At 38.2% G+C, this 288,358-nt stretch overlaps 1 protein-coding gene and 1 long non-coding RNA gene across 4 annotated transcripts; one reads left to right on the plus strand and one right to left on the minus strand.

The window, feature by feature from the left end:
* Positions 1–15,165: 15,165 nt before the first annotated feature.
* Positions 15,166–25,582, minus strand: LOC109550542 (uncharacterized). Its single transcript, XR_004527373.2, has 2 exons — positions 24,742–25,582; positions 15,166–20,528 (listed from the first exon to the last, which is right to left on the minus strand). It is a non-coding gene; the product is annotated as an uncharacterized lncRNA (long non-coding RNA).
* A 148-nt stretch (positions 25,583–25,730) lies between these two features.
* Positions 25,731–223,457, plus strand: ABCA12 (ATP binding cassette subfamily A member 12). Of its 3 annotated transcripts, XM_019938973.3 has the most exons (53): positions 25,731–26,041; positions 38,315–38,408; positions 84,993–85,146; positions 94,848–94,939; positions 96,933–97,030; positions 98,071–98,247; positions 99,976–100,154; positions 103,792–103,904; positions 108,315–108,390; positions 112,081–112,199; positions 113,216–113,322; positions 119,225–119,481; positions 119,580–119,692; positions 120,919–121,043; positions 123,450–123,623; positions 126,669–126,833; positions 127,159–127,369; positions 129,204–129,343; positions 131,101–131,220; positions 134,352–134,442; positions 136,587–136,766; positions 137,358–137,673; positions 140,405–140,519; positions 154,704–155,033; positions 156,145–156,214; positions 156,303–156,437; positions 157,303–157,458; positions 158,361–158,547; positions 160,336–160,554; positions 162,031–162,227; positions 163,033–163,193; positions 164,605–164,841; positions 166,474–166,624; positions 168,932–169,184; positions 169,748–169,834; positions 170,651–170,744; positions 173,364–173,491; positions 175,078–175,165; positions 176,940–177,045; positions 181,517–181,571; positions 182,141–182,318; positions 183,781–183,896; positions 184,904–185,063; positions 186,261–186,514; positions 188,540–188,744; positions 189,641–189,750; positions 190,048–190,189; positions 191,110–191,244; positions 193,185–193,288; positions 194,856–194,948; positions 199,598–199,703; positions 202,030–202,167; positions 203,474–223,457. In XM_019938973.3, the coding sequence occupies exons 1-53, from the start codon at positions 25,973–25,975 to the stop codon at positions 203,573–203,575; spliced, it is 7,782 nt and encodes a 2,593-aa protein (XP_019794532.2). In that variant the 5' UTR covers positions 25,731–25,972; the 3' UTR covers positions 203,576–223,457. The 3 variants fall into 3 exon arrangements, with proteins under 3 accessions (XP_019794532.2, XP_019794534.2, XP_019794533.2); XM_019938975.3 differs by lacking the exon at positions 84,993–85,146 and having other exon boundaries at positions 25,733–26,041; XM_019938974.3 differs by lacking the exons at positions 25,731–26,041; positions 84,993–85,146 and adding an exon at positions 26,931–27,000.
* Positions 223,458–288,358: the final 64,901 nt, after the last annotated feature.

Raw genomic sequence — 288,358 nt, forward strand, 5'->3', positions numbered from 1 at the left:
CACAACTACTAAAGCCCGCGCACCTAGAGCCCATGGTCCACAACAAGAGAAGCCACCCCAATGAGAAGCCTGCGCACCGCAACAGAGTAGCCCCCGCTCGCTGCAATTAGAGAAAGCTCACGCGCAGCAATGAAGATCCAATGCAGCCAAAAATAAATAAATAAATTTATAAATACATTAAATGCTTACCACTGGTCAGTATGTACCATGGCTTTCCTGTTCCTAATTCTTTATAAAATAAATAAATAAAATAAACCTGATATGAATGAGAGTCCTCTGACTCAGGAGGTAAAAGACATTGCTCCCTGACTAGAAACTTTGCCTTGTGGAGGTGATGGAGTTTTTTACTCGTGCCTAAGGTGATTGCCTGGAGGTATTGATACAGGTGTGTATTCTTAATGAACCAGCCCTGATTACCTTGTTGGGGTGAGAGGGCAAAGGAAAAATGAGGGTGTGTAAAGCAGGAAATTTCTCCACCCCTGAAGAACATACCCCGTGCCTGGGTTAAAGGAATTTTATACAGTTGAATGCATTTTGGGTTTCCCTTACTGAGAAATTTAACCCTCTTTTATATGAGACAAACTAGCATGGAGTTAGCACTGAAATGCTTTTAAATATACATATATATATGTATGTATGTGTGTGTATATATATATATGTGTGTGTGTGTGTGTATGTATGTATGTATATGTATATATATGTGTATATATATTTTATATATATATATATATATACATATATATATATAGAGAGAGAGAGAGAGAGAGAGAGTTAAAAAGGAAAGTTTGCCCAGAGGAACAAACATTGGTGGTGGTGCTAAAGGCCATGGCCTATATGAGGCCTTGGGCTGAATGTATTCTACCTGGAAATTGCTCCGACATCTAGATTAGCTTGTTTGTGACCTCTGCTGGGGAGGTAAAATGTTTTGGTCAGCTACCAGGAAGATTAAACTCCAACATGCTCAGAAGGGAAGTGAGGGCTTAGGTATGTCAACCTGTATGCTCCTGAATTCCTCTTTCAGATTCAGCTCTGAGTCTCAAACAGCCTCCTCACTTTACTTCCTTCAAGGTCATACAGTCACCTCATCCACCCTCCTCCTCATTGGGTGTGTTTCCCAGGTGGTGAGTGAGAGCATGGACGTTCATAGGCCCCTCTGCACTAGGCAAGCTGCCTTCAGCCCATGGGGGAAAACTGCTAGGAGCCTCTAACCGAATTGGCTTCAGTCTTGGGACTGCTGGGACAGATTGCTTGGCATGCATGACTTTTAGGCTATAGTTCTTGACAATCATCTCTAATGGAAAGCTTTTCAGTGTTCCCTAAGTAAACTCTCAAATCCAAGCTGGTTATCTTTGAGACTGTCCATTCTCCTTAGTGGCTTCTCCAGGGAATTCTTACAGCCAAGTTGTGGATAGTCACTACTGTATTTTCTTGCTTCTCTCCAGAAACCAAACTAGGAGATGCAATTGCTTCCTAAATGCTAAAGTTCTTGCTTTCTCTCTTATGCCTCAACCCAGGGGATTTGTTTAGGTACTCCCCCTTTTCTGTCTCTGATCTATAAAGCACAGCTTTCTGCGTATGCCTGAATACCCTATTCCCTTGTTGGGGAAAGATCCACCTGCAGAATTAAATGACTTTCTCACCAAAGATAGTCAACATTAAAGAACTCCCAGACCAAGCCTATGCACTCCAAGCTGCACTATTACAATTGGAAGACAAGCCTCAATGAGAAGTTCCTGAAGAAGTTCTACAGAAGGTAAGAGTGAATGTTCGTGCTGATAGAAGGCCAAGAAGAACCAAGATGTCTGAACCAATAGTAGCCAAACTCTGTCCAGGTGCTAAGGCTCCAGATTTAAAGCAACATCCTTTAGAGAGGCATATACAAAGCCTCTGATAACCACCCTTCTTAAATACCAACTAATCCAACTTTGTCAGTACCCATATAACATTCCATTCTGCCAATACAAAAACCTGGGACTGGAGATTATAATTTTGTACAGGATTTGAGAGCCATTAACCAAATTGTAGAGGATATACATCCATTGCTGCCAAATCCTTATACTTTGCTTACAACTTTATCTGGAGACTTTCGCTAGTTTGACTAATATAAAACAATATTGCTAGATGTTGTTCTCCCACGAGGATTTAAGAATGCCCCCACCACCTTCGGGTAAGCCTTAGCCAGGAACCTAAGGTGTCTCCAATTAAATGAGGAGCCTTACTCCAATAAGTAGAACATATACTAATTGCTAGGAAAACTAAGGAAGCTTCAGACCAAAATACAATCTTCACTTTAAACTTTCTGGCAGACCAGGGCAATAAAGTCTCCAAGCATATATTTCTCAATGAACTGTAAAATATCTAGGATTTGAATTATCAAAAGGACAAAGAAACTTATTGCTGGATCAAAGGGAAGCATTAACTAGGGTGACTGTACCAACTACCAGAAGGCAATTGTGAGGATTCTTAGGAGTGGCTGAGTTTTGTTGTATTTGGATTCCTTACTTTAGACTCATGGCCAAACCCCTATATGAGGCTCTTAAAGGAAATGACAGTGAGCCATTAAGCTGGACTGTGGAGTACCATAATGCATTCTGTACCATACAGATAATTGAAGAAGTCTATTCTAGCAGACCCACCCTGACTGATCAGCCTTTAGAAAATACAAATATGGAAATGTTTGTGGACGGGTGCAGCTTCATTGGTCAGTGACTTCAGAAGGCTGGGTATGTAATAGTAACTCACCAGGAAGTCCGGAAGCAGAAGCCCTTTCTCCAGGTACGTCTGCCTAGAAGGCAGAGCTCATAGCCCTTGTGAGAGCCCTGCACGTTAGAGCTAAGAAAAAGGCAAGCGTTTATACTGATTCTCTAAGAATGGCTTCTCTGTCGTACATGCACGTGGGGCCATATGGAAAGAGAGAGGTCTACTAACACCAGGAGGAAAAGAAATTAAACATGCACAGGAGAAACTGGCTTTATTAGATGCTGTTATGATGCCAGAAAAGGAAGCCATAGTACATTGCCTGGACCACCAAAAGACTGATAGTTATATAACTAAGGGAAAAAATATGGCTGTTCAGGCAGCCAGACCAAAAACCCGGATCCGAAGGCCCTAGCACTCATTCTGAGGTGGACCCATCCCTGTTGATGCCTCAGTATTCGCAAAAAGATCTAGAGAGATCAGACAGATGGGGATTTCAGGCTGACTCTTGAGAGTTAGTTGGTGATCAATAGCAAACAACAAAAGAAGGCTGAATTTACAATGAACAGGGACTAATGCTTACACCTGAGCATTGCCTGGTCTGTGCCAGAAACAATCCTAGAACTGGACAACCCCAAAAATGAAAAGGGTGTAAACCTGAGGGACAGAACCAGGAGATGGTTGACAGACAGACTTTACTGTTAAGCCAAGAGCCGTGGGAAATTATAGCTACTTCCTGGTACTTGTGGACACCTTCACAGGATGCGTTGAAGCTTTTCCATGCCAGACAGAGAAGGCCTCCAAGGTAACAACAGCTTTACTGAAAGAAATTGTCTCTCATTTGGGGTTGTCTCTTTCAATTCAAAGTGACGACAGAGAAGCTTTCATAACCAAGGCAACTCAAGGGGTGTCTGGGGCCTTGGAATGCAATGGGAGTTATGTGCTTCATGGAGACCCCAGTCTATGGGGAAGACTGAAAAGATGAGTCATACCTTAAAAAAGAAACCAACTAAACTTGGGATAAGGTCTTATCAGTTGCCCTGCTTAGCGTGAGAATAGTCCCTAGAAGCAAGCTGCAGTTGAGCCCTTATGAAATGCTATATGGAAGGACCCCTCTTTAAGATTAAGTACTATTGCAGTCTTGAAGCTGATCATATTGCATTGTAAAAGAATTAGATACTATAAAGTACGGATGGTCTCCAGGTGTTACTTTATCTGCTATGCATAAATATGCTTCTAGTAGATTAATGTTTCCCACAGACATTCCCCTGCACTGCATAAGCCCAGAGGATTGGGCCCTCCTCAAAACTTGGAAAGAATCAACTCCCTGAGGATCAACTGCAAGCTAAGTGGATGGACAATTCCCAAACAGGCGTACTCTCCACGGACAGAAGGAAGTAGGAGGACCCACCATCTTAATAACACCAGAGGGAAACCGATTACCAATTTCTCAGCCCCTGATTACAGTTGTAAACCCTTCACTGACCCTAAATTACTTTTCAAAAATAAACAGGACAGCCAAGACTCCACCTGGCCAGGATGAGAAGACATGGACATCTTTAAAGTAGATGGCTTTCACCCAAGAGTCTGGATCAGGCCTATATAATTCAAATTCAACCACTAACAATGTTTAAAAATAACACATTTTCATGGATTCTCAAAGAAATAAGGTCTTATTTTGAAGAGCTATAAAAATTAGGAGTCATATTTTAGGATTAATCCTTTTACTACTTATTGTCAGCTATAGTGGTCAGCACCCTATTTCCCTCAAAATTGAAGAATGTACAAAGATAAAGGGGGGAATTGAAACAGAATGTAAAACATTGACTGGCTTCAACTGCTTTTGCTCCCTCCAATAGGTTGATTGATCAAACAAATGAGTTATCTTACAGAGACAGCACTGCACATGTTCAAGACCAGAACCCATGTCTCCAGGATGACCCTGGAACCGAGAATCTTCAGTCCGCAGCACTCAAAGATCAGAGATATTGCCACCAGAGCACTTTACGAAGTGAGGAGTCCATCATTAAGGAAAATTTGGCTTCCAGAAGCATGAGTAGCTTATATGAACTGATTTGAGACTAGCCAATCAACTTCTAAGTTTGAAATTCCCCTAACTCCTTAAATTTTGCCCAGGACCTTGGATCGAGGAGACCAGTTTGAGAGCCTTGCCTCCTGACCTCACAATAAAGTTCTTTCTTTCCTCAAAAGCCAGAGCCATATTATTGGCTTCTGTGCGTGCCAGGCTTCTGTGCGTGCCTTGGTGGTTAACCGTATTTACTAACCTTACTGTGGTTATCATTTCACAATATATACGTGTGTCACCTTAAACTTGCATATGTTATATGCTAATAATATCTCAGTAAAGCTGGGGAAAACCTAAATAATTAGAAAAAAAATCTCACAGGGTGAAACAGAGAATGCAAGAATGAATATCTCTGTTATTAAAGAGAATAACAGAGACCCAAAGAAATCACCTTGCTCAAGGGTAGAACAGATCCTTTCTGCACTTAAAGAGAGTCCAGGACCCCTTCTTTCTAGGTGTCAGGGGCTTTGACCAATACACTTCTGCTTTTGTTTTTATTCTACTTCAGAGAGCTGCTCTGAGGTCCTTTAATATGTGTAACTCAAATATTTCCCCTGAGATGTGGGCTCACTCAGATATTTGTTTCCTCCTTGATAGATTTACATTTTTAAAGATGTGCTAACATTTAAGGACAGGTTTTATTTTCATAGAAACAGGAAGCATATACCACCCAGGATACTTTTGATAAGAATTTTAGCTGTTTTCTGTTGCCCTTAAAAAAACAAGGTGCCCAGAGGACTTTAGCAATAGGAAGCTGAAATGATTAGCATTATCCCACAAGAGGATTAAAAAGGGTAAAGGAAAGCATTAGCACATAATATAAAATGACGGAAAGCTAGGTTAGACCTTTCAGCAGGCTGGACTGTTGTCCTTTAGGGACAACTCTGAGACCTACTAATGTGTTTCCACGATGGCTGCCGATCATCATTGTGTTTCTATTTCTTACTGAGATCAAGCGCAGCTTGTGTTCTCAGTAAAGATGCCAGATTCAAAGAGAAGCTGTTTTGTTTTTTTTTAATCTTATTGAAATAAAGATCTTGCATAGATATCAGCATCATTACCAATATATCGCTATGCTTATTTGTAATGTGTACAGAGGTCGTGCAAAAAGGGAGATTCACTTGACTGCCTTCAATTACAGTAGTAATGATTTAAGTAAATATTATTCATTCAACAGAAATTTACTGACAGCGTTTTTGGGGTAAGACGCTGTGTAGGCCCTGGGACCTGGTTTTGGATCACAACGTGATCCAGCACGTCAAGGATTCTGATATGTTTACAGTCCAGTAAGGGAGACAGGGATCAAATAATCATACACACAAATGTAAATAAATTGCAACAATAAGTGCTATCAAGGAGATAAGCACAGTGCTATAAGAATAGATATTTTTAAGGAAGAGACCAAAAAAAAAAAGGGAGGGGGTGAGTGGGTTCTAACTGGGAGAGGATAGGAAGTGTGTGCAAGGCCCTGGCCCTGGGGTGGGAGGGAGCATGGTGACGAGGCACTGAAGAAAGACTGGTAGAATTGGGAGGGTGGTGTGAAAGTAGGCATCAGACCATAATAGGTTTTGACCATAGTAGGTTTTGTGGACCATTAAGAAGTTTGATCTTTGTCCTAAACGCAAAGGAAAGGCATTCAAGGGCTTTAAAAGGAGTGTGTGTGACATGTTTTCATGTGTGTTTTGAAAAGATCATTGTGGATGCAATTTGGAGAATGATTTGGAAAGGTGAGAGTGGATGATAGAGTACTTACCACTGATCAGACCTTACTGAGAACTGTTTTATGAAAGCAGCATTTAATTTATAAGAGAATAAAGCTATAAAGGATGTCAAGAAATTTAATCCAACATTCTCCTTTCAGACCAGTGGATGTTACAAACTTTCAGGACAAATGACTTCATAAGTCTCCCAGAAGAGAAAAACCTGCCATATCTCTGGGGAACAGATACTCACATTTGACTTTATTATAGAGGAACCCATTTCAGTGTTTAAAAATGCTCTGCCTCTTACTGGATAACTTTCACAACAACATTGAGAAGCAAGTTGGTATCATAATTTCGATTTTACAGACATGGAGTTGAAGAACTCAGATGCAGAGAGTACTGACATATCCTAGGTTATGAAAAAAATTTAGTACCTGTGCTAATTGGTGACTTTCTTCCTAACCTTCCAGTTCTCTGAGTTGTCCAGATGACTTTGCATTCACCAGAAATGTCCTGGAGCACATAAAGTTGGACAGAAGTCAAGTATAATGTTTTAGACTTACTGGGCGTTTCCCTGAATTTATTCTAAGTATGAAGCTACACCTTTGACCTCAATTTTTACTTTTTATGTACACATATGTATTTTGCCACTTAATTTCACCAATCCCAATATGCTGCTTATTAACTTTAAAGACAGGTTTATATACAATAGTTTTATGAATTTATAAGTGTTTTGCTAAGTTTTCAGCCCTATTCCATATGGACTCACAAAAGCTGTGTGTTCGATGCAGTGCAGGTGGTAGGGTTTTCAGAGGGTTGATGCATGTTAATCTCATGGAAAGTCATGTACATAGACTTTGGCATTCTATGCAAACTTTCTCCATTTTTTTCCCTTGGGTAATAATACATAAAGTCTATAAATTGTTTTTAAAATTAAATTAAATAGTAACAGTAATATTCTTCCCTATAGGTTGTTTTTAATTAATGTCTCTTATTTGACCTAATTTGTGATATTGACTCCCCATTTTCTAGAGTTTCTAAGCCACTTTATATGTGTATTATGTTCTAAAATAATTCCTGGAGAATGTCAATGGGAGCATGTTCCTAACTTCTCTTCCCTCCCAATGCAGGCGTATTTCTGGCCTAGAATCTGAACTCAGGATTTTTTGTTAGCTCCTTTTAAATTGCATTAGAAAAAGTAGTTTGAATAGTTTGATTATTCACCGTGGTAGGGCATTATCAGAGAATAAAATAATTCATATCATAAAAAGACATAATATATACTGAGATGCATCTTTGAAATGCTGGCAAAACATATAATGCTACATGTGGGTCATTTAACTGTAATTACCTGGATAATTTAGGCAAAAGCCATTTATTTATTTTTAACTAAAACACTTGAGTAACAGAGAAAAGCTTTGGCTTTATCTAAATTATATATATTTTTACCTAAACCTCTATACCACGTCAGGCTATTACACTTTCCTGAAAAGATTTCTAATTTTACCATTATTTAGTCAAAGTATTTTTAATTTTTGCATCTTGTGATTGACTAAATAGCAGTCTGGAAGAGTAAATTTAGTGGGTAAAATTGGTAGACAAAAGTGGAAGGAGGAACAATATAGTAACATAGTCTCAAAGTATCTCTCCCCAAATAGTAACTTTACTGTGTAGAAATCTAGCCCACTGGCCTTAACCAAGGGCTCACGATTCATATCTGGACATACGATTCAATGTTCTGCTCTCCATTTCTGGAGAGAAACTTAATGCTGTTTGATCATGTGTACTCATGGTGGAATAAAAGCCTGCTAATAATGTAAGCCCCATAATGTTTACAAGGCAGGGGCACTGTTCAACATAGTTATAATCATACCTTGAGGGCTTAGTAAATGTTCAGTTCTAAGTAATTACTAATTTGTTTGACATTTATTGACATCTACAAGCAAGTTTAGTATAGAACACACACACACACAGAAACAAACATGTTAAGACAGAATTCTGTATAGAATTCTGTTACATTATCAGGGCTACACTGAATTCCAGCATTTTGTCTTAAGCACTAACGTTGGGTCTTCCTGATCCAGACATCTTTAACACTGGACTGAATAAAATCAACAAAAATTAGTTAAACGTAGTAGAAGTTAATCCAAAGAATAAAATAAATACCCATGGGTCCATATTGATATAAATAAATAATCAAATAAATATATAAATGATAGAAAAGAGACACACTTCTTTACAGAGGAGTCCCATTTTAATAAGTGCCGAAGAAAGGTAGGAAATAGAAAAGTCAGCATTTTAACACTGCAGTAATAATTGCTACAGGGAAGATCTGCCAGTGGATGCTAATACTAGTGGGTGAAATTTAAGGAGGATTAGGATATGTGTGTAGTCTCAAAGTATCTCTTCTAAAATAGTAACTTTGCAGTAGAGAAACCTGGCAGACACCACCTTGACCATGAACTCAAGGTTAACATCACCAGCAATAAGATACATTGACATCATATGCCCTCTGATGGGCTGCCCTGAGAAGGGTTCATCACCTTTGTGCTGTTGTTCCCAATAATGCAAACCTCACTTTAATCGTGAACAAGCATGAGACAAGCCAAAACTGAGGTATATTATACAAAATACCTAACTAGTTCTTTACAAAAGTCTCAAAGTCATGAACAACAAAGAAAGGAACCGTAGTAGATTAGAGACTACAGAGGCATAGCAATTAAGGCACCATGGGATCCTGGATTGACTGAATCCTGGCACAGAAAAAGGACTTTCATGGGAAAATGGGGGAAATCTGAATAAAGTCTGTAGTTCAGTTAACACTGTTGTGCCAGTGTTAATTTTCTGGTTTTGATAATTATACTATGGACATGCAACATTGGGTAAGCTGAGTGAAGTGTATACAGGAACACTGCTATTTTTGCAACTCTTCTGTAAGCTTAAAATTATTTCAAACTAAAAGTTTTTTTTTTAAACAATGAAAATGGAAGCAGACACTATGAAATGAGCACAGTAGTCATTGTTGAACAAATAAAATATGCAACACCTAATGGCACCATTCCTTTTGCTAGAATATCTTATATATGTACATATCAAAGCAGTTCTCAAATCTCTTATTATGTCATATGGTTTATTTGTGGTAGAACAATGATGAGAGGGACTGTTACCTTTCTCTTTATGGAGAGTAATTTTGCTATATTATGCTGTTCCATGATTACATATCTGTTCTATGTATGTTTCTGAATATACACATACACATAGCATATTCAGTAATATCAGTGGCAGTTTAATTCATACAATATTCATAAAATTAACATAATTTAGCATAGTATAACTCGTATATGATACTGATATGATATAATTCAGGAAAAAGATATTCAGCAACGTTTTCTAGGATTCATGTCTTGTCATATCTCAAAAATTCATCTTCAGTGATGGAAAATGTTTGGCAGTCTATTGCTTTTTGTTTGCATTTTTAACCTTTTAAGACTCTGACTATAAGAAAATTTGATTTTGAAAACAAAAAAGTCTTAATAAAGCCTTCTGTTTTGCAGTGTGATTAATGAAAACAAAATGTGTTTGGGGTACCTAATTTTTCTTTAATATTTTCTTTTATTCATAGTTTTCATTATGACTAGATCAAACATAATTTCTCATGGATATTTTTATACACAATTTTGGAGGTTTTTCTTCTGCTGAAATACTGAAGAAGTAAAGTTAACATTTTGCTTGTAATTCCTCCTCTCGGAATGTGAAGACTCCAAAACTAAGCCTTTTCTTAAAATACTTAAGGCCTAAATGTAATTAAATAACTAATAATTGTCATTCTTAAAAGTTATTTTATTTAGTGCTATAAATACTAGTACATTAAGCAATTCTACAAAGATTTGAATTATGGTATAATCTCTATTATTCTGTTTTGCACTGTTACTAAATTTAAAAAATTGTTGGGTTAAGAAGTATTATATTTGTAATAGTTATGTATTGCTGCATCAGAAGTTGCCCCAAAACATAGTGTTTTAAAACAACAATAAACATTTATTGTCCTCATTTTCTGTGGATTAGAAACTTGACAGCTCTGGCTTAGGGTCTCTTTTGAGATGGCAGTCTAGATGTTAGTTGGGGCTGTAGTCATCTGAAACCTTGATGGGGCTGGAGGATCTGCTTCCAAGATGGCTCACACACATGCTGTTTTGGTTGTTAGCTAGAGGCCTCATTTCCTACGTACATGTGCTTCTTCATAGGCTGCTTGAGTGTCCTCACTGTGTAATGGTTGGATTCTCCAAGACAGGTAATTCAAGAGAAAGCAAGACAGAAGCCTCAATATCTGTTTTGACATATCACTATGTGATTATTATTTACAAAGGTTGGGTTTTTTTTAAAATTTGTTTTGATTCACTCGTTTTTTTAAATTGAAGTAGAGTTGATTTACAGTATTTTATTAGTTTCAGATGTATAGCACAGTGATTCAATATTTTTATAGATTATACTCCATTTAAAGTTATTTCAAAATAATAGCTGTATTTTCCTGTTCTGTACAATGTATCCTTGTTGCTTATTTATTTTATACATAGTAGTTTGTATCTCTTAATCCCATGCCTCTATCTTGCCCCTCCCACCTTCCCTCCTCTCACTGGTAACCACTAGTTTGTTCTCTATATTATGTGGGTCTATTTCTGTTTTGTTATATACATTCATTTGTGTTATTTTTTTAGATTCCACATATAAGTGACAACGGAATATTTGTCTTTCTCTTTCTGACTTATTTTACTTAGCATAATACCTTCTAGGTCCATCCATGTTGTTGCAAATGGCAGAATTTCATTCCTTTTTATGACTGAGTAATATTCCATTGTGTATGTGTGTGTATGTGTATATGTATGTATGTGTGTGTGTGTGTGTGTATACACACACACACACACCGCATCTTCTTTATCCATTCGTCTGTTGGTGGACACTTGAGTTGCTTCCATATCTTGACTATTGTAAATAATGCTGCTATGAACATTGGGATGCATAGGTCTTTCCAAGTTAGTGTTTTCATTTTTTTTTTGAATGTATACCCAGGAGTGAAATTGCTGGATCATATGGTAGTTCTGCTTTTAGTTTCATGAGGAACCTCCATTATGTTTTCCATAGTGGGTGCACTAATTTACATTCTCACCAACAGTACACAAGGGTTTCCTTTTCTCCACCTCTTCACCAGCGTTTTTTATTTATAGACTTTCTGATGTTAGCCATTCTGACAGGGGTGTGGTGATATCTCATTGTGGTTTTTATTTGTGTTACTCTAGTAATTAGGGATATTGAGCATCTTTCCATGTGCCTGTTAGCCATGTATGTGTCTTCTTTGGAAAATATGTATTCAAGTCTTCTGCCCATTTTTGAGTAAGTTTTTTTTTTTTTTTTTTTTTTGTGGTACGCGGGCCTCTCACTGTTGTGGCCTCTCCTCTTCTAGGAGTTTTATGGTTTCAGGTCTTATATTTAGATCTTTAAACCATTTTGAGTTTATTTTTGCATATGGTGTGAGAGAATGTTCTAATCTCATTGTTTTACATGTGACTGTGTAATTTTCCCAGTACCACTTATTGAAGAGACTTTTTTTCTCCACTGTATACTCTTGCCTCCTTTATCATAGATTAATGGACTGTAGATGCATCGATTTATTTCTGGGCTCTCTATTCTGTTCCATTGATCTATATGTTTGTTTTTGTACTAGTATCATGTGTTTTGAATCCTTTAGCTTTGTAGTATAGCTGGGTTAGAGTATCCTAGGTTGCAGGTTTTTCCCTTTCAGCACTTTGAATGTATCATGCCACGCCCTCTGGCCTGCAAAGTTTCTGCAGAAAAATCAGCCTTATGGGGATCCTGTTGTATATGACTCTTTGCTTTTTCTTTTGCTGCCTTTAGGATTCTCTCTTTATCTTTAACTTTTGCCATTTTAATTATATGTCTTGGTGTAGGTCTGTTTGGGTTCATATTGTTTGGGACCCTCTGTACTTCCTGTACCTGGATATCTGTTTCCTTCTTCAGGTTTGGGAAGTTTTCAGCCATAATTTCCTCAAATACATTTTCAATCCCATTCTCTCTCTCTTCTTCTGGGACCCCTATAATGCAAATGTTGATATGCTTAATGTTATCCCAGAGATCTCTTAGACTGTTTTTTTTTTTTTACTTTTTTCATTTGTTTTTCTTTTTGCTGTTCTGATTGGGTGATTTTCATTATTCTATCTTCCAGATCACTCATGCGATCATTTACGCATTATTCTATCTTCCAGATCACTTATGCATTCTTCAGTAGTCTTCTACTCATCCCTTCCAGTGCATTTTTTAATTTCAGCTATTGAATTTTTCATTTCTGATTGGGCCTTTTTTATATTTTCTAGTTCCTTGTTAAAATTCTCACTGTGTTCATCTATGCTTTTTCCTAATTCTTTTTTTTTTTTTTTTGCGGTACTTGGGCCTCTCACTGCTGCGGCCTCTCCCGTTGCAGAGCACAGGCTCCGGACACACAGGCTCAACCGCCATGCATCACGGGCCTAGCCGCTCCGCGGCATGTGGGATCTTCCCGGACCGGGGCACGAACCCGTGTCCCCTGCATCGGCAGGTGGACTCTCAACCACTGCGCCACCAGGGAAGCCCCTAATTCATTTAACATTCTTATTACTAATGCTTTGAATTCTTTATCTGGTAAATTGTTTATTTCTGTTTCATTATTTATTTTTCAGGGGTTTCCTCGTGCTCCTTCAATTGAGAACTGTTCCTCTGTCTTTACATTTTGCTTAACTTTCTCTGCCTTTATGAATTTAGGTTGAAAGTTACCTATTGCACTCTTGAAAGTGTGTCCTTACATGGGAGCATCCCTATATAGTCTGTGTACCTTTGGTGGGAGATTTGGATTTGACATGAAGAGAAGTCACATCTTTCCTCATGGTGTGCTGGCAGCTATCACCTTGGTAGGGAGTGAGGCTGGAGATGAAGGGTCTAGAGCTGGAGCCATGTGAGGTGGAGCTTTCCCTCTGCTTAGTGGCTGTCACTGCCTTATCAGGGGCAGGGTCAGATCCCAGGTTGATGGAGCAGAAGCTCTGAGGGTTGGGTTCAAGCTGGCTCTGTTGCCTTAAATATGTGCTCTCCCCTTTCCCAGCACTGACACCCTTACCCCAGAGGGGAGTGCTGGAGCAAAGGGGGCTCATGCAGACTCTAGGCTTGTGACCAGTCATGGGCTATGGCAGGCCAGCCATACAGGTCGAGGTAGCTTCCAGTGTGCTGCCTGTACCAGCAATGGCAGCCCCTGCTGTATCTGACTCTTCCTTGTTCATTATAGCTGATCACTCCCACCAGCCTCTGCCTCCACCAGGCTGTTGTGAGCCATGCTGCAGGGCAGGTGGGGCCCATGTAGGCTCTTGGCGTTTATTGGGCATCGGCTGTGGCAGTCTGGCTGCCGTCAGAGATCAGGACCATCCCTAATGCACTGCCTGTGTAAACGCCAGCTTTGGCTGCCCCTGCCACTTGCAGACACAGCCTGAGGTCCAAGTCACCTCTGTGTCCCATGTCTGAGCTCTCTCCCCAGTCCGGCATAGCAGCCTCGCTCTAGTGTGGAGCTGCAGGGTGAAGTAGGCGGGGCTGGAACGTTTGTTCGTCTCTGGCTGGGGTGCATGCTAGGGTGGTTTCAGGAAACCAGGCAGCCACTGGAGCAGTCTTCAGTCTGCCCTCTCCACCCTGCATCAGGAGCAAGCCAGCGCTCATGCATCCCTCACAAGTGGAGCCCAGGCTTCACCCAGCCCTCCTCTTAGCCCCTGCAGCCCTCCAACCAATTAAGGGTGCTCTCTTCCCTGTGTAGGACCCCAGGACTGGAGCGCCTAATGTGTGGTTCAGACCACTCTCCTCAGAGTGGATCTCTGCTCATGTGTTCTCCCTTTGCCTCTGAGTCCCCTCTCAGGGGCACAGGTTCCACCCTGATTGCTTCTCTTCCCTTCCTACCCAATTCCATGTGGATCTTTCGTATAGCCTTGTTTGTACAACAGTCTCTCTGCCAGTTTCCAATTAGTCTTCAGTGAGAACTGTTCCATATGTAGATGTATTTTTGATGTGTTTGTGGTAGAAAGTGAGTTCCACATCTTCCCACTCCGCCATCTTTTTTTTTTTTTTTTGCGGTGCGCGGGCTTCCCACTGCTGCGGCCCCTCCCGCTGCGGAGCACAGGCTCCGGACGCGCAGGCCCAGAGGCCACGGCCCACGGGCCCAGCCGCTCCGTGGCATGTGGGATCCTCCTGGTCTAGGGCACGAACCTGCGTCCCCTGCATCGGCAGGCGGACTCCCAACCACTGCACCACCAGGGAAGCCCCCCACTCTGCCATCTTGATTGATCTCCTGCAAAGGTCAGTTCTGTTCAATATGGGAAGGTACTACGCAAGGGCATGAATACCAGGTTATGAGGCCCACTGGATGTCATCTTGGAGGCTTGTTATTACAACAGTCTATGTAAAAGTACAAGCTTGTGCATTCTCTCTTAACATTCATATTAACTGTCAATCTATTTTCCTAGTTACTTAAAGACTTCAAGGTTCTTAATAATTGTTTTGTACATTGAATTAATAGCTTTCAAAGCACACCATTGTAGCAACATTTTACTCTTACTTTAATAAATATATGTGTTAATTGGCACAGAATTTCCATATAACCAGCACATAAACAAATTTTTATTTGAAATTATATATAGAAGTTTTACCAATATTTAAAAAGAACAATTAAGATAATAATACAACCAAATGACATTTACTTATTACTGACCATGAAATTCTGGTTAGGTACAGTGGTAACATATGTGATGATACAACCATTAATCACACAGGTTCAGGGATGTCTGAAATGGCCTTCAGTGCTTCGTCTTACAGTGGCTGAGACTGGGGAGACTGTCTCAATTATTTTGGTCAAATAATGAGACTAAAGCCACACTTCAGGACAGTTCCACCACAAAAGGCCTTAGTGAATTTGACATGAAGCTCCATTTCCTCCTTATTAAAGAACTAGTGCTAACTCTTAAAAGACTCTAGCTGTCTTAGGGGGTCAGTCTGAATTGGTTGGGGTCCCTTTGCCTTTTTCTCCCTCCAAGCTTGCTCTGTGCCAGAAGGTTTGATGTCTGAAAGGGATTCAGGGTCTGAATTCCTGATTGTAAATGGCTCAACATTTGTTTGACAGGAAAACCAGTCTCATTCTTTTAATTTTATGCTACATTTTATCACCTGGGCAGCAAAGAAATTCTGCTTGTACTCAGATTTTCACAAAATCTTTTGTGAACATTTGCATCAGTTTTTGGTTCTCAACCCTATAACCTCAGTGATTCAAATTTAGTCCAAATTATCTGAAAAGAAATAGATGTTACACATTTCATTCCATTGCCTTTCTATTCTAACTCATCATTAAATAAAATAATCCCTCTTCTCACAGCTTTGAAACAAACAAATAACCCTTTAAGTATATTCCTGAACGCCATTCAGGGAGCAGGCTTTGGAAAATCATTTGACACTGGTTAGTACCGCAATCCCAGTTATTTCAATAAAAGAGGTTGAAAATTTACTCATGCTGCTATTAAATGTGTAACTAAATTGCAGCTTCTTTATTTTCTCTAATAGATTAGATCATCTTTATAATATTTTAGTCCACTGGATAACATGGAGGGAAAAAAATCTACAAACTTGCTAATATACAGTTTAACAGTCCTTTCCAGTTTACATAACCTCTTTATGATGGCTTGATGTGTTTGAGATAAATTTTCAGTCTTTTATATTTCTTCTTATTCCTTGCGATCCTCTTCAAGATGATGAGGGGGTTTACTGAGGGCTGGTTTTATGGTCTTAAAGTATCAGGAGCTAAGGTGATGGTGAGGTTTGGGAAATGGGAGGCTCACAGATCCACATTTGTTCTGGATCCTTATTGGTTTCTACTAGAGTGATAGATCTTGTCTGTTCCCTGAACTTGTAACCCCTGAGACAGTTCTCTCCAAGGGTTTGGGACATCATGCTGGTGCCTACCACTAATGGCCATTTGCTAAAACTATCTGTCTAGTGTTGAAGTATCCCTGCACTGCAGTCTCTTTGTTGTTCATCCAATGTAGTTTACAGCAATTGTTTGAAACTTTCCCAGTTTTATGATCAATAATATTTCTTCATAAGAAGTAGATAAAAAAAAAAGAAGAAGAAGTAGATAGCATTTTTTTGTTGTTTTTGTGTCACGCTTTTATTTAGCTTATCAGAAAATCTTGAGAAATCCAAAACCAGGAAAAGGAATTTTGATTTGGAGGAAATGGGGTGCGTGGTGATGGGAGCAGAGAAAGCCAGGATTGGGAAGTTTTATGAGGACAGACTGAAATGTAAAACCAAAGTGGATTGAAAAGATTCCCCTTGAATGTGAAACAACTAAGGGGAGATTGAGGACAAACTTGCCCTATTTCCCAGACTTCTACCTGCTGGCTTTGGAATTTAATATGTAATAGATACCATTTAAAAAAAATTATTGAAAGCAAGTTCTTTCTTTTTCTCCCTTCAAGTATTTGGATATAGGCATAACTGTTTCAGAAACTTTTTAAAAATCAAGAGTTTAAAAAAGAGAACATTTGAGAGGTTAGTTTTTCAATAACTACCAAGTTCTTTTGGATTTAAATTCTTATTTCATATTGATTCCTTATGATTGCGGAACATCTGCATGGCATCAGATTGCTGAGGCCCTGTATCCCTCAGGGTTCCACCAGAAAAGCAGAACCAGCAGGAGATCTTTATTAAGAGATTTATTGCATAAAATTGGCTATGCAGTTGAGGGGGGTTGGCCAGGCAAGTCTGAAGTCTGTAGTGCAGGATGCCAGGAAGGACGGGCTGAAACTCTGGCTGGAGCTTCCATCCACAGGCTAAGTCTCTTCTTTATCAGGGAAGCCTCAGTTTCGCTCTTAAAGCCTCTCAGCCATTGAAGCAGACCCACCCAGATTATCTGTCCTACTTTTACTTAAAGTTAACTGTTTATGGGCTTTAATCATATCTACAAAATACCTTCACAGCAACACCTAGATTAGCCTTTGAATGAATAACTGGAAACTAAGCCTAGCCAAGTGACACATCTATAGATCATCTCAGGTCCCAAAATGTTTGTCCCTGGAGTTTCTCAGTGTTGCTTATGATCTAATTTTCTGTCCTTCATACCTCTAATAATAGGGGTTATGTCCATGTTTACCTGCTATTTTTTGATATTTAAGTGGATCGATTCTAACCAACAAATAGGCAATATAGTCAGTATATTCTAAATGTAGGAAATGCATGTACATACAAATCATACATGGCGGGATCAATTATTTTAAAACTTTGTTTGCTAGCTCAGACTTCGTATTTAATCAAAACCTTCCAAAGAACAATCTTCTCTGAATTTAAAGTATAACCAAGAAATCTTGGTTTATAGAATGTCATGAACAAGTCATTTCCTGCTAAGTTTTTCCTCTGTGCTGAAACTACACTTTTAAAAAAACATTTGAATGTATTTGTTCAATATTATCATGAAAGTATAATTTCAGCATTAAATCTACTTCCACCTTTTCTCACTGACTCACTGCAATTAGTCTTTTCTTTGCTTCACTACATCATTTTAATGATGGCAAATCAAAGCCTTAATATATATTAAAAATAAGAAAAAATTCAGTTATGAAATATCATTGCCACAGGGAAGTATTACTTTTATAATTTGTACGGGAATTTAAAGATTCTTTTGAGTTTGAGTTACAATTTGTCGTTTTCACATTAGAATAGAGGATCTAGATAAGTTTATCAATTCACTGAAAGGTTGAACATTTCTCTTATAAATGATCACTTGCCACTTAATTGTTCATAATTTGGTCATCCAGATGAAGTAGAATAGACTTGAATTTTTCAGAGTATCATAAACATAAAAGACCCAAAATATTAATCTTCAAAAGAATTCATGGGCCTCTGAGAATACGTCACAGATCCCAGAGGGGTCTACACTTCTACTCAAACTGCCTTGGGTATAGGAAAAATAGAAAATGACAGTATTTCATATGTCCTGATATGTAATTGAATATTGCTTTGAGTTTGAAGTAATTGCTATGGAATTAATCTCATTGTATTCCTTGATTGTCATTGTTCTGGGGGTTCCAAGTGATCAAGCATTATTTTAGCCAGTAATAATAGGAATTAACTGCAAGGGGTTTGTGAAATTTTTCTTCTTCAGAAGCTGCTATCAGAGTTTCTTATGGTGAGAAAAGAGCCCTTATTCTAGTGACTGGTAAGCTGGGATGTAAATGCATCCCTCTAGAGTCTGGAGAGAAGGAGGCATCCAAGCTTCAGAGAAGGAAGCAAAACTACTCAACAAGAGAAAAGGAGAGGAATTTAATAGTCCCAGAACGGGAGGAGGAAGAAAGGAGTGAAGAAAACAAGGAGATGGGAGGGAGAGAGGAGAGGGGGTGCATTGGTGAAGGTGAGAGGTCACACACTCTACATTTTGTGAGCCACTCATCTCCAATAAGGGGACTAAACTCAGCAAACAATTTGTGTGAAGGTTTTTTGTATGTTGGTTTGTTTGATTTTCCTATACACATCACCAATGGGTTGAATTTCTATCTGGGTTATATAGAGTGTTATTTCAAGCCACATACGCAGATGTAGGAACTGGGGGGCAGCGAGGACTTAGGTACTATCTAGTTGTTTACATTTGTTTGATCCTTTAATTAATTCCCCAACAAATCTGTGGACTAAACATAACTATTACCCTACTTTCTAGATAGAGCATTGGAGCCTCCAGAATCAACCTAGCTGGGAAGAGGAAAAGTGGCCCCAATATATGTCTCCTCACTAGGTTCCCTCTGCTCTTTCCCCTCAAACGCCCTACTTCCTTGTCAGTCAAGACAAATTTCTTTTAAAATAAGCTCTTGTAGTGTTCTCTCCCTTTACAGCAAGCCAGTGCCTTCTCTTGCAATGTGATTTGACATTTCTCACGTGGCCCCTAGGGAATGAAGTTGCTATATCAAAGTGGCATCTTGCCGATGACCTCCTGAGGCTGCAGAACCACAGTGTCAACAGGAGTTCATTTCAGGGGCTCCTGGTGCTACACAAAATGCTTGCTGTTTGCTCTAAACAATGAACTTTCATTATTGAAGGAAGACTGAAGATTTGAGGGTCAAGCTCTAGGTGACAATGGGATTACGTTTCCCGTAGTGGTAGGAAAGTTTGTGCAAGCCCTTTTGAAGAGTTTTGAACAAGTTTTGTCTTTATTATGGCCTCTCTACAGATCATAACCGGCTTTCAGGACAGTTCCATGGTCCAGAGAGAAAGCCTGAGTAATAGCAGAATGGGCAAGATAAGCTTCATTGCAGTCATTGAAATTGTCATTTTAGATTGAGATATATTCATTTTGTGTTACATGTAAATGCTTCCTCCTAAGAAGAAAGTTAATGTATAAACTTAATAAAAAGTTAATGAATATGAAGTTATTTAATTTAAAATAGTTTTGAATTTGTATGTTTAGAAAAATACTGCGGATAAATCTAGGTGCTACAAAATTTGGTTCAAAAGATCTGTCCAGTTCTTTGTAGCAAAAGTTTACTGATATCATGCCATATGCTCCATTTGTCACATGCTATCATTAAGGCACTCATTAAAATGCATATCTGAAGGGCCAGATGTTTCATTTTTATTATACACCATTTTCTTCACATTTACAATTCATGTATGCTTATATAATGGCTAAAATTTTGTGAATATTTCTTTACATACTTACGCATATGTTTTGTGTTTCTGTCTCTATGTCTGTAAAATCTATACGGGCATGTTTTTATATCTATATACACACATACAGAAATGGATTTTTTTGAGTATGGACCTGTGAATTGATTCTACCCTATTTAAAAAATATATTCTCTTGTTCAGAAGTCAAACTATTAGATACCAGCACACATGACAACTAATTAGTCCCTTCCATTTCTCCTGGTTTCTTTTCTTCTCCTTTGTTTCAAAATATTGCTTGCGGGGCAGCTGATGAAAGGGAAGTGCTATTAAAGGAGACACATGAAGGGGCATGAAAACAAAGACCTCAGTTCTCTGCGGACTAGCCAAATAGTGCTTGAATCAGAGACTTTTAAACAAAAATATTTTATTATTGATTTAAATTGAAATCATTGACCAAGCCCCTTCTATCCCAGTCCTGATTTTTCAAAGTAATCTAGTAGTAATGCACATAGAAAATATATGGAAAAATTGAGTGTTGCTCAGGATTGAGGGGACAGATAACTGGGTGACTTGTTTTTTTCTATACTGTAGGTTTGGAATTTTAAAATGCAAGATATTATAACTTTCTAGCTTGTTCAAGAAAAAATAAATTTTTCTAAGTTTCTGTTGTATTCAAGAGAACACATGCTGCCACATACATACAGGAACCTTTAATATTTGTGATATTCTTTTTACAATTTTTCCATGAACAGGCCAGTTACCAAAGACTAAAACACATGCAGAAGTTGGTTTGTTGTATTTTTTTGAAAAAAAGAAGTAATACTAGATAAAAACACAGATTTGTCTTTTAAGCTGTGTTAGGTTTTTTTTGTGGGGAAAGACATAAGTTGAGAAGGAGAAAACAATAATAGTATTTTTCATTTTCATCTTTTCCTCTAAAGTGAATTGACGAAAACTTATACTGCAAAAAGGGAGGACTGATCTCCTACATCAAATCTTTCCTTAAGTTTTAATAGGTTGGCTAAAAAGGGACCAATTAGTTCTTACTTCTTATCCCCACAAGATTATAGCAACATACATAGTAAAATTAATTCAACATACTTCACCAGTTTAAACAAGGAAATTATTACTCATCCTGGGTGAGTGGGTGAGTAATTCTTTGCAAGATTGTAAATCATCCTGAAACTCCCAGAGACACAGGTGGAAATTCCCAGGCTCAGTGGTAAGTAAGATAATCCTTAGTTTATCAAAATGGCTCTCCTTACAAGACCATGTTATTTGTGATGGGTCATTTTGTACCATTGTATCATCTTGAAGGAGAAGCTGCCTTATAACTTAGCTTGGAGTGAGTCTTATTTAAGTCCATTTAAAATATGTTTATCTTTCTGGTTTTGTGGATCAGATTTTTACCAGTTGCTTCCTGAAACAGTTCTAACCACATCATCATTGGAGTGTCTCATTACTGATAAAGAACCTGAAAATCCTGAATCTGAGAACTTCCTCACATCTACCTGTTTTATAGCATTGGCTATCACCACCTTATATCACAGTGTATCTAAGGTAATGAGGTATTAGCAGTTGGTGCCCCATTACCTTAAGCTTCTGGTGGAACCCCACCCTTCTCATAAAAGGAGGATGCTGTTATTTTTGCCATGAGTTGGCTTCAATTTTCCAACTTATTTCACATTTCCACCTGGGTTAAATGCACACGCTTGCCATGTGCTCTGATCCATGCTTGCTTTATGAAGGCCTATTGGAGAACAGGCTTTGAAGACACAGAGACGTGGGTTCAAATCACTGTCCTTACGCTCATTAGCTATGTAACACAGAAAAGCTACTTGACCTATGCTTCCTTATCTATAGAGCAGATGTTATAAACTGACATCACAGGTTTATTATAAAGATTGGATCCTGTGTGTGATGAGCATCCCATAGCATCTTACCGTAAAAGTCAGTTAAATGGTGTGAAAAAAAGTAAGTTGTCACTGTTGCTATGAGCAAAAACAGATTTGGAAGTCAAGGACTAAAATTACGCATATGGTTCCCATCAAAATTCTTAAATTATTTCACTTCATCATTAGCTCATTCAAAATAGAGGTTTCAGGTCTTAACCTGAATCTCTTATCCTACTAACATTTTCATCTTCCCACAGCATCAATTTTATCATGCTCTGTCTCTTTCGAAGAGTTGCCAGGAACTTCCCATTCTAAATCCTCAACATGGCATCCTCTGATCTTTAGCATTAAGGTCCCTCACTCTCCAGACTTTATCATCTACCACTTCAAACCAGCTCTTAGATCTAATCAGGCCAGAGTTCTCACCATTCTCCAGGGATAAAGAATTAATCTCCAGCCCTTCGTGTTTGATAAGGCATAGTCCCTGTCTTCAAGGGGCTCGGAGTATAGATGAAGAGACCAACTGTCTGTGGCGAAGGCCAATAAGGAGTTGACTATCTTTATGAACGGAGGTCTATGGTAAAACAGGTGAAGGGGTGATTAAATTCAGCTGGGAGTGGGGCTGTGGTGGGTGGAAGGGCTAGGAAACACTTCCGAGAGGAAGTAGCACTTTTGTCAGTCCTTTAGGAATGAGCATGATTTTATTTTGGGCAGAGGGAGCCGCATGACCAAAGCCTGAAAGTAGATGGTCCTCATCCAAGGCACTACAGCAGATGGCAGGAGGGATGGCTGAGACTGGAGAGACACACCTGATGAGGCTGGCAAGGGCCAGGCTGGGAAGTTCTTTGCTGCTCTACCAATAAATCTAAAACGAGCAGCATTCCTTTTCCTGAATTCCTGGTGCAATTATTCTTTGTGCACTTGTTTTTGACATTAAAACATTTTTTTAATATAAGTGATTTATAGGCCCCTAGAGAACCAGGAAAAACCATGAAGTTCTTTCCTCTTCTTCTCAGCTCTTCCCATGCAGTGCAGCACATAGGCTTGAAGGTATCATGACACAGAGGTGTAAAGTGTGTACTTAGAGTTTGAGTTCCCTCTCTGCTGTTTCCACTGTCCCCACTTCTAACTGGGTGAACTTAGGAAAGTTACAGCATCTCTATGAATGTCACTTTCTTCCTCTGAAAATGGGGATAATGCCAATTTCTATATGATAGGCCTTTTATAATGATTCAATAAATTCTTAACCAATGTTTCCTACTCAATTATTCAATAAGCATTAATTGACCGCCTACTACAGGATGAGACCTGTGCTAGATTCGGATTATTCAGTGATGAGTTAAATAGACATGGGCTTTGTGATCTAGTATTTATTATTATTACTATTGTTATTATTAATGTAGATCTTTAATAAATACTATTAAAACAAATTAATGTGTTTCAGCCACATCAATATCTTACCTGTGGTTGGACCAGTTCCCTCTTGTCCTGCTCCCGGGGTGTGTTACTTGACTGGTTGACTGACAAGAATTGCCACATCCAACGTTTATGGAGCCCACCAGTAACACGGTTGTGTAGCTTTATCAGAGCTCTTATCCTAACTAGGTTTAGTAGGTGAGACCAGCCTCAGGAGGATAACTATGCATGCTCAAATCTAATTCTTAGTATGGCTTAAGTCAAATTTGTGCTGTTTGAACTGTTCTCCAAAACTTGCGATTACTAGTGCTCTGGAAAGCAGAAGTCTAGAATCCTTGGAATAACTAATTTTGCGCAGGCTATTCCATGATAAAGCTATATTTTTATTTTTACTGCTGGTGAAGTGAATGTACAAAAGTAAGCACTGCCTATGTTCTGGTAGATGTGATGACTCCTTACTTGATAAAGGGATGCACCTGTCAGTCTCAAAGATGTAGAGTCACCGACAGCAGAGAAAGGGGTCAGAGGCAGATATTGTGGACTGAGAATTGAAAATCATTCCTAAAGACAACCTGGGCGTGCTGGCCTCAGGCAGAAGCAGTGGAACAGCCGCGTCCCGTGGCAGATCACTGTAGTCCTGCCAAATGGAGTGATTTAACTTCTCAGTACAACTATAAGAATAACATCTGTAAACAGCTTACTGGTAAATGTGTTCCTTCATGGATTGTATTGTTCTAACTCTGACTCTCTTTATTTGCTGCTCAGTTTAGTTTTTGCTTAAAAACTTTATTTTTCATCAACTCTATGTCCTGGGTGCAGCATATTTCTGGTTGCCAAATTTTTCTTTCTTCCCTCAAGGGGAAATCCTAAGGTATCTGTCAATAACATCCCAATCTACAGTCAGGAGTGGGGCACAATAAGGCAAAAATGCAAGTTCCTTGACAGACATACAAACAAAAAACTATACTGGATTCAAAGACAGGAGATGGGAGATATATATATATATATATATATATATATATATATATATATATATATATATACATACACACACACACACACACACAGGGGTATATCTAAAAAGGCTTCATGGAAGATGTCAATTTGGGGACAGTTTTGAGAGGTAGGTGCTTTGAGAGGGAGGCATGTATTCAAGGTAGAGGAGTTAGCATAAGCAAGCCAGGGACCAGGAAGCAGAGGTTACATTGCATATTGTAATACATACCAGTTCGGCAGGTGGCCGCACATTTATGATAGACTGTTGGAAGATGAGACTGGAAAATTGGCTGGAGCTAGACTGTGTAGGCATTGAAAATCAGAGGGAATGGGTTGTCATTAAGGTGTTTAAGCAAGGTTATTCCTAAAAGCCTTTATTCCAGACTTCCTGGATCATGTATACCCTTAAATCACAATTAAAATTACTTAATTATAAAGTACCTTGAATAATTCAAGCATAAGCCTTTTTCTTTTTCCTTAATCTACAATAGATTTCTTCTGCTGATTTAGAGATTTCAAGTGCAGTAGAACTCTGTTATATACTCAGAAATATCCTGGGTCAACCTATGTCTCCTTTAACCATAAAAGCCTGAAACAACATGGCTGTAATAGACACATGAATCCCTGGACCCCAAATGAGGGTATCCATTGTATATCATTTCTGTCACAGCCTACCTTTTATTTTCTGCATTTTTTGTAATCTAAATTGTGATAGAAGCCAGCATAGTCACTTCCTGCTAAATCAAAGCATTCAGCTTCACTTTAAGCTAAATATTGAGACCTTCTCTAGTGTACCTAGTGGTGGGCTGAGGTTCAAAGTGTTTCAGCTGAGCTCTGGCCTCATTGACTTAAAACATCTTAATGACACTTTGTTATGAGAGTCATTAGGCCCAGAGTCTGTAACACACTCTCTGTGCCCTGCCTCTGCTAGAGCAGGCACTATGTACTGAAGAAATCGAGAGAATATAGGACAAGTCCTACTGGCCTGGCAAGGGTCCCACCTAACTCTTCATGACGTGTCCAGGCCACGTGACACCTGCTCGAAGGTGTGGATAGGCAGTTAATTTTATGGAGAGTAGGAAGTGTGGGCTCAGCTTTTTTTTTTTCTTTCCGTGAGGCAGTATCTGAAGGATATTCATTCTCTCTTGAGTCTAAACTTTATGCAACAAGCAGCAACTGGATGTTATTTTAAAATAAGCAAAAGCCACCAAAAGATCCTGGTCTGGGTCCTTGTTTGAGAGAAAGAGTTGGTTGAGAAGTGTTCCTTGGTCAGGATTAACCCAAGGGAAAAATCCAAGAGGGAGAGAAGATCTGTGGGTTTCTTACCCCAGCCCGCAGGAAGGCTATGCCATGAAAAGGCTTCTGACGCATTGACACACAGCAAGTTGGACGGGGAACCAATTCTTCTTTTGAGGTTTGGAGGAAAAGAGAGGAATTCTCTTGTTCGTGGCGTTTGAAGGATGGCTTCTCCATCTCATCAGCTTCACGTCTTGGTCTGGAAAAATTGGCTAGGCGTCAAAAGGCAGCCGGTGAGTAAAACAAGGGAAGGGGTCCTGGGGGAAAGGCTCCAGACAATTTTAAAATGTAGTGTTCATGACAGGTAAAAAGAGAAGGAGAAGAGTTTTAAATCATTTTCTAAAGCAGGAATGAGATATTTCGAAATCATCCCTGCATCTGTCCTACAGCTAAATGGGGTGAGTCTAAACATGCCCCCAAAGCTGCCTTTTGATTTCAGGAAATTAAAAGAATAAACCAGGACATGGCCCGGGCAAGAAAGGATACATCTTGTTACCGGTTGAATTGGAACTTGTGTTGAATTCTAGATTTGGGGCCAAAATGCTTTCAGAAATTTTCCTAATGAATTCTGTTAAAAATGAGATGAAGGGGCTTCCCTGGTGGCGCAGTGGTTGAGAGTCCGCCTGCCGATGCAGGGGACACTGGCTCGTGCCCTGGTCTGGGAGGATCCCGCATGCCTCGGAGCGGCTGGGCCCGTGAGCCATGGCCGCTGAGCCTGCGCGTCCGGAGCCTGTGCTCCGCAACCAAGGAGGCCACAACAGTGAGAGGCCCAAGTAATTAAAAAAAAAAAAAAAAAAAAAATGAGATGAGGAAAAGTTTCAGATGAAAGGTACAATAAATGGGGGAGAAATGTACTTAAAAACCAAAACCAATAGAAAGGTTGGTTGATAAGAAACAGTATTTACTAGAAATGCCAAACAAAGGTTAATATGTATGTGATGCTTCAAGAGTGTTATTGAATTGCTTTATTGCTACAATCTGTCTACTCAGCTTATTGCAACATCTTTTTTTTTTTTGTGCTCTTACACTCATGTTTGCTTTTTAAATTACATAGCCAGCTATTACATCCTCACCAGATAGGGTGCAGGGAGATTGAGAAAGGAACTGGCTTCTGTGAGTTGTTGCATATTCAGAAGAATGTTTGAAAACTGGAGAAATCCAAAAAGACACTCGATATACTTCATTTTAGAAGGTAACTCCCAGCCTAAAATTAATAATATAAGTATTTGCAAATAATATGCATCATAGAAACCAAAGTTTATCTATACACCTTATCTCACTCTAGGTTTGCTTGCAGTGCCTGACGCCTTACTTACACCTTACAAGTGTTCTGATGTATATAGTATGAGGGAGAGGTTGATTTGCCTTTGTGAATTTGGTGGATAGGATTTAAAATCACAAGGCATTATGTGATTACACGGGTGTGGGTGTGGATATAAAATTTTAAATCATTAATATTTTTACTTCATTGTCGGAAGCAACACATCGGAAACAACACAAAAGTGAAACTTTCCATAATTTTCCCACAGTAGGTTCTGTGTGGAATTCAGCAGGGAAAGAGTCTGGGTAGGTGGAGGTGGTTAGAAGACAAGAATTGGCTTCTTGGTTCTGTTCCTCACTAGCTACATGACTTAAAGAGCATATCACAATTTCTCTGAGCACTGGTTTTCCCATTTGTAAAATGGGCATCTGGTCTACCATATCTGTCTCATAGGGTGGTAAGAACCAAATGTGCTAATGTATTTCAAAGTGCTTTATAAATGATGAAACACTTGGCAAATAGATTATAGAGGGATTTGGGGCAATGTCTGTGTCATATTTTATTCAAAGTAATGGTGAAAGAAAAAGCAGGGGAAGGGAGAAAGAAAGAAATTTATATACAGTAAAGTTCCTAAGTGATGAAAACTCAATAGTTAAAAATAAAAGAATAAAGGAACTGAAAACGTATATCTGTTGCTGATAAGCTGAATGCTAAGGTGGTATATTTTCCTTACAATTCCATTTTACCTAAAAATTAAAAATAAACCCTCAAGTGAATAAATTTTTTCATTAGGAAATTTTATCTTTAGAAACTTTAATAAGTTCCTTCCTCATCTGTAAAGTAGCTGGCATATCAATTTTCTACTTTAGAGTTTTTCTCCATTTGAGTCAATTTCTGCTGGACATGGCATATTTAAAGAAGGTGAAAGTCAGGCATGCTAAAATGTTTTCACTATGATAACTTATATTATTCCTAAGTAACCAAAATCCCTGAAAGCCCCTGATAATAATACTTTTGCCTAGGGAAAGAGAATACATGAACTATTAGTTCATTTTGGGACATCAAATGATTCAGATCTTAAGAGCACCTTGAGAGAATGGGACCTAGCACAGTCTTGGTTGCAGGAAGTGAGATCATTAAAAGTCCAGAATTTGGGGCACTACAGAAGGCCCACCGGAATCCATTATGAGTAACCAGAGGGACAGAAGAGACCTTTAGAAAACGGTGATGCCAAAAGGAGAAGGAAAGACAATTTTAAGTGGAGAGGTAGAGGGCAAAGAAAGGTGTATTTCCTCATAGTTTTGCCTAGAGCCAATCCTATGTCTTGGTACTGGAAGAGAGGATTTGAGGACACAGGTGGAAGGGATATATGTGTGCCAGTGTTACTTAAGAGGGAAGAATGAGAAAATCAAGAGGTTGGAAAGTTAGGATTAAAAAATCTAAACGGAGATAAATGTTTCTAAAATGTGAAAAGAGAAAATATAGACAAATTAGAAGACAGAACATGTAAAGAAGGGGTAATATAAATTGGAGGAGAGGACAAAGTCTTTGTATAGGAACTGGACTTTGGCATCCATCAAGCAGTTATTTAAGATGCAGGTATTTTTATCTCTATCTTTGTAATTGTTCTGAATATGGCACTTTAAAAATATACTTTTATACCCAGGAAAATAGAAATTAAGTTGTGTGACACTGGAAATGTATAGTCATTAGTGAATGTTGAGGAAAAATGCTAGTATCACCTCCATGCCATCCTCTTCCATTTTGTTTTCAAGAGAGTCAATCACAGAGCAAGGCAGTAGGAAGGATAGTGTGTAGAGGAAGAAGTTAGGAATCTATAAATGGAGATGCAAAACAAAAAAAATATATAGTAAAATTATTAAAGTTGAGTGGGGATTACTGAGGAAGTTTATTATAAAAGTATATACTAGACTAGAAAGTGAAAAAACTATTTTAAACAGCTATGCTGTCTAAGAAGTAAAATAACAATGGAATAAGCTACATGATGACCTGGCTGCAAAAAAGGGAAGGCAGGATTTTTATTTTTTTTTTTTTTTTTTTTTTTTTTTTTTTTTTTTGCCGTACGCGGGCCTCCCACCGCTGCGGCGCCTCCCGCCGCGGAGCACAGGCTCAGGACACGCAGGCTCAGCGGCCATGGCCCACGGGCCCAGCCGCTCCACGGCACGTGGGATCCTCCCGGACCGGGGCACGAACCCGCAGTCCCCCTGCATTTGCAGGCGGACCCCCAACCACTGCGCCACCAGGGAAGCCCAAGATTTTTAATTTTTGAGGTGACTTTCCTCAAAATTGTTCTTAGAGCTAATGTTTCTCTCTTTTTTGTAAAATCAAATGTCAGAATTCTGAACTCTTTGAGATTATCTAACTGCCTTGATTTTACAGGGCCCCTGAGAGTTCAAGGTACTTGTCCAGAGTCACGTAGTGAGTTTAAAAACACAGTTATATTCTACCAAAACTGGATCTCTTCTTTCCATTACCTCCTGCTATTCCAATACCTCTCTATTGCTCCTAAGTTGAGTTTCCTTTCCCAATATTCTCTAATCCCTGCTCAGAGTTCAGCCCATCAACAAAGAGATCATATTCGCTAAGGAGGCCTTAGATATTGCTGTTTTTCAATATTAGTGGTAATACCAATTCTCAATTATATTGCAAAAAATGAATACTAGAGGAGTGTGAAAAAAATACATTAGGCACCAACAGAAATGTTAGGCAATAGAGAAAGTCAATTAGATGCAGTTGCTACCCTGCTGGTCTTGTAATTTAACTCTAAAATATAAGGGAAAAATGAGCATACATTCCACCGGAGATGGTTAGCAACAGGGAGGCTCACCTAATGAGATGCTAGTTAATGACAGGAAACAGAGTCCTGGGACAGCAAAGGCACTGAAGGCTTAAAGACTAGATCGTGCAAGATAAGAATTTATCTTTCATTAAGAAGATGGATTCTAAATAGGCATATCAAGAAGTGACTACAGGTCTCTATAGAAGTGGAATCTAATTCCAGACTTATGACCTAAAGAAGGAAAGTTAACTTCAGCTATTTACTTTCTTTTGTAACTATTTAGCTGGTGGATCACACTTTAGCTCAGTTGATGATAGACCTAGTTTTTCTATCATAGATATTCCTACAACTTGATAAACTTCTAAAACTGGATCGAATTTGACACTTCCTCCCCAATCCTCACCTTGCTCATTTAATTTTCCCTCACAATGGCTAAAGAAAAAGGAAGACTTAACTTGAAAATTTTGGGACAGGTTGGTCCATGCATTAAAATAATTTTTTGATTAAAACAATTTAGAATTAAACTCGAATTTCAAATTTAATTCTAAATCAGATTAAAATGAATTCAGTGTTGCACAAGTCACTCAACTGTATGGTCAAATGTTCCAGGCCCTTTTACCTCTTCTGGATCTGTACTACTTACTCCCTTAAGCCCTTTTAATTATTCAAAAAATTTGTATCTACTTGTTCATTACGGTGCCTGGCACATAGCAGACATGCACATTTTATTAGTTTAGTCAAGCAAAAAGTAAATGAGGTAAAGATGTTTTGGAAGTGGAAGCAATAGAGAAATAATTAGCTTAAAGCCCAATAAAAATGTGTTATTTTCATAAACATCAAAGAAGGTTTACCAATCTTCAAATTGTATTATAATCTATAAATATGGATTTCAGAACATTGTCTTGATCCCAGTTTTTAGATGGGTTATTTACGTAGACGGCAGTGTTCACTAGCAGAAAGCCCAATTAACAGAACTCTTGTGCCACTTTTGTTTCCTTGTTTTGGGGGTGAAACTAAGGTTTATTTCACATCTAAAGTATCACACTCTTACTTCTGAATATGAACCTTGTTACTTGTTAACACCAAGTAACAGTCACCTTTGACTTAACAGACAATGCAAAAAGGAAGGAATAGAAGAGGAAGAAAAAGACTGTATACTTTATATAGGAAAGTCTGGGCGATTTTTATTTTCAGGTTTGTAATAAAAAGTTATGATTCTAGGTTATAGCTCAACATTTAAATGACTTTCAATGCTGTCATAGGCTGAACTAATAAAAGTGTGGTATTGCAAAGAGAGCTAGTAATCTATTTAGTAGGGGTTTGGCTACAAAACTTAGTGGTTAACTGTGCAGGTGCTGAAGTCAGGCTCCCTGGGTCCAAATATCAGCTCTAGCGTTTAGTGGCTTATGGAATGAAGGCTTATTTAGTCTCTTTAATATTCTAACTTCCCATCTGCAAGAGGAAATGAGGTGATTATATTAAATGAGATAGTGCATGTTAAGTGTTTAACGTAGCACCTTGCACATTCTCAGCAGTCATGTATTAGCTATTATTTGGAGTACTTTATTGAATTTTGATATTAATTTTAAGAAGACCACTTGACAACAAGAATTCACCCTGGGGAAGATATTTTGAAATCATATTTAACAGGGAATTGGTGAAGGAACTGGCATTGGTACCCAAGAGGAGAGAGGATTTTGTCTCTATTCGAATACTTGTAGAATTCTCCTGCCGGAGGGGAAGCCAAACTAAGACTAATAAATGTTAGTCATGGGAAGGAAGATATCACCTTGATATGAGCCAAAAAATCGGACAATGTGAGTTGTCCAATAATGAAGAAGTCTCGTGAAATATTGAACTTCTAGTCACCAGAAACATTCAAGTACAGGCTGCATAACCATATTGCAGAGATGTTTTCCCTAACTTTTCATGTACCAGTCATTCTGGACTTATTTCTTTTCCTGGAATATTCCACCCTCTTTCCCATTTGTGGGTCTTCACCCATATGTTTCCCTGGCTTGAAAGACTCCCACTTCTTTCTCATATTCTATCCAACACACATATCCTTTCTTCTGCCTGACCGTTGTTCATCTTTTAGCTTTAGATTCAGCTCCCCTTGCTTTATCTTCCTTTCACACTCTTGACTTCCTGTATCTTAGCATTATCTATTACATTTGGTGATAATTTTTTTTCATGTTTCCCTTCCTCAAAAGACTGAAAATTTTAATTGCTCTATCCTCAGGGCCAGGTACACAGTAGGTGCTCAATAATTTTTTATTGTGTTAATGAATGTATAAGCCTTATATGAATGATTACTATAGTGTATGTTAAACTGTAAGTTTCCTTAAGACTCTCCAAGACTGTGGTTTCATGGAGGGAAATGGAGAATCTTCATCCTAAACATTTTACTTTTATTTATTTTCAGAGTTAAGGAGAAGAATCCCCATTGAAATTTGGAAATTGTACTGATATTCAGTATTATTCATTTCAGACATAACTAACTTCTAACCACTGTAGTGCAAGGGATACAAACTCAAATATCTGTAAGGGCAAGACAGGCAATGTAACTGTGTGAAATGGGACAAGCATAGGTGGTAGGAAATGAGGACATTTATGATTAAGAGTAGAGAGAGAATATCCTACTTACAGGCATTCAAATAGTAGTAGTTTCTCAAATTTTTAAATATATAGTAATACATTGATTTAAAGTTCACCTGTATCTTATTTTCTTATTTACTTTCAATGAAAATAAGAACATAATAAAAATGATGGCCACAACTGGAATCAGGTGTACTAACAATAATTAGAATAAAGGGTTCTAACAAAGTAATGAAGTGTGAATGACTTAAAGTTGAAATTATGTGCTCTGCCAAAATTTTTCAGAAAATTAGATTTGAAAGGTTTTCAGAGATTTGAAACAATAGTTCTCAGCAAATGCAGAGGCAAATGTTACTAGGTAATTCAATTGAGTTAAAAAGTACTACAGATCTTGTAGTGAATGGAAATTTTGGAGTGAATTTACATTTGGTTCATTCAAGGAATTTCTTAAGATTTAAACCTAGAATTTTGAGTGGATGACCTCACTGACTTCAAGGCCACTGAAGTGTGTCCTGTCATCATCATTAATTCTCCAAAACTTATCACCTGCATTGTGCAACAGGATAGAGTTCCTAGATAGAAAGCATGTTTTTTTTTTCCTTTAAATCTCTTTTCTTGGTCCTCTTCTCTTTTGCTGTCTTTTATTTATTTTTATTTTTAAATTTTTAAATAGATTTATTTAATTAATTAATTATTTTTTGGCTGTGTTGGGTCTTTGTTGCTGTGCACTGGCTTTCTCTAGTTGCAGTGAGCGGGGGCTACTCTTCGTTGTGGTGCGTGGGCTTCTCATTGTCGTGGCTTCTCTTGTTGCGGAGCACGGGCTCTAGGCACGCAAGCTTCAGTAGTTGTGGCATGTAGACTCAGTGGTTGTGGCTTGCGGGCTCTAGAGCTCAGGCTCAGTAGTTGTGGCGCACAGGCTTAGTTGCTCTGTCGCATGTGGGATCTTCCCGGACCAGGGCTTGAACCTGTGTCCCCTGCATTGGCAGGTGGATTCTTAACCACTGCGCCACCAGGGAAGCCCCTCTTTTGCTGTCTTTTAAAAATTGGTTCTGGATTTTCAAACAGAATTACTTTTAAAATAATTTAAAATCTTTAAATTTTAAAATAATTTCAAATTTAAGGAGAAGTTGCATGAACAGTACAAATATATATTTTTCTAGAGCTCGTTGAGATTGGTGCCCCATTACCTCAGACACTTTAGTGTGCATATTTCACAAACAAGGAAATCCTCCAATATAACCCAATACCACCATCAAATCCTTAGATCCAATTCAGTATTCACCAGTTCTCCCAATCATGTCCTTACAGAAAAATAGTCCAGTCATGTTCTGTATCTAGTTTTTATGTCTTTAGCTTCCTTCAGTCTGTAACAGTTTGGTAGTCTTTCCTTGACTTTAATGACCCTGACACATTTTGAACATTCAAGACCAGTTGTTTTGTAGGGTATCTGTTGTTTTGTAGCATATTCATTTAGTAGAGACTCAGGTTATTTACCTCTGGAAGGAATACCACAGAAGTGATTCTCTGTTCTTCATATTGCATCACATCAGGTGGTGCGTGATGTCAGTTTGTCTCATTTTATGGGGAAATATTTTGAGACCAACTACGTATTCCATTCCTCATTAAACTTTCAACTTATCTGTTTCCTTATACATTTATTTATATTTACATAGACTCATGGGTTCCTAATTTATTCAGTTAGATATACTCTTTTATTAACATAATGTCTTTAATGTTTAATTTTGGCCAGTGGGTCAGATTTGATGCTCAGTTATGGTCATTTGCAGGTATCTGTGTTTTACTGATGTGTCCCCATCATTCTCTGAGATTCTCTGAGCAGTATATCTAGTGCTCTTCTGTCTATTGGTCTACCTACCTACCTATTTCTTTCTATGTATGTATGTATGTATGTATCTAACTATCTCTGTGTCTGCATACATTCTACATATATTCTATAGCTCTGTTCAAGCTTGGACATGGCAATCCCCTAATAGCAACAAGCACACTTAGCTCTCATCCACTAAAGGAAGCTAGTGTTTCTTGAAAAAAATGGGTATTTTCAGGGCCGGGACAGAGAAAGTACACAATGAGGTAGAAACAACTTGTGGGACTGGAAAGAAAGAAAGAAGTTATACACACACATTTATCGCTATATTTCATGAACCAGCAGTTCATAGCCATATCTTTAATTGTAACCCAACACTACCGGGTTCATTCTAGTTTCGCCCTTTATCATGTTTATAATTTCTCTGATGGATAGTGAAAAGCCAGGCTCCTCCAACGTAGGATATGTTTACTTTTAATCAACCTTCCCATATGAAACCAATCACCTGCTCCTTGCCCTGCATAGACAGCCTCCTTACCCGACTTGGGTCCTGACACCCCACGTCTGCTGCACTGTGGATATCCTCTTCACCTTGCTAAGGACCCACCTCCCTCACTGTGTCACTGTGGTGCCCCGAGTCCTAATGTGAACTTACCTTGCTGCCCCACCTAAGGGATTTTGGGCACTGAATTTTTCAGAAAGGAGAAAGTGAAGAGAAAGCGAACAGAAGGGGACATCTCAATAGCAAATAAACTCTGGAGAAATAAAAAGAGACAAATGCCATGGCCCACTAAGGAATTGTAAATTACTCAGTGTGCATATGCCCTTAGATGTCAAGAATTCAGGGAGCATGGAATGCAAGTGAGGTATAGAGGCACGTGTGAGATAATTAAAATATTAGCAAAAATATGAAACTCTTAAAAACTATTTTTCCCAAAGTTTTCAAGTAGCCCCCAATGTCTGTATATATAAAATCAATATTTTAGCCTTTTCTCCAAACAGACAAAAAAAGTCATGGCTCATCGGTTTACTATTTGGATCCTTGACATTGCATTCGCTTCTAGGTTGTTTATGATAATATTTAGAATGGTGTTGAGAGCAATCCTGCTGCTATGAAAATTTAAATTTTATTTCTTGCTTTTGTGATTAACTTGTCAACCTTAACGTTCCTGAGATCACAGTGTGGAGGGCTTTGGATTTATTATCCTTCTAAAGTGCTGCATGCAGAAATGTTCTCCAAACCTCTCTGACCTAAAATCCTGGGGGAAATCTTGTGATAATAGATTGTTTATGGGCTTGCGGTGGATTTTACCTAAAACAGGGTGCCTTAAACTACTCTGATACTGCACTTTTGTTTGGATCTAAATCATGTCTAAAACTAATTTCAAAATTACCAAAACATCCGCATGAAACCATAAAATTATATCAACCAAAAGATAACTTAAAAATATCCCATGACATATGTTCTTTATTTGAATGCAAATGTACATTTGTGTTGGTGTAACTGATCTCAGTTGCTCGCTGAATTCTCATGAGGTTGCTATGGAAAATGAATAGATGTTCCTAAAAGTAGCTATGGGGCACTGAACCTACTCAGATGAATACATTTTTAAAAGGATAACTATGGCTTCAAATATAAAACCAATAAATCCACAAACATTAAATATTTTTAACCTTAATTCCTTAGAGTCTACATTTCAAATGAGTCACATAGAATAAAAATTGTACCTTGTATATAGGATCTTCGAAGAATAGACTCTAATTTTCAAATATATCAGAGATTAGGCTAGAATAATAACACATCTTATATTTTCATAACACGCATGTTTTTCCAATACACTTTCTTTAGTACTTTCGTATTCCTCGGAGCAGCATGGTTTTTTTTAATGCTATCTTAGTATCTTGGTGTTCACATCCTTGTCCCCTGCTCTGCTTTCCAACTGGGTATGTAACTTTGGATAAGTTATGCTAACTCTCTGCAACCCAGAGAATAAAAAAGGGAGTTGGATCAGATCAAGGCTTCTTAGCCTCTTCTGTGCTCTGGATGTCTTTGACAGCCTGGTGAAGCCTATGGCCCTTCTAAGAATAATGTTCTTAAATCAGTGAAATAAATACAATTACAAATAAAACCAATTATATTGAAATTCAGTTATTAAGGTATCGAAAAGCAAGTTTATGATACGGTAATGCATGTTTATTCTATCATTGAATAAATAAATAAAGGTGAATCCATGACTACTATAATTTTAATGCTGTGATGAGTATAAACAGCACTTTGAGGTATCTGCAACGACACTAATATGATTTGAAAATATCTGGTTTCTATTGGTGACAAAGTCACAGGTACTTCTAATACCATTGTGGTTCCTAGCCTATATTCATCATTAATGGAAATACCAAAGAGTCATAAGCTGGAGAAAATAAAAATGTGATCTTTTTTTCCTGTCCAAGTTTAGAAATGCCCAGAATTCTGTGCATTAGATGATCTCAAAGGAAATTTCCAACAAAAATACTCCAAGACTGTAAACAGTCCTGCTAGTTAGGTAGGGTGGTGTGCATTTAGAATTCCTCTATTCCATGTGTGGACCATGGACAGAAGCATCAGCTCACCTACCTGGAGCTTGTTAGAAAGAGATACAGTACCTCCAGCCAGCCACAGACCTACTGAATCTGAATCTGTGTGCTTACAAGATCCTTAGGTGATTTGGTACGCACATTAATGCTTGAGAAGTGCTTCTATAGATTAGGCTGTTGAGCCTGTCTGGGAGCTTTTAAGCTGTGGTTAAACTGAGTACCTTAGGATTCCCCAGATCGACAGTCAGCTTCCTCCATTTTCTAAAACTTGCCCTTAAACCCAAAGTTCTAAGAATTTCGTGACAGATCTGCCAGCAAGGAGATCAGTGCTGATAGAGACACATGGAGATTTTCATGGAAAATTTAGGTTGGGAGTTACTTAAGGATCAATAGTTGAATGGGTCTGGATTGTTTTGGAGAATTGAAGAGCCCCAGGCAGTAGTTTGAGATTTGGCAGAAGCAAATCGTCTCTGCAAAATGGGGGAAGAATGAGAACAGGTCTGACTGCATAATCAGATAGAAACATAGTTTAACTATAGGCACAGTTAATGTTCTTGTGAATACATGTTTTTCACTGCTATGGAACCAATTTTATAGGTATGTAAAATATGAAGCAGATAGTGTCTTATGAACTGCATCATGTTTACATGGGGAGGAAAGCCACTCCTGAAGTGTCTTACAGTGAAATTCTCTAATAGAAATTTCAATGTAATATACATTTCTCGAACCTCTATTCTATACCAGTGGAAATTCAGGGATGAATTAGACACTGTTCTTGCCATAAAAGAATTACCAGTTTATTTCATGAGCCAAGCCAAAAAAAAGATATATTGACAAAAAGAGTATAAGTTCTATAATAGAAGCAGACACAAGATACTATTTATAGTGGTTTGGAGGGGGTTGCATAGAACTTTAAGTTTCTGTTTACTCTTTTACTTGTTGACTCAACCATTCATTCATTCATTTGTTCAACAATCTTTATTGAGCCATTAGCCAATGTCACACACTAATCTTTATGCCTGAGCATAGAATGCTAATATTGGAAGTGGTAAGATACATCTTGGTTGAAATTAGGTTGGGTTTTATATGCCCTGTTTAGCATGTTGAGCCTTATCCAACAAACAACTGGGAAGCTCTAAAAGATTTTCAAGTTAGGAAGTTCCTGATCATACTTGAATTTGAAGAGCATCCTTCTTGGGACAGTCATGAAAGGTGACTGGACAGGGGGCTTCAGAAGGTTATTTTAAGATTTTAAACCTGGAAAAATCCTTCTTGTGTTTATTTCAGGGTTTCTTGCCTTTTTAAAACTCTCTCATTCCTTTCTTATTAATAATATTTTCAGGCAAATGTCTGGCTTGTGTTGGAATTTTATAGTATAATGTACTTCTTGTCAGGTGTTTTGGTTTAGCAATATAATTAACATTTTTTTTTCTATCATTACTTTGCAGCTTTGGACACTTGTCTTGATTTTATGGCCAGTTACTATTTTCTTAATTTTGGCTATTACCCGGACCAAATTTCCTCCAAAACCAAAGGCAACTTGTAAGTAAATGAGATTTGTTTATTTCCCTAACTTTTGGATTCTAGTTAAAATTTATTTTGCTACCACTTTAGTGTTTTATTGTAAAATTTATTTTTCTGAGTAGCGTTCCCACTTGGAAGTGTTTGTATAAATGCTTAGTATGTCTTTTCCCCAGTCTTTTGAATCAGTAAGAAGTTGAGCCTGTAATATTTATCTAGAAAAATATAAAGTATGTAGGAGCAAGAATATATTTTAATCTTTAACTATAAAATTTTAACTCACTTAGTGTTCATCTCATAAATCCCACCATAGTGTGTACACCGCAAACAAGCAGCCATCTCAAACTTAGATCATCCTTTTCTCTTGTATCATAGCAGAAGCCATAGAGTGGAATTTGATCAACTGAACAAATGAAATCCAGAGTACTATAAAAATCTCATCTTTCTTCAGGGCTAATTCATGAATGGTGCAATGTATCAAAACATTTAGTTTAAAAGAAGATTATTTTCCAATTAGTGTTGTTTCAGTTACATTTAGTCATTACCAAGTTATAAAATGGGCACAATGCCCACTCAGTTCGTGATTTCTTTTGGATCCAGGATGGAAATGCAGAAGAGACTCAGAAAAGTCTTCAAAACGGAGCAGGATGAGCCTTTTAACCCCAATGATGTGACCAGTGTTGTTTTTGCTTTTGTTTTTAAACTTCGGAGTCAGTTTTCTTAGGAGAGGAGTAAAGTCAGGTCAGATGTTTCATGTTTCACAAAGCAGCCATCTCCTAAAAAGCTTCCTGTAAATCAGATTTCTGAAAACTCAAATTGTATTTCAGATAAATTATGGTAATCCACCAAATAAAAGAGCACTATGCCGAATTATTTGTAAAGAGAATAATGAGCTAGTGACATTTTAAAGTAAGCACAGTGCTTTTCAATCACCCAGCCCTAAGAAGTAAGGTGAGAGCCATGGTGGAATCTACTTGAATTACACACAATATGATAATTCAAAAGAAAGTATCAATTCAGTTAGTGTGAAGCATTTAAACTCTTGGTGCTAGAACAAATAATTCTTTACATTTGAATTGCACCTTATCATTTCTAAAGGACTTTTGCACAAGTGATTATGTAGAGTTATTGATGAGATTTTATTAGGTTGTTTATAAAAACAGCATAATTTTGTTCTCTTCATATTGTGTGTATATTAGTTCTTTATTATAACAGATTAATTCCATTGTATACTGTTGGAATTTATGTATTCTTGTATATCTTAAATAACATGGACTTCAGAAATAATGCATTCAGCACATAAGGACAAATACTCTTTGAACTACTCTAGTTAAAGATGCTAATTATCAATTTGCTAGCGATAGTAATAGGAGTTTGTTAGCTCCTTTCAACAACTTATTTTCACCAATTTCTTGTTCTTAAGGATTTTTCAGTTATATAAAGTTCTTTTTCTAAAACTTCTAAGAGAAAAATATAAGGTGTGTGAGTGAGTAGTCTTAAAGCAATTGATGTTACCCTATAGGATTTAGAGATTCATGGGGAAAATCATGGAGAGCTCTTATAATCCCACTAAATTATAAAGAAAAACTTGGAAAAGCCATGTGACAAGTGCTTCACAGACCAAATAAAAGGCTCTGCAAAACACACTATCCAAAAGGAAATGAATAACCATTTTTTACTGTGAACCTATTATCATACTCTAGTAATAATTAGCTTAGAAGCAATTATGTTTGTGGGTAGGAGGGAACAAAATTATAGAAAAGTTCAAACATTGAAAGTATTTTTGCTAGCCTCTCAGACCGTGTAAGACTCAGTCTAGAAAATAGTTTATTGGTTTGTTATTAGAACTGAAAGGGACCCTCTCACTTTACAGATGAGAACACTGGGACCCAAGGAGATTTTAATTTGCCAAAATTCAATCATGTGGGATAAGAGAGAAAGGTATTGGAAACCACCTTTATTTATTCTTTGTCCATGAGATTTGTGTCATATCTTACCCTCTTACACATAGAGCCAAATACAAAGTATGTCCAAGATTTTAACTCATCCTATAATCAGTAGAGTATAAAATGTAATTTTATAATTGGAGGTACTATTCTGTAGAGTAATGTAGAGAATCTAAAACTAGTATAGATGCAGTTACTTTTTTTTTCTTTCTTGTGGTAGAGAGAGAATAACTTCAAAATGATAGTTTGGATTTAGGTTTTTTAATTCTGTTTTTTTAGATTGTTGTTTTTCTTTGTTTCCCACATCTATTATACTGGAAGATTCAAATGAGCTGATAATAATCATGATAAATATTTCTTGATCTCATACTATGTAATGGCTGTGTTCCTTATTTCACCGTCAAGAAAACCAAGGCACAGAGAGGTTAAGTAACTCATTCAAGGTTGCACAGTTAATAAGTGGTGGTGTCAGTATTTGAACCCAGACAGTCTGGCTCCAGAATCTGGTTTTAAGCTCAGAGGCTCACATTTCTTACATCCAGTAGTCAGCACTAATTTTTCATGTTTCATTATTTAGGTTTTGCAAAAGTAGACTAAAAATTAGAAATTAGGAATATAAACTCCTTCCCTGTCTCTATCATGAAATAAAAAAATATGGGGAAGAAGTGGATTCTGATGTAGGTATCAGACTTATCCTAAATATTATTTTTTAATGTGGAATGCTGCCCCTGTTTGACAAATTCTGCATGCATCATTGTAGTTCTAGTATCACAGAAATCAGATCCTGCTTAACAGAGTAAAAATCCTTTTTGGACTTCAGTGACTTCTTCAGTACTAGTTGGGCAATAGAGAAATGAAGATGAAACTCCAGACTACACCCCAGCTGAAACTCAGCTATGGTGAGAATGGGAGTTGTCATCCCGTGGGTACATTCTGCTCCCAGATTAGCCAGGCAGGTATGTAGGACTGGTAAATCATTCAGAGCAAATATAATCAGCAACTCAAAGGACTCCCTCCATAGTCCTTCTGTTGGGCCCTGGAGAAGGCTGGATTTTTGGTGAGTAAGGAAGCTGCTGCAGTCCCTGCCATGGTGAGCACCAGTCGGAAGCAAAATGCTTACTTTTGGCATCATCTGCCTTCATTTACTCCCTTTTGTGTTGCCACCAACAGCTTAGGTTAACTTGCCCCTGCAAATAATAAGTCCCAGGTAAAGAAAGCTTTCCAAAGGCTGGCAGAGAGGCCCAGATACTTCTTGTTCACAGGGAGAAGAAATGGGCCTACGCGCCAGGTCTGAAATAGTTCCAACCGCTTGTAATCTCTACAGGCAGTGGCTTGTCAAGAGGCAAGCTTTAAAAGCCAAAATATTATGCTTAGGAGCAAAAGCAAACAAAAGCAACCCAAACTCCCAAATCACATTGAGGCTAAGCCAAGCTATAATGTGCAGAGAGTTGCTTCTGTCTCCTTTCAACACGTACATACCCATGAAAGTGCAGGCAAGCAGTTCCTCAGTGATGATTACTTTACAAGACCCGCCCACAATGAAATAAGTGGCCTCCCAAACATGTAGTATTGCCAACGAGAAGTCACATTTTTATGAAGTTAATGAGAAACAATGTTTTTTAAGTGGTTGAAAATATCACTGAAATGGAAATTGTACTGTACATATATGATCATGTGCTGAATTAAACTCCAGCTGTCTCGAGGCTGTCACTTTCTAATACCCCTGCCCCCTCAGAAAATAAGAAATTCAGCCAATCCCACAGCTGAAAACAGGGACTGTTGGAAGGCAAGGGAAACTGCTAACTGAATGATACCTAAATTTGTGTTATCACAGGGTTAAACTGAATTCCACCCATCCACGTGTGACTCAGCAGCTTTGGTAAATCCAAGGTCATCATTCCTGACACGTCTTTGCTTCCAAAGCATACATTTTGTCTTCATGGATGCAATAAAAATAATAATAGTAGTAAACATTTATTGACAGCTTGACCATCGGCAGGCACTGTGCTAAGTACTTTGCATATATTTCCTGAGTTAAGACTTACATCATCTCTTTGAACTATGTAATATGACTATTCCTATTTTAAAGGTAACAAAACTGAGGCATAGAAATGTTAAGTAATTTACTAACGTTCACATAATTACTATGTCCTTGAGCCTGGATTTTAACCACAGTTCCCTCCCCTCCCCCAACCCATACAGTGAGTTTTTCCAGGTCACAAATGCCAACAATGGCAATCCTAAGGCTCATTTGAGTTTACAACCTCTCCAGTGTCTTCCTCGTACCACCTGTTAGTACTGTCGGAGATCAAAGATGGTTGTAAAAGTGAACGCAGTTGGTTTTTCTATTTGTCAGCAGCTCTAGGAAAAAATGTGAGAAGAAGGATTGAAATTATTGATTACTTGGTGGCTTGTGGGATCCATGGGTGTTGTTATACCTACGGTATCTGAATTGTTAGTGGGAAAGAGCCTATGAGGCCCCTCACTGGTGAAGGCTTTGAAAGCCAGAGGAATGAGGTTTGTTCTGGCCCTGCTCTTGCTCTGACTTTTTGTGTGGTGTGTTTTTTGTTTGTTTGTTTTGTTTTGTTTTGTTTTGTTTTTTTGCGGTAGGCGGGCCTCTCACTGTTGTGGCCTCTCCCGTTGTGGAGCACAGGCTCCGGAAGCGCAGGCTCACGCGCCCAGCCGCTCCACGGCATGTGGGATCTTCCTGGACCGGGGCACGAACCTGTGTCCCCTGCATCGGCAGGCAGACTCTCAACCACTGCGCCACCAGGGAAGCCCTGTGTGATGTGTTTTTATGAAAGTGAAGGCAAGTGCACAAGGATAGAATTCCGGGGTGCACCATGCTCTCCAGAACACTCATGATTTAATAGTATTAGTTGAGAGACCCATGGTAAATAATATCCTTTTGTATGTTGATTGGCTAAAATTAATGTAGGCTTTGTTCTGTGAAGATCAGAACTCATCATCACTCATCTTCTGCTCGGGATTGCCCCATCCGATTTCTCCATTCTCAGGTGTGCCAGCAACTCTAGGTAATCTCTCAGGTTACAGACATCTGAGTCATCTTGACTCCTCCCTTTGCTTCACCTCCCAAACCACTATCCTTCAAATCAGAATCCATCTTGCGAAATGCGTCCTGGAGTTATCCCTTCCCTTCCATACTTCCTGCCACCGTTTGGTTCAAGATCTCGGTTTCATGCCTGGATTTCTTCAAAAGGTGTATTTTTATTTGTCCATTTGTTTTTTATTTGTGTTTTTCTTGTTTTTGGTTTCTGGAAGCCCTGCCTCTAACTCTTCCCACATTTTATCGTCAGATAATCCCCTAAAATACTCTTTGGGTCAATCAGATTTCAACTCCTCTTTGCCTCACTTTCAGGACCTTCGTAATTAGGATTCATCCAACTTTCTGTTCTGAAGTATGATGCCTGTGCCTAAAGAAACTGTTTCTGAAAGTCTTCCACACATCCCATGCTCATGGCTCCCCCCACCATTGTCTATTAAAAGACAAGCTTACCCTTTCGCCTTCCCTGGTCATTCAAACTCCAATTATTTCTCCTTTATATCTTTCTTGTGGATATATTGGCTACTAATGAGTGGTCTTTGACCGCTTTATGCTTTAATCTGGACTCACTCATGGACAGATAGCACATTAATAGCAGAAATCACATCATAACATCACACTCTGATCACACTCTTGTCAGATACAGCGTAATTCCTAACATAGGGAACAAAATAGGAATGCTATGTGTTGGTCAGAATTCGATACAGTTTGAAAAATTGATATGGATTATTAGATTACAAAATTCATCCAGAGATGGATAATAAAAAAATCAGTGTAAGTCAGGTGGGTGAAGGACAACAAGTTAGCTTGTTTAGGGTTTGATTTTTACTTCTCTTACCCAGGTAAACATGACTGTGCTATCAAAAATGTCTATAATGGTAATATTAGGAAAAGAAAATGGATATAAATCTCCCTCACTCCTCCCCAGGTAGATTTACTTGGGAATTTCCCTCACAAATTAATAAATTCTTGTGAACGCATATGAAAGATTTTTGTGTGGGAGAGACTTACAGTCTGCTTCTTGTTTAAGTTCCAGAAATGTTGGAACAGGTTTTTTTTTTTTTAAACACCTTTATTGGAGTATAATTGCTCTACAATGTTGTATTAGCTTCTGCTGTATAACGAAGTTAATCAGCTATATGTATTCATATATCCCCATATTCCCTCCCGCTTGTGTCTCCCTCCCACCCTCCGTATCCCACCCCTCTAGGTGGTCACAAAGCACCGAGCTGATCTTCCCGTGCGATGCACTACCAGATATAAAATAGATGATAGCTAGTGGGAAGCAGTCGCATTGCATAGGTGGTCACAAAGCACCGAGCTGATCTTCCTGTGCGATGCACTACCAAATATAAAATAGATAGCTAGTGGGAAGCAGTCGCATTGCATAGGTGGTCACAAAGCACCGAGCTGATCTTCCCGTGCGATACACTACCAAATATAAAATAGATGATAGCTAGTGGGAAGCAGTCGCATTGCATGGAACAGCTTTTGAATGTCAAAGCCAGAGTCCTATCATTTACTTCTTCCATCAGTAAGTCAGTAGTTAACTGTTTTGGGGAACATTACTGACCCTTTAGATGACAACCCAGAGGTAAATTCTGTGAAACTCATAGAAGCCGAGGACTGGGATTAGATGGTGATTGCCTGCTCCAGCGCTCCGGGCAGACTTGAATGGAGCAGGAGGAAAGGGGACGTGAATACAGCCCCACTACACTTGTGCACAGGGACGGCCACAGTTCCTGCTGGTAGTTGCCCATCTCCCTGACTTGGAATTCTGCCATTCTTTCACTCAGTGCAGATGGGCACACCCTAATGCCACATAACATGACAAAAGGATTTATCAACTAATTCCCTCTTAGGCTTAGTGCACAGAGTTGCATCAGAGAACGGGAAATACCTTGAAGTACAATAACAATTTAACAAGCAGAAAGATAAAGCGTAAAGAATAGCTGTTGATTGCCCAGTGGAGGATTTTGTTTTTCTGCTCCTTTTGCTTCATCCCTACTTTTGATGATCTACCTTACAAGCTTCCCACAGGTGACTGCCTCACTGAAAGTGGCTCTGGGAGTCACATGCCTTCTCTTTTTTTACTCCCTTTCCCTTTTCTTCCCTTTATAAAGAGCAGAGGAATTCCTGTTACTGTCAGATAGGAACCTCTAATATCCAAGCCTGTCTGATAAATACAGATAAATAAATGATTGCTTATAAAATTCTCACAAGTATAGTAATGTCATTTGCTGAGGTACCACTATCAGTTGATGTTTCCAATATACCCTTGGAGCTAAGAGGCTGATTTAACAAAGTAATTTCAGCCAATTCCTTTTCACTTGTCAGAGAACATAGAGCCCACACACAGGCTCACAGGTGAGGGTCTGGCTTCATGGTTGGCTGTGTGTTTTCCTGAGTGACTGTTTTATTAAACCTTCCTCTAAGCACCACCCAGGAAAGCTGGCCTACCAGACCTTAGGCATTTTATGCTACTCTCGCTATTCAGGTTTTCTCATTCTCTTTGATCAGGTCATATCATGTCCTCTGCTTAGATAAATGAACCAGTGTATTTTTAGAGTGAAAGTATCTCTCATGGAAGAAATGCCACAGCATACAATATTGGCTTGTCTCAGGTCAGTTAGAATTTCATTGTGGGTTAGAATTAGAATGACCTATAGTATTTTCACATTAAAAAATAAAATCTTTGTTTTGGTTATATATTTATGTACTTATGCTTATTTATAAAATCATTACCATCGTGAGAGGCAATGTAGGGGCTTAGAGCACAGACTAGAGATGCAAGCTGCCTGTATTCACACATAAGCCCAGGATAAAACTCCTGGATTCTTGGAGCCTCACTTTCCATATCTGTATATTGAAGTTAATAATAGCACCTACCTCATAGAGTGGTGAGAATTAGATGAATTAATACTTGTTAAATACTTAGAAAAGTACCTGGCACATAATAAGAGCTACATTAGTGTTGGATATTATTTTTTATATTATATATGATATAATAATACATACAGAGTATAATATCAATAATTGAGTATCATTGAAATCATCTAGGCTGTCATTATTTGACGGATAAGAAAACAGGCTCAGAAAATTTAAGACACTTGATTAAGGTTTCACATTTATTCTTGCCATTGTCACATATTTAAAAGGTATCTCATGTCTGTGCTGATCAAGAACGTCATGAGGACCCAGAGCAATCAAGTCTATAACAGACTATGTATCAGGAACTAAAATAAGTACGCAGTGCAATAAATTCCCCAGTGGAGGTCGGACCAAGAGCAGAAGCAGCAGAAAAGATGGAATCCAAGCAGTTTTACCTGGAATCAGGGCTAGGGCCATGGGGAGGCAGATACAAGGCAAAATTTGAGGGGTTAACAAAAACTCAGTAATCAAGATCAATCATATTTCAATACAATATTCTAAAATATAAAAATTAATTTTAAAATTCAATATACAAAATACCAACATTTTAAATAAAGTCAAGATCAGTGTTACTGCTTTTTCTTTTGCCTTGGGCTCCGGTGTGGCTCATATAGCACTACCTGGGATATCAGGAAAGGTTTCACAAGGAAGTTCTGTGTCTTAGCATGATTCTTAAAGAATGAGTAGGAGTTTGTCAGCTAGACAACTAGTGTCTTTGCATTCCTAACAGAGAGCAATCAACATGAGTGAAGACATAGGACATGAAAGAGTTAGATGTGCCAGGAATTTGGAGTTTGCTTTGTCTGAAAAAGGAGAATGTTTATTGTGAGTGTTGGGAGATGAGGCTGTTTGGTCAGTAGCAAAAGTATTGGACTTTATTTTGAAGAGGATGAGAAGACATTGGAACTTCTGAGTAAATTAATTTTGTTTTAAAATATTTATCTCTTTTTCTGACCATAGAAATACATGCTCATTTTTTAAAAATTAAGTAATTTAATACAAGTATTCATGTTGCAAAAAGGAGAAGTCTCCTTGCCTTCTAAAGTAATATAAGTAACATAATCTTGCCTTCTGAAGATAACCATCGTTAACATTTCAGTGTACATTTTCTCAGACTTTTTTCTCTGCATATAACACACACGCACACGCACACACACACATACACACAACTAAAATTCGAACATCGGGATCAGATAACATTTTAGAAAGAGTTCCTACAGCAGAATGAAAGAGGGTTTAGTAGGAACTGGTGACTGGCTTGGGCACAGAGTTCTGGTTTTAAGACTCGCACTTCAGTTTTCATTTTCACGATCTCTTGATTACCCTGGAAATGCTAGGGGGCTAAAATGTCTGTAGACTTTTCTATCACAGCTGGTGATTTCCCCAGAATTTTTTTTAACACTGCCTCCTTCAATTCTTCATTTTCTTTCCAGATTTTCAAATCCAGATTTCTTTAAAGAATAATTACTCTTTATAATATGGAGGTCTTCCATGCACAACTAGCTATAACCCTCTAATTTCATACTGTCCAAATGAGATGAACACAATTTAGGACAAATCTGGGAGTGGAATTGCAGCTAACTAAAGAGAAAGTAATACAGGAATCACAATATTAACAGTGCTTTTTCTCCTTATCTTTTCTCTATCGTCATGATTTACAAACAAATACACTTAACCACTCGACCTTAATCAAAATCATCTGAATACACCTGTTGAAAGACATAGATTCCAGGGTTTTGCTGTAGGCTTTCTTTTTTTTAACATCTTTATTGGAGTATAATTGCTTTACAATAGTGTGTTAGTTTCTGCTTTATAACAAAGTGAATCAGCTATACATATACATATATCCCCATATCCCCTCCCTCTTGCGTCTCCCTCCCACTCTCCCTATCCCACCCCTCTAGGTGGCCACAAAGCACCAAGGTGATCTCCCTGTGCTATGCGGCTGCTTCCCACTAGTACTGTAGGCTTTCTGAATTGTCACCTGGTGATGGTGATGGAGAAGGTGGTGATGAGATGCTGAGGTGATGAGGTGCTGAGGGCAGTGAGTGGGGTGGAGTTTAAAGAACTCCTTAGATGATTCTTATGCAACCTAATGTTTGAGAGCTATCTTTTTCTTTCTTTTTAATTATTTTCTTATTTGAAGTCAGTTGCATTTTCTACTAGCTCCCTACTATTGAATGAATTTAATTCTTTGAGTTATTTCATGGAAGAATTTGCTTTCACCCTGTTACCTTGCAGCCATTGCCAGCATTCTTTGCCTCATTTTAGCACTGAATCTTTTGCTGTAATCCTAAGGATGTCCAAAGATTCACCATTTTTCATGTCTTATGTTGAAGACAACATTTTCAGGACAGTTGAGGAGAATGCCTTCTCTCAAAGAGTACCATCAGATTGGTGACTAAGGAAAGAAGTGTTCATAATTCCCTGAATTTTTCTGCACAGATGTTTCTCCAAGATGATTTCATGGTTAAGTTACATGGCCTGGGGAACCCAGTTCCACTGAAACAAGTGTTTCACACTCTAACATTGCATCACTGTGCTGCTAGTTTCGTAAATATTAGGAGAATGAGAAAATGTCCAAAAAATCACTTCATTGTTTTGAAATTGCTGCCCTCTGTGGAGATGATACAAAGATGCTTCTGGAGATTCATATTCTACAAGACATGCCTAGAGCTGTAACAAATAGGCCTGCTCTCTGCCCTTAAGGTGCTCACAATCTAATTGTGGGGGGAAGAAACACACACATAAAAATTTACATGCCATAATAGATGAAAAAGTATAACTAAAGTAAAAGTGTTAGATATAACTCTTAGCACAGTGCTTTGCACATATCAGAAGCTCAGACATTTATTGATTATTTAATAGCGACATGTAATAATAATATAAGTACTTAGGAAAATAAGTAGTATTAAATAAGCAGCATTGGTGACAAAAACTACTGGAATTTTAAAAAAGGAAGAGATTGCTATGAATTAGCATAGTCAAGAATCACCCCAGTACTTGAGCTTGGAAGGAAAAAAGATTAATATGATGCCTATGCAACAAGAAGCTATGTGCCCTTCAAGAGTTAGAAAGGTCAGGATTAAAAACTGGGTGAGGGTAGGTAGATTGGTTTGGCCAAAGTCGAGTGTGCTAAAGAGTAGAGGAGATCAAGTTGGGTGGGGTTTGATCATGTAGGGTTTTTAATACTAGACCTAGATGTTTGGATTTTCTCCTGTAGTAATAGAAGCATTGTGAGGAGGTATTTAATTTTTCTTTTTCTGATATGGAAGCTAAACTAAAGGAAGTTTGAAAGATTTTCTTCCATAATTGTTTACCTTCATCCAGATGTTTCTATCACAGGCTATATTAGTTATCTATGGCTCTATAACAAGTTGCCAAAACTTAGTGGCAACAACAGTAAACATTTATTATCTTCCAGTTCCTATGGGTCAGAAATTTGATAGTGGCTTATCTGTGAGTTTTAGCTTCGAGTCTGTTACGAGATTGCAGTCAAGGATTTTGGCTAGGGTTGCCTTCATATGACACCTTGACTAGGGCCGGAAGATCTGTTTTCAAGGTGGTTTGCTTATATGACTAATGAGTTGGTACCAATTCAATTAGGCCTCAATTGGTGAGGACCCTCAGTTCCTTTCTGTAGGTTGCTTCAGTGTCCTCATGACCTGGCAGCTGCTTCGCCAGACCAAGCAATACAAAAGACAGTCAGATGGAAGTTATCCTTTTTATCACCTACCCTCGGAAGCCTCAGAGCATCATTTCTATCATGTCCTGTTCATTAGAAATAAGTCACTAAGCCTGACACATAGTCAAGGGCAAGGGAATTAAGCTCTGCCTTTCAAAGGAAAAAGTGTCAAAGATTCTGTGGACACATTTTAAAACCATCCCATGGACTAACAAGAGCCAGTGATACAATAATAGTGTACATGAAACATGCTTGAAATATCCAGCCCCATCACAGCAGAGTCCTTATCTGTTTGAGGCCTTACTGCATTCCTTGCACCTGGCACAGGTGCCTGCACATGGAAGCATCATTAAATATTTTTTGAAGTATTGCTATTTTGTAGATGAAGATATTTATTTTCAGAGATTTTAGTGACAGATCTCACTAAGTAAGTGTTGAAGCCAAGATTTAATTTGGTCTTACTACCCAAATTCTCTTTCTACTCACCATGCTATCTGTCAAACAGAATCACTCATCTCTATTAGAAATGCTCACTTGCTATTGGCATAGTTAACAGAACCACTCTCTGGAATATTACCTGGCATTTAGTAGTCACTCAAGAAATGTTTGTTAAACAAATGAACAAATTTAGTGCAACAATACATGAAGACCTGAGATATGAAGAAATCTGTTCAGATTTACTGGCAAGTCAATGGAAAACTGGGGAATACAGACCAGAATGCTTGCTTCTTTCACAGGTTATTATTTTATCATATTCATTGAAAGGACATCGTGTCTAATGTATAGAAGTTAGATACAAAAAATATAGGAATGTGGAGCTCCTGTGATTTGAGAAGTTTATGATATGATGACTCTGCATAGGATTCTGTGTGGAATGAACTTTGTATCATTGTGCCATTGTTTTGTAAAATTAATTAATAATTGCTTTACAACGTTGTGTTAGTTTCTGCTGTACAACAAAGCGAATCAGCTATATGTATACGTATCCCCTCCCTCTTAGACCTCCCTCCCACCCCCCACCCCCCATTCCACCTGCTGTATAGCACAGGGAGCTCAGCTGGGTGCTCTGTGTGCCGTTGTTTTGGATACAGTCTTTTTAAGAGTGGGAGTGGATTAAAGGGGAGGAATAAGTGTCGTTCAACTGGAATTCCTCTCATGTGAATAGCATTATGCTTTGATATTTAACCCACAGACAAAGGGAAACAAATGAATTCGAGAACAGCATGGCATACCTAAGCTGTCACACACCTCTCCACACAACTCTAACACTGTTTACTCTGGCAAAATTTTGTACCAAAATTGAACCTAATCTGCACTGAAAAACTTCACCCACCTCCACTGAATCCTGTTAGCTTTAATTAGCTGTTTATAAGATTGCATGCTAAGCAGAGCTCTGGAAACCAGAAAAAAAAACAAACAAACATAAACAAAAACCAAACATACAGAACTTTGTTATGTAGATTACATTCCTTTCAGCAGCATGCCAAGGGCTGAAATTTAAGGTCTTTATTTTGTTGAATCATCTTTAGTTTTATGCAGGAATTTAGCATTAAATATATAATCTGGAGGGTAAATATAGGGGCCAGTGAACTTCATAGGCAGGCTTAGTTTTGGGGTTATTATGAATTCTGGGTTAGCATCAGGTACTATAGCCAAACCTTCAGAACAATGAACAGTTTTTCTGCAATGTTAATGCAAAGAGTATCAAGTTTAAGCTCAAATTAAACCTAAAGCAAATGAACAAGAGTGGGTTTAGGTTAATCTCAAACATTAGGAAGGTTACTTAAGGTATTAGAGCCATGGTTCTGGTGCCTACTTTCGTTACATAGGTTTCTAGACATCTAGCTGTGCACAACCCTTGAACACTCAGCCATTCGTTAAACAAAGCCTCATTTATTATAATGCTATGTGGAATCTAAAGGAGAACATGGGATTTTTAGATAAAAACATCAATAATCAAGTTGTGGGGACCATACCTAACCCTAAAACCCATAATCTGTTGCATTATCAACTTTGATGGCAGGAATGAAAAACCACAAATGCATTAAGATTTGTTAAAAATTACAATCTTTGCGGGGTGGAGAACTTAGCAAAGCTTAATGTTGTAAGTAGGACTTAAATTGCATCCTGAGGAAGACAAATAGGATAGTTGGATTTGCATGGAAAGAATGGGAAGTTTTTCAAGGGAAGGAAGACAAGAACTAAGTCCATGGTGGTGGGAGATATAAGATGAATGGTCTTATTTTGCCTCAGGGAAACTTCCCCGAACCTCTACACTAGGTTAGTTTTCACCCCCATACCACCCTTCCTTTATCATTGTAATTTACTGTGTATGTTTTTATTTGGTGTTTGGATCCTGGTCTCCCTTTCCTGTGGCCTATGCCTAAGCCTGTCTTTTCCACCAAACAAGAGCAATGCCTCACACGTAACAGACACTCAATAGATAAAGAAATGTCCCCTCCCAATTCCATTAGATTCTACTGAGAAGTGATTTTGAATGTGTAATAAAAGACCAAGGGACCCAGAGTTTCAAATACCAGAGTGACGATATTGGGATGTCTTTAACTGCTATGCAATAAAGAGTGACACATGGTAATAGGAATATGGTGCTTTGTGTATATTAATCAGATAGTGTGAGAAGATCAGAGTGAGGAAGGCTGGAGCAAGAAAAAGAACTGCACAGTTACCAAAATTATAAAAAGTGTCTAACACAATTGGAGAAACAGAAATGGAGAAGAATGAATAAGTCTTAAAAATGTTGGGAAGAGAGAGCCAGTAGGATATAGTAGAGATTGGGAGAATAGAACAACAACTATAACAATGATTCCTTTTAAGTAATATTGCCTTTAACTTCTTGTAAAAATCCTGAGAGATTCATGACTGTGATTTCTAGTTTGCAGATGAGAAAATCGAAGCTCTCAGAGAGGCAAGTAGAGCCTGATGACCAAACCCATGGACCTTCGTTCAGGGTGCTCAGTTCAAGTCCCAGTTTGACCTTGAGAAGTCACTTAACTTCTCTGAGCCTGTTTCTTCATCTGTAAAATGTGGATAATCAAAGTATCTACCCCCTAGCATCTTGGGGGGAGTTAAAGTAACACATCTAATATGATAGCATGTCATAAGATAGTTTGTGATAATATAAAGATGTCTGTAGTCTGTAGAAGTATACGGTAAGTGCTCTAGAAAACATTATTATGATTAGATGACTTGCCCAAGATTAAACAGCTATTAAGTGGAAGAGCTTCAAACTTGAACCCAGATCTTGTGATGCATTTGTTATGGATGTCATGTTGCTACTAGGAAAAAAAAATTAAGGCACAGGGATAGAGCTACGAAAATATCGGTCGTTTACTACCCACAAGGACCTATTTATTTATTACAGTCCATGCTTTAAGAATCACTGATCCGGTGTTTGAGACAAAAAAGAAATCAGTGGTTCTTATCTTAGTTCTGCTGTTCTAAATTATCCTAAGATTTGAGAAAGGAAATAAATTGTGCTTTGGTTTGTAAACTTATGTGCTGGATCCTATATGTGAAATTGTGCCAAGAGCAACACACTGGATAAAAATCCTCTTAATGCCAATTAGCCCTGTCATCTTTAGCGGCAACCACTGTGAATGGAACTTGTTTCTCTTTGTGAGTCTGCACTTGAGAACTGAAAGCAATAAAGATTGCTACATAAACTATTTATAGTTGTGAAGCCAAGTACATTTTAATAGAACCAACATTTGAAAGAATTCTACTCCCTCCAGTAGACCCTAGATAGCAATCACACAGGAGAGGTAAATTGATGAGAAGATGTTTTCTGAGAGCAGAAATATTCAGAGGCTTTATGGCCTGCACGCTAATTTGTAAAAGGGAGTCTTTGTTTTACTGTCACATCCTTGCTAGTATTTGTCTTGGTTTTCTTGAACATAGGGGTTCTTAATAGTTTTAGAGTAACAGTCACTCTTTTCGTTTTGACATGCTCTTTTCCCATTCTCAGAAGAAGGAACATGAATATCATGAAACAATAAACAAGAAAAGATTATATAGTTTATAAGGCACCTATATGAGCATAAGTAAGTCTTGAGAAAAACAAAAAAACTTGAGCCATAGCTAAAAACAATCCAGTCAAACCAGAGAAGATGTTAATTCACTTTAATTATTCTTATCATATCTCTGGATTCCTTAATTGTACAATGGAGGTCTGAAGTACCAAACCTTCTTTGAGTGTTCTGACCAAGATTTGATCCGTTTCTTTTAAAATTCTCAGCTCTCTTAACTCTTTCAGTGTGCATGGCTCTTAGCAGACGTTCAATAAATATTTATTGGATTGATGGATATATGAATGCTTTATGGAATGACTAGATCAGTGCATCATTGAAGTTTCCCCCAAAGCATCAAATCCCCGTTCCCTCATTTGAGAGCCACTGTGTCACATCACCAGCATCATTCAGCACGACTGATGACAAATGCACGATCATGACTAGGAGTTAACAGGCTTTTTTCCAAGAACACCTGTCTTCATTCTCATTGCCTTTTCCTTAATGAAATACAATCTGCCTCCTCCCATTTATTAAAATTCTAGTTTGGTCTGATGGCAAATAACCCCAAACTAAGCCTCTGACAGTTTCATTTGCAAATCTTCCAGTCAACTCATTATAAATGAATCTAATCCCATTCAGTTCTAGCTATTGAAATGTAATGGTTCTCATCATGTTAGACTAACCCAATTGCAATACCTAAAGAAACATAATTAAGAAATGTGGGTTGTTACAATTGTTCAACAAATCTGTTACTGCACTCCTTACCTTCCTCTTCTTTCAGGCTGACCATTTCATGATGTGGGGAATGGATCTACACATGCTTTTAGTCGCCGAGTCCTCTCAATTTTTCCTTCCAGATGTCTTTTAACAAATGTCTTCTGTCTCCACTGCCACTGTCACTGCCTTAGTTTAGATCTTTATCCTATTCCTTTGCTCTGACTGCAATAGCTTTTTATCTAGTTTCCATCTCCCTGACCTAGCCCCTTCAGTCAGTCTATCATTTATACTGATGCCAATTATTTTTCTAAACACGTATCTGTTCACGCCTCTTCCTTGCTTTATATCCTTCTGACTCAACATTACTTTCAAGTTAATATCCATACTATCGCATGCCCCCTAAGTCCTTTTATGATCACACCCTGACCTAACTCTTCAGTGCCATCTCTGGCCGTGAGCCTCTCCTCATCACTCACAGCCACGTACTTCACACTCTAGCCACTTTCAGTGAACTAAAATAAATGCTGCCATAGCATCGTATAAGGGGTCCAGAACATTCAATCATGTAAAATGCAAGAGCCTGTTTTGCAGGGATAATGAAATGACCTGGTGAGCCTACGCTTTACATCTGAATTCAAGTTATTGCATTATCATGGGATTGTATTGTACTCAGACTCCTCAAGGGCTTTCTTACCTTTATGCCTTTGCATATATTATCCTCTCCCTTCCCTGTCATTCTCTCGGCTCGCTCCAACTTGTCCTTCAGAACTCTTGGCAGCTACCACTTCTCTAACTAACCCCCTCCTGTCCACATTACCTTCTGCCTACAAATGGTAGTAGGAGACCAAATTTCATACTTCAGCAGCACGTGCAGGGCATGACCCCATCATCATAGCAAACATTATGCCAGTTGTAATTGTTCAGACACATGCCTGTCTCTTTTCTTTTATCTTCCTGAACCCCTCAACACACAACACACACACGTGCACTTGTGTGAGCACACACTGATAAAGTTTGTATGCCCGTTTAGCGTAAGAATTTTATTTTCCATATCTATATTTGCTTCTAACACCCAGCCCAGTGGCAAGCACAAAGAATAAATTTGTGGTCTGAATGGAACCAGAATATCTGGATTTGTAGTAAACCATTTGAATAAATATTTGCTACTTTGTGTTTTCCAATCTGTTAAGAATATTCTAAGGCAGTTTGGCCATTCCTGGTGGTTAGGATCTTCTTGGTAGGCATTAATAATTGTCTGCTACCTCCTAGAGAACGGACTTGAGGTTATGGGGAGGGGGAAGGGTGAGCTGTGACGGGGCGAGAGAGAGTCATGGACATATACACACTAACAAACGTAGTAAGGTAGATAGCTAGTGGGAAGCAGCCGCATGGCACAGGGATATTGGCTCGGTGCTCTGTGACAGCCTGGAGGGGTGGGATAGGGAGGGTGGGAGGGAGGGAGACGCAAGAGGGAAGAGATATGGGAACATATGTATATGTATAACTGATTCACTTTGTTATAAAGCAGAAACTAACACACCATTGTAAAGTAATTATACCCCAATAAAGATGTTAAAAAAAAAAAAAATAATAATTGTCTGCTAGCTTGAGATAAATGAGCACCGTGGGGTTCCTCCCCCACCACCTTGCTGGCAGTTGGTGTATTTGTAGTGAAAACAAGTCTTGTGGTTTGCCATCCATAAAAACATTTATCAGCAAGCATGCACGAAAGAGGTCACACGAAACTGTTCGTGAAGCTCAGTGAAGTCGCAGCTCTTTGTCCTTGCAGGCACTCTAACAAGGACCTTGCAGACATGTGCAGCACTCCATTTAGTAGCAGTGGGCATTAGCCCCGGAATCATCTAGTGGGTGTCGGAGCCCAGGGCTGAAAGGAAATGCTAGTCTACAGGTCTGCTGATTCTTAGACCCTGTTCACGTAAAGGTGGAAGTGCATTTTCAATATTTCTAGCCAAGCCACATTAACTTGAACAGCATTCATTTCATTAATGAAAACGTACTTCTAACACCCCTTATGCTACCTAACACATTCCAAGGCCGACTGAAGTAAAAACAGGAGAAGCATTGCCTCTGCAAAATGCCACCCTGGCTCGGGTCCTCCTAGAGTTTCTCATTTAGATTTAACTATCCCAGGACTGTGTATTCCTGAGTTGGGAACTTCAAAAGTTAACTAATAGCCTCTGGATTTTAGATTTGAATTAACTTCAAAAGTTAGATAGTTGCTAGGTTAATTTTTTTATTATTAATTTATTTTATTTTTGACTGTGTTGCTGCACATGGGCTTTCTCTAGCTGTGGCGAGCCGGGGCTGCTCTTCGTTGCAGTGCACGGGCTTCTCATTGTGGTGGCTTCTCTTGTTGCGGAGCACGGGCTCTAGGTGCGTGGGCTTCAGTAGTTGTGGCACACGGGCTCAGTAGTTGTGGCGCACGGGCTTAGTTGCTCCAAGGCATGTGGGATCTTCCCGGACCAGGGCTCGAACCCCTGTCCCCTGCATTGACAGGTGGATTCTTAATCACCGCGCCACTAGGGAAGTCCTGCTAGGTTAAACTTAATGAACACACTTAACCTACTGTATCCTCATGTATTTAAAAATATAGACTATATAATATCAATTCACTCTTGGATCCTTTGATCAGACACAGTGGTTTCTGCCAGCCCCCTCCTAAAAATGGTGCACTCTAAGTGCTGCTGACAGCAGCAGATTCTAGGCAGAAGGATTGGTTATAGCTGAACAAACACACTCCTTTCATAACAAATATTTCCCTTTCCTTACTCTCCCTGTTTTGCTGTCAGTAGTCCTGTCTTCAATCCTGGTGTTCTGGTTCTTCTGCCACCATTACTACCTTTTATGTTTTCTATTAAAATTATATAATGGTCTTTTCACTACACTTGGGGTCTGTCAGTTACATATTTGTTAATTCTCCAAGTGCCTACGTGCTTAATTTCCTTGTGGAAGCAGAATGATGCTTTGTTAAACATTTCTCCCCTTCCTCCTCCCTTCTACTTTCCCCTCCCTAGTAACCGTGCCCAGCACAGTTACTTACACATATGAAGTGCTAAAATGTCTATAGGATGAATAGCCAAAGAAGGGAGAAACTTAAAGAAGGGAGAAACTCATCCTTGTGTATATAATGTTAAAATGAAGAAGACAGAATTGCTACATATAAAAACAAATTAATTTAGGCCAGGTCTTATTGAAGTAAATCCCATTATAAAAATATTTATGTATGAGGAATTAACATTTATTGTGCCCAGGACTGTGGTAAATCTTTTACATACAACATCTCATTTAATGTTTACAGTATCACTCGAGGTAGATGCTGTTGTCTCCTTTTTGTCCCTAAAGAAAAGAGGAGGTGAAATCAATTGGCTAAAGTCATGCAGTGGTGAAGCTGGAGCTACCATCATACAAATCCTTATTATAACCTGTTGCTAAACGTATTTAGAAATCTTGATCTGGTTCACTTAATTTCAACTAATATTTACAACAGTGAAAGTCTAGCACATCTGAAGCATGGGGAACTCATTGTAATTGAAATGTGGATGTTAGAGCGTTAGCTTCTTCTTTAGGCAGCAAACACTCTGTTGTTTATTTGTCCATTCAACTATATTTTTTGAGCTCCTACTCCAACCATCCTATCTATATATGGCATGATATACACATAAAACCTTGCCAGTAAGGCAAATTGACCTTCATGGAGAATTGTAGCCGTCAGTGGGTTCCTGGGATCAAATTAGCCCATTGCTCTTTATGCAGTTGGAATAATAGTTATGAAAAGCTTCTGGCCGAGCTCCCTCTTTTGAGGGTTAAAGATTTTAATTCAGCCTTGGTAGTTGAAAACCTTTAATCGTACAGACATTTCAGGTCAGTAGAAGACTGTTTTTGACCTTAGCATTTGATTTTAAAGAATTACAGGAAGACAAAGGCAACCATTTTGTTTCAGTAATAAGACAATAAACTACTGTTGTGACTCAGATTGACATTTGATAAATAAAGGGTCATTGCATTTTATGGTGTCTGAAATAATGCTGTCTATAAGCATAAGTTGTGATTCACATGTAAGTTACATATTGATGTTTCCGGTACAGACTGACAATATTCTTTATAAGAAAGGTTAAAGGTAGAAAGAGAAACCTCATAATGATAAACATGAAAATCATAAAAGACCAAGCCATACCAAAAGTATTTCCATTTTGAAATGATGGTTTAAGGGGAAAATATACATTGCAGTTAAAGCTAAGGAACGCAGTACGGAATACCATATACCATACTCACTGGATTGAATACATATTATAAGCCACTTGACATGTCATGTGAACTACTCTGCCTCAGTGTACCCATGTGACCTGTGGGTTTCAACTGCATTGTCCGCAAGAGAGCACCATGATGGTAAAGTATATAGGACTCTACTTAGCATACTCTAGAGAAATAATGAAAGACAGTATAACACCCAAAGGACAACTGAGTGTGGCTAGTTTTTTCCTCTCTTCTTGCAAATTCTTTCTGGCTGTCCAAGGTAAAGGGACTTCGACATATAATCTCTTATGATGCCCAAAGGCAATTTTCAGACCATGGGACACTCCCAGCCTTTCTCTTTGGCTCCCATGAATCATCCCAGCCCTCTCTGACACTTTTGTATTGACACTTTTGTATTGAACACAGTCCATCAGACTTTCACTTTCCACTCTTCATTGCCACAGACACCTCTTCTCTGCTAGGTGACTCTACATGTTAATGACTAACAGGCAGTAATCCCTGTGGGTATGTCAGATACCCACTGTCTCACACACCTCAGTAACATAATCCATTAATCTGGTTTAAAAGCACACATCTCTTGAGAGCCATTACTATATGGAAATGCCTATCTCAATGCCAAGGTAGGGAAGAAGATTTAATTAGGGGCGGGGTGGGAGGGAGACTTCTATACATCCATCAGCTTTCAGATCACACAATGTAAATGATATGGAAGAAAGTGTATGGGATTTGAAATCACAGCTGTTGGTTTAAAATTCCAAACTTGTTTACTTACAAATGTCACTGAGCTTTCATTACCCAGTCCATAAAAGGGGAAATGATGTTTAGCGTCCATGGTTACGTGAGTGAGGCTCTAATGTACTTTTAAAGCTAAAGAGCATGGGAACATACTGTATAAGACAGGGAACTCTACCTAGTGCACTGGGTAACCAAAATGGGAGGGAAGTCCAAAAGGGAGGGGATATCTGTATGTGTGTGGCTGATTCATTTTGTTGTGCAGTGGAGGCTAACACGACATTGTAAAGCAACCATACTCCAATAAAAATTAATAATAAAAAAAACAAGTTAGAGTTACAGATAGTTGCATATATTATTATAATAGTAACTGAAAAAGACACCCTGTTGAGCCAACTCTTCAAGGAGACATAACGGGTTATACGTATTCTAAGAACTGCAAGAAGAATGGTGGTTAGTAAGGGGCTTGTGTGTGGAACACACAGACTTGGTGTTTATACACCAGCCACTTCTTGACTCTTCACGGGCCACTGATCCTTCTTTTCCCTCAGCTCAGCCTTAAGACTGTCAGGATGGATGCAGTGAGGAGAAAGAAGGCAAGTGCTCGAACAAGGAATATTTACTTCCTTGGGGCTATATTCCTGTGAACTCTGTGGCACAACTATAAAGTCTTATTGAAAAATATAAACGAAGTGATTCATCGTAGTTGGTGGGAGAGACATCCTGTGGTTGGAAGTTAGTAGAGGGTGGAGGTTGGTAGGAGTTTTACTCGATGCTGAAGTTTGGACTTTATCCTGAAGGCAGGAAGGCTGCTCAGAAAACAAGGCATTAAAATGTTACTTAAACATATTACGGTGAAGAGGGATTCTCACCTTTATCTGAGGTCTACACAACTTGTATAACACTCATAATAAGGCAATTCCAATAAGGACAAAAAATTATCCACGGGCTTCTTAACACTGGCTTTTTAAACTTCTAACATTGAAGTGTTAGAAACTTCAAGATCCTCTACTGATTTCATAGAGGATCAGAACTCCATTCTGAATCTCTTCTTCCTAAACACTCCTCTGTTCCCTGTCTCAGTGTCCCCTCTTGCATTCTCTTGAGCTTTCCTAAAGACACGTGTATTGTGTGTGTATATGTACATGTAAACACACAAACATATTTTCAAAATACTATATAATATATAATAAAATATACACATACACTTAAATGTATACTTTTAAACATTAGCTCTCTGATGAATTATAAAGTAAGCAGTGTGTGTCAAAGCAGCCCAGTGTTTAAAGTTCACCTTTATTTAGAGTGAAACTAAACCTAAATCCTTCCCTCCCAAATTTTTGTTTGTTTTGTCGAGAAGTGAAGGGAGGTAGACTAAAGAGAACCAATTAAGATAATTTTTTTTTTTTTTTTTTTTTTCTGTACGCGGGCGTCTCACTGTTGTGGCCTCTCCCGTTGTGGAGCACAGGCTCCAGACGCGCAGGCTCAGCGGCCATGGCCCACGAGCCCAGCCGCTCCGCGGCATGTGGGATCCTCCCGGACCGGGGCACGAACCCGCGTCCCCTGCATTGGCAGGCAGACTCTCAACCACTGCGCCACCAGGGAAGCCCAATTAAGATAATTTTTAACTGGAGCTTTTGAATACAAATATGCACAACATAAAATTTAGACAGGATAATTGATAGCTTCCTTTCCCTGGCCAGAAATTGCTACCATAAAACCAAACTTGGTGTAGGAGGCAAAAATTAATAAGCCAGATGATTCTCAAGGTCAGTAAGCTAATTCTCATTCTTCAGTTAACTAATAGTTCTAGACCAGAACTGGTCCAGAAAAGACTAAAAATAATATAGCTCTGAGGGGGAAGGAAAGAAAAGCTTGACTTAAACTCCATTGAATGGTTACCAGGTACTTCTAGTATTGTCTATATGAAACCCCAGTTACTGTAGCAAAAGCAGGAAGATGGAGCATTGAGTGGAATATGGCACTTAAGATGCAATCCTGACTTCCCAGTAGAGCATCCCACTGGACATGGGAAGGAATGCATGTTACTTAAGGCCACTGACTGGGCTGCCTCTGGCGTGTCATTTACTCCAGCAGTGTCTTTCTTTTCTTAATTTTTCTCTTTTAAATAGCCTAGGGCAGTTGTTTCTTAGATTTGTAAATACATGTTTTTAAAGCATCTTGATACTTAATTAGGAATATATCTTAGTTCTATGATAAATCCTTTTACATTTCTGACTCTTTTAGTTACATCTTAAGGAGGAGTTTCCACTTTTTTTAATGAATTTTTAAGACCCACACTAGAAGTTACTAATAATAGACCTCATTTTACCATAAACAATCAGGAAAAATGATGTGGGACGGAACATGCAAAACAGACCTTCCAAATACATGCAAGACAGTCCGTCCCAGTTACTATATGTAATGGGGAAGAAAGTCTCCACCTAGCAGGGCTGTTATAAGAATTAGAAACAATATATGTCACATAAAGGAATACATATTAGGAGTACAATAAATGGTAGTCATCCATTTATCCATTGGGGAATCCTGCCCCAATCAGTATTTTGATATTAATCCTATTGGTATATCTAACTTTTATTTCTTCACAATTTTCTTTATTGCACCTGATTTCATAACTTCTTAAAATGTTGGCAGTCACTTGCTTGGAAATTAAAGTTTCTATCAGTTTTTTCCCAAACATTTTATTAAGTAACACAAAATAAGATCTGTGCAATGTTACCAAAAGGAGTAATTAAAAAGAGTCTGGTGCATATGGGGAAATTGGTGCGTGCCTAGTAGCAATAAGCAAAAACTGCAAACTCATTTTGTTGACTTGAATGATACAAACAAGAGGGGCAATGATCAGGAAAAGCTAACGTTGAATTGGAATAAATTAACTGTTCCTTTGAGTATAGTAAATAGTGAAATCACATCAATTTTGATATTTGAAAATTGGAGATCATTTTGAGCTTTCAGATATCTTCCATGTTTCATTTCTATTATTTATCAATATTCTCCAGGGCCAACACTGAGGAACTGATATTGAATATTTAGTAAGGCCCCCTCATTTACACTTTATTGTCTCAGAGCCAGAAAGAAAGTGCTGTGATTTTGAAGTTCTAATCCTTCAGTTGCATATAGTTGGTCACCTTTTTCTGGAAAGAAACCCACCACTGTCTACAGAAGGATTTTCTTGTGTGTTACAGCACTGCATTATGCTTCTTTCACCTTTTCCAGAAATTGAATTGGGAAGAGAGGATGGTGTGAGGAATGCAATTTTCGTTATTTATTATCTCTGAGGACGAAGCACTTGAAGACTTTTCACATGCTTCTGTTTTTCTCCACATCATTAGGCTAAGACAGTGAAAACATCTGCTTGCCTCAGACACAAAAAGGGCTGCTACAAAATTCACTAAATATACATAAAAAGGGGCAAGGAGGAAGAAACAAAATGCATTATACTACTCACCTAGTTCATGTACTGATCCACATCCCAGTTTATTTTAATTATTGGATTTATGGGAAGGATTTAGTTTCATTGTTGCCTCAGAGAAATCTAATCCTGGAAGGGCAATTCCAAGATAGAAAAAGGGGGATAATTGCCTGGAGGTTATTGAGTTAATTGGATATAATTCTCAGGTATTAAAGGTCAAAAATAAAGATGGGGGTGACCAGAGTTTGTTTTGCTAACGTGATGAACTCTCTGTTTCTTCCTGTCTCTCATTAGTGTCCCTAAGGGTAGAGACAGCTATAGTTCTCTTGTCCACCAATAACATTTCCACGTTATGTACGTACAAGGTGTTTGATGGCCGTTTGCAGATTGATTGAGTGAATAACGATGTTGCATTGCTGATGTAGAAACACATATTGGAACAATATTACCCAAGAATGGACAACAAAGAAGAAACTTATCATCTGGGGCTGCATAAACTTAAGAAGGGATTTAAAGACAAAATTTCCCACAATTTAAAAGAGTAACAGGAATTCCGTGATAGCATCCATGTGGTAAATCAAAGGAGTCTATTAGATCAATTCTCTTTCAGACAGTCGAGGCTAAACACCATGCTTCATGATCTTGCATTACCCTTGTCTGCATGATGGTGGAGACCACCGACCTGAGTGGTAGTGAAATCTGTAGGAGTCTGGGGAATTGAAATGGCATTGCTTAACTTGGTTATCATTTTAAAAAATCTGAAGAGACTGCAGAATGAAATTGACCCACTAATAACGTTGTATCATTTACCATTAATTGTGAGAATATCTTTAAAGAGCCGCCAGCTGGCTAATGGCTAACCTGTTTTTAAAATGTGAGGAGAGAGATCCTGGGAGCAATTCACATTAGGTGTGAGCACATTTTTCCTTTAGCAAGAAAAAGAAATGATTTCCCAAGCAGCTCACTTGGTATGGTTTTAATAAATTATGTCTTTCTAACCTGCTACAATTCCTTGAGAATTAACTGAATATTTGCAGTTAGGAAAGCCAGTGGTTGGCACTCTGTTGTGATCTTCTCACAAGGCTCAGAGTGTAGGGTCCTTTAAATAAGTTGAGGTATAACTTAATAGTAGATAAAAGGTTAGATCCCAGGACAGTTCCAAAAAGCAGTTGAGGTAAGCAGAATCGTAAAGAGAGAGCATGGCAATCAGTTTGAAGAGTGAGGTGACTTTTAGAAACATAGAAACAATTTTAAAACATATTTATTAATAATTCAGAAGCAATGCAAACAAATGGTACATATTTGCCAAACTTATGTTCGGAGGATTATAAGAAACTCTTGAAGGACTTAATTAAGCTCGGTAATGGAGTAAACACAATGGAGACGAGATGGAGGTAATATATAATGAACAGTTTAGAGTCATACATTTAATGAGTTCTGAATTAGCCATGCCATTCAGGAAGAGAGATTTCCAACTAGTATCATAATAAACAGGGCAAGGAGGACAGTGGGCAAAAAAAACCTAGGTCAATGAGTTACTCATAACATTTGCAAAAAATGGATGGCATTTATCAACTCAAAAGAGCATTGCTCTAAAGCTATTCTGAAACTGGCTTGTGGGTAAGATTGCATTATAATGAGTTTTCTCTGGTACTTCAGCAACTAAAACCTCCTAGTTTAACTCTAATGTAATTCCAGCATATTATCATTAAAAAGAAAAGTGGGAAGCATTTCAAACACACTGGCAAGCATAAAAGTGCCACAGACATTCACATATCCACTTCCTAACTTTATCAAACCCTAACATTTTTATGTCATATTTTCCAGAATTTTTTGGTTGTTGTTTAAAAGAAATCAAACATTAATGTACCATTGAGGACCCTGTGTAAACCACCCAGATTGGTTTCTCTCCCTTCCTTCCTGCTTCCCTCCTTCCCTTCCTAAAGGAAACCATTATCATTAATTCAGGGTTTAACATTCCCATGCTTGTATTATATTTTTTACTACATATTTATATACCTGACTACATTACATAACATTACTTTGCTACTTTTTAAAAATTTTTTCATGATTTCTGGACTTCATTTAATTTTGTTGTTGTTGGAAAGGTTGAGTTTATTACCCCTTGGAAATAGGGAGAGTGCACAACATGAGGAGTGCACACACTGTGGTGCGTCTCAGTGAGAGGGTGTTATTGTAGGATTTAGACTTTGGGTGATAACTGAGGCAGGTCCTAGGAAGCAGAGCTTTGCTCTGAATTGGGCATTGTCAGGAATCAGGAACAGTTCTATGATTCTTTGCAGAAGTGTGTCTCTGCTAATTTCCTTGCTAGTATATTAAGTGGTTCTTTTTTTTCTTCTTTTTCTTCTATTATGAACAGTGCAGCCTGAACCTTTATTTTATATGTCTCCTGGCATAACCGTAAGTGTTTTTCCCAGTTTTATTGAGATATAATTGACATATAATAATATATTAGTTTCAGGTATACAACATAGTGATACAATATATATATATATTGTAAAGTGATCACCACAAGAAGTTTAGTTAACATCGATTGCCTCACATGGTTACAAATTGTTCTTCTTGTGATGAGGACTTTTAAGATCTACTCACTTAGAAACTTTCAGATGTACAATAGAATATTGTTAACTATAGTCTCCATGCTATATATTACATTCCTAGGACTTGTTTATCTTATAACTGGAAGTCTGTACCTTTTGACCACAGGATTTTTAAACATTACGTAAATGGTACCCCACTCCAGCATCCTTTAACATCATACTTTTCAAGCTGGACATTATGTTTTGCTCAGCATTGTATTTTATGTGTTTACTTCTGTAGATTTATGCAACTTTGGTGCATTCATTTTGATCATGTACTCCATGCATAGATATATTACAGTCTGTTTATCCGTGGTCTTTGATCTCAGTTCTTTAATTTATTTCCAATGGTATTGTGATGGATATTCTTTTATATGTCTCTGTGTGCACGTGTGCACATGTGGTCTAGCATATATACCTAGAACTATGTATATTTTAAACTTTGTTGAATGTGGCCAAGTGCTTTCCACAGTGTAGCTTTACGAATTTATTTTTCCCCACCGTGGGATGAGAGTTCCCACTGCTGCGTATCCTCTCCAATACTTGGTATTGTCAGACTTTTTAAACTTTGGCCTATCTGATAGGTGTAAAATGGAATTTCATGATTTCAGTTGTATTTTTCTGAGGTATGTTCTTTTCAGAAAAAAAACTTTTTTCTTAGAAAAAATAGGAAATACTAATTGCTATATTAATATTTTTTTGACTCTACAACTTAAGAAAATGCCACTGGGGAATTTTTCTCTCATGATTTTTTCCTAATGAGACAGTGGCTTTGATAAAAACTCTATAGAGAGGGAGGAGGAAGGCCAGTAAATATGTTGTGGGTTACAAAGCGAGCCACAGTTCACTTAAATTGTCTCTTTCGGATTGGCAGAAGTCTTGGTAAGAGAATCGTTGGCTTAGGAGAAAGTCAAGTTTGACAAGAAGATGAGGCTGCTACTTGTCAGCAGCCCTGCTTAAAAGAAAAGGTTGTGACATACATTTTCCACTGGCAGGTTGTCACATCAATCATTTGTAAATCGATGTAATATGAATACCCGAGATCTAAATATGACACAAGCTGTTGAGGAGTGATCAGATCCGGAACCAGACCCTGTTCTTCCCAAACGAATAGAGCATTTGTTGAATCAGAGAAGTTACTAAGCTTCTGCCTTTATAGGACCTATTATTATTATTATTATTTTTTTTTTTCTGGTACGCGGGCCTCTCACAGTTGTGGCCTCTCCTGTTGTGGAGCACAGGCTCCGGACGTGCAGGCTCAGCGGCCATGGCTCACGGGCCCAGCCGCTCCGTGGCATGTGGGATCTTCCCGGACCGGGGCACGAACCCGTGTCCCCTGCATCGGCAGGCGGAATCTCAACCTCTGCGCCACCAGGGAAGCCTGGACCTATTATTTTCTATACAATGATCCTAGCAATGTATTTCACTGACTTTTATTCTTATACTCTAATGCACAAAGTTCTCTGTGATCATAACTGAATCCGATTTCTCAATGAGAAAAAATAGTAACATACCTCTATAGGGATGACTACTGAAATTCTTTTCTCCATATCATAATTCTTAACGGGTTACTGAGATCACATTTTAATTTTCAAACATAATTTTCATCTTATATTAAGTGCTTAATACTTCAACATGGCTAATCTCCTTTATAGGAGATTCTTCTACTTGTAATAGCTATGATGAATGGGTAGTCCGGATTTATTTTTCCTGCGTAAGTGAGGAAATGGCTCATTGTAGAGGTCATGGTTATGTAATAAATCATTTGCAAAGCTAGGATTAAAAAGGATACTTTTTTAAAAAAAATTTATGGCTGCATTGGGTCTTCGTTGCTGTGCGCAGGCTTTCTCTAGTTGTGGGGAGCGGGGGCTACTCTTCGTTGCGGTGCGTGTCCTTCTCATTGCCATGGCGTCTCTTGTTGCAGAGCACGGGCTCTGGGTGCGTGGGCTTCAGTAGTTGTGGCACGTGGACTTCAGTAGTTGTGGCTTGTAGACTCTAGAGCGCAAGCTCAGTAGTTGTGGTGCACAGGCTTAGTTGCTCTGCGGCATGTGGGATCTTCCCGGGCCAGGGGTCGAACCTGTGTCCCCTGCATTAGCAGGCGGATTCTTAACCACTGCGCTACCAAGGAAGTCCCAGACTGTGTACTTTAAAAAACCTCCCCAAATCCTTCTGGAATGAAATTCCCTTCTCCAAACAATGGCTTAGATTTTGCTGAAGGACTGCCACAGTTGTAATGGACTCCCATAAATAAATGCTAAGGTGCTTGCTGAATTACTATATCTAAGCCAACTTAGTGAAGAGAATGCTTACAAGTAAGTTTTAGTACAATAAGACTCAAAGCCAAGATATTTTCTTATTAAAAAGTTCCCTCCTGGAAAGTGTTGCGGGGAGGAATCTTTCCAGTTCCAGGTCCCTTTTCAGTTGGGAATACATGAGACAATGGGTTAAGGCACTGCTTCCCAAAGTTTGCCCCATGGGATATTGATCCTCAGGATATGATCCAGTGCTACCTTAAGAAACAGGAAGAAGAAGAAAGGAAAAAAATTCTGTGTGCACATATGTGGAAATGTGGAAGTAACCAAAGTTATTCAGGTTTTTTACTAAAAAACTTCTCAGAGTCTTTAATATGCAAATATATTCTGGCTTTCCCAGAACAGGACATAGAATTTAGTTTCCTAAACTCATTTGGCCCCAGAGTCTGGTTTATGGAACTCCTGATATTCCCCCCACTACCTGCTCTCCCAATCCGCAACATCACATTGGAGACCCTCTGTAATGGGAGAGGGATTAATTCCTCAGTTCCTTCTCCCAGTGCAGGCTTTGTGAGTTAACTACGTAAACACCTGGTTGATATGCAATGTAGTTAACAATTAGCATAGCACTTCTTGCACAAATCAGAACAGATGTGGTGGCACTGGAGGAAGTATCACTCCTCCAGAGTACTCCCTCATTTTGCTACAGGTTAACTGATGTTGCTGGATCTGTGGGAGGGGGAATTGTCTCAGAGGAGGGGCTGCAATGGATGGGGCTCAGCACAGTGGCTCTCAACCCACCGGTACCAAGTCTTTTTGATATGACCAATCAGCACAGGCATACCATGTGTACCCAGTTTCACTTTAGCCCTGCCCCAGAGGCCAGAGGGTCCCCTCCTGGTCAGCCACATGCAGGGAGAATTAGGAAATTAAGTTTTATAGGAAGAATGTCCTGCAATGAAATGAGGATGTAGGATTCATTTTTCTTTTAACTCTAATTTAGAAGGAAATAAAACAGTTGCCAAGATTCTGTTTCTGAATGGCCGTGGCAGGGAGATTTTTAAAACGCGATTGTGAATCTCTCTTCCTAAAAAACAAGCGTCAGAAAAGCAAAATATTGGTTACCGTTAGGCCCTGTCTAACAGGATGAACAGACCCCAAGATGAGCTGTAGAACTCAACATTCTTTGCCAAGTGGGAATATTTTGAGTAGTATTAGTGGAGATTCCTGCTTTTTAATTTCTCCAGATTCAGTCCATGTGGCAGTTTATTATCTAGCATGTATGTGTTCCTGTTATGTCTCCTAGCCTTGAATCAAACCATTTTGTTTACAATTTGAATAGATTGGACCATGCCCTTTGGAACTCATCACCCAGCAGAGTCTCCTTAATATTCAGAAAGGAGAACAGCACAGTCTGTTCCAGAAACTTAGTAAGGTGGATTATGGAGCCGTTTGGGGTGACCATCGATTCAAGTGTGTACTTTAGGATCAAAGAGATAACATCCAAAGAGATAGCAATGTCCCAATTCCAAACTGCCTCACCCTCCTATCTTAAAAAATAGGGTAGGAGGGAGACGCAAGAGGGAGGAGATATGGGGATATATGTATACGTACAGCTGATTCACTTTGTTATAAAGCACAAACTAACACACCATTGTAAAGGAATTATACTCCAATAAAGATGTTAAAATAATAATAATAGGGGACTTCCCTGGTGGTGCAGCCTGCTAGTGCAGGGGACACAGGTCCGATCCTTGGTCTGGGAAGATCCCACATGCCACAGAGCAAATAAGCCTGTACACCACAACTACTGAACCTGCTCTCTAAAGCCCACGAGCTACAACTACTGAGCCAGCGTGCTGCAGCTACTGAAACCCGAACGCCTAGAGCCCGTGCTCCGCAACAAGAGAAGCCACCACAATGGGAAGCCCGCGCACTGCAACAAAGAGTAGCCCCCACTCATCCCAACTAGAGGAAGCCCGTGTGCAGCAACAAAGACGCAATGCAGCCAAAAATAAATAAAATTTTAAAAAATAATAATAGTAATAAGCCGAAGACATAAAGCAGGCAGGAATCTTTCCCCACTTCCTCTCACACCTGCAGTGTCATAACCAGAGCCCAAAATTATCCCCACAGGGACACTTTTTGCACCTTTCAAAATTTGTTGACTGTGATACTTGGAAGCAACTCCAAGGGATGTGGGAGACATGGGAAGGATCCCAGCATGAAGAACACCATCTCAATGACCCAAAGTTTGTTCTTGTTCTCTGTGGCTCTAGCCATTAAACATATACAGATGCCAACCTTTTGAGTATACAGGACCTCCTTACCCACTGCTTTAAGGAGTAGTCATTGTGCCACAGACCTCACTGCCAGAAACTGTCTTCATTTTGCCAATGGGTTTGAACTTGGAAAAGCACCTATGCTATGAAGCAAGACTTGCCTGGGGAGAATGAGGGAGAATGTGTCATGGCACCACACCCACTGAGCACGCAGTAATTGAAGCACTTCACCAGTTGATACAGGTACACATTATGAATTACTAGGAAGAGAAACATGTCATGCAATCATCCTAGCCATTCATTGGTTTAAGGCACAGAAATGGGAGATCACATAGAGCAGCAGAGCCCCAGCCATTGCGTGTGAATTAGACAGATGTTGCAACAGCAGTCTGGCGAGCAATGGTAGTAACTCATGATTCTGTGTGGTCTTTCCTCTTCAATGCTTCAATTTTGATATGACCAATCAGCACAGTCATACCATGTATACCCAGTTTCACTTTAGCCCTTACACAAGGGCTAAAGCACCTTACACAAGCTTTAATTAATCTTTCTTGTTACCCTGTGAGGTGGCAAGGTCTTTTATCCTCAATTAGGTAGATGTGGAAATAGAGATATAAAGAGGTTAATTTACCCCTGGTGATTCAGTGAATCAACAGCAAAACCAGAAGTGGTATCTGTTTTTCAAATTCTCAGTCTGTTCACTCCAAGATATACTGAAACTTAGCTGAAAAAAATGTTGTTTTCATTATTGTCATATATCATGGTTGTCCTAGATCCATCCCTGGCATTTTGGTTTTCATGTAACCTTGAGCAAATTGTTTGATCTTTCTGCAGTTACCTGCAAAATAGGTGTACACTTGCCCTGCCTATCCTATAGGACTGTCATGGGTTCACATGAAATTATAATTGTTTAATTCTCTCAAAATATGAAGTTTTTTTAAGCCAGTGTTTTACTATTTATTTTAAATTATATTTTATACATAAAATTTCTGACGACTCATGAAAACAAATGATTTCTATATGCATTTTGTTTAATAAAAGTATGATGAGGTTTGAAAGCAGGCACTCACTTGCTTTATCTCTCTCAAACACAGTCACACACACACACACACACACACACACACACTAATAACCCAGAGTTACATTTTAAAAATGTTTAAATGAAAGAAGATTTAATAGAAGAATGAACCTTACTTAGCACCACAGACACGCAATATCTGTTCAGTAAATATTTATTGAATAGATGATGGATGGATTCACTTTGTGGATAATAAACTCAGTGGTTGGTGTTTTACATGTCAGTGTGTACCAGCTAGGTTTTCAGAGAAGCCAAGAACTAAGAGCCTGTAATGATAAATGTTATTGATTTCATTAATCAGCATCAATCTCTCCACTTTTATAAGGAACATGAATATAATGCAATGTTATCCTTTGTACTTATTATCCATTGAACTTACTATATCCATTGTTATCCATTGAACTTACTATAATTTAGGGATAAAATTTGAAACTTTGTCTTACAAATAATAAAGATAAAGATGTATATTATGTTAAAATCCTAAATCATGCTGTCTCACTGTGACCCTCAGGGTTTCATCTATTCATTGATTCATTTATTAATATAATTAATTATTGCTTACAATGTGTCAAGCATTGTGCTAAAAAATATGTAAGAATTTTTCTTTCTTTCAAATAGCTTATTCTTTTTTTTTTTTTTTTTTTTTTTGCGGTACGCGGCCCTCTCACTGCTGTGGCCTCTCCCGTTGCGGAGCACAGGCCCCGGACGCACAGGCTCAGCGGCCATGGCTCACGGGCCCAGCCGCTCCGCAGCATGTGGGATCCTTCCGGACCAGGGCACGAACCCGCATCCCCTGCATCGGCAGGCGGACTCTCGACCTCTGCGCCACCAGGGAAGCCCTAGCTTATTCTTTAGTCTCTCAAAAAGTGCAGTTTTATTGAGCTAATGTCTCTGTCGGAAGATTCACAGTCATATCAGTATTTAATCCTAAACTAAGGTCTCTCTGGGCTGCAAAGGTTAAAAAAAAAGCCGTTTTTCAGAGGGAGTAAAGTCAGGAAGAGCTAGTGTATTTGATTTTACCTCGTGATGGGCAGGGGAACAAGACAGCTCTCCTCAGGGAACAGCCTGATCTTCCAAATGGAAAGTGCATTTGTACGAGAACAAGGACAGTCCTGTGGTTCATGATAATTTGAAAGGTCAGGTTTATGCCATTCATAATTTTAATTATATCTTTAAAAATGTAATTGAGAAGGAAATTTGCTCAAAAATTAGAAGAATGAAAAGGCTTACTTTAATAAATTATTACAGATACACTTTGAGATTCATTTCCTTTCCCATACTTTCTTTATTCATATCTGGTTATCTGATTGTTTGCAGGTAATATTTCCAGATATACTTGTCTCATTTTGCGTGCTTGTCTTGGTGACAGATTCTTGCCATGGTGTTTCACAAGGCGACTTATCATTTGCCTGATTAGAAGGCCTGATACTCTTTCTGCAGATGTGACCCTATATCCAAAAAGTTAAGAAAAATATAACTCCTCGAATGAATAACTCCATATTTTAAAAAGTCAGAATTTTCTTCCAAGATTTATCATTCACCTCTTCACTAGGGGGAAAGAACAAATTCCTTTCACCTGGAAACACAAAAATACCACCTAGATTGGGTTCTGACCTGCTTCGAGAAAAACACAAAGAAACACAGTGGAAGTTCTCCGATTCTACCATTATTATAATACTTACAGATGTCACCAAGGCAGCCTACAGAATGCTTTCTGAGCCTAATGATGTCAGATGGAAGTGGCTTCATTACCAAAAAGACTGTGACAGTTCTTTCTTTAAAAATACAGTAAGGGGCTTCCCTGGTGGCGTAGTGGTTGAGAGTCCGCCTGCCGATGCAGGGGACGCGGGGTTCGTGCCCCGGTCCGGGAAGATCCCACATGCCGCGGAGCGGCTGGGCCCGTGAGCCACAGCCGCTGAGCCTGCGCGTCGGAAGCCTGTGCTCCGCAACAGGAGAGGCCACAATAGTGAGAGGCCTGCATAACGCAAAAAAAAAAAAAAATTACAGTAAGTAGAAAATAGTACTTCTGTAGATAGTGCCAATGAGCAGAAATCTCCTGAAGTTATTATGGAAGTGGGCAAAAATCTTTCTGTAGTGGTGAAAAAGAAAAAAAAAGAATAAGAGAGGATGTTGGGAGAAATGTGCATTCTTGGCTATATCAGTGAGTAATGAGATGGAGAGGTAGGTAAGAGAAAGGGGAGCCTCAGGAGGAGGAGAGAAAAGAAGAAATGGAAAGAAGAAGGTGGCAAGTGGAAAGGAAAGAACAAAAGATTAAGAAATAGAGAAAAGAGAATAGTAGGTAGATTAGATGAGATAAGGGAAAAGGAAAAGAAGGATGGAGGTCAGGTGTAAACAAGAAATGAACGAGGCAGGAGAGGGAGAGGGACATGTGTAAGAGGTTATCCTCCTGGGGGTCAGCAGACTACAGCCTGTGGACCAAAGCCAGTCCATTGCCTTTTTCATAAATTAAGTTTTATTGGAATACAAGCAGGCGCATTGATGTACACATTGTCTATGGTTGCTTTCATGCTACAATGGCAGGGTTGGGTAATTGTGATGGAGACAGTATGGCCCACACCATAAAATATTTACTATCTAACTCTTATAGAGAAGTTTGCAGTCTAATCCTGTTGTTCTCAAACTTTAGTGTGCATCAGAATTACCTAGAGGACTTGTTAAAATAAAGATTACTGAAACCTATCCCCAACGTTTTTTACGAAGTAGATCTCACATTTTCATTTCTAATAAGTTTCCAGGTGACGCTGATGCTGTTGAGCCAGGCACTGCACTTTGAGAGCTACTGCTGTAATTTTTATGTCATGTCACCCTAATGTTGTACTGAATAAGGACATTCGTGCAGAAAGGGAAAGGAAAATCAAACTTGATCCTCCTTCTAGGTAAACACAGAGGCATAGGTTGATATCATAATTCTTTACAAAGTATCTTATTGAAAATTCTTAAACTGGATCTTTTTGTAATGCCAGTTTCATTCTTAAAACGATGAAAACTAAATTTGATTTCGTTAAAAGCTTAGTTAACTGGTGGTTTACTGCTAAAAATGTTTTACGGTTTGGTTTGAATCCACTCCCTGGAATACTGTTGGACTCTTGTCAGTGTTACTGGACTGTGTCAATAATGTTGACTGCATCCATCTTATGGGACCACCCGCTTCCCACCCATGGGTGGCTGCTCGTCCCACCTCACTGACGATGCCTGGCATAAGTGGCTTGAAATTTTGCTTACTACCCACCCCACCTCACTCCCAGACCCTGCTGGAGTCTCCGGGCTACAATTTCCCTGCGAAATTGCAAGTTCTTCAATAGCTTTCCTCCTGGAGATGGGTGTGAATGTTGTCCTGAGTGAGAGATTTTGGGGACTCGTGATACCAAGGACTTTATTCTGCCTCACACTCCATCCCAAGACCCTTAGATCTGGTTTTTCACCTACAAGTGGTGCCACAGTTTGCACATTTATCATCTTCCACCACATGTATCCTAAAATCTGTGCTCTGGCTGTGAACGTGGGCCACCAATGATTAGCTTTAACTTGGCATGCTCCTTGCTCGCTGCACAGAAGTTCTATGAAGGATAGAGAAATGTGACTCTTTTTCCAGCATCCTAGCGTTTAGGAATATAAAGACAAACATAATTTTGGAGCCTGAAAGTGCCAGAGACACCTTCAGAGCAGAATGAGTTCAGTTTAGAAGTAGCAGCTCTTCACAACATGGGATGGATGGTTGGATTCCACCATTGCTCTGAGTAGTTACTTCCTTGTACACATAACTAAGATGGGCAGGAGATTGAAAATTTCATGTTTTTCACAAGAAAGCTACAATACAGTTTAAATCTATTTCATTCTGACTTGTTAGTTCTAGAGGATTTCCAGATTTTGTGACAAGTTGATGGGCATGAGAAAGTATACTGTGGATATCAAAGAAGGATGAATGACATACATGGAATACAGTAGATGCTTGATAAGTCAGTGCTATTGTTGTTGCTCTCTTGTTTCAATGAGTGTATGGTTCTTGGTTAAAAAGTGATGGTAAAATAAATAATGCAGGCAGTTCAGATTCTGCATGATGCTGTGTTAACTTAAACTTGTACATACCACAACCAGTTCCTCTTTTTCATGAACCCATTGTAACAAATTAAATATCAGTTATCAAAAAAACTGCAAAACGTGGACTGTCTATACTTTTTAAACACCATGGGATCTTATTTCTAAAGAAATTCCTTGATGAATTTTCCTGTAAAATAAGCATATCTGTTGTTAACCATAGCAGAGAATGTTGTGGGTTTAAATTCTTTCAAATTTTTCTTTAATAATCTTCAAATTGTAATTAGTGCCAGAGTAAGTAAAACTGGATGTAATGTGCCACCTCTTACTAGACCTTCTTCCCGTGACATCTTTTCCCTTCTCTTCCTTTCTTCCTGTTGCGATGTGGCTTCTCCTGAGCTGCCAGTTTTCAGCACTGGCTTAGTCACGCCATCAGCTTGGTGAGTGGTATAGAGCAAAGGGGTCACCTGTTTCTGTCTGCCTTCCATTCAAACGACCCCCTGCATATTTTGAGATGGACTAGGATTCTTCCTAACCCTGAGTTAGTGGCTCCAGGTGGAATCTGTGTAAAAGGGTGACTTACCATTAATGGTGAAATTCCACTGCAGAACTATAAAGGTCTTGCTGTATGCAGTTCACCGTGGCAGAAATTTCGTTATAGAGGGGTGATGTGAAATGCTAACACGTAATTTGCTGCTCTGTGCTTATTCAAGGAATTGCGCCACAGTGAAAACATTGAAGGTTCACTGCAATTTTCACTTGTTTAATATTAGGAGAGACATGGGTCTTTCTGGTTTCAGAAAAAGAAGCATCTTAGAAGGTAGTAGTGAATAGTCTGATGGATTTAAGTTCTTTCCAATTTATTTTGAATTTTTGAAACTTCAATTCATACTGGTATTATCATATGTGTTAGTTTTTCCTACAGCTGCTGTAACAGATTACCACAAACTTTGTGACTTTAAAACAACACCAACTTACTAATTTATGGTTCTGGAGTTCAGAAGCCCAAAATTTAGTCTTAGTGAGTTAAAAATTAATGTGTTGGCAGGGCTGCATTTCTTCCGAAGGCTCTAGGAGGATCTGTTTTCTGGCTTCTAGAGGTTGCCCACTTTCCTTGGCTTTTGGCTCTTTCCTCAATCTTCAAAGTCAACAGTATAGCATCTTCTAATCTTTCTCTCCATTTCATTTTTTTTTCTCTTTAATTTTTTTCTGGCCAACTTTCCTATTACCCCTTCCTTTTTATTTTCAATTTTATTTTTTTATGTAGATCTGCATTTCAGTTACTTAGATTGAATTTCTATTTATTATTCTTTCTACTGATAGTGCATACTTAGCCATGTTGCTCTTACTATTTTTTCTTCTTTCTTTTTATAATAAAAACATATCTATACCGACAATCTTTTTAACAGATTCATGAGGAAGTTAAGGTTTTGCTCTGCAGTCTTTGGTTTGGAATTACCCTCATTTTTTCTAAACCTGCCTTTTTTATTTTATTTTATTTTTATTTATTTATTTATTTATGTATTATTTTATTTTATGTTTTTAACATCTTTACTGGAGTATAATTGCTTTACAATGGTATGTTAGTTTCTGCTTTATAACAAAGTGAATCAGTTATATATATACATATATCCCCATATCTCTTACCTCTGGCGTCTCCCTCCCTACCACCCTCCCTATCCCACCCCTCTAGGTGGTCACAAAGCACGGAGCTGATCTCCCAGTGCTATGCAGCTGCTTCCCACTAGCTATCTGTTTTACATTTTGTAGTGTATATATGTCCATGCCACTGTCTCACTTTGTCCGAGCTTACCCTTCCCCCTCCCTGTATCCTCAAGTCCGTTCTCTAGTAGGTCTGCGTATTTATTCCCGTCTTGCCCCTAGGTTCTTCATGACCATTTTTGTTTGTTTGTTTTTTAGATTCCATATATATGTGTTAGCATACGGTATTTGTTTTTCTCTTTCTGACTTACTTCGCTCTATATGACAGACTCTGGGTCCATCCACCTCACCACAAATAACTCAGTTTTGTTTCCTTGTATGGCTGAGTAATATTCCATTGTGTATATGTGCCACATCTTCTTTCTCCATTCATCTGTTGATGGACACTTAGGTTGCTTCCATGTCCTGGTTATTGTAAATAGAGCTGCAGTGAACATTGCGGTACATGACTCTTTTTGAATTCTGGTTTTCTCAGGGTATATGCCCAGTAGTGGGATTACTGGGTCATATGGTAGTTCTATTTTTAGTTTTTTAAGGAACCTCCATACTGTCCTCCATAGTGGCTGTATCAATTTACATTCCCACCAACAGTGGAAGAGCGTTCCCTTTTCTCCACACCCTCTCCAGCATTTATTGTTTGTAGATTTTTTGATGATGGCCGTTCTGACTGGTGTGAGATGATATCTCATTGTAGTTTTGATTTGCATTTCTCTAATGATTAATGATGTTGAGCATTCTTTCATGTGTTTGTTGACAATCTGTGTGTCTTCTTTGGAGAAATATCTATTTAGGACTTCTGCCCATTTTGGGGTTGGGTTGTTTGTTTTTTTGATACTGAGCTGCATGTGCTGCTTGTAAATTTTGGAGATTAATCCTTTGTCAGTTGCTTCGTTTGCAAATATTTTCTCCCATTCTGAGGGTTGTCTTTTGGTCTTGTTTATGGTTTCCTTTGCTGTGCAAAAGCTTTTAAGTTTCATTAGGTCCCATTTGTTTATTTTTGTTTTTATTTCCATTTCTCTAGGAGGTGGATCAAAAAGGATATTTCTGTGATTTATGTCATGGAGTGTTCTGCCTATGTTTTCCTTTAAGAGTTTAATAGTGTCCGGTCTTACATTTAGGTCTCGAATCCATTTTGAGTTTATTTTTGTGTATGGTGTTAAGGAGTGTTCTAATTTCATTCTTTTCCATGTAACTGTCCAGCTTTCCCAACACCACTTATTGAAGACACAGTCTTTTCTCCACTGTATATTCATGCCTCCTTTATCAAAGATAAAGTGACCATATGTGTGTGGGTTTATCTCTGGGCTTTCTATCCTGTTCCATTGATCTGTATTTCTGTTTTTGTGCCAGTACCATACTGTCTTGATTACTGTAGCTTTGTAGTATAGTCTGAAGTCAGGGAGCCTGATTCCACCAGCTCCGTTTTCTTTCTCAAGACTGCTTTGGCTATTTGGGGTCTTTTGTGTTTCCATACAAATTGTGAATTTTTATGTTCTTGTTCTGTGAAAAATGCCAGTGGTAGTTTGATAGGGATTGCATTGAATCTGTAGATTGCTTTGTGTAGTATAGTCATTTTCACAATGTTGATTCTTCCAATCCACGAGCATGGTATATCTCTCCATCTGTTTGTATCATCTTTAATTTCTTTCATCAGTGTCTTATAATTTTCTTCATACAGCTTTTTTTCTCCTTAGGTAGGTTTATTCCTAGGTATTTTATTCTTTTTGTTGCAGTGGTAAATGGGAATGTTTTCTTAATTTCACTTTCAGATTTTTCATCATTAGGATATAGGAATGCAAGAGATTTCTGTGCATTAACTTTGTATCCTGCTATTTTACCAAATTCATTGATTAGGTCTAGTAGTTTTCTGCTAGCATCTTTAGGATTCTCTATGTATAGTATCATGTCATATGCAAACAGTGACAGTTTTACTCCTTCATTTCCGATTTGGACTCCTTTTATTTCTTTTTCGTCTCTGATTGCTGTGGCTAAAACTTCCAAAACTATGTTGAATAATAGTTGTGAGAGTGGGCAACCTTGTCTTGTTCCTGATCTTAGTGGAAATGCTTTCATTTTTTACCCCTGAGGGCAATGTTCGCTGTGGGTTTGTCATATATGGCATTTATTCTGTTGAGGTAAGTTCCCTCTATGCCTACTTTCTTGAGAGTTTTTATCGTAAATGGGTGTTGAATTTTGTCGAAAGCTTTCTCTGCATCTATTGAGATGATCATATGGTTTTTCTCCTTCAATTTGTTAATGTGGTGTATCACGTTGATTGATTTGCATATATTGAAGAATCCTTGCATTCCTGGAATAAACCCCACTTGATCATGGTGTATGATCCTTGTAATGTGCTGTTGGATTCTGTTTGCTGGTGTTTTGTTGAGGACTTCTGCATCGATGTTCATCAGTGATATTGGCCTGTAGTTTTCTTTTTGTATGACATCTTTGTCTGGTTTTAGTATCAGGGTGATGGTGGCCTTGCAGAATGAGTTTGGGGGTGTTCCTCCCTCTGCTATATTTTGGAAGTTTGAGAGGGATAGGTGTTAGCTCTTCTCTAAATGTTTCATAGAATTCGCCTGTGAAGCCATCTGGTCCTGGGCTTTTGTTTGTTGGAAAATTTTTAATCACAGTTTCAATTTCAGTGCTTGTGATTGGTCTGTTCATATTTTCTATTTCTTCCTGGTTCAGGGTCGGAAGGTTGTGCTTTTCTAAGAATTTGTCCATTTTTTCCAGGTTGTCCATTTTATTGGCATATAGTTGCTTGTAGTAATCTCTCATGATCCTTTGTATTCTGCAGTGTCAGTTGTTACTTCTCCTTTTTCACTTCTAATTCTATTGATTTGAGTCACTCCCTTTTTTCCTGATGAATCTTGCTAATGGTTTATCAATTTTGTTTATCTTCTCAAAGAACCAACTTTTAGTTTTATTGATCTTTGCTATTGTTTCCTTCATTTCTTTTTCATTTATTTCTGATCTGATCTTTATGATTTCTTTTCTGCTGTTAACTTTGGGTTTTTTTGTTCTTCTTTCTCTAATTGCTTTTGTAAGGTTAGGTTGTTTATTTGAGATATTTCTTGTTTCTTAAGGTAGTATTGTATTGCTATAAACTTCCCTCTTAGAACTGCTTTTGCTGCATCCCATAGGTTTTGGGGCATCAGTTTTCATTGTCATTTGTTTCTTGGTATTTTTTGATTTCCTCTTTGATTTCCTCAGTGATCTCTTGGTTATTAAGTAGTGTATTGTTTAATGTTTATATTTTTTATAGATTTTTTCTGGTAATGGATATCTAGTCTCATAGCGTTGTTCTCGGAAAAGATACTTGATATGATTTCAATCTTCTTAAATTTACCAAGGCTTGATTTGTGACCCAAGATATGATCTATCCTGGAGAATGTTCCATGAGCACTTGAGAAGAAAGTGTATTCTATTGTTTTTGGCTGGAATGTCCTATAAATATCAATTAAGTCCATCTTGTTTAATATATCATTTGAAGCTTGTGTTTCCTTATTTATTTTCATTTTTGATGATCTGTCTCTTGGTGAAAGTGGGGTGTAAAAGTCCTCTACTATGATTGTGTTACAGTCGATTTCCCCTTTTATGGCTGTTAGCATTTGCCTTATGTATTGAGGTGCTCCTATATTGGGTGCATAAATATTTACAATTGTTATATCTTCTTCTTGGATTGATCCCTTGATCATTATGTAGTGTCCTTCTTTGTCTCTTGTAATAGTCTTTGTTTTAAAGTCTATTTTGTCTGATATGAGAATTGCTACTCCAGCTTTCTTTTGATTTCCATTTGCATGGAATATCTTTTTCCATCCCCTCACTTTCAGTCTGTATGTGTCCCTAGGTCTGAAGTGGGTCTGTCGTAGACAGCATATATATGGGTCTTGTTTTTGTATCCATTCAGCCAGTCTATGTCTTTTGGTTGGAGCATTTAATCCATTTACATTTAAGGTAATTATCGATATGTATGTTCCTATTACCATTTTCTTAATTGTTTGGGGTTTGTTATTGTAGGTCTTTTCCTCCTCTTGTGTTTCTTGCCTAGAGAAATTCCTTTAGCATTTGTTGTAAAGGTGGTTTGGTGGTGCTGAATTCTCTTAGCGTTTGCTTGTCTGTAAAAGTTTTAATTTCTCTGTCAAATCTGAATGAGATCCTTGCTGAGTAGAGTATTCTTGGTTGTAGGTTTTTCCCCTTCATCACTTGAAAGGTGTCCTACCACTCCCTTCTGGCTTGCTGAGTTTCTGCTGAAAGATCAGCTGTTAGCCTTATGGGGATTCCCTTGTATGTTATTTGTTGTTTTACCCTTGCTGCTTTTAATATTTTTTCTTTGTATTTAATTTTTGATAGTTTGATTAATATGGTCTTGGCATGTTTCTCCTTGGGTTTATCCTGTATGGGATTCTCTGTGCTTCCTAGACTTAACCATTTCCTTTCCCTTATTAGGGAAATTTTCAACTATAATAGGTTCAAATATTTTCTCAGTCCGTTTCTTTTTCTCTTCTTCTTTTGGGACTCCTATAATTTGAATGTTGGTGCGTTTAATGTTGTCCCAGAGGTCTCTGAGACTGTCCTCAATTCTTTTCATTCTTTTTCCTTTATTCTGCTCTGCAGTAGTTATTTCCACTATTTTATCTTCCAGGTCACTTAACCGTTTGTCTGCCTCAATTATTCTGCTATTGATCCCATCTAGAGAACTTGTAATTGCATTTATTATATTGTTCATCACTGTTTGGTTTCTCTTTAGTTCTTCTAGGTCCTTGTTAAATGTTTCTTGTATTTTCTCCATTCTATTTCCAAGATTCTGGATCAACTTTACTATCATTATTCTGAATTCTTTTTCAGGTAGACTGCCTATTTCTTCTTCATTTGTTAGGTCTAGGTTTTTATCTTACTCCTTCATCTGCTGTGTGTTTCTCTGTCTTCTCAGTTTGCTTAAGTTACTGTGTTTGGAGTCTCCATTTTGCAGGCTGCAGGTTCATAGTTCCTGTTGTTTTTGGTGTCTGCCCCCAGTGGCTAAGGTTGGTTCAGTGAGTTGTGTAGGCTTCCTGGTGGAGGGGACTAATGCCTGTGTTCTGGTGGATGAGGCTGGATCTTGTCTTTCTGGTGGGCAGGTCCACGTCTGGTTGTGTGTTTTGGGGTGTCTGTGGCCTTATTATGATTTTGGGCAGCCTCTCTGCTAATGGGTGGTTTGTGGTCCTGCCTTGCTAGTTGTTTGGCATAGGGTGTCCAGCACTGTAGCTTGCTGGTCGTTGAGTGGAGCTGGGTCTTGGCTTTGAGATGGAGATCTCTGGGAGATATTTGCTGTTTGATATTATGTGGATCTGGGAGGTCTCTTGTAGACCAGTGTCCTGAACTTGGCTCTCCCATCTCAGAGGCACAACACTGACTCCTGGCTGGAGCACCAAGAGCCTGTCATCCACACGGCTCATGATAAAAGGGAGAAAAAAAAGAAAGAAAGAAAGAAGAGAGCACTGAAACCAAAAAACAAATCCACCAATGATAACAAGCACTAAAAACTGTACTACAAAAAACAAAAAACAGACAGACATTACCCTAGGACAAATGGCAAAAGCAAAGCTATACAGACAAAATCACACCCAGGAACATACACATACACACTCACAAAAAGAGAAAAAGAGAAAAAATATATATATATCATTGCTCTCAAAGTCCATCTCCTCAATTTGGGCTGATTCGTTGTCTGTTCAGGTATTCCACAGATGCAGGTACATCACGTTGATTGTGGAGATTTAATCCACTGCTCCTGAGGCTGCTGGGAGAGATTTCCCTTTCTCTTGTTTGTTCGCACAGCTCCCACGGTTCAGCCTTGGATTTGGCCCCACCTCTGCGTGTATGTCACCTGAGGGCGTCTGTTCTTTGCTCAGACAGGATGGGGTTAAAGGAGCAGCTGATTCGGGGGCTCTGGCTCACTCAGGCCAGGGGGAGGGAGGGGGCACGGAGTGCAGGGTGAGCCTGTGGTGGCAGAGGCCGGGGCGACGTTGCAACAGCCTGAGGCGCGCGTGTGTTCTCTGGGGGAAGTTGTCCCTGGATCACAGGACCCTGGCAGTTGTGGGCTGCACAGGCTCCTGGGAGGTAAACCTGCCTTTTTTGAAAGTTCATTGTCTCTGTATTCCCCGAAGGGAGGAAGCTAGTGTTTTAGAATCAAACCTAATTGTGAAAAGATTTGTAATTCACAGCTTGCCTTTTATCTTTTTTTTTTCTACATCTTTATTGGAGTATAATTGCTTTACAATGATGTGTTAGTTTCTGCTTTATAACAAAGTGAATCAGTTATACATATGTTCCCATATCTCTTCCCTCTTGCGTCTCCCTCCCTCCCACCCTCCCTATCCCACCCCTCCAGGCGCTTTTGATCTCCCTGTGCTATGCAGCTGCTTCCCACTAGCTATCTACCTTACATTTGGTAGGGTATATATGTCCATGCCTCTCTCTCGCTTTGTCACAGCTTACCCTTCCCCCTCCCCATATCCTCAAGTCCATTCTCTAGTAGGTCTGTGTCTTTATTCCTGTCTTACCCCTAGGTTCTTCATGACATTTTTTTTTCTTAAATTCCATATATATATGTTAGCATATGGTATTTGTCTTTCTCGTTCTGACTTACTTCACTCTGTATGACAGACTCTAGGTCTATCCACCTCATTACAGATATCTCAGTTTCTTTTCTTTTTATGGCTGAGTAATATTCCATTGTATATATGTGCCACTGGTACAGCCACTATGGAGAACAGTATGGAGGTTCCTTAAAAAACTACAAATAGAACTACCATATGACCCAGCAATCCCACTACTGGGCATATACCCTGAGAAAACCAAAATCCAAAAAGAGTCATGTACCACAATGTTCATTGCCTTTTATCTTGACTCATGTGTGTGCCATCATCATATTTTACAAAGCAAATGTTAAAGTAAAGGTTACAAAACCATTAACTGTTACAATGCTTGTGGCTTTAGTATTGGGGAAAATCTGCATATTAATTCATACCATTATTATTGGTTTTTAAATAGGAAGAAAATGTTGTGTGTCCAGGATAATTAATTTAGCTATTATGTTAAATTTTGAGGACACCAAAAATATTTCCTGTATTTGGAAGATTGGCTGCATTTATAATGACTTTGATTACAAAAGAAGACATGTACATTGTGGGAGAAAATAGTTAATATACAGTCAAATGAAAGTAAACAAAGTCATTTGAAATAACCACCAAGGAAAAAAATTCCTCCAGATTTTTTATTTTTTTAATTTATTTATTGTTTACTTGGCCATGCCATGCGGCATGTGGGATTTTAGTTCCCTGACAAGAGATCGAACCCAAGACCCCTGCAGTGGAAGTGTGGACTCTTAACCACTGGACTGCCAGGGAAGTCCCACTCCAGATTTTTTAATATACTACATATATTTATATATATATTTTTACAATTATGGCTATTCTGGTCATACTGTTTTCTGATCTCCTCTTTTTAATAAGCAGTGTATTACAAATATTTTCCATATTATTTGACAACATTTTTATTGGCTGCCTTGTGTTTTATTATATGGGTACACTGTGATTTATTTTTAAAACACTCTGGCAAACATTCTTGCAGCTACTTCCTTAGAGTAAATCCCAGGAAGAGAAGTTTTTGGGGCAACAAGCATTTTAAAGTCTTTTGATACATGGGGGACCCAAACAGTCATAATGCAGAAGATAATTTCACAAAACTGCACTCCTTTCCCTTCCCAGGCAAACATCACAGTGATCTAATTATTGTTTGTTTGTTTGTTTTTAACTTTTAGGTTACCTTGCACCTCGAAACCTTCCTAGTACTGGCTTCTTCCCATTGCTGCAAACCCTACTCTGTGACACAGACTCTAAATGCAAAGACACACCCTATGGGCCACAGGATCTGCTTCGTAGGCAAGGAATTGACGATGCACAATTTAAAGACAGGTAGGGACACTTCCAAGTGTGTTCAGTTGCTGTGAGAGATCAGACCTTGTTTCCTTATGAGATATCCAGGAAGCCTTCCTAGGTTAGGTATACAACTTTATTTTCTCTATCTACAAATGTGATGATCTAAATATGAATGAACGAGGTGGGTACAAACTGGAATTACCATTTTTATGTAGGATTAAGCATAATCTACTTTGATGAATTACTCAAATTTTGCCTTTTAAAACTACTTACGGTTACCGGAGGATGGGGGTGGGGATAAATTGGGAAATTGGGACGGACATATACACACTGCTATACACAAAAAATAGATAACTATTAAGGAGCTACTGTATATCACAGGGGACCCTACTCAATACTCTGTGATGGTCTATAGGGGAAAAGAATCTTAAAAGAAAAACAAAAAGGGTGGATATACGTGTATGTATAACTGATTCACTTTGCTGTACACCTGAAACTAACACAACATTGTAAATCAACTATACTCCAACAAAAATCAAAAAAACAACAACAACAAAAAAAAACCTGGGTTGGCAAGGCAGTCCTTCTTAACTTCCCTCAGAGATTCTCTATCCTACCTCAAATTGTCAGTGACATTGCCCTAAGACTCGATCACAAGCATAAGATATAGGGCGATGTCAGGGATATTATCTCCTGGAAGAATAACATATTTATCTAGCTCTATGTGGAACTTCTAGATATAACAGAAACCAGGAAATGCAAATAAGGAAATTAAGGGTCTAGAAATCAAAGTAATAAAGTTGAAAGTATTCTTAACTAAACAGCAATCTTTAAATGAAGTTAATGTGTATGGTGTGAGAAGAAACTGTAGAATAAAGTTAGGGAATCTAGACCACTTACAACCTCAGTTTTCCATCCTGAGATTTTAAACCTAAAGAGACACCCAAGAGCCCAACTGTCTGTAGAACTGAGAAAAACATTGTAATCTGAATTGACCATGAGATTATCCTGGTAGAGATTTTTTTAAGTGTCTCGCAAGAAAAGATTATATTTATCTATAATCAGAGATATTTGGTTCCAAAATTTTAATTTAAATTCCTTGACATGTAGCACCATTTCTCCTTTAATATTATCTTTGTGATTTTGATCATCAGATAATATGGGAGATACTTTAAGAGAGTTACTAACTACAAGCTGCTTAGCATAAAATATCAACATGTCAAGAATTGTCCTGGGAAATGACTTGAGACACCTAATTATTGGGTTGCTAATTCACATTGGTTTTGTGAACCAAACAAATTCTCTACCATTTTGTTACTTGCATTGTAATGGAAAAGTAAGCAAAAAAGCAATAAAATAAATAAATAGCATAATTACTGATAATAATAAATGTATTAGCAAGAAAATAGAGCAGGTTAAGAGGTAGAAACTGAAAGGTGGGAATTTAATAGGGTAGCAAAAGAAGGGCCTCTGCTAGAAGGTGACATTCGGGTAGAGACCAACAAGGACAGGGAAAAACCAGCACCAGCATGTGAACATCTAGAAGATAAAATTCCAGGCAGAGAAATAGTCAGTGATCCTGAAGCGGGGACAAACCTGATCATTTAGAGGAACAGAAAGTCGGCTAATATGACTAGAACATAGTGAGGGATAATGAAAGCGGTAGGGGATATGGCGAAACAATAAAAACCATGAGAGAAAGAGCCTGAAGAATCAAACAGGTAAGCAAAGGGAAAGGATTTGTCTTTTGTTTTTAGTATAATGAGAAGCCACTGGAAATTTTTAAGCAGGGAAATGACATGACATATTTTCTATGAGACTAATATATTCTAGACATATACAAGCATTACCTCAGCTAGCAACTAGTTGAGTTGTGTATCTCTGCAAGGAGACCCAAAGCTGACTAGAGCCTATGCCCCCTTGTGTAATCAGTGTAGAGATAAAGTGAATGAATATTTTATTCATTCAACCACTTCACAGATGGTCTCTATGTCCCTATGTGAGTGATGAATTAGGCAAGGTTTATGCCTATGTTCTAGCAGGGTAAGGTAAATATTAAATCAACGATAGTAGGAGAAAGTGCAATGAAGAGTGCCAGAAGGATGCTGAAGCAAGACACCTCCATACTTAAAGTAGAAAGAGAGCTTTCAGCTGACATAATCAGGTAAATCTTCATGGAAAAGTTGTACTTGAGATGGACATTTCGTGAGCCAAGTGATAGAGAAGATATGGGGAAAATTAATGTCCATTATTTACAAATTGGATTACAGCTTCAGCTGGGGCTCTCATCTTTGTATCTTTTTTTTTTTTTTTTTGTGAAGAACTAAGTAACAATGAGGGAAATAGTTAACAAAATCTAAGAAGTCCATAAATATACCTCTGCTCAAAGAAGTATTTTTCTATGTAAAATACTCCAAATCCATGGAGTCCCCTGAGATGAGCCATTGAGTTAGTTTTGGAACCAGGATTAAAGTCCAGGTTTATTTTACACTCTGTCGGTTATTCTCCAGATAGCTGATCATGTCTCTTTGTTTTCAGTTTTATTCCAATCTCCAGGTATTTTATTGAGCTCAAGCTCTATATTGCTGTATATTCAGTATTTTCTCTAAACTACCAAGTAATTGGAACTTAATTTGGAAAATGATGTACAATAATAAAATTGCATTGATATTCCCCACCATGCTATTAACTTTTATGCTTTATAGCCATGCAGTGAAACTGGGGCATGGTTACTAGGTAAGCCGTCCCATACTAAGTAAGCCATTGCACTAAATTACTTCCCTTTGGTGAAGAAAGATTCACCAGCATAGCCTCATTAAGAAACAAAACAGTCAGGGAAAAAAAAAAATGCCGTCTTTGGCTTCATCAAAAGAGGAGGCCCACCTGGGGCTTCCCTGGTGGCGCAGTGGTTGAGCGTCCGCCTGCCGATGCAGGGGACACGGGTTCGTACCCCGGTCTGGGAAGATCCCACCATGCCGAGGAGCGGCTGGGACCGTGAGCCATGGCTGCTGAGCCTGCGCATCCGGAGCCTGTGCTCCGCAATGGGAGAGGCCGCAACAGTGAGAAGTCCGCGTGCCGCAAAAAAAAAAAAAAAAGGCCCACCATGTTTATTTTGAAAGACATGATCACACTCAGTCACTACTTGCTGGTCAGTCGCCAAGTTTTTTCATGCGTTTTTGCATTGGCACCAACCTTCTGTTATTAAATTCATATTTTTCTTAAGCATTAGCTTCAGGATGAGGTGCTTTAAAAAAAAATTCAACACTATACTCAGCATCAACTGTAACTAGCTGTCTGAAAGAAGAAATGATTACATTTCTGATTTTTTGGCCCTTAATGCACAAGGGATGATCCAACATCATGGGACATAACCTTGTGGTCCTTCCTTCCTGCCCTGCCTCTAAGAATACATCAGAATGGCTGTGCCATTGCTCACACAGCTGGCAAGTGGCAAAGATCATCTTGCAGAGCTCACAGGGTCATTATTTGGAGAAGCAGTTCAACATTCCTGCAGCTCCTGTGGGGTATTGCCTCTGTGGATTTACTCCCTATCTCTGTCATGTCGACACTCATCCATGACCTGTGTTTTCCAAATTCATACCTCTGCTCCTATTGAATGGCTCCTACAGAACTTGAAACATAGCTAATCAGATTCTATTCAGGGAAATTTTTTAAGTGCCAAGACTTTTGTTTAATACTGAAAAATATGGATGTGTTTAGAAACTGACCTGAAGGTATTATTGGGAATATAAAGGAAGTGGAAGTAAAACAGTTATGTGTCCTCATTTGACTATAAAGATGAGGTGAGATGTATAAGTCTCACACTGTATTAATTTCAGAGTAATTATTAACCATCTAGTAATCATTTTAGTGAGTATTCATATAAAAATAAAGGTTAAAATTTCATTTATCAAAAACAAAGTGGAAGGAAGTCTTAACTGCCACACAGGCAAAATTGTTAATTCATTGAGTTAGAATGTATTGAATGTGTACCACCTGCTGGAGACAATGCAACTCACTATGGATACATAGATGACTAAGGCATATCCCTATATAAACTTAAAATCTAGTGGGAGAGAGAGATAGAGACTACTAAACAGGTAAATTAATCTATGACGTGGTAAATGTGATGAATATTTGTTTAGTTCTCACTGTGCCCAGGACGTCAGACAACAAATGGTGAATAGTTACACAGACACCCTGAGACATTGTTTCTGCCTGAGGAATATGCATCTGACTGTTGGATATATTATTGGAGTGGAGAGAGGTTTGAGTGGGGAGATATCAGAAGAGTTCTCCGGAGACCTGTGTGAGTAAGATCATTAAGGACAGATAGGGTGGTGGTTACCAGACTAGAGGAAGGTGTATTTGAGATAGGCCATAAAAAAAGAATCTCAGAACTTCATAAAGGAAAGAAATCAATGGCGGCCCTTGTAGAGTCAGTTTAGAGGAATAGGCAGGTAGCTTTGCTGCTGACTGTGATGGCAAAATGACAAATTCCCTTGTAGTGTTGCCATATTAATCTGCCTGTGTCAGGGCTAGGTAGAACATAATACGTACAGGGTCATCTGAAAGCTACTGTGATGTTATCTCCTCCTCTATATTCTATGTGCTTCTGATACACCTATACCCCCAAGGCATTTCCTCATCTGCCCATCATGGTGCCTTTAGAAATGTATTAGCTCAGATATACATTATATCTCCAAAGTCCCTCCAAAGAGTATAAAAAATCCTAGGACAGAGCAACATATGAAGGCATTTCTAAATCTTAACACCTTAATGATATAGATTGTCGATTGGTAAGTGAGCTACCTAGAAGAGAGGTGTATGTTGAACATGGGCAGGCAGGGGTTGTATCTGAAGCATAGATGACCCTGAAGGAATGAACATCAGAATGAAATTGAAGAAAATAATGAATAAAATTAAAATGACTTCTTCTTGGGGGAGTCAGGAAGGACAAGCGTATCAAATCACTGAGGAGGCCTCAATGCCATTACAACATTCTTATTTGTACTTAAAAGTCAGTAATGAATGTCATCTGAAGCTGGAATCAGAACTGGACCTGGAGCAGATTTCATGCCTTCTTTCCAGGTGTCACTACATACCGTATAATTGTGAGTCTGGGGAAAAAGGGAAAAAATATAAAAAGTTTAATCCTTAAAGACAAAAAAAGAATGTCAGAATTTTCTTTTTAGGATTTGCCATATGTGTCTTTCCTGGAAGCAGTTCCTTTTAAAGACAGAATTACCATGGCACACATGGATGCCGCCCACACAGGTAGTCTTTCCCACTCACAGGAAATACAGAGACATTCAATATAAGTGCATAAATCCTACCGTTGCAATGATATCTATAAATGTGTCATTTCCCCAATGTACCTGTTGGTAGACATGTCTGAGAAGAAGTAAAACTACTCTGAGCCTAGTTTCCCTCCTGGTATCTTAAATTTAACATTTTGAATCCAAGATGTTTCCCTTATTAAATTCCTTTTCAAAGTAGAGCACTATAAATACGATAGAAGCAGACTCTACCTCTTCAACATCTTAGAGGCAGGCCCTTAGCCATCTCCGTGGTACTGTACATGTGGCTGGGTCCAGTAAAAGGCAGTAAAGTGATGCCATGGGCCACTTGGAGATTTGACTCAGGCTTTCTTGCCTCACCCAGAAGGTTGAATTCTCTGGACTCAGGTGAGCCTACATGCTGGATTCAGGGGCATCCAAATTTTGTATAATGCCTTAATATACCTCCCAGAGACATCTAGTATGAGAGAGATTCTCTGAGACTTTCTTAGAGCTATTCAGAGTTCCTGAATAGGATTTTTAAATCTCCTGAGTAGGTCCTAGAGAGTGGGATTAGGGAAGAGCCATCATTGAATAAATCCACTTCTCTGTCACAGCCTAGTGCAGGGTTTCTCAATCTCAGCATTATTGCTACTTGGGATCAGATAATTCTTTGTTGTGCTGTGCACTGTAGAATGTTTAGTAGCATCCCTGGCCTCTACCCACTAGATACCAGTAGCATCACTCCCGTCCAGTTGTGACAACTAAATATTTCTCCAGATATTGTCAAATATCCCCTGGGAGCAGGGGAGGGAGCACAAAATTGCCCCCAGTTGAAAACTACGAGTCTAGTGAAAGTATGAAGAAAAAGATTTTAAGGTAGCAAGAGGCATGAATTAGGTTATGATTCTAGGATCTCGCACTGTAAGAAACACAAATGACCACTCTAATTGAGCACCCCCAGTCATGTGTTGTCATCATTCCCTAGGCATGTCCTTACTTAGCTATTACAATTAACATATTATAGTCCCTGTTTTTTTTATTTGACTTGCCCATTATATTACATATCGTGGGAATTTAATAAATGTTAGTGAGTTTATGGACGAATATGGTGGATAAAGTGTAAGATTGATTATATGTTTGTGTCTGTGGTGCCACCTCTGGTGTTTCCTCTTCCAAGGACCTTTGCAGAACCAGGTGTGCAACAGTGGAAGCAGGGCAGGCTATTTAAAAAAAAAAAAAAAAAGACGCTTCCTTAGCTGTCAGTTCTTCGAAGTGATATTCTTTATTATCTATTATTCAGTGCTTGCCATGTGCTAAACATCCTACCATCTGCCAACACAGTGCACTGTAAATAGACTTTTCTCAAGCATTTTACAGTCTGAGGAGAAAATTGATCATTACTTCAAATGGAAAATTCCTCTTATGAGTAAACTGATAAAGAAATTAAATAATAAAATGAAGAAAGGGGTACAGAATTCTGGGTAAGGTACTTCCCCTCTTCCCACCTCACCAGCCAGTGCTCACTGGTTCCAGATTATGAATGATAAGGGTGCGTCCATTTGGTGTCCAGAGATCTTGAAGGTTCTAGTATTGTAAGATTATGTGGGGAGTATAGATACATAAGTATGGGGCTTCAGCTCCATACCGATGGTGAAGGCTGTGTCTTTGTACCATCTTCTTTGTGGGCACTTTGACAGTTAATATTGGTGAGTGCCTATGATGACAGGGCCCAGAGAGGCACTTGTTAAGGACATCTCACCTAGTACTCACAACAGCCTTGCAAGATAGGTGTATCATTCGTAATTTTCAGATGAGGCTGAAATTTTTCAGGAAGAGGCAGAGCTGGGATTCAAAAGATATCTAACAGCTCCAAAGTTCTTTCTTCTACATCCCAGCAACACTGTCTCTTTTTATTTAATCAGCCATCCTATCTTATGGTTCAGTGCCGTGCTAGGTGTTTTGAATAAAAAGAGCATCATCATGGTGCCTACTTCCAAAGATGTCACGGCCTAAAATGGAAAAGTGGTAGGAATAGGTACACAGACAAACATAATACACTTAAAATTTATATAAAGTAAGTATGTACAAAATGCTTAAATTGTGTAAAATGATGGAAAAGATACTGGTTCTCATTCATCACTCTAAGAAGCATAGAGTTCTCTGTCTATAAGTATGGTCAAGCTAATTAGAAAGCTCAGAGATTACACTTAATTCAGTAAGACTGGATACCTTCCTGTCCTTTAGTAATTTAATAGGGAGTCAAAAAGAACTAATTACCTTTGCTTGGGGGAGGTAAGCTGTATTTCAACTTAGAGCCTTAATTCATCTTTTTACCCACAATGCTTGATGTTGCACATTTATTTTGTGGTTTCCATTTTAAGAGTTGACAGACAATAGTTACGTTGAGCAGTGGCAGAGGACACATGCCATGACACTACACACTGTAAATGCAAAGCAACACTGGGGAAAATTTGCAGGAAGATGACCAGCAAAGCACGTGTGAGATCCCATGCTCTCTCCCTGACAAAAGGCCGTGCCGGGACCACCTAAAAGGAGATGAACCGCCTCCCCACTCCTGTAACGTGGGACTTGTAGGCAACCGTGTAATTGTGGGCACTTCCTGGTCAAGGACGGGTCCTGTTAGAAAAGAGGCCTCCAGAGTTCCTTGTCTGGAAGAGCCATTTTCTGTTGAGCAAGTTCAAACCTGTTGAGCCAGCAGCTTGCTGGGAAGGGGATGAACTTGTTTTGGCATTGAAAGAATATTTGAAGGAATAATTTTCGGGCTCTTATCTGAACGTGGGAAATGGGCAAGGTGTCCCCTGTAGCGTTGATGCAGCTTTTGCTTCTCCAAGCTCACACTTCCTTAATTTCCCATCACCTCTTTTTTGTTTCTCCCCCACTCCCATTTATTTTTCAAGTCTCTGTTTTCTCGTGCTCCTTCTTTCTTCTTTTTGATGTTTGTCACTCTCCCTTTGGTTTTTGTTGCTGTCCCTATTCCTTAAAAATTTTATGAAGGCAGTTCTTCCCTTTATTTCAAAATGTGTTGATATTCAGTAGTGTTTCTTACAGTATTTCAAGCTGAACTAAAAAAATGTCGAGAAAAAGAAGAGTGTACTTGACTTTCTCAAACTTTCTAAAACTTCTGTTTGAGAGCAGGAAAAAGGTTCAGGTCATTTCTTATTTTTATCTGAACAGTTTTCCCATCCAAATAGTCAGCATAAGGAATGTAAGAAGATTTAGGGGAATACAGTCATGGTCATGAATAATTCAAATATACATTAAGAATGCAGAACTTTTAGAGCAACCAGTACATTTTATAGAGAATATTGGAAGAACACTAGGGAATGGAAACAAATATCACCCCTTCTTATCATTTTTATTAAAAGGACATGCTGGGAAAAAAACAGATTTTTTTTTTCCCAATTATAAATCATAAAGTATCCTGGAACCAGGACTCAGATCTTGTTTCTAAAAAGGGAAATCAAATCGAACCACAGTAGCAAGCAGAACTTCTTGCTTTTCCACTGTTATCTTTTTATATCCATTCTTATGTACCGTAAGTAAGCTTTTTATAAACAATCAGACAAAATTCAGATTATTCATTCCAGACATCTGGACTTATTTCACTCTTGAAATAGATATATTTATTTTAGACACTTACTTTAGGAATATCAAGTTTTCAAGAAAATATGATTATTTCCATTTTAATAATAATAAACAGGAAGCAATTTTTTTAAAAGAGGGTTACTGAATTGTGGAGTGGTCCAATAATATTTTCTTCCAAAAGCTGGTGTGACCATGTTGTGCAGAGATTCCTGGCACCACATGCTATCATTACAGCCTTGATACACTCAGTACAATTAAAACCCTGAGTACATCATTATTTCTGTAACACCTGGTGCCACCTGTAATGACACCAACCACAGTGCTTAGCACAGACTAGATATTCAATAAATGTGTCTTCTCCTTCTTCTTTGAATCGGTCTTGCAAGTATTCATCTTTGCCAGTCTTCAAAATGCCATCTATAATTTAACATAGAAAACTTCTTTTTCTTTCGTGGTTGACAAGTAAGCAGACCTTGATTTCAGTCTCTGAAGCACCCTTTGACTACCATCTATTTGGGATCCGCCATCTTTTTAAAAGAAAAGATGTATATCATAAATATTTTCAGTATTTAGCTCTAAAGTCCTTTTTTCTTTCTATAAGAGTGAAGTAAAAAATAAGTATTTTAAACCTTATCTAGGCCATTTTCTCTGAGTAAAAATTTACCTTGTAGGAGCCCTTATATATTCATTCGTATATGGTTAGGTGAGTTTTGTCATTAAAATCCTAGAAAGTAGATTAAAAATTTGAAAGTCCTAGGAGAGCCCTGGAATCTACCATATAATACATTGCTGTAACTAACTGAAATTAATGTGAGTGAAGTTATAGAGTTCTTGCTTTTTCTTCTCTAGTGAAATTCTGAGAAAGTCACCCAACCTGGAGAAGGACAGCAATTTATCACTCCAGAGCACTGAAGTTCCAGAAAAAAGGCACGCATCACTGGGTAAGCTATCCTCTTCTGCCCAGTTTAGAACAGGCCTTTTGGAACAACCAGTAAAGGTCTAAAAGTTAAAAGTTATACTTTTAACTTTTCAAACAAAGATGGAATGCCTAGAATATCCCTAAGAGATCTAAATATTCCTTATGGTTGCCTGAGTGTGGTGGTGCAGTTATGCAAAGGTCTTGAGAATAATTGGAAATTAAGTTCTTACTGAAGTACTCTCTAGGAGCAAAACCCTAAATGGTACTATTATAATGTTGAGAATTACACGCTTTCCCAGAATTGACTAGGGACTCTTCAGTTGCCTGCAATTAGATAACACTGGGATGGTTAGAATGCCCATCAATAAAAAATGTTGGATAGAATCTCAGAGATTTGTCCAAACTTTATATTTTACAGATGAGGAGTATGAGGCCCAGCAAGGTTAAGCACCCTCCCTGTCCCATCATCCAGCTGACCTGGTACTAGGGCAGCTACCAAGATGGGGCTCTTCTAGCTGTAGTTTTCTTCCTCCCACTCTACCACTCAGCATCACAGTCATTCAGTGTGCTTGTGTACTTCTTTCATTCACAGCTAGGCCAGTGGCCCTGAGACAGCAATGTGCAGAATACCCACAGGCTGAGCTCCCTGAACCTTATGTCCAGGTGCTTTTGCTGCAGATGGTCTTGAGAGACACTTGTTAGAAGCCACAAATTGAGAGTAAACTCTCAAAACAGCAGGACTGTTTTATATTCATTGGCAAATATTTATTGGGTGCCTGCTGTCATGTAGGCACTGTCTTAGGTACTGAAGATACATTAGTGAACAAAACAAAGATTCCTGTATGTCAGAATATGATGGGTGATATGGGGGAAAAAAGGAGTACCTTTAAAAATGCCACGTGATATTTAAGATTCTATGATATTAACATTCCAATACAAGTTGATGGACCAAATGAAAAAAAGTCCTTTGTTATTGAAGTAGGAATATGGCGGTGGGTGGTTTTGAGGAGTTAACGTGCTGTTGTGAATGATCTCTGGGTGTTTGGCTGAGTAGTTACAGCACATTAGAAATAAGATCATACTGTTGTGGTCCAGTAAGCTTTGCTTTGCTCAGTAGCCACAGATTATGTTTCTTAGCCTGGCCAGTCATCTCACAAATGTATTGCTTTGGTTTAGAGGAATCAGTTGGTAAATTCTTCAGCCCAGTGAGCATTTTAACAAAGCCTAGGCCCCACTGATGTTAGGTCACTGTATCTTTGAATATTAAGATTCTTTGTTGTGAGGATAATAAAGTATTTCTGTACACAATTTATAAAAGTGAACACACTGGCTTAATGAACGTCCATGCTATAGATCTGAACATGCTCTTCCAGCTAATGCTCCTAACCAGGAACATTCTGCCACATTATAAATAGTACTGGATGAGGCCACTTTGGGAATTACTTAATTAGCATATACTGTAGTCTGGACTAATTGCTTTCTCCCATTTATTTGATCTGAAACACCATTCAAAAACCACTTTGGGGAGGAGAGAATTTATGATCCTAAGCAGATTTTAGCCTCCCAATTGAATAATTAAAAAAAAAAAAATTATCACCAGATGTGCATTGGCAGATCCTTTGAACAGATGCTGGGTATGATGGATCTGTGGAGCTAGTGGAGGCACCTCAGATCCTCTAGGCCTGAACAGAAATGACTCAGTTTATTAGGCAATAATATTGGTGATAAAGTTTAACGATATAAACTGGAATGAAAGCCAATGACATCCAAAAATGATTGGAAAAAACCCCAAAGCAGACCAAAACCATCACAGTTTTATGTGAAAGGAAAAACTGATGGACTTTGCCCTTTTGCCAATACGAAACTTTCATGGAAGATGCATATTTGAGCATATTCTTGCTGTGGAGTACATGAGAGCATAAGTGATATTTATGGATTCTTATGTGAACCTGCCTGTGTGTGTGTGTGTGTGTGTGTGTGTGTAGTATGCTAATTTCTTCTTTCTTTTACAACAGCCACAGTATTTCCTAGTCCACGTTCTGATTTGGAAAGTGATGGAACATATACTTTCAATGGTAGTCAAGTGCTTGCCTGGATCCTTAGTTTGGAAAAGGTAATTTCACTCAGTTTTGTATGGACTCATAATAAAAAGCAGGTAAACAAATGCCTCTTAGATTAATAGAGGAATCTTCCAAATAGGAAGCGTATTCCCATTTGGAGTAATGTCTCCGGGAGATTCTTTTCTTGGGAGCTCTTTCATAAAAAGCTTAATTTTGAGGCATTCTAAATTCCTTAAGGGCTTGGATATTTATTTACTTCCCTGTTAAGTCCCTTAGTTGAACTTAAGATTTTCATTTAGTAAAAAATAGGGTGGCATTACATGTGATCTTTTAATTTCCTGAAGCAGGAAAGAAAAAATGCTGTATGAAAGCAGATGAAACTTTAACACCCATCAGACTTGCTGCCTCATCTATACTAATAATGCTTTTGGAAAACTTAGAGCTGTAAAAAATATCTCCCCAAAGTAATAAAATCCCTTTCCTTAGCGTGGTTTAAAGCCTACCTATGGATTTCCGTCTGTTTACCAGTCTTCCACTTTAAGATTCCAGATTGCAAGATGATAAACATCATTTCTATCGGAGGTGTAAACTGGCGACCTGTGAGCTGTATGTGTATGTGTGCACATACACAAGGCTTTTGAGAAACTGAATTTGAATGCCTTTAGGCAGAAGAGTTACTCTTCTGTCAGCTGCAATCCCCACTTTTCCTTATTGTCTTTTATCCGACCAGATTCATACATTGTTAAATGTCCAGGAAAAGCTTAAGATTTTTAAGCCTGAAGATTTTTGTGAGACAAGATCTAGTACATTTAGGTTGTCTAGTCAGAGACAGGAAATGCGTTCAGTTTAAAAAATCATATGCAAATCTTTTAAATCATAAAGATGACAAGAGTTACCACATTCACACATTCTCTCAGTGACTTTTCATGGGTAAACCCAATGTATTTTAGTGTTAATTTAATAGTTGCTATAATGCAGGACCTTAAAATGGCTATTATGTAGACAGGTCAGTTTCCTTGATGACTAGGATATGTTAATATCTATATTTACTAACATTATTATACCACTCTTCTCACACACATTGCTTTTACAGCAAAATTCGACTTCAGAAGATATACGAAGAGAACTGTGTGAGAGCTATCCAAGATATACTGCCGATTATGCCTTCTCTTGGACCACTCTAGGGAAAAATGTTTTTAACATATTTTGCCTGTCCAACATGACCCTTTTAGAGTCTTCTCTCCGAGAACTAACAAACCAGTTCTCTCAGGTGAGTGCAAATATTTTAACGTGATCAAGATCTCATAAACAGTAGAAAGAAGTGTATTGTTTCCATTGTCGTATACACAAAGTGACTCAAAATGAATCAAAGAGCAAATTCATAGCCCACATGGACTAGGAAATGCTGACTGAAATGTTGGCTCACCTTTGGCATGAATTCCTCGCACAGAGATTCACATACAATGTCTAATTCTAAGTAATATGTCTGGTTGCTATTTAAATGTGCAGGATTGAAATTATGTTAATGTTGAACCAAAAATATTGCATTATGGTTAATGTGGAGACATCTTTGTAGATGAAATTTGACTTTGCTCTATGGTGAATGAAGATTGACTGTTTTCTCTGAGATATTTTATTTAAGTGAGATTACTCAGGATACAATGTAAGTTTAATAATTAAACTATCAGAGCCTTATAACTCTCAGAAGTTAGAATAATGGATAATCTTTAAAATGTTTCTTCTAAGGTCAAACCCAATTTGATTTTTTATGAAATAATATAATCCCTCTTTCCCAAATATTATACATTAAAACCAAGAACTTTATAATATGGAGTGCTAATGACCATTTTATGCTAGTCTTAAATTAAGATGTGAAAATAAGACACTGATAATCTTTTTTTTTTTTTTTACTGATAATCTTCTTTTAATGAAACTCCACATACAATGAAAGTTCATAAAAATATTCAGACTTCTCTCAAAATTTTCTAAACAGGAATAAATGAAACATGTCCACATCTAACATTTTTCCCCTTGATTCTCTGAATTTTATTGTCAGTAAGTGCAGAATGCTTAGATTACTCTTCAGTAGTCTGAGTTTTCCAAATGAGCTAGAGACACTGTTATAATAACCCCAATCCAATGTACAGCACTTGAAATTCTATCTCAACAAACTCAGCAGTCATGTAGAATGTGTGGTTAAGAATATGTTGTTCAAAATCACATTTTCAGTGTGAAAGACCTTGAATTAAGACAGAACAAAAGCCTGACTTTACTAGTATGAATGAGCTTATTAAGAAGATTGTTTTGGGTGGGAATATAATGAAGGTATTAGCTGGGTCCTGTGATTCAGAGCAAAAGTACAGGTCATGGTTTTCATTTATTTGTTTGCTTATAGTACAAGATATGATTGTTACAAAGGATATTCACTCTAAATCATTATTATAACTGAAGTTCCTTATATTCCAGCAGAACTTTGGAAATATTTTATTTTGTTAAGTATGTATGATTGTAATAGTAGACATTTTCATATGTTTGTATATATACATATTCACACCCATATAATGTAAAATATATAACTTTTAAGGGTTTTCTATGCAAATAATAATTAAGGTCTACTAATGGATATAGAGAAGATACGTCTGCAGATCCTACACCAGATCCTAAAGAAAAACAAAAATATTACTCTGAAGCTAATATTATTTTAAGAAATTAATTTTAATTTCCCAAACACAATTTAAAATATTTTGTATAAACAGTTTTGTTAACCAAACATTAAATATGCCAATTCCTGGAACTATAGGAAAGAATCTAATTATGTGTAAGAACATTTGAAATGGTTTATAGTTTTTCCAAGTAAAAGATGACTTCAAACTGAATGAAAATCTGAAAGAATTACTTATGTGAAAATCTAAACTTTTAATGTTTTCAAAGGCAGTTAGCCATGTGGTTACACATATTGAAGTCTCATTTCACCCTGTTTGTGGTTTTATTTTTTAAGCTATCAAGAGATCCCAATAACCAGAAGACAGTGTTTCAGGAAATGGTCAAAGTGCTGTCCTTTTTCTCACAAGTGCAAGAGCAGACAGCCTTGTGGCAGCTTCTCTCCAGTTTTCCAAATGTGTTCCGGAATGACACGACACTAAGCAATCTATTTGATGTTCTTCGAAGTGCAAACAGGTAGGAAAAAGTAAGAATTAAGGGGAATATTACTGTTCATAAAGAAGTCTTTCTTTCTTTTTTTTTTTTTTTTTTAATATTACCTGTAGGATCACTGGTAGGTAGGTAATTTAAACACAGCAAATAATCCTTCAGCACCTTATTGCAGATTTTGGCAACGAAAGTAAGTGTATTAGTTAAGCAAAGGAGAAACACACATTGTGGTCATCAGGATTATTGACAGGTTTATGGGGAAACAAGGACGAACACTAATCATAACATCTATAGTGTCAGTTGCTATCCCAGAACTTCTGAGAAAGATGGTAGAGCAGGACCAATGGTAGATTGGAACCCTGACTCAGGCTCACTCAGGGACAACCAGGGCTCGGTGCATCTAGTATTTTAACTGTTCAAGAAGAAAATATTTCATTGGGTTTTGGTTGGTACTACACAGTAAAAAACAACCCCATTGGCTAGAGTTTACACCAAGCCACCCCAAGGGGTTTGGCCTCCTTCAGGTGCAGCCAGCCTAAGCCTGCATATTGGGTTGGCTTTATTTGACACATATGACACAGAGATTTGAAAAATTTTGCAGAAGAAACCCTTTTAAAGCCTGCATTCCTCATAAAAGAGATCTGAGCATGGCCAGCATTCAGAGTTTGATGGACACATACTTAGGTTTTGGCTGTCCAGCTAATTTGGAAATGTGCATTAAACAAAACAACAACAACTATATTAAGAACTAGCAGTTACTGACTGCCTGTTACATGCCAGACACTTTACTGGACCCTTTATATATATCACATTGAAACTTACAACAGAACTATTATTTATTTTATAAGTGAGGTAACAGAAGGTTATAAGAATTAAATATTTGATGATCATGCCGCTAGGAGGGTTTGAACCTGGGTTTTTTAACTCCAGAACCCAGACTGCCTCTGTAATATGTCACTAAGAGCACAGTGGATTCCATCGCTAATGTCTGAAGCACGACAAGAGTTTTCTCATCTTCTCTGATAAGCTTCCAAGAGTTTATATTTGTTCAAAGACCTTATAATAAGCCCTCATGTTGTTGCATTAGTTTCATTTGATTCTCACAACAGTTCTTTGAGATTGAGACTACAGATATCCCCATTTTATAAAAGAGGAAACACACACTGGTTTTTTAAAGTTAAATCTTCTTTACTATTATTATTATTATATTTATTATTTTTTATTTTATTTATTTATTTTTTTTGCGGTACGCGGGCCTCTCACTGTTGTGGCCTCTCCCGTTGCGGAGCACAGGCTCCGGACGCGCAGGCTCAGTGGCCATGGCTCACGGGCCCAGCCGCTCCGCGGCATGTGGGATCTTCCCGGACCGGGGCACGAACCCGTGTCCCCTGCATCGGCAGGCAGACTCTCAACCACTGCGCCACCAGGGAAGCCCTACTATTATTATTAAACTAACAGTATCACTAAAATCTGTAAATTCTTCACAAATGACTGTATTTTATCATCAAATCATTGGTTTATCTTACTCTTTGTTGATCAAGTAATATGGACAAATAAACCCCATAAAAAGGTTTTGAGGTTATTTACACCAGCAATTTTACAAAGTTGTAATATAGTTCAGTCACCAAAACGAGATTATATAATGTTAAGATTATGACAGAGGTTAGCAAAAATGAGTAATCTCAAAAGTCAAGAATTGTATATGAAAAAGCATACATGATATTCACCATTTATGAGGAAGAAGTTGTGCTGAGATATGAATCACAAAAACTCCTTTTTAAATTACTTTTACATATAAGGAAACTTGTTTTGGATAACTTCCATTTGTATATGATGAAAAGGACAGAAAAACAAAATCAGTGAAGTGAAATAAAAGTATTTTGATCAATAATTTAAAGGATTTCAGAGAGGACAATGGTCAGGTGTCATTTTTAAGTCACGTTTTGTTAGAAAAAGATGAATTAAGTCTTCTGACATTTTTATTAATTATATTAATAACAATAATGCTGACAGTTACAATGAGATTGCCGAGTGTTCAGTCTTTGAAGGTGTTACTTTGGGACAACAGATTAGCTGAGTCAAGCAGAAGGCCAAGCTGGGAGAAGGCTGGCAGAGATCTACAACCTCAGAACATTTAACTGGTCTCCACGGTGACCAGGGTTCAGAAGTAACTCAAAGTCTGAGAACCAGGAGATTCTTGGGGGCAAATATAAAAATGCCTGAGGTATTGACTGTTATGTATAGAGAGCAGAAATGAAAAAAATACAGCCATGCCCCTATGGCCAAGCGCACAGCTGTAAAAACAAGCTAACAATGCTGTGGGCTCAGTGCGGAAATGTTCTGCCCTCCTCCCCGCCATGTTGGGGCAAAGTGCCAGAGGTAAGACATAAAGTGGAAAGAACATGAACTTTGAAATTAGACAGAACCAGTTCTATTTATTTGGATAACCTCATGTAAGTTATTTAACTTTTTGAACTTTAGTTTTCCTGTCTATAAAACAAAACAAATGAAAATGACTTTATGGAACTATTAGAGAAGTAAATAAAATTATAAATATGTATATGTTTATATATAGACACATATCTACTAGAAACTAGAGGATACTCTTAGCTCTCTAAATATTTTCATTCATAGCTAGGGAGCTAAAATTAAAATGACCTTAATTTAAATATTAAAAATTCCAAAAATATGGTAGGAAGTATATGCACATGCTGTTGCTGGAGTGAGCCTTCAGCTGATTAGGATACATATGGAAAAACTATCACCTCGTATGTATTACATGTAACTTCACAGTGGCAAATCCTTAACAAAGCCTTTTAAGTTACTACTCATGTATATTAAAGCATTGCCTCACAGTTATTTGTGAAATTCAGACATACTTGTACAATGCTAACATTTTTAAAATATGCTAATGACAATAAGGGGATAAAAAAAGGCATTTCTTAAGTCACTAGTTGGTCTTTTGGAAATATGGAATGAACTCCAGCATAAGTGAATTTGCTGATTGTTCATCAGTGTAGACCGCCCATCTTATTAGTAACGTAAAAGTCATAGGAAGACAGTGCCAGTTAGTCTGGATATTAATTTTGTGCTACCCCTGGAGCAGTGCCTATGGGCCATTTAGGGGATAGAATGCAGTCTTTAATTAGGGCAAGCTCCATTTTTTCTTCAAAAACATTACCATTTGTTTACCTTTGTAAAGATAAATATTTATCAAATGCTTAATTAATAATTATTCTTGAAACTGGATCTTTTATCTGGGCTTGATTTTTAATGAAAATAATTTCCAATATTTAATTTTTTCCTTTAATTAAAAACAAAAAAGAAGTATCCTTTCACTGGAAGCTTCTATTTCTAACCACTTATTTTTAGGTCTTAACAAAGAAAAAAAAAAAAACTGACATGAAGTTCACTTCTTACTTTAAGGCCTTTTAGGTTTTAGAATCCTGGAACCGGTGAAGTGCTCTGTCTGGTTCAAGAACACTTTGTTGGGATTTTGTGCATAAACAGACAAACAAGTAATTAGACGACAAAAGCAGCATCTTGTTTCTTATGTTATAAGAATAGTTTTCTATACTGTAGCTATTTTCTCCTTGAATAACCTTTTGTTTCTGTTTGCAAACCTTGAAATACAATCTGGTTTAATTGTTTTTCAACTTGTTAGTGTGCTGCTGGCCGTGCAGAGGGTTTATCCACGGGTTACAACTAATGAAGGTTTCAGAGCTCTCCATAAATCTGTTAAACATCTGCTTTACACTCTGGACTCCCCATCTCAAGGTATTATATTACCATCTTCCTGTATTCAATTCTGTGTTGCAATTCTGTATTCAGTTCCATTAAAAGTAAAAAACAAAGAGAAGTAATCAGTTATGGATGGTATCATTCTTAGGTAGAGACATAAACTACAACTAAATCTGTGTCTTTAGGTAACCAAAGTGTGGAGACAAGGAGAAGTGGCCAGAAAAGAGGCTCTGACTTTCTAGGATTTTTATTTTGGTAAAAATGATCTCTCTTAGCTATATTATAAAGCTATGTTTATAGTTGGTATGAAAAATAAATATCAGAGTAAGGGAGTAAGCCTCAGCAAGTAGATTTCTACTACTACTTTTTGAACAAAAGCCTACACTGAATCGCAGTATCTTTGCCCTCATTTTCAAATTTTGTCTTTTTAATCAGGATGAGTCTTTGGTAAAAATATACCCCTCAACCAACCATCTTGAAAATGCATGATGGACGTCAGAGCGTGAATAGATCAGTATAGCTCTACTGTCACTTATAGGTATAAGACAAACTATAGCATGTTGCTAGTGAATCAGAAAAAAATCACCTTTGCATATAGAGGATAGCATTATATACCACACACATGGAAATGCACAGACACACACACAGCCATATACAGACAAACATTAAGGGCTATAAGGAATAAATCCGTACTTCCCAAGTAAAATGTTTCGTTAGCATTTACCTCTCCTGAATGAATTTAGAAATAGGCTTTCTCAGCTGAGTTTGTCAGCTTTTAAATATGTAGACTTTACCTTTGGATTACTGGTAAGTGTCCTGAGAGCATCAGGTCACAACCTGATTGTTTATTACAAGGTCTTTATTAGTTTTCATATGAATAGCAGGTTTGGAAAGGCTTTGAAGACTTCTCGAAGGAGGTTCTAACATACACTTAGATACCAATTTCTGTTAGTCTAGAACATTTTTTATATCATCAATTACAGAATTAATGACTAGCTTGCAAGATTGATTGCTGTTAAATTCAATGGTCTTGACGAACATTAAGGTTAAAAAAAAATTTTGCACTTTTAAAAAAGTCCAGACCAGAAAACCAGACAGTATAGTAAAAGACACTAATTATTTCCTCTGTATATTTTTATATTTTCGTTTTAAAGACTTGAGAACTTCAAGTTCTCTTTACCATTCTTTTCCTTTTCATCTTCAGACTCACACCTTGTAATTGTAAAGTAGAGGGATGAAGTTGAAAATTTTTTTACAAAGGACAGAAGCTCCTCAGTGCCTTAGAAGCAAAAGAACCTGTCATTAACTGAGGCAGCAGAACACTTTTTTCTGTTGAACAGTATAACTAACTCAATTTTCAATACTTAACAATGGCCATGTCTCATGTCTATGAATATGCTAATGATTTTGGCATGTATTAAGCCATGCAATTGGATAGTCAGGATGACAAGGAAAAACATCAAGGAAATGTGCTTTCATTTTTTAAATTAGATGTGCTTATATTTGTTTGTTTTTTAATTTCCTACACGTGTGACTTTATCAGTCTGAGGATACCAACACAGTAGCATTAATGTCAATTCCTAAGTCATTAACCCTAAGCCCCTACCTACCTGCCTGAGCAGAAATTTCATGGCCTTTGAAAAATCCTTCCAGGTATTTCTGGGAATCCTTCAGGAAACTCAAACTTGTTTTGAAGTACAGATATCTGCCACGTTGCCCAAGCCACCCATGCTTAATCTCCATGGTGTTTAGCAGTATTTGTGAACATACTTCTTCCCTTGGCTTTACACTCAGTAAACTGGAGTGGAATGGTTTCTTAAAGCAGAGTTGCTTGGGTCCTCTCTAAGGCATGACAGGGCTCAGATAGCTTTGAGGGTCTCACTCCTTCTTTCAAAGAAAAAATAAAAGGGTAGTATTTTTTGTGTCAGTGATAAATATTTTATTATCTTAAGTCCCTTCGATCATCAAAACAACTCTATAAGAGATAGTTATTTTCCCATTTTGCAGACAAAGAAACTGGGGCAAAGGGAGGCTGGGCACTTTGCCTGTGTTATACATCCAGCAAGTGGCTGAACTGAGATTTAGAGCCTAGATCTGTCTAAGCCCAAAGCCAGGTCCCCAAGCTCTTTGTTAGATGGCCTCACTCATATTTACCGTCTGGGACATATACACACTATGATAGCTCACACAAGTACCTGCCACCACCAAACCTCAGAACTGGCTCCACTTTCAGCCACTGATGGAGTTTGACTATTTGTGTCAGATTCCTTCTCACATGATACATTTTTTGATAGCCATTGCCCAATTCCTCTCCACACCACATGTCTATTTCTAATTCAGACCTCCCCACCCCATGTCTAGTTCTGATTCAACCCTGGTTATGAACATAATTCAAGGTTTTTTCAGAAGCCTCCTCAGCAACCATGATACTATGGAGATGCTAATAAACACCTGGGAAGAAGCTTGTCTCCTAACTTCCTGTTTTAAGGAGTCTGATTCTCAGCTCCACCCCACTGAGGATCCCTACTTCACAGTTTAGTATTTTCATTTATAAAACTGAGTTTTGAGAGCAAAGATTACCTTTTTGGCTCATTGAAGTTTGCTGTTTTGCAAAGTATAGTAAATTACATGAAATTACATCTTTAGAAGCAGAAAGCAATCTTTACTGGTGAAAGAGGCTATCTGTGCACTGGATTTCTTTCTATGTCTTTGGGCACCCTTTTTTATATATGCCTAATTCTACAAATAAAGTAACATCTGACTTTTTAAAGGTCTGTAACAATTTCCACTTCATTAAAGCCTATTTAATACAGTATTTCTTCTCAGACACCTTAGAGTCCAGAATGAAAAGTGGCCAGAGGGAGAAGTCCATACTTAACAGCAAGGTCAAGCCTATAATTGATATGTATAAAGTTAATTTCTATTAGTTATTCATCTGAATAGCGTGATGAGGAAGAGACACTCCATAACCATATAGAATACAAATGCTAATGAACTTGCTCAGCATCACATAGGAATTCAAAGTGAGCAAGATATGATCTTGGGAAAATGGTTTTATATACTTTTACACTGCAAAAGCGTAAGCCTCCAGAGTCCTATCCTGGATTATTCTCTATATGGTTGCCAATAAATAATAGGTATTACCATTATTAATTAGGTTTATTTATTCTGGGTATCTTCTTCTTGGTCCTTTCACTCACTAATGCATTGCTATCATTAGAGCAATAATACTTAGCAGCCTCCTGAGCAGAGCAGAGAACTCCCTTCTGCCAGAGAGGAAAACTGAAAAAGTCACTCTGCCAGATACTAGGGACGGAGCAGACGTTACTCAGACGTGACTGATACAGACATAGGCAAGGAGGTCTTTAATTCTGTGAGTCTTTTACACACATGCTTAAACAAAATGATCAGCATGAGAAAAGTACAGATGGTTTCCTAGTTTTGTGCTAGGACCTTCTTAGAAGGCTTTAGAACACGCGAACTAGAGACAATGGGAGAAGCCTTAAAGCTGGCAATAAAATATCCTATTGAAAATGGTTAGGCCAATGTTAAAAATGACAGCACTAAAACTACTGGATTATTTATAAGGAATTAGTGGTGTCTACAGGGAAGACTGAAATAAGTAATACTGTTTCCTTAAAGGGGCCGAATGAAAGCACTGGATTTCTGATGTTTTTATTTATGTAGTAGCTGTTTAAAGTATTTCATTTTCAATTTTGCATGTGAATGTTGTTGCACGCTTACTCTTTAACAATACAATGTTATGCAGCAAGCGGAATAAGGAACCTGTTTAACTTCTAGGGACAATTCTCTGTGTTGAATGAGATCTTCACATATGGTTTCCATTAGACCCAACTTAGTGATTGACTTCCACACTCCAAACTTTCATATTATTTGAGACCACTCAGAATGGTTCTGTTAACGTTAGCCAATTTGCATTCACAGCTGCATTCAGTTGAAATCACTGGCTGCTTTTTGAAAGATAGAAAATATAGATTAGTGATGGTAGATGTTTCCTACGGCTACATTCTAGACAACCGAAGACAAACAAAAAAATCCAGTGACCCATAAGACTGAAATTGGCTTCGTTTGATTAAGAAGTCATGGGGTAGTCAATTTGCATTATGATATTTAAGAGTCATCTATGCATACAGGTTTTAGGATAAAATAGTGCAATGGTTTGATGCACAGAGAAATAATTTGTTCAAAATGCATATGCTTGACCATTGGAATTATTTCAATTAGTAGGCATCTATTTCCTATAAATATCTTAAATGTTTCCAACTGAAAGAGCTTAGACATCTCTTGTAAAATCGTTTGGAGAAAAATTCTGCAGACTTCCTGCATTTTTTTCCCATTAATTTGACCTGGGATGATTTTTGCTTAGAAAAATAAATCCTTTACAGAAATGTTAAATATTCTCCTATATAAATATTATCACTTTAGGTGGCTCTGATAATACAACACATGTGTGGAGTGAGGAAGATGGACAGTCTCTATCCCCAAGCAGCCTGGCTGCACAGTAAGTCTTTGGTGGTTTGTTGGTTTGTTTCTAAACTGGTAAGTAACGTGGCTGAATAAGCAATCAAAACAATTCATAAACATAATTCTTTTATCAGTATCTAATGCCATGGAATAGAAAAATCAATTATTGACTGACCAAAGAAAAAGATACAGTTGAAGTGCAGTAAAGTTGAAACTTGTTTTTTGGTATTATTCAATGATACTTTCGGATAATGCAACATGAGGATCTGTTTTTCAGTTCTAAGAGTGTATAACTAGATCCCACATGTTCTGTCTGGATTGGTTACCTTATGTCTGTGAGGAAAATCTAGCTGGAGGCGCAATTTCCAACTCTTTTCAGGTCTTTCATCATGAAAGATGTAGAAGTCTCCAATTTTTTACATTACTATTTATTTCGGTTTTAAAAAATCAAAATATTTTGTATGCTCACTCAAGGTAATGCACACTTTGTTTGCTTCAGTAGTATTCAGGTAGCCAAAACTGTTTATAGGTAGTTTGATTTTGGACTCTTTGTGGGGCATGTAAATACGTTGTCTCAGGAATAGGCAGTGGAAATAACAGCAGTTACCTCAGCTTCTAATGACCATTAATATAAACAGTTCTCTGAAGTAACTGTAATAGTTATGGTAGAAGCTGGCTGAAGTAAATGCACATAGTTCAAGGCAAATTTAGAGACTAGGTGGCCTGTTATGTAAAAGGCTGTTTGGGCCTGGTAAATTACACTATTGAACTTCTTTAACTTTAGTCCCAAAGGATATATTTTTGTGCTAATGGAAATGTGTACAAGTAGAAACAAATAATAGGACTTACTTTTAACCATTCATTTCTTTTTCTAAAATAAAATCTATGCAATTGTTTATAAACTTTCTATTATTCAATGAGAAGTTCCCCAACTCTGGGTAATTCTAGGCAAAATCCTTCCATCAATAACCACTTCCTCTTTCTGCTCCCACATCTCTCCTCCTCTAAGGTGGCTGAACCAGATGCTTCTCCCAAGAGCAATCTCACAGCTCTGGGCAATTTTACCCCAGACAGGATTCCATGTCCCAAATAATCAAGTCTTTTAAACACATTCTCTGTATAGCCAGAAAAATAATTTTTTTAAAAACCTCTGAATTGAATGAAGTAAGTCAGAAAGAGAAAAACAAATACCGTATGCTAATGCACATGTATGGAATCTAAGAAAACAGTACTGATGAACCTAGTGAAAGGGCAGGAATAAAGACGCAGATGGAGAGAACGGACTTGAGGACACGGTGGGGAAGGGGAAGCTGAGACAAAGTGAGAGAGTAGCACTGACATATATACACTACCAAATGTAAAATAGATAGCTAGTGGGAAGCTTCTCTGTAGCACAGGGAGATCAGCTCGATGCTTTGTGATGACCTAGAGGGATGGGATAGGGAGGGTGGGAGGGAGGCTCAAGAGAGAGGGGATATGTATACTTATAGCTGATTCACTTTGTTGTACAACAGAAACTAACACAACATTGTAAATCAATTATACTCCAATAAAGATATATATATATATATATATATATATATATATATAAAACCTCTGAATTGAGACAACTGGATGCTTATTGCTGAAACCATGTATCTTTATCAGAGCCTTGGGGCATCCGTAACATTGATAATGTTAGCGCTTCAGACCTGAAAATTCCACAGCAAATGTAGTTGGTTACTGACAGCTAGCTTACAGTTTATTAGAAAGAATTCAATACTTTTAAGATGGCTCTTGTTGAGATTGATGCAATTAAGGGATTTCTTATCTTTGGACTTCCTTTCCCTCCACACTTTAAAATAATCATAGAGTGGCAGTACTTGGCATGAGATAAAAATGTTTATGATCCAGAATTTTCTAAAGAAAGCTGCTCAAAATTTTTCTTTTCCTCAAAGCTCTTCTCTCTCACTGTTTTTGCACTAAAGTTAATTATTTTTTATTGTGTTGTGTGTGTGTGTGCACGTGCACACACATGCATGCATACATCCGTAAGCTCATCTTTAGTTGTAACCATTCTTGAGAAGTAGGTGAGATTTTTATATAAAGAATACATAAATTAAATCGTTTAAAGGAATACTTGGATGTTTATGCCAGAACAGTGGCACATATGTATCTTAATTTTTGGTGTATCTTAAATCTAATCTCAAAAATCTTGGCAATCAGATGTTCTTTATGGAACTAAGATAATGCTTAGATGATATTTCAAGGTCACTTTTAGCCCAACATTCTTTTTTTAAAGCTTGAAAATTTACCATTCACCATTCTTGTGCCATTTCATCTGGAAAAGTAGACCAGTATTTTGCCCCTGAGCACAGCACCAGAATGGAAATGGCTCAATGCTATAATGATTAAGACAAAGAGGAAGACAAACACAAAAGAAAGAGAGAGAATACTGAGAGGAGAGTCTCTGGTCAAGGAAATGCCTAAACAAAACAAGAAGCCTCAGGAATGGGTGCAATTTTTTTAAACATGGGGGCTGTGGGTTGTATTTAAATGAGAGTCGGCCATCTGACCAATTAACTGGGCTCTGACTGCCAAGTTAGGGACTTTTCTTGCCATAGATTTTTTTTTCTTGTTAAACTTCCTCAAATATCCAGTGTCATTAACCCACATGTAAACACCCTAAGACTTCTTTAGTGTTAATGCAAACATTGTCCTACATGTTTACTAGCTATGCCAGGATAAGTCTCTTCCATTAGTATTTGACTTAAATCTAAAATAATATCCAATAGAACTAGTTAATTTGTCGTGCAGTTTGATTCAAAATAGATGGTTCCCAAATAAACCATTGATACTTGTTCTGTCTCTGCTGTACATAACATTCAATAGTAGACACTGAGGGAAGAAATTACAAAATGAGTAGAGATGCAGCCTCACAGTTGAAGTGACAGGGCATGCGTAACATACACATGTTTACTCACTCACATATGTATGCCTCAAAAATCTTAGACTATGTCCTCACATGCCAGTCAGTTTGAAAGGAAACCAGAAAGTGGATAATTTGGGAACTCTGAATTGGTTGTTTAAAGAAAAGAAAAGGAACTTCTGTTGTTCATTTGGATTCTACCATTTCTTTTTAATCACAGTTAAATGAATTTAAATTATTTAGAGAATATTATAGGTGGAAGGGATCTAGCAGATCATTTGACAAGAGAGGAAACTGAAGCCCAGAGAGAGGGTTGCCAGATTTAGCGGAAAGAGAAGAGAAAAAAGAGAAGAGAAGAGAAGGGAAGGGAAGGGAAGGAGAAGAGGGGAGGGGAGGGGAGGGGAGGGGAGGGGAAGGAGACATACAAGACTCATGGGACATACTAATACTGAAAAATTGTTCATTATTTACCTGAAATTCAAATTTAACTGGGACTCCTGTATTTTATCTGGCAACCCTAGCCCAGTGATTTTTCTTTCATGTAAATGTGCCTAGAAATGATGTTAAGATCACTTATGATTGGATATTAAAATAATTAAATATAGAGATAGTGCCCATGGAAAAGGTAAATACTTAGAGAATCCAGAGTAGTGCTGTCATTGTGCAGCTGGGCTGGATGGGGGAAGATGTCCTATTTCACAGTGCTTCAATGCTCAAATCAACCAATGCCAAACAACTAGGGACTCACATGATCTCAACAAAATGGCTTTGCTTTATTTTTATATGACTTAATTTATATATTCTTTTCTAATTCTATAGGCTCCTAATACTGGAAAACTTTGAAGATGCCCTCTTAAATATATCAGTAGATAGTCCTTATATTCCATACTTGGCATGTGTGAGAAATGTCACTGACAATTTGGCCAGGGGATCAAAAGGTAATACTCCTCTTAAGAGTCAAAATGCTACTCATGGTTTGTAATTTTGTTCTAAAATAGTAAATCTTATAAGATGTTGGCTTAAAAAAGAAAGAAAATTTAAAAATCTTAGTTTCCATATGCATCTGTTTCAGTGGTTTGATATATAAAGGGACTGTCTAATCATATTATTATGTTATTACTCCTGTCCCTGCTGCTAGTACCACCTGGCCACCTGGACAAACTTTAATGTATAATGGCCAGATAACAGATGTGTTAATGGCCACCTGGATAAACTTTCCAAGTCTCCAGAATTAGGAGTTCACATAACCCTCCGTGACATTTTCTATGCCCTCAATAATCTTAGTTGTCAAAAAATAATGAAGAAGGATAATGTAGACTTCCAAAAGCAGATGTAAATTACATAAAGAAAGGCATTTTTGTAGCAGACTATTTTTACTTCTGATCCTTACACACTTTAACCATGAAGATTGCATTTAATCAAATATTTCTTTTTCCTTTTTTTAAAGATAAAACATCTATTTTCTTACACTTTGTAGGAGATATACATTCACTGTTCCTACACCAAAATAGCTTTTTGAGACTTAATAGCAAGCAAATAGCATAACAGGTATTTAAGTGTGGTCTCTCTTTACCGGACATGAATTAATCAAGGTTGGAAGGGCATATTTGTGTCACAGTGTTATACAACCTATTCTCTCTCAAACACTTCAAGTTAATAGTACATCCAAAATAAAAGCATGTTCAGTTCACCAAGAACCAAAACTGTATAGCACCTTTGCTGGAAATATTTTTATCTCTAAGCAGAATATCTATGAATATTTTAAAAATAATGAACTCTATAGTCTCCATGGTTCAAGGAAAGATTAAATTTTCACTCATTTTATATTTAGATTGAAATAGGCTATTATCTTAGAAAAAACTTAGTAGTAAATTAGGATAAAGGTGTCTTTCAAATAGGTTTCCTAGATGACCTTGCAGTTCACATAAGGTAATTCTTTTCTCCTCCTTTACAGAAAATTTAAGACTGCTGCACTCTACAATTCGATTTCAAAAATCTTTTCTTCAAAATGGTTCCTATGAGGATTACTTCCCTCCAGTTCCTGAAGTCTTGAAATCAAAAGTAAGCCATGAAAGAAAAAGAAAAAAAAAACAAAAACCTCAAAAACCTCTTGTAATTCTCTGGCAAGATATATTTGTAATTTAAGTTTTAAATCTGTATTTTTTAAAATACTGGTTCTATTTTGAGTCTAGATTAATGCTAGAAAAAGGGTGACAAGAGTTCTGGTGTTACATAATTGTATTTTGTTTTTAATCAGTGGATATCTCTGTCTGAAATGACCCATAAGAGACTAATTACAGAATGCAATACGTAAAGGAACAGCTCCTGATGTAGTTGTCTCATTAAGCTACACGATTTGAAAAAGCATTAAAAATTTGATTCCTAATTTGAAATGTCCCTAGTTTTTTTTTTTTAAATTTATTTATTTATTTTTGGCTGCGTTGTGTCTTCGTTGCTGCACGCGGTCTTTCTCTAGTTGCGGCGAGCGGGGGCTACTCTTCGTTGCGGTGCGTGGGCTTCTCATTGCGGTGGCTTCTCTTGTGGTGGGGCATGGGCTGTAGGTGTGTGGGCTTCAGTAGTTGTGGCACGTGGGCTTAGTAGTTGTGGCTCGTGGGCTCTAGAGCGCAGGCTCAGTAGTTGTGGTGCACGTACTTAGTTGCTCCGCGGCATGCAGGATCTTCCCGGACCAGGGCTCAAACCCATGTCCCCTGCCTTGGCAGGCGGATTCTTAACCACTGCGCCAGCAGGGAAGCCCCCTAGTTTTTAAAACTATAAAAGTTGATTTCAAAAGCTGATGTTTTAGACTTCACAGTGTACAAAAATCTCAGAAGTTGACTCACCTTATTTGTATTATTATCATCAGAAGCAGAAACTAATACTGTAAATCATATTAGAATGTATGATATTGAAGAAAGGGAGGGAACGCAGTGGGAAAAATGTTAACTCTGAAGTTTGAATTGGTTGGTATTTGTCTCTTATTCTTTGTTTAGCTCATACATACAGTACGCAGGTTATCATGAAATTCACTCTCTTTCTTAAATAACCCTTTAAATTTTGAAAGCAGCTCTCCTAGTAAGAACAGCAGTTTAATTGGATTCATGTAGCCAGGGATAAAGTAAAATTAGAACTGGTTTATGCAGAGCAAGCAGGATGACTTGCTGTATAGTCAACCTGGTCTAACTAAGCAGGCGTACAAAGCATGTGTCCATGTATATTACAAATAAATATGCTAGTTAGACTACCTGCATTGTAGTCTTAAGTCTTCTACATGGATCAAAATTTCTAGTGTACTTAATTTAGCACTATCTTAGTTTGTGCAAATGAGAAGGAAGTTATGCATTCATCTGGAAAAGTCCTACTCATCCTTCAAGGATAAGTTTAAATGTCACTCTTAGAGTATCTCCTTTCTCACTGTTTCCAAGTCAGGATAATGACTTTGTATGCATGTAATATTTACCCATTCATTCATTCCATCCATCATCTGTGCTCTCATAATGCTAATCTGTTTATTTAAAAGATATAATCTCTAACCCCAAAATCTTTAATAATCAATCCAGTGGAGGAGATGGAAAAGCAGACCAATGATTATAACACAGTGAGATAAGTGTTGTGGTATGTGGATGGACAGGATTCTGTATATGGAGGTGGCATATCTGACTCAGATTGCAGAGCATGAAGGTGGAGAGAAGAAATTTCATGGAGGAGATACTCCTTACTCTGAGTCCTTGCAGGCTGTGTAGGATTAGGTTATAGTCCTACATTCCAGACATAGAGACATGCGTTGGTAAGAAGGCAGAGGTGTGAACCTGAAGGACAGATATAGGTTACCTGGAGTTATGTGTCCAGCTGGAGCACAAGATGCCTATGAGAGAGGCAGGAAAGGGGACCCAGCTCCCCAAGGCCTCTTTATATTTAGTCAAGCAGTTTGAATCTGATCCTGAAAATTGTGAATTTGAAGAAGGTGAATTCTGCATTTTAGGAAAAGATCTCTCTAGGAGAATTATGGAGGACAGATTGGAAGAAAGCCAAGTAGGTGATTTTTTGTAGTAACCTAAGCAAAAAGTGAGGCCCTGCACTATGTCAGTGGCAGAGAATAGAAGGAAAAGAATTTCAAGAGCATTGTAGGAGGTGGGTTGACACAACTTGGCAGCCAGTGAGGTGTGAGGCATAGGGAAGGGGAGTCTCCGATTACAGTGAGATTTCTGGCTTTTGGAATTTACTACTTAGCATTATAGCTCATTGTATATGTAGGGTCTATTTCCCTCACTAGAGTGTAAAATCTGATGAAATTATGCCTTCTGCATCTCTAAAGTCTCACATCTAGCACACAGTAGTATCTTAAGACTTGACTTATGAATTTGTGAACAAATGATGGTGTTTAAGTAGAGCCCTGGTGATGTAATCATATTACTTGGGCAATTCCTCATTGTAGTTCTCAACTTGCAAAGTAACTGAGCAGCACACAATATACATTGGGAAATGGAAACAATACATTCTCAGTCATTTACAATAATGGTATGGGAATGGAGCTAAGGATAACTTAGAACAGCATCCACATTTTGAGTGTACTGCGTCCCTTGTGGGTTACATTATGAAAAAGGTTCAAGAAGCCACAGAAGTGGAAATAAACTACAGTCCCGTCCCTTAGGTGGGAAATCTACTGTCATTTATAACAAGCATGGCTGCTATTTGCAATTGACAGAACCCGTCCATTCCAGGACTAGAGGCTCCATAGGAACATGGTTAAGTCTGTCACTTTACTCTGTACTCTCAGCACCTGGCACAGTCTGACACATGGAAAATATTCAGCACATATCATTGAAAGAATGAAGACAGACTCCTAGAGTTTTGTAAGAAGAGATGCTTTTACTTCCCTGCTTCATCCTCCTTGGTAATTGGTATCTTGATTGTGACAGTGAGTTAGGGCCCACCCTAACATTTTTATTCATGATATTTCTAAGAAGGTTTAGACCCTCCAAAATGCCAAATGCCTGTCATTCATTGGTGACTTTTTTTCTTTTCTAGCCCCGAACGTTCTACTCTTCCTGAACTTTAGTTTTCTCCTCCCTTCACCGTCTATTTTCTCCTCTTTTATTTCCAGTCTCTCTGGTGGGAAGGATAACTTCCTGATTGGGGAAATACTCATAAAATGGATATTCTCTATATTAAGCAGAAATACAGATAGGACATTATTTATATTGTAATACCTTTACATTTTTAAATAAGTCTCGTTTCCTTTCAGTTACCTGCTAAGAGCCCAGGAGTGTTGCAGTTTCAGTATTTTTACACATACAGTATTTTGAAGTTTACGCCATCATGTTACTTACAATTCTGATTCAGATGCATTAGGAACTGTAGGCACTAGGGAATTCAGTCACAGCTGGACGTGGAGTTAGTTATGGGTCATTGTTCAAGTTTAGGCCTGAGCCCTTACTATGTAGACCAGTGTCGTGATACATGAGACTGTGACAAACCTGTAATCTGGGCTTGACACATACTTTTGAAGAGGTAATTATAATTCTCTGAATGTATGTTGATTACTAATGATCTATGAAGTTTCTAAAAGTTTAATGCATGTATTGCTTTTAGAAGAAAGTAGTAAATAATGACAAATCGTAAATGACCATGACGTTGCTCCTCGGCGGATGTGCCTCACAGTGCAGGCCACATTATTAACCCTGAATTAAATTCTTATTTCAGAGGACCAGTTCTACTTCAGTAACATGGCTAGATTTCCAATTTCTCCTTCTATATCTTTTATCAAGCCAAGATTATACTCTATGGACTTTTATTGGTTTCTTGTTATATGTATGTCAAACTTGCAATTAAAAAATACATTTCAGTCTCTACTGAGTAAAGTCATCCACATTTACTACACCCTTAAAAGCTCAATTAAAAAAATTAATTGGGCTCCCAGTATTTATCTTTTTATTTAAGAAATCACCAAAATAAAAGTCACTGGCAGAGAGGTTGGGCTCTATTCATTAGAAGTTTAATCATATCTAGTATTTGGAAAATCAAAGGAAGGAACAAGTGACAAACATACAGTTACATCTGGTAAAATGATTGAGTTTATTACAGAATGGAAAATTTCTCATAGTAATAAGACTAGTAAGTAGAATTTTAATACATATGAAACCATTTTAGATAGTTCAAAACCAGAAGTCAATTAGAATATTAAGTACAGTGGAAAGCAGACCAATGATTTTTACTATCTAAGATGATTGGTGTTTAATTGCTACTGCCTACGTGTAGTTAATATAAGTCTCTCATCCAAGACACATCACTGTACCTTTCCCATTTGACATAGGCAAAGAAATATTCCTGAACATTTTCCTGTATTATAATTCATTTCTGTCAAAATGCAACTTCTGATTAGAAACTCAGCTGCAATGAATGACACATATTTGCTTCTTTAGATGTTTCTCCAAATTATTTCACTTCTTAAAAAGAGTAGCTCTAGGGTTGCTTCCAAGCACAACAGAACTGACTTCCCCAGAGCCATAATTTTTTATCCCAGGAAGTATGACTTGGAGATATATCCTCAGAACACACAGAGCATAGTGAACCGCAAGGAGGAATATACTTGCGTAGGAAAGTAGTTGATTTTCATTTTTCTCCTTTTTCTCTAAGTATGGGATTTTAGGCCCTTTTAAGCACTCCATAGAACAAAAGTTTCCCTCAGTAAGTAAGAGGATAGAAGATAATGTCAATAACAGTACAGACACTTTTGAAAAACAAGATATATACCAACCCATATTTTTAAATATATGTGATTCTCATGCACAGTTTTAAAAAGTCTTTTTTTGGTTAATTAATTTTTTTAAACTTGTGATAAAATACACATAACATAAAATTTACCACCTTAACTATTTTTAACTGTGCAGTTCAATTGTGTTAAATACACACAGATTGTAGAACTCTTAATCTTGCAAAACAAAAATCCTCTACCCGTGAAACACCTATTTCTCATTGCCCTCTCCCCCTAGCCCCTGGCACCTGCATTTCTACTTTCTGTTGCTATTAATTTGACTATGCTTGGTACTTCATATAAGTGGAATCATACAGTATTTGTCTTTTTATGACTGGCTTATATCACTTAGCATAATGCCCTCTAGGCTCATCCACCTCATAATATGTGAGAGAATCTCCTTACTTTTTAAGGCTAAATAATATTCCATTTTATGTGTTTACCACATTGTGTTTATCCATTCATCTGTCAGTGGACATGGGGTGCTTCTACCTCTTGGCTATCGTGAATAATGCTGCTGTGAACATGGGTCTACAAATATCTGTTCAAACCCTAGCTTTCAATAAATACTTTTGAGTATATACCTAGAAGTGGAATTGCTGAGTCATATGTTAATTCTATTTCAAATTTTCTTGAAGACTCACCATACTATTTTTTACAGTAGCTACATCATTTTATATTCCCACCAAGAGTGCACAAGGGTTCTAATTTCTCCATATCCTTGCCAACACTTGTTATTTTCAGGTTTTATTTATTTATTTGTTCATTTGTTTGTATGTTTGTTTGTTTTGATAGTAGGCATCCTGGTGGGTGTGAAGAAAACATTTTTTGAAGTTTCAAACCAAATCTGCTTTGCTATCTGCCCTTACACATGATTTAAAAAATAAACTCAAATATAAAATTAGTTTAAGTATTTGTGATTTAAATGAGATAAAACTAAACTACATCTTTTCAACCTGTGAATCCACAAGATATGACTACATTTGAGCAAGAGGTCTAACAGGTCCAAAAGTTTTATAAAATTCTTAAGAGAACAGTAAACTCAAATGATAGAAAATAGTGCTTTGTGGTAAAACTGTTGCCAAATGCCAACTCACTAAACATATAAGCAAAATGTTTTTAGGAAGTAAATCAATTTTGGTTGCTTATTATCAACTAATAAACATTTAGAATAACATAACTAATGTTTCCCATCTCTCCCCCTCTCGAAAGCTGTCTCAACTTGGAAACTTGACCAAACTTCTTTGTGAACCTGAAACTTTCAGTTCACTAGAGAAAATGTGCCAGCTGTCTAGCATGGACTTTGGGAACCTGTGTGAAGAGAGTGCGTTTCATGTGCAACTCCTCAAAGCAGCAGAATTCAGCACCGAAATAGCCACCAGCTTACTGTATCATGACAATATTCTATCTGAAAAACTGAGGGATTTGCTTTCTGGGGATCCAAGCAAAATTAATTTAGATATGGATCGGTAAGTTTTTCCATTGTCTTCTTCCTTGGTGAAATCCCTTCTCAAATAATTATTGATATGCCTAGTTCAATTTCTTCTCCTCTTCTGCTTTGTTCCAGGTTTCTAGAAGAGGCATTACAAATGAATTACTTGGAAAATATCACACGGTTAATGCCGAAGATTCAAGCCATGCTGCATGTCAATAACAGTGCAGACACCTTGGAAAAACCAGGTGTTTCCCCATCCATATTTTAAATGCTGTCTTATTAAAAATGCATGTGATTCTCATGCTGCAGTTTAGAAAAGGCTTTTTTGAAGTTCCTAACCAAACCTACTTTGTATCTGCCCTTATGCATGAGACATCTGAAGCTTTCAAATATGGTTACTTGTCTAAAATAAACAACACAGCAGGCCAGCAGAGAATGAAACAGCAAAATCTGGTTTCACAGAAAAATGTCTTCAAAAATTTAACTAGTTAGACTATTCACCTTTTATTTCTCTGATATATTAAAGTGCATTAGTCTTTTGCAAGAGCAAGGATGAAATTTATTTACTTCTGTGAGAATAATCTGATTTTAAAAATAAAGATGCACTGCTGTCTACAGAAATATCGATTCAGAGCCTCATATTAGTATTCGGAGCATGACGCATCATGCAGTACATGTATTCTTGCGTAATACCTCAATACTGAAAAGAAAGACATTCAGAATTTTGGACAACAGGCAGCCACAAAATTGGAAGGGCACTAAGTCCAAAAATAAAGAAGGTATATTTGCATGAGAGATACTTCATAAAGAAACTGAAAGGCATTTGCAAAATAGAGATCACAATCTGCTAAAATAAGGTCAAAATATTTTTTGCTATTCATTGAATGACCCAGATATGAAATAATTGTAATAACTGTCCTAAAAGAGTTTGGAATTAAACACATTCTATTTAAAAATTGAAGTAATGATTGTGAAAACCCTTTTTAAGCTGTAAGGTGCTGGGCAAAGTTAAGGAAAAAGTGCTCTGTGGCATTACGTTTCAGATTTAGCAAACCTTGTCCTAAGCTGATGATATTACATGATCCAAGGTTAAAAAGCATTTTGAATTCGTGTGATGTTTTAAATCAAATGTAGAAATGTATATTTAGCACATTGTGTGATCAAAGTCTGCGAGGAAACCGTATTTTCTCTGAATCAACCTTTCGTTGTAGACATTTAAGGAAAATTTATAATCCAGAGCAATCTGTTACCTTAGGTTAATAATATCATAATAGGAATAAGTCTAAATCAGATAGAAATAGAACCTAAAGATGCAAAGTTTGCCAAAACTGAGAGACATCTGTTCCTGACACAAGGCATATATGTTGACTATATGTTTTATCTAGAAGGTTTCTCTATGTTAGAACGAACGACTAGAAAGAATTACATTGCAACCCACATGTGAGTTTTGTTTTGTTTTGTTTTGTTTCAGGTCAGTTAATAGAAATGTTTAAAAATGTTGAAGAGCTGAAAGAAGAACTGAGGAGAACAACAGGAATGTCCAATAGGAGTATCGACAATTTGCTGGCCATTCCCACCCCTGACAACAGAGCTGAGGTGGGGTGGAACGTATTTGTATTTACATCCAGTTTTCTAAAAGTTTAAATAGCATTTAGTATTTGTTGAGCACTTACCAGTAAAACACTGAGAAGCTTCATGCAAATATGGTGAATTTTCCATGCAAATGATAACATTAGAGGCCTAATTCTTAAGTGAAAATATAAGAAAAATCCTGAAGCGAGAACATTATCATTGTCTGTTCCTTTCCTTCTACTTTTCCTATCCCTTCCTTTGCCTCCTTTGTCCTCTCCTTTTCTTTACCCTAGATGCTTTTCTTAAATAAGTGATGCCATCAGTAATTCTTTATATTCATTGTCACATTCACATTATCTGAGGTAAATTTTCACATTCTATTATGATGATATCAAAGTCGAGTTTCAGTAATCTAATTGGGGGAAAAAAAGACCATTTACAATTTGTTGAAACTAAAATTAAAAGAAATACTTCTTTTTATTTCTTAAAAGCCCCAAGACAAGACAGACTATATAAAATAGATATGGTCAAGGGAACTCTGGGTAAGTTTGGAGGTATAGTAAACATTTTTTGCTGTGAAAATGAGTAACGTTATTTCCTCATAGGCTGATAATAGGGTTTTCCACTTGAAATGTTTTATCTTTTACCCCTTTTCCAAGTTCATTGTCTGGAAGTGTCACAGAAATTTTCTAAAAGTATTTCAGCGCTTAAGAGCTCATCCATTCAAAACTTACGTGTGACAGAGCGTGTCATTTCTAAACACAACCCAGTTATTCTCCAATATGGGATAAAGTTTTTTAAAAGCCTTTAAGACTGACTTTGGAATATTTATGTTTGTGTCATTTTAATTGGTTCTCCCAAACAAAAATTAAAACTGCTTTACCTTCACGTTTCTTCCTCTTGTTATAGCAATTAATATTTCTTTCTTTTTCTTTTTTTTTTTTTAATTTATTTTTGGCTGCGTTGGGTCTTCGTTGCTGCTCACGGGCTTTCTGTAGTTGTGGCGAGCGGGGGCTACTCTTTGTTGCCCGGTGCGCGGGCTTCTCATTGCAGTGGCTTCTCTTGTTGCGGAGCACGGGCTCTAGGTGTGCGGGCTTCAGTAGTTGTAGCGCGTGGGCTCAGTAGTTGTGGCTCATGGGCTCTGGAGCTCAGGCTCAGTAGTTGTGGCACACGGGCTTAGTTGCTCCATGGCGTGTGGGATCTTCCCGGACCAGGGCTCAAACCCTTGTCCCCTGCATTGGCAGGTGCAGTTCTTAACTCTGCCACAAGGGAAGCCCAGCAATTAATGTTTCTTTATTAATTCTTTCCCCTTTGGTTTCACCTTTCACTTATATGATCCTAAGATCAGCTATCGCATTTTTGGCCTCTGAAGAGCAGGTTCATTTTAGTAAGTAAAAGCAGGTAAACAGAGAGCATACATTCTTATTACTTTAAAAAGAAAAGAGAGAAAAGTTTCTATAATCTTGAATTTCATAAACTTTTTCTTTATTTCAACTCAGTGGCAATAGAGTTGCCATCTTACTTCCCATAGTCACACATCACTTTTCACACAAGCATTACTCTCCAGGATGGTTGATTCATATTATTGTGTGATTCTGGGCTTTTTGTCTTCACCTTTCATCTCTGGACCCCAGAGTTTATTGTACAAGATTATAACTTCAAATGATTATATAAATGAAATGCAATTTAAATAAAGTAAGAGTAAAATTTTAAAGAGAGCAAAAGTCTTTTTTTTTAAAGTTTATCAATTTTTTAAAAAAATTATTTATTTTATTTATTTATTTTTGGCCGTGTTGGGTCTTTGTTGCTGCACACGGGCTTTCTCTCATTGTGGTGAGCGTGGGCTACTCTTCGTTGCAGTGCGTGGGCTTCTCATTGTGGTGGCTTCTCTTGTTGCAAAGCACGGGCTCTAGGCGCGCGGGCTTCAGTAGTTGTGGCTCACGGGCTCTAGAGCACAGGCTCAGTAGTTGTGGCGCATGGGCTTCATTGTTCCGTGGCATGTGGGATCTTTCCCAGACCAGGGCTCAAACCTGTGTCCCCTGCATTGACAGGCGGATTCTTAACCACTGCGCCACCAGGGAATTCCCGAGAGAGCAAAAGTCTTAAACTAGTAATTTTCCTAAACAATCCAAACCAATTTTCTTTCTTGGTGTCATCATTCACCCAGTCGTTCAAGCAAGAAATATGGGAATCATTATGGATTTTTTTCTGTCTCTTTTCCCATCTTACTTCTTAAGCTTTCCAGTGAACTATGGACTTTTTCTAGGTGTGTTGATAGTAATTAGTGCTTTAAACCAAAAAATTTTATGATTTTGAGTATAATTTATCTTATTTTTAAATGAAGTCTAAAAGTATAAGAAAACCTCTCAAAATGGACAGGTGGATTCAGAGGATTCACAGCTAAAATATTTTTCTTCCTCCAACTTGTAGATTATTTCTAGTGTGTTCTGGTGGCATTCCTGTGACGTTAATGTGACCAGTCCCAAATTGGAAGATGCAATGAAGGAATTCTGCAACATACCTCTTCCAGAGAGATCCCGTCTGTCTTACCTCATTGGACTCACTCTTCTGCACTACTTAGACATTTACAACTTCACATACAAGGCAAGTTGCTATTGATGAAATATTTTAATATTTATAGTACAATATAAAAAATTGATTATACCTGTATGCTCCCTGATACTATAAGGAATGTGATCCATTTATAGAGCTTTTGGAATTATAGCTTTATTTTAGAGCTAAGTGGGACCTTAGCGATCATATATTGTAAATTTGCATATTTAATAGATGAGGAAATTAATATTATGGCCTTATTAACTCTCAATTTGTATATCCAAGACCAGGAATTAAATTTAATATACACTATACTAGAGTATGAAATACAAATGTTATAATAACTTTTTTAAAAAGTGAATGCACATTAATTTTGTGGGATAAAAATAAAGATTAGAACAAAGTTTTTCATTTTCAAGTAAAAGAATCAAGGTTTTTTTGGGTATTTAAAAAAGTACTTTTTGTGTTTCCTTCATCAAGTTTTGATAGAGGCTACCATTATTTATCCAGTACAACAAAACAGTGGTCATTATTAGAGCTGTAAAGTCAGCAGTAACTCCAGCTTGCAATAACTAGATGCTTTATAAGTACTTAGTGAATAAAAAACTGAAACAAAAATATAAACATAGGAAAATTAAACACCTATATCCACCCAGATCTCTACTAGGTCAAAATTATTTACATGTTATTGAAAACACTGAAAAAAAAGTGTTTTTCTCTTTAAAGTAAGAAAAACCAGAAGCAACACGGCTGACTTATGTTGTTGATGCATTTCAGCAAAGGGGATGAAGGCATTTTAGGACTAGTTACAAATAATCCTGTTCAAAGGCATCATTATCCGACCCTTATATTCTGCAGTGGCCCCCTAACTGGCCTCCCTTGCCTCCACACTTGTCCCCACCGCTCCCTGAGCAGCAAGAGTGATCCCTTTAAAACTTAAATTGTATTATGTCATTCCTCTGCTCAACACCTTCCCCAGTGGCTCCTCATTTTATTCCAGCAAACCCTCAAATCCTGCTGGGGCCCCAGGGCCTGCACAACCTCTCCTTATTTCTAAAATCCCATTTCCTACGTGGCTACTCCTTGGGCCCAGGGCTGCTGCATGGGACCACTCCAGGCCATGCCCTTCATCTGATTTGCTGCACTATGTGTCTTTACTCAATATTGACCTTCTTAATAAGATACTCCGACAATCCTATTTAAAATGCAACCAACTTTCATCTATAGCCCTCTCAAACCTCCTTTCGATGCTCTGTTTGTTTTCTGTTACACTTCCAGCATACTATGTATTTTATTTAGTATTCACTTTTGTTGTTTATTTTCTGTCTACCTCTATTTGGTGTAAGCTCCACAAGGGCCTTTTTGTTCACTGAAACATTTCAAATGCCAAGAACAGTGCCTGGCCCGTAGAAGAACTTAGCAAATAACCATTAACTAAATGAATATTTATTTTACATAACTTAAAATGCATATAAATTGATATTATTAATTTTTTATCTAAAATTTTAATCCTTATCTTACAATGTCTCTGCAGAGCATATATCAAACCAACTATTTCTTGTTGAGTATAGTAAATAAATATGTGCATTTTACAAGCAGAAGACCATTCCTAATTCTTTCAGGTATTGCAAGTAAAAATAATAAACATTTCTCATCATTAGTCAGTTTATTTCAAATCAGTATCAGAATTCCTAGAATTTTGGCAGAACTGGAAGAAAAATTAAAATGTTGAATCTGATTTAGAAAAATCTGATTGCAATTAATAGCTGTGTTATTGAGACAGCTCTGTCTTTGTGATATTTCTCCAAATGAATCTTGTCCTCATATAGTGGTGTTTGACCCCCTTGGACACACCAAGAGCTTTCCCTCTTCATGAACCTCACAAATCTTTCCCCCTCTGTCTATTACCTTCCTCTCCCTATTCCTCCTATGGTTTGTTCTTTCTCCCCTTTGGGGTGTCATCTTGGAAAGACTTCTTTTGATTTCTTAGCTAAACTCCCTACCTCCTCATATTCCCCAGCTTTTTGTTCATTGATTTGTTTCATATCTGTTTCTCCTATTATTACAAAACTCCCTGAGTGGAAGGATGATGCCAGTTTGTGTACCACTGTACCCATCACCTCGTACCCATCACCTCACCTAGTGCTGGGAACATAACAGGCACTCAGTTAGCGTTTGTTGAATAATTGAGTGAATGAGAGAATAAAATTAAAATTTTAATTTAAAAAATATTTTCAGTGTTTCTTCCTGCAACAGAAATACGTTAGAGGATTATGATTAAACCTGATAGACCACATGAGCTTTTTGACAGAGCTTTTCTGATTTTAAGGAGCACATTATATGATTTTTGAATAATGGCGTACATGAAGAATTATGTAATTGACATTTGCCTTTCTGACTTTTAAAATCATTTATTTTTGGCAAAGTTATTGAGGTATTTTTTTATGTTATAAAATTCACTCATTTTAAGTGTACAATTTAATGGGTTTTTTAGTAAGTTATAGAACTGTGCAACCGTTACCACAATCTGATTTTGTAACGTTTCTATCAACCCAAAAAGAAACCTTGTGTCCATTTACAGTCAGTTCTCATTCTGACCTCTAGCACAGGCACCCTCTAATCTATTCTCTCTCTCTATGGATTTGCCTTTTTAGACATTTTATTTAAATTGAATCGTACAATATGTGGTCTTCGTGTGTAGCTTTTTTCACTTAGTATAATGTTTTGAGTTTCATACATGTTGTAATGTGTCAGTAAGTAATTTCTTTCTTTTACCAAATAGTATTCCAGTTTAAGGATATAAATTTTGTTCATCCATTCATTTGAATTGTTTCCACTTGTTGGCTATTGTGAGTAATGCTGCTATAGACGTTCCCATACAAATCTTCGTGTAGACATGTTTTTTCATTTCTCTTGGGTAAATGCCTAGGAATCCAATTTCTGGTTGTATGGTAAATTTATGTTTAACTATTTAGTAAACTTCCAAAATGTTTTCCAAAGTGACTGTACCTTTTAATATTTTTACCAACATTGTGTGAGGGTTCCAGTTTCTCCACAAAAATAATTTCTTTTTTTTGTTGTTGCTGTTCCTGTCAGGTGTTTTTCCCTAGGGAAAATCAAAAGCCAGTAGAAAAGATGATAGAACTCTTCATAAGGCTAAAGGAGATTCTCAATCAGATGGCTTCTGTCACACGACCGCTGCTAGACAAAATGAGATCCCTGAAGCAAATGCACCTGTCCAGAAGTTTTCCATTAACACAGGTAGAAAAGTCACCCAGTAATATTCCTGCTGGAAAATTCCTTTTGTCATCTTAACTTTTATTTGAGATTAGTTATAATACATTCAGCTACAAATATAGTACATTGACAGAAATCACTTACAGAAAAACTCTTCTACTCTGGCAAAAGTTTTTGCCACTTAAATTGGAGAAGTTTAGTGTCGTACATGTACATTTGGGATACATGTTTTAAAGGAATTGTGGAATTATAAGGATCGTCTAAGCATTATCAGGTTTTCTTCTATATTGTTTTCAATAGCATTTATAGCTCATATAATGTTAATAAATCATGTATTTTTATCTCACAGGCAATGTACAGAAACAACCGGCTAAACACTCCACAAGGATCGTTTAGTACCATTTCCCAAGCACTGTGCTCCCAAGGAATTACCACTGAATATTTAGTTGCCATGCTGCCCTCTTCTCAGAGGCAGGGAGGCAACCACACCAAGGATTTTTTGACTTATAAATTAAGTAAAGAGCAAATTGCTGCAAAATATGGAATTCCCTTACATGCCAGTGAGTATACTTCAAAATCAGTGTGGGAATGTCGCCTCCTGACAACATGGTCTGCTAAATCTTGGCCTTTTTTTTTTTAATTGGCTGTATTCCCTGTATTGTACAATATATCCTTATAGCTTCTTTTATACGTAATAGTTTGTGCCTCTTAGTCCCCTATCCCATCTTGCCCCTCCCTCCTTCCCTTTCCCCACTGGTAACCACTAGTTTGTTCTATCTGTGAGTCTGTTTCTTTTTTGTTATACTCACTAGTTTGTTGTATTTTTTAGATTCCACATAAAAGTAATATACAGTATTTGTCTTTGTCTGACTTATTTCACTTAGCATCAGTGCCCTCCAAGTCCATCCACGTTGTTGCAAATGGCAAAATTTCATTCTTTTTTATGACTAATATTCCATTTTATATATATATATATATATATATATATATATACACACACCACATCTTATTTATCCATTCATCTGTTGATAGACACTTAGGCTGCTTCCATATCTTGGCAAATGTAAATAATGCTGCTATGAAGATTAAGGTGCATGAGTCTTTTCTAATTAGCATTTTTGGTTTCTTTGGGTATATACCCGAGTGGAAGTGCATATGGTAGTTTTATTTTTAGTTTTTTTGAGAAAAACTCTGTACTGTTTTCCACAGTGGCTGCACCAATTTACATTCCCACCAACAGAGCACGAGGGTTCCCTTTTCTCCACATCCTCACCGATATCTGTTATTTTTGTTCTTTTTGATGATGGCCATTCTGACAGACGTGAGGTAATATCTCATTGGGTTTTGATTTGCATTTGCCTGATGATTAGCCATGTTGAGCATCTTTTCATGTGCCTGTTGGCCATCTGCATTTCCTCTTTGGAAAAATGACTATTCAGGTCTTCTCCCCATTTTTTAATCGGGTGTTTTTTTTAATGCTGAGCTGTAATCTTAGCTTTTTGTAATAAATGAAGCATTAATTTTCCCCAAGAAAGCACTCATACAGCACTTAACCACACATCAAGCATGTTCTGCATGTCAACTCATTCACTCTTCACTTACCTATGAGGTAGGTGCTACTATAGCTGCATCTTAGTAAGGGAAATGAGGCACAAAGCGATCGAGTAACCTGGACACCATTGTCCAACATGAAAGTATCAAAGCTATGATTTGAACCCAGGCAGTCTGCTGCAAAGTCTAGCCTCTTAACCACTACACCTTGCCAGTAAATGATAAAATGATGTGCCTTAAATCTGCTCAGGTCAATATTTTTTCTTAACTTTTTAGAATTAGAAATTTGTATCACACACAGAAGAGCTTCATGAATGCAGCAGAACTATAAATGTTCAGTGGCACATCAAAGCTGTTTACTTGATCTGTGAGTTTTGAGATGTAAAATATGATTGGCTGAGCTTTACCAAACAATATAGGGATGTTTAATGTATCAATTGGATTGATGCATTTATGCATCTTTTTATTCATTCAAGAAACATTTATTGGACAGCTCTTATGTATCTAGTACAATAGCAAACTTTTGCATATTTTTAAAAATTAAGGGCTGGTGAGGAATATCTGTTGGAAGACATTCTGAAATATGCTTTTCAACCTTTCTAACTCCTCTTGGCAAAATGCCATCGCTTGCTATTCACTTGCTTATCGGATTAAACTGTTACACCTAAAAAAGATTTGTTACTATGCTTTCTTACTTTGATACCAGATGTGTCACATTTGTTAATAACAAAGGAAGTATAAGGCATGTATTTTGGGGTGCTATAACAATAATATTTGTCAGTTTACCATGAATAGATTTTAAATGCATGTATTAAATGGTTTTATTACACTTTTTCTTTCCAGCACCATTTTGCTTTTCTCTTTATAAAGACATCATTAATATGCCTGCCGGACCTGTGATTTGGGCTTTCTTGAAACCCATGTTGTTGGGAAGGATTTTGTACGCACCATATACCCCCATCACAAAGGCAATAATGGAAAAGGTTTGACCATTATCACTCGAAGTTTCTATCTTGAGTATTAAGATGATTTTTAAAGTAGTCAGCTTCCAAATTTAGTCTAGCTGGCTCAGACTTCTTTATAGCCTACATACTATTACCTTTGGCTTTCTGAAACCCTTAACAATTCTCAACTTCTGCCTGTATATGTGTAAACAATGTAGATTGGGTGGTAGCTCCTTGAAGAGGAATGAACTTTGTTAACACTTGAGAATGAAGTTAGTTGGAGCAAGAGCTCAGATTTTTCAATTTATCTCCAAAAGCAGAAAATTTTTCTACAACTAGCATCTAAGTTTCAAAGTATGTAAAAATAATGGCACTAGAAAAAACAATATTGGGCATTATATAACTAGTTTGAACAAAAACAATTGATAAATTATAGATTATTGGCTTCATATTTGGTTGTACAACTTAATATCTTATATAGAGGATAGGTGTTGAGAAAAACATTATTAATAGTAACTATACTTATCAGCTACCTAATATAACCATGATAGCATTTCTCTCTCACTTCTAAAGTTGGCTTTAGTGATTTGAATTATAAACTTGATGCTTTTAAAATGATAGAGTGAAAGTAAAAAAAAAAAAAAAAAACTCTTTTTTACCATTACTTGGTCATTACACTATAGTTTATATAAATATAAATTAGTTTTAGGTTTATATAAAAATAAACATGAAGTCATCACTGATTTCTAGAATGATCTTTGTTTTCACTGTTTGTGTTTTAATACCTTATTTGCTTTATTGACTACACACTTTTACATAATTTTGCATAAATGAAGTCATTAAATGCTTATTTTCTAAGTGCAGTCTTTTTTTTTTTCTTTTCTTTTTGCTTTGACTCTCACCTATTTTTCTCCCTGCTTGATCCTACTCTTCCTTTCATGTAAACTAATGAATGTTAGCATTCAAGGATGTGGCTTTCTGTAATTTATGTGCATTCCTCTAATCCATTATATATTATTATACTGTATGCACATTCATATGCAGAATGGTCATTGTTTGCATTATTAAAATGAGGTTTCATTATAACACTTTTCTGCATATTACTTTAGTCACACAGCAATACCTTGTGGAAATTCTTCCTATTCGATAGATTTAGTTTATTCATTCTTTTTGAAGATTGTAAATTTTTTTATACTATGGAACTTACTCAGCCAATCCTCAATTGTTGGACATTCTTTTTGTTTCTAGTGTTTGCTTTTGTTTTTTTGCTCATGTAAGCAATGCGGCAACAACTACTTTTGTGCCTATGACTTTACACAGTGGTATTTTTATTTCACAGAGGTGAATATTCAAGATTGAGAGATTGAAGGATATTATATTCTGTTTTAATGACTATTGTCAGATTGCTTTCCCAAAAAAACTATATACATCCACCAGCAATTCATGAAAGTATTCTTCTTCTTATATCCTTGAACTAGAATGTTTCTTTAGCAGTAAACTGTACCATTGGTAAAAATGGGTAACTTGTGAGAATTCCAGAAGACATGCTTTTTGGCTGTAAATTTTCTGTGGACATGAAGTAAACCCTAGATTTTCCAGAATTTTTATAAGTGATCTCGATCCTATAAAAGCTGCCACTTAAAAACTCTTGACCATATGGGAAATTTCTGACAATGTTCTACTAACTCTACTTTTTAGAACTGTTTCTTGAAATTATGTAACAAAACAACCATAAGATACCTTTTTGAAATATAGGAAAAATACTAACGGACCAGATTTGTTTCTTTTTCTTCAAGTCTAATGTAACTCTGAGGCAGCTGGCAGAATTAAAAGAAAAATCTCAAGAGTGGGTGGATAAGTCACCATTTTTCATGAATTCCTTCCACCTGTTAAACCAGACGATTCCAATTCTCCAGGTAGGAGATGGTTCTGTTATTCACTTTTGTACGAATTGTAATTCTTTGAGATTTTAATCACCATCATTATGTGAATGGGCAGATAGTAACTTAGAATCCATATTCAACAGATTAAAATTGCCTCTGCTCCAGAGAGCAGATCTGAGACAGGATAACAGATCTGTCACTTAAGTCTGTAACCATCCTCACCTCTTATGCCACAGTTTCTCTGTATGTAATTCAGAGATAAGTCATTTTACAAGTTGATCCTGAGACATAACTAGTGATGTAAATCTATTTTCCAAAATTAAATGCAATAAAAACTACTTAAAAATGCTTATTTTATTTCTCTAGGTTATGTTTTGCTATTTTAACTGAACCAAAATTCCTAAAATACTAATATTCTGAAGAAGAATGTTAAATCTAGGGAGTTCTTTCGTCGAAACATTTGACACTCTATTTTAGGTTAAAGATTTGACAGTGCAACTCAAATCCAATACACACTACTTGAAAAGTATAATCTTCAATTCCCATAAAAGATGCAGGGTTTTCTGAAAAGGATGCAAGTAGTGTGGGGAAATGTTCCAATCACAAAGAGAGCTATTGGCAGCTAAACATCAAGCAGCAGAGTTAGACCCATTATCAATAGGAGAAGAGAAAAATTTCAGGAATGGTGCCAACTTAGGAACTTCAAGAGAGTATGGCTTGTGTATTCAAAGACTTGAGAGAGGCCCTTGGAAAATTGATGGAGCCCTAGAAGATTTTTGCAGCAACAAAAGTGCCCTTCTTTATAATCATGCTCAAAAAGTTAAACCGAACAAAGAATTTGTGTCATACAACTTTGTTAGAAAAGTTATACACAAAAGATGCTTTACTCAGTCTTTGTTTTGACTATCAATTAATGCATAGTTACAATTACAACCTGAATTTTGTTATAAATGATAAAATTAATTTCTAAAATAGATATTTAACACAATTAATACAAAATAAACTTTTCATCAAACATCTTCCCCACAATTTACTATTAAATTTAGTTCTAATATTAAGCATGTCCATTTATTTTAATATTCTACTCTTCTCTGATCTTGAGCACATTACTATCTTGATTAAATCTCAGTCCCCACCCCGCCCCAGTTTTACTGAGAAATAATTAACATACACCACTGTATAAGTTTAAGGTATATAGCATGATGGTTTGATATATACATATTATGAAACGATGACCATAGTAGGTTTAGTTAACATCCATCATCTCATATAGATAACAAAAAAAAAAGGAAAAAAAATTTTCTTGTGATGAAAACTCTCAGGCCGTACTCTCTTAACAGCTTTCCTATGTCATACAGCAGTGTTAACTATAGTTATCATGTTGTAGATTACATCCCTAGTACATATTTATCTTATAACTGGAAGTTTCTACCTTTTGACCACCTTTATCCAATTCCCCATCTCCCCACCCCCTACCTCTGGTAATCACAAATGGATATTTTAAGTGGCCTTTTTTAGTGAATCTCAGATAACAAAGGCTACATGGACGATACCTTTGACACATGTGTTTTCCTCAGTGGAAAATTGCTCTTTTCTCCTAAAACTTTTTTTCTATGAACAGATAAATATCCTACACATATTATTTCATTAAGGAAAGTTTTGTTGGCTAAAGCAGTGAATTAAGAAAGGACATTATCTGTGCATAGCAGTTCCAAAGTACAGTAATTTGCTAAGAAGAAATGCTATGACCATGTCCATAAAGGAATCATCATCTAATGGGAGTATCTTTATTTTGTTCTAGACCAAAATAAGTTCCTGTTCTCAATTATTGAGGAAAACTTATTTCTGAAAATGTGTACAGAATTTGAAACTTCAAGCTTTTAACACATGACCTGGCTTTGCCATTGTGAACTCTTAGGCAAATGACTTAAAATACTTGCTACAGTTTATGAAACTCTAAAATGGGTCCATTGATAATCACTTCACAGACTTGTGAAGATCATATTGTGGAAGCATTTGAAAATAATATATATTATAGGCAGGATTGATTATAACAGGAGTGATAAGAGAATGGAAATAGAGTTAGATGGATCGTCTCTGAATTGCAACTAACACAGTGCTTTCCTTATTAGTAACGTTCTGATTCAGATTTTCTATAATGTGCAAATTAATTCCTGGTAAATAGTTAGATTTTAAAGAACTTGGGTTATCATAGTGTATAGCTGCATAATAGCCATCTGTCTTCATGCTACCAACTACTCTTAGACTCCTCAGCAACTATAGATTTAGCAAATTAATTCTATTATATATATGCTCTATTAATACATATTATTCTTAATCATTTATCTCCATGATAACAAAACAAGATATTGGTAGAAGGACAGAATAATAAGTAGTACTGAACTGTCCTCTAAAGGGAGAACAACTTAAGCCTAGGTCACAAAAAAACTAGGCCATGAATTTACACACAAGATGAATAAACATTTCTTTAATCAAGGTGAAGTCTCTCTCTTCAACTTTCCTTTCGACCCTTATTAATTGTGCATCCTTAGGGAAATTTACATAGCTTCTTGGGCCCTAGCCTTGTCTTCTATTAGCTGGGGATAATAATAGTACTTACCTCTAGATATTATTGAAAACTAAGTGAGAAAATCAAAGTAAGGTAAACTCTATTAGACAGTGCCCAGCACTTAGTAAAATCTCAATAAGTATTACCTAGTAGACAACTACAGTGGTAGAATTTATGTCTCCTAATTTGCAAGATAGCTACAAACGCCTTTATATTTTTAAAGCACTTTTTTTTTTAATTTTCAGTCTTTCCATGAGTTACTCCATGTAAAGTTTTATCATCAGTTTATTTTTCCATGTTCACATAGCTGCACTTATTACAGTATAAAACAATACCATAATAATTTACATTTGACTAATCTGATTAGATACCACTTTACAGAAAAGTAACCTGAAGCTGGAAGAGGCTGAGTGCTTGCTGAAAACCTCTGAGCTAGGAAGTAGTAGGACTAGAATACAAATCAGTTGGGAGCCTTTGCAAAATGGCGCATTGAAAATGCCCAGTAGTGGTACCTCATTTCACTGTGGTGTTATTAGAGAGACAACGATTAAACATGTTTTCTTTTTGTACTGAAACTGATTCCCTATATTATTAGAATACTCTAAGAAACCCCTTTGTGCAAGTTTTTGTAAAATTCTCCGTGGGACTTGACGCTGTTGAACTCTTGAAACAGATGGATGAACTCGGTGAGTCCAGAAAAACTTTTATTTACTTGTCATGTCAGAAATGTGAAAAGCATTGTGCCATATAAGATCTTCTTTTCCTTTTCTTCTGTATTTGCTTTCTATCTAGTTATCCTAAGAAAAGTAAAATCCTGGATATATCTATCCATCTTCTTCCTAGTTAGTTGTACAGTTACAAGTAGTAATGATTATTTTGATACCTAGTGCCTGTAGTTAGTTTCAATAATTATAATGCAATATATTCCGTGTAAATGCAGCTTGTCCTTCAATCACAGGTAGGTTGCTACAGGAGGACACTTTTTTGGGGTAACTTGATGAAAAGCAAGTCTTTAAGGACAAAAGAAGATGAAATGGTTTATTTCTGGCTACATTTATAATTTTATCTCCACTGGCCTTAGTATCACTTTGACTAACTCAGAATGTAACCAGAAGAAGTTATAGAGTTAGCAAAAACAAAACAAAAGCAATGCAGAGACTCAAACGAAAATAAACCTAAATCACTATTCAAGGTCGGCTTCTCCTCTCATGATCATTTAAAAGGAACAGGCAGAAGAGGATCAAAGAAAGCTGTCTGAACTTATGCATTCCCTCTGCCACATCCCCACCTTCAACATGCAAGGGATGCAAGATGTCTAATTCAGTCTGTGTCTGATTCCCTGTTGCTATGCAACCATGGGTAAGAGGAAGGGATTGAAAGCATCAGAATTTGACCGCAGTAGAGCAAATGCCCCTCCTCCTCCCCAGTGCTACTGGGACTTATGTGATTTAGGTTGTAAACCAGTGGGGAGGAATTATGCCTACATTTATATTCTGTATAATTTTATGTACTTTATGATAGTCAACCCTGTTTGATTAAAGAAAGATGTTAGTGATTTATTCTCTAAAATTATCATTTGGGTAAGGAAACATTTGATCAAAATATCAGGGATAAACTACAAATTTCCTATATAGATTTTTTTTTCTAACTTTCGATATAGGAGATGAGTTTTAGAATTTAAAAGAAGGTTAAAATGACTACAGCAGTGAGACTTACTGTTTGTGTAATTGTATATTTAACTTAGTATCAAAGAGGTTTTATAGTTTGGATTTGGGGAGCACTGACTCTTCATAGCTCTATCTACCAGCATTTCTGAAGAATCCTTTGCTGTTATGTTGATTTCCAGTGGCCGCTGGAGGCCACTGTTCAACCACAATTTTACCCCTCCCCCACCAATGTCTATATGAAGCAAAACATTTCATTTTAAATTCTAATGAGAGGTGCATTTAAGAAGTTGCCCTCTGTGAGAAATTTAGTCTTCTGTTGGATGATGGTAGAGACATGTTTGGGTTCAGTGAAGAGGGATTTATGATATCACAGCCTTCTCAGTATTCATGGTGATCAAGTCAGTGAAAATTTAATTGGCCAAGTGATTTATTAACTTGCAATTTTATATTTACCCTTTGTCTCAGTTGATTTCCTCATAAGGAATCATGAAATTGAAGAGCAATTAAATCCTCTTTCTTCCAGAGTAATTACCTGAAAAAATATCTTGATCATTTTATCTAGATTAATACAGTTACGAATAGAGATAGCTCACATAAGGTTTTAAGTCAAACAGTATTAGAAAGTTGTAACTGTGTGGCATAGATTGTCACCTGAGAAATGATTCTGTATCACAACTGACTGAATGATGTCATTTATTTGTTCTACACACTCTGCATAGACTTTCCTTGCTTAAATTCTTACATCTACATTCCCTTAACAAAGCAAGAATTTCTGTTTATTCAAATGCTTCACCTCTAGTTTATAGTTTTCTTCCTAACTAATGCAGATAGATTTTTAAAAATTATTCACCTTTAGTCTTTGGTTAATTAAATTGTAGCAGAATATACTTCTGAATTACTTTGTACCGTTCTTTGTACTTGGGTTTACTGTGTCTGTAACTAGTTCAACATTCTCCTCAGTGAACATTTGCACGACTGGCTACATTTTCCCAGATACAGAGTACTAGATATTTTTATAGTAAATTCTACAAGTTCTTATTATTTATAATCTAGTTTAAGGTTTACTACTTACCAAAAAAATCAGTATTTTGTCCTGTTCCTACTAGAAACAACATTATAACACAACATTATAATATGCTTTGTGTCTGTTTTTTTCTCTTTAGATATTCTAAGGCTAAAATTAGAGAACGGCATTGACCTCATTGATCATCTTACCACACTGTCTTCCCTGACAGTAAATATTTCCTCCTGTATATTATATGACCGTATTCAGGCAGCAGAAAGCATAGATGAAATGGAAGGAGAGGCTAAAAGACTCCACAAAAGCAATGAACTCTTTGGAAGTAAGTGTTATTCTACTAGAATTTGAGCTTCTCTCTGTACTAAAATTGGCCAAATTCTTCCCTCACTTCTTTCATCCAGAACTCAGAAAAGTAGTTGGGGGTGGAGGGAGGACACTGTCCCCTCTGATGTCCTTAGAAATGAGAACCTTTCATGTAGGCAACCAACCGTATTGAATGAGGAGCCTTCAATATGTGTAATTTTGTTGGTATGGTTAAAATTAAAACTGTAAAGGATTACATAGTTACAGGATGAAGTTGAGTCCATCCTCATAATCAGTCAGGGTTATTCTTATTCATTTGTGTGTGTGTGTGTATGTATGTGTGTGTGTGTGTGGTTAATTTCAGTAAGTGGCTTAGAGTGATTTATTTAATCTGGCCACTTAGTTTGTGATTATCTTCTCAAACTCCTGCTTTGAGTCTCTGAGGTTGTCACTTTCAGTTAGCCATCTTTTCTGTAAATTAGAAGTCTGACCTTACTGTCACATTACTAAGTCAGTTGCCTGTTTGGCTGCCCCCTATGTGTACCCTCCAAACAATGAATAATGTCAACCATAAAATAACCTTCTGATGTTGTTGCCATTTTATTTTTAGGTGTTATTTTTAAGCTTCCTTCTGATAGCAGCCAGCACAGACGCTATGACTCTGAAAACGTCTCTCTTCCTCCTGTTGTAAAATATACCATCCGCATGAGTCTCAAGACCTCACAGACCACAAGAAGCATAAGAACCAAGATATGGGCCCCAGGGCCACACAATTCTCCGTCAAACAACCAGATCTATGGCAGGGCTTTTATTTACTTACAGGATAGTATTGAAAGAGCAGTCGTTGAATTGCAGACTGGAAGGAACTCCCAGGAAATAGCAGTCCAGGTCCAAGCAATTCCTTATCCCTGCTACATGAAAGACAAGTAAGTCCATGCACTTCCAGGCATTTTAAATAATCAACCCCTTTTTTTAGAATTCATTCACATGTGTCACATGAAAGGAATAACGTTCACCAAACCTTTGTCAAATGCTTGTTTCAAGGGAAAGATCCACAGTATAGGGCACAGCTCACTAGAGCTGCCCATCGCTACCCAAACGATGCTAAAGTTCTTACTAAATGATCCATGTTTTCTTTAATATAATCCTTAGCCTTCCAAGTCCTTTGGCCCCCAAATTAAGAGAGCTGGACTCCAGACTTGAGTGCATTGCTGCATGATTCTGATGTTACCCACTCTCAACTGGTTTTCCTTTTCTCTAATCAAATAAGGATGTTAAACAAAACAATCTTAAAAATCCCTTCCAAGTCTCAAATTTAATTAGAAATACGTGAGTGTAGGATCAATTTTACAGAAAAAAATTAATAAAACGTTATTGATCAACTCTCTATGATAAATATTGTGCTATCTGAAACTATCTTATGTATTCTCAGTCCACTTGGTAGGAATCTTTATCTAAAATGGTTTTGCTAAATGAACAAAAAATGTAAAGATCATGCTTTTAGACAATTGAATTTGAATATTCAAGAAATTTGCCAGTAGGGTAGCACTGAATGGTTCTTCCACTCTGACCACAGTAAGAAAATAAGGGTGGTGGGCTAAGTTTTTCAAGCTCATTCTACACAAAAGCTTGAGGCTGAATATTACTTTAAATGAATTGTGCTTGTTGTTCAGCCCAGTTATTGCAGTTTATATACAATTGAGATGGGTCTGGATTTTTTTTTTTTCTGTTTCTATCAATGCTTCTGTCTCCTTTGACTGCTTCAAGAGCTGTAGAGATGAGGTTATGTAGCTGTTTGTGCAGCAGTGATACGAGAAGACAGGTGATGATCCGTCAGCAGGTTGTCAAGGTTAGCTACTTATTGTAGAAGCCAGTCAGGACCTTGTTGCCTAAACCATGTGTGAACTGAAATGGCTTGCATGAATAGTAAAGACCTGTGGTTTCAATTAAATGAAAATTCTCATCTATTTTCCTTCTGACTTTCTTCCCCTTGTAAATTTTAATACCTAGGATGGTAGTTACCTGGATGTTTCTTTTAAGAGTAAAGTAACTGTACTCTGCATTCTTCATGGGAGTATGAACATAATGCCTTAATGTACCCATATAAACTCTTTGTTGCATACAAAGTGCTTTCACATATATTATTTCATTTGTTGCACCAAACAACCTCATAAAGTGAGAGCAGATATTATCAGCCACGCTTTCCAGATGAAAAAATTGAAATCCAAGTAAATTGCCTGAAGTTGAGTAGCTGGTACTGCATTGGTCCATTAATTACAATACCAGAATTTTCTGTTTCATACTATACCAAACCTAAAATACACAGTCACTTGGAAGAAACATTAGCGGGGATTTGTTATTAATGAATGAAGGCCTTTGCCTAATTCCAGGGCCAGAAATAGCATCAAGGCTGGACCTGATCCAAGACAAAATTCATTCAACAAATATTCTTTAAGTGCTTCCCCCTTGCCAGTTTCCCAGGAACCAAAAAAAACTGGATGTGGCCCCAACCCTCACTTCTCCCCCACTAAAAAATCCTTCATATCTCTGTTGGTGATACACTTCTGATGCTAAAGTGAAAATGAATGCTGGTGATGTCATGTTCCATAAATATTTGCATCTTTCATGGAGAATTTGAAGGTAATCCTTGGCCTTATAGATTAAAAAGAAAATGGCCTTGGGACATTTCTGCAAGTGAAAGTTTCAGTGGAGCCTAATATGTAAAACAGATCAATTCAGAGATTCTCTCATTGAAAACTACTCCTTTGCCTTAGCCCATAGTTGGTGGCTAATGTCACAATCATGGTTCTTAGAGTGTGGTCTGCAGACCAGCAGCATCAGCATCACCTGGGAAATTGTTTAAAATGCAGATTCCAAACCCCATCTCGGATATAATAAATCAGAAGCTCATGGATGGAGCCCAGAATCTGTTTTAAAAAGCCCTTTAGGTGATTTCGATGCATTGCTCAACGTTGAGAAACACTGCATTTGAACATTCAGGTACTATGGGCCAGCCATTCAGGAATCTATTTAGGGCCCAATGAAGTCTTCCAGCAACCCTCTAGTTACCAGAAAAAACATTTTTATACTGTTTATGAAACAACCCCTAGAGCATTATTTTGAGGAATCCGAGTTCTTTGCATTTTAAATCAAATGATTTTGAGTTTCATTCTATTTCGTTTTGGGAAATTTGGTTTAATAATAACTATGAGCTTCCAAAGAGTAGATAAATACAGTAATTTGAGAAGATATATCTTTTAGCTAGGTAAACCAATCATCATGTAATTTTAAATCTGCCTTTTAGATAAGAATTTAGTTTAGACAGAAGGGCTTAGAGCCTTGCAATTATATCTGTATAATAATTATTTTCCTGAACAGGACATACACAAACACCCTTTAAACGATTTGGCAATTTTATCTAACAATCCAGAACTGTTTTACTCTTGCAGCAGTATGGCAAGAAAATCATGCACTTACTGTTAAGTCAGCTTCACACTTCATAAATGAAAGAGTCATAATAATAATTAGTCTCAATTTCAGAACAGGAGTATAATTTCAATGTAGGAAGGGAGTGTGTTCTTTATATATTAAAATCTGCAAGTGTGACATTCATTTTGGTCACTGGATTTTTGTTTTTGTTTTTGTTTTTCCTTACAGCTTCCTAACCAGTGTCTCTTATTCCCTTCCAATCGTGCTCATGGTTGCCTGGGTTATATTTATAGCTGCATTTGTGAAAAAACTTGTTTATGAGAAAGACCTCCGACTTCATGAGGTATGTTGAGAATCTGTTATTAAATAAGTTGTACATGGATATAATTAATTACCATGATTTTCGTCATACCTATGCAAACTCAGAAAGCCTGACCCATACCTGGTGAATTAGATGGAAAAATATATTATGAAACATTAAGGCAGCTGGTACGGCAATATTCTGTCTTCTCAAAAAGTTGTGTAGAAGTTATTTTATAAATGCTTCTGAAAAACGAAATCTAAATAATTCTGAATAAAATCTAAGTACGATTTATGATCCTAACATTAATTTTTGCCCAAGAAGTTACCTGTAGGACTTAGGATTTAACAAAAGAATTTTAAATAATAACAATAATAACTATTAAGGCAGGAAAATTGTTGGCATAGTAACTGAAGAGTCCAAATGAAGATATAGATATATAGATATAGACATAGATATAGATAGATACATATTTGGATGTGGACAGAGACATATGGCTTGTTTCAGCTCTCAAGAAGCAAATTCTCTTTCCAGTATACCTTGTCTCCTTCAGTCCTCTTTCACTGACTTGTGATTTATAGAGACTAAGAATTTCATGTTATGCTACTGATTAGGTTAATAATATGACGATGAAAGACAGGACCTGGGATGTGAAGCATGATCTCTTCTTGAGCATATTCTTCATCATTATCCCCAAATCCAAAATATCTCACTTCTTTTTAGAATTTATGAAAAAGCATTGTGTGATTTTTTGATTGTATTACAGTAGAAATAATTTTATCTGCTAATCCTGTAATGAGCCCATTCTTTACACTCACTCATGAAGTGACAAAATAGCAGAAACATTTCAAAACTGAGGGACGATAATTATTGCAGGCCTGGCTGACAATCTGAAACAATGAGGTTAGAGTAACCTGTTAGCCCAATTGTACTTTTCAGACTTACTTTGCCAGTGCTTTTAGGCAATTGATTATTTCTCCTTACAAAGTACAAATTACTGCTTTATGTTTTTGTCAGCTCAACATCAGACTTCCAGGGTTGTCCTAGAGTTTGAACCCACACTTTTTACCTTTCCTATTTGAATTCTGGCTGATCTTCAGCTGCATTTTTATATTTCAGTTATAATTTGGTAAAAGTCTCATCAACTGGTTTGAGCCCCATTGTTTTCAGGACTGTGTACAATGTTTTCTTAACCCCAATTTAGAAACTCGAATCCATGCCCTGGACCATAACTTTGGTTGCAAGCTCCTACCTTATATTTCTCTGTCAGGTTCCTGGTACTCAGAAGTGAATCTTTACAAATTAAAGGAAAACTTTGAAATAGAAAACTGTGATAGAAACTGAGTTCTTTTCTACAGCACAAAAAATAATCTACCTTAAAAATATAAGTAAATATAATTATGTGTGTGTGTATATATGTGTTGCGATATGTCTATTATGTATATATTATATACGTATATGTAAAATACATGCATTCTGTATTATTTTGGTTTGAAAATAGTACTCTCTGGGGAATTCCCTGGTGGTCCAGTGGTTAGAGCTCTGTACTTCCAATGCAGGGGGGAGCGGGTTCGATCCCTGGTCAGGGAACTAAGATTCTACATGCTGCATGGCATGGCCAAAAAATAAATAAATAAATAAATAGTACTCTCTGAATGCATCTGTGGATGTCATCAGAAAACATCAAAACACAATAAAGAGTTTTTCTCAATAGAAGACATGAAAAGACATTTTTAACAATGAACCAGTTTCTGTTTGGTAGCTCTGTGTCTTCATTTTGCAGGCATCTACTTTCAAAACTTAACTAGCTGGTCTTGGGGGTCAAAGTTACATAGTGGAAGATCACTGAACTTGGAAGCAGAAAATAAGGCTTTGAGTCTTCCAGTTCATATTCACTTGGGCCCAGTCCCTTAAACTCTCTGAGTCTTGTCATCTAGACTTCATTCAGCATTATATTTCCAGAATGTACTTTCTCACTGCCAGAACAGAAGAGGTATTCGATTATTCATTTCTTTATCAATTCTAAGAATGATTTTTTTTTCACATTTTAAAGCCTCTGAAATGGAGATGTATTTGATAGGCCGTCATAATTTATTTGGCAGTGATTTTTCTTTCTTGGTGGCATGTAAAATAATGACACATCTTAAAATTAGCAGTGTCCTAAATTTAAAGGAATATGGTCTGTTCGTGAGATGGGTTGATGGAAGCTGGTGTGGAATGAGTAGAATATTTCTAATGCCCCTGCTCAGCCTCCCTCCTCTGCCAACAGTTCTAAACTAACCTCCTCCTTTTTAAAGATGATAAATCTGAGCCCAGAAAGTGAGAGGTGACTTGATGAACACTATGGGCTAGTTAATGGTAGATCTGGGTCTAAAACTCAAGTGTCTGGACTTCTGACCAATTATTTTGCATGTCATAGCTACCTTCTCTGTCACAATTTTATTTTAGTAGCCTAGACTCCTAACGACTATTGAAGATGATGGTGGATAAACTCTTAGTTTACCAGCGACTCAAGATCACTTTTTAATATTACCATTTTAATATTTACTAAGATCTAAATCTGTCCATTCTCGTCTTCCTTTTCCCAACTGAATAAAAAAGGAAACAAACAAACAAAACATTTTTCCTTCTGTAATTGTTGTCACAGCTAGGCAGAGAAACCAGGTCACTTGCTAATTCAGTGAAGCCATTCACCTTTGAACTTGTTATCGTATGATTCTAGTAAACTCCTTTAACTTATTAAAGAAGTTTAGCACAAATACTGATGCCCAATAAGTTTATTGATAAAATTAAGCCTGTAGTTAAAAAACAAAACTATTTCAAAATGTCTTGCAATTGAGTTTTATTCTGCATTCCTTGCTTTTTAAAATTAAAATACTAAATCTGTACAAAAGTTGATTTTATATCACACCGAAGAGTTGTTTTTCACATTATGTTCTCAGTTTCGTGATTGGTTTCATCTATTTGTTCTAATATAAGTCATTTATGGGGACTTCATTGTTTATATTGTTTTGGAGACAAAATTTTGGAGTTGTCCTCTCTCTCAGTTCAGACAGGTAGCCTAAAATATCTGTGGTCGGCAGACAGATTACCAAGAATTATGCAAGAGTCTGTAGTCCTGTGGTGCTTCACTTGAGGCAATTTTTTATGTCTTCTTTTTTTTTTTTTCTTTTTTTTTTTGCGGTATGTGGGGCTCTCTCTGTTGTGGCCTCTCCCGTTGCGGAGCACAGGCTCCGGACGCGCAGGCTCACTGGCAATGGCTCACAGGCCTAGCCGCTCCGCGGCATGTGGGATCTTCCCTGACCGGGGCACGAACCCGTGTCCCCTGCATCGGCAGTCGGACGCTCAACCACTGCGCCACCAGGGAAGCCCTCTTCTTTTTTTTTGAATCCTAATTTATTCTTTTTTTTTTAGCATCTTTATTGGTGTATAATTACTTTACAATGTTGTGTTAGTTTCTGCTGTATAACAAAGTGAATCAGCTGTATGTATACATATACCCCCATATCCCCTACCTCTTGCGTCTCCCTCCCACCATCACTATCCACCCCTCTAGGTAGTCACAAAGCACTGAGTTGATATCCCCTTGCGATGCAGCTGCTTCCCACTAGCTATCTATTTTACATTTCATAATATATATAAGTCCATGCCACTCTCTCTCTTCGTCCCAGCTTAACCTTCCCCCACCCCGTGTCCTCAAGTCCATTCTCTACGTCTGCATCTTTATTCTTGTCCTACCACTAGGTTCTTCATAACCATTTTTATTTTTTTAAGATTCCATATATATGTGTTAGCATACAGTATTTCTTTTTCTCTTTCTGACTTACTTCACTCTGTATGACAGACTCTAGGTCCATCCACCTCACTACAAATAACTCAATTTCGTTTCTTTTCATGGCTGAGTAATATTCCATTGTATATATATGCCACATCTTCTTTATCCATTCATCTTTCGATGGACACTTAGGTTGCTTCCATATCCTGGCTATTGTAAATACAGCTGCAGTGAACATTGCGGTACATGACTCTTTTTGAATTATGGTTTTCTCAGGGTATATGCCCATTCGTGGAATTGCTGTGTCATATGGTAGTTCTAATTTTAGTTTTTTAAGGAACCTCCATACTGGTCTCCAGAGTGGCTGTATCAATTTACATTCCCGCCAACAGTGCAAGAGGGTTCCCTTTTCTCCACACCCTCTCCAGCATTTATTGTTTCTAGATTTTTCGATTATGGCCATTCTGACAGGTGTGAGGTGATACCTCATTGTAGTTTTGATTTGCATTTCTCTAATGATTAATGATGTTGAGCATCCTTTCATGTGTTTGTTGGCAATCTGTATATCTTCTTTGGAGAAATGTCTGTTTAGGTCTTCTGCCCATTTTTGGATTGGGTTGTTTGTTTTTTTGATATTGAGCTGCATGAGCTGCTTGTAAATTTTGGAGATTAATCCTTTGTCAGTTGCTACGTTTGCAAATATTTTCTCCCATTCTGGGGGCTGTCTTTTCATCTTGTTTATGGTTTCCTTTGCTGTACAAAAGCTTTTAAGATTCATTATGCCCCATTTGTTTATTTTTGTTTTTATTTCCATTTCTCTAGGAGGTGGTTCAAAAAGAATCTTGCTGTGATTTCTGTCACAGAGTGTTCTGCCTATGTTTTCCTCTAAGAGTTTTATAGTCTCTGGCCTTACATTTAGGTCTTTAATCCATTTTGAGTTCATTTTTGTGTATGGTGTTAGGGTGTGCTCTAATTTCATTCTTTTACATGTAGCTGTCCAGTTTCTTCAGCACCACTTATTGAAGAGGCTGTCTTTTCTCCATTGTATATTCTTGCCTCCTTTATCAAAGATAAGGTGACCTATGTGCATGGGTTTATCTCTAGGCTTTCTATCCTGTTCCATTGATCTATATTTCTGTTTTTGTGCCAGTACCATACTGTCTTGATGACTGTAGCTTTGTAGTATAGTCTGAAGTCAGGGAGCCTGATTCCTCCAGCTCTGTTATTCCTTCTCAAGATTGCTTGAGCTATATGGGGTCTTTTGTATTTCCATACAAATTGTGAAATTTTTTGTTCTAGTTCTGTGAAAAATGCCATTGGTAATTTGACAGGGATTGCTTTGAATCAATAGGTTGCTTTGTGTAGTATAGTCATTTTCACAATGTTGATTCTTCCAGTCCAGGCACATGGTATATCTCTCCATCTGTTTGTATCATTTCTAATTTCTTTCATCAGTGTCTTATAGTTTTCTGCATACAGGTCTTTTGTTTCCTTAGGTAGGTTTATTCCTAGGTATTTTATTCTTTTTCTTGCAGTGGTAAATTTGAGTGTTTCCTTAATTTCTCTTTCAGATTTTTCATCATTAGTGTATAGGTATGCAAGAGATTTCTGTGCATTAATTTTGTATCCTGCTACTTTACCAAATTCATTGATTAGCTTTAGAAGTTTTCTGGTGGCATCTTAAGGATTCTCTATGTATAGTATCATATCATCTTCAAACAGTGACAGCTTTACTTATTCTTTTCCAGTTTGGATTCCTTTTATTTCTATTTCTTCTCTGATTGCTGTGGCTAAAACTTCCAAAATTATGTTCAATAATAGTGGTGAGAGTGGGCAACCTTGTCTTGTTCCTGATCTTACTGGAAATGGTTTCAGTTTTACACCATTGAGGACGATGTTGGCTGTGGGTTCGTCATATATGGCCTTTATTATGTTTAGGTAATTTCCCTCTATGCCTACTTTCTGGAGGGTTTTTATCATAAATGGGTGTTGAATTTTGTCAAAAGCTTTTTCTGCATCTATTGAGGTGATCATATGGTTTTTCTCCTTCTATTTGTTAATATGGTGTATGACATTGATTGATTTGTGTATATTGAAGAATCCTTGCATTCCTGGGATAAACCCCACTTGATCATGGTGTATGGTTCTTTTAATGTGCTGTTGCTAGTATTTTGTTGAGGATTTTTACATCAATGTTCATCAGTGATATTGGCCTGTAGTTTTCTTTCTTTGTGACCTCTTTGTCTGGTTTTGGTATCAGGGTGATGGTGGCCTCGTAGAATGAGTTTGGGAGTGTTCCTCCCTCTGCTATACTTTGGAAGAGTTTGAGAAGGATAGGTGTTAGCTCTTCTCTAAATGTTTGATAGAATTCGCCTGTGACGCCATCTGGTCCTGGGATTTGCTTGTTGGAAGGTTATTGATCACAGTCTCAATTTCAGTGCTTGTGATTGGTATGTTTATATTTTCTATTTCTTCCTGGTTCAGTATCAGAAGGTTCTGCTTTTCTAAGAACTTGTCCATTTCTTCCACGTTGTCCATTTTATTGGCACAGAGTTGCTTGTAGTAATCTCTCATGATCCTTTGTATTTCTGCAGTGCCAGTTGTTACATCTCCTTTTTCATTTCTAATTCTGTTGATTTGAGTGTTCTCCCTTCTTGATGAGTCTGGCTAAAGGTTTATCAATTTTGTTTATCTTCTCAAAGAACCAGCTTTTAGTTTTATTGATCTTTGCTATTGTTCCCTTCATTTCTTTTTCATTTATTTCTGATCTGATCTTTATGATTTCTTTCCTTCTGCTAACTTTGGGGGTTTTTTGTTCTTCTTTCTCTAATTGCTTTAAGTGTAAGGTTAGGTTGTTTCTTTGAGATGTTTCTTGTTTCTTGATGTAGGATTGTATTGCTATAAACTTCCCTCTTAGAACTGCTTTTGCTGCATCCCATAGGTTTTGGGTCATCATGTGTTCATTGTCATTTGTTTCTATGAATTTTTTTATTTGCACTTTGATTTCTTCAGTCATCTTTTGGTTATTAAGTATTGTATTGTTTCGCCTCCATGTGTTTGTACTTTGTACAGAGTATTTCTTGTAATTGATGTCTAGTCTCATAGCGTTGTGGTCGGAAAATATACTTGATATGATTTCAGTTTTCTTCAGTTTACCAAGGCTTGATTTGTGACCCAAGATATGACCTATCCTGGAGAATGTTCCATGAGCACTTGAAAAGAAAGTGTATTCTGTTGTTTTTGGCTGGAATGTCCTATAAATACCAATTAATTCCATCTTTTTTAATGTATCATTTAAAGCTTGTGTTTCCTTATTTATTTTCATTTTGGATGACCTGACCATTGGTGAAAGTGGGGTGTTAAAGTTCCCTACTATTATTGTGTTACTGCCGATTTCCCCTCTTATGGCTGTTAGCATTTGCCTTATGTATTGAGGTGCTCCTATGTTGGATGCATAAATATTTACAATTGTTATATCTTCTTCTTGGATTGATCGCTTGATCATTATGTAGTGTCCTTCTTTGTGTCTTGTAATAGTTTTTGTTTTAAAGTCTATTTTGTCTGATATGAGAATTGCTACTCCATCTTTCTTTTGATTTCCATTTTAATGGAATACCTTTTTCCATCCCCTCACTTTCAGTCTGTATGAGTCCCTAGGTCTGAAGTGAGTCTCTTGTAGGCAGCATATATACGGGTCTTGTTTTTGTATCCATTCATCCAGTCTATGTCTTTTGGTTGGAGCATTTACTCCGTTTACATTTAAGGTAATTATCAATATGTATGTTCCTATTACTATTTTCTTAATTGTTTTCGGTTTGTTGTTTTAAGTCCTTTTCTTCTCTTGTGTATCCTGCCTAGAGAAGTTCCTTTAGCATTTCTTGTAAAGGTGGTTTGGTGGTGCTGAATTCTCTTAGCTTTTGCTTGCCTGTAAAGGTTTTAGTTTCTCCATTGAATCTGAACGATATCCCTGCTGGGCACAGTAATCTTGGTGGTAGGTTTTTCCCTTTCATCACTTTAAATATGTCCTGCCACTCACTTCTGGATTGCAGAGCTTCTGCTGAAAGATCAGCTGTTAACCTTATGGGGATTCCCTTGTATCTTATCTGTCGCTTTTCCCTTGCTGCTTTTATTGTTTTTTCTTTGTATTTAACTTTTTTTTTTTTTTTTTTTTTTTTTTTGTGGTACGTGGGCCTCTCACTGTTGTGGCCTCTCCTGTTGCGGAGCACAGGCTCCAGACGTGCAGGCTCAGCAGCCATGGCTCACAGGCCCAGCCGCTCTGCGGCATGTGGGATCCTCCCAGACCGGGCACGAACCCGCGTCCCCTGCATCGGCAGGCGGACTCTCAACCCCTGTGCCACCAGGGGAGCACTGTATTTAAGTTTTGATAGTTTGATTAATATGTGTCTTGGCGTGTTTCTCCTTGGATTTATCCTGTATGGGACTCTCTGCACTTCCTGGACTCGATTGACTTTTTCCTTTCCCATATTAGGGAAGTTTTCAACTATAATCTCTTCAAGTATTTTATAAGTCCCTTTCTTTTTCTCTTCTTCTTTTGGGACCCCTATAATTCGAATGTTGGTGCATTTAATGTTGTCCCAGAGGTCTCTGAGACTGTTCTCAATTCTTTTCATTCCTTTTTCTTTATTCTGCTCTGCACTAGTTATTTCCACTATTTTATCTTCCAGGTCACTTATCTTTTCTTCTGCCTCACTTATTCTGCATTGATTCCTTCTAGAGAATTTTCAATTTCATTTATTGTGTTGTTCATCATTGTTTGTTTGCTCTTTAGTTCTTCTAAGTCCTTGTTAAATGTTTCTTGTATTTTCTCCATTCTATTTCCAAGATTTTGGATCTCTTTACTCTCATTATTCTGAATTCTTTTTCAGGTAGACTGCCTATTTCCTCTTCATTTGTTTGGTCTGGTGGGTTTTTACCTTGCTCCTTCATCTGCTGTGTGTTTCTCTGTCTTCTCATTTTACTTAACTTACTGTGTTTGGGGTCTCCTTTTCACAGGCAGGTTCGTAGTTCCTGTTGTTTTTGGTGTCTGCCCCCAGTGGTTAAGGTTGGTTCAGTGAGTTGTGTAGGCTTCCTGGTAGAGGGGACTCTGTGTTCTGGTGGATGAGGCTAGATCTTGTCTTTCTGGTGGGCAGGTCTGCGTCCGTTAGTGTGTTTTGGGGTGTCTGTGACCTTATTATAATTTTAGGCAGCCTCCCTGCTAATGGGTGGGGCTGTGTTCCTGTCTTGGTAATTGTGTGTCATAGGGTGCCCAGTACTGTAGTTTGCTGGTCGTTGAGTGGAACGGTATCTTAGCGTTGAGATGGAGATCTCTGGGAGAGCTTTCACCGTTTGATATTACGTGGAGCTGGGAGGTCTCTGGTGGACGAATGTCCTGAACTCGGCTCTCCCACCTCAGAGGTTCAGGCCTGACACTCAGCTGGAGCACCGAGACCCTGTCAGCCACATGACTCAGAAGAAAAGGGAGAAGAAAAGAAAGAAAGAAAGGAAGTAAAATAAAATAAAGTTATTAAAATCAAAAATAATTATTAAAAATAAAAGAAATTAAAAAGTAGTTTAAAAAGAAGAAAGCACCCAAACCAAAAAAGAATTCCACCAATGATAACAAGTGCTAAAAACTATACTAAAAACAAAAACAAACAAACAAAACAAAAAATGGACCAACGGAACCCTATGACAAATGGTAAAAGAAAGCTATACAGACAACATCACACACAGAAGCATATACATACATACTCACAAAAAGAGAAAAAGGAAATAAATATATATATCGTTGCTCCCAAAGTCCACCACCTCAGTTTTGGGCTGATTCGTTTTCTATTCAGGTATTCCACAGATGCAGGGTACATCAAGTTGATTGTGGAGATTTAATCCGCTGCTCCTGAGGCTGCTGGGAGAAATTTCCCTTTCTCTTCTTTGTTCGCATGGCTCCTTGGGTTCAGTGTTGGATTTGGCCCCGTCTGTGCATGTAGGTCGCCTGAGGGCATCTGTTTCCACCCAGACAGGACGTTGTTAAAGGAGCAGCTGATTAGTGGGCTCTGGCTCAATCAGGCCGGGGGGAGGGAGGGGCACAGAGTGCGGGGTGAGCCTGTGGTGGCCGAGGCCGGCGTGATGTTGCGACAGCCTGAGGCGCACTGTGTGTTCTCCTGGGGAAGTTGTCCCTGGCTCACGAGACTGTGGCAGTGGCGGGCTGCACAGGCTCCCAGGAGGGGAGGTGTGGATAGTGACCTGTGCTTGTACACAGGCTTCTTGGTGGCTGCAACAGCAGCCTTAGCATCTCATGCCCATCTCTGGGGTCTGCGCTGATAGCCACGGCACATGCCCGTCTCTGGAGCTCATTTAGGCGGTGCTCTGAATCCCCTCTCCTTGTGCACCCTGAAACAATGGTCTCTTGCCTCTTAGGCAGTTCCAGACTTTTTCCCGGACTCCCTCCCGGCTAGCTGTGGCGCACTAGCCCCTTCAGGCTGTGTCCATGCCACCAACCCCAGTCCTCTCCCTGGGATCTGACCTCTGAAGCCCGAGCCTCAGCTCCCAGCCCCCGTCTGCCTTGGCGGGTGAGCAGACAGGCCTCTCGGGCTGTTGAGTGCTGGTCGGCACCGATCCTCTGTGTGGGAATCTCTCCACTTTGCCCTCCGCACCCCTGTTGCTGTGCTGTCCTCCATGGCTCTGCAGCCTCCCCCCCGCCACCTCTGTCTCTGCCAGTGAAGGGGCTTCCTAGTGTGTGGAAACCTTTCCTCCTTCACAGCTCCCTCCCAGAGATGCAGGTCCCATCCGTATTCTTTTGTGTCTGTTTTTTCTTTTTTCTTTTGCCCTACCCAGGTACGTGGGGGGTTTCTTGCCTTTTGGGAGGCCTGAGGTCTTCTGCCAGCGTTCAGCAGGTGTTCTATAGGAGCTGTTCCATCTGTAGATGTATTTCTGGTGTATCTGTGGGGAGGAAGGTGATCTCCACGTCTTACTCTTCTGCCATCGTGAACGTCTCCTGGCTGTTTCATTTTTGACTAATTATTTAGCCTCTTTATGCCTCTACTTTTTTCACAGTAAGTGGCATGGAAACCTTCCCACCCAGGTTCTCTTTTTCACTGTAGGCAGCCAGGCAACTGTTCCTCAACCTCAGCTCTGTGAGAAAGGGGATGTGTTTTCCTCCAAACTCCAGGACTCCACACCCCAGAGGCCCTCCTTTGGTCATGCTGCCTCTCCCCTTCTGCCTAGTTTATTCTTTTTTATATCTTCTCAGTACACACTATCCATCCTACTAGTGAGAATTTGGAATATTCCAAGTAATGATCACAATATCCTTTATATCTTAACTAAAAACAATAACAAAAATTTCTATAATAGGATATAAAATTTGAGGTAGAAAATGTTATTATTTCTTAGTAACCAGTGCTTGACATTCTTGTTGAATTGAATGAAGACATTGCTGTCAAGTAAATATATGTATATTTATGATTTCTTTTCCTGACAGCATTAATGTCAATCCCTGTGCGTAAGCTTCTCTTGAACGTGACACATTTATCTACAATCTTACAGAATCTCTTTCTTGTCATTATTTTCTGCCAAGAACTGGAACAGACTTTGACCACTGTGCAGAGGGGTTTTCCTGAGTAACACATTATCAGATATTGATGAATTGCTTCAACAGGTTTGGGGGGCTTGAGAAAAGTGACTCTCATTACAAAGCCAACACCTGAATCTGTCACCCTGAGGAGACACTAATGCCAGCCGTTCTCTGTGGGTGACCTTCATTAGCAAGTTTGGTCTTGTTGATTATCTCGAATTTGGCAGTGAATCTGAATAATATATGGATGACTTACATAGTCTCATTGCCTTTTCTCTTTATGAATAACAGCTGTTCTCATGGCGTAAAATCCTGAAGTTTAACACTGAAGTTTGATCTAGAATGTTAAGTAGTAAACACTTTTGGAAGCACCTAAGCTGATCTTTTTTGATAAAAAGCAATGATCAGGGGCTTCCCTGGTGGCGCAGTGGTTGAGGGTCCACCTGCCGATGCAGGGGATGTGGGTTCGTGCCCCAGTCCGGGAAGATCCCACATGCCTCTGAGCGGCTGGGCCCGTGAGCCATGGCCGCTGAGCCTGCGCGTCCAGAGCCTGTGCTCTGCAACGGGAGAGGCCACAACAGTGAGAGGCCCGCGTACCGAAAAAAAAAAAGAAAAGCAATGATCAGTCTCCAACTTTTACCAACTCTTGGGAATAGAAATCTGATCTTGAGCCTTGAAAATTTCAAAATTATGGTGATTGACACCTTCAGTCCTGGTCTTTGGGTTTGCTAAATTATTTTTTAACAAGGCTATGAATGTAGAATTTTCTAGATATATAAATGTTTTATACTGAAGCTATCCATTGTCAGGGAAGGAAAACATATTTATACATTAAGTCAGCTGTATTTCATGTCCTTGATAGAGTCCTGGATATTGTGTATCCACCTTGTAAAATATAGTGACTTGCCTCCTACTGACATACATTGCTGTGGGGGGGGCAATAGTTTTTGTGTAGGTCACATGAAATTAGGTGGTGAATATCAGCTTTGGGGTAGTTATATGGGTTCTGTAACTCCCCATTTAATTATATTCAAATAGGCATTACACTCAGTAAAAACGTCAAAATACAAATAACCAGAAAGTCACCAAAAAACTGGTGAATATCTCTGAAATGAAGTCATCAAACATGACACAGTAATTTCTCAAATGGGGTGGGGTGCAGGGAAAGAATTGCTAAAATAAGATCTGTGAGGCCTTTTTTTTTTTTTTTTCTTGCGTTATGCGGGCCTCTCACTGTTGTGGCCTCTCCCGTTGGGGAGCGCAGCCTCCGGACGCACAGGCTCAGCGGCCATGGCTCACGGGCCCAGCCGCTCTGCGGCATGTGGGATCTTCCCGGACCGGGACACGAACCCGCATCCCCTGCATCGGCAGGCAGACTCTCAACCACTGCGCCACCAGGGAAGCCCGATCTGTGAGGTCTTTTTCACACCAAAATGTAGTTTTCTTTTCAATGATAGATACATAGCAATTGGAGAAAACTTTCCATAGTGAATCTTCAGTCCATGCTGATTTTTTTTACTTTGACCCACACATTTATTCCTATGGAAACATAGATTGCGTCTTTACTGCAAAGGGTGGCAGGGTCTGGGAGGAGAGAAGTAGTAGGAGAGAAGAGGGTGAGGAAAAGGGCAAAGTTAAGAGGAAAAGTCACAGGATTTCCACAGTGGTGATTAGCTTAAGGCCCACAGCTTAGACTCTTGCCAGTCAGGTAGCTGTTTCCATGGTAACAACTGGAGCAGCAGAGTTATCAAAATGTAATGAGTTGCAAAGGCAAAAAGTAAAATTCACAATTTTGCTTGTAGAGCAAAAGATTTGGCACGTTCCCTTTTTTTTTTTTTTTTCCTGGACAAGTAAGGTTTAAATTGGGGGGCATTGAAAATCCTTGATTTTACAAAAAAAGTACTGGATTATAAAGCTGTTAGTGGAACATTTCTTTTGTTCTTTTTTTAAATGGAACTTACATTCATAAGCTTAACATTAAGAGTTGTTAAAACTAGAAACCAGGTACAAATTCAAGTCACCAAATTCAAGACACCCAAGGTCCTAGGGACTTCAGATCTTTCAGAATCCTTTTGAGTTAATGCACAAACATGCTGGTCTGTTTTTCTACCTTGGTGGAATGCCTTGGTCTCTAGGGATATCACTGGGTTACTAAAGAATATCAACTGAGAGAGAGTATAGATTACCTGAGATACATGAGTTCATTTTGGGTTCATGGACATCTTTTTGGAAAACAAAGATGACAAACCTGACCTAGACTGTTGGGGATTTTAAGGAGGGGAATGTTATGTCAAAAGGCAGAAAGTCCCCCTTCAAAGTTTGCTTGTTTTAAATTCTTAGGAATCAGGTCTATTCTATTTATCTCGGGAATATGAATACTGATTGTGTTGTTCATTCATGTTTAGTAAAACTATTATGGAGTTTTATTACCTCAGTCCCTACATTGAATTTGAAGTAAACCATGGGTTTTCACCAGCTTGAAATGTTCATGCCTGCACAAATGTCAAATTCATGTTGTAAAATTCTGCAGGGGATACCGTAAATTTTGATGATCTATTCTAAACTAGTTTAATCTGGAGACATCACTTAGATAGCAGTTATAAAATGAAGTTGTCAATAAACAAAACAAACCTCACCATCCAAATCATTCATTATATTGGGGCACTCTGGGAATATACGATCTAAGATAGACTGGAATAAATGGTCGTATTAATTTCACATAGCAAGCATGGACAAATACTAGACTTAGATAAATCATTAAAATGCTTGGTTCCATGTGTATGAAGAGTCTCATGGACAGTTTGGAATGATACAGGAATAATTGTTATTTAAGTGTATATTAGCTTAAGAAGGAGCTAACACTTTTTCCTTTTTTCAGTACATGAAGATGATGGGTGTAAACTCCTGCAGCCACTTTTTTGCCTGGATTATAGAGAGTGTTGCATTTTTACTGGTTACCATCATCATCCTCATCATTATACTAAAGTTTGGCAATATTCTTCCAAAAACAAATGGGTTCATTTTGTTCCTGTATTTTTCGGACTATAGCTTCTCAGTTCTTGCCATGAGCTACCTTATCAGTGTCTTCTTCAACAACACCAACATTGCAGCTCTGATTGGAAGCCTCATCTACATCATTGCCTTTTTTCCATTTATTGTTCTGGTTACAATTGAGAATGAGTTGAGCTGTATAATAAAAGTATTCATGGTGAGTCAGCTGTCACAACTGAATGGCCAGGGTGTGAAAGGAGTGGACCTTTTTTGGTGGTCTTGGCTCTCCAACTGAGAATACACTTATCTAAATGTAAAAGTTCAGTGTTTGCAAAATATAAGTAACTGTCCTGATGAGAGTCAGTTACATTATTGTCTACCATACAAGTGTAAGACTATGAAAAGAAAACTTTTTCTCCACGGTTTCTAAAACTATAATATGTGATGCTACTATAAGATAGTACCTGAAGAAAGAACAGTTAAAATGTAGTACATCAGGTTTTGAAGATCATCAAGAATTCTGACTTCTCTTTGGCCCAATTCCTTAAATATCTTAGAGCCTCTATAGCTGGCATTGTTCTCATAAATGAATAATTCTCATGGTTTTTATGACATATAATATAACATACAGGCATAAAGACAAATACGCTGAGAGCATATAGTCAACTTTGAATTCTTTTCTGCTTTTTCAATTAAAGTACTAAATTAATTTAAGAATTTTAACGAAAGCATTAAGTTTACTGACTTTGAAATTTGGAAAGCAGAAGTAAAGCTCATCATTGACTGCGAGCCATGTTAAAACTTTGCTGTTTATGGAAATAGAAAGTGATAAATAACTTTCATTTGACATTGACCACCTTGAGTTTAAACAACATCTAAATTTTTAATTTGTTGCATTATTAGTAGTCAATTGACAGTATATTTTTGTGCATAAAACTTCGATCACTTGAAGTCAGTCTCTGAAGTACAAACATCTTCTGGCCCCTAACATTTCATTTGATATTAGCCTTAACATTGCATTACCCTATTATTAGTGGTTTTATAAATTGCTAAGCAACATTTAATAAGTTTAGATATATATATTTTGGATTTTTGATAAATATTTTTCAAATTATAATTTTACTGCTTTTGTTTTCTGCTATTTCCTCTCCTATTCTTCCAGAGTTGTAGCATGCTTGGTAAGGGACCTCTGTGATTTTAAATATGCTTAGAGAGTTAACGTCAGTTTTATCTATATAAGTGCCCAAAGTTTTAAGTATGTTAAGATCCCTCTGGGCGAAATGTGTGAAATCTTCAAGAACTATCATTGCCATTGATTTTCTTCACAGAGCCTGCTGTCCCCCACAGCTTTCAGCTATGCAAGTCAGTACATTGCACGATATGAGGAGCAGGGCATTGGTAGGTTCACTTCCTTTACAACTGGATTTTATCTTTCACACCTGCAATATGTCTCACAGAAGAATAAATCTATGTGTTCACTTCTTAGGTCTTCAGTGGGAAAATATGTACAGTTCCCCAGTTCAGGATGACACCACTTCGTTTGGCTGGCTATGCTGTCTAATCCTAGCCGACTCTTTCATTTATTTCCTTATTGCTTGGTATGTCAGGAACGTTTTCCCAGGTACAAACATGCTTCCTATAGATACATGCTTTTTTATGGTAATAAATTATATTTATTATAAATCTGCTAATATATATTTTCTAATATTTTTCTTTGCCACATATCATCTCCAAAAAGAAACACTGAAATCCCAAAACTAAACAAAATTTTCCAGGAGGAGATAATGCACTGTTGAGTTTTTTCTCTGATGTTCCTTTAAAGGATAGCATGAATTAAGGAGCATGGAATCCAGTCTTTCCAAATGGGAGAACAAGATATCATAAGGCAAAAATCAAGTCTCCTAATTCTAAGGAGAACTTATCCGGTTCTAATGGAACAAGACTGGTGGGATTCCCCTCCTAGGTCTCAAGTGGTTAAAACTTCAACATGATCAGGAGTTTTTCCACTAAGTCTTATTTATATTTGTACGTTTTTGATGCTATAAATGAATAAAAGACTATTATTCTATTCCAGTTATATAAAATTTCTGTAAAAGAGAGGTATATAGAGACAAAGCAGATCAGTGATTGCCTGTAACTTGGATTGAAAGTAGGGATTATCTGCAAAGGGCATGGGAGAAAGTTTTGGAGTTATTGGAATTTTTGGATTGTGGTTATGGTTGCACAACTTTATTTACTAAAAATCGTCTCACTCTACACTTACAATGATTAAATTTTATGGTATGTAACTATACCCAATGAAGCTGTTTAAAAAAGAAAGAATTTTTTAAAAGGCTATCTTTTTTACTTTACTTTGGAAACTGAGACCACAAAAAAATAAAAATACTTCCTGAATGCTGTATAGTAAGTACTCTGTTATTTAGCTTCTGATGCTTAATATTAGCAATCAATTAATAATTACTTTTCCTAATACATTTTTGTTACAGGTACATATGGTATGGCAGCTCCATGGTATTTTCCATTCCTTCCTTCCTATTGGAAGGAGCGGTTGGGATGCGCAGAAGTGAAGCATGAGAAAAGCAATGGCCTTATCTTTACTAATATCATGATGCAGAACACCATCCCATCTGCCAGTAAGACAAGTAGGTCAACAACATGCATTATTATGAGAGAAGTGATATAAAATTTACATGACTAGTGATTTTAATTATCTTTTTCTAAATGGCAAAATTATCCTTTTAGTCATGGATGAATATGTCTACACATATGTGTTGGGACTCTTAGAGAGATTAAATTGTGGCTTTTTCTGAGCTCATTAGCCCAGTTGGTTAGCATATGGTGCTAATTAGGCCAAGATTGCAGATCCCTTTGTGTTCCAGTTAGATTCACACAGAGAAAAACTTTGTTCCTTGGCGCCAGTCTGCACCCCTCACCTCAGCCGTCTGTCACTAGTCATAAGGAGCAACCAAGTAACAAGTATGGATAATTTAGCCTAACCCGTCAGCAACACTGAACAGACAGTTTAAGGCTCATGTTTTACTGACATTGGGTGAGCAGTGTCAGCTTCATAAAGTAAGGATGACCCATATAAGTGGTCCTTCTGTGATGCCCGAAGGAAATGTGGAGAGTAATTAATGAACCGATTCTATAAACCACAGATCTGAGCGAGCCTTGTCACTGTAGACATTTATTCTGTAAGTAGATATCATCCTGTCCAATTGGAGGACCAAGCCTTAAAATTGTGTTTTGAGTATTTGAGATCTGTGGAATAAAGGAGAATTCATTATTATGATACTATATTCTGAGACTCCTTTTTCTGACAGGGAAGGGCAATATAAACCTTAGAGTGTGTTTCCACGCCCTCATTCATTTTTGAAACAAGTGAGAAGGCTGAAGACTATAGTAGATCATTTATTCCTGGAATGATTTTTTACTTTGAGGCTTGTGCTTTTATAGTCTTCAATTTTTAATTAATGAAAAGTCTAACTCTAGCTTCATTTATCTTCCTTGTGAGCTTACAAGTCTTTTCTTAATTTCTTTCCAGGTCCTGAATACGTGTTTCCCTCCAACACTGAGTCTGAACCTAAAGATCTCACAGTTGGGGTTGCCCTGCATGGGGTCACAAAGAACTATGGCTCAAAAATTGCTGTTGCTAACCTCAGTCTGAACTTTTATGAAGGACATATTACTTCATTGCTGGGGCCCAATGGCGCTGGGAAAACTACTACCATGTATGTTACTTTTCAACACTTAGGTGTCATGGAAGCATATTACTTAATATTTCTTCACTTCTTTCATAAATATAAAGTTGTTACAACTCCCAGATGGATTAAGATAGCTCAAGTTGTTTCCTGGAAAATGGAGTCCAAGTCAAAGGTCCGAATTGTGAGCTCAAAGTCCAGATCAGACCCACCAGATAGGTTTATTTGCTCTACCTAATATTGGCACACTGGTACTTCTTAAAATTTTTAATTTCAGTGCCAACATTTAAAAATGAGAGAGTTCTCCAATAAATATAAATATTCCTGCTATCTCTTAGATAATAGGAAGTTCTGGCAACATTGGATCTACAGGCTTCGGTAGAGATAATTGTTTGGGGCTTGTTAGTGACTGTTCTCAAAGGGGCCATCTACTTTCTGGTTCATCCCTGGTCCCCACCAATCTTTACTGCCTCATACATTCAGTCTATTTCATTTCTTTGCATTTTTATCCTGGCCCATGTACCAGTTTGGGTTCACAAACCTTGGTATAAACACACTCAGCCCCAGCCACTCTATTACAGAGAGCCCTTACCTTGATTCATGAAGAAAGAAAAGGATCACCAGCTATCAGATATAGATCAGAAAGGCCACAAGTGGTACATGGGCTGCTCTTTCTCTCTCTTCAGTTAACTAGCATTTTCCTGTATCCTAATGGAGAAGATTCAAATGTTTTTAAAGTGACATTCTGTTGAATTTTTTTCTGTGACTCACCTCCAGTGCTCTACTAGGCTTAGCTTGGAGTCAGCTCTAAGATGCTGTTGGTGCTTTAGGCCTTATTTGAGAACAAGTGTCTGTTGTTGGATATGCTATTTGCTATCATCATGAGTAAGCTCAGTGACTGCCAGAACATATACAAATTAATCTTTAGTAAATAAAAGGGGACAAAGGAAAGTTATGAAATGAGTGAACATGCAGCTACTCTCATTTATATGACCTGTTTCAATTCAGAGTTGGCTTTCTAGTAAGAATACAATGCTTAAAATGTAAGATTTCTAACAGGTAACAAGAGGACAATGAAGAAAAGTGATGGATAAGGATTTTGAAGAGGCTATAATTTTAGCTGAGAAAGTCCCCATTTCAGTTTTCTGAATATAAAGAAATATGTTATTTGATTTTAATGTGTATTTATGGGAAGAATTACATATTATATTGATTCCCTATTTAATCCACAATAGTCATTTAAGATCTATTACGTGCAAGACACTAGTTAGGTACTGAGGGTGGTGAGATAACAAGTCCTTTCCCTGACCTCATGGAGCTTACATTTTAGTGGAGAAGATGGATATTAAATAACTTCCCAGTTTACGGACCATCTGAAATATGAGGAGTTTGTAGGTGAGAATATTCTCGTCACAGGGTAGAGTAAGGGACTTAAGATGACCAAAGTTCATGTGGAAAACAGAAATTTGAGGCTTAATTGCCTGTGGGTACTACCTTATGCCAGGGAAGTGCAGGAGTTTGCTCAAGGAGGGAGTGCATTTGCAGTTAAAAAGCGCAACCATTTCTGTCATTGCTACCACCATCACCCCACCACTATCATCATCATCATCACATAGTATTTCTATCACACTCTAAATTATTGGAGGCGTAAAAGTAATTTTAATTTTTTTTCCCAATTAATCCCATTTTACTTCATAGCTTGACCTGGCCTGGGAAGATACACTGTAACATTTTTTGCTAACAACTGAGATACATTTAGTCCTAAAATCTAACTCAGAGTTTTGGTTCACACCTAATTTATGGTTTCTTCATTCCCAGCTCACTGCTGACTGGGCTGTTTGAGGCCTCAGCAGGTACCATCTTGGTTTATGGAAAAGATATCAAAACAGATCTCCACACCGTGAGGAAGAACCTGGGGGTCTGCATGCAACATGATGTCCTGTTCAGTTACCTCACTACCAAGGAGCACCTCCTCTTATACGGCTCCATCAAAGCTCCTCACTGGACTAAAAAGCAGCTGCACGAGGAAGTAAAAAGGTCAGATATGACAGCAATGAGAACATGCGTGGGTAACTCCTCTCAAAAAGAGGTCAAGGTCTAGTAATAATACCAGTAGGAGACAGTTTCTCAGGAAACAATTGTTTTTAGTTTTTCTACTTTTCTAGTATCGTATACATTTAAGGGCATTATCCTCACTGGCCAGTTATTATACTGGAATTGTTTAACTGTCTTCATCTCTGACTCCCATATTACCCCCAATCCTCTGTTTCTAACCTCCGAGGCTACCATACTGGTCTTTTTTTTTCTTGCCTGCCTCGGGTCTTAGTTGTGGCACACGGGCTTCTCTCTAGTTGTGGCGTGTAGGTTTTCTCTCTCTAGTTGTGGCACGTGGGCTCCCGGGCATGTGGGCTCTGTAGTTTGCAGCATGCAGGCTCTCTCGTTGAGGCACGCAAGCTCAGTAGTTGTGGCACATGGGCTTCGTTGCCCTGCGGCATGTGAGATCTTAGTTCCCCGACCAGGGATCGAACCTGCATCCCCTGCATTGGAAGGTGGATTCTTTACCACTGGACCACTAGGGAAGTCCCTACCATACGGGTCTTAACTGGACTCCTGGCTTCTACTTTCCCTTGTACAGTCTATTCAAAGAGCAGACAAGGTGACCTTTTTAAACTGCAGATCAGACCAGGTCACTCCTTTGTCAAAACCCTCTTATGGCTTCTCACCACACTCTGTGAAACTCAGGAATGTTCTTACCAAGGCCTATGAGGCACTTCCTGACCTGCTTCCAATCCTTTTGATCTTATTTCCTTCTGCTTTTTCCCCATTCACTCTGCTCTAAGCACGCTCACCCAGGTGCACACTTAGTTATGCTAGGCCTGCTCCAGCCTCAGAGCTTCCCATGTACCCTCTACTTAGAGCAGCCTTCCCCAGACAGCCCTTTGACTTACTCCTCCACCTTACTGGTCTCTGCTCAAATGTCAGCTTCTCTGAGGGGACTACCATGTGTAGAATAGATGCCTGAAATAGCATATCCCAGGCACTCATCTCATATACCCTGTATTTTTTTTTAATCACACTTATCATGAAATAGCATATTATAAACTTACTTGGGAATATGTTTATCTACTGAATTTCCCCAGCGTTCCTCCTGATATACACACCTACTAGAACATAATCTCCTAATGGGTTAGGAACGTTATCGGCTCAGTGCTTTTCCACGGCACCTAAAACACAGTCTGGCAGAAAACAGGCGGGTACTCTATAAGTATTTGTCAAACGAATGAATAAAATAATGAGCCATGTATTCCTTATGTTGTTTTCTGAGTATTAGTTTTATACCGCCAGCTAGATGATAAGTAACAGAAAACTGTATCATGAATCTTCAATAGTTTACCTTTCTGAGCACATAATAGTTGCTTAGTGAATACCTCTCATTTAGGGTGCTTTTCGTATTTTTCCATTGTTCACATTTTCTGTCTGTAAAAAAATAACCACTATATATCATTTTTTAAGGACTTTAAAAGATACTGGACTGTATAGTCATCGTCATAAGAGAGTTGGAACATTGTCAGGAGGAATGAAGAGGAAGTTATCCATATCCATAGCTCTTATTGGAGGATCAAGGGTGGTCATTTTAGATGAACCATCCACTGGAGTTGACCCATGCTCTCGCCGAAGTATATGGGATGTTATATCCAAGAACAAAACTGGTATGAGTATCTTCTTACAACTTCGCCAAGCAACAGTCATAATTTTGCCCTCTGGGATGCACGCAAAGAAGTTAAAGCCTTTTCTGTTTATAATCTCCATTAAAGATCTAAGGTGTGCTCTTCCTTTTGTGAGGTCTTCTCTTCTCCCAGCTAAATTCCTGGATCAATTAGTTAATATCTATGTAGTGCCCACTGTGAATTGAGCACTTAACTGGCCCTTTTGAGAGTATGCAAATCCAATAGAAGTTCCAAATTCTGCCTAGAGGAGCTTAGAATCTAATTAGAGATACCAAACATACACAAATGAAAATAAACTGAAAACAGACTAAGTAAGTGCTAACAGGATGTGAAGCAAAGGAGCAATCAGAGTGGAGTGGCTTAATCAGAGAAGAATATTCAAAAAGTCTTTAAAATTACTGCTTTTTCATAGTGAAGGGAGGGAGGGAGAGAGAGAGACAGAAAGAAAGAGAGAGAAGGGAAGTGACAGAAAGAAAGAGAGAGAATGGAAGTGAAGCCAAGGGGACAGACTAAGGGATTAAGAAGAGTTGCCCCCCCTGCAGAGGGTGGACACTCAGCCTTACAGCATAAGCGATGTGTATTTGCTGCCAATTTATAGGAAAAACATTTAGGAATACCCCGTCCGCATTTCTCAGTTTGAAAGCTCATTCTGATCAGTTTTTCAGTTAGCCCATAAGACGTGACTCTCCTCCTCATAAATCACAGGATTTACTTGTGCTAACTCCGTACATCCTGGGAACTGCAGCTTCACTTTTCATTCTTGGTTGTTCTCCTCTGTATTTTCAAGCCAGAACAATCATTCTGTCGACACACCACTTGGACGAGGCTGAAGTGCTGAGTGACCGCATCGCCTTCCTGGAGGAGGGTGGGCTGCGCTGCTGCGGGTCACCATTTTATCTCAAGGAAGCCTTTGGGGACGGGTATCACCTCACACTCACCAAGAAAAAGGTTTGTAGGAGAGAAAACATACCTCATTATGGGACCGTAAATTAAGTTTTGTATGAAACAGAAGCAGAATGTGTCCAACTTTATTCATTGCTAAAATTAATCTGTTAGTATCATGTTTCTCAAACTGAGCGAGTATCAGAACCACTGAAGGTCTTTTGTTAAACCCAAATTTCTGGCTCCATCCCCAAGAGTCTCTGATTCGGTAAATCTGGTATGAGGCTCCAGAATTTGCTGCATTTCTGCCAAGGTCCACATCAGCCCATGTGCTGCTGCTCCTACTGGTCTGGGATTGCACACTGAGAACCAGTGTGCTCGATGAAGGAAAGGTCTGTACTAAGGTTACTGATGGAGGATCAGCCTGTTAGTTTCCCTAGCGTTTCAGCCTATAAGGCTAAAAATTAGGTTTTCCGCTCTACAAAAAGCAAATGAAGAGAACATGCAGTCATGTAATCACTTTCTGATCAGTATTCCTTGAATGGCAATGTGGAGATTAATTCAGACAGGCCAGTGGTGCTTTCACATCTTGGAAGAACAAAAGTGCTTACTAAGGCTCCCTGGACCACCTAAAATAGCATAGGTATCAACACTGTGCCAGAGGTATATGCTATTAGGAAGGTTTTGACCACTATCATTTATTTTATATCTGATCGTCCGGATGTGACTTCCAAAATATAAAAGAGTAGTTCATTGTTATATTCATTAATTCATTCAAAAACTTATGTATTAGGTGCATACGATGTCTTAATATGTGCCCAAGACAGTGTTCTAGGTGCTGGGGATACAGCAGTGAACTGATGATATTAAGATCTCTGCCCTCATGGAGTTTATATTCTGATGGGGTGTGGGGAATTCAGGTGGTAAAATTGATAAATATATTATTTAGAATATTAGCAGGTGATAAAGGCTGTGGGTAGAATAAAGCAGAGGAAGGGGCATGGGGAGTGCTGCGTGGTGCCATTTTAAGTAGGGCAGTAAGAGAAGGGGTCTCTGAGAAGGTGACAGTTGAGCCAAGAGTTGAGGCCAGGCAGAGAGTGAGCCATGCCACTATCTGGGGCAAAGGAACAATTGCAAAGGCCCTGAGGAGGAAGCATGCCTGAGCCTGAAGCGTCGGACGACAGAAGGAGTCTGTTGTCACTAGGGTGGGGCACATACATAAGAGGGAAAAGAGGATGGTGAGCAAGGAGGCTGGAGAAGGGACAGGGTGAGGTGAGAGAGGGGAGCCAGTAGAAAGTGACTTATAGGCAAGTAGAGGGGTCCCAAGTGGGACACGAAGCCACAAGAGGAGTCATGTGTTATCACTATGTGGCATAGGTCTGAACTGGCCTAAAAGAACTTGCCACCCTCTGACTGGGGCCCTTGGGCACTACAGTGTAAAGACAAGGGAGTTTTTAACTTCTCTTTTCGTCTCTAGAGTCCAAATGTAAATGCAAGTGCAGTATGTGACACGACAGCTGTGACAGCAGTGATCCAATCACATCTCCCTGAAGCCTACCTCAAGGAGGACATCGGGGGAGAGCTTGTCTATGTGCTTCCTCCGTTTAGCACCAACGTCTCAGGGGCCTATCTTTCACTCCTGAGAACACTGGACAATGGCCTGAGTGACCTCAACATCGGGTGTTATGGCATTTCAGATACCACCATGGAAGAGGTACACCTGGACATTTCCTTTTTGCTTAAAACTGGTTAACTTGCTGTTCCTTTAGAATAAATGTGAACAGTTCTTTTTAGAAAGAAAAGAAATATTTAAAAGTAAACATTTCAGGGCTTCCCTGGTGGTGCAGTGGTTAAGAATCTGCCTGGCAATGCAGGGGACACAGGTTTGAGCCCTGGTCCGGGAAGATCCCACATGCCACAGAGCAACTAAGCCCGTGCACCACAACTACTGAGCCTACGCTCTAGAGCCCACAGGCCGCAACTACTGAAGTCCACGTGCCTAGAGCCCATGCTCCACAACAAGAGAAGCCACCGCAGTGAGAAGCCTGTGCACCACAACCAAGAGTAGCCCCCACTCCCCGCAACTAGAGAAAGCCACATGCAGCAACGAAGACCCAATGCAACCAAAAATCAATCAATAAATTTTAAAACATAAATAAATAAACATTTCAAGAAGGGAACCAAAAATAAAGATGCTTTTGATTACAAAAAATTTAAAAATTAAAACAAAACATTTTACAAAATCAAAATCTTAAAATTATCTCAATACCATTGTTATGTAAGACTGACTTCTGAGAACAAACATGTTGCTTCACTTAGAGAACACATATCTTTTACATACAAGTATGTTCACTTAAAGTCCCTCTCAGAAATGTTCACTTAAAGTCGTACTTATTTGTCTCAATAAATATGGTAAAAATTTAAAATCAAAATTGAGCTTAGAAACTAGAAAACAGGCCACCATCAAAAAAATCTACAAACAGTAAATGCTGGAGAGGGTGTGGAGAAAAGGGAACCCTCTTGCACTGTTGGTGGGAATGTAAATTGATACAGCCACTATGGAGAACAGTATGGAGGTTTCTTAAAAAACTAAAAATAGAACTACCATACGACCCAGCGATCCCACTACTGGGCATATACCCTGAGAAAACCATAATTCAAAAAGAGTCATGTACCGCAATGTTCATTGCAGCTCTATTTACAATAGGCAGGACATGGAAGCAACCTAAATGTCCATCAAATAAAGAAGATGTGGCACATACATACAATGGAATATTACTCAGCCATAAGAAGAAACAAAATTGAGTTATTTGTAGTGAGGTGGATGGACCTAGAGTCTGTCATACAGAGTGAAGTAAGTCAGAAAGAGAAAAACAAATACCGTATGCTAACACATATATATGGAATCTTAAAAGAAAAAAGATAAATGGTCATGAAGAACCTAGGGGCAGGACAGGAATAAAGACGCAGACGTAGAGAATGGACTTGATGACACGGGGGAGGGGAAGGGTAAGCTGGGACAAAGTGAGAGAGTGGCATGTACATATATATACACTACCAAATGTAAAATAGATAGCTAGTGAGAAGCAGCCACATAGCACAGGGAGATCAGCTCGGTGCTTTGTGACCACCTAGAGGGTTGGGATAGGGATGGTGGGAGGGAGACGCAAGAGGGAAGAGATATGGGGATATATGTATATGTATAACTGATTCACTTTGTTATAAAGCAGAAACTAACACACCATTGTAAAGGAATTAGACTCCAATAAAGATGTTAAAAAAAAAAAGAAACTAGAAAACACATGCATGTTTTACACTAATGAAGTGTTCTGGCTTCTCTTTCTAGGTCTTTCTGAACTTGACTAAAGGGTCACAGAAAAATAATGATATGAGTTTTGAGCACTTAACACAAAAGAAAATTGGAAACTCCAGTACCAGTGTCATCTCAACTCATGATGATTTATCTGTGAGCAGCAGCAATTTCACAGACAGAGATGGTATAATAAACCTAATGTGCACATTTTGCTTAATTCCAATAAATGACCTAAGGGAGAAAAATCACAGGACAGATTTTTTTTTTAATTCAACTTTAAATTTTCTTTCTAAATTTAAAAAGACTAAAGAAATATAAGCTTTCTTTTTTATATACAAAATATTTATTAAACCCAATTGAATTCTCTGTTTCATAAACATTTTGAAGAATGTGAAAGAACTTCCTTGTTAGGGTGGTGATTAGTTTTTCTTCTAGCCACCAGAAGTCATTTTCAGGATGTGACTTACTACAACTCCAGAGTTGTGTTCAACGAGTTAAAATCCTTCTTGTAATTGGTGGTGTCCAACAGTGAGCCAAGTTACCTTCTAAGGTAGCTCACTCATTGCTATTACACATGTTCAAGTGGTGGTCATAGTCAAAAAAAGTTTTTTTGTAAAAAAGAGTCATCCCTCTTTATGGGACCTCATTGGAAAACATGTCTAACCTTCCCCCACCTCTGAGTGATTCATATGCTGAGAAAATTCAGGCTCTGAGAAGATGCTTTTGGGAGAGGGTCTCTGAATTGGTAAAGTTGGACTTGATGGTTAAGAATCTATAATAATAGGTTTCCCCACAGTTCTTCACATAAGATATGTTTGGAAAATCATGTTTCTTGACATGACTTTGAGGGATTGGGTTCTTTTGAAAATAACTTTTATCCTGTCTTATTATCTTTCTGACAGTTAATTTATGCCTTTGGAAACACTATTTACTTAAGGAAGCATATAGTAAAATCATGTATAAACGATGGAGTAGTCATTTCAACAGTTTGCTTAAATTGGGAAAAATTTCTAGGAATAGAACTTTTGATTAAACATTTGCTTGGCTCTAAAACTCAGAAAAGATAATCTCTAATGTTTGTGTAATTCTGGAACTTGGGAGTCTCATTTGTCCTCTGCTAGATTCCTCAGGTATCATCTTTTGGGAATATAATTGTCGAGACTGTGGAATGGAAGACTTTGATTAGAGAGTGGTCATCTGCTTCAGGAAGTAAATGTTATGTATTTGCCTCTGCATTTGTCTCATAATTTGAAACTATTCTTCAGTCAGAATGTTCCCCTCATTGACATTATCATTTAGAAAGCACATTTGCTCCATTTGATACACCTGTAAGTCATCGACATGTAATTTCTCAAGAAACAGAAAAGCATACTAATTAACTTAAAATATTCAGCTCCTTCTGCAGTTCCCCTTTGCAGAGATATGAGTTTGCATTTAAACTTGTTCACTCTATTTAATTGGAATTCATTTTAAATTAAGCAGCTTTGTATTTTTCCTTATCAGCTAAATGAAGATCATGATTTTTGTGCTGCATAATTTGTGATGGAGAATTAAAAATATCCACAGAGTTGACAAATACTGTCATCTTATCACATGTAAAGGAGCGCTTGGTGGCAGGCCTTCGGAGGGAATGTTATACTTGAAACTATTTTTAGAGGGGCTGCTGAAATTATTAGTTGTACGAGCAGTGTTGGGGAAGCAACAGTTTATGGCCTCCACAGCTGCTCTCACTCTCAGAAGCCATCGGATATCTTCTCAGCACCTGAAGAGCATTTCAGGGCAGTGTGGGGTGGGTTTGGGAGGAAAGAGGGTAGACATTTTTTTCCAATGAGTTCTTTTTTGTGACTCACGTGATAAAAATAGAGTTTTGAAACGCCATATAATCAGTCCAGATTTCTAAAAGGAATGTAATGAATAAGTATTTGAACGAGAATTATACTTTGGAGGAGAGCATTTTCCTTTTCCTATGTTTGAGGTGACTTCACTGGACCTCACATTACAATGAGAGCCAATTACACTTACCATCACTAAGTTGCCCACAATAGGAATGAGTTAGACTAGGCTGCTGTTCTGGTTTCTATTTATTTTATTTGAATTCAGTCTTTTGATAGAAGCTACCTCTTGAATATTAGTAATTAGTAATAATACTGATTCTGCATTGAGACTTTAAGAGATTGGGAACAATATTCATTTATAAAATTCTAGATATCTCACTTTGACATGTAAAAGTACTATGTATATGACAGAGAATATTTTGCGTATAGTAATTTATAATTTTCAAAGCACTTTCACAGAAGCTGTATGAGATGGAGGGGCTCGGGCCCAAAGCTGATCAATGAAGAGCTGAACTTCAAATGCAAATCTTTAAAATATAAGCTTTTCCTACCATGCCACATTATACCATTCATCTATAGGTTCTGAAGTTACTTTAGTTCTGGATTTAGCAGGATTTCCCAGAACCGTATTAAATTTTTTTTTTTTTTTTAATCAGACAAAATCCTGACCAGAGGAGAGAGATTGGATGGTTTTGGACTGTTACTGAAGAAAGTAATGGCTATACTCATTCAGAGGTTCCACCACACCCGCAGGAACTGGAAAGGTTTCATAGCTCAGGTTATTCTCCCCATCATCTTTGTAACCACTGCCATGGGCTTTGGTACGCTAAGAAGTTCCAGCGACAGCTATCCAGAGATCCAGATCTCCCCATCTCTTTACGGTACCTCTGAACAGACAACCTTCTATGCGTAAGTTTCTTCCCTTTAACTAAAACAACATTTCCACATACCTCCAGAGGTACATTGTACCTGTGAATGCCATGTAGTGCTAAAGAACCTAGTAGCCGCAGTACCTGATCCTGCCAAAGGAATACACAGTTTGATTTATTGCAACGTGATACTCCTTTTTGTGTTTGTCTAAAAATAAAGTTATAGTACATCTTTATTTTTAATTATGAGACTTTAATCAGGAAAGCCAGGTTAGGTATGGCTTCCCAATCTGTTGTAATATATAGCAAATAGCTTTTTATTGAATATTGACTAGCAGCGTCAGAATTCTGTATAATATAATGTTATATATACAGTAGGTGATCACTAAATGCATGTGACAAATAATAAGGCAGCCAAATAGAGACATGTGCTTATTTTTTTGGTGACCATTTTTTTTTCTGAGTCTGAGTCTTTCTTAGATTTTTAAGAAAGCAGTCCTATAGACAGCATATTTCATTTCTTCAAATTATTTATGAGCATGAGTTTAATATGGGAGACTAGTGGAGGAATCGTGAATTTGTTTCTATCCTTTAATATTACAGAAATTCTCACCCAAGCACAAAAGAACTGGTCTCAGCAATGTGGAGCTTCCCTGGCATTGACAACATGTGTTTGAATATCAGTGATCCGTAAGTGGTTCTTGTTTTTTTTTTTTTTTTCAACATTCCAGTTGTGTGTGTGCATGTGTATGCGTGTGTGTATGTATGTGGGGGAGTGTGGTTAAGTGAGTGTGTGTGATTTGGCTGGAGGAGGTCAGCACCCTGATTGAACTCTATCTTTAACAGATTTTATCTACTTCCTTTAGTTCATCCCGTGGTTATGCTATACTGTAGTAATAAAGAGGTGCTTTATAACTTGTAAGGTTCGTTTGTGTACATGTTTTCATTAAACAGTCACAACCACCCTGTGAATTATTAATCTCATTTTTAAGATGAAGAAACTGAGGCTCATGTGGACTAAGATACTTGTCTAAAGAAATCTAGAAAGTAGGTTGTGTAGCTAAAGCTGAGACCCACATCTTCCGAGCTCCGTCCCCATGCTTTTGCACTACATAGTGTTGCTTATTGAAACTTCCAGGATAGTACATGACACGTGGAAACCTGACATCTGTGCATTATTTTGCTAAAGTATCCCCTTCCCTTCAGAGGAGAGGATGAGAGAGCAAAGAAAATAAAGGGGTCCAAAAAGTTCCATCCTGCCACATGAAGACAATTCAATGAGCTTTGGTCTCTTCACTGTTTAATCTTGAAGTGCTCTCCCTCAATCTCCCATAAAATGTCAGATCACTTGGAAATGGTTGTGCCATGTATATTCAAGTTATGAAAAGTCAGTAAACTGAACTTAGGACTATACACCTGAATTTAATACCAAATACTCGCTTATGTGCTCATACATAAACATGCGAATGTACACATACCTCACTTCAATATCATTTTTACTTGCAGAAGGTGTTTAGAGAAAGACAGTCTGGGAAAATGGAACAGCAGTGAAGATCCTATTACTAATTTTGGTGTTTGTTCCTGCTCAGAAAATATCCAGGTAAGATGGAATTCGCTTTCAGTGAAGTAGAAAAAAAGAAAGGAATAAATATCAAAGCTTGAAAGATCTATCTAGGTTATCAAAGAGTTGGTATCATTTCATTGTATGGAGGCTAGTAGCTCAGCGATGTCGACCTGGGCAGCTGAAAAACACTGAACTTCAGGTCACTGTTAATCCATCTCAGGACAAACTTCCCGAGGTAGGTAATTCTATGACAGTCTTTGTGGAAACTGACAGAAAATGAGTTTTTGGTCTCAGTTCAGTTGTAACCAGAAAGCTCTGTGTTTCACATAACTGTCATATTTGAAAACACAGTGAGACTGCTACTATAGTGGTCATCTGGGAAGTTAGTAATGTGTAAGTCCAGAACAGAACTCTGTATGTCTCCAAGCAGCACTTCCAGGATGCAAGAAAAATCCATGTCCTGAAAGAAACATTAAAGATTCTCCAGCCAACACCCTGTCTGTATTCTATAAATACACACCTTAGTTTTCTAGGCCTATCAATTCAATAAACTTTAAGGAAAACAAATTCACTGGGGAAATTAAAGATTGTTGAAGAAAAGAGGTAACTATTAGTTTCTGAGAGTCACTATATTGTCAACTTACCTCTCAATAGGGGAGGAATCTAGCAATATTTTCTTCAAAGTGACATATGATTACGTCCTAAACTGTCTTGGTACAGTATTTTAAAATAAAGATGTTTTCAGTAAATGCAGCCTATTTTTGTGGTCTCACGTAAGACAGTTACTAACAATAAAAGCTGGGATCAAGCAAGCATTTTTTGAAATCCTTGCACATATAAATATTATTCTTGCCCAGTACTCAAAGCATTTTCTAATCCCTTACCTAACCTAGCTAGTTTCTGAAATCCTTCATGTATTTTCTTTAGTTCACAGTAAAAGTCTACTAACTTAGTAACTAACTAACTTAGATAAATTTTAACTAACTAACTTAGATAAATTTTATTAATTAAAAAAACCCAGTAGATTAAAATTTTTTCAACCTTATATTCCGTTGATGGGAATCCAGATTTGTGTAAATAGCTTTTAAAAGAATTGACAGTGTCTACTAATGCTGAAGTTATACATACCCTATGGACTCAGCAATTCCACTCCTGTTATATACCCATCAGAAATGTGAATAAATTCACCAAGAGATATATACTGGAATATTCATAGCAATACCATTTGTAATAGCCACCCAAATTCCCAGCAACAGTAGAGTAGATAAATCAAATGTAATCTATTTCCACAATGAAATTCTATATACAGCAAGATGAGAATAATCTACACTACACACATCATATTCTCAGAAACAAATGATGAGTGAAAAAAGCCAAATACGAGAGAGTACATATGATACAATTCCATTTATATAAAATACAAAAACGGGAAAAACTCTTTCTGTGCTGGTTACTATGGGAGTGGTAGGATTGGAAGGAAGCGTGATGAGGGGGCTTCTGGGGTAATAGCATTGTTCTGTTCCAGTTGCTGGTTCAAGGGTGTGTTCAGTTTGTCAAAATTCATCAAGCAGTATCCTTATAATATGTGTGCTTTTCTGTATGTATAAGTCAATAAAAAGTTAAAACTAAAAATTAAGTTGCATACATAAGGATATCTCTGTTTATGAAACCAGTGGCATTATAGAATGTGATCTTCAAGTTGATACAACTTGATGCAAGGTGAAATTCAGCCTTCATTTTTTAGAGCAACCTACAACATTATGCTCTTGATACACATGTGGTGCTAGCCTCAGGCTCTGGAACACCATGTGAAAGATGGAAGGAAAAACTGGCAAAGTGCTAGGCTTTTCCCAAACTAAAGTTCATGGCAGTGAAGCATGGGACATTTCAATGAAAAGTTAGTAGTCAGGAAGTGCAGAAAGCTACGAACACATAAATAAGTGGTTTAAAGTAAGCTCTGAGATTGGTTAATAGTAATGTACCAAGGCACTTAATTTTGACAAATGTATGATGGTAATGTAAGATGCTAACAGTGGGGAAGTCTGGGTGAAAGGCATGCAGGGACTCTCTGTACTGTCTTTGCAACTTGTATATGTATAAGTGACACATATATACATATATATAAGACATATATATATAAAGATTGGATTTGGATATGGGAAAAATTGGGTTCTGACACCTAGGTTGGTACCTTAAAACTAATATAACACAAACTTTTTATCCACTGCTCTTCATCCCTGAGAACCTATGTCTGTTAATGTTATCTTTTCAATTTGGGGCAAACATTTTTCTCTTCCCTGTGAATTATTGAGGGAATTTTGAGTCATCTTAACGTTTAATGTTATTCTCCAAACATATCAAGCTTGTCAGTACAGTGAAAGAAATATTGAACATTAATTAACTTGTGTTCTTTTTTGGCTTTAAGCAAGTCCTAAACACATGTATATTCTCTGTATAAATAATAAATGTTTGTTCCGATTTTTTGGCATAGGCAAGATGACTTCCTTTTCAAAGCTCTTTAGAGGCAGAGGACACTCTTTTCACACTCTACCAGCTGCACTAATAGACAGATCATAAAACTGAAGCTCCTTGACATTGTCTATTTAATTTGTACAGAATTGTCCAAAGAGAACTTTTTTTAACCTTATTTTTCAGGAATGTCCTAAATTTAACTATTCTCCACCTCATAGAAGAACTTATTCTTCCCATCTAATTTATAACCTCACTGACCACCACTTGGAAAACTATCTTATATCAACTGCCAATAAGTTTATGCAAAAAAGGTAAAAATACTCTGTTTATAACATGTTTAATTTAGAATATCATGCTTTCTAATTTTAATTGTAACTGTCTTTTGAATTTGTGACAATAAATGCAAGTTTCTATTGATTATTTATATGGGTAAATTCTGTTTTATCTAAACAGCCTTATATATTAAAATTTAAGTAAATTAATTTAATGACTCTAAATTAAGATTTATTTGAGCACATTGAAAAGCATTGTTTTAGGCCTCAAAAATGTATTGTTAAACGTGTACATATTTTTTTCTCGAGGCGAAAGTGGAGTTGTTGACTAGATTGTGCCAGCTTGCAGAATTTTAAGGTGTGGCTTTTGGTGACAGTTGTCCTTAGTTCCAATATGAATATCTCAAAACTTGGAGTATGATATCTGCATGTGAATAAAATGTCTTTTTGTATAGCAAAGCCACAGGCATGTTCCTAAGCCACCTGAACATTTGCCACAGAGGTAAGTGTGGCAGGCTTACATTTGCAATGACATGGATGGACCTGGAAGACACTATGCCAAGTGAAATAATAGACAAACATGGCATGGTTTCACTTATATATGAAATCCAAAATAGTCAGATTCATAGAAGCAGAGAGTAGAGTTGTGGGTTCTAGGGTCTGGGGGGAAGGGCGAAATGGGGAGATGTTGGTCAAGGGGTACAAGGTGTCCGTAATGCAAGGTGAATACGTTCTGGAGGTCTAAGTCCAGCAATGTGACTATAGTTAAGAATACTGTATTGTTACTTGAAATTTGTTAAGAGGGTAGACCTGAAGAATTCTCAACACATACGTACAAGAAAATGGTAACTATGTGAGATACTGGCTGTGTTAATTAGCTTGATGGTGGGGATGATTTCACAAGATGTACATATATCAGAGCATTCGTATGCCTTAAGTATATACACTTTTTATTTGTCAATTATGTCTTAATAAAGCTGCGGGGGATAGTTGGTAAGTACACAGGAATACGCATGTAAATATTTTCAACAAAATGAGGTTTATTATAAATAAACCATTCCAAAACCTACTTCTTAAGTGAAGAATGTGCTATAGTGTTCTTTCCATGTCAAAAATATAGCTGTATAGCATCACATTTAGGATAACAGTTACAAGAAAATTATTTTAGTGTAACTACACCATTATTTATTTAACCCAGTCTTAATTTGGTGGATATTTTAACTAATCTATCCTTAAAATTACTTTTTATTTTTAAGAGTCCACTTTTTTAATCCACTTTTTATTTTTTTTAATCCACTTTTTATTTTTTTTAATCCACTTTTTTATTTTTTTTAAATCCACTTTTTATTTTTATTTTTTTAATCCACTTTTTATTTTTATTTTTTTAATCCACTTTTTTTTAATCCACTTTTTATTTTTAAGAGTCCATGAACTTCTAGCTATAATGTATGCTTTAGACTAAAATATGATAAAAGAAATCGATAAAACTGTAAAACATTTGTCAGACAGTATTTATTTCATACTGTAAATGTGTTCCTGATGGAAAGAAAAAAAATGAGCTCTTAGTTAAACATTTTAGATCTATTTATGAATATTTTCTCCATTAAAACAATTTTTCTATATAGATATGGAGGTTGGAGTTTTGGGCTGCCTTTGACTAAAGACCTTCGTTTTGATATAACAGCAGTTCCTGCTAATAGAACACTTGCCAAGGTAAATTGTGATCTTTCTTTTGGGATGTCATACAAATGAGAATGTGAACTTGAAATGTTCAAGCATTTTCATGAGGTAAAAACAAGACATGGGTCAGTAGATTTGAAAAGCACTTTGGAATAATGCATACTCCATACTACAGTGGTTCCAGTCCTGTGTATTTATCCTAGGGAAACGTGTACACACAAGTACCCAGATACATATACAAAAATGTGCGTGGTAATATTTCTCATATTAGCCGAAAAAACAACCCCAAATGTCCATACACAGTAGAATAAATAAACAAATTGTTATATACTCATTTAACAGAACTTTCAGCCATGGAAATGAATGAACTCATTTCCATACAACAAGCAGACTAACTCTTCCAAACATTATTAGTAAGCAAAAGAAAAAACGAAAAGGAATACACAACTATAATTGCATGTATCATAAACTTTGAGAGTAGGCAAAACAACCATATTGTCTAGGGGAGAGAGAGAGCACATTGTGGTTTGGAAGGACACAGAGTGTCAGGGAGACGTTCTGGATGCTGGCGATTTTGTTTCTCAACCTGAGTGATGGGTATACTCCCTTTATAATTCTTTGTTAAACTATACATTAATGTTTTATGCATTTTTCCTTGTACATGTGTCATATGTGTTTAGCTTTGCTTTCCAAAGAACATGGAAACTTAGAATTTGTTGGATATAAATAATCCTGTTGACTTTTTTTCTTCTAGATTGTACCTATGCTTTGAATTTGAAACAAGCTAGAGTCACAGAATCAGACACATATGATTACACATATGATCACAAGTAGTCTTTAAATTTTAAATTGTTCTTCACATATTTCTCATTTGGTAGTAAGAGATGTATACAACCTTGGGGGAAGTGAAGAAAATAATATTCATTTAGTGACTGTTATAAACCAAGAACTAGTATCACCTTTTATACAAACTATGTACACATCCTCACGACATCCCTAAGAGACAGATATTATTGAGTCTATTTTAGCTGGGTTTTATAAGGTCATATAGAAACTAAATAGTAGTGCTAGGGACTTGAATGTCCACCCCCACCCCCAGCCACGCTTGGTTCCTTTTCTCCCTCTCTCGACACATAGAGTAAGGGAGTTCTAATATTAAATAATTTCTCTCTAAATCAGATTTGTAATTTTGAATTACCAACTGGCTTTCTTGAATTGAGGTATACCAGTATTTTAAATCCCTCTGCTTTTGACATAGCAGATGAACTAACTCACTTTCTTGTGGGTTACAACTAGGAATAGAAAGTAAGTGGGGATATTTCAAGATTATCAATCATGTTGCTAAGGGCACAATGCTTATTTATGTATTTAATTTCTTTCTACAGCCTGGGCTATATGCCAGTTGCTTTTTAATTATTATTATTATCATTATTACTGAGAGACAGAATGCCCTAGCTCTAGTTCCAGAATCACTACAGTCCAGTCACAGAAATGAAGATAATAATGAAGTCTTCTGTTTATTTCAAGCTTTCACTTTAGAGAAGGTCTAGCTAGAATAACTAGTAACTTGGTGCTCTCACGCAGGGAAAAAAAAAACGTTTTCCCAATCTCTGCCCATCTCTAGGTTGGAAACTTAGAGTTCTGTGGTCAACACTGGTGGATGGTTCATAATCTGCCAAGATGAAATAAGTTACTGGGAAATTGGTGCCCTTATTTTAAATATAAATTCTATAGGCTGTAAGATGTAAAGACTGCCTGATTTATTTGAACACCACACTGATCTTGCCTTCTTTCGGAATCTTAACAGGTATGGTATGATCCGGAAGGCTATCACTCCCTTCCAGCGTACCTCAACAGCCTGAATAATTTCCTCCTGCGAGTTAACATGTCAAAAGACGATGCTGCCCGACATGGTAAAGTTACTTAGAAGTTTCTTGTATTGCAGCTTCTGCTACTGTCTACATGAAAATGTGCACTAGATGCCATTTCCTCCCAGTGGCAGCTATTTTATGGTATTTAGATCACAGATCTTTAAAAGGAGTTTGGAAGTAGTAACTACCACCAGATAGAACATTCTGGATAAGCCCCTTAACTTCAGGTTAACTTAGTTTCCTCATTTATCAAGTCAGGATAATAATGCTGACTTCCCACTTATTTGTGCTCTCACACCTAGTAGTTATATCTCATAGGAAAATATTTTATAACTATTTACTTGTACATAGGCTAAAAATTAAAATAACAATGTCAATAAATATTGTACACAAATCTAAATGTGAAAACAAAACTTTTAAGCTAAGAAGTTCTAACAGGAAAGAAGTGCTACCATTAACTGAGTACTTACCGTACTGACACTTGCTTTGTATAAAACATTGCTAATCCTTAGCTCCCTCTCAGGATGAGTAGTATTGTTTCCTACTGCTATTTCTCTGGGAATCAGAAGTGCCTGGCTCCTGCCTCTTCATTTTCCTAATACTTCTCTATACTCAGCAAGGTCTACTTTAGTGGGGTTTCCCAAGAAGCTTCCACATAGTTTTTAAAAAGGGTTTGGAATTTGAAAGAGACTTATTTGTTTTCTAATTCAATTACTCTTCATCAGACCATTCTATCTTCTTAAGCCTTGCTTAAATTATTTTCCCATACTGATCCCCCAAAATAATAATAATAAAGATGGAGAAAATAGAGTAAAGTATCTGCTGGCCAACAGTTTCTACCCTAATAAATAGGTTAACAGACTATTAAAAACAAAGAAATGCCGTTGTCTACTTTTCTTTCATTTCCCTACTGTTGGGCATAATAGCATGTGCTGCACGTTCTGGTGATTGTAGAAGTAAACTGTAGAGTCACATACTTATTCTAAGAACAGAATCTTTCAGAGTCTTCGTTTAAGAGAAAACAGTATTTTTCCCCAACTGCTTTCGCATTTTCCTAGCAGCAGGAGCCCTGAAGAAAATAACAAGATTGATAGATAGTCCTTAGACCTAGAGCATCAATAAAGTGTGGAGTCAAAAGTGGTAAATTAAGTTAAATGATGACTAAAGCCAGGTGGGTCTACTATAGCCTGGTTTGAAACACTACTGAACACTTGACTTTCAGTAGGATGTCTTATTGAGAGCAAAGGACATTTGTTGCCATGACGGATAATGAAAGTATAAGAACCATAGAAATGACTAGGAGGAAATGTTGCAAAGGTATGTAGGTAAGAAAAAGAGACAATGCCACTTTTGAAGGATCAGCTTTTGAAACCTATATTGAGGTTTCATTTATTATTAGTGTTCTTTACCAAGATGAAAGCAGTCTGAATCACTCTGGATCCCAGCAGGCTTGTTGTGGCCCCTACAAGTGTATTTTTAAGTTACATAGTCTAAAGAATTAAGAATTCTGGAACATAAGCTTCATATTGACCCTAAAAGGAAATGTTTTTAATTTAAAAATAAGGCTTAGCTTGAGTTATATAGAGATTAGTACTAGTGTGCCTTCTGTTTTTTATTAACTTTTCTCATATAGGCTTATTATGAAAGTGGTAGCTTTCCACCTTCTCTGGAAGGAGTTTGTTTTCTTTCAGAAAAGAAATCCATGTCACCTTAAAATGCTTTTATTGTTTTGTAATGCATGTATGGGATCTGCCATGATAATGTTGTCTTTAAAAATCAGCTCAATTATTCTCCTGCCACCTCTCCCTACTACACTACCTGTTTTAAGCCACCTTTGTTGGATTCTACATGAATTGAGATTTTGCTTTAGCTGTAAAATTGATTCTCTTTGAATTTTAACATGCTAATAAAAATCTTTTAATTAGCTTTCCTTTGCAATGTCAGTATCTGTTATATTCATGTGGTTCCCTCTAGTGGTTAATTTAACATGAAAGTTCTGTTCTTTCTTCCCCTAGAATACAGATTTACTTGTGTTCACTAACAAATGCTACACAACCAGGCTCTTTTCCAAAAATATTGACACATTGTTCCCTCCACCCTAATGTTTATTCTTATTACATTACTAGCAGTGGTCAATGGGAAGTTACTCATTTTAGGTTTACACATGTAGAAATAACAGAAAATGTGTTCTTTTTAATGTGTATTGTATATGGGGGAAATAATTGAAATTGTAAGATTTTATTCGAGTCAATAAGCATTCATTGACTAATCGCTGTACTTAAGACATTATGCTGGATGCTGTAGAACCCACAGAAAAGATTGTGATATAGATTCCAAACCCTAATATATGTACTTGATGTTTCCGCTAAAGATCTGTAAAAAAAAAAATTGGTTTAGCAGCATTTTTCATATTGGAGTAAATGTATTTGTAAAGATTCCTCTGGTGAAATAGAGTATTTCTTGATTCTGAAATACAGATCAGGACTAAGAGAAATGTTTTCTCCTTGCCTATGTTATAATCCAGCAACAAGGTTTAAGTACGGCCCAAAGAAAATTGAATCTCAGTAAAAAGAGAGCCCATTAATTTACACAAAAGATAAGAGAAGTGCATTCCCTCAATGATGTGATTAAAATTATCAGTCAGATTGATTATTGTTGCTGGTAGTTTCTTTGTTTTGATTTAACTATATATTGTATTTTTTCTTCAATAAATAACAATTGCAGATTTCAACCTCAAAATATGTCACACTCTACTTGATAAAAGTTATAAATTTAAGTTAATGGAAATAATATAACTTTAGAATAATCTATAATATTTGGGTGCTATCAAAGGGCCTTAATATCCTAATATAATGAACATATACTATGTGAGCAGTAGTGAGAAAGTTCTTGTTCAGCTTATGACTTTATAGGAAAAAGTACTTAAGGGATATCCTCACTCCTAGTTCTTTTCCAAAGTTAGTCAGACAGTATAGGGTTTGCCTTCACACTGTGGCCCTTTGCGAAACTTGTCAGCCCATTTTGACTCTGTCTAACCAGCGTCCTGTAAGGAAAGGGAGGAAAGAACCTTGCTTACACTTATACGCAGAAAGTATAACCAACGCTTGGAGATACAGATAATTTAGGACTGCATTGGAGTTAAGTGACTACTTTTCTGGAGCCAGCTAGTTTCTCTGAATCATTTTGGATCTTTATGTCTCAGTGAAAATCCCTCCAGAGTGGCTGAAGTTCCCAAGCTCTACTCTTGGTAGAGTTCTAGAACAATGGGCATCTCAGAAGCAGTAAAGGAGGAGAGGGGATCCTCTCAGGCTACAGTATTTCCCTACGACAGCCAATAGCACAATGAAGACGGATGGGGGTGGAAAATGTCTGTTCTTCAGGAGATCCTCATATAATTGGTCTCCCTTTGAGGTGCTTCTTTAAATGTCATGCATTTCTAAAGTGCTGCTGAATACAAACATCCATATTACCAGATGGAGAGAAGAAACTGTAAAACAATGACTTAAATGTAGTAGAGGGGAAACATGCTATATAAGAAGTGTAAATTCTTGCCCCTTCCCCCAAAATTCCATGCACAGTGTGAAAAACTGTTTTGGGCTTTTTGTGTGTGTGTGAGTACCATCAATTGTATGGCATTGATGAGACTGGCAGGGGGTGGGGGCATCATTTTCCTTTAAAAGAGTATCCCCAAAGTAAAATTCTTTAAGTGGGAAGCAGCCACACAGCACAGGGAGATCAGCTCTGTGCTTTGTGACCACCTAGAGGGGTGGGATAGGGAGGGTGGGAGGGAGACGCAAGAGGGAGGAGATATGGAGATATATGTATACGTATAGCTGACTCACTTTGTTATACAGCAGAAACTAACACACCACTGTAAAGCAATTATACTCCAATAAAGATGTTTAATAAATAAATAAATAAATAAAAATTGATACTTTTTTTAAAAAAATTTTTTTAATAAATTTATTTATTTATTTTTGGCTGTGTTGGGTCTTCGTTTCTGTGCGAGGGCTTTCTCTAGTTGCGGCGAGCAGGGGCCACTCTTCATCGCGGTGCACGGGCCTCTCACTGTCGCAGCCTCTCTTGTTGCAGAGGACAGGCTACAGACGCGCAGGCTCAGTAGTTGTGGCTCACGGGCCCAGTTGCTCCGCAGCATGTGGGATCTTCCCAGACCAGCGCTCGAACCCCTGTCCCCTGCATTGGCAGGCAGATTCTCGACCACTGCGCCACCAAGGAAGCCCCCTAAAATTTTTATTGGAGTATAGTTGATTTTGTTGTGTTAGTTTCAGTGGTACAGCACAGTGAATCAGTTATACATATACATATATCCACTCTCTCATTTTTTTTTAGATCCTTTTCCCATATAGGCCATTACAGAGTATTGAGTAGAGTTCCCTGTGCTGTACAGCAGCTTCTTATTAGTTGTCTATTTTATACATAGTAGTGTGCATAAAAATTGGTATTCCTGATTAACTGAATACCTACTAATGAAAAGAACCATTTCTTCTTTAAGGTATCATCTTGTATAGCCATCCTTATCCAGGAGTGCAAGACCAAGAACAAGCCACGTAAGCAGACATATATGGCATGACTCTTTTCTCCTTGGCTTATTGAGCCTTTGTATAAAGTGCTATAATTGGAAATCACAGTTGTATCTGAATGAATGTCAATCTAGAAGAGCTGGTAATACAAGTCACTCACTGGGATAAAAGGAGGTTTCTGAAAGTGTGTAGAGTGAGGTTGCCAAGTAGAGCTTGTTGACTGTAGATTCACAGAATCTCCTGCTTTTGTAAGTCAAGTGCATAAGTGTTTCATCATTTCAACTTCCCTGCATAGCATTTAAGTACGATTTCTATGCTCAAGAACTATATCTCTTGCATACACCCTGTAGCCCTTGTTGACTGAGGTTTTTCCATCAAATATCCCTAGTCAATTCAGATGCACTCAAGCTACATTTATCCCAGGGTCACAGCCAAGTCATGTAGAAGATATTATCTGGCTGCCTTGCAAGAAGACTTATTTGTGTCACAGCCAACTCTTGCACTGTTTTGTTGATGGCTTTAGCCGTGAATCTTTCTGAAAAGAAAAGAGTTCCCAAAACTTATGTGTGCTCTCCTCTCCCTATTGCTCAATGTAGAATGAGCAGCTTAATCGATATTTTAGTGGCGCTCTCCATCCTGCTGGGCTACTCTGTCACCACTGCCAGCTTTGTCACCTATGTTGTGCGGGAGCATCAGAACAAAGCCAAGCAGCTGCAGCACATTTCAGGCATTGGTGTCATATGCTACTGGGTGACAAACTTCATTTACGACATGGTGAGTAACTTGTGTCTTTGCAAGAAAGACAGGACCGATTTGGGTAGAAGACAGTTTTATATTTGAGATTTATTTGCCCTGGTTTGCTCCGATTATTGCCACAAAGACAATAAATGAAGAAAAAAATTGCATCAGGCTTATATTCGTCCAGCGGTCAGAAGAAAGAGAAATCCACCTGCCTTGCCCTTATCTCTGTGGTCTGAGGACCTTCTATATCAGATTCCCCAGGACATTTATTAGAATCCAGATTGCTGGTCCTCACTCCAGACTTAAGAGGTCCCTATCTTGGGAGTGGAGCATGGAGAATATGCATTTTTAACAACCGCTCCCCCAAGTTATTTTAAGCACATCGAAGTTTGAGAACCACTACTGTGGAGAAATGGAAGCTTAGGAGCAGAATAGCCTTGCCCAGTGGTACCACATAAGCAAGCTTATAAAAATCTCATCAACTAATAGTGAAAAATTCGAAGTAGTAGCCTCTGCTGAATAACACATCAGAGATTAGTAGGGAAAATAAAGGGTGAATTTAATTGATAACTCTCTTATTTGCCTAAAATGGTTCCAAATTCAGATGGTTTTTCTTGACTCCAAATGTGTCAGTATGGCCAAAAGCCCAGGATGGGTATGTATTTGCCTGGAGATTATGGTGAAATTGTCATTGGCTTGCAGGGTTGCAGAGTAATTAACTGCCTCTCCGTTTGGTTAATGTATCCAGTGAGGTCTGAAATGCGATTGTTGTAGAAGTCAGATCTAAAAAACAATGGTGATGATTCCTCTGGACCTAATAGGAGCTTTAATATGTCAAGAAAGCTTAAAGTACACACTTCTGTGAAGGGCTACTTACTACTTAGATTCTGGTTCTCATTCCAATTTTAGGAGATTTTCCTCCCTAATTAAATTCCCATCTCTTTCATTGTGTACATCTTGCTGCAAACCCTCAGCATTTACTCTATCTGCTTGCCGATGAAACACTGAATTCTTTGTTCATATCCTTGTGATTCTAAGAATGTGTGGTACCCACTGCCCTGCTGTTTTGCACAGAGTGGCTCACACTGATAACCAAGCCTTAGAAATCAACCATCTGAGAGAGTTCCAGCACTCAAAATAAAATCAATACTTGGAGGGCTGAATCGAATACAAAGATACCTGGCTGTCTTATCTTTCTCACTGAACCTTTGTCACCAAATGATCCCAAGTCTCAAAGCCTGGAGGGAGGAGTACCAGGGACTCTGAGAATCTCTATAAAGATGGAGACTGGCTTGACCTCCTATTTCAGGAGACAAATTCTAGAGTGAAATCAATGTAAAATGAACTGAATGTTACAAGCAACAAGAGCATAGATAAAACTTCATTTCTTCAAGTGTTTCTAGTTCAGTTTGTTACAGTTTTAAACTAGATGGGCTATTGATTTTTTTAAAAAATATTTGCCGTGTATTAAACATAGTTTTACATATTCCCATAGGCCTTCTATTTGGTGCCTGTAGCATTTTCAGTTGGTGTCATTGCAATTTTCAAGTTACCTGCCTTCTACAGTGAAAACAACCTAAGCGCTGTATCTCTCCTACTTCTGTTGTTTGGGTAAGCTGCAGTGAAAGAATTAACAGAATTAAATGCTCCTAGATACAAACAGGACCTAAATCTCATTAGCTAATTTACAATTGTCTTGGGGTTTCATTAGCCATGAGTAATGATTAACAATACATTATACCTGCTAGTCCATAGTTTGTAAAGTGTAATACTTGTGAAAATTAATGTTGTTGTTGTTAATAGAATACCTGTCATTAATGAGCACTTACTGGGTGCTGTCACACTTAACAATTTACATATGTAATTTAATTTACGTAAAAATGGAGGCCTTAGAATGATCAGAAAAATGTGTATACATGTATGAATTTATATATTAACAAGTTGTGAGTATATATAAATATATAAGGCATTAAAAAGTAAATATATTCATGTATATTTATTTTTATTTTTATCGATGCCTAAGAACACACATAATATTGTTTCTGAATTAGGGTAATTAATACAGTTTGATACAACCAATACTTATCATAGCAGTTCTTTCTGCCCTGAATGAATGGGTAGTATCCATTTAGTTAACAATTGCAGCTGATGAAGGATCTCTCTGTCTCTAGTTGTACTTCATTACCCCAAAGGTCGCTCAAGTATTTGCTCAAAACAGGACATGCAGCTTCTAAGCATACTCTCTCTGCTTAGCTAGCTGACAATGTCGTTTTTTTCTCAACTTTAAATTGTAAGATATATCTATTAAACTCACATTTCTGAGCCAAAAAAAATGTCTTGCCTGGGTGGGGTAACACCATCTCTAGGAAAAATTAATTTGTAATTGTAATGACTACTCAAGATTCCTTAAAAGACCTTTACTGTCATTTAAAAAGTGTGCTTCACTTTTTTTTTTTTTTTGGCTGTTGTTAAAAAGAGGGATAAAAGAGAGATCTAACTACAAGGCTTGACAACTGATCTCTAATGTTTATTTTCACTTTGGAACACTATCGAAGTTATTTATTTAGTAAAAGAATAATTACGGCATGATTTTAATTCTTAGTGTTATTACCATAAAGGTATGCCTCATTTTCTTGGATGTACCTGCTGGCTGGGCTCTTCCATGAAACAGGAGTGGCTTTCATCACTTACGTCTGCATCAACCTTTTTCTTGGCATCAATTCCATTGTTTCCCTGTCGGTGGTGTACTTCCTTTCCAAGGAAAAGCCTAATGATACGGTAAGGTCCTTTATTAGTCTGCTAAACTTCAGTTATCGGATCAAATGCTTCAACATGTTCCAAGGTGGAAAGATTTTCTGTATTTTGCATTCTCTAAATAGAATAGGGGCATTTCATTTGATTCTATTAAATATAGTAGAGGGGAAACTATGGCGTTTTAAAATTCTTTTTAGGTTCCATCTAGGTTAATGTCTATGATTATATTTACGCAGTGTCAAAACTATTGACATTTGATAGGGCTTGAGTAGGTAAATGGAGATACATTCAGTCAGATACCTTGTATGGCACTACAAAAATCATGCAACCAATCGGTCAGCTAAACGTTTTACTCATTAACAAATTGTTACGGTATGGTAGGGACAAGGACAGTGGCTTAGTTATATGACTATGGATTAAGATTCATTTGAGCACCCATAGAGAAAAAACCTGATTCATTCCCTTTCAGTCATGTATTGGAGTCTACTTCATTGTAAGCATCACTTTCCGTTCAGAGCTAACGGTCATGATTGGTGACAAGGGAAGCCCTACCAGTGCTGGGAAATTGAATGGAAAAGAATAGAAAGAAAATGAAGTGAGGAATAGACAGGCACACTCAGTGCTGGACAACTGAATGGAAAAGAATAGAAAGAGTATGAAGTGAGGACTAGACAAGCACACTCCAGGAGGAAGAAGAAAATCCATGAGGTGCAGGTGGTTGGTCCCAAGTGTGAATAACGTGAAAATGAGCCATATGCTCCTCGTTGAGATACGTTGTCTCTCCTTCTGTATCATTTTACCATTTTAGTCCCTCTTCTAGTAGGAATTACCTTAGGTTCTGAAACTTTACTGTACTAAATCCCTCCTTTACTCAGGCACCTACCCATAGATACTCTATCAGACCCTAGCACCCTGGCTGTTACTACATTCCTAGGACCTAAGGCAGGTCTAGAAGTGATTCTGCCCCCAGGGTTTGGCCTGACACCTTAGACCATCTTAAATATATATATATATATAATCCTTTTTGGCTTGTGTTTTAGTAATACATCTCCACCATTTGGCTATAGTAAATGTTTATATGTAAATTCAGTAGGCATGTGAAACAATTGCCAATCTAGATAAGCTTCTCAGGTTTCAATATTTATCTACATCTAGTTTCAATTTTTTGTCAATTTGTTGGAAGGCTAACACTGAGCTTTATTTTTATTTCTTTTATTTCAGACCTTAGAACTTATTTCTGAAACCCTCAAGCGCATTTTCCTGATTTTCCCGCAGTTCTGTTTTGGCTATGGTTTGATTGAACTTTCTCAACAACAGTCTGTCCTAGACTTCTTAAAAGCATATGGAGTGGAGTATCCAAGTGAAACCTTTGAGATGGATAAACTAGGTGCAATGTTTGTGGCTTTGGTTTGTCAAGGAACCGTGTTCTTTTTCTTGCGACTTTTAATCAATGAGTGGCTAATAAATAAACTCAGGTAAATACAATGAAAACAGTGTTTGACATCCATGACAAAACTCAATTCAAAATATTCAGAGAGGGGTCAGTAGTCTAAGCTTTTCAATTAGTAATATGGAAATGTTTTGCTCAAAAAACTTTTAAAAATTGTAGCATAATTCACAATCTACTTAATTCAGTAAATAGTTATCAAACCTTACTGTGGCTCTGCAAGTATTGTAAAGTGAGGGAGTAAAATTAAATAAGCACAATTGTTAGCCTCCAAGAGATCAAGATTCAGTGGTAGAGAGAAAATATGTACATAAACAAAAGATGTAGTCTTTGAGTTGTGTTTGGAAGGATAGAAAGTAGAAGTGGGGAAAGAGAATTGAGTATGTAGAATATTAGCAATGGATTTGGGAAAAGAAGATTGAGTAAAGTGAGGACAAAATCATCAATAAAAATACACATACCACTGACCCAACAATTCTAGGAATTTTTCCAATAGATATGCTAACACATATGCAGAATTGTGTATGTATAAAGTTATTCATCATAGCAAAAGAATTCCTAATAGCAAAAGAATGAAAACAACCTAAATGTTCTTCATTTGGGAGCTGGTTAAATGAATTATATGTATAATTTATCAATGAAACACTATGCAGCCATTAGAAAGAATGATGCAGTTCACTATGTAATGTTTGGGATTACTTCTAATATTTATTAAGTGAGAAATGCAAGTTCAGAACTATAAATGAAGTATATTACAATTTGAGTTTAAAAAAAGGAATATATATTACTTATGCATACATATGCATAGATTATTTCTAATTATGAGTGCCTCTGTTAAAAAACTGTATATGGTTGAAGGAGACTTACTTTTCACTAAATATTCTTCAGTACCATTTTAATTTTAATACATGAACGGCATGTATCACCTATTGAAAAATAAGATTTAAGTTAATAATAATGAAAGGAAAGATAAGAGCAAAGATAGAAAAATCTTGAGGCATATTTGAGAAGTGAGTAATACAATTTGACTAGAGCATAGACTAAATGTAATGAAAGAGTAGGAGCTAAAGCATGGGGTTGGAAAATTATGGAGTCTACTGACTGGTTAAAAAGCGATAGCTTGGACTTTATTCAAGAAACAAATAGTAGCACATTAAAGGTTTTTGAACAGACACCAACAGGATCAAATGGTGCTTTAGGAGCTGTGATTTTTGTGGAGACAGTGCATACTGTAAGGGAAGAGTCAGAGACGCTGGACCAGTTTGAGATTCTTGGATAAATCTGTGTGAAAAAAAAATGAAAGCCTGTGATGGTAATAGAAAAAGACAGAAAATGATAGATGACTGGCTGTTATAAGGCATTTCCAGTGCTAGGAGTCTGACTGCGTGAGTGGATTTTGGAATGGGGATGTTTTCAAAGAAAACATCACAATTGGAATCTCTGGGGGTATCATTAAAAGAAACGGGACATTGGGAGGAAGACCTGAATTGATTTGTTGGTTTGTTTTGCTTTGGTATTCATTAGGCAAGATACTGAAGTGGGTTTGAGATTTCGTGAGTTTTCAGGACTGATAACCTTAATATATTGGCTAGATCCTAGATAAGACATTCACAGTAAAAAGACTGTAGAATAACATTCATATTGTGATGACAAAAGAAGAAATAGAGAGGATTTAAAAAAGGTGATCATTGATCATGGGCTTGTAAAATGTTGAGTCTTACTAATGACTCTAGTCTCTCTGTTAGGCAGTAACTTTCAAACCCAAACTAATTTCCTTGTTACTGAAATTAAGATTCTCACTTTTAATAGTGGATCTGTAAGCATTTAAGTCATGGAAAGCAAAAGCTGTTTTCCCAAATATTATAACAAATATTGTAAAGAGCATCTGTACTAATTTTTAAGTTGTTTGAGTACCATAATGCATAAAAAACTTAAAAGAAACCTAGTATGTGATAGCACACTTTTAATGAAGTAAGAACTTATTAAAATATGTCAAAACTGAGTGGTACCATTTCAGAGTCATTGATGCAGAATCATTGGGCCCATTTTTTAGACGCTTCTTCAAAAAATTTCGTTCTCCACCTGTTATTGAGACAATAGTTGAAGATGAAGATGTGTGGACTGAGAGGTTTAGAGTTGAGAATGGTGCAAATGAATGTGACCTGGTTCAACTCCATCATCTTACAAAGACCTACCACCTTATCCACAAAAAGATTATAGCTGTAAACAACATCAGCGTTGGGATACCTGCTGGGGAGGTAAGGAACAGTGTTTTGTTTCTAGCTATCCTTTGTATTGACATGGTTAAGTGACAAAAATCTTTATCTTTCCTTAATTTTTTTCTAGAAATCTGAAAGTCAACCTCTGAATATTTTGATGGATTCTATATATGTAATTTACATGTGTCTATGTGTTACTTACCCTGTAAGTCTTCGTTTTGGCAGGGAGGACTCACCACACACCAAATCCTGAGCCCCCTCCCAAGTTACTATCCTCCCTGAGTGGACTTTCAGTCAAGAAGTCCAGGCAGGGTGCTCTTTTCAACTCTTAGTTTCCAGGCCTCTTCAAAAGACAGCATAAAGAAATCAGTTGTCGGAAGTGATTTCATATTCATATTCACATTCATATTCACATTCTTGCTGTTTTCACAGAAGCAATAGTAAGGCAGCTTTGAAAGGAGGAGAAGAATGCGGACATTTCCCTTTTTGCCGAGCCTGACTGCAAACTAAATGCATCAGGTTTATTCTACCACATAAAGAGATTATCGCTTCAGTAGCTTATTCAGTAAAGTTGTGGTTTTGTGTGAATAATTTGAAATCTATAAATATAATTACTTTGTCAGGTTAGCATATCTGACTTGGGTATCCTATCATGTCACACAGAGGTGTGCTATAATATAGTATGTAAAACAAGTCCTATGTATATGTAAAATGTTCAGATGATTAAAGGAAAAAAAGATACTTAAGTACCTAATTGTTTTAAAAGAAAAAGTTTTATCCAGTGCCAGCAAAGCACTGCAATATCCATGAGTAATTCGAGTGATTTATTTTTCTTGGTAATTTATTTCACCCAAGGAGAAGAAAAGAGATATAATAGTACCATGTCTTTGGTTTGAATTAAAGTTTACATCTTTTTTTTTTCTCCCTCAAACCAGTGCTTTGGCCTTCTTGGGGTGAATGGAGCAGGAAAGACCACCATCTTCAAGATGCTGACTGGAGACATAATTCCTACAGGCGGAAACATTCTGATCAGAAATAAGATTGGGTATGAAAACAAATGCTTCAAATTACTGAACACAATATAATTAAATGAGAAAAATAATTACAATGAACTCTTTCTGTTATTTTGTGGTTATATTATTAAATCCTTAGAGGAGAAACAGCTACTCGAGTGGAAATTTTTAAACCTTTAAGTATGACTATGATGGTGGGATTGTTTTTACCTCTTTTTTCCAGACTCACCAATCACGATGACCCAAATAGAGCTACCTTCCCAACATCTGAGGGCTAAGAGGGAAACATCTTCTGAAAGTCATTTGTGTTTTTGATTCTTTCAATTCAGGTCTCTGGCTCACGCTGACTCTGACAGCTCATTAATTGGCTACTGTCCTCAGGAAGATGCTTTGGATGACCTGGTAACCGTGGAAGAACACTTGTATTTCTATGCTAGGATACATGGAATTCCAGAAAAAGATATTAAAGAAGTGAGTATAAGTGTGAAAAACTAGTTCATTTGAAAACCATTATTATTTCTGCTTCTCACACACCCACCCTCAAGACCAAGTTGACATCTGGAAAATTATGACATTTCTCTCCTGACAGTGATAATTGAGGCAGTATTAGCTTGATTGTGTATATCATAAATGAACCTATGCACTCGACTTTAGAAACATCTTGGCCCATGTTTGTTCAGTTGTCTTTTAAAAACTATCAAATAAAGAATGACATTTGCCTTAGGCTCTGGACTGAGCCATGTTTGGTGATGCCTGTATATCCTTTAGTGTTCAGATAAGTACTGAAACATGGAATTACCTACAAAATGCCCAAGTAAAATAGAATAGCTTCCAATTTGATTTTTTATATTTCTTTTTTTTAATTTTTTTTTTTTTTTGGCTGCATTGAGTCTTCTTTGCTGCATGCAGGTTTTCTCTAGTTGCGGTGAGCAGGGGCTATTCTTCGTTGTGGTGCGCGGGCTTCTCATTGCGGTGGCTCCTCTTGTTGTGGAACATGGGCTCTTGGCACGCGGGCTTCAGTAGTTGCAGCACCTGGGATCAGTAGTTGTGGTGCGCGGGCCCCTAGAGCACAGGCTCAGTAGTTGTGGCGCACAGACTTAGTTGCTCCGCGGCATGTGGGATCTTCCCAGACCAGGGCTCGAACCCATGTCCCCTGCATTGGCAGGAGGATTCTTAACCACTGTGCCACCAGGGAAGTCCCTGAACTATTAATGTTTAAGTGGACCTTTGAAAATAAACTAAAATTTATGTTGAATTTAAATGTTTTAATTTTTTCGGGAATGTATTTCTTCATTATAAAACTTTCTTTTCACAAGTAGCTCTTTTTCTGTTTAATGCTTTAAGGGTTTTGGCAAGGGAAAATCAACTTAAGTCCTCTTTTCCACCCACAGGCTGTTCATAAACTCCTTAGGAGGCTTTACCTGGAGCCCTACAAGGACAAAACTACCTCTATGTGTAGTTACGGCACAAAAAGAAAATTATCCACTGCACTGGCCTTGATAGGGAAACCTTCCATACTGTTGCTGGTAAGAGAATCATTGTGAAAAAGGCTACTACCTAATTAGAACCACATATCCAACAGTGTGTGTAACAGTTCATTATCATTATTGCAATAAACATTTACTGGGGTCTCACTATATGCTAGTTATTTTGTAAAACACTTTACATATATTGTCTCACTAAGGAATTTATATCAGATAATTTGTTGCCACAAAAATATGCCGTCAAAAATGTTTTTGTCTGAAGCTATGGCTCAGTCGGTTTCAGAGGAAACATGGGAATAGGAAGTAGCTGAAACGAAGTCAGGATATTCAAATGAGTAAGTAAAATTATGACAGAATTTGATTCCCAGTTATTGAAGAAATCAGTTCTATTAGTAACTGATCAGGTGAACTAACATATTTTCCAACTTCTACCAAAAAGGAAATACACATTTGAGGACAACATGCTGTGCTAAAATGTTATTTCCTTGTTGCTTAAAAATATGAGTTACCTAGCTTGAGATGCAATCTTGACAATATGCCATTCTACTTTATCTGAATTTTTTGGAGGCAAGAAATACATGTCACGTTTATATTTTGATTAAGAGCTGAAAAATTAAGTTGATCACCTGGAAATATAAATTACACTAGGAGTGACATAGCATTCTGCTCCCCAGGCCAAACACTGTGAAAAGTATTTATTTCAGAGAAATAAGCTTGCCCTTATTTTGGAAGATCCCCTTCATTCAAGGACTTCCAAACTCCAGAAGAGGCTTAACTATATGCAATAAAATCACCAGTTATAAATCATCACATTATTCCAGAGATTAAGTAATATAGAGGATCAAATCATTTAAACTGAGTAGAGTAATGCACAACCTATCTCTCTATAATACCGGAAGCTTATAATGCATTATATCCCCGCCAATCGATGCTCATAATGGAATTCTATTGTATAAGTGTACCTTAAATTGAAGAAAACAATCCTTAGGCACCCCTGTGAGATAATAGATGTAAAGTACTTTAAAATGTTGTTAAAAGCTCTATGCAAATATTATGTATTAATGAGCTGAACTAAAATCAGGCTATGAGAGAAAGATACCGTATTTTCTCTTATATATATTTACTGTAATGCCATTGTCTTCAAAAATAGGAACAGTGACAATATAACCTTTACTGTTTCCCCAAATTAACACTCATTTCCTTCTTTAAATTTAAATTTAACCCCTTACTATAAAAATAAACCTCTGATGATCCTATGTATATACTTTCCATTTCAGACATATGTTTTTAATTTTTACCTAACCTTGACCTACAATTTGGTTTTTTAATCATCTGTCAGGATTTATTATTGCTTGTTTAGGTTTTCCATTGCTGCATTTCTAATTTTATGTCTGAATAATTTTTCTAAACATCGTTTACTTTAAAATGTAATTTATATCTTTCTATTTGGCAATTTCTGCAAATCTTACTTTTATTTCCCCAAGGAGTATTAAATTTCAATTAATAACATAAAACTGAAAGTACACCTCAATCATATTAACAAAAACAAATCAAATTGAATTCTCTGTGCTTCACATAACATATTATCTATCACTCACAGCCACAATTCTGCCATCAGGAGCAAGGTAGCAGTCTTGCTGATGTAGCTTCAAATATATATGTGACAATGTAGTATTAAATGTAAAAATTCTTGCTTTGTCAGTAATTGAAGCAGAATATTTTCCAAAGAAATATGAGAGACAAGTGTAAAGTAAGAGTACAACTTCACTGAGATACTTTTTAAAACACATTGACAATTTTAAATGATTAATTTTGAGCTTTCTGACAGCAGCAGAAAGAAGCCTATTAAGTATAAAACAAGTTAGTCACATGACCTGGAAAAGTGATTTCTGTTCTAGGCAAGTGAGATGCAATGATTCATGTAAAGAACCTCATCAAAATTTAATTAATTTGATAAATTCTTCTTGTAACTTTCTATTAAGGATGAGCCAAGCTCTGGGATGGATCCTAAATCAAAACGGCACCTCTGGAAGATCATTTCAGAAGAAGTACAGAATAAATGTGCCGTTATCCTCACTTCTCACAGGTAAGCTGAGAGATGACACGATGTTAGGATGAGAGACGGGAAAGGTAATCCCGTGTAATATATACTGATAGTGAATTCCGCAATTGGATTAAAGTATCTTCTGTTCATAGTCAAAGGAGCAAGTCCGGAAGGTTTCATGGTGAGACTCCAGCTCCTGTGGTGGGACAGGGCCTAAGAAATCTTTTAAGAAACAAATTTCCCATAACTTGCGGCCCTCTTAATTCAACTATGCCTCCCTATTGCCTATCACATAAAATTCAGCATTTTTCGGCTTAGTATGCAAGGCCTTTTATTATCTGGCCTCGTCTAAACTTCTAGTCTTTTTTTCCTATGACACCCTCTCCTATCTGTCAATCTGAATGACTCGTGGTTCCGTGTACACTCACTGCTCTTTCCTATCACATGCGCTTTCTTTGGCTGTGCCTTCTACTGGAATTGATCTTTTCACAAAATCTCTCCAGATTCTAATCTTACTAGTCCTTTAAGAGCTCGTTCACAAGCCTTCTCCATGAAGTAGACCCTTCCAATCAATTAGGTAAAAAAGCTACTAAAGAATTTTCTCTGTGCCTTTCTTATAAGGTCGGCCTTATATTAAGTTCATCCTTTCGTTATAATGATCATATAGTAGAAAAAGAACTAGGTATGTTTAGAATCAAGAGACTTGTTTATATCCTATATACTAGCCTTGCCCTGGCACAGTATACGTTCTGAAGCCAATCATATAATTTCTATTAACTTTTTTTTAACTTTTTATTTTATGTTGGAGTATAGCCGATTAACAACATTGTGACAGATTCAGGTGCACAGCAAAGGGGCTCAACCATACATATACATGTATCCATTCTCCCCTGATTTCCATTAACTTTTTTTTTTTTTTTTTTGCGGAACGCGGGCCTCTCACCGCTGTGGCCTCTCCCGTTGCAGCGCACAGGCTCCGGACGTGCAGGCTCAGCGGCCATGGCTCACGGGCCCAGCCGCTCCGCGGCATGTGGGATCTTCCCGGACCGGGGCACGAACCCGTGTCCCCTGCATCGGCAGGCAGACTCTCAACCACTGAGCCACCAGGGAAGCCCTCCATTAACTTTTGTATTAAGTGGACAGGGTGATACCTAAGATCTCCTCCAGTTATCATCATACATGAAATTAGAATTATATAATCAAGTACAGGTTAACTAGTTATAAACACAGAAGCATAGAAGCCAACTGAATACGGAGTATAAGGCGTAATGAAAACAGCTTAGTAGTATTTTGGGAACATTTCTTACGAAATGTAGGTCTTGAGTCAAAGTTTGAAAGAGCTTAAAAGAAATACTGTGTTTGATAGAGTGGGCTATCCAGGTGAGAGAGATGACCTCAAGTTTGAGAAGAAACAGTAATAAACCCTATATGAAGGCATTTAATTTATATGTTAAAAGATATTTTTGTTCTTCAAGGGAAAGGACATTTTAAGGAACTCAAATACTCAAACAGTATTTCTAAGGTGCCATAATGAAAAAAGTTAAGCTTATGCTCATGATCTTAAACCAATTTTCTGTGCCCAGAATACTGACATGATTCTGTCTTCCAGCATGGAGGAATGTGAAGCTCTCTGTACCAGGTTGGCCATTATGGTGAATGGAAGGTTCCAATGTATTGGATCATTGCAGCATATTAAGAGCAGGTGAGGAACAAATGTATTCTTTAACACATGGTAAAGGGTAATCAAATCTACCAGTGCTATACTCACCTTCAAGGATTATCACAGCAGCCCATCCTACAATGAGTAGTGAAACTGGAATGGAGAAGTTAATCATTAATTTACCTTGAAGTTAAATTATAGTACTGAGGATTGAATTTTTTTTTAATTAATAACCCCAAAAGCTGGAAGGCCTAAAAGCTAATAATATCATTATTATTATTATTATTCCCCAACCAAAATACTCTCAGAAAGCAGTTTCAACAGTTATCTTAGTGACAAATGACAATGAAAACACGACGATCCAAAACCTATGGGATGCAGCAAAAGCAGTTCTAAGAGGGAAGTTTATAGCTATACAAGCCTACCTCAAGAAACAAGAACAATCTCAAATAAACAATCTAACCTGACACCTAACAGAACTAGAGAAAGAAGAACAAACAAAATCCAAAGTTAGCAGAAGGAAAGAAATAAAGACCAGAGCAGAAATAAATGAAATAGAAACAAAGAAAAGCAATAGAAAAGATCAATAAAACTAAACGCTGGTTCTTTGAGAAGATAAACAAAATTGATGAACTATTAGCCAGACTCATCAAGAAAAAGAGGGAGTGGATTCAAATCAATAAATTTAGAAATGAAAAAGGAGAAGTTACAACAGACACCATGGAAATCCAAAGCATCCTAAGGGAATACTACAAGCAACTCTATCCAATAAAATGGATAACCTGAAAGAAATGGACAAATTCTTAGAAAGGCATAACCTTCCAAGACTGGAAAAGGAAGAAATAGAAAATATGAACAGACCAGTCACAAGTAATGAAATTGAAACTGTGATTAAAACTCTTCCAACAAACAAAAGTCCAGGACCAGATGGCTTCACAGGTGAATTCTATCAAACATTTAGAGACAAGCTCTTCACAGGTGACTTCTATCAAACATTTAGAGAAAAGCTAACACCCATTCTTCTCAAACGCCTCCAAAAAATTGCAGAGGAAGGAACACTCCCAAACTCATTCTACAAGGCCACCATCACCCTGATACCAAAACCAGACAAAGATACTACAAAAAAAGAAAATTACAGACCAATATCACTGATGAATATAGATGCAAAAATCCTCAACAAAATACTAGCAAACAGAATCCAACAACACATTAAAAGGATCATACACCATAATCAAGTGGGATTTATCCCAGGGATGCAGGGATTCTTTAATATACGCAAATCAATCAATGTGATACACCATATTAACAAAGTGAAGGATACAAACCATATGATCATCTCAATAGATGCAGAAAAAGCTTTTGACAAAATTCAACACCGATTTATGATAAAAACTCTCCAGAAGGTGGGCATAGAGGGAACCTACCTCAACATAATAAAGTCCATATACGACAAACCCACAGCAAACATCATTCTCAATGGTGAAAAACTGAAAGCATTTCCTCTAAGATCAGGAACAAGACAAGGATGTCCACTCTCACCACTATTATTCAACATAATTTTGGAAGTCCTAGCCACAGCAATCAGAGGAGAAAAAGAAAAGGAATAGAAATTGGAAAAGAAGAAGTAAAACTGTCACTGTTTGCAGATGATATGATACTATACATAGAGAATCCTAAAGATGCCAGAAGAAAACTACCAGAGCTAATCAATGAATTTGGTAAAGTTGCAGGATACAAAATTAATGCACAGAAATCTCTTGCATTCCTGTACACTAATGATGAAAAATCTGAAAGAGAAATTAAGGAAACCCTCCCATTTACCATTGCAACAAAATGAATAAAATACCTAGGAATAAACCTACCTAGGGAGACAAAAGACCTGTATGCAGAAAACTATAAGACACTGATGAAAGAAATTAAAGATTATACCAACAGATGGAGAGATATACCATGTTCTTGGATTGGAAGAATCAATATTGTGAAAACGCCTATACTACCCAAAGCAATCTACAGATTCAATGCAATCCCTATCAAATTAACAATGGCATTTTTTATGGAACTATAACAAAAAATCTTAAAATTTGTATGGAGACACAAAAGACCCTGAATAGCCAAAGCAGTCTTGAGGGAAAAAAGACAGAGCTGGAGGAATCAGACTCCCTGACTTCAGACTATACTACAAAGCTACAGTAATCAAGACAATATGGCACTGGCACAAAAACAGAAACATAGATCAATGGAACAAGATAGAAAGCCCAGAGATAAACCCATGCACCTATGGTCAACTAATCTATGACAAAGTAGGCAAGGATATACAATGGAGAAAAGACAGTCTCTTCAGTAAGTGTTGCTGGGAAAACTGGACAGCTACATGTAAAAGAGTGAAACTAGAACACTTCCTAACACCATACACAAAAATAAACTCAAAATGGATTCGAGACCTAAATGTAAGACAGGCCGCTATAAAACTCTTAGAGGAAAACATAGAAAGAACACTCTTTGACATAAATCACAGCAAGATCTTTTTTGATCCACCTCCTAGAGTAATGGAAATAAAAACAAAAATAAACAAATGGGACCTAATGAAACTTCAAAGCCTTTGCACAGCAAAGGAAACCATAAACAAGACAAAAAAACAACCCCCAGAATGGGAGAAAATATTTGCAAACGAATCAACGGACAAAGGATTAATCTCCAAAGTATATAAACAGCTCATGCAGCTCAATATTAAAGAAACAAACAACCCAATCCAAAACTGGGCAGAAAACCTAAATAGACATTTCTCCAAAGAAGACATACAGATGGCCAAGAAGCACGTGAAAAGCTGCTCAGCGTCACTAATTATTAGAGAAATGCAAAGCAAAACTACAGTGAGGTATCACCTCACACCAGTTAGAATGGGCATCATCAGAAAATCTACAAACAACAAATGCTGGAGAGGGTGTGGAGAAAAGGGAACCCTCTTGCTCTATTGGTGGGAATGTAAATTGATACAACCTCTATGGAGAACAGTGTGGAGGTTCCTTAGAAAACTAAAAATAGACTTACCATATGATCCAGCAATCCCACTACTGGGCATATACCCAGAGAAAACCATAATTCAAAAAGACATGGCACCCCAGTGTTCATTGCAGCACTATTTACAATAGCCAGGTCACGGAAGCAACCTAAATGCCCATTGACAGACGAACGCATAAAGAAGATGTGGTACATATATACAATGGAATATTACTCAGCCATAAAACGGAACAAAATTGAGTCATTTGTTTAGATGTGGATGGATCTAGAGACTGTCATACAGAGTGAAATAAGTCAGAAAGAGAAAAACAAATATCGTATATTAACGCATGTATGTGGAACCTAGAAAAATGGTACAGATGAACCAGTTTGCAGGGCAAAAGTTGAGACACAGATGTAGAGAACAAATGTATGGACACCAAGCGGGGAAAGCCACATGGGGGCAGGGATGGTGGTGTGCTGAATTGGGCGATTGGGATTGACATGTATACACTGATGTGTATAAAATTGATGACTAATAAAAATCTGCTGTATACAAAAATAAATAAAATATAATTCAAAAATTCAAAGAAAAAAAAGTAAATGACAGGACTTCCCTGGTGGCGCAGTGGTTAAGAATCTGCCTGCCAATGCAGGGGACACGGGTTCGAGCCCTGGTCCGGGAAGATCCCACATGCCGCGGAGCAACTAAGCCTGTGCGTCACAACTACTGAGCCTGTGCTCTGGAGCCAGTGAGCCACAAATACTGAAGCCTGTGCTCCTAGAGCCCGAGCTCCGCAACAAGAAAAGCCACCACAATGAGAAGCCCCCCCCCACACACACACACACAAAAACGTTATCTTGGTAACAAATTAGACCTTGACAAGTACATGAAGGCATCGATTTTTATCTAGAATGTTCATTTGCCATTTGAACAGGCTTTCAGCAAGCTATTTAACATTTTTACTACATTCAAAACCTTTTCACCAAAAATACATTGGGGAGATGTGCATAAATGTCATACTATCAAATTAAAATTAAATTAATATTTTTATGTTTATCATAGTGCATATGCATTTATACATGTCCATGTTAATCTTCCAACATCATGACATTACTTTATACCTTTGTCTGTACAACAGCTTGGCTTTCTTATAAGACAATATTAACCAAGATAAGAAAAAAGGATGAAAAAGGCCTTATATATTGTTCCCAGAGAGTCTGTTGTGACTTGTTTACAAACTCTATTTTTGGTGCAAACTGTTAGCTAGTATATTGATTTATTATTTATTTTTAAAACCCCAGTGATTTTAATCTTTACTATTGACATCAAATCTCCAATAACTTGCCTTTAAAGATTCTCTTTGCTTTAAATTAGAAAGTATGTAGCTCCAGGAATTTACATCAATTACCAATTCATGGATGCCAAAGAAAGCCAGGATTTTGTATTTTCTTTCTAATGCAACTTTTGTCCAAAGGATCTGACTTTGTATAGTGGTAGAAATAAATAAAAAGTAATAGCAGTGTACTATTTCCAGTTTGCAACAGGCCTTGAACTTTTATAGCAAAATGATAGTCTTTATATAGGAAAAGGGGCTATCATGGTCAGCTTGGGTCCTGTTTCACTATCTAGAATTCCAAAGGAGCTATTTCAGCAAAACATAACTCATACTGTATTTTGCACTTCTTTCTAGGTTTGGACGAGGATTTACCGTCAAGGTTCACGTGAAGAATGTCAAAGTGAGCATGGAGCCCCTCACAAGGTTCATGCAACTTCACTTTCCAAAAACATACTTAAAAGTAAGAGATTGACTGGTTTTGATAGCTATAATCTAATATCGTAGTGGATGTTTGTCATTTTCAAGCTGACCATAGCCTTGTTATTCATCAATATATATTTATTAGTTCAAGATGCTTAAGATACTCTGAAGCACACTTAGTATTAACAGATAAAATCTTCAAATTAGTTATATATTTTTGTAGCTACTTAAGAGTAACATAGTCCTTTTACATACCTTTATTTCTTCCTCACAAAGGCTTTATGACCGTATTGTATTACTTTTCAGGTTGTATGCTTAACTAGATTATTAGTTACATATGTTAGGGAATTGAGGAATGACAGATACATATGACCAAGGGCATTTCTTCTAAGGAAAAAAAAATTACAAATTTCCAGAATGTCGCAGCTAGAAGAGATTATCTCCTTTGCTTTCCTCACTTGAAAGATAAGCCCACAAAGTTTTGAGCAGAATTGCTTGGAAATCAAGTTCTTAAATCACACACTACTTGAAACATTGCTCAATTAATTTCATCTTACATATACATATCAACAGGATGGACACACACACATATATACATATAAATCTCACATAGTACATATTTAAATGCACTTGACAAAAAAATTATCATTGTAACATCTTTGATGTGCAGGTAATTGATATAAGATGATTATAGCAAGTGATTGTTTTTAAACGGAAGTCAGGTGTGGAATGATGAACAGAAATTGGAAGACTTGGGCTGAGGTCCAGCTCTGCCTATGTGATTTCCAGCAAGACATTTAAAGTCTCTGAGCCTCGTATTCCTATTTTACAAATACTGTTGATATCTACTTCACAAGACTGGTGTGAGAACTAAATGATAAAATGTCCACAAAGATGCTTCATAAACTGTCAGGCACCATATTAACGTGAAGTGATTTTGGAGAGCAAAATAGAGTTCCTTTTTAAAAACAATTCTTTTATCTCTACAAAATACCTTTGCCTCAACCTCTGATTCTTATCAAAGTCCATTTTCTATCATCTAAATTAAAATCAAATTTAAAAATTAAAGGACACTTTTTTTTTCTTTTTTTTTTTTTTTTTTTGCACAAACCACGTTGGTCATAGTACTTCTTCTTTCAGTGAACTTCTGGGTTGAAATCTGTGTTTATTCACTGAGTGATGAGATTACATTTGCCCTGGTCTGTTCTTCAGGGGACTAGCGCTATACAAGACAAGTGCAGTGATGATAAAAGTTTGATTACTTCCTAAGCAGACCATTCTCTACAAGTATGTGATGGTTTCTAGATCTCTAAAAGGGAAATAACCAAACAACAATTTGGGAGTAAAAATAAGTATCGATAAGATAGCCTGATTGCACTGACAGGTATGATGTAAACACAAATCAATGAGAGGGGCTAGACAGCGAGCAAAGGAGTGAGAAGAGGGGTTTCCAGTAACGCAGGTCTGGAATACCAGGCTGCAATATACAATCTTGATCTGATCAATATAGGTTACAGGGATTGTTTATGGAGTAAAAAAAACATCCTGACCAAACTAGTGTTTAGGAAAGATTATCCTAGCTACTTTGTGCCAGAACATATGAGTGTATATGGTTTCTAAGCTTCTGAAGAGGCTGTTGCAATAACTCAGATGTGGAGTGATGAGCAGCAAGTTAGTAAAATTGATGGTGCAGATAGAGAGGAAACGTTACATTTAAGAGTTATTTTAGAGGAAAAATAAATAAGATATGATAATTGATGAAATATGCAGAAAAGCAAAATGTTGAAGATACTCCAAGGAAAATAAGAATAGATTACTAAATTGATGGTGATACTACAGACTAAATAAACTGAAAAGTATTTTAGAGTGAGTTAAGAAAGAATGTAGCATTATTTGAATGAGGTTTCTCATAGACAATGCTTTTGAAATCTGGCAACTATAGCCAATATAAATTGAACAGCTAATCCTTAGCCTTTTAGAACAATTTTAACATTTAAAAAAAATGAAATTTCTAAAAGTTATCTCTGAAAACGCTTATGTGAGCTAAGCGTAATCTGACATAGGCAATACCATTCCACAATATTTTCTCCTAGGCAAGACTATAATGTCTTTATAAGTGCACATGAATGTAGAATATTTTGGAATTTTCATTAGCTTTTTAATTTGTTTTCTCTTGGACATTCATAAAACTTTTTATCTCATCTTTGAAAGCTGTTAATCTCAAAACATACCCATTATTTACAATGTAACATCATTTTCAGAGGAATGAATTTCAGTACGTTTCTTAGCTCTTGGTCAAGTTATGTCTAGTCAAGTCAATATTACCTGACATTGAGAAATACATTTTTTCCCTTTGGTTCCCACAGGATCAGCACCTCAGCATGCTAGAGTATCATGTGCCGGTCACCGCAGGAGGAGTAGCAAACATTTTTGATCTGCTGGAAACCAACAAGACTGCTTTAAATATCACAAATTTCTTAGTGAGTCAGACTACTCTGGAAGAGGTAAGCTGGATACCATGATCCATGTGCACAATGTCACATAAATTATTATACATTCTGATTATTGCTTTTTAATGACATTGAATTTGTTTTTGATTGAAGCAGTATCTAAACTTGCACCTGAAAAAGTTAGCTTAATTTATTTCTAAGTGCATTTGAGGATGTTAGGAAAAAATATGAAAAGAGTTAACTATTTTTAATGGAGAAAATATTTTTTTCCTTCTATAAGACATCTGCACCTATCAGTTATCTGTATATGTAAAGCAACAGTTATTTTCATCTATAAAACAAATAGCTGTTAACACTTTCCTTACTTTTTCCTTGGTAGGTTTCTTAAATAACATTTCTATTGATTGGCTTCCTAGATTAGGGGAGGATGGAGTTATCTAGTGAGAATTTGGTGCCAAAGCTTTAGATCTGCTAGATTCAGGCAACCAAAGTGGTAAATGCAGGATTCTTTTGTTTCATTCACATCATCTGTCTTAATTACATTTATATTCGATAACTCGAGGCATCATGGAACATCCTTCATCACCTTTGCACTGTTTTAGTTTTATACAGTTCAACCAACCTGATATATAGAACATTTGATTGGACCTATCACTGGAATGGGTCTGAAAGTGAGGCTACAGAGGCCTCTGAATCATGCTGCATCTCATGGACAATTTTTTATGGGAAGTTAAGCAATTATGGCCTTACCAACACAGAAGATTTATCCTTTGACTTGTAACCAATTACCAGTATCATGTCTGGCACAAAGTAGACTCTCAATATTTTCTGGATGAATCTATGACTAATAGAATTTTAAACAAAGTCATAAAGTTCTGCCTGTTAAATAATAAGCTTACTGAACATAATGTTAATGTGAGCTTTGTATACAAATTTTATTTTAGTGCATTAACTGTTGAAACTAGCGAACCTCTTGAAACTAGTGAAATTTCTCTCAACATCATCATACAAACATTTGACAAGGGCTTGGTTTGGGCTCCTTGTTAAAAGATACTTGAAAGATACTGATACAGATCAAATAGATACAAATATGTGGCTATAGATATTTAATTATAGCTTTAGATTTATATTATGATTATAATGTATTTATAGTTGTAGATATAGATATTATTTTCAAACCCCAGATAAATTTCAATACCTAAAGGAAGGACTCCTAGTGAGAGTTTGTTTCTGTGTTTGGGCGTGCCCCTATGACATCTAGTTTTCTTCTTATTAGCTCTCCCATTGTGCATACACACACACCTTATTTCTTCCTTTGGTTTACCAAGTACTAATGGCTTTATTTCCCTTGAAAAATCAGGTTTTCATCAACTTTGCCAAAGACCAAAAGTGCTATGAAACTGCCGATACCAGTAGCCAAGTTTCCACCGTAAGCACTGACTCACAAGATGACCAGCTGTAGTCTTAGTACCTCCAGCAAACTCAGTCTCAACAAATGCCAATGGCTTCATTTTGAGGAGCTGCAGAAGATACAAATTCCTCAAAATATCTTAATTTTAAAGTATTATTCTGTATTGGAAAGTTACAATTGTGCAAGACTAGCCAGTAACTATAAATGGAAAGTTTTCTTTCTAAGGTCAGTGAATGTTTTTACTACTGAAATGAATTTCTGTCTACTCAGCACTGTGAGCATGCTAGTGTGTAAGCTGCTGACTCTTATGCAAAGGTGAAACCTCTGAAGATGAATGCCTTAATTTGTTACTTTCAATAAAAAGACAGCTTAAAAGCATGGCTATTAGCAGTTGAAAGGAAAGAGTGGAGAAGAAAAGTAAGGTAGTTTGGGGTAGGTAGAATTGGGAGAGCAAACAAAATAATTTATTTTCAGAAAATAATAGAATGAACATCATCATGAATACGTGAATCTATTGTGATGTGTAAAGTGCCAAGGGCCAGATTAACATTGGCAGTAATGAGTGGGCACAATGTCTAGAGTGTTTGTGTATGTCATCTTCAGTACCTGTAAATACATGGGGACATACTGACCCCCCCGAAATGCCTTTCTACAAGAATGCTATAGAGGGGCAGTTTACCCTGGTGGTAAATAGAGCTTAAATCTATTCCTGCAGTGCCTTGCCAATAGTAAGGCACAGAGCAGAGCAAGAAGCTACTTGCTTTTCGGCGGAAATAGGTGTGTCAGCTGGGCAGATACAAATACTGAAAGATGATGGAGAATTCATGTGCTGCTGGCAGACAACATTTTTTAAAGCTGTTAACAGAAAGGTTCATATTCTGGGTCTCTCTGAAGGAAACATTCCTGTGGAAGGAAAATGAATATGAAGATAATTTTCAGCTAATTACCCGGCTGACCCAGAATCATATATATGGCTATAGAATAGACTTCATAATAATGCCAAATTATATGGCCCTTGGGGGAGGTGCTTTACATAACGTGTGTGTGTGTGTGTGTGTGTGTGTGTCTATGTGTCTATATGAGTTTGCTTTGGCACATCTGTTTTGAAAATCAATAAAATCAACATTTAGTAAAAACAGTTCATGAAGTCATTTCATTTGTTAGGGAAGAGCCAGGAATTTAAAACTTGGAGTCACATGGATGACAAGCTCCCATGAGACCTGGCCCCTGCTTACTTCTGCACCTTCACCACTTTCTTTCTCCTCTTCCTCTTTAGGGTGTAGCCATGCTGGCCTCTTTTTGGTTTTGCCAGTGCACCAAACTCCTTCCTCCCTCCACACCTCTGCATGTATTTTCATACGTCTCCCTGTGTGAAATGCCCTTCCCCCACAGTGTGTGCCTAGCTAAGTCTTCAGAAATGTTTTTCTTTCTCAAAGAAGCTTTCTTTCCCTAATTCTTCAGTTTAAATCCAATCCCCCAGTCCTAAAACTGTACTCTATTGTACTTCCTAATTTTCTGTGAGAGCACGCATCCTAATTTGTAATATATCTAGATTAATGATATATATCTTAACAGATGGCAACAAAATTTCTCTTAAGATAGAAAATATCCTTGTTGAATATAATACATAGATAAGCTTTTTGGAGTAGACAGTGTAATTCTGAGAGGATGAGTGTCTTCAGCGGTCCAAACAAGCAAAAAAATGGTCAGGCTCCATGAGAGAATAGAGGGATTTGTTTATTGTTCATTGTGTTTGTTATTGTGGTGGTTGGTTGCTTGCTTCTGAGCAGTTGTAGGAAGAGAAACACAGGGGGAGGAGAGAAAGGAAGTGGAGAAAGGAGGAACCAGTGAGATGGTAGAAGGCTGAGTATTGAAGAGAAACTGAGTATTGAGAAACTGAGTGGTTGAATGGACTTTTAAAACCATGAATTTCCAAATGTTTTCACATTCGTTTGCTGTGCAGCCATGCTGTGGACTGTCCTCCTACCCCTAAATCTTGGTTAAAGTCAGTCATACTTACTAATGCTTTATGTGAATGAGTGTCTAGTGGAAATTGAGGAAAGGATGAGTTGTCTTCTTTGAAAGAGGCACAGAACAATGCCTGCTTCACCACAGAGCAGGAGAAGCCTGGTGGGAGGCGAGACCATGAGTCGGAGGGGTCCGGATATGTGCTGAGCGGAGCTTCTGACCCCCCAGGATGTGGATCTGGGAGGTTCCAGCCAATCTCATCTACCTCTCAGTAGGCAGGGAAGTCCAAGCTGCCCTCTGAATGACATGGATGGCACTTTTGAGTGTTTATTTAGTATTTCTCTCCCTCACTAGACATGAAGCTCTATGAGGACAGGAGACCTACTTTGATCTTCCTAGTTTTCCCATCAGTACCTACACACACGATAAATATTTGTGGTACTCAATAAAGATTTGTTGGTTAAATAGATGAATAAATAAATGAATGAGAAACAAAAGAGAAGCAGGCATGGTTGGTATGGAAACCAGGCATCTTTATTCTGTTTAAATCTATGAAATTCAGTGAAGTGTCCCATGAGGTAGTTTATTCATGGAGAAGAAAAAGGAAAGATGACACTTTGTTCCATAATACAGATATTACAGTGTATCCACTGGAATAGGAGGATTTGGGTACCTTCTTTGGGAATGGAATTCTAATGCTTTGCTTCTGTACATTCCTGCACATTTATTTCTTCTTTGTCTTTTTGTCTGTGAGGATGTACTGTTTGAGTTTTACAGTGCATTTTTACATATAAGTAAGGAACGTACATAAAAAACTATTTGAACCCACATCCGTTGGGGCTTCTCTACAGTAGAGAAAATGTTTTGAGAATTCCCAGTTCTTGGAGGACTGCCTCCACTCTGGATAACCCGTACAGATTCCGCTTTTTCATATGAGTTACCTAAATTACCTCTGAGGATTGTGGCAATCTTCACCTCACGTATAAAACCTGATTTTCATAATATTAAAACATTTGGAAAAATGATATGTACAACTACCTTCTCCAAATATGCTCTCTGCCCGAATGATTCATTCTTCTCCTCAGAGATGATAATTCCCTAGACAATAGCAAATGCCCTCCTGGGTGAGGGTGAGGGTGATGCAGCAGGCTTGCATGCTCTTACCTCGACAGGAGCCTGGGAGCCTGCTTGCTTCATTAAAGTACACTTATCAACATAAGATTTTAAGTGTAATAACAGCAAGCTAAAAGGGAATGATATTATTTCCTTTGGCATCATTTGTGACACTTAATCTTATCCCTCCCTTACTTATCAACCCAGACCGGTTTTCCATAATCTGTAGAACGAAATGCAGACTCCTTAACTGACCCTCAAAGAATCAATATTTCATAATACACCCCACCACGTCCACCTCTCTTCCTCATGTACTCTACACCCAACTTCAATGAATTGCTTGCTATTTCCTATTATGACAGATCTTTTCGCACCCTTGTGCCACTTTGCGCTTGTGCCACTCCTTTCTCTTGAAAGACCTTCTCCCTGTTCCCACTCAGCTTTTATGTAGAAACTCCTCTTCTTCTTCACGTTTTCTTTAAGGAAATCTTCCCAGAAAGCCTCAGGCAGAGTTCATTGTTCTATCCTCATTACAAAAGCATTCCGTGCAGGCCTCTGCAGCAGTGTTTCCCTGCTAGATTATAATCATCTCTATACCGTCTTTCTCTTCCCATTACACTCTAAGTTGATCAAGAGTAGTGACCTGTTATTCCTTCATCGTTGTATCTGCCATACCCAGCAGAGTACCAACTATTCTTGCTCAATAAATCATTGAGACACCAAAACGTCTGTTTCAATGTAGAAATATTTTCATAATTTTGCTCTGAATTTTTTGCAGTTATGTTTGTTTTAGCTTTAGAAGACTAGCTATTATAATTTAATGTTAACTGCTAGGGAAAAATGTTCAGATAACCAGCCATTTTACATTGAAATGTTGTTTCTGCATAAAGCACAGATGCTGAGCAGTTGGGGTGGGCAGATGACCCAGGATGACCAGAGTACCTAATTTCTCGCGACCACTTTGATTACTTTAGAGATTGACATATGACTCCAGTAAAATTAATCAATCATCCTTGAATTAATCTTTTCTGTTTCTTTGTTTTATTTTTATTTTAATTTTTGAATTTTATTTTATTTATTTTTTTATATAGCAGGTCCTTATTAGTCATCAGTTTTACACACATCAGTGTGTACATGTCAATCCCAATCGCCCAGTTCATCAGACCACCACCCCCACCCCCTGCAGCTTTCCCCCCTTGGTGTCCATACGTTTGTTCTCTACATCTGTGTCTAAATTTCTGCCCCACAAACCGGTTCATCTGTACCATTTTTCTAGGTTCCACATACATGTGTTAACATACGATATTTGTTTTTCTCTTTCTGACTTACTTCACTCTGTATGACAGTCTCTAGGTCCATCCACGTCTCAACAAAGGACCCAATTTTGTTCCATCTTATGGCTGAGTAATATTCCATTGTATATATGTACCACATCTTCTTTATGCATTCGTCTGTCAGTGGGCATTTAGGTTGCTTCCATGACCTGGCTATTGTAAACAGTGCTGCAATGAACATTGGGGTGCATGTGTCTTTTTGAATTATGGTTTTCTCTGGGTATATGCCCAGTAGTGGGATTGCTGGATCATATGGTAATTCTATTTTTAGTTTTTTAAGGAACCTCCATACTGTCCTCCATAGTGGCTGTATCAATTTACATTCCCACCAACAGTGCAAGAGGGTTTCCTTTTCTCCACACCCTCTCCAGCATTTGTTGTTTGTAGATTTTCTGATGATGCCCATTCTAACTGGTGTGAGGTGATACCTCACTGTAGTTTTGATTTGCATTTCTCTAATAATTAGTGACGCTGAGCAGCTTTTCATGTGCTTCTTGGCCATCTGATGTCTTCTTTGGAGAAATGTCTATTTAGGTCTTCTGCCCATTTTTGGATTCAGTTGTTTTTCATAATACTGAGATGCATGAGCTGTTTATATATTTTGGAGATTAATCCTTTGTCCGTTGATTCGTTTGCAAATATTTTCTCCCATTCTGAGGGTTGTCTTTTCGTCTTGTTTATGGTTTCCTTTGCTGTGCAAAAGCTTTGAAGTTTCATTAGGTCCCATTTGTTTATTTATTTTTTAAATGGAGTCGGTATTGCTAAGAGAGCTATTTATTTATTTATTTTTATTTTTGGCTGTGTTGGGTCCTCGTTTCTGCGTGAGGGCTTTCTCTAGTTGCGGTGAGCGGGGGCCACTCTTCATCGCGGTGCACGGGCCTGTCACTGTCGCGGCCTCTCTTGTTGCGGGGCACAGGCTCCAGACACACAGGCTCAGTAGTTGTGGCTCACGGGCCCAGTTGCTCTGTGGCATGTGGGATCTTCCCAGACCAGGGCTCGAACCCGTGTCCCCTGCATTGGCAGACAGATTCTCAACCACTGCGCCACCAGGGAAGCCCCCATTTATTTTTGTTTTTATTTCCATTACTCTAGGAGGTGGATCAAAAAAGATCTTGCTGTGATTTATGTCAAAGAGTGTTCTTCCTATGTTTTCCTCTAAGAGTTTTATAGTGTCCAGTCTTACATTTAGGTCTTGAATCCATTTTGCATTTATTTTTGTGTATGGTGTTAGGGAGTGTTCTAATTTCATTCTTTTACATGTAGCTGTCCAGTTTTCCCAGCACCACTTATTGAAGAGACTGTCTTTTCTCCATTGTATATCCTTGCCTCCTTTGTCATAGATTAGTTGACCATAGGTGCGTGGGTTTATCTCTGGGCTTTTCTATCTTGTTCCATTGATCTATGTTTCTGTTTTTGTGCCAGTGCCATATTGTCTTGATTACTGTAGCTTTGTAGTATAGTCTGAAGTCAGGGAGCCTGATTCCTCCAGCTCCGTTTTTTTCCCTGAAGACTGCTTTGGCTATTCGGGGTCTTCTTTGTCTCCATAGAAATTTTAAGATTTCTTTTTCTAGTTCCATAAAAAACGCCATTTGTAATTTGATACGACTTGCACTGAACCTGTAGAATGCTTTGGGTTGTATACTCATTTTCAAAATATTGATTTTTCTAATCCAAAAACATAGTATATCTCTCCATCTGTTGCTATCATCTTTACTTTCTTTCATCAGTGTCTTAAAGTTTTCTGCATACAGGTCTTTTGTTTCCCTAGGTAGGTTTATTCCTAGGTGTTTTATTCGTTTTGTTGCAGTGGTAAATGGGAGTGTTTCCTTAATTTCTCTTTCAGATTTTTCATCATTAGTGTACAGGAATGCAAGAGATTTCTGTGCATTAATTTTGTATCCTGCAACTTTACCAACTTCACTGATTAGCTCTAGTAGTTTTCTGCTGGCATTCTTTAGGATTCTTTATGTATAGTATCATTTCATCTGCAAACAGTGACAGTTTTACTTCTTCTTTTCCAATTTCTATTCCTTTTATTTCTTTTTCTCCTCTGATTGCTGTGGCTAGGACTTCCAAAATTATGTTGAATAAGAGTGGTGAGAGTGGACATCCTTGTCTTGTTCCTGATCTTAGAGGAAATGCTTTCAGTTTTTCACCATTGAGAATGATGTTTGCTGTGGGTTTGTCGTATACGGACTTTATTATGTTGAGGTAGGTTCCCTCTATGCCCACCTTCTGGAGAGTTTTTATCATAAACGGGTGTTGAATTTTTTCAAAACCTTTTTCTGCGTCTATTGAGATGATCATATGGTTTGTATTCTTCAATTTGTTAATATGGTGTATGACATTGATTGATTTGTGTATATTGAAGAATCCTTGCATTCCTGGGATAAATCCCACTTGATCATGGTGTATGATTCTTTTAATGTGTTGTTGGATTCTCTTTGCTAGTATTTTGTTGAGATTTCTTGCATCTATATTCATCAGTGATATTGGTCTGTAATTTTCTTTTTTTGTAGTATCTTTGTCTGGTTTCGGTATCAGGGTGATGCTGGCCTCATAGAATGAGTTTGGGAGTGTTCCTTCCTCTGCAATTTTTTGGAAGAGTTTGAGAAGGATGGGTGTTAGCTCTTCTCTAAATGTTTGATAGAATTCACCTGTGAAGCCATCTGCTCCTGGACTTTTGTTTGTTGGAAGATTTTTAATCACAGTTTCAATTTCATTACTTGTGATTGGTCTGTTCATATTTTCTATTTCTTCCTGGTTCAGTCTTGGAAGGTTATACCTTTCTAAGAATTTGTCCATTTCTTCCAGGTTGTCCATTTTATTGGCATAGAGTTGCTTGTAGTTGCTTGTAGTCTCTTAAGATGCTTTGTATTTCTGTGGTGTCTGTTGTAACTTCTTTTTCATTTCTAATTTTATTGATTTGAGTCCTCTCTCTCTTTTTCTTGATGAGTCTGGCTAATGGTTTATCAATTTTGTTTATCTTCTCAAAGAACCAACTTTTAGTTTTATTGATCTTTGCTATTGTTTTCCTTGTTTCTATTTCATTTATTTCTGCTCTGATCTTTATGATTACTTTCCTTCTGCTACCTTTGGGTTTTGTTTGTTCTTCTTTCTCTCATTGCTTTAGGTGTAAGGTTAGATTGCTTATTTGAGGTTTTTCTTGTTTCTTGAGGTAGGCTTGTATAGCTATAAACTTCCCTCTTAGAACTGCTTTTGCTGCATCCCATAGGTTTTGGATCGTCATGTTTTCATTGTCATTTGTCTCTAGGTATTTTTTCATTTCCTCTTTGATTTGCTCAGTGATCTCTTGGTTATTTAGTAACGTATTGTTTAGCCTCCATGTGTTTGTGTTTTTTACGTTTTTTCCCCTGTAATTCGTTTCTAATCTCATAGTGTTGTGGTCAGAAAAGTTGCTTGATATGATTTCAGTTTTCTTAAATTTACTGAGGCTTGATTTGTGACCCAAGATGTGATCTATCCTGGAGAATGTTTTGTGCGCACTTGAGAAGAAAGTGTAATCTGTTCTTTTTGGATGGAATGTCCTATAAACGTAATTAAATCTATCTAGTCTATTGTGTCAATTAAAATTTCTGCTTCCTTATTTATTTTCATTTTGGATGATCTGTCCATTGGTGTAAGTGAGGTGTTAAAGATCCCACTATTACTGTGTTACTGTCAATTTCCTCTTTTATACCTGTTAGCAGTTGTCTTATGTATTGAGGTGCTCCTATACTGGGTGCATATATATTTATAATTGTTATATCTTCTCCTTGGATTGATCCCTTGATGATTATGTAGAATCCTTCCTTGTCTCTTGTAACATTATTTTAAAGTCTATTTTATCTGATGTGAGTATTGCTACTCCAGCTTTCTTTTGATTTCCATTTGCATGGAATATCTTTTTCCATCCCCTCACTTTCAGTTTGTATGTGTCCCTAGGTCTGAAGTGGGTCTCTTGTAGACAGCATATATATGGGTCTTGTTTTTGTATCCATTCAGCAAGCCTGTGTTTTTCGGTTAGAGCATTTAATCCATTCACGTTTAAGGTAATTATTGATATGTATGTTCCTATGACAATTTTCTTAATTGTTTTGGGTTTGTTTTTGTAGGTCCTTTTCTTCTCTTGTGTTTCCCACATAGAGAAGTTCCTTTAGCATTTGTTGTAGAGCTGGTTTGGTGGTGCTGAATTCTTTTAGCTTTTGCTTGTCTGTAAAGCTTTTGATTTCTCCATGAAATCCGAATGAGATCCTTGCCGGTAGAGTAATCTTGATTGTAGGTTCTTCCCTTTCATCACTTTAAGTATATCATGCCTCTCCCTTCTGGCATGTAGAGCTTCTGCTGTTCCCTTGTATGTTGTCATTTTTCCCTTGCTGCTTTCAATAATTTTTCTTTGTCTTTAATTTTTGCCAGTTTGATTACTATGTGTCTTGGCATGTTTCTCCTTGGGTTTATCCTGTATGGGACTCACTGCACTTCCTGGACTTGAGTGGCTATTTCCTTTCCCATGTTGGGGTAATTTTGACTACAATCTCTTCAAATATTTTCTCGGGTCCTTTCTCTCTTCTACTTCTGCCACCCATATAATGTGAATGTTGGTGCATTTAATGTTGTCCCAGAGGTCTCTTAGGCTGTCTTCATTTCTTTTCATTCTTTTTTCTTTATTCTGTTCCACAGCAGTGAATTCCACCATTCTGTCTTCCAGGTCACTTATCCATTCTTCTCCCTCAGTTTTTCTGCTATTGATTGCTTCTAGTGTAGTTTTCATTTCAGTTATTGTATTGTTCATCGCTGTTTGTTTGTTCTTTAATTCTTCTAGGTCTTTGTTAAACTTATCTTGCATCTTCTCGATTTTTGCCTCCATTCTTTTTCCGAGGTCCTGGATCATCTTCACTATCATTATTCTGAATTCTTTTTCTGGAAGGTTGCCTATCTTCACTTCATTTATTTGTCTTTCTGGGGTTTTATCTTGTTCCTTCATCTGGTTCATAGCCTTTCACCTTGTCTATCTTCCTGTGAATGTGGTTTTTATTCCACAGGCTGCAGGAGTGTAGTTCTTCTTGCTTCTGCTGTCTGCCCTCTGGTGGATGAGGCTACCTAAGAGGCTTGTGCAAGTTTCCTGTTGGAAGGGACTTGTGGTGGGTAGAGTTGACTGTCGCTCTGGTGGGCAGAGCACGGTAAAATTTTAATCCACTTGACTGCTGATGGGTTGGGCTGGGTTCCCTCCCTGTTGGTTTTTTGGCCTGGGGCAACCCAACACTGGAGCCTACCTGGGCTCCTTGGTAGGGCTGATGACAGTCTCTGGGAGGGCTCATGCCAGGGAGTACTTCCCAGAACTTCTGCTGCCAATGTCCTTGTCCCCACAGTGAAACAGAGCCACCCCCCGCCTCTGCAGGAGACCCTCCAACACCAGCAGGTAGGTCTGGTTCAGTCTCCCCCGGGGTCACTGCCCCTTCCCCTGGGTCCCGATGCACACACTACTTTGTGTGTGCCCTCCAAGAGTGGAGTCTCTGTTTCCCGCAGTCCTGTCGAAGTCCTGCAATCAACTCCCCCTAGGCTTCAAAGTCTGATTATCTAGGAATTCCTCCTCCCGTTGCTGGACCCCCAGGTTGGAAAGCCTGGCGGGGGGCTCACAACCTTCACTCCAGTGGGTGGACTTCTGTAGTATAAGTGTTCGCCAGTCTGTGAGTCACCCACCCAGCAGTTATGGGATTTGATTTTACTGTGTTTGTGCCCCTCCCACCATCTCACTGTGGCTTCTCCTTTGTCTTTGGAGGTTGGGTATCTTTTTTGGTGAGTTCCAGGACATTGGACCACCAGAGACCTCCAGGCCCTAAGTAATATCAATCGGCGAGAGCTCTTCCAGAGATCTCCATCTCAGTGCTAAGACCCAGCTCCACCCAATAGCCAGCAAGCTCCAGTGCTGGACGCCCCATGCAAAACAACTAGCAAGACAGGAAAACACCACCACCCATTAGCAGAGAGGCTGCCTAAAATCATACTAAGTTCACAGACACCCCAAAACACACCACTGGACACAGCCCTGCCCACCAGAAAGACAAGATCCAGCCCCACCCACCAGAACACAGGCACCAGTCCCCTCCGCCAGGAAGCCTACACAAACCACTGAACCAACCTTAGCCACTAGGGGCAGACACCAAAATCAATGGGAACTATGAACCTGCAGCCTGCAAAGAGAAGACCCCAAACACAGTAAGTTAAGCAAAATGGGAAGACAGAAATACACAGCAGATGAAGGAGTAAGGTAAAAACCCACCAGACCAAACAAATGAAGAGGAAATACGCAGTCTACCTGAAAAAGAATTCAGAGTAATGATAGTAAAGATGATTCCAAAATCTTGGAAATAGAAAGGAGAAAATACAAGAAACGTTTAACAAGGACCTAGAAGAACTAAAGGGCAAACAAACAATGATGAACAACATGATAAATGAAATTAAAATTGCTCTAGAAGAAATCAATAGAATAACTGATGCACAAGAACAGATAAGTGACCTGGAAGATAAAATAGTGGAAATAACTACCACAGAGCAGAATAAAGAAAAAAGAATGAAAAGAATTGAGGACACTCTTAGAGAGCTCTGGAACAATATTAAACGCAACAACATTCGAATTATAGGGGTCCCAGAAGAAGAGAAAAAGAAAGGGTCTGAGAAAATATTTGAAGAGATTATAGTTGAAAACTTCCCTAACATGGGAAAGGGAATAGTCACTCAAGTCCAGGAAGCACAGAGACTCCCATACAGGATAAATCCAAGGAGAAATATACCAAGACACATATTAACCAAACTATCAAAAATTAAATACAAAGAAAAAATATTAAAAGCAGCAAGGGAGGGCTTCCCTGGTGGCGCAGTGGTTTAGAAACTGCCTGCTAATGCAGGGGACATGGGGTCAAGCCCTGGTCTGGGAGGATCCCACATGCCACGGAGCAACTGGGCCCGTGAGCCACAACTGCTGAGCCTGTGCTTCTGGAGCCTGTGCTCCTCAACAATAGAGGCCACGATAGTGGGAGGCCCATGCACCGCAATGAAGAGTGGCCGCCGCTTGCCAAACTAGAGAAAGCCCTCGCACAGAAACGAAGCCTCAACACAGCAAAAATAATTAATTAATAAACTCCTAACCCCAACATCTTCTTAAAAAAAAAAAAATTCAAAAAAAAAAAAAAAGCAGCAAGGGAAAAGCAACAAATAACATACAAGGGAATCCCCATAAGGCTAACAGCTGACCTTTCAGCAGAAACTCAGCAAGCCAGAAGGGAGTGGCAGAACATATTTTAAGTGATGAAAGAGAAAAACCTACCAAGATTGCTCTACCCAGCAAGGATCTCATTCAGATTCGAAAGAGAAATTAAAACCTTTACAGCCAAGCAAAACTTGGCTTGAGAGAGAATTCAGCACCACCAAACCCACTTTACAACAAATGTTAAAGGAACTTCTCTAGAAAGGAAACACAACAGAAGGAAAAGACCTACAATAACAAACCCAAAACAATTAAGAAAATGGTAATAGGAACACACATATCAATAATTACCTTAATTGTAAATGGATTAAATGCTCCAACCAAAAGACGTAGACTGGCTGAATGGATACCAAAACAAGACCTGTATATATGCTGTCTACAAGACAACCACTTCAGACCTAGGGACACATACAGACTGAAAGTGAAGGGATGGAAAAAGATACTCCATGCAAATGGAAATCAAAAGAAAGCTGGAGTAGAAATTCTCATATCAGACAAAATAGACTTTAAAATAAAGACTATTACAAGAGACAAGGACACTGCACAATGATCAAGGGATCAATCCAAGAAGAAGATATAACAATTGTAAATATCTATGGACCCAACATAGGAGCACCTCAATACATAAGGCCAATGCTAACAGTCATAAAAGGGGAAATCGACAGTAACACAATCATAGCAGGGGACTTTGACACCCCACTTTCACCAATGGACAGATCATCCAAAATGAAAATAAATAAGGAAACACAAGCTTTAAATGACACAATAGACTAGATAGATTTAATTCATATTTATAGGACATTCCATCCAAAAAGAGCAGATTACACTTCTGAAGTGCGCACGGAACATTCTCCAGGATAGATCATATCTTGGGTCACTAATCAAGCCTTGGTAAATTTAAGAAAATTGAAATCATATCAAGTATCTTTTCCAACCACAACGTTATGAGACTAGATATCAATTACAGGGGAAAAAAAACTGTAAAAAATGCAAACACATAGAGGCTAAACAATATGCTACTAAATAATCAAAAAGTCACTGAAGAAATCAAAGAAGAAGTCAAAAAATACCTAAAACCAAATGACAATGAAAACACGACGATCCAAAACCTATGGGATGCAGCAAAAGCAGTTCTTAGAGGAAAGTTTATAGCAGTACAATCCTACCTCAAGAAACAAGAAAAATGTCAAATAAACAACCTAACCTTACACCTAAAGCAGTTACAGGAAGAAGAAGAAAACAACAACAACAACAAAAAACAAAGTCAGCAGAAGGAAAGAAATCTTAAAGATCAGATCAGAAATAAATGAAAAAGAAATGAAGGAAACAATAGCAAAGATCAATAAAACTAAAAGCTGGTTCTTTGAAGAGAAACAAAAATTGATAAACCACTAGCCACACTCATAAGAAAAAAAGGGAGAACACTCAAATCAACAGAATTAGAATGAAAAAGGAGAAGTAACAGCTGACACTGCAGAAATACAAAGAATCACGAGGGATTACCACAAGCAACTATATGCCAATAAAATGGACAACCTGGAAGGAATGGACAAATTCTTAGAAAAGCACAACCTTCTGAGACTGAACCAGGAAGAAACAGAAAATGTAAACAGACCAGTCACAAGCACTGAAATTGAAACTGTGATTAAAAATCTTCCAACAGGTCTTCCCTGGTGGCGCAGTTGTTGAGAGTCAGCCTGCTGATCTGGGGACACGGGTTCGTGCCCCGGTCCGGGAAGATCCCACATGCCGCGGAACGGCTGGGCCCATGAGCCATGGCCGCTGAGCCTGCACATCCGGAGCCTGTGCTCCGCAAAGGGAGAGGCCACAACAGTGAGAGGCCCGCATACCGCAAAAAAAAAAAAAAAAAAAAAAAAAATCTTCCAACAAACAAAAGCCCAGGACCAGATGGCTTCACAGGCAAATTCTATCAAACATTTAGAGAAGAGCTAATGCCTATCCTTCACAAACTCTTCCAAAATATAGCAGAAGGAGGAACACTCCCAAACTCATTTTATGAGGCCACCATCACCCTGATACCAAAACCAGAGATGTCACAAGAAAAGAAAACTACAGACCAATATCACTGATGAACATAGATGCAAAAATCCTCAACAAGATAATAGCAAACAGAATCCAACAACACAATAAAGGGATCATACACCATGATCAAGTAGGATTTATCGCAGGTATGCAAGGATTCTTCAATATATGCAAATCAATCAATGTGATACACCTATTAAGAAACTGAAGGATAAAAACCATATGATAATCTCAATAGATGCAGAAAAAGCTTTTGACAAAATTCAACACCCGTTTATGATAAAAACTCTCCAGAAATTAGGCATAGAGGGAACCTACCTCAGCATAATAAAGGCCATATATGACAAACCCACAGGCAGCATCGTTCTCAATGTTGAAAAACTGAAACCATTTCCTCTAAAATCAGGAACAAGACAAGGATGCCCAGTCTCACCACTATTATTCAACATAGTTTTGGAAGTTTTAGCAATAGCAATCATAGAAGGAAAAGAAGTAAAAGGAATCCAAATGAGATAAGAAGAAGTAAAGCTGTCACTGTTTACAGATGACATGATACTATACATAGAGAATCCTAAAGATGCTACCAGAAAACTACTAGAGCTAATTAATGAATTTGGTAAAGTAGCAGGGTACAAAATTAATGCACAGAAATCTCTTGCATTCCAATACACTAATGATGAAAAATCTGAAAGAGAAATTAAGGAAACACTTCCATTTACCATTGCAACAAAAAGAATAAAATACCTAGGAATAAACCTACCTAGGGAAACAAAAGACCTGTATGCAGAAAACTATAAGACATTGATGAAAGAAGTTAAACATGATACAAACAGATGGAGAGATATACCATGTTCTTGGACTGGAAGAATCAACATTGTGAATATGACTATATTACCCAAAGCAATCTACAAATTCAGTGCAATCCCTATCAAACCACCAATGGCACTTTTCACAGAAATAGAACAAAAAAATTCACAATTTGTATGGAAACACAAAAGACTTCAAATAACCAAAGCAATCTTGAGAAAGAAAAATGGAGCTGGAGGAATCAGGCTCCCTGACTTCAGACTATACTACAAAGCTACAGTCATCAAGACAGTATGGTTCTGGCACAAAAACAGAAATATAGATCAGTGGAACACGATAGAAAGCCCAGAGATAAACCGACGCATACATGGTCACCTTATCTTTGATAAAGGAGGCAAGAATATACAATGGAGAAAAGACAGCCTCTGAATATTTGGTGCTAGGAAAACTGGACAGCTACATGCAAAAGAATGAGATTAGAACACATCCTAACACCATACACAAAAATAAACTCAAAATGGAGTAAAGACCTAAATGCAAGGCCAGACACTATAAAACTCTTAGAGGAAAACGTAGGAAGAACACTCTTTGACATAAATCACAGCAAGATCCTCTTTGACCCACCTCCTAGAATAATGGAAATAAAAATAAACAAATGAGACCTAATGAATCTTAAAAGCTTTTGCACAGCAAAGGAAACCATAAACAAAATGAATACATAACCCTCAGAATGGGAGAACATATTTGCAAGCAAAGCAACTGACAAAGGATTAATCTCCAAAATATACAAGCAGCTCATGCAGCTCAACATCAAAAAAACAAACATCCCAATCCAAAAATAGGCAGATCTAAATATACATTTCTCCAAAGAAGATATACAGATTGCCAACAAACACATGGAAGGATGCTCAACATCACTAATCATTAGAGAAATGCAAATCAAAACTGCAGTGAGGTATCACTTCACACTGGTCAGAATGGCCATCATCAGAAAACCTATAAACAATAAATGCTGGAGAGGGTGTGGAGAAAAGGGAACCGTCTTGCACTGCTGGTGGGAATGTAAATTGATACAGCCACTATGGGGAACAGTATAGAGGTTCCTTAAAAAACTAAAAATAGAACTACCGTATGACCCAGAAGTCCGACTACTGGGAATATACCGTGAGAAAACCATAATTCAAAAAAGTTATGTACCACAGTGTTCACTGCAGCACTATTTACAATGGCCAGGACATGGAAGCAACCTAAGTGTCCATCAACAGATGAATGGATAAAGAAGATGTGGCACATATATACAATGGAATATTACTCAGCCATAAAAAGAAACGAAATTGAGTTATTTGTAGTGAGGTGGATGGATCTAGAGTCTGTCATACAGAGTGAAATAGTCAGAAAGAGAAAAAGAAATACCATATGCTAACACATATATATGGAATCTAAAAAAAAAAAAAATTGTTCTGATGAACCTAGCAGCAGGATAGGAATAAAGATGCAGATGTAGAAAATGGACTTGAGGACATGAGGGAAGGGTAAGCTAGGACGAAGTAAGAGAGTAGCATTGACATATATACACTACCAAATGTAAAATAGATAGCTAGTGGGAAGCAGCTGCATCACACGGGGAGATCAGCTCAGTGTTTTATGACCACCTGGAGGGGTGAAATAGGGAGGGTGGGAGGGAGACGCAACAGGCAGGGGATATGGGGATATATGTATACAAATAGCTGATTCACTTTGTTATACAGCAGAAATGAACACAACATTGTAAAGCAATTATACTCTAATAAAAATGTTACAGAAAAAAAGGAAATTACCCAGGGAAATTATACTGATTTCAGAATTTCACCTTTCCTAGAAATTTTGATATAATTGGTCAGGGTATGGTGTAGCCACTGGGAGTCTTAAAAGGTCTCCAAGTGTTTCTAATGTGCAACCGAGGTTGAGATCCATGGTTCTATCTGCTGTGGATAACTGACATCATTGAAAATCTTCAAAAGTGATATATCACTCCTCAAAGTCTTATTAAATTTGTATTAGTCTTTGGTTCCATAGATAGAATTATAAATTGTATTGCTGTACTATAGATCCCAGGTACTAATGCCCCTTGAAAACTTGTATTATAATCATGTCACTAAAATCAGAATTGGAAAGAAGAGCCTTTTGAGGCCTCAAATAGTGGTTTTAAATGATGTAAAAATCAAGTTATGCCCTAGTTTTTTTTTTTAATTATATTTTAAAACTAATGGAACATTTTAAAAAACGGAAATGCACTCAACTGCCCCGTACAAGAGGAAGACACACCTGAGTTTGGGGTCTTTCCAAAAGAATCTCTTCCCAACAACTCTGCTAATTTTCCTAATGAACATTCTTTTGCTTTTTTAGCCAGGTGGTACTACAACACTTATAGGTACCAAGACAGCTTCTGAAGTATTTGTCCCATCTGCTTTTGTAGTCGTTTCTCTATTCTTTCTTGTTTTCTTAAAATATAGCACAGAGCATGAATCATGTTGAGCTGTTATTAGAGAATGGGCTTTGTTGCAGAATCACATGTGAATCATTTAAATCCTACCTAACAATCCAGTTAAGGCATTAAGGCATTATGTTACGTATCAGTGAGTAAGAAGTACCACAGAGAAATGAGTTTTCTTAGTAAATTAATTACTTTCAGAAAAATGGAGACACAGATGTATACTTTTTTTTTTTTTTTTTTTGGCGGTACGCGGGCCTCTCACCGTTGTGGCCTCTCCCGTTGCGGAGCACAGGCTCCAGATGCACAGGCTCAGTGGCCACTGCTCACGGGGCCAGCCGCTCCGCAGCATGTGGGATCCTCCCGGACCGGGGCACGAACCCGCGTCCCCTGCATCGGCAGGCGGACTCTCAACCACTGTACCACCAGGGAGGCCCCAGGTATATACTTTTATCTCTGTAGATTTTAGCGCTGGAAGAGTAAATGGTTCATTACAATATTTTAGCGAATTGTTCTTTGTGAATAATTTTTCAATTTTTAAAATTTAAACATATCTTAATAAAAGCATGAAGTGCAACAATATATTTTTAATATTTTTAAAGCTCCATTAAAGTAACATCACATAAATAGATGGACTTAGACTTAATAGAGATAAAATCGTGCTTCTAAGTTAAAAACTACAAAGAATAAAACAGCACGTATTTAGGAAATACTTCCCCTCATTCTCATTAGGTTTTATTTCATTAATGTTTAAGTGAATTTTAAATTACTGAATTAATATATTTCTACAGACTCCCTTAAAACTTAAAATATTACAGATAAGATTAAAGTGATTTTGACACCACTCCCAATTTGAGCGTCCTCCTCATCTCCCCAGAGATAAGCACCATGATGAATTTAGTGCATTTCACTCAAGAACTTTTTAAGAGTTTTAATTAACCTTACAAACGTGCATGCATATGTACATGCCAGTGGAATACAGAGATGCCAGCTCGGAGTCCAAGCTCTGCTGCACCCACCTTTACTACAAAAATAGAATAACAGTAGATAAAATGCAAAAGATAAAACAAAACCAGGACTGGTTTCGAAAACAAGATAAACAGGCTCACGGATCAGAAACAGCTGAAATAAGAGCCAGAGTGAAACCGAGGGTAATCATCAGTTAAATCCATTACACCTGGAACCTGCCTTGCTGCTCCAGCTGGCTTTAATTGTTGCTACAAAAGACCTCCAAGCATCACATACAAACAAGATATTTGCCCGAGTTGATTTGAAGGAGCTTGAACTCAACTGTGTCTAGTTTGGGCCCGAGCCGGTTAAGACTGGTTAGGACCACGGGCTTCCAACTGGGCATGCGCGAGTGTCTGCTTGGACTTTTTGATGTCAGGCGACTAGGAGGTCCACCCTCAGAGCACATTCGCGCCGCCATTTTCTGGACCAGCGTCCTGTGAAGAAATCTGTGCCTTAGTTGTACCTGTGCAGAGCAATGATTCCTTCACCTTTTCCTTTTCTCCAGTTACCTTTCCCCGTGCTTCCCAGCCTCAGCTTTATCCTGTAAGTATCCCGAGGCCCTCACCTTTGGAGGGGCGGATTTGAGATTTGTTCTCCCATCCTCTCACTTATCTGCCTGGTGAGTAAACCCCTTCTCTGCTGCGGACGTTGGTGTTTCAGTATTTGGATCGCGGCGTGTCTGGCAACAATAGGTTGCTGAAACTCGAGTTGAACAGCAGGCAGTGGTGGCCCTGAATTAAGCCCCTGGGGAGCAAAGGGGACTAAAATGACTTCCAATGAGTTGAGGGGTACCAGAGCTCAGTTACTTTAGCATCCTCAGTGACTCCTTCTTTAAATAAAAACAATGACTTACCTTAGCGTATATAGGAAATCAGATCCAGAGGGTAAACATAAGACAATTTGCAAGAATATAATGATGGAATATATAATTTCCAGCGTTTAAACAGGTTTTAAATAAACAATGATAACACTGTAATTGTAAAGAAGAAAGGGCTCTTGTTACTTCAATTCTGTCATTCTGTGTAGGCTCCTCAAGTTTTTATTTATGTTCAAAAAAATTTTTTTAATTAATTTTATTTATTTTTGGCTGTGTTGGGTCTTCGTTGCTGCGTGCGGGCTTCCTCGAGTTGTGGTGAGCGGGGGCTACTCTGTTGCGGTGCACAGGCCTCTCGTTGCGGTGGCTTCTCTTGTTTCAGAGTATGCTCTAGGTCATGCAGGCTTCAGTAGTTGTGGCTTGCAGGCGCTAGAGCACAGGCGCAGTCGTTGTATCACATGGGCCCAGGGCCCAGTTGCTGCACGGCATGTGGGATCTTCCCGGACCAGAGCTCGAACCTGTGTCCCCTGCATTGGCAGGTGGATTCTTAACCACTGCCACCAGGGAAGCCCTGTTCAAAATTTTTTGACTACATAGATATTTAAAGGCTGCTAGTATCAATCCCAAAGAAATAAAGATGTGACGAGTATTGGGGTAGCTAAATTTATTGTGAAATGAAATTTTTGTAAATCTCTACCAAACTTTTATTTTTAAGGCTTTCCTGACTATTTATATAATTGTTGCTTTGAGTGAGAAAACTATTTTGAAATTAATGTGTTCTTTGAGTTATGAGCGAAGATAGATTAAACAGGCTGGCTATACTTGCTAATGAGCTTAAATACACAAAAATCTATTTTGAGAAAGGCATTGACAAATTTGCAGAAGATAAGGCTTGACACACAAACTGTGTTCATTTAGAAACAAATAACTAAAAAGATGTTTTTTCCCTTTTCTAACAAAAAATGTATTAAGATCATTAAAAAGTATCAATCTGTTACTTTTTTCTTTGTTTAACATAATATTTATTTTATTCTCTGAGTTTATTAATTTTCTATTTTTTACTGGCATGACTATATGTGAAATTCAATAAAAGATAAATCTTCACAGTTTTCATTGCTTTTGTGGCTACTATTAGTTTTATTTCATGATAATTATTTTAAAAATAATTTTGTCATATTGAGAAGGGAGATGTAAAATAAATGATTGTCATATTGAGAAGAGAGATTAAAAAAAAAAAGATCCTCTCTCAAAGTCAGATATGATAGGTTAGTCCCTTTTCATCCCACAGTCAAATCTCCCATTTCTGGAAGGTAATAGCTGCAGATGTATTGATGTAACAGAAGTCATTGTTTTGAAATTGAGAATGAGAGGGAAGATTAATACTCTCAGCATTATTTATATCAGAAAAAATTTATCCTAATGAATTTTCAGTTGATGGAATTAGAAATATACCAGAGGTCACAAATGTGCAGTTGAAAAACCAGATTCTACACAAGATATGTTTCACTTACTCTGCACAATATTATGGAAAAGATTAAAGAGCCAACATGTTACATCCTAGGTATTGGCTTGAAATTCAAATTTCTGGTCTTGAAAATGTGTAAGGTTTGACATCACTGGACTCTCCACCTTAACGCAGCAGCAACTGGCTGGAGCTGGTGTGTAGCTGCCTGTTTCAGTGGAGCACGATCCCCACTGCCCCCGCATGGTAGGCATAAGGGTTTCCCCTGGCTGTGTTCATTTCATCCTTTACCTGTCCTAAGAGACATTTGAAATTCTGGCCCTACAAAACCCTGCCAAGAGTATCGTCCTCCTATCTATCTCCTTTTCAGCTTTTAATTGAATAATACTTATTGCACATGGACTTTCATTCATTCAGTAAATATTTGTTGAGCACCTACTATGTTCTGGGCAGTGAGGATACAGCAATGAACCAGAAAAAGTATTTGCCTCTATGGAGCTCACATGGTGGTTGGGGAGAGGTGGGGGGGACAGAAAAGAAACTGGAAAATAAAAGTGAAAGCGATATTTTCAGATAGTAGAAGAGAGTGGCAGAGAGAGTGGAACAAGAAGTTCTCGCTACATTATTCCTCAGTTTCGGTGGAGGAGTGATGTAGTGTAATTTAGTTACATGCACATTGGAGAAGTTATTGATGTTGAAAATTTAAGTAGACAGGGTTTCCCTATTTGCAGGAATGGGGAATTGATTATTGCATTTGCTTGCAAATATAAACTCTAACTATAAATGGGAGAAAGTTGGCTGAGGAAACTTAACTCTTCTTTAGCTTGAGAATGTGCTTTGGAAGCAGGGAGAACATGCATCCTGCTTTGCACAGGACAGTCCTGGTTTACATCTGTGAACCAAGCTTAGTCACTCATAATGCTTCTTTACACTCTCAAAACTGTTCATAGTTACATAGTCATTTATTGAGAGGACTGTAAAAATATTAAATTATTTCAAACCTTTTTAAAATTATATGGTTACACAGTTTATTTAGAGGGCAGTAAAATATCATGTAATTTAAATATTAATTATACCAAATACCATTAATCAAATGCACCCTAATTTTGAATGAACAAAATACTTTCAGATGTTTATGTCTCGATAGCTAATGATTAGCTGGTCTTGTGCTCATTACATCATTGTTCATTTACTGTGATAGGGATGAAGCAGAAAGCTTGAGCTTGGGAAATAAGAACTTGTTGCTTAGAAAAAGGGTATTAACACTCGAATGTATGGATAAAGAAGGAAATGGAATTTCCTTCCAAGGGGTGTTTTATTTTATTTTATTTATTTATTTATTTTTGCGTTACGCGGGCCTCTCACTGTTGTGGCCTCTCCCATTGCGGAGCACAGGCTCCGGACGCACAAGCTCAGCGGCCATGGCTCACGGGCCCAGCCGCTCTGCGGCATGTGGGATCTTCCTGGACTGGGGCACAAACCCATGTCCCCTGCATCGGCAGGCGGACTCTCAACCACTGCGCCACCAGGGAAGCCCCCAAGGGGTGTTTTAGTCATTGGATGAAGCACATCAGTTCAGGTTCTGGAGCAGTTTTTATTTTATGCCGAAGGTTGTGCCCTGGAAATGGAATGATAAGTAGTTCTTTGGCGATAGAATGGTAAGTAGTTTGAAAACGGAGACTTTAGGAGGGTTTTCTGAGAGCTTACAGGAACTGTGCACAGGAAGTCTGGGAGCTGAGTAAGGGGTTCACTCAGCTATTTGCTTACATTCTTGAAGTGACTTAACAATAATTAAATACATCTGTAGCAGCCAAGCTGGAAAGAGATCAGGTCCTCAAATATCTGCTTCCATAGCCGAGATCCAAACCTGCCTGGCAACTCCATCCCACAAGCAAGTCCACACCCACAGCTCCCCATCCAGATTCCAGCTTCTCTAAACGGTCGGTACAAAATACTTCTCTGAACCAAGGTCTAACTTCAAAACAAGCTCATTTTGCAGAAAGAACAGTTTGCAGCCTATTATATGTCCAAATGGACAGTATAACAGAGAGGTCAAATGGCATTGTTCAAAAATAATTTTCTCCGAAAGGAAAGTCTATGCAGAGGGTACTTTCTTCCTGGATCAACATAATGTGTTTTAACCTCTTCAAAGTACGTAACATTCACTAAGACTTTCAAAAGAAAAAAGAAGAAACATACTGATTTGGAAGTGGTTGCATTCAGGGTATAAATATGCTAACTCCTCTCCTGCTCATAAGAATGACAATGAAAATATAGGAAAGTGAAAAACAATCAACTAGAATAAAGAAACTAAAAGCAACTAAGACCTTGGAGTTGGGTGTGATTTCCATACCTGTGTTTAAGTCTCTTAGTAGATGGTCCCAATTTTTAATTCAAAATGAATTGGTTCACATGGTAGCTTTCTAACCATGGGGGAGATTTTTATCCTTATTCCCATCTTCACCGTTATCATTGCTGTCATTAGTGTGATGGAGGATCCCATTGCCCTTAACCAAGGCCATCTATCCTTGGGGAAAAGAAAGGTTTCCTCGAAAAAAATTTTGATACTCTTTTCCTTTCTTCTTTTCTTTCTTTTCTCCTTTTCCTCCCCCTCCTTTTTGTCTTTCTTTGTCATCATAAACTAAAATCTAAATGGGGTAATTATTTTAATTTTTAAATATATTTCTAATTTAAATAATCTGTTTTCCAAAAGAGTTTATCCTGGATAGTTTTTACTCAGTTACTTTAATAGTTCTTTTCAAAGAAAGACCACATTGTTTAATATATTTTAGAATCTAATTAATTGTCATCAATTTCTGTAGATCTGAAATGTTTAAGAATTAAAAGAAAAAAATAAAACTTGGTCAGGTGTCTCAGAAATCATTATCTGGCTGTAAAACCAAACATAATGGAAGAAAATCTGCACTTATTTATATAAACACATGGAAGACTGTCAGATTTGTTTTTCTTTACAAAGCAAATAGATACCAAACCAAACATACTTTACCACACTGTCTATCAACTGTGCTCTTCAGTATTTACCCAAAAGAGTTGAAAACTCTGACCACAAAAAAACCTGCACATGTGTTTACAGAAGCTTTATTTATAATTGCCAAAACTTGTAAGTAAGGTGTCTTTCTGCAGGTGAATGGATAAATGAACTGTGGTACATCCAGACAATGGAGTAATATTCAACACTGAAAAGAAATGAGCTATCAAGCTAAGAAAAGACATAGAGGAAGCTTAAATGCATATTCCTAAATGAAAGAAGCCAATCTAAAAAGGCTACATGCCGTATGATTCCAACTCTGACATTCTGGAAAAGGCAAAACTATGGAGACAGTTAAAAAAAAAAAATCAGTGGTTGCCAGGCGGGTAGAGGAGAAGAGATGAGTAGGCAGAGCACAGAGAATTTTTAGGGTAATAAAAATACTCTGTGTGGTATTATAATGATGAATATATGTCATTATACTTTCGTTCAAATCCATAGAATGTATAACACCAAGAGTGAACCCTAAGGTAAAGTGTGGACTTTGGGTGATTATGATGTGTCCATGTAGGATTTTCCTTGGTTAAAAAAAAAAAAAAAATGTTTACCACTCTGGTGAGAGATATTGCTGATAGGGGAGCTATGCATATCTGGGGGGCCGGGAACATATGAGAAATCTCTGTACCTTCCTCTCAATTTTGTTGTAAACCTAAAACCGCTCTAAAAAGATAAAGTTAAAAAAAAAAGAAATAATAGAAAATTGCTTACAGTGCTTTCTGTGCTTCAAGATGGGCAGAGTACAGGCTTTGCTTAAAAATGGTGAGGCATTGACACTATGTGGCACGATTTTTCCAAGAATCATAGCCAAGTTCCGACATGCTGAGACACGATGAAGGAGACAGATAAAGAGACAATGGAAAAAGGCTCCAAGTAAGCCTAAAATGGAGCAAAACTGAAAACGCTGTTGCTACATATCATTTGCTTCTTGCTATAAAGCATATGTTTTTAGTTCTATAATGCATTACTGACAATATCTACATAGTTATTTCCTTATTAAATCAAGGAACCTGTGTCCAATTTTCATTTTCTTTCCTTTGATTTAATTTAAACCATAAGGGAGGAGATGACTGAGAAGTTAATACAGTTGGAAATATACCTACAGTGATCCATTAAAAAAAAACTCTCTGAAGGATCTTAATCATCATGCTAATTACCGACAGTTGAGTTCCCATTGTTTTTGCATCCACAAGTAGGAGCATTACAAGGGGGAAAATGGGTGGAAGTATGTAGCTGTGACTTGAGGGAGAGTGAGCCAGACCACTCTGGATCAGCAGTCTCCTTCCAACCATGTCTTACCATTCACATTTCATGGAAAGTCCCAGTTAAACTGTAAATATCATCTCTAGAAGATACGTCCTTATCTGCCATTAACATTTTTTGCCAGATTATTTTATTAGATTAGCCCTAGGTAATCTAGACCAAAAGAAAGACATAGAGCAGAGTCCAAGTACTGGCAGCCCTCTACCTTGATCCAGCCCTCCCATGTATCAATACTTAGTTCCCAATAATATAGAGTTAGTTGACAAACTATTTTAAATTTTAATTATTTGCCAACATTTTGAAAAGCAGTTTTCTTTTGAAATCAAAATCTCTGGCTTCTCTTGGAAAGCCATATCTGGCACCATGGTCTCCCCCATCCAGCCCCGTATCCCTCCATTGCCAAGTAGTAATAGTCTGCACAAGTTCAGTGGCATTGCTGGTCTCAGATGAGACATGCATTTCTCTAGTTTGTTAAGTTGCCTCCATCTCAGAGTTTCTTCTGACTCTGAGGCTAGTGTCAAATACTTCAAGAGGCCTTTTCTGACCATTCATACTGAAGAGCTCCCCCATTCCCTGAACCTGGTGACTCTACCCCATTTCACCTTCTTCTCTTTTCTTGATGATACTTATGATTCTCTGAAATAAACTTACACGCCCACCTGCTTACTTGTTTATTCTCTGACTCCACCTCCACTCTAGAATTAAAGTTCCAAAAGAGCAGGGATCACAGTACCCCAACACTTAGAACACTACCTGATATATTGCAGACACTCTAATAAGTATTTGTCAGAAAAGTGACCAAATTTATCGTCATGCCTGCATTGTCGTCTCTCATACAGCAGAGAAATATGTCTCCATACCCATGCCATTATGTAAAGTTCCTGAGGGAAGTATCTTCATTCTAAGAAAAGAAAATTCCAGCAGAGCTTCAGGTCTGTTTGTTTCCGGTCATTTGGCTGCTTGTAAAAACAACGGGAACTAAACTGATGGTAACTAGCACGATGATCAAGATCATGCAGAGATTATATTACTGACCACTGCAGCTATACCTCCAACTGTATTAATTTCCCAGTCATTGTTTCTCCTTTTTTTTTTTTTTTTTTTTTTTACGGTACGCGGGCCTCTCACTGTTGTGGCCTCTCCAGTTGCGGAGCACAGGCTCTGGACGCGCAGGCTCAGCGGTCATGGTTCATGGGACTAGCCACTCCGCGGCATGTGGGATCTTCCCAGACCCTGGCACGAACCCGCATCCCCTGCATCGGCAGGCGGACTCTCAACCACTGCGCCACCAGGGAAGCCCCATTGTCTCTCCTTTGATTTAAGCTAAATTAAATGGAAGGAAATATTTTTACATACTATTGGAGTTCATGAAAGTCTGACCTGATTTGATTAAGTTGTGTGTTTTTTGAAGGAAGGAGGGTCTAGAAAGGTTCTCTGTATAAAGCTTTGCTTGAGCTGAAATGTGAAAGGTGTGTATATCATTTACATGGGTGTTTATCTTTTTCTGGATCCCTTAGCATCACTCGAGAATCTTGCAAAAACAGGTTTCAGAATTCTCCCCTAGATCCTAAAGGAAAAGATAAAAGAGGGAAAAAAGGACTGGAAGTTGAGGGCAGAATCTAAGATTCGTTCACTGCTGTGTCCCCAGTATCCATCACTGTGCACACTAAGTGTTCAATAACTATCTACTGACTTATTGACTGACAGGAGGAATAATCATATGCAGGGTTTTTAATTGCTGCTGCGGATTCAAATACTCCACAGACTTAAACCTATTCTCTTAGGCTCAATTAGGCTGCAATGAAACGACTGCTGGTTTTGCTGTATTGTATCTTGCAGGGAAAGCCATTTGTTACTGTGAAAAAGCATAATTCTTTTAAGACCTTTGTAATGTCCTGTTGAAGTACATCCAGTCGCAGCACTATGAGTGTGATGACAATCCTGTTTTTCATGTGAGGTTCCATGCACATTTTTAAAAGTATATGAAAAGGTTCTGTGTCCTGTCACGAAGCAAATCCAGATAGAAATAGACATAAGTATTCATTAGAACTTCCCTCCATCTCCCCTTAAAAACCCTCTATTCAAATGGAGATTTTGACTTTTAGAATAATGAAGAATATAAAAAGCCTTTATTCTTGAAAAATTAATAAAATGGTATTTCTCGATTTTCATTAGGATGAGTTTCTGTTTTTGTTTTTTTTTTTAAAGAAAATTTCAATGTACTGTGCTTGTTTTCATCAGAAAAGCACCTTATCTTTCAGGGGGTGGAATGGTTCCTTAATAATGTGCTGTAATTTCTGTATTCTCTATTAATCCCAAATTAAATGCAGCCAGAATTGTATTCATTTTGGCGCTTGGAGGAAACTTTGAAGCTCCCCTTTGTCTTTCGTGAAAATATAGGCGACCTTAGACTCTGGTCCTTTAGTTGGGGACTTACCGAACAAGTCATTTTAAGCCCCCTTTGCAACTCTCCGAGTTCTTTTCTTTCTTTTTCCCTTAAGAGAGGGAAACAATAAAGCAAGCCATTTTGAGGATTCATAAATCCTTGCTTACACTGTGTCCTTGAGAAATATTTTGCATTAAAGCTTGTTTGTTTTGTATTCACTTGGGGTGAAACTAGAAAACTATGAAAAGAGAAATATGCTTTCGAAATATTTTGGAATAGGGGCACTCAGAAGAAGGAAACATTTTTGTTTCGGTGTTTTGTTTTCATTGTTGGATTCTTTTTAGTTGTTTCTTTTTTCCTGAATGGAATTGTCCCACCCTTGGAAAATCTAGATGCCTCCCCAGTGAATCAAGCCAAATGAAGAAAGATGATTTGATGTTGCCCTCTGCCTCTCAAACATTGTAAAATCTAGCTTTAGTTTGAACTAAACAGGTGTCCTGGTGTTTTCAGTTCTATGTCTGCTGTGGAATGTAATCACAGCGCTGATGTCTGTTTAATCTGATTGTTTCCATTATGCCTTTGTGCATGCTTAGGGTCTCGTTCCCTAATTATTTTACTAGTCAGTTGGTCTTTGCCACATTCCATTGAAAGAGTGTGATTTGGTTTCTCAAGTCATCACATCCTATTGTTTTTTATTTCTTGGAATAGTATATCACAATAAGGTTTCTTTTTTTTTTCCAAGTATGTTTAAAGGGGACTTCTAAAATTTACTTGAAAGAAATTCAAGAGGTTTAATTAGAATTACTCTGTGAATCTCTTATGGAAAATATCTGTAATGTATTGATACAAGTTTATTTGCAAAAAAAAGCCCAAAAGTTTAAATTAAATTACACTTAATTTTTAGTAACTTAATTTTACAAAAACAGTGGCAAAATGTGATATAAACTATTGGTAGACATTGTATTCCTAACTGGCATAGTTCTCTCTTTCCCCACTTCTTCCTGCCGGCCCAGATGACATTCAACTACAGAATCTCAAATTGGGAGCTTGGGATTGACATGTACACACTGCTATATTTAAAATAAAATGCCTTTCCATGAAAAAAAAAAGTCACACGTACTTTTCTTAAATTTCCTTGCAGCTAGGTCAGGGGCATGTGACCCAATCCTAGCAGAAGGGACCCAAAGGAAAGTCTGCTAGTGAGTGTCTGGAAAAAGTTTCCCTCCTATTACAAAAAGATATATGCAAGGCAACTGTGCATTTTTTATGGCAGGTGCTGTCATCTCTATATGTGATCCCTAAACCACAGCCACACTCTTACATCCAAGAGGTTTAAGTAAACCTGAGCTTCAAGACAATCCTCTGAGGATGGAGAGCTGAAATACAGAAAGACCAGAATCCTTCATAATGTTACTAAGCTGTTGAACCAATCCTGAAAGCACCCAGCCTTTGGGCTTCTTTTATGATGAAATAATTATACTACTTTTGATAAGCCATTTAAGTTGGATATTCTGTTACTCGTAGCCAAAAGAATTTTTAAAATCACCACATTAACTGATAGGAAATTTGATGATTATTATGCAATGCAGAGCTATATCTCTACCAAATAATATTTACCTAACATTCTAATTACATTTATCTACTATATCCTCTTACTGAAGCTAAAGCAAATCTCTCTAATAGCAATTATTTTTCTGATTTTGCCCTAAAAATCACATTTAAATAGATTCAGATTCTAATGACATTTTCCCCCTTAAATATGGCATTGATAATTAGGCTGGAGCTCATTGTAGAGTGGTTTTTACTTATTTGTGTTTTTGTTTTTACTTTGGGATGGGGTTAGAGAAGAGTTTCTACAAAATCAAATAAATAGAGCTCAGAATTAAAGTACATTGACATTTGGGAGGTTTTTTTTTTAATTAAGATTTTGTATAGTTGTGTAGGAAGACATCTAACAATGCAAACTACAAATTACCAATGATAAGCAGTTTTTAAAATAATGCCCTAGAGTTACAGCTCAGTTAGTTTCAGATACACAAAGAGGTCTTTCCTTATTTTTCTCACAACCTTTAACATACCTTTCTGAAAAGAACTTCCTCTTATAAGTTAATACCAACAAAACAGGTGGATAATTTATAAGCCTATCCACCTACATACAATTCAGAATAACTGAGTTCCCCTATTTATTGCAGCAAGGTCAGAATAGAGTCCTAATCTACTGTGGGTAATTTGGATGAAGAAACCGGCTTTAGCAAGAAAGTAAACAAGCCCTCCACTTTGGCTGATAGCCTAGATAAATTTAATGTGTGAGTGGAGTTGCAGAAATGAGATAAGGATTAATGGAGAGAAGGAAACATGAATTTCATATTAAAAAGATTAGGGAAATTCCAACCTTTATTATAAAATATCTGTGAGCCTATAAAGGTGATTTATAACACTGGAAAAGCTTTAGGTATGCTTTGGCTAATGCTCTTGGGAGGCTCAGAAAACATAATCCAATTTACTAGTGGTGTACAAAAGAGACATACTTTAAAATAATTGCTATTTTAAACTGTAGCCTTCAGGGAGCCATTGGCATCTAACCACAACAGAAGGATTAACAGAAATCGTCAAACTGCCGCTTTAAAATGTGATGCTTTTGTGTCGCGTATTCCACAACCCATGGCATAAAAAGCTAACTGCTTAAGAGAATTGTTGCAATTAATACACACACCTTACCTTGGCTGAGTCACCTGTCAGCCAGTCAGAATCACCTATCACTAAGCTTTTTTTTTTTTTATGTTGGGGGTAGGAGTTTATTAATTAATTTATTTTTGCTGTGTTGGGTCTTCGTTTCTGTGCGAGGGCTTTCTCTAGTTGTGGCAAGCGGGGGCCACTCTTCATCGCGGTGCAGGGGCCTCTCACTATCGCGGCCTCTCTTGTTGCGGAGCACAGGCTCTAGATGCGCAGGCTCAGTAGTTGTGACTCACAGGTGTAGTTGCTCCGTGGCATGTGGGATCCTCCCAGACCAGGGTTCGAACCCATGTCCCCTGCATTAGCAGGCAGATTCTCAACCACTGCGCCACCAGGGAAGCCCATCACTAAGCTTTTTGAGTCATCCGATTGCTCTTTGGAACAACAGAGCTGAGGCTATCACACAGAACTTAGATTTTTGGAAGAACGTAGTTCCTTTTAGGCATTTGTTTTTTCAAAACTCACTGGAAGATTCAGAAGCATTTTGGTTCAGGATTCATTGTAGGACCAAACTAGGGGAATATGGGAGATGTATTTACCTCTCTTACTTCTTGGGCAGTCTTATTTATCTCTTAACCAATAGAAGAACATGTTTCTTGAAGCATTGTTATGTTGTGAATTATGCCTTAGAATTAAGTTGGCTCCAGAAATTTGACTTACATCTTCCTTACTGTGGCCCAATCATCAGTCTATGAATGTTTTTCTGCTACAGGCTATTCTGATTGTTTATTCCGTCCTGACAGCCAGTTTTACAACTTATGTATTAAAGCGGCATCAAACCAGAGTCAAGCTATTCTGTTCTCGCCCCATTATTGGTATGATGGACTATTCAGTATTCAACCTAACACAGACTTTAGTAAAAACAGCTTTTGAAAGCTAAAACCTACTATAGCAGCAGTTCATTTCCATGGCTGATTTACCCAGAGATACTGCTTCACAACCAAAAAATCTTAGCAAGTAATCAAGGGATGTTTCTCAGCCTAAAGAAAATTTTGATATTTCTGAACTTCAACCATCCCTCTGACAGTAAGAGAATGGGTGCAGTTTTTGAAGGAGGCTAATGATATATTCCTGTTCAAATTTACCAAAAAAATCTCAACTCCATTAATCAGCTAACTCAAAGTCATGGGTTGTCTTTGAGATAAGACCATAAGATAAAATAAGTTAAATACAAAAAGTGGCATCTAGTCATTCAAATAAATATTGAGTGCCTCCCATTTGGGGCATATTCTAAACACTAGAGATACATCTGTCAGCAAGAGAGATATATAGTCTCAGATTTGTTTAAAAATTAATCTGTGTTTGTGTTGGGAGAGTGGTTTGGGGGTGTTAAAAGATTAAACACAGGGCTTCCCTGGTGGCACAGTGGTTGAGAGTCCGCCTGCCGATGCAGGGGACACGGGTTCATGCCCCGGTCTGGGAAGATCCCACATGCCGCGGAGCGGCTGGGCCCGTGAGCCATGGCCGCTGAGCCTGCGCGTCCGGAGCCTGTGCTCTGCAAGGGGAGAGGCCACAACAGTGAGAGGCCCACGTACCGCAAAAAAAAAAAAAAAAAAAAGATTAAACACAGTGGGGTTGTCTAGATGATACTCACACATGGGTTGTGAATACACGAGGGTTTGTTACTCACAATTTTTCTGTAACTTTGAAATATTCTGTTAAAACATTTTTAAAGAATAAAGAGCATAGAGGTCCCAAAATTTAGAAAGACAAAAGAAGTATACCATTTCTTCTGTCATGAGGTTTATAGTTTAGCCGGGAGGGTTAGATAGACATTCTGCAAGTACTTAAAGGTATTAAGAGAGAATTAACTCAATAGCAATAGTCATCAAGAAAAAGCCAATTAAAATCACAATGAATACCTTTAAAATACCCACTAGAATGACTAACATTAATAACTGAAAATGCTAAGTTTTGGTGAAGACATGAAACAAATGTTAACTCTTAAACACCTCAAATGGAAAAGTGAGATTGTACAACACTTTGAAAAACCATTTGGGAGTTTATTAAAAAGGTTAAATATACACTTACCATATGACCCAGACATTCCATTCTTAGGTAGTCTTCCAAGAAAATGAAAACTTGTCAACATAGACTTGTATGTAAATATTAATAGTAACTATTTATAGTAGCCCAAAACTAGAAACAACCCAATTTTGCTATTTATAAATGTCAAAAACTGGGGGGAAAAAAAAAAAACCAGAATCTTTATCAGCTCTTGAATGGATTAAACCAATTGTGGTATATCCATACATGGAATTCCACTAATAAAAAGGAATGGACTCCTGGTATGCCTACTATGTGCAAAGCTCAAAAGCATTATGATAAATGAAAGGAAGCCGTCGTAAAAGACTACATACTGTATGATTCCATTTATATGACATTTTAGAAAAGGCAAACCAATAGCAATTGAAAATAGACCAGTAATTACTTGTGGGTAGAGGGAATTTTTTTTTCAAGTTTTTTTTTTTTTTTTTGATGTGGACCATTTTTAAAGTCTTTATTGAATTGTTACAATATTGCTTCTGTTTTATGTTTTGGTGTTTTGGCCCGGAGGCATGTGGGATCTTAATTCCCAGACCAGGGATCACACCTGCACCCGCTGCATTGGTAGCCGAAGTCTTAACCACTGGACTGCCAGGGAGGTCCCGTGGGTAGAGGGAACTGATTGCAGATGGGCTCAAGGGGTCTTTTTAGGGTAATAAAAATGTTTTATATCGTGTTTGTGGTGGTGGTTATACCACTGTATAATTTTGTCAAAACTCGAGCTGTACACTTAACATTGGTGAGCTTTACTGCATATAAATTGCACTTCAGTAAAGCTGACCAAAATACCTTCATGTAATAAAAAGGGGTTACGGGGTGCAATGGTGAGCAGGAACCAGAGGACCTAACCTGAGGGTTAAGGAGTGGCCTTCCTAAGGAAGTGATATTTAGGTTAAGACTTAAAGGATAAATAAGAGTTAACTAAATGAAAATAAGATGAAAAGTATTTCCCAGTTGGGAGGAAAGGATATGCTAAGTATTTTACTGGAGTGAGTCAGGTTCCAGTTAAAGCAGGGAGGTTTTAACTAGGGGAGTTTAATAGGAGAGTGTTGTAGGCCGTATTGTGTCCCCCCCACCCAAAAGTATACGTTGAAGTCTCAGTCCCTGGTATCTCAGGATGTAAAAGTGCTTGGAGATAGGGCCTGTGAAGAAGTGATAAGTTTAAATGAGGTCATGTGGATGGACCCCAACCCATATGCCTTTATTTGGAGGTAGCACCTTCTAAGAAGCGATTAAATGATCCTGAGGCCAATTGGGTGGGGCCCTAATTCAACGTGACTGCTGTTCTTACAAGGGAGATACCAAGGAAGCCTGAACAGGGAAAAGGCCACGTGAGGACACGGTGAAAAGGTAGCCATCTGCAGGCCAAGGGGAGAGGCCTTAGGAGAAACCAAACCTGCTAACACTTTGATCTTGTACTTAGAGCCCTCAGAGCTATGAGAAAATACACTTTTCTTGTTCAAACCACCCAGTCTGTGGTATTTGGTTATGGAATGTCTGCAAACCAATACAGAGAGTATGGATTTTGGAGAATATGAAAGGATCCAGGAGGGAGAAAAGATAGGGGAGTTTGAATCAAGAGAAACATAGATATTAGAAAGTGAAAGAGACATGACTTTAGCATATCTTTATTATTATTTATATTGTCCAGTATACTGAGATATAATATACATAAAATAAAATTCAATATATTTAAGTGTATAATTTCCGTGTATTGGGTGGATATATTAAATTGTCTAACCAACATCACACACACAGAGAAACAAATGAAAAAAAATGACAAAGTTCAAGTTACCTTGGACCACTAATGGTCTTCTCTTGAGTTAAGATACAATGATTTAAAGCCATTTGTCTCATACATACATACAATGGAATATTACTCAGCCATAAGAAAGAATGAAATAATGTCAATTGCAGCGACAGGGACAGCCTTATAGATTGTCATGTTGAGTGAAGTAAGAGAGAGAAAGACAAATATCATATGATATCACTTACATGTGGAATCTTAAAAAATGGTACAAAACAGAAGTAGAGTCACAGATGTAGAAAACAAACTTATGGTTACCAAAGGGGAAAAGGGGGAGGGATAAATTGGAAGATTGGGATTGACACATACACATTATTATATATAAAATAGATAACTAATAAGAACCTACTGTATAGCACAGGAAACTCTACTCAATACTATGTAATGACCTATATGGGAATAGAATCTAAAATAGAGTGGATAGGGCTTCCCTGGTGGCACAGTGGTTGAGAGTCCGCCTGCCAATGCAGGGGACACGGGTTTGTGCCCTGGTTGGGGAAGAGCCCACATGCCGCGGAGCGGCTGGGCCCGTGAGCCATGGCCGCTGAGCCTGCGCTTCCGGAGCCTGTGCTCCGCAACGGGAGAGGCCACAGCAGTGAGAGGCCCGTGTACCGAAAAAAAATAATAATAATAAAAAATAAAATAGAGTGGATATATGTATATGTATAACTGATTCACTTTGCTGTACAGCAGAAACTAACATAACATTGTAAATCAACTATACTTCAATAAAAATTAATTTAAAAAAATAAAGCTATTTATCTCAGAGATAAAACAATTGCTGTACTATGTAAAAGATACAGGTTTCTCCCACTATCCAAAAGTAGAGCATTCCTATGAAACCCTTCAGAAGCTGTAAATCAAAGAAGCAACTACCTCAGGACACATCTTGCTAATGGACACACGAAATACAGTAAACTCCCCATTATCAGCGCTTTTGCTTTTTAAGGTTTGTTACCCTCAGGCAACCTTGGTCGGAAAATATTAAATGGAGAATTCCAGAAATAAACAATTTATAAGTTTTCAATTTCAAGCGACTCTGAGTAGCGTGAGGAAATCTCACTGTGTCTCTCCATCCCACCCAGGACGTGAATCATCCCTTTGTCCAGAGAATCCTATCCTATCCTATCCCTTCGTCACTTAGTAGGCGTCCCGCTTATCAGGTCGACTGTAGAGGTACCGCAGTGCTCATGTTCAAGTGACCCTTAATTTACTTAATAATGATCCCAAAGCACAAGAGCAGTGATGCTGGCAATTAGATATGCCAAAGAGAAGCTGTAAAGTGCTTCCTGTAGGTCAAAAGGTGAAAGTTCTGAACTGAATAAGGAAAGAAAACAATTGTATGCTGAGGTTGCTAAGATCTATGGTAAAAACGAATCTTCTATCCATGAGGTTGTAAAGAAGGAAAAAGAAATTTTTTATTAGCTTTGCTGTTTCACCTCAAACTGCAAAAGTTATGGCCACAGTGTGTTAGTGCTTAGTTAAGATGGGGAAGGCATTACATTTGTACAATAAGATATTTTGAGAGAGAGACCACATTTATATCATTTTTATTACAGTATATTGTTATAATTGTTCTATTTATTATTAATTATTGTTGCTAATCTCTCACTGTGCCTAATTTATAAATTAATCTCTATCATATGTATGTATGGGGAAAAAACATAGTATTTGGGGGATTCAGTACTATCCGTGGTTAGGCATCTGCTGAGGATCTTGGAGCGTAACCCCGAGGGTAAGGGGGGACTACTGTTAAAGGAGATAAAGCACAGATGCTCACAGATTCAGTTCAAAGCCCTGGTGGCTTAATGCTGAGATGCTGAGTCTAGTTCCCGAGGAAGGAGCTTAGCAGTGCCACTCTCACTGCTCACGGTGGGAGCTGCCTCTGAAACAGTGAATGCTATTTTCACTTTCTGCCTTTTTTCATAAAGTGAAAATCCTCTTTGAATTTCTTTTTGTTAGTGAAAACGTAGGTCTTTGGTAAAATCGCAGTGGCGTAAAGTGAACTTTCCAAAAGCATGGGATACCTGTATTTAAATGGCTGGGAAGGAGAAGGAAGGAGAATAACATTTCTTGAAAGTCTACTCTTGACTAGTTATCATGTTTTCATACTCTGAGATAATTCTTGCAGTAACTCCTCGAGGAAGGTAGCTAATCCAAATTAAGTAACTCGCCTGAAGATTCTAGACAAGCGACTTAGAGAGAGGCTTGACCCTAGTCTGTGTGAATCTTTGCCCTAAACCATGGCCAAAACAAGCCCTGCTCAGTGTCTACGAAAGAGTAGTGAGCAAATAGAAAAACTTAACCATTTGACAGTGAGAGAAAATGATCAAGTTGGTAAAGTATTAGAAAGTACTTCTGTATCTACAGAAAGTATTTCTATATCTACAGAAAACACCTATAGCGTTTCTATCCTTGGGAATCTTTGAAAAACATAACTGACAATTCTGTCTGTGGAATTTGGGAATTGGAAACTGAGAAATGGGGTTCATCATTCATTAATTTATTAGTCATTTACGTATTAAACCAAAAAACAGGTATTGAATATCAACGATTTGCCAGACACTAGAGAAACAAAGGTGAACAACCTATTCTTTTGACTTCCTAGGACTCCCAGTTTAGTTGCGAGGAGAAATGAACCATATTATTATGCAGAGCCTTGTGTAACAAGTGCTATGGTGGAGGTGTGATGAGGCAGGTTGGAGGAATGTTTTGCCAAGACTGAAGGTGAGAGAGTAAAGGAGTCAAGAAGTAAAATACAAACAGTTGAGTTGGTTTTGTGTAGCATTTCTACATGTGCAAGTACAAGCTATAAAATAGAAATTGTGGGGCTTCCCTGGTGGCGCAGTGGTTGAGAGTCCGCCTGCCGACGCAGGGGACGCGGGTTCATGCCCCGGTCCAGGAGGATCCCACATGCCGCGGTGCGGCTGGGCCTGTGAGCCATGGCCGCTGAGCCTGAGCGTCCGGAGCCTGTGCTGCACAACGGGAGAGGCCACAGCGGTGAGAGGCCCGCGTAGAGCAAAAAAAAAAAAAAGAAGAAATTGTGTCAGTTTGGTGATTCTATATTTGAGTTAAACATTTATTTTTACATTTAAAACTGGCACTATATAAACATGAACAGTAAAATTTGTTCTAATAATTTAAGACTTTATCTTTATTTAGAACATTATATAGCAAATAAAAACACTGTGACAAGTTGAAAGGCACAGCACAGAATAAAAGAAAAATCTTTATATTCCATGACTTTTAATGGCATTATTTTCCCTGCTGTTTGAACTAGGGAACCCTACATTTTCATTCTGTAATGGGCCTTACAAATTATGTAGCCCTGTCTAGACTTGACCCTGAAGGGTGATGAGGAGCATGGGGAATAGTGGAAAGATTTTAAAAGGAAGTTGATGACATGACCAGATTTGTGCATTAGAAAATTGCCCTAGGAACAGCGTGGTGCATGGATGTGGGGGACAAATACATCGGAGACAAGGAACCCAATTAGAATAATGGCACTAGAGATGGAATGAAAAGGATTGATAGAAGGTAGTGGATTTTAAAATATTAAGTTAGAATTGCCAAGACTTGTCCCCGTGCCTTTTGTTACTTGTCTTACGTTGTGATTAAAAGTCTGTATGCTCTCAAAATAATTCTTTCAGTGAGTGTTTCTCAAGTTTTTGTCATCTGTGGACTGTCTAATGTATGTTTAGCCCCCACAAAGACCACAGATTTTAGGTGAACTAAAAGACTTACCACAATTTTAAGTAATAAAATATAATCTCTTGAAATTTGAAATAACATTGAATTTACCTCAGTGCCAGGAATAATATTATTTACTACTTTTCCCTACAGTAATGATAACCATCTGGCTCAGTGATTGGTCGTGATTAGATCAGGCTCAACAATGAGATTGTTTTCTTTTGCTCCTCTTTATTTATCCTAAGTTAGAAAATGCTCACCCAAATTGCAGATCAAAATTAAGGTGACTATTGTCTCAATTTTCCAGATTATACCTGTTGTCCAAGAACAGCTGTTAATAACATCCCTTTCACTCTCAACTATCCAGCTGGAACATAAATTATATATTCACCCCAGCCATCAGGTATGGCAGCAAATGTTAGGTACTCTGTTCTGTTAGTTTGGGATATCTGAGTCAATCACAAACCTTATGATTATAGAGAGATTTCTAACTGAAAAATATTTTCTGTTCTCCATTCTTTTCTCCAGTGAGCATATCATATGCAAAAGCTGAAGGTTCAAATGTTTTAACATAACAGATAATGGCAAATGGATTCTTAATCTGTCTTTGGTTGTTTCCTGATCCAAAGAGTATTTCCTTCTGTTCTGTTTCAGGACTTGGGTATAGTATTTAAATATGAAAACTGACTGATGTGGAAGAGAGTTCTTTTAGTCACCCAATATCTTTGTTCCCTTTTTCCTTTATAGTCATAGAACACTTGAATTTTAGCTGGGCAAGGCCATGATAATAAGGACTACATTTCCCAGCTCCTCTTGCTGCTAGGCAGTGCCATGTGACTAAGTTCTAACCAATAGGATGCAAGCAGAAATGGTGTGTGTAACTTTCTGGAAGGATAATTAAGGGAGGAGGACACATACTGTACTTCTAAACCTATTCTCCCTTCTTTTGAGCAAATTTAACACATTTAAATAACACCACTCAAAAACAGTGATATTGCATTAGCATGCAGCAGGGGTTGGCAAACTTATTCCTTAAAGAGCCACATAGTAAATATTTTAGGCTTTTAGAACCACGGAGTCTCCATCTCAACTACTCAGCTCTGCCCTTGCAGCCACAAAGCAGCCATAGAAAACATGTGCATGAATGGGTGTTGCTGTGGTTCCAATAAAACTTTATTTACAAAGTGGCCAGGCCAACAGCCACAGTTTGCCAACCCCTGGCCTAGATCATTGTTCTCAAGCTTGCTGCATGTTAGAATTAAGTGGGGAAATTTTAAATACACCAGTATTCAAGGCCTGCTCCCTGAGTTCCTGATCTAATCATTCTGGGGTTAAACCCAAGTATTTGTTAAAAGGCCTTGCTGTACTTCTCGGGTGATGCTTTTCCTTTTAACCAATGCCAATGTTGGCCACTTCTTAAGAAGAAACATTCAATGTCCTGGACAGTTTCTTTTTTATTTTTATGTGTTTTTAATACCCCTATCTGTCCTTCCTGAGAAAAGATTTATGACAACATAAATATTTAGTTAGACTTTCAGTGGGCTAGAGGCCCTGGATGCTAACAAGATAATTTGGCAATAAACTCTAGATTGATGCAATTAAATCATGACCTGTAACTGTGCCTCGGCTGTGAGGTAATTGGAATTCATTTTTTAAGAAATATAATGTTGGGAACAGCATTTTTTTTAGTCACTTGGCCAAACTTTTAGGAAGATGAAATTAAAAGCTCTTATCTAAGTTCTACAAATGTGATAGGAGGAGGGACGGGGAATGACCAATTATTTTCCATTTGGGGCGATTGTCTTTTACATGTGATTCTAATGTACCACTTTTGATTATTGTTGATCTTAGCTCTGAAAAGAGCTGAGTAATCCAAAAATTAGGTAGCATTGAAATATGTTACACCATAAATAAAGTTGTTTCTGGTGTAACTCTAGAAATACATTACTGCATGTACCTATGCCCTGTGAAGATTTAGGTCTAAATTCATGATGTGATATGTCTCAAGTAGTAAATAGACCTGATGAAAAAGTGAATGGCTATAAGACAGTAACAACTCGTGAGTTCATTTTCCAGATAACAGATGCTGCCCCCTTGAAGTGACATCACTTTTAATCAATTTTGAGATCATTATTTGAAGTATCTTTTACACAATTTTCTGCCCTGTAAAATAGAACTGAATATTTTTGAGGACTCGGGACCATCATTATGGGCTTGAGTTATCACACTGGGCTAGGACACACTGACATCCTTTGAGGATTTAGAAAAATGAGTAAGAGAATTCTGGGGCAAGATCACTGAGTTGGAAACTTAGCCCCTGCCCACGCTCACCCCCCACCCCCCACTTACTCAGCCATATAACCTGGGCTGGTTACTTACACACTAGTGCCTTAGTGTTCTCATCTACAAAATGAGAACACGTCACCAAGTTGTTGTGAGGATGAAGTGAGTTTATACATGTAAAGGGCTTAGGAGAGTGCCTGACACAGGAAGTGCCCAGTACATGTGAGTCTACTGTTCTCATTATTCTTGAGGTGTTTATTTGTTCACAAAATAATCCCACACTCTTTCTTTTGATTTTGTATTTGCTTTATAGATATCTATTTTCTTTCTCCTCCTTTAATTTGGGGATGTTGAGATCATATCTAGGGCATGAAGAGGGCATGGTCTTTGGCCAACCATTTAGAGCATGGTGGGGCAGGCCGGGAGAGAAGTAACATCTACGTCATCTAGCACTGGACCTGCCACTAGGGGGAGATAAGTCCACTCAGACAGGGGACAATGCTGACAATGGAGGATCAGCCAGAGTGGCAAACTTAGGGACAGATTTGGTCACCCCCTCAATTCTTCAGCTGTGGCCTGTACAGTCAGCAATAGAGTTTTTCAATGAAAGATTAGGACATCCTAACATGAGGAGAATCTGACTCTGGGGACTCGGATTAGGGACACTTAGTAGTTCAGCTGGTAGGGATTGGCTTTGCAAAGGTCGAGCCCTACTAACTAAATAGGGATTCATGGGCTATGGTACCCCCAGGAGGGCAGAACCCTAATCCAAAAGAGATTTGGACATCAGGTATCAGCATAACACCCTGAAAACAAAGACCTAGACTGAAGCCCAGTTAGAAGAATTAGGAGAATTGTGGGGCTCAGGAATGAGAGGATTACCGGTTATTAGAACAGACACAAAACTTCAGGGTCAGATCCACACCAAAGGTAACTCGATACTAAGCGTCAGAAAGAGGTTTTTCCAATGTTTAACTTTTTGTTGACCTCGGGAACTGCGAATGAAGATGAGTCTGTACAGATGGCCCCAGAGTTTTAATGTGGTGCAGACTAGAGCATGGGAAAGGGAAGGACGATGCTAGGGTCTGGCGGCTATTTAGGCTTAGACACTGAGTTATTTCTTATTACTGTCAATGAACTTACCTCTGGCAGCACCTCCCATCTCTGTCCTCACCAATCCACTTAAAATCTATTACCAGCTAAAATACCACAAACTGCATTTATCCTAGTTGCATGTAAGAGCAAAGGAGCTCTTGAGTCAAGCCTGGAGTGACCCCCTTACGAATAAGTAAATACACGTTAACATCTAGACTTTCTACCACCATTCTGGCTGCTCTGAAGCCTTTTTAGTTTTCTTCAGTGTTGCATTGTATGTTTGAGATAACCAAAATAAGTGAGACATTGACATTATTTCAACTGATTCACTGCTTTCTGTTCAACAATCTCACAAAAACGATTCTGCCTCCCTCCATTCCCCTTTCCAATGTCAGTGTTGTTTCCCTTTTTAGGAGCCATCCAAAGGTTTGATCTTGCTATCTCAGCTGAGAGGTTCCCCCTGCAGAGTTCTCCTGTAGTGTTATGGATCATGCCCCTTAGTTCCCAACCCGACCATGGAGTCTCCCTTCTGTAATGCTAGTGACTGCCTGAAATCTGTGTCACGCTGTACCCAGTAACCTTATAAGGCCACCGAGGTAGATTAAATATATCCACAAATTCTTCACTGCTTCTCCCATTGAGAGGCATAGTTTAATTCCTATCCTCTTAAATCTTTGCTGGTCTTAGAGATTGACTTGAGCAATGGGATGTTGCAGAAGTGACATTTTAAAATTTCTATGTTGAGGATATAGGAAGTGTTGCACTTACTCTTTAAAGTTCTCAGCTGGTTTGTATAAACTCTGACCTCCCTGAGGCCACCTTCCTGTAGAAACTACAGGAACAGGCCATGTGGAGCATCCCTGAGACTGCATGAAGAGAAGGGCACACATGGCTGCCACTTCAGCCCTCAGCCATGTGAAGACCTGCCCAGTGTGCAGATTTGTGAGCATAATAATATGGTTGCTACTTTGTGGCTTAAGTTTTGGACGTGCTTGTTACACAGCAATAGGTAACCAGAACTGCCACTCTTCCCACGTGCCAGAAATTCATGGAATGAGAAAGCCTTCTTTCCTTTTACTAACCCATCACTTAGTCTCTTAAAGACTACTATACATGATGTTTAGCCAAATGCAAATTTCTTTACTAAAAGATTAGAGCAATTTCAGAAGAGAAGTGTAAAATAGACAACAAAGGTTATACTTGAGAACTGAGAGTGAAGACACCTAAGAACTGGATCCTGAAAAGGAGTTCCCCTCATGGGTTTTTCCCAACTCTTTTAGCTCCCATGTCCTCAGGTAACATCCCCTCCTTGACTGATTAAGTTTCCTTCAAACATCTTTATCGGCTAGTTATTGGCCTGAATTTCTACCCACCATGACAGAACACTCCAACTCTTCCTGAATCCATCCCCTTGATCCTGAGCTAAACTTGGCAAAGCCAATTGGCAAAGCCAGTCTACTGACACCAGATTATGATTAAGGAAAGTACAGTGTTTATTGCAGGGATCCAACTCCGCAATGGCTTTCAGGAAAGAGTTTTTAAAGGCAACATTTGGGGTGAGAGTTGCAGCTCATGGACTTCCTTATAATTGGTTGGTGGTGTGGTAACAGGGTGATGTTTCAGGACTTTTAATCATCAGCCTTTTGGTTCCAACCAGTCTGGGGTATTTGTGTTTGGCATGTAGTCCCCATCCTTTACCTGGGTGGCAGGGGTGGAGGCAGATAAACTCAGAGATATGCACGGATTGTTATGTGTATCCCCTGAGGAGGAACTAGGTCTCTGTTTTATCATTAAACTATTGTTTAAGCTGCCATTACTTTTCTTGATTGACCGCTTTTCCTTTGTTTCTGTATTTTCTCACCTCCCTAGTTAGCAAGTGCTTGAGGCGGCACTTTGGAACTCAGGAAAGGCCTAGGAAACTAAAGCCTTTTTCTACAAACAAGAAATGGGGAACATGGAGGGGCTTTTGTACCCAGCAGGGCCTCCCAGAGTTCTGCTCAGTACCACCTTTCCTCTCCTAAAATAAACACCCCACATGGTGAAATGCTTGAAATGGAGTAGCAGCCCCAGGGTTTAGCGAGATGGTCAGTGAAGCAGGTGGATAACCCAGCCTCACAGAACAGGTGAGGGAGGAATGGTTCTGAGCCATTGGTAATAGTGAAGCAGGAGCCTCTTCGTCGGATTTTTTTTTTCAATACTGTATCAGTGTATGCTGTAATTGAGAGATCCTCATAATTAAGGAACATTTAAGTGAAGCACAAATCCAAGAAAAGTCATTAATTTAGGGACAATGGGGCATTTTAATCCAAGAATCACAAATTGAGACATTTGGACTTTAAGCAGGTAATATAAATGAGTGAAATGGACTTGGTGTTATTAATGGGCAAAGATTGGAATTATGACAAAGTAGAATGAGCTTGCATGCCTTTGCAAAGGGCACGGCTGTGATGCACCTCCTAAAAACGGCTGTTTTGCAGGAATTAAACAGACCTGTCACCTCTCTCTCCTCTTTATTCAAAGAAGTGGATTTACATGTGAAATGTCCAATTTTTAAACACTGAAGAGGCCAAACAAAACACATATCTATCCACTGAATTTGGGACACCAGATGAAAATATTTTGAAAATATAATTTTCTTTTTATTCCCACATCTTTATTGGAGTATAAATGCTTTACAATGTTGTGTTAGTTTCTGCTGTACAACAAAGTGAATCAGCTATACATATACATATATCCCCTTATCCCCTCCCTCTTGAGCCTCACTCCCACCCTCCCTATCCCATCCCTCTAGGTGGTCACAAAGCATCAAGTTGCTCTCTTTGTGCTATGCAGCAGCTTCCCACTAACCATCCATTTCACATTTGGTAGTGTATATATGTCAATGCTACTTTCTCACTTCATCCCAGCTTCCCCTCCCCGCCCCGTGTCCTCATGTCCGTTCTCTACGTCTGTGTCTTTATTCCTGCCCTGCCACTAGGTTCATCAGTACCACTTTTTAAAATTCCACATATATGCGTTAGCATGCATGCTTTTCTCTTTCTGACTTACTTCACTCTGTATGACAGATTCTAGGTCCATCCACCTCACTACAGATAACTCAATTTCATTCCTTTTTATGGCTAATATTCCATTGTATATATGTGCCACATTTCCTTTATCCATTCGTCTGTTGATGGACATTTAGGTTGCTTCCATGTTCTGGCTGTTGTAAATAGAGCTGCAATGAATATTGTGGTACATGTATATTTTTGAGTTTTGGTTTTCTGAGGGTATATGCCCAGTAGTGGGATTACTGGGTCATATGGTAGTTCTAATTTTAGTTTTTTAAGGAACCTCCATGCTGTTCTCCATAGTGGCTGTATCAATTTACATTCCCACCAACAGTGCAGGAGGGTTCCCTTTTCTCCACACCCTCTCCAGCATTTATTGTTTCTAGATTTTTTTGATGATGGCCATTCTGACCAGTGTGAGGTGATACCTCATTGCAGTTTTGATTTGCATTTCTCTGATGATTAGTGATGTTGAGCATCTTTTCATGTATTTGTTGGCCATCTCTATGTCTTCTTTAGAGAAATGTCTTTTAGGTCTTCTGCCCATTTTTGGATTGGGTTGTTTTTGCGATTTTGAGCTGCATGAGCTGCTTGTATATTTTGGAGATTATTCCTTTGTCAGTTGCTTCGCTTGCAAATATTTTCTCCCATTCTGAGGGTTATGTTTTCGTCTTGTTTATGGTTTTCTTTGTTGCGCAAAAGCTTTTAAGTTTCATTAGGTCCCATTTGTTTATTTTTGTTTTTACTTCCATTTCTCTAGGAGGAGGGTCGAAAAGAATCTTACTGTGATTTATGTCATAGAGTGTTCTTCCTATGTTTTCCTCTAAGAGTGTTATAGTGTCTGGCCTTACACTTAGTTCTTTAATCCAATTTGAGTTTATTTTTGTATGCAGTGTTAGGGAGTGTTCTAATTTCATTCTTTTACATGTAGCTGTCCAGTTTTCCCAGCACCACTTATTGAAGAGGCTGTCTTTTCTCCATTGTATAATCTTGCCTCCTTTATCAAAAATAAGGTGACCATACGTGCATGCGTTTATCTCTGGGCTTTCTGTCCTGTTCCACTGATCTATATGTCTGTTTTTGTGCCAGTACCATACTGTCTTGATTACTGTAGCTTTGTAGTATAGAATGAAGTCAGGGAGCCTGAATCCTCCAGCTCCATTTTTCTTTCTTAAGATTGCTTTGGCTCTTCAGAGTCTTTTTTGTTTCCATACAAATTGTGAAATTTCTTGTTCTTGTTCTGTGAAAAATGCCATTAGTAATTTGATAGGCATTGCATTGAACCTGTAGATTGCTTTGTGTAGTACAGTCAATTTCACAATATTGATTCTTCCAATCCAGGAGCATGGTATATCCCTCCATCTGTTTATGTTATCTTTGATTTCTTTCATCAGTGTTTTTCTTTTTTTAATAAATTTATTTATTTTATTTATTTGTTTTTGGCTGTGTTGGGTCTTTGTTACTGTGCGTGGGCTTTCTCTAGTTGCGGTGAGTGGGGGCTACTCTTGGTTGTGGTGCATGGTCTTCTCATTGAGGTGGCTTCTCTTGTTGCGGAGCACCGGCTCTAGGTGTGTGGGCTTCAGTAGCTGTGGCACATGGGCTCGATAGTTGTGGCTTGTGGGCTCTAGAGCACAGGCTCAGTAGTTGTAGTGCATAAGCTTCACTGCTCCACGGCATGTGGGATCTTCCCAGACCAGGGCTTGAACCTGTGTCCTCTGCATTGGCAGGCAGATTCTTAATCACTGCCCCACCAGGGAAGTCCCTCATCAGTGTTTTATAGTTTTCTGAACACAGGTGTTTTGCCTCCTTAGGTACGTTTACTCCTGAGTATTTTATTCTTTTTGTTGCGATGGTAAATGGGATTGTTTCCTTAATTACTCTTTCTGATCTCTCGTTGTTAGTGTATAGGAATGCAAGAGATTTCTGTGCATTAATTTTGTATTCTGCAACCTTACCAAATTCATTGATTAGTTCTAGTAGTTTTTTGGTGGCATCTTTAGGATTATCTATGTATATAGTATAATGTTATCTGCAAACAGTGACAGCTTTACTTCTTCTTTTCCAGTTTGTATTCATTTTATTTCTTTTTCTTCTCTGATTGCTGTGGCTAGCACTTCCAATACTTATGTTGAATAATAGTGGTGAGAGTGGACATCCTTGTCTTATTCCTGATCTTAGAGGAATTGCTTTCAGTTTTTCACCATTGAGAGTGATGTTTGCTGTGGGTTTGTCATATATGGCTTTTATTATGTTGAGGTAGTTTCCCTCTATGCCTTTATCAAGGCATGGCTCCCTTCACCTTTCCCTGGATCCTATAATTGTATTGAGTAGCATTTAGAGCATTAGTGTGCCTGTGGGGGGGGGGGGCTCTTCCTGAATAATTAATTACATTAGCCTTTAATATTGACTCCAAATTTTTTCTTGAAGAGAGACTCTGAGATATGATTAATTCCTAAACTTTAGCCATCTCCCTCTAGTGTGGAGACTGGAGTGTTTGCCAATTCTTCTCTTTACAAAAAATTTAAAGATTTAGAGATGAGACCTTCACTACTATATGTTAATTCTGAAACTCTGTCTCCGCCGCGGAGCACAGGCTCCGGACGCGCAGGCCCAGCGGCCACGGCTCACGGGCCCAGCCGCTCCGCAGCATGTGGGATCCTCCCAGACCAGGGCACAAACCCGCGTCCCCTGCATCGGCAGGCAGACTCTCAACCACTGCGCCACCAGGGAATACCCCTCCTTTCATTCTTTGTTAAGCACTATTGAATTAACCAGGTAGTCATTGGTCCCTATACTAGGTATTTCCACTATATGCAATGCTCAATTAAGCCTCTTAAAATTGGGATTTTAAACAGAAAATAACCTGATGAGCATCTCACGGGAAATATTTGATTTGAGAATTAAAATAAGCATAAATGTAATTATTTATTCTATAACAAGTTAATAAAGCCTGCATTGAATTTCTAACGCCTCTCCCCCACCCACACCCCAAACTCTTCTGGCAATAACATAATGTTTTAAGATCTGCCAATATTTGAGAAAATTCCCTGTTTAAGGCTAGGCAGTACTCTGAGTCTTTGGATTATAACAATGTGAAAGGGTGGGTCAACAACAAAGCATAACTATATTTCCTATCAATTGTGATGTCATTACATGTCCAGATGATGCCTCAATGATCAGCCATCAGACTCCTGAATCACTGAACTGCTCTGATTCTCTAATCTAGGGCTGCTTTATACTTCAAGAGGTATGACCCAGCTGGAAGCTAATGTAGGCTTTGTGGTCCTGAAGCTTGTACAATTTGAGGGCCCTCCTTAAGAAAAAGAATACAAAATTACCAGAACAAATATGTCCAAAATGCTCTAAAAAATGGACATTACACTCACCTGAGATTTTTTTTTTTTTTAATTAGAACTAATGTAAGAGAGGCAATCCCTAAATCTGTCTCAAGGGGTAAAACCGGGAAATTGAGTCAGGGAGTTGCTGGTGGCTGGACCCTCAGAGGTACTAACTGGTGGCATTAGGACTTCATAAAATCCACACATAGAAACAGTTGTGAGAGACAGCAAGTAATGGCCTAACTGTGGTTGTTCAGAGGCCCATTCTGTCATCATTTTAAAGATGTTCGATGAAACAAATGAGACATTATCAACACTAACATGGAATATATAAATAGCACTGTCTTTGTCATACATAAATTTATATATTAAAGACCTGAGAAAATTCAGATAATAAGTAATAAAGTATGAAAAAAAATGGAATGAAAAATAATAAAATTAATAGGAATTATCCTGACATCAAAAAGAAAATTAAAACAAGAGCAAAAAAAATCAGATCATACCCAAAGCATTAACTTCTGTTTGAGGCCCATACAGGTGAGGGTCCCTAAAGCTCGGTCATCATGGACCTCACAGTAAATCTGCCTCTACTGAGATGCTCCATCCAAGCTCCCACACAAGATTCCCTGAGATCATTCCAGCACAGAGGGGATTCTGGCCCTTTTTTACGGCCTTCCTCCATGAAGAATATGTGGGTTTCATAAAATCCAATTACAATTGCCTTTTGTCTTGTTTGGGAATAAAAAGGTACACATTTCTTCCTCATCTGTGAGGCATGCAAATAAAGGGTAAAAAAAGAGTTTCTAACAAAGGCCTTTAAAGTGAAAGTTATAGATGTTACTCATGCTCCCTTGGGGTAAATATTCAGCACATATTTCAGAAAGGAGATTCCTTGTGTGAGAATAGTTGAATATCTGTTACTTTCATCAGCTCTCTTAAGAAGGAAACATCTTGCTGTATGTTCTGACATTTTCAGAGTTTAATCACAGACTTTCACAAGGATCTCTGTTAGGTCCTTTTCTTCTGCCTTCTAAATCAACTTTTCTCCTTACTTCTCTCACAGTGTCCTAACTCATTCTACCACTTGAGGTATCCATCATCTACAGGAGAACTTCTATCTATATTTGTTTTCCGGTTGTGTGTAACATAGAAATATGCCTCTGCAACTAGCTGAATGTCTAGATATAAAACCGTTTTTACTAGACTTCTGTTACTTTTAGTGCAAAACCTTAAAGTTTGTTTTACTTTTCAGTTTTTCTTCCTTTTTAAAAAAATTTTTGTGAGACTAACTGCCCAATGCTTTGACTTCTCAAGTTTTTTTTTGTTTGGGTTTTTTTGCGGTACGTGGGCCTCTCACTGTTGTGGCCTCTCCCATTGCGGAGCACAGCCTCCGGATGCACAGGCTCAGCGGCCATGGCTCACAGGCCCAGCCGCTCTGCGGCATGTGGGATCCTCCCGGACCGGGGCACGAACCCATGTCCCCTGCATCGGCAGGCGGACTCTCAACCACTGCGCCACCAGGGAAGCCCTCAAGTTTGTTTTTATTGTATTTTTTCCTATAATCTGTACCCTCCATGTGGTTTCTGATTCTCCCTGCAGGATTTCCCTCTTGTTCCTGACATTTGCCCTCAGGCTATGCCTTTTATGCTTTCTTCTTTGGTTGATATAATGGAAGGAGATATGCCTGTTGGTTCACAAACTTCCTTGGAGCTGCCCAGGTATAACCTAAAATCACCTCCATACTTGGAGGGCAGGGAGAGACGGAAGAAAGAGGCAGACCACTCCAGGTTGGTAGGTGGCAGGATTGATAAACAAGGGAACTTACTTAACAAGCTTGTCTTGGGCAGTTGCAAGATAAGTAGATTTCCCGACCCACCCACCAAATCTTAAAATTTTATATAAAGGCCTTAACTGGGTTCTGTCACCTGTACCATCTGGATGGTCTCAACAACACATTGCTCTATCAAGGCTGCGTCCTTGAAAATGACTCCCGCTGTGGGAACAGTGGGGAGAGAGTACATTTCAAGCACATGGGGAGGCAGGGAGGAGTCTCCAATTGTTCAGGTCCAGTTCTTGGGTCAACTGGTGGTCATGTCCTCTTGATGACCTCCTCCAAAAATGCCCTTTAGGAAATGTGATCACTTAGGCACTTAAAGACTGACCCTGCTTTCTATCTGCCTTACCCTGCCTGCCCTTGCAGAATGTTATTTGCCTTTCACTTTAAAGCAACCTTTTGGTCAGTGATGTTCTATATATTTTGAGAGACAGAAGTGCCATTTTGGAGGCTTTGGAAAGCTTTTTCTGACCATGCAATTATTTTTAAATGCACGTTAATTGAGACTAGCCAGAAACAAATAGCTGGTTAACAAGGAAGTTTCCAGTGGTGCTGTGTAGCCCTCAGGTAAATTCACTAAGACTGTACTGCTAGGAGAGCAGATATGCATGGGTACAAATTTTTTTCTCTATAACCAGTATCATTCCTTCTAATAAGGGGATGAAGATTCTCTTTCAATGTTATAGGAATAAACTGTTCACAGTATTTTTTTCTTTTCCATTCCCTACCCAGATAATTCTTAGCATATCTTCCATCTGGGATCCATATCAGACTCTGGAGACAAGGTTGTTATATAAAATGAAGAGTAAGCTCTCTATCTGGAAAGAATTTTTAAGGAATGTGGTTGCGGTCTGTGCTGTTTCTCATTGGCAGTGGCAGGGCAGTGGTCGCCGTGCGGAGAAGTAGCATTTAGTAGTATGCGATCTCCAATCTATTAAAGAAAGCATAATTGAGTTGTGTCACTGATAAATACCCAATTATACAAACTAATTTATATATTAGATAATCAGTGGTATGAGAAGCTGTAATTATTTTTTTCTTCCTCACTTTGCCAAACTGATTTTTGAGAATTCACCAGTAATGAATTTGCTATATTTTCAAGGGAGCCAGTCACTATGCTTGCAGTGACTGGTTTGAATTGTAATTCATCTTATGCACACCTCCAATGATTTCTCATAGAAAGGGTTCAGAAAAGTTCCCAACCCACCAAAGCGAAGCCTTGACTTGAGAAAACATGAATACTTTGGTGTTTTCCAACATTTTTCTTAATAAAATAAAAGAAAAAGTAAATTTCAGCCATTCTATAACAAAGTGTCATATTTCTTCCAGCTGGAATGACAGTAAAATTTTTAAAAGATTTGTAAGAATTTGTTCATAATTAATATAATTTCTCCCTGGATTTCAAATATTGTCTCAAACTTTAAGAAAAAGTTTGATAATGCTAACTAGGATAATTCTCCTAGAAAGACGTTGAGTTACCGTAAAAGTGAACTAGAGTCTAGACCAGGTTAGATTTCTGGGATACAGTAAAGGTTTAGTGTGAACCAGTCAGAGGTTATGTCAGGAAGCTGTGAGAAATGAACTGCAATTTATCGGTAACTGAGAAAATAGGATTCAAGTCACAGTAATATACTATAGATTGGTTCAGAGGTTGGCACTCCGTTTAGTTCTGAATGGCTACAGCAAAGTGAGGTAGAAAAATAAGAAAAAGGAAAGAACATCAATAGGAGATTTGAAGAGAGATATACACCAATAAGAGGAGAGAGGAAAGACGAACATGGTGGGGGACGGGGAGGGAAGCTATAAGAGTAATACCAGGTAAATCTAGAGTATCGTGAAGTGATTCAGGTTTTTAGGGTCAAAGTGTGCCTGTATGAGTTGTTCCCAAACTCTTCTGATCACTTACCTTCTTGTGTCTAGCTATTACTGCAGGCAAGAAAAGGAGTTTTGACATCAAATTCACAGTCTCTGAGCCCCAAGCACAGGTGAAAGGAGAGTCACATCCAAACACTGGGCATTGACCATAGATGTGACTGGGATAGAGGACTGTAAGACTGCTTCCTGATTCAATATCCAGGAATATCATAAAATACTGCCATCAGGTGTTCTTCCAGGTACAACCATGATAAATTCTGCCCTTTCTTCAGGCAAATGATAGCTTGGGAAATCAACCTATCTTAGCACAATGGAGCTGAGATTAACTTGATGTCCTGAAAGCATAAGTGAAAGTATGAATTTTTCCAACCTATCTTAGCACAATGGAGCTGAGATTAACTCGATGTCCTGAAAGCATAAGTGAAAGTATGAATTTTTCCGGGTTTCTGCCATTTTCCTTAATGGTGAAAAGAGGAAACTATACTAAATTGAAGATACACTTGAAAGCACTGTGAAGTATGGAAGTATAGATCATCTTTGCAACAGTTCTGTTTCATTCTTCCTCATGGTGACATCCCATATTCCCAATACATACTAGCTGTGTGTGCTCTCTGCTTCTACACAATGGAAACATTTATTCCTTTTGAGGTTTAACTGGCTGACAATTATTAAAGCATTATCCACCCTAGAGATATCTTCATTGCAATAAGAATCAAAGCAGTAATCCAAAGAAAGTCATCAATATACATGTGGCTGCTTTTCCTCTTTGATCGTGGCAGACTTAACGAAACCTGGAATTCTCGCCCACTGAGAACAGATGAAACCACAGAAGCTTTCTCAATATTGGCATTCTGGTAACCACAGGCAGCTCAACAAAGTGAACAAGCAACATAAAAACCTATTTATAATTCCGTATCTATGTCATAAAACCGTAATGGTTACATTTTAAGCATCAATCAAGATGTGTAACTATAGAGAAAGTATGAGCTGTATGGTAGGATGAAAGGATAGGAACTGAGGGGTGATGGTTCACGTAATTATAAATCTAGTCCTTCTATTAGACACTATATTGAAGGAAAATGTTAGAGAAATCAATAGTTAATGACAGACCTCCTAGAAAGAGTATTGTAAACCCAAATAGCTGTTAACTACACAATGCGAAGAGGTCATACTCAGGATCATAGGTGTAGATTGTTGAGCGAAGAGTGAAGCACTGTTTGAAATCTTTTATTTAAATCTTTTTGTTGTAGTTGTTATGAGATGGATGGCTATTGTTTTCTGCACACTTGGTATATAATGTTTCTACTCCTCAAGAAACAAAGCGGAAATTACAGATCCAAATTACTATATCTCATTCAAATAGCTGCCCTGACAGGATATACATTTATTGCAGCGGGACTGCCATTGCTTAAATCAGTTTTAGAACTCCTCCTGAAATTGCTTTCAGAGCCTGAAGCTAATTTCTTTGACTGTCCTCACTAGTGGCAAATCTTCATCCTTTGACAGGGGATTTGAGTTTTTAAAGTTTGCCAAAAGTCAGGACTAGTGAATAAAGTAGTTGGTTAAATAGGGTTCTACTGTTTGGGGTTTCAGAAATATGGTGAGCTAAAGTAATGAGCCAAGTTTTCTTATGTAGCTCATAAACCACTTTAGAAGGCAATTATAAAAGGGAATTTTTTAAAGTAGATTTTTGGTTTCTTCCTTTGTAAAATGAGGGGATACAACTAGCTGACTCTAAATTCCTTTCCAGCTTTATGATTCCATGATTCAGTAATTCATTTATTTAAACATCTTGAAAGATTTGGTGTTTTTTAAAAGAAAAATAAAACATCTCGATGTGATTAAAAACTTTTTTATCTTAAAAAATGTTAAAAGAACATGTTTAACTACACTGGGGTTCATTTTCCTCTGCTATAAAATGAGGGAGGGTCTTGAATAGATGAACTTCAAGCTGTGCAATGACATGCTATTATATTAATTATCTATTGTTTTATAACAAAGTACTCAAAAATTTAGTGGCTTGAAACAACACATTCTCTCACGGGTTCCTGTGCATCAGGAATCTGAGCACTGTTTATTGTCTTCTGCTTCAGGATTTCTCACAGCCTACAATCATGGTGTCATCTGGGTTTCAGTCATTCCAAGGATCAACTTGGATTTGTCTCCAGGCTCACTCATGGCTACTAGCACTATTCAGCTCTTCATGGACCTCAGTCCTTGCTGGCCAATGGTTGAAGGCTGCCATCCATTCCTTTCCACACGGGCTTCCTTATTAGGCATCTCATGATATGGCAACTTGCTTTATCAAAACAAGCAGGCAATAAGAGCCAGGGAAAGAGAGAGTCCAAGCCAGAAGTTATAGTCCTTATAACCTGATCTGAGAAGTGACATCCCGTTACTTCTGCTATATCCTGTTCTCTAAAAGTGAGTAATTAGGTCCAGTCCATACTCAAGGAGAAGGGATTATACAGGAGAGTACCAGAAGGTGGGAATTACAGGGAGCCATTTAATAAGCACATATTCCCCCAGCCCCTGGTGATTCTCATCCCTTTCACATGAAAAATATACTCGCCACCTCCAGGTCCCTGTAAAACTCAATCCATTACAGCATCAGATCAAAGTCCACTATCACCTCATTTAAATCACGTTCAAATGTGGATGAGTCTCCTTGAGTGTAATTCCTTCAGTACAGCCCCAGGAGTCCAATTGCTTTATGTCTGTGGACTCGTGAAAGCACAAGTACTGGAATTGTGATTATCCTATTGTCATTAACTTCACAGCTACCCTATCACAGGTGCCTCTGGATTCTGCTCCATCTGGACCTACTGCACAGACCTTACCCTCTCTGAGTCCCACTCAGAGCTAGCTGAGCATTATTTCCAAGTGTGCAAAAAAAAGTGCCTTAAAATCCCCCAAAGCCACCAAGCATTGTGTTTCTTCTAGTGATAGAAAATGTGAGGACACGATAATTTAACCATTTTGGAGGGGATGTCTCAGGATACCTCAAACCAACGAGTCTCTAAAATTTAACTGATATGGCAGGTACTTGACATTCACAATGTTTATCTCTTACTCTCTGGAGCATGTGTCTTAACGAGGCTTCCAGTGTACTTATCTTGCCACTTTTTGTTCATGTGGTCCAATTAATATGTCATCAATATCATGGACCAAAATGATGTTATACAGATGTCTGAACTCAGGTCCCTCTAGACAATATCATGGCAGAGGGTGTGAAAATTAACCTATTAATGCGGTAAATTTATAAACATTTATCCCACATGAATACAGAACTGCTTCTGATCCTTCTTTCTTACAGAGGAGGAAATAAAAATGAATTAGACAAATTAGTGACTGAATACCATGTACCTGAAGCTGATATGCTCTAACAAAGATACCTCGTTTGGAATAGCAACTGCAATTAGTGCTGCTACTTGGCTGAGTTTGCAGTAGTCTATTTTCATTGTCAGGATCCATCTGGACATTTTAGGGGGCCAAAATAGTGAATTAAATCATCATATGATGGACCCATGGCCTCTGCATCTTTTAGGTCTTCTGTTATTCCCCATGAGATGCAATATTGGGTTTCTTTGGGGGGTTTTTTGCGGTACGCGGGCCTCTCACTGCTATGGCCTCTCCTGCTGCAGAGCACAGGCTCCGGACGTGCAGGCTTAGCGGCCATGGCTCACGGGCCCAGCCGCTCCGCGGCACATGGGATCCTCCCAGACCGGGGCACGAACCCGTGTCCCCTGCATCGGCAGGCGGACTCTCAACCACTGTGCCACCAGGGAAGCCCAATATTGGGTTTTTTTACTCAATATATTTCACAAGTGTGGGGATGGGGGGGCGTGGTGGGGGGAGTTTTAGAAATTTCCACCCAGCCTTCACACTGGAATATTCTGGAATCTAATGAACACTAATTACCAAGGATCTCCATTCCAACTACATATCCTGGGACCAAGGAAACAATCACTTTGGGAGTCAGTGAACCCAGTGAACCAACTACTGTGAATTGGACTTATGCCAGAATTCTATTACCTATCTAGCCTCCGTATGCCTTCACTTTAACATAGGGACAGTGACGATGCTTTATGTCTCTATTATTGATGTCGACTCAGACCTGACATCTAACATTCCTCAAAATATTTGTGTATTCCTCTTCCTTCAGAATTTTGTTATACAAGTAAATGCCTGTCATTCCTGTTGAGAAATGACTTGCCATTGTTACAGAGTCCCCCTTCTTCAATCGATAAGTTTAGAGTCAGACAGTGACTCAGGTACAGAAACTGCAAGTGAGTTTATAACTTGTTACTAAGTTGGTGGTCTTCAGTTTCCTGATCATTCATCCTTGATTTATATATTTTTAAAATTTATTTTATTTAGTTATTTTTGGCTGCGTGTGTCTTCTTTGCTGTGCGTGGGCTTTCTCTAGTTGCGGCGAGCAGTGTCTACTCTTCATTGCAGTGTGCGGACTTCTCATTGCAGTGGCTTCTCTTGTTGTGGAGTACGGGCTCTAGGTGTGCAGGCTTCAGTAGTTGTGGCACGCAGGCTCAGTAGTTGTGGTGCAAGGGCTTAGCTGTTCCACAGCACGTGGGATCTACCTGGACCAGGGCTCGAACCCGTATCCCCTGCATTGGCAGGTGGATTCTTAACAACTGCACTACCAGGGAAGTCCCCATCTTTGATTTATATTAATTTTACAGTTCGAGCAATACCCTTCTTGGCTTCTCATCTCCCTTACTTCCAAGCATGTTGTGTACACATTGTGATAACTGCACTGTGGTGGACATACTCCAGTGAATCATTACCTTGTATAATCCCCTCCCCTTGAGAGCAAGTGGAACCTGTGACTTGCTTCTGACTCATAGAATAGGGAAAATGTAATGAATGCCACTCTCTTGATTCAGTTATGTCTTTTGGTAAAGGTAATGAGATGTTACTCCCATGATTATGTTACCTTATCTGATCCTGTCTTAGTAGACTGAAAAAAGAGACTCTTCTGTTGGTCTTGAAGAAGTAAGCTGTTATGATGTGAACTGCCCATGGAGAAGGCCACATGGTGGGGAACTGAAGGTGACCTTTAAGAGCTGAGAGCCTCAGTCTTGCAACCACAAGAAATTGGAGCAAATAAAAAGCATAAAAATGACACTAATTCATGTTCAGGCATAGATAGAAGTAAATAGTGATTATATAGATATGGATGTAAATGTAGATAGATATGTAGATAATTTACTGAATTACAAGGAAAGACAAAACTTAATCTGGCATGGACCATAAATCCCTTCTCACTGAAGGTTGTTGAAGCATGCTTAGGCTTAAAATCCATCTGTAGTAAATTTTGGTGAATTGTGCAAGCTAGAGGTTACAGTTATATTTTTTATATATGGATATCTGATTTACAGGCCTAAATTTAAAATTCTGACAATACCAAGTTCTGGCAAAAAAAAAAAAAATGCAGCAACTAGAGCTCTAAGATACTACTGATGGGAATAAAAATTAATGAAACCACTATGGAAAAGCTTTCATCAGTTATCTACTGAAGTTGAACAGAGTCATACCTTATGACCCTCTAGTTCACTTCTGTGTATATATCATACATAAATATATACATATGTGCACCAAAATACATGGACATGAATGTTTGTGGCAGTAGTATTCTTTTTTTTTTTTTTTTTGCGGTACGCGGGCCTCTCACTGTTGTGGCCTCTCCCGTTGCAGAGCACAGGCTCCGGACGCACAGGCTCAGTGGCCATGGCTCACGGGCCTAGCCGCTCCGTGGCATGTGGGATCTTCCCAGACCGGGGCATGAACCCATGTCCCCTGCATCGGCAGGCGGACTCTCAACCACTGCGCCACCAGGGAAGCCCACAGTACTGTTCTTAATTGCAGAAAAATGGAAATGCTTAAATACTTATCAACAATATAATGAATAAATGAATTATATATTTCTACAATAGATTATCATATTGCAATAAAAAAAGAACTGCTTCACCAACAATATGGATAAAGCTCAGATACAGTGATGAATGAAAGAAACCAAAGAGCGTATGCTATACAATTTTGTTTATAGAAAGTTAAAAATCAAATTAATTTATGATGGACAGAATAATGATTATCTTTGTGGGGATAATGACTGAGAGAGGACAAGAAGAAAGCTTTAGAGATGCTGAGAATGTTTATAACTTAATCTAGTTGGTTGTTACGTGAGAATATTTACTTTGTTTAAAAGATTCACTGAGCTATATATTTATACATTCAGTGCACTTTACAGTATGCTATTCTTCAATGGAAAAAAAAATCTTATTCCTCCTATAAACAAATAGTAGTTTAGAGAAGAAGAAATAAAAGTGTCCCTCGCACATTCAAAAAGGTGTTCAATTTTAATAACAGAGCTGCAAACTGAAGTAATACATTGTGATGCCACTTCTTACCTATCAGATAGGCAAAAATCCAAAAGTTTGATATATTCTGCTGACTAGGCTGTGGGGAAACAGGCCCTGTCATATGTTGCCAGTGACAATGCAAAATGTTATATAACTCCGATGAAGGAGAACTTGGTGATATCTAGAAAAATTACACAGGCATTTAGCCTTTGACTCAGCAATCCCACTCCTAGGAACCTATTGCAAATATGCACTGACAGAATATGAAATTACTTTTTATGCTGAATAGTCTTTGTTTGCCCCTTCAGAGTCATTCTCCATCTTTCTCCACACTGCTCTGTGCCTTGAGAGACTGAATCATGTGAACTGTATCAGTGGTCAGCAAACATTTTCTGTAAAGGGCCAGAGGATATATATTTTAGGCTTCAAGGGGCATGTGGCCCCTGTTGCAACAAATAAACTTTGCTGTTACTGCAAGAAAGCCTCCACCAACAATACATAAACAAATGAATAAAACTGCAATAAACGTTTATTTACAAAAAAAGACCATGGGCTGGATTTGGCCTGTGGGCCACAGTTTGCTGACCCCTGAACTACATAAACCAAACTTTTCTGGCTTCCAGTTAGATTTGGCACATAGGAGCCACCAGCAAGGGATTGGAAGGCAGGAAGAAGGTAACTTCGGAGTATTAATTCTCACCTCCTGCCTTGCCAAGCCTGCATCTCTCTACTGACAACCCAGCTCATAGCAGGCAGCACTCTCCTATAGCTATGGCTACCACTTCAACTGCAGTACTTGTTGTAGTCAACTTGAGCTGCTATCACAAAATATACTAGGTGGCTTACACAACAGACTCTTATTTCTCATAATTCTGGAGGCTAGGAATTCCAAGATCAAGATACTGGCAGATTTGGTTCCTGGTGAGAGCCCACTTCCTGGCTACCTTCTCACTATGTGCCCACATGCCCTGTTCTTGATATGTGCTTGTGTGTGTGTGTGTATTACATATAGATATAGATATAGATATAGAGAGAGAGAGGGAGGGGAGGAGAGGCCTCACATCTCTTCCTTTTCTTATAAAGACATTAATCCCATCATGAGGGCACCACCTTCATGACCTCATCTAAATCTAATTACTTCGCAAAGGCCCCACCTCCAAATATGACCACATTAAGAGTTAGGGCTTCAATGTATAAATTTTGAGGGGACATAAAAATTCAGTCCATAGCACTTGACCTAGAACATTTCTGCTTATACAGGTCAAGTGAGAATTCACTGGGCTTCCCATCTGCTTCTAGGAACACCAAGATCAAGTAGCCAACACCGTAGGTCTGTGGGAGTTAGAGTATTCTGATTGCTGCTTTGACTCTGCTTTCCGTTACAGCAACCATGCCTATCTTGCCTTTGGCAGCTGAGTGCTGCCATTTGGCCCCTGCCACCTCTGGGATCCAATTTGCTCCCAGTTCATTTAGATTTCTCAACTCAACAACTGCAGTTCCCACTGCAAAGTCTGGTCTACAGAGAAGAGTGATCACGGAACCCTTCAAGGATGCCGAGGCTCAGCTCAAAAATTTTTTTCTCACAGTAACTGTGAAAGTGTGTATTCTGGACCCTCCCAGTGTAGGTGAATAGGTCTTAAATGTCAAATCCACTCTAACATTCTAATCTCCCTAAGCCTTTGAATTTCTTCCTCTACATTAAACCAAAGTAGGCTAGATTGGTTCAAGATGGCAGAGTAGAAGGAAGTGCACTCACTCCCTCTTGCGAGATCACCAGAATCACAGCTAACTGCTGAACAATCATTGACAAGAAGACACTGGAACTCACCAAAAGAAATACCCCACCTCCAAAGACAAAGAAGAAGCTGCAATGAGATGTTAGGAGGGGTGCAATCACAATAAAATCAAAACCCATAACCGCTGGGTGGATGACACACAAACTGGAGAACAATTATATCACAGAGGTCCACTCACTGGAGTGAAGGTTCTCAGCCCCACATCAGGCTTCCCACCTGGGGGTCCGGCAACGGGATGAGGAATTCCCAGAGAATCAGACTTTGAAGACTAGTGGGATTTGATTGCAGGACTTCAACAGGACTGGGGGTGACAGAGACTCCACTCTTGGAGGGCACACACAAAGTAGTGTGCGCATCAGGACTCGGGGAAGGAGCAGTGACCCCATAGAAGTCTGAACCAGACCTACCTGCTAGTGTTGGAGGGTCCCCTGCAGAGGCAGGGGGTGGCTGTGGTTCACTGCGGGGACAAGGACACTGGCAGCAGAAGTTCTGGGAAGTACTCCTTGGCATGAGCCCTCCCAGAGTCGAACATTAGCCCCACCAAAGAGCCTGTAGGCTCCAGTGCTGGGTCACCTCAGGCCAAACAACCAACAGGGAGGGAACTCAGCCCCACCCATCAGCACAGAAGTGGATTAAAGTTTTACTGAGCCCTGCCCACCAGAGCAACACCCAACTCTACCCACCACCAGTCCCTCCCCTCAGGAAGCTTGCACAAGCCTCTTAGATAGCCTCATCCACCAGAGGGCAGACAGCAGAAGCAAGAAGAACTACACTCCTGCAGCCTGTGGAGCCAAAACCACGTTCACAGAAAGACAGACAAAATGAAAAGGCAGAAGGCTATGTACCAGATGAAGTAACAGATAAAAACCCAGAAAAAACAATTAAATGAAGTGGAGATAGGCAACCTTCCAGAAAAAATTCAGAATAATGATAGTGAAGATGATCCAGGACCTTGGAAAAAGAATGGAGGCAAAGATGGAAAAGATGCAAGAAATGTTTAACAAAGACATAGAAGAATTAAAGAACAAAGACCTAGAAGAATTAAAGAACAAACAAACAGAGATGAACAATACAGTAACTGAAATGAAAAATACACTAGAAGGAATCAGTAGCAGAATAACTGAGGCAGAAGAACGGATAAATGACCTGGAAGACAGAATGGTGGAATTCACTGCTGTGGAACAGAATAAAGAAAAAAGAATGAAAAGAAATGAAGACAGCCTAAGAGACATCTGGGACGACATTAAACGCACCAACATCCCCATTATAGGGGTCACAGAAGGAGAAGAGAGAGAGAAAGGACCCGAGAAAATATTTGAAGACATTATAGTAGAAAAATTCCCTAACATGGGAAGGGAAATAGCCACCCAAGTCCAGGAAGTGCAGAGAGTCCCAGGCAGCATAAACCCAAGGATACACACACCGAGACACACAGTAATCAAATTGACACAAATTAAAGACAAAGAAAAATTATTAAAAGCAGCAAGGGGGCTTCCCTGGTGGTGCAGTGGTTGAGAGTCTGCCTGCCGATGCAGGGGACACGGGTTTGTGCCCCGGTCCGGGAAGATCCCACATGCCACGGAGCGGCTGGGCCCATGAGCCATGGCCACTAAGCCTGCGCATCCAGAGCCTGTGCTCCACAATGGGAGAGGCCACAACAGTGAGAGGCCCGCGTACCGCAAAAAAAAAAAAAAAAAAGGCAGCAAGGAAAAACGACAAATAACATACATAGAAACTCCCATAAGGTTAACAGCTGATTTCTCAGCAGAAACTCTACAAGCCAGAAGGGAGTGTCATGATATATTTAAAGTGATGAAAGGGAAGAACCTACAACCAAGGTGACTCTACCCAGCAAGGATCTCATTCAGATTCAACAGAGAAATCAAAAACTTTACAGACAAGCAAAAGATAAGAGAATTCGGCACCACCAAACCAGCTCTACAAAAAATGGCTAAAGGAACTTCTCTAAGTGGGAAACACAAGAGAAGAAAAGAACCTACAAAAACAAACCCAAAACACTTAAGAAAATGGTAATAGGAACATACATATTGTTAATTACCTTAAATGTGAATGAATTAAATGCCCCAACCAAAGGACACAGGCTCGCTGAATGGATACAAAAACAAGACCCATCTATGTGCTGTCTACAAGAGACCCACTTCAGACCTAGGGACACATACAGACTGAAAGTGAGAGGTGGAAAAAGATATTCCATGCAAATGGAAATCAAAAGAAAGATGGAGTAGCAATGTTCGTATCAGATAATGTAGACTTTTAAATAAAGAATGTTACAAGAGACAAAGAAGGACACTATATAATGATCAAGGGATCAATCCAAGAGGAAGATATAACAATTATAAATATATGTGTACCCAACATAGGAGCACCTCAGTACATAAGGCAAATGCTAACAGCTATAAAAGAGGAAATCAACAGTAACACAATATAAGTGGGGGATTTAACACCTCACTTACACCAATAGACAGATCATCCAGACAGAAAATTAATAAGAATATACAAGCTTTAAATGACACAATAGACCAGGTAGTTTTAATTGATATTTATAGGACATTCCATCCAAAAACAGTGGATTACACTTTCTTATCAAGTGCACACGGAATATTCTCCAGGATAGATCACATCTTGGGTCCCAAATCAAGCCTCGTTAAATTTAAGAAAATTTGAGTCATATCAAGCATCTTTTCTGACCACAACACTATGAGATTGGAAATGAATTACAGGGAAAAAAATGTAAAAAACACAAACATATGGAGGCCAAAAAATACGTTACTAAATAACCAAGAGATCACTGAAGAAATCAAAAAATACCTAGAGACAAATGACAGTGAAAACACGACGATCCAAAACCTATGGCATGCAGCAAAAGCCATTGTAAGAGGGAAGTTTATAGCAGTACAATCCTACCTCAGAAACAAGAAAAATCTCAAACAATCTAACCTTACACCTAAAGGAACTAGAGAAAGAAGAACAAACAAAACCCAAAGTTAGTAGAAGGAAAGAAATCAGAAAGATCAGACCAGAAATAAATGAAATAGAAACAAAGAAAACGATAGCAAAGATCAATAAAACTAAAAGCTGGTTCTCTGAGAAGATAAACAAAATTGATAACCCCTTAGCCAGACTCATCAAGAAAAAGAGGGAGAGGATTCAAATCAATACAACTAGAAATAAAAAAGGAGAAATCACAACGGACACCAGATAAATACAGAGGATCATGAGACATTACTACAAGCAACTCTATGCCAATAAAATGGACAACCTGGAACAAATGGACAAATTCTTAGAAAGGTATAACCTTCCAAGACTAAATCAGGAAGAAATAGAAAGTATGAACAGACCAATCACAAGTAATGAAATTGAAACTATGATTAAAAATCTTCCAGCAAACAAAAGTCCAGGACCAGATGGCTTCACAGCTGAATTCTATCAAACATTTAAAGAAGAGCTAACACCCATCCTTTTCAAACTCTTCCAAAAAACTGCAGAGGAAAGAACACTCCCAAACTCATTCTATGAGGCCACCATCACCCTGATACCAAAACCAGACAGAGAAACTACAAAAAAAGAAAATTACAGGCCAATATCACTGATGAATATAGAAATAAGAATCCTCAACAAAATACTAGCAAACAGAATCCAACAACACATTAAAAGGATCATACACCATGATCAAGTGAGATTTATCCTAGGGAATGCAAGGATTCTTCAATATATGCAAATCAATCAATGTGATACACCATATTAACAAATTGAAGAGTAAAAAACTTATGATGATCTCAATAGATGCAGAAAAAGGTTTTGACAAAATTCAACACCCATTTACGATAAAAACTCTCCAGAAAGTGGGCATAGAGGGAGCCTACCTCAACATAATAAATGCCATATATGACAAACCCACAGCAAACATCATTCTCAATGGTGAAAAGCTGAAAGCATTTCCTCTAAGATCAGGAACAGGACAAGGATGTCCACCCTTGCCACTATTTTTCAACATAGTTTTGGAAGTCCTAGCCACAGCAATCAGAGAAGAAAAAGAAAAGGAATACAAATTGGAAAAGAGGAAGTAAAACTGTCACTGTTTGCAGATGACATGATACTATACATAGATAAACCTAAATATGCCACCAGAAAACTACTAGAGCTAATCAATGAATCTGGTAAAGTTGTGGGATACAAAATTAATGCACAGAAATCTCTTGCATTCCTGTACACTAACAATGAAAGATCAGAAAGAGAAATTAAGGAAACAATCCCATTTGCCACTGTAACAAAAAGAATAAAATACCTAGGAATAAACCTACCTAAGGAGGTAAAATAGCTGTACTCAGAAAACTGTAAGACACTGATGAAAGCAATCAAAGATGACACAAACAGATGGAGAGATATACCATGGTCTTGGATTGAAGAATCAATATTGTGAAAAAGACTGTACTACCCAAAGCAATCTACAGATTCAGTGCAATCCCTATCAAATTGCCAATGGCATTTTTTACAGAACTAGAACAAAAAATCTTTAAATGTGTATGGAGACACAAAAGACCCCAAATAGACAAAGCAATCTTGAGGGAAAAAACGGAGCTGGAGGGCTTCCCTGGTGGCACAGTGGTTGAGAACCCACCTACCAATGTAGGGGACATGGGTTCGATCCCTGGCCTGGGAAGATCCCACATGCCACAGAGCAACTAAACCCATGTGCTACAACAATTGAGCCTGTGCTGTAGAGCCCACGAGCCACAGCTACTGAGCCTGTGTGCCACAACTACTGAGCCCATGTGCCTAGAGCCTGTGCTCTGCAACAAGAGAAGCCACCTCAATGAGAAGCCTGCGCACAACAAGGAAGAGTAGACCCCGCTCACCGCAACTAGAGAAAACCTGTGTGCAGCAGTGAAGACCCAATGCATTCAAAAATAAATAAATTAAATAAATTTTTAAAAAAAAGGAGCTAGAGGAATCAGGCTCCCTGACTTCAGACTAAACTACAAAGCTACAGTAATCAAGACAATATGGTACTGGCACAAAAACAGAACTACAGATCAATGGAACAGGATAGAAAGCCCAGAGATAAACCCACGCACCTGTGGTCAACTAATCTATGACAAAGGAGGCAAGGATATACAATGGAGAAAAAGCAGTCTCTTCAATAAGTGGTGCTGGGAAAACAGGACAGCTACGTGTAAAAGAATGAAACTAGAACACTCCCTAACACCATACACAAAAATAAACTCAAAATGGATTCGAGACCTAAATGTAAGACCGGACACTATAAAACTCTTAGAGGAAATCATAGGAGGAATATTCTTTGACATAAATCACAGCAAGATCTTTTTTTGACCCACCCCCTAGAGTAATGGAAATAAAAACAAAAATAAACAAATGGGACCTAATGAAACTTCAAAGCTTTTGCACAGCAAAGGAAACTATAAACAAGACGAAAAGACAACCCTCAGAATGGGAGAAAATATTTGCAAGTGAAGCAACTGACAAAGGATTAATCTCCAAAATATATAAACAGTTCATGCAACTCTATATTAAAAAGACAACCTAGGCTTCCCTGGTGGTGCAGTGGTTGAGAGTCCGCCTGCCGATGCAGGGGACACGGGTTCGTGCCCCAGTCCGGGAAGATCCTACATGCTGCGGAGCGGCTGGGCCTGTGAGCCATGGCCGCTGAGCTTGCACGTCCGGAGCCTGTGCTCCGCAACGGGAGAGGCCACAGCAGCGAGAGTCCTGCGTACCGCAAAAAAAAAAAAAAAAAACCTAATCAAAAATGGGCAGAAAACTTAAATAGATATTTCTCCAGAGAAGACATACAGATGGCCTAGAGGCACATGAAAAGCTGCTCATCATCACTAATTATTAGAGAAATGCAAATCAAAACTACAATGAGGTATCACCTCACACCGGTCAGAATGGCCATCATCAGAAAATCTACAAACAACAAATGCTGGAAGGGGTGTGGAGAAAAGGGAACCCTCTTGCACTGTTGGTGGGAACGTAAATACAGCCACTATGGAGAACAGTATGGAGGTTCCTTAAAACACTAAATATAGAATTACCATATAACTCAGCAATCCCACTACTGGGCATATACCCAGAGAAAACTATAATTCAGAAAGACACATGCACCCCAATGTTCATTGAAGCACTATTTACAATAGCCAGTTCATGGAAGTAACCTAAATTCCCATCGACAGACGAATAGATAAAGAATGTGTGGTACATATAAACAGTGGAATATTACTCAGCCATAAAAAGGAGGAAATTTGGTCTTTTTTTGAGACGTGGATGGACCTAGAGACTGTCATACAGAATGAAGTAAGTCAGAATGAGAAAAACAAATATTGTATATTAACACATATATGTGGAATCTAGAAAAATGGTGCAGATGAACCAGCTTGCAAGGCAGAAATAGAGACACAGATGTAGAGAACAAACCTTGGACACCAAGGAGGGAAAGCGGTGGGGAGGGCAGGGTGTGGGATGAATTGGGAGTTGGGGATTGACATATGTACACTAATATGTATAAAATAGATAACCAACAAGAACCTGTTGTATAAAAAAATAGTCTTAAAAATAATAAAATAAACTGAAGCAGGTCAAGCATTTCTAATACATTCATTCTGGGGCATCTTTTCGTCCATGTTTCAGCCAACTAACAACAGCAACAACAACAACAACAACAAATCCTGGAAAGATACATATTAGCAGAACTGACCCAAAATCCATTAAAGAAATTGAATCCATAGTTAAAATCTTTCCACAAAGAAAACTCCAGGCCCTGATGGCCTCACTAGTGAATTCCTCCTAACATTTAAGGGAGAAATAATCCTAATCTCAGATTACCTCTTTCAGAAAATAGAGGCGATAGGAGTACTTCTAATCCTATATGATTGGACATATATATATCCATAAACAACTCATTTTATACAGCCAGTATTACACTGATACCGAAAATATAAGATAAAATAACATAAACCTCCTAATTCAGCTTCTTCAATCAAAAAGGAGTTAAAGAACTTTTAGTATATAATAATTAACTCTAAACTCAGTTCATTTTGACAATCATTGAGCTTATCATATGTACAAAACATTGTGCTAGATACTGGAAACATTCAGAGCCTCTAAAAAAGCTTCTCTCTCTCTCTCTCTTTCTCTTCCTTTCTTTCTCTCTCTCTCCCTCCCGTCTTGTTTTCATTAACAAATGTTCTCCATACTAGCTATGAAGATGAAAATGACCACTGACTTTAAAATGTGGCTTTACTCTTCTGCTTCATGGACACTATTTGACTTTGTAACTGCGAGATCAAATGGAGGAGTTGTTACTGTTTGAATATTGAAGGAAACATTAAAGTGGCCCATGGTAATTAAAACAATTTAAGAACCACCTGGTGCAGCTTCTTTAGTATAGTTTTGTAACAAGATGTTGGTCATCGTAGCCAGTAACCTATTTACTTATTTATTTTTTTTGCCAGTAACCAAATTTTTAACAATCTGTCTTACAGGTATACTTAAACCTAACTGTAAGATTTAATAACCACATCATTTTGCTTTTGCATAAATCTTATTCATGAAGTCACACATAAGACTGAAGAAAATAGAAAGGACTCTTCCTCTCTTTTGTGAACATTTCTGAGCAGCAGCAGGTAGTCTGCAGAATGATGCCGTTTGCTCAGAATTATTTACAATACATACAGCCTGTCTAAACTCATGCAAATGCAATTTTCTTAGTTACAATTCCTATCCCTATAAATTAAAACCATACAAAGTAATATAGCAGCTGATAATTGGGTAAATGAATAATTATTTTAATAAATCATATCAAATATATAAACTCTAGAAAAACCAGTAGAAATGTGGAATTAATACAGAAATAGCACTTTAGGGAGTAATTAAAACATGTACTTTTTATTCTATTTTAAAATTCTGTCTTAATAATGTTGCCCTCAAGCAATGACTTGAAGTTGAATACAGGGTATTGGGAGATGAATAAAAAGTAGCACACTTTATGCTACTGAATGTCACCAAGAGGAGAAAGGATTCCATAAGTCACTCTTTCACGTCACAACTTTCCTTTTCAACCTCTAATTTCCCTATATTAGCGTCTCTTCTACTCACTGATGATAACAAAATCTAGGCTTTATGCACGTGTATGGGAGAAATAGTTGCTCTCACACCTCCAGGAAAGGCTGATGTGCCCCCTGAAACTTCAAAGCTGTCTGTAGTGAGTCATGTTCTGGCCTCATGCCTTTACCATTACTCTCCTTGGTCTGCCAGGTCCTATCTCTTCTGCTACTGCATCTCCCAACACTGCCATTTTTTTGGTCTCAGCTACAGACTAAGAAAGTGGCAGTCTTCGTTTGTCATTAGTGCTGCTCACCAAATATTTTTATTTTTTCCTCCCAGGTATTCTGTAATATTGTACGTTCTCATCCCCCTGCAGTTATTAGTGGCCTTGGACTTGCTTTGGCAATAAAGTGTGAGCAAAAAGGATGTGTATTACCCTGGACGTAGCTTTAAAAAACAGTGTGCAGTTCATCACGCTCTCTGCTCACTTTGGGTGATTGGCAGTGTTTCAGGCAATGGTTTCTTATTCAGCTGGGGTCCTGGAGTCAGGACAATGGGGAGTAGAGACCACAGCCAACTTGCAGCGGACAGATAATGTGAGCCAGAAATAAATGTAGTGGTTTTAAGTCATTGAGATTTCCAGATTGTTTGTTTGTTTGTTTTAACTTCAGAACAACCTAGTCTGTTCTAACTGATACGTGTATTGATAGTTTTCACCACATCTCTCGCTTATATCCTCTGTGAACGATGTCGCTCCTCTGTCCTCGAACCGATGCTTATATTTTAAAAAAGGGTTGTTATTTTTCTTTCTGCATGTACTAATTTTCTATGTCTCCAGGTCAGTGGTTTAACAAAATATTAGTCATGAATATTTATCTTTCTTTGATCAGTTTAGTATAGATTCAGTGGGTTACTTCTCTACTGAAGGAATGAAAACCAAATTCTCAGGCTTGGCACAATAAGAAGCAACACAGCCTTCTTCTGACTCCACCCCCTCACCTACCTTTTTGAATCAGTTATATCAGCAATATTTGGATGTCCATACTCAATCAACATTACATGCTACAACCTTGGTATAACTTGGTATAATGAGTGTGTATTTCAGCCTATAAAAGTGATGTGAGCTTGTCTATAAGTTTACAGATTTGATCTCACCTGAAACTGCATGTAGGCATTTTGGGTTCTGCAAATGAGCCTGTCGATAGGGAAATCAAATGCCATAGCATACTACATTTGTCTTAGACTCTGTTTTATGACAGATGATAGCATGTTTTTGAACGCTTTGGCATGGAAGTTAAGTTATCTGTGACCTTTCCTGGCTCTGCTTACAGCAATTAAGTCTCAACTCTCACAAGAAAATTGATATAAAATACAGTTTCCAGTTTCATCAAGATCCCCTAATGTGCCTTAAAGCAATGATATGTGACTTATATTCTTGCTTTGGAAGCTTAAATGTAAATGATATATCATTACCCAAAAGATTGTCTTTCGAATCTGACAGATATTACCTTTCTAAAATCTTATATGACCTATATCAGTTTTAATAAAAATAGTAAATTTTCCCATGTAGAAGCTAATATGTAATTATTAGGTTGATCTATTTGAAATTGCCAGTATTTGACAGTTTGTGACCTATAAAAATGGCAATTTCATATGATTCAGCCTAATAACTTTATACATATCATATTGATGCATTTTCCTTTATATACATGATGAAAATGTACCAGAAAAAATTGGTCATTTTCCCCCTCAAATTCTCTCCTATTTCTATATTCCTTATCTTAGTGAATGTACCATTGACTACCCAGTTGTCCAAGTAAACCTAGAAATTATAATTAAGTCTTCCATCTTCCCCTCCTTTTACATCCAATTGACAATGAACTCTATTTTTCCTTAAAATATTCTAAAATTGCTATGCAGGCTTTATTGCTATTGCAACTGCCTTGGCTCAATTTATAATCTGGCATAGATGGGGTTCCCGAGGAAGCAGACTGAGATAGAGGTTATATGCAAGCGGTTTATTGGGGAGTGTTCTTGAGATTGCAAGGGCTGGAGAGAAGAGGTGGAAGTGATGGTAAATGGGCCACTCTGTTTCTTACTCATGGGTCTCAGACCAATGTATTCAACTCCAGGGAAACTGCACCCTATAAAAGTCATCAGTTTAAAGTAAGACTTCTCAACCTTGGTACTGTTGTCGTTTGGGGCTGGATAATTTTTTGTGGAGCTATCCTGTGTAATATAAGATGTTTAGCAGTATCTTTGGCCTCCATCCACTAGATGCCAGTAGCAACCCCCAATTGTGACAACCAAAAATGTCTCTAGACTTTGCCAAAGGTCTCTCAGGGGGAAAATTTGCCCCTGGTTGAGAAGCACTGATTAAAATACATACTGGAGGCATACACTGGAGGATGGTAGCTATCATTGCAAAGTATTGCCTCTGGGCTGCCATTCAGCTGTGTTGTCAGCTTTCTGGGTGGTGTAGAGTGTGACATGCCCAGTGGATCCATTGGTCATGTACTCACTCCCACACTTTGTCATCAAATGGGTTCCTTAGTCTAACACAATGTATGTAGGATGCCACATGAATGGAGGAAATACTATATAAACCTGAGGCCTTGTGGGCAAGAAATGTAAATCAATACCTGAAATCTCTCTCTCTTTCTGTCAAAAAACTAGCTGCTTCTTTCATGGTAAAGATGATCTCATGTAATCAACTTGCTATCAAATAACTGATTGTTCTCCTTGAGGGATGGTGTCATATTGAGGAACTCATTAGTTTCTGCTGCAGGAAAATTGGACATTTGGTAGCATCAGTAACTACATCAGTCTTAATAAGTGACAGTCTATGCAGTTGGGTCCATGCGTAGCCTCCAGCCTTGCCATCATAGCTGTTCATTCATATGCCCATTGAGACAGCCCTGTTGTAGATGAAGAAGAGGCTGGCTGATATCAACTGGATATTTTTGGTCTGCCTGATTGTTTAATGCCTCTTCCTTGCTGAATGTTTGCTGAGTACATTACACGTGATACAAGTATTTTCACACTGTGCCTACATGCATATATCCACTCATACGTCTCTACTGCAGATCTTCCAGGTCCCTATCCAGTTAGCCAAGGCATGAGTTTATGTATGTTCTAGCTTCAGAATATGTCTCCTTTTACATAAAGTAATGACTCAGTGCACCATCCAGAGTTCCATTCGTTAGAAGCATTTGCCTCACTATTTTCTTTCAAGGCCCCCTCTGAGTGGGACCTTGGTATAGCTGCCATCCGTATCAGCTTGCATCTATATAACAACCCAGCCCATCCATGAACCAAGATTGAATGTTCTTCTCTTCCGTTACCTGGTCATCAGGGAACCAGTAATGCAGTCATAGGTGTGAACTGAGGGAGAGGTGCTGATGAAACTGCGATGGATGTTAAACATATCTAGGCTTGTGCATCATACATGTGCTTCCAGTCTTTTCATGTTTAACACCGAATGTGCCACCTCCATCTTATACACTACCCGATTTTTATCACGTGTAGAGGCTCTCAGCTCATGATGAGCAGTTCTGGCTACATGATCAACTGATATAACATGGTCAGGCATTTAGTATCCACCAGAGCCTAATAGCGTGCCAGATATTATTTTTGAAAGGTGTATAATTCTCCACTGAAGATGCTGTAGTTTTGCTCTAGGACCTTAGGGATCTATGTTGTGATTCTTCCATCGGGACTTGACATAAATGCCAAAGAGCATCTCTTCCTACCACCGATACCTCTAATACAATAGGAAACCCAAGGCTGTATGGCCAAAGAAGCAGGGCCACTTTCTGTCACCTGGTGTATAGCTTAGAGTAGAATAGTATTCCTAAGTGTGGAATCTTCTGCCTCAAAAATAAAACACCAGGCATTGTGTTGCCTTTTTCATCATAGGAAGTTCAAAATATGATCATGTGTCTTTGATGCCCCAGATGTCTGAACCTCTACCAAATGTACTGATGTGTTTGGTCCAAGAATCTTTGTATTGTAGATTTATTTCCCACATCTGGATGGCTTGTGTCTTACAAAGACCCCCTACCTGACAAGCCGGTATCCAGAGAGTGAATCAGTGTGATGTTCTGTGGAAAATCCAGCCGGTCCTGGTCTGTTCTGACCATATTACAACAGAAGACAGAAGAGTTGCCATAGTCCTAGGGCAAAGCTGTAAATGTATACATTTGTCTGTTCTAAGTGACTGAAAAGTTTGCTGATCCTGCTTTTGAAAGGGATGGAAAAATAATGCAAGTGGCAGCTCATTGGCTATCTACCATTTACCAGTGGCCATGTTCATACACTCTAGTAAAGATCCCACAGATCTTTGATGCAGAAGCTGCGACTGGGAATACTATTTGGTTGAGTTTGTGGTAGACCACCATAACCTCCAGAATCTGCCTAGTTTCTGCCGGAGCCAAACTGGTGAACTAAGTGGAGCTACGAAAGGGAGCATCACCCCTGCATCCTTTAGCTCTTAGAGGGTCACACTAATCTCTGCTGTTTGTTTGGGATGCAGTGTTGGTTTTAAGTTTCTGTACTGCCTGGAGAGGGGAGCTGTTTCAGAGCATGTTCAATCCTCTGAGTCGTTTTAATCCTTTCTTCCACTGTCTGCTGTGGCAATTCTGACATTTAATACCTCATTTATTGTGGGTTACCACCCTGTCCATGCTTCTAGGGAAAACACCATAACCTGTGGTCTTTTTCAAGTATTAAATGTGATAAAGAGAGCTCTCAAATCAATAAACAGCTGTGTTTTGCTCCCTTTGATCCAGCACTCTCAGAATCCAGGCCTGTGGGTGCTCCCCAAATTCGCCAGTATATTTTGGCTAAGTCCTATAGCAATGTGTGGGTCGTATTAGTTTTTATTTGCTGCAAAACAAATTATTACCAACTTAGTGGCTTAAAACAATACCCACTTCTTTTTTTTTTTTTTTTGCGGTACGTGGGCCTCTCACTGCTGTGGCCTCTCCCGTTGCGGAGCACAGGCTCCAGACGCACAGGCTCAGCGGCCCTGGCTCACGGGTCCAGCCGCTGTGCGGCATGTGGGATCCTCCCAGACCGGGGCACGAACCCATGTCCCCTGCATCGGCAGGCGGACTCTCAACCACTGCACCACCAGGGAAGCCCAGCAATACCCATTTCTTAACTCAAAGTTCTGCTGCTCAGAAGTCCAGCGTGGTGTGGCCGGGTTTTCTGCTCCGAGTAGCACAAGTCTGAAATCAGGGTGTCAGCCAGGCTAGGTTCTCATCTGGAGGCTCTGAGGAAGCCCAAGGCCTCCGAGATCATTCTTACTGTTGGCAGGGTTTAGTTCCTTGCAGTGGTAGGATTGAGGTCCTGATTTTCTTACTGGCTGTCCAGCAGGATTTTCCCTCAGCAATTAGAGGCCTACTGCATTCCTACACATCTGGACACCTACATCTAGCAAGCCCGCAATCCTTCCGTGTCTGATCTTTCTCCTTCTTCAAATCTCTGGCTTCCTCTTCCCAAACCATGTTGGAGAAAATTTTCTTTTAAAAGATCCATTTGAATAGGCCAGACATATATAGATAATCTCACTACTTTAAGGTCAACTGCTGTAGCATCTTAATTATATCTGAAAAATCCCTTCATAGCAATACTTAGATTCATGTTTGATTGAGTAACTGGGAGAAAGTAGTAATATTTATATATTTTTGTATCCTTTAGATTGGGAGCTACCTAAAGGCAGAGAATTTTTTTTCCTTTGTGGCCTCATCACACCTCTAAATCTTTTCATCCATCCCTGTGCCTGCTACTTATTAGACACTCATTAAACACAAAGGTAAACAGATTCGCAATGATCCCATTTTTGTTTCAACAAATATCAGTAGAATACCCCAAAAGATAAATATCAAGATATGAATACTGATTAGCTCAAGATACTGGGGTTATGTGATTTTTATTTTTGGCTTAAGTTGCATTTCCAAATTTATGAGTAGTAACCAGAAAACACTATAAAAATTAAGACCAATCACAACATCTACCCACCTTCCTGTCTAGGGTTCTTTTACATAACAGAAAACATATCTTTAAGAAGGTATTTCCATCATGGTGCTAAAAAACGAGGGTGCCATCAGTGGAACAGAAAGTCCCAAGTGATAGAAAACAGATAGGAGCACATCAACAGAGAAACAGACTGAAAGAAGGAAATGCACAGAGGAAATGACTGGAGAGATAAGAGAAAGTCCAGCTATATCCCAAACTCAAAGAAACAAGAGAGAGTGAGAGGTATCAAAATATCATCAGGGTATTAATTAATTGTGTTTGGAACGTGAATATTGGTACATGGATATTGCTCTCCAGCTAACACTTTGATAACTGCTTTTTTTTAAAAATTTATTTATTTTACGTATTTATTTTTGGCTGCGTTGGGTCTGTTGCTGCATGTGGGCTTTCTCCAGTGCGGTGAGCGGGGGATACTCTTCGCTGCGGTGCGTGGGCTTCTCACTGCGGTGGCTTCTCTTGTTGCAGAGCACGGGCTCTAGGCACGTGGGCTTCAGTAGTTGTGGCACATGGGCTTAGTTGCTCTGTGGCATGTGGGATCTTCCCCGACCAGGGCTCGAACCCGTGTCCCCTATATTGGCAGGCGGATTCTTAACGACTGCGCCACCAGGGAAGTCCCTGATAACTGCTTTCTAAACCTAGGAAACTGTCTGCCTAGAAGTTCTCCTGACATGAGTGCTAGGGCTGGGGAGAGATGCAGAGCAGGCTCTGAGTTCTCTATAGATCCCCTTAAGAACAGCAGGACTGAAGAAAAGGCAAGAGAGAATCTGACTCATCCCTAGACTGACCTGAACCATGAGTATTATTTTCTAAAGTTGAAATTCTCATATGGGAGGCACACAGAGTGGGCGCTTGAGCTAGAGGAGGCCGGCCAGCGCCCTGGTGACATACGTTCTCTGGGAGGCATGAGGACGCAAATGCCCTGATGCCAAACCATCCCTATGTACCCTGGCTTCACGCACTCCCCGCTCCTGTAATTGCCAGGGACAAGCGGCTCTAAACAGAACCTACAGTCACCAAGAGAGAAAGAAGAATTTTCAAATAGTTACATGACAAAAAAAACCAAAATTACCAAACACTGAAGAAAAAGCTGTGAGATAGAGGCACCAAACTCAACAGAAAATTCACATCAAAGGAGACCATTTAATAGAAAAACAAGAATAAGTGACTATGCAAAGAACAAGGAGAGATTATAGAAACGAAAAATATGACCCCTACCCCAAAACAGTCAGTAGATTGACGGACTGGGAACAAACCAAGGCTGACTTAGTGAGGGGCCAGCGGAGCTAAGTAGATTTCTGAGAATGCGGCTCAGGAGAAGAGGCAGAAAGTACAACAGAAAAGATAAGTCTGGATAATTCATTTAGATGTTCCCACAGGCAGTACAAAAGAGAGAGCAAAGGAAATGAAAGGGAGGAAGTTATAAACAGAGGAGAAGGGAGAGGAAAGGAAGGAAACAGAAAGGAAGGTGAAGGAGGAAATTCACCAGAGCTGAAAGGCGCAACACGTGCTGAAGCTCTGATGTAAAAAGACCCACATACAGACACATGCTGCAAGTATTTCAGAGCCCTAAGAATAAAGAGAAAATCTCAAGACTTTCAGAAAGAAAACAAGAAAACATATTCCTATGAAGGAATGAAAATTGAATAAGTGTCAGGGTCAGGGCCCCCAGGAATTTACATCCCCCGTGGGAACAGCTCTCACCATGCCCCCGAGGGACCAATCACATAAGACCGCTGCCTGCAGTTGGTAATACAGCACCCTGGCCAGGCTTGTCACTGCTAGCAGGAAAAGCTAGAAAGTGGTGAGGCAAGCACTTCAAAGTTCTGAGGGAATATTGGCTCAAATCTAGAATTCTATATCCAGTCAATTCAGTGTGAGAGCAAAATAAAGACATTTTTCAGACACGCGAGGCTCAAGAAGTTACCATCTATGAGTTCTTTCTGAAAGAATTCCTAGGGATAAACTCCAGTAAAAGGAGAAAAAGAATCCAATTAGCAGAAGGAAGCAGAGATATCTGACTTGTCAATGTACAACATTTAAGAAAAGCTAATGTGACAATGGGAACTGCTGAGAAAGGAATGCAGGATGTAACCGAAAGCAAACTATTGTTGTCTTGTTCAGGGGAAGGTTATTACAGTTAAGAAACGCATTCAGCTTCAAGTAATAGAGAAATCCAACTCACGGAGGGATATATTTTTCTCAGAACAATTCTGGGGGAAAGAAACTGCTGGCTCTCGGTCCAGTGGCTTGACTGTCAGGCTTAAAGCCTCTACAATTCTCTCAGCCTTTCCTTAAGATTAGCATCTCATGGTGGCAAAGATGCTGGCTGCGGCTTCTAATGGTACAGCCATGTTGAGAGTAACAATGAGTAGAATAGATGGCAAGTCATAGCTGTCCTCTTATTAAGAAAGCTAGAGATCTCTCGTATGTCTTGTTGACCACCCCCAGCTGGAGGGGAACCTGGGAAAAGAATATTTAGCTTTTACCATCCCAATGTGGAAGAAGGCAAAGGAGAAAGGGTTTGGGAATAACAATGACTCATCTGACCAAGTGTTTGCCTCAGAGGCTGAAGATGCTGACTCACTAGAGATGTTAATAGTGAAGGGGATTGGATATGACACCCCAATATATGCCACATTGGCATAAAGATTATTTTGAGCTGAAGGCAATTAAGAATCAACAAATAAAGGAAGAGTTATTTGCCCTCTCTTTATCTGCCTAAAAACAAGACATAAGTTTCCCCCCATCCTATACCAGGATGTGTGACCCCTATCACCAGATGAATCTGCATTTTAAAAGCTTACTAAAGGGCTTCCCCGGTGGTACAGTGGTTGAGAGTCCGCCTGCCGTTGCAAGGGACACGGGTTCGTGCCCCGGTCTGGGAAGATCCCACATGCCGCAGAGTGGCTGGGCCCCTGAGCCATGGCCACTGAGCCTGAGCGTCCGGAGCATGTGCTCCACAAAGGGAGAGGCCACAACAGTGAGAGGCCCACGTACTGCAAAAAGAAAAAAAAAAAAAAAGCTTACTAAAGTGACCCGTATTGTCCATTAGTTTTCCCATATATTTCCTAATCACTTCCCCACAGTTTATCATACCTTGAAGCTCAAACCATCTTTCCTTTGTTAAAAAGGGTACATAAGCTCCTGTGTCTAACTGCTTCTTTGAATTTCACTTCTTTTCTGTGAACTCCCGTGAATATAAAAATATTAATAAATTTTGTTCTTTTTCTCCTATTATTCTGTCTTTTGTCAGTTACATTTGCATGCCCCCAGCACTGTATCTAAGAGTGTAGAGGAAAAGTTTTTCCTTCCTGACAATAGAAAAGTATAAATTCAAACACTTGTATTTACAAATCAAGGATAACTACAAATGTAAACATATAGAAAAAATTTTACTAGCAACAGGATGCCAAATATCTACCTTCTAACCCCTAAAGAGGAGACTAAATAGTTTGCTTTGCCACTTGGAGGTGTATATGAGATTCCGAAGATGCAGGAATATAGCCCCTGAACTAATTCTTCACGTGGGTAGAATAATTTAAGTCTAGGACTTCTGTTTTGCTGAATGTTATACTCAGAGCTGAATTGTTCAGAATTTTAAGAACCAGGAGGACAAGGGGAAAAAGATAAATTAGAGTTGTTAAAAGATGAAACTCAACTGTAGCTCTCTAGATATTTCACCATTCATCAAATACATGTTTTCTGGTGCTCTAAACAAGTGTACTCCTAATATGTGAGCAACAGTCCTATCTGTAAAAAGTGTATCAGCATGCACCCTTCATGTAGGTGTAGACCAGTGCTCTCGACACCAGATTTGGAAACAACTTTAATTTCCATTTGGAAAAATAGACCTGCCTGATGGAAAAGCCCATACAGTGCGCTCTGTCTGCTCCAAGGAGGTATTCTGATCCCAGAAACACAAGGCATTAAGGTGGGGAGGCTGCCTGAAAACAAGATTGTTTAGGGATTTCTTTGCACTGTGATTGTTCACCCTGGTGATTGTGAATAGAATTCAAGTCATTTTAAGCAAGCAGAGGAGTTGCTGAATCACCTTGACTGTAGGCTTGTAAACCAGCAGCAACAAACCAGAAGGGACAAGAGTTTAAAAACTGTTGAAATTTTTAATGATAAAAATGCAAAATTATACTTAAAATCTTTAATCATAATGAGTTATAAGTGAAAGAATTATTACTTGCTGTTCTTATGGCTTGTAATAATTCACAGGCAAAAATTATTAAAATCTATTTACAATACTAATATTTTTAAAGAAAGAGCCCTTCTTTTTTTTAACACAAAGATAAAAGCCCTTTTAATTTTCCCTATACGGTGTTATCATTTGAGTTTACCATTTTGGTAGCATGAAACAAACATATAACCTTTACCTGAAGTGTGTTTAAAGGATGTCAAAATCTAATAAAATTTACAGCCCAATTCTTTGCAATTGCTCCAATATATATTTCCTTTCTTAAACCAAAGTTATAAGTAAAAATACCATTTCTTTTTAAATGACTTCACATAATAAAAACATGAAGTCTAGATTAAATTGATCTTTTTACTACTGTTTATTCTGCTGTATTTTCTTTACAGAATTGATATTTCGTGTTCAAATGTTTCATTTCAACTAAAATTAGAAGACCAAAGCAACTTAGGCTATATAATAACAAAATTGCCTCACACTGGTACAGTTTCATATTTTTCAAAGCACTTTCTCATTATTGAGTTTTGTCTCACAACAAATCTAGTTATTATTTCCCTTTTGATATATGAGGGAAACGAGGCACCGAAAGGTTAAGTGACTTGGTTTTAGTTACACCATTTAATTAGTGGTGGAGCTAAGGCTGGCACCGAGTGTTCCTGTGTCTGCTACAGAGTTCTTTTCCACTATTATTCCAAGAGTCTTGATATTTTCATGGAACTGAGCCAGGAGTGTACCCTCACCAGTGGAACCCTGACCTCTTCAAAACAGAGTTCAAGGAGATTGTCAGTTCTTGGAACACCCTTCAAAATTCTGCAAGAGAATGTGGAAACTCTAATGACATAGGCAATCTGGTCTTTGGGGAGATGACAAGGTTCAAGATATATGGATCCTACTGGGAATCAGATAAATGCAGGATCAGGTGAATGGGTCCTGGTTAAGTGCAAGAAACAAGCTCATGAAGTAGCAGGCTAGAAATTCATAGTTAACCCGGTCTCCATGGAAGTTTTTTAGAAAGTGGGAGTGTTCCTGGAGAAAGATCAGAATCTGAAGTTATGAGAAATGAGCTAATTCAGGTCCTTTTCCATCCTTCAGCAGCTGACATCGGATTATGTAGCAAGTGCCTATCAAGTGAGAGCTACATGTTTCTAGAAAATATAAGCATTTTCAAGGTACTCAGTGCCAGGAACTGGAGGGGAGGATTTGGGGATGAAAATTAGAATTTCTGGGCCTGGCATTCAGAATTATTCAGGAGTTTAAGGCCTCAAATGTCTCTCGTGACCTTAAAACAGGTGTCCGGGAATATATCAATAGATATTCAGGAGTATAGGGATTTACCAGGGCCGGCGTCAATAGGTCGATTCTGACCATACAATTACAAGAAGACAAGGCCTCAGCCCCTGTACCAGGACTGGAGAGACTGTGTCGATATGAATTTAAACTAGATGCTCTGGGCAAAGTCAGAAAGATTTCTGTGGGTAGGTACAGGAACAATTTACAGTCAGATTTTTCTGAAGGAGCTCAGACAGCTAAGAGACAGAGGCAAGGTCAGAAAGAAATTTGCCAAAATTGGTGGAGATAATTTAGAAGAAGAAAGAAAAGGAGAGATCTGGCTGCTGTCAGGTTGCAGGTAAACCAAAAAGGGAGTTTGCCCAGGTAAGTCCCAGTTCAAACTTGGGGAACTAGAGTTACTTGTTATGATTCAGTCTCCCAGCTCCAGTCCAGTTCCCCACAGGAAGACTTCTCAAAAAGAGGAAAACCCAGTCCTCCACAGAAGCATGCACAGGAAAGCTCAGCTCCTGGTTAAGCTCCACCCACTAATGTACAGGTGGTTTAGGCTACCTATTCCCTGACAGGATAGGCACGACCACCTGAGCACCAGTCCTCTGGTATTCCTGTTGCAGGAAAAATGGGGCCTGAGAGGACGGTCATGTCCCAGGTTTCAGGTGAGTCCCTGGGACGGGCCGCCAAGTGAGGGTCCTTGGCTTTGCGCAGGAAAGAATTCAAGAGCGAGCCATAGTAAAGTGAAAGTGAGTTTATTTAGAGAGAGATGCATTCCATAGGCAGAATGTGGTCCATCTCAGAAGGCAAGAGCTGGCCCTAAAATATGGGGTGGTTAGTTTTTATGGGCTGGGTAATTTTAGAGGCTAGTGAATGGGAGGATTATTCCAACCCTTTTGGGGAAGGGGGTGGGGATTTCCAGGAATTGGGCCACTGCCCACTTTTTGGACTTTTATGGTCAGCCTCGAACCGTCATGGCACCTGTGGGTGTGTCATTTAGCGTATCCTAATGTATTATAATAGCACATAATGAGACTCAAGGTCCACTGGAAGTGGAATCTTCCGCCATCTTGGGCCTGACTGGTTCTAACCAGTTTATGTCATATCATCAATGGCTATGTCATTCTTCTAAAGTTAGTGCTCTGACCCCTTCCCTCCTGTTTCATTCTGAGGAAGACAGAGGAGTGCTGGGAACTCTGTTGAGAGAAACAATCAGCTTTCTGTTTCTTTTTCTTTTTTATTTCTATTTTGAGAAGAATAGGCATCTTGAAGGAGTACATCTATGAGGCAAATTTTACCCTGGTCCTCCAGAAACTGAGACAAGAAAATAAGGCAGGGATGTATTCTAGCTTGTTAGGTTATTTGTGAAGGTATTCTAGCTTGTTAGACTTACTACCTTCTCAGCCTCCTTTCCTCCCACCAGAGGCAGGGCGCCTGAAGGTGAGGCTGACACAAGCCAGGTATAGCCCTCAGAGACAATGGGAGTGGGGGTCAGGGATGAAAGGCCAGAGATGAGCCCTGGGCTCTGGGGTAATTGAGGACCCAGCGTGGGCTTCCCAGCTACTTTCCCAGGCAAATTTATATCCCCAAGCTCCTGTAATGAACCAATGAAATCCACTTCTGCGTGAAGAACAGGAGAATTCTCCAGAGTTGGAGGTGGGCTAGCGTGGGGAAGATGCCCTATGGGAAGAGATGAAAACATTTCCTGTATCCTGTACCCTTGCGCATCCTAGCACGAGTGACGGAACCCTAAGGCTTGAGAATCACATATAAATGTTGTGTTTCTCTTCTGTTCATTCAGCCTAAAGGGACAGAGTCTCTATAAATGATTTGTCAGGGAGGAAATATTTTCTCAGGGGAATATGTAGTACCTGGGGAAAAACGCTTTTTTCTTTGCAGCTGGTAGGAGAATTCCTTTGTGGGAAAAGACACAGATTTGTTGAAGAGATGCCAGTAGTGGGGTCTAAGGAAGCTCCCAGTTGGCCCCTATGTTTCTTGAAAAAGGAAGGTAATTTGAATAATATGAAGGGAGAGGGGGGAGGGGAGGACATAAGGGCTGGGAGCGGCAAGTTTCTGGAAAAAAGAGGAGGACATGGTTGCCCAACCTAACAGGTTTCAGAGGAAAAGAGAAAATTTTAAGAAGATATTACTAAATCATTGGCTAAGTGACATATGGAGTAAAGTTCCTCTGCTTCTCCTCTGAAATTGCTTGTAAATCCTATGTTTCTTACTAATACCTTCATGGGAGGAGTTATTTTTTTGTTGTTTTTTGTGGGAGTAGCTCAGAGCAACAAAGTGTCTGCTAGACACTTGAGTTACCCCAGGAGAAATAAAATGCTTTGAAATACAGCCATTGATCCCTGTTTCATCAAGTTTTTATAGGATGACTTGTAGTTTTAATATGTTCTTATAAAATCATTATTTTCTGTAAATAAGGCAGTATCATAGTTTCCATTTTTGTGAATGAGAAACTGGGCTTCAAAGAGAATAAGTAACTTGTCCAAGTGAAAAGTAACTTGAAATTTGATTCCCTTTTTTTTTTCTTGTTTAAGGTATCCATTGATATATGTTTTAAGGACTTTATTTTTTAGAGCAGTTTTAGGTTCACAGCAAAACTGAGAGCAGGGTGGAGATTTCCCATATACCCCTGTCGGAGAGGAAGAAATTTTCCTCTACACTTCTAGGTTCTTTCGGCTGGTCTAAGAATTAAATTGACATGAGACAGATTAACAGGAAAAAAATCAAACAAAAGTTTAGTAACACGTATACATGGGAGAGACCCAGGAAAACTGAGTAATCCACCAAAAGGGCTGAAGCCCTCACCTTAAATACCATCCTTTGATAAGTTTCTAGGGAATTGGTCATCCTTCTTTTCCTGGTACAGCGAGACAGACACCATTACAAAGGGAGATTTCCCTTATAAGTGTAAATGTTTCTTAGGAAAAGGTAACTTCTACTTGGTTTTCAGAGTTTTTCCCACGTCTGCTGTTTCTTAAAAAATAACCAGCTTAACATAATATTCCAAAGAGACACATTTTGGGGTAGCAAATTCTGCCCCCCTAAACACATTGCCCCCATCTCCCATTTCTTATTTGCAGGAAAAAGACTTCAGCCTCCTAGACCTTCTGGAATACCAAAGGGCAGATTCAAACAGTTGCTAATCAGGGAAGGGAGGGAATGCAGAAACAAAGGAAGAGCAGTCAAGAGACAATACTGCAGTGATGGGGCAGGGTCCTGGTTCCTCCTCAAGGAACATACATAACAGTATCTCTGAGTTCTTCTGCAAGAACTAAGACCCCCACCCACGTGGAAGAAGGTAACTACATGCTCAGACCCCAGACTGGTTAAAATCTGAAGGCTGATGATTGAGATTCCTGGAGTACCACCGTGTTACCTCACCACCAACCAATCAGAAGAAAGTCAATCACCCTGCAGACCTCACCACAAATTTTGCCTATAAAAACTTCTCCCTGAAAATCATCAGGGAGTTCAGGGAATTTTGAGCACAAGCCACCTGTTCTCCTTGCTTGGCTCTGCAATAAACCTTTCTCTGCTCCAAGCTCCGACGTTTCAGTTTGTATGGGCTCATCGTGCCTTGGACACATGAACTTGCCTCTTCTTTCCTGGCGAGGACTTGGCCAGTGAAAAGCTGTGGACTTTTTTTTACTATAGCCCTCCCACCATCCTTCTCTGTCTATAAAAATGCTCTCCTTCCCTTGCCATGGGGAAGCTTGCACATGGCTCATCATAGTTGTATACCCCAAATTTCGATTCTCTGCTGGTCCTGAATAAATCCCATTTTTGCTGGAGAAATATCTGGCAGTGTATTTGCTTTAGGTCAGCAATATCATACAGAGCATTTTCACTGCCCTGTAAATCCTCTGTGCCCTCCTATACATCCCCCTCCCCAAATAACTGCTGATCTTTTTATTGTTTCCATAGTTTTACCTTTTCCAGAATGTCACATAATTGGAATCATACAGTATGTAGCCTTTTTAGATTGGCTTCTTTTACTTAGGAATAAGCATTTTTGGTTCCTCCGTGTCTTTTCATGACTTTGAACTTTTATTCCTGTCAATGAGTTTGGGTGCAAGGAACCATATACTTGTTAAATAAAGGGTGTCAGTGGTATGCTGGTAAATGTCTCCATGGGGAACAAAGGCCAGGATTTGTAGCATTTGCTAGATTTCCATGATGTAAATACATTTTACTTATGGTTAGTTTCAAACTACCAGTGGTGATGTCACCAAGTGCAGAGCTGGGAAGACATGGGTATGATCAGCAAGAGCAGGGAGGAACCAGCTCCAGCACACCACAGGGTGTTTTACAGTAAGGACACAACGGACAATCCCAGGGACATCCAAGGACAAGAAACAAATTATTGCTAGATCTTCTTTTAAAGCATTTGATGAGGAATCTTGTACATTTTTTGCTTTTCTTTGGACAGATTCACTGATTTTAATCATGCCACTGACATGTTTACCTTGCTAAAGTACAACTTTCAGACTCCAAACCAATAAAGGGAGCTAGTGTATAGAGTCGTTTACAAAAATATCTTTCTCTTTACAGAGGCTGAGTAGGGCCAGTCTCTATGCTGTTCATGGAGTACAGAGGTGGGAAATATCAATGCTCTCCTGTATAACTCAGTGTTGTGCCACAGGGGACAGCCATCTGATGAAACACAGCTCTGAAACATGCAGCAAGAAAAACTAAGATTTACAGCAGACTGTTCTCTTTTCTACATCCTGGAACTTCTATCACAGCCCAGTGACAGTTCTCTAGAAGGATCCTTCTTTAATCCACTGAATGGGCAGTTTCCCTATGAGAATGATGCTGAGAAGAAAAAACCAGGAATGGGATTAACTACCTTGGAAACTTCCACTGACAGCGATTATGAGAATTAATATCTTGTCTCTAGCACACTTTGGGACAAATAGTAGGTTCTCAATAAATATTTTTGAATTGATAATTTTTCAAATACTACCACATACAAGTATAAAATTTATTTCATTTGACAGGATTTTAATGTGATCAATTAAAATATTTTAAAATTTCACATATAACTTGAAACAAATGGTTTTGTCCTTCTAATAGTACCTTCCCAAATCTTGGAGAATGATTAATTTCTCTGGCCAGTGGTGATGTCACCATGAACCAGGTGTAAGGCTAGCTGCTTCAAGGACAAGGATTGATAGAACACAGTCCTTTAGGAGCTCTAGACTAACTCAAACTTTCCAGTTAAAACCAAAAACAAGATTATGAGATTTTTTTTTTCAAAAATAAATTCAAATAAATCCAAAAGCCATGTTTTAGTTATCTTAATTTTCTGTTTTTAGGAGCAAACATCTGATAGTAATGCACTTTGTATGGGCTTTCCTCCCTTTCTTACAAGAACAATAGGAGTACTTCTTGTTAAATGATTAGCACAGATGCCTGGCCTGTTATGCATCTGTGTATCTGTTATTTAACATTATGATGAGCAGGTTACCACGGTCAGTGACCAGAGCTCAATCTTGCTGCAGACTTTTTCAGAGAATTTGTGGAATACACTTCAGAATTGTGCCACTGAGTTGTGAGTCCCAGGCAAGCCCCTTCCGCTATTTGTTGAGGGTTGGGTCGCTACTACTGGCACTAACCCTCCAGCATCTCTGGATGGCATGAGCACCTCCTTCCCTCTAGCTTCCCATTGCCTGGGGCTCATGCAAAGAAGACCTCTCCAGAGGCAGATGCCTCACAAAATGATGTTTCTTCACCTCCCCTCTTGGCTTCTAGACCAATGACTGGGGTCAGGTCTCAGCATGGATCAGATGGGGGAAATACTGTCCCTGTTTTGTAGGAAACAGCTAATGTCCCCAGAGTTCTTCAGAACCTGGCTAGTATATATCAGCAAGAACCAGGAGGTTTGTATGATGTGAATTTTGAGGGGGTTGGATGGGGGCTGGGTGTAAGGTGGGGACAGAATATTAACACTAGGGAAGAGTTTATCAATATGGGGTGCTCTCCTGTGACTTAGAGTGCAACACCTTGACAGGGATGCCTGGAGTCGGTCTTAGTACGCAGCTAGAATGACGCCTTGAACTTGGAGATAAGGACGTCAACAGTGGAGATGGAGATGCCAGCACTGCCTCAGCAAAATTTTGAGAAAGGGGTCCTGATACTCAAAGGGATGGGTTTATTACTTAAGTCCAGGGAACCCACTATCTGACTCTGTTACCTAGAAGGGCCTGGGCAGGCACTCTTCAAGAAAACTCGAAGGATACACTAGTGAGGGGGTGCCGGCATCGTTGAAAAACTAAGTGATGGATGTCATCTCTAGGTCAGGGTTG

This window comes from Tursiops truncatus, chromosome 7, assembly GCF_011762595.2.
Source record: "Tursiops truncatus isolate mTurTru1 chromosome 7, mTurTru1.mat.Y, whole genome shotgun sequence".
Lineage (NCBI taxonomy): Eukaryota > Metazoa > Chordata > Mammalia > Artiodactyla > Delphinidae > Tursiops > Tursiops truncatus.

Bases quoted from the DNA above. Each gene is read 5' to 3' on its own strand.
- ABCA12 (XM_019938973.3), top strand. From the start codon at position 25,973: ATGGCTTCTCCATCTCATCAGCTTCACGTCTTGGTCTGGAAAAATTGG. The intron at 129,344-131,100 runs GTTTGACCATTA...TTTTTCTTCAAG, and splicing joins CAAAGGCAATAATGGAAAAG to TCTAATGTAACTCTGAGGCA. The intron at 182,319-183,780 runs GTGAGTAACTTG...ATATTCCCATAG, and splicing joins CAAACTTCATTTACGACATG to GCCTTCTATTTGGTGCCTGT.